The sequence below is a fragment of the Lissotriton helveticus genome, chromosome 2_1 (genome assembly GCF_964261635.1).
Source record: "Lissotriton helveticus chromosome 2_1, aLisHel1.1, whole genome shotgun sequence".
NCBI lineage: Eukaryota > Metazoa > Chordata > Amphibia > Caudata > Salamandridae > Lissotriton > Lissotriton helveticus.
Window position 1 is genome coordinate 307,951,836 of NC_136059.1, and position 288,358 is coordinate 308,240,193.

Here is a 288,358-nt window from a genome sequence, read left to right on the forward strand (position 1 = left end):
TTCCACCCACTTCAGTAGCCCTGTAAATATGTGTCAGGCTGGCATTTCAGGGCCTGTATGGGCAGTTTAAACTGCCATATCAACCTGACAAGTTTACCCCCTTGCAAGGTCCAAACCTTCTATTTTAATGAATATAAGTCACCACTAAGGTAGGCCCTAGACAGCCCCAAGGGAAGGGTGCAGTGTATTTAAAAAGTAGGACTAGTACTTTTAAGGTGTACATGTCCTGGTAGTGAAAAGCTAGTAAATTTGTTTTTCACAACTGCAAGGCCCATCATTCCCATAGGTTAACATTGGGATTACCTTATTACATTTTATAAAAACAGTTTCCAATTGGGAAAAGACAAATATTTTGAGTTTGGTGTCTCTGGGCTCACAATTTAAAATCATAACTTATGGTAACGTCAGATTTTAAGTTGAACGTCTGAAAATGCTACTTTTGGAAGATTGTTATTTTCTTCATTTAACCATTCTATGCCTCTGCCTGTCTCTGAAAACACATCTAGGGTGGGTGACAGCTGGGATTTGTGCATTCCCTCTATACAGTCACACAAAGGGAACTGAGGTGTGCCTAATGGGCCGTTCACATCCTGATGGCCCATTACCAGGCTGATGGTTCTTCCTGGGCTGGATGGGAGGGAGGAGCTGACACTTGCACCTGAATAGGGCTGTGCCTGTCCCCATACAAAGAGCTGCATACCCAATATAGTGAGTATGGAGCCAGAGCAGGGACCTTGTGCACTTCAAAGGCTTCTCTTTTAAGTCTCCCCCCTGGACCTGAGGACACTCTGCCTAGAAGTAGGCCTGCTGTGCTGTTGAAAGGACTGACACTCTCCTGGATTTGCTGTGCTCCTTCTGTGGTATGCTTGCATGGTGTTGGTGAGAAGAATTGGACCTGAATCTCTACATCCCCAGAACAAATTGACTCCAAGGGCTTGCTGGCTTGCCTCCTGTTTTGAAGTCTCAGGGACATCAGACTTCATCCAGGGGGCGTGGCCTGACGCCGATGGAGAAGGGAGCCTGAATCCGAGCTCCCGCTAGTGACCTCCTTCCCTATCCCATCCTGACCGATATTGGGGCCCCCTAAGTGTCGAAATCGACCCCCCCCCCAGTATCGGAACCCAGAGGGACCGAGGGCACCAGTGCTTTGTGCCAGGACTTGACAGGGTATGAAAATCCTTGTTTAGGGTGGATCTGCACACCCGTAATCAATTGTAAGGGTAAGGTTGTGTATGTTTTGAAAAAATCTTAGCGTGCTTTCTAGAATGAGGGATGTGTGCCTGACTCCCTCCTAATTAACAAGCATTTAAATACAAGCCCAGGGAAGCCCTGGACTGCTAGAAGCACAGCTGTTGGGCATTAAGCCTTTGAAAACTCAATGAGGTTTTAATATATATACACAGAGTTCAACGTGCACATTTATTTGTCAAAAGATAGCATCTTTTCTCATAAACAATTAGCGTCAAAAATATATTTACACATGTATCAATGAACATTCGTGATCAATGTTAAACAAAAGGCACATGAAAATATTAACAAGTCATATTTTCAATTCCTGTTAATTGGTAATAACCACAACTCAATGATTGTTATTCAAAATCAATATCCAACATCCCAATGCATTTCGGGTTACGTAATGAACCCTTCTTCAGGGGATTAATTATATACAATCAAAAGTGCAATATTCCATAGGTGAATGGTCTCTCGAAGTGCAGATTCCACAGGATCTAAAAAACAGCAACATACCAAACTGTATTGAGTTCTCTCATATATACAACTATTCGTCACAAAAAAAAAAAAAAAACGCTCAGGAGTAACACTGAGGGAAAGGAGCCAAACAGGCAAACCACCAGGAAAAAGCACCCGTGTCTCAAAAATCGATCAATAAGTGTTAAATGCAAGAAATCATGTCAACTATTTTATTAGAAGGAATAGGGAATCAAAGATGCTGCGCTCTCAAAAGTAAGGAAAAAGCCAACATGAGTTATCGTAAGAGAAAAGAAAACATGCTAGTGACGATGTCTCCAAGTGAATGAAAATGGTAGATTATCTCCCCTTAAGTGTAAAAACGCTACATGAACGTAAAGAATACGTACAGTCATTAAACAGCTCCGTGCTCGTCCACTAACTTATCCAGCGTAACTAATCGAAAATGAACCTGATTTTGTAACAGTTTTTCATGGCAGTCCCCTTTTTGCACATACTAGAACCAAGAACCTAAGGGAATTCTTGAAATCCCCAAAATGTACTGTAAGACAACGAGAGAGGGGCATGATGAAATGCTATAACTGTGGACAATGTGGTAACGTTATCACAGGTGATCAATTCATGCACCCGCAGACGGGTGCAAGCATCAAACTAAGACACAACGCAGACTGCAATACGGAAGGAGTAGTATATGCGATCAAGTGTCCCTGTGGACTAGTTTACGTGGGACGCACTAGTCGAAAAATAAAGACTCGATTAGTAGAGCACAAAAGTCGAATTAGGAATCGCAACACAAACTCCTCATTGGCCAGACACTGGGTAGAAGCCAAACACACAATTCCCCAACTTAGGTATACAGTCTTAGAACGCATAGAGCGCTCCCCAGGATTGGACTTGAATACACTTCTTGCCAGAAGGGAAACACACTGGATAAAATTTTTAGGAACAGTTATTCCGAATGGTTTAAATGATCATTATGAATTATTGTGTTTTCTCTAATTATATATGTGAAGGTTTTCCAGATTGTAAGGGGGAACACTGAGTTTTTTCACTCACTTATTTATCTCAGTTTCTTTTTATTTATCACCCAATTGTGCTCTGTACTTTTCCCTCTATCTTCATTTTTTCTATTCTGCACTTTTTGATTCAGTGTAGGAACACAGCAAGTGTTTTTGGTAGTACTGTATAGGCTCCTTCTGAGTTCGCCTTATTGAGTATCTGAGCACTCTCCTATGTATGAGTTACTTTCTTGTTATCTATTTTCCTGATTGAGCTCTGGATATTTCATTTTTTATATATACAATTTTTATCAGTAGTACACTCTCAGTCTTTAAACAGACGCTTTAATTATCCAGCAGTTATTGAGCTGCATATGGCTTATTTTGGCGCACTTTAACCACCATGAATGGAGAGGATAAACTTAGTTCGGTGACATAAGTCCTCTTTTAGTGTTTAGTAACGCTGTATTTATTTGGCGAGTTCCGCACCACGTGATCTGATGGGCGGACTCGCAACATTGGTTTCACACAGGACACCGTTGCTGGAGGCGGAAGGTCGGTTCACAAGCTGAAATCATTACGGTTTCACCCGGTAAGGTTTTTAGTCCTTCAGTTTTAAACTCACTATGAGTTTTCTTTTCATACACAGAATGTTGCTGGGCTACCATTTTTGAACTGCGTGTGGTCTCGTCTGGAGTTGGCGGTAAGCCAGTAACTGGTACTACATTTGAGCCTGTATTTGTAACTCACTGCACTATAATTGAGAATGGTTTCCGTTCACTTGTTGTTTAGGGTATGGTAAAAGACAAGGTTATTTACGCTGGATAAGTTAGTGGACGAGCACGGAGCTGTTTAATGACTGTACGTATTCTTTACGTTCATGTAGCGTTTTTACACTTAAGGGGAGATAATCTACCATTTTCATTCACTTGGCGACATCGTCACTAGCATGTTTTCTTTTCTCTTACGATAACTCATGTTGGCTTTTTCCTTACTTTTGAGAGCGCAGCATCTTTGATTCCCTATTTCTTCTAATAAAATAGTTGACATGATTTCTTGCATTTAACACTTATTGATCGATTTTTGAGACACGGGTGCTTTTTCCTGGTGGTTTGCCTGTTTGGCTCCTTTCCCTCAGTGTTACTCCTGAGCGTTTTTTTTTTTTTTTTTTGTGATGAATAGTTGTATATATGAGAGAACTCAATACAGTTTGGTATGTTGCTGTTTTTTAGATCCTGTCGAATCTGCACTTCGAGAGACCATTCACCTATGGAATATTGCACTTTTGATTGTATATAATTAATCCCCTGAAGAAGGGTTCATTACGTAACCCGAAATGCATTGGGATGTTGGATATTGATTTTGAATAACAATCATTGAGTTGTGGTTATTACCAATTAACAGGAATTGAAAATATGACTTGTTAATATTTTCATGTGCCTTTTGTTTAACATTGATCACGAATGTTCATTGATACATGTGTAAATATATTTTTGACGCTAATTGTTTATGAGAAAAGATGCTATCTTTTGACAAATAAATGTGCACGTTGAACTCTGTGTATATATATTAAAACCTCATTGAGTTTTCAAAGGCTTAATGCCCAACAGCTGTGCTTCTAGCAGTCCAGGGCTTCCCTGGGCTTGTATTTAAAGGACTTGACAGGGAGCAGTCGCGACAGGAGAGACCCCGCAAGGCCAGGAATCAGCCTAAGATGGCGGCCGCGACTTTTTGGTGAAGGCCGGCGTGAGCCGAGGCGGACACGGGCTGGCAGGCGGATCACCAGAGCCTGATCTGCAGAATCCCCAGGCAGAGACACCCCGCACGAGCGGCTCAAAGTTACCTCCATGAAGGCTCCGTCACACTGTGATGCACCGAGGGGGCCGAGCGGTGAAGCGCGGTGAGTGCGGGACCGTGACGGGTGATTGCTTGACCCCCCTGAGCCCGCCGGACGGCAGAATTGACAACGCGGGGGGCGCATGAGCTCGCAGATGGCAGAGCTGCGGAGCCGGGTGATTGCAGAGTGTCAGAGGGGCCTCCCTACGCTGCAGGGGGCGCTGTACTGCCCGCACTGCCACAGAACAATCGCGCATATAGATTGGTTCCCCCCCCACAGGTGGGGGTGAGGGGGCACACGCTCAGGGCATGGAGAAGCTGGGGCCTAACATTACACCGCTGAGAAGAGACAGGGAGGCATAAAGGAGAGGAAGGTCGCAGAGAAACACAGTCACCATTTTGAATGCTGGTAACCACGAGGCCCAACTCCCCTCAAAGTGGCGGCAGAGAGCACTGCAGATTAAGAGAGGAGGTACATACGCTTGGGGCCAGGATCACAGAGCAGCTCAGTTGATCTACACCTGGGGCTCCTGAGGCACTAAAGGACTCACCTGTAGGGGGACAGCTCAGCACTGTTGGCGGGAAACGGCCACTACAACAAAGCCGTTTCCACGAAATCCTTAACCACGCATGCAGTACAACGCATGCGTGGTTACCACGAAAGCCTTTACCACGCATACCTTTACTACGAGGTTTGTAGTAAAGGCATATGTGGTAACGGTAAAAAGAAAAAAAAGGGGGCTTGGGGGGGTCTCCCCCCCCAAAAAAAACTCACCTGAAGTCACGTCGGGATATGAAGAAAATCAGCGTCGTTTAAGAGAAATTGGAAAATAAACTTCCGCTTTCTCTTAACGACGTATGACGTCACCACGCAAGTATTCGAGGTAAAGGTTATGCGTGGAAAACGAATTCCGTTGTAACGCATGCGTGGTAAAGGCATGCGTTGCAACGGAATTCGTTGTAACGTCATACATTCCTGTTGGCCAGCTGCGCAGGGCCACTAAATGTACCCAGGAGATGCCGTTGAAAGGTGAAGGAGGGGGAACCTGAGGGTCGTGAGGCCATCGCTTAGGAGGGAAGGGAGCACCCCTCACGACCACGAAGAGCACGGAGGTGCACCCTGAACCCACCTTAGGCCTTAGTCCCCAGCCAGAGAATATCGGCAGATAGCAGGGTGAGAGGACGAGTTCAGAGCTGAGCCATACATCAAAGCTGTAACGGGTGGGCTAACTAGAGGAGCAGGAATACCGTACCACAAGACCAGTTGCCTATAGGACCTAGGGGTTTGGGGAGAATCCAAGGAGACACCTGAATTAAGGCCCTTCTTGACGCCGCATAACGAGACAGCAACATGGGGCGGATCACAAAGAGGCGTGACACTGAGCACCAAGACTCGACGAGCGAAGAAACGGAGGGGTCACGATCGCGTAGGGGGGCCAGAAATGAACAGATGCCCCAGCAAGGGGAGATATTGCTCCAAGATATCCTGCAGGCTATAGAAAAATCGCAGGCTGCGGTGGAGACCAAAATTCACACGATTCGGTAAGACCTGGGCCTACTTTGTGTGGATCATAGAAAGCTGACGGTCCGCGTTACAACTGTGGAAGCTGAAGTAGACAATCTGAGGTCACCGGCCCAGGCGACTGCGGGCAAAGTCACTGACATAGAAAAGCATGTTCTGGTACTGGAACAGCAGGCGGAGGATGCAGAAAATCAAGCGCGTCGGAATAACATTAGGGTCACAGGACTGCCAGAAAAAGTGGAAGGAGGAAATATGGTGGCCTACCTTGAACACTGGTTGCGCACAGCGGTGGCGGAAGAGGGCCTATCGACATTCTTTGCTCTGGAGAGGGCGCAAAGAGACCCCGCTCGCGTACCTCTGCCTGGCAGACCACCACAGCCGGTAGTAGCCCGTCTCCTTTTCTATAAGGACATAGATCATATTTTGAATCAGGCTCGTCTCAAAGGGCAACTCAAGGTAGACAACAGCATTTTTCGAATTTTCCCCGACTTCTCCCGTGCAGCGCCAGCGGGAATCCTTTGTCACGGCCAAGAGGAAATTGTGCCACATGGGAGTGTCCTATTCAATGGTATTCCCAGCCCGGCTCTGTGTAGTACGGGATGGGGGAACCAGATTCTTCACTGAGCCTCACGAGGTCTGGGAATGGATAGAGGAACAGGACCCCAAAGCCCGAAGAGGAGAAGACAAGGCCCACACGGCACAGAACCCTGCACGCTCCCCTGACAAAGGGCAGAAAACAAAGGGCCAACCGACGATGGAGGAGGCGCACAGAGACAGACCGAGCGCGATTGATGCGGTGGCCTCCATGAGCACAGCAAACACCCGGGACACTCCCTCGCATTCTGAGAAGGAGCACAGGGATTCGGACTCAGAGACCAGCACAAGCACAATAGGAGAAGCTGACCAGGCCATGCCGCGCATTAACCCCAGATCGTCTGAGGATTTGATGTGAAGCAGATGGAGCACGCAACTACAGCCGGGACTATATTGCTGGGCAGTAGGGAATGTCTTCAGGGTCGCCCCGCACTAAGACAGGGGGGGCCTCTATACACTGATGTGTGACCTCTACACGGGAGGGAGGGGCCGGTGGGGGGTGGAGAGGACGGCTGTCCTCCAGGCTAACACTGGCTTGGTCACCACTTTTGGACTACGACTGTTGCGGCACTAGAGTGCTAGGTTTGGATGGGAGAGATGTTCTCACTTGTCCTGGTGAGGGGGTGTTGGGATGTTAATCTAGTTTTAGCAATAAAAGGGGGGGTGCTGCTGTCGACAGGAAGAAAGTATATAGCATGACACTCCGCAGGGGGTTTCTGCGAGAGACACAAATCCGGTCTGGATATGGAGGTACGACCAGGGGCGATCATGAGCACCCATGCAACCGACAAAGGCCACCTATAACTTAATATCATGGAATGTTAGGGGCATGCACTCCATGCGCAAAAGATATAAAATATTCTCTCAGTTGGCTAGACAGGGAGTGCAAATAGCTATGCTCCACACAGGAGGGAAAACCCCAGGATCCGACGGACTACCCCAGGAATTCTATGCCACATACCTAGCAGAACTGGCGCCTAGATTAGTGGAACTCTATGCGGAAACATGGGAAGATGGGAGGCTACCACAGACAACACGAGAGGTGGTAATGATCCCCCTGCTCAAGCCTGAGAAGATCCCAACAGAGTGCACAGCATACCGACCACTGTCGATGCTAAACTTAGATTTTAAAATCCTAAGTAAGGTATTGGCCAACAGACTGTTACAGCATATGAACTCCTTGGTCAGTCCTGAACAATCAGGGTTCATCCCTAGCAAAAATACAACCCTCAACATTAGGTGGCTTTTCGCAGTTCTACAGCAGGGTACAGAGGAGGCCCCGGAAGGGGCGAGCTTTGCTATCGACATTGAGAAAGCATTCAATAGTTTGGAATGGGAATTTTTGTATGTGGTGCTCACACGAATGGGGCTTGGACAGGGGTTTGTCCAGTGGGTTAAAATACTATACGAGGACCCAGTGGCGAGGACCCGTACAGGCTGCACCATCTCAACGCAATACCGTGTGGAGAGGGGCACGAGACAGGGGTGTCCCCCCAGCCCCTTTTATTCGCTCTAGCCATAGAGCCACTTGTGTGCATAGCACGCTCAGGGACGCCTTATGAGGGTATTCGACTAGCTGATCAAACACATCACATTATATGCAGACGATCTCCTGCTATTTCTAAAAGACACCGTTGCAGCTTTAAGGGTGGCCCAGGGGCTGATGGATGAGTTTGGAACCCTTTCGGGACTACAAGTTAACTGGCAGAAGTTGCGACTCTTTCCGGTGACAAGGGATACCCCGCCGCCTATGGGATTGGGGAACCTGCAGTGGGAGCCGCACTGTTTTAGGTATCTAGGTGTGAAAGTATATCACAACCTCACTGATGTTCAGGGGGGGATGTGGGGGGGCCCTACAATCGCTCAAAAGTAGTATGACTTTCTGGGGAACGTTGCCCCTGTCGGTGACGGGGCAAATTTCCCTACTGAAAATGATAGCTCTGCCCGATTGCTATATTCCTTCACCACCCTGCCGGTGTGGATTCCCAGTGCATGGCTCGACTCTCTCATTGTGGCCTTCATCTGGGGGCCCAGCAGAAACAGAGTGGCCTTGACCACGTTGAGAAGGGCACGGGAGGAGGGAGGATTAGCAGTGCCATATATGGAGAACTATTACCTGGCAGGACAACTACAACGCTTTACGCAATGGGTGGCAGGCAGTGTAGATCCGGAACGGAGGAAGCCCCCATTCACCCCGAACAGAGTAGATGTTATGAGCACCATTAAACAGCGAAAGATAAGCTCCTCAGAACACAGAGTGATAAGGAACTGCTGGGCCAGATGTTTGGAGAAGACCAAAACCAAACTTCCTTACTCCCCGGAGATGTCAGTGGCACTACTAGAGGCGCTCCTGCATGGGGGCCACTGGGGGGGATTGGAGGAGTGGGCGCAAGTGGGAGTCACTAAAATAGGGAACCTATATAGAGATGGGGAACTACTTACATTCGTGGCCTTCCGAGCAAACTGGGACATTCCGCAGGGGCACTTTTTACTATATGGGGCGGTTACTGGGGCCATGCACAGACACTGGGGACAGGGGACGACTGAACCACCCACGCACTCCACATGCAAATACATAAGCCTAGCGGGAGGTGTCATCAAGGCAGTATCATGCCTTTATCGAGCCATATGGCAAGATTTCACGAAATGCTGGAGGGACTGAGAGATACGTGGGAGGCAGACCTGGGGGCTCATATAGAGGATAAGGATTGGGACATTGCACTCCTCTGGGCCACTAAGGTATCCCGTAATGCACGATTCCAGTTAATTCATTTTTATACCCTGCATAGAGCATACATCACTCCTGACCAAATTAATCGCTATTTCCATCGAGATGATGCGAGTTGCCCACGCTATCAGGAGATAGGAGCTAGCTACATCCACATGATGTGGAGCTGCCCATGGCTGGAAGAGTACTGGCAAGAAGTGGTTCGGGAGACAGCGTGCGTCACAGGAAAGGAGATACCATGCACCCCAAGTCATGTGTTGCTCAACCTATTTCCCCACTCTGCCAGGACCAAGGTTACGGCGAGATTCCGGGACCTAGCATACATATTAGCAAAACGCGAACTAACAAGCAAATGGAAGGCCCCAGCAAGCCCTGGGGTGCTCAGCTGGAGACGGGAGATGGAGAAGTGGGCGGGCTGCGGGCATAGAATATTGCTTCGAAATGCGCAACGAGGTATAGGCAGACTGGAGAGGGTGCGGGCCTGGGGAGCTTTGGTAGCCGACCTGAAGAATGTAGACCAAGAGTCCACTCCCAGCACCCCGCAGGCGCACTCTCGACTGGTTAGCCCTAATAATCATGAGCAGGAGGGGGATGAGGCATCATAAACCGACCATTGCACCGTAACATTTGCAGATCTGAAAGTATACGTGAGTTTGGCCTCAGGTGGGGCATGTGAAGAGTGGGACCCAGACCGCACTGGCGACGGGAGCCAAAGTAACAGGTTAGTCGACAGCAGCGAGGGGTAGGGGAGTTGGAGGGGGGCAGTTGGGAGAAATCGTTAGTTTGTTGTATTGTATGGAAGCTCCTTATAACTGGTGATGCATAGTACGGTGGAACAAAATATAGCAAGGAGAGGTGTGGACAGGATGCCAACTACGCGGATAAGAGTGACATTTTGAACTGTTAACTAGAGATGGGTATGCAAATTAAACAATAGTCTGACTAGGCAGCAAACTTTGACTCAAAGGTAAGATCAAAAATTGCAGGTAGCTCATTGATTGACCGACAATGAGCCTATGTCACTAAAAAAGGTGGGAACCTTAGATGTCTGATGGCTTCCATGTTCCGGAATAAATCAGACCACCCAATGCCAAATGAAAGGACTAGGAATAAGGGACAGTTGTCTTGCCCCATGCCCAGAAATACTACTGGCCAGCCCAGGTAGTTCCTCAATCTGACTATTTACTCTCGGCAGGCCAGTAGGATCTCAGATTAGGCATGTACCAGCATCGGGCCTCAGAGTCACGCTGCATCCTCACTGCATTGTAATGGGCAATACTGAACGAAAGCCATGGCAGCCTGTTGCTGGACACGGCATGAACAAATAGAAAATATTAAATGCGAGAGCAAGGGGCACCATTCCCTAGGAATTTATTGATTCATTTATTTATAAATGCAAACTGTAGCACAGGGACCTCATGGCACTACGACAAGGACACCAGGAGAAGACATCAAAAAGGTGAACTAAAAAAAAAGTCCAGGAGTGTTAGCAAAACAGAGAGGTTCTTTTAACTTCATATGAAACACACAAAGGTTGACAACAAATCGGTTGGACGGGTATTCTAGAGTTTGGGGACAAAGATCTTCCTCCTTTATTATAAAGTGGCATACTGAGAAAAGAAAGTCCTCTCAGACCTATTGAGTTGCTAGTGGAGTATGTAAAATATGTGTAATTTAATAGATAGCTTAGAGGTCTGATACAGCAGCAGTGGGAATGGAGTAATATTTGATCGCTCTGCTGTCTAAAGACTGAGCCTGTGTGATCTCTGTAGCCTGAGAGGCACCTCTGAGGCTAACCCCATTAAATCAGAGCAATGTAACATTGCCTGAAGTTGTAAGATAAGTGCAGCCAAAGAGACAGCTTTCTTGCTTAAACTTTGAGGAGTGTTAAATTCAGGGTAATCTCGCAGATAGCCCCGCCTTACAAAACTTTGATCTGTGTGATGTGAGTGATCTGAAGTAGATTCTAGGTAACTGTATTACTCTGAACTAACATATATTGATATCCCATTTTGAGAGGCAGGAAAAACAGCTTGGGATTATACAGGCTTGTAATGTAGCTGCCGCTGTTTGTTTATCAGACTCCATGCCTGTATGTCTACCTTATAATCCTGTAATTGTACACTGAAATGCGGAATCCATATAATAAGATATACAATTTTTATTAATTCATTATTTATAATTAACAATATTAAACCGCAAGCAGTGTACTAAAGCAATTTGCAACCTTGCAACATCAGTGTAACTAAGATGAGTCGGCTGGGGTTGCACCAGTAGCGTCTACTGCGATGCACACTTCAAAAATGAATACACAACTCTACTTGAAAAGTTTTTAATGATTATGTTTATAGAATGTTCCAGGTATTCTGAGCGGACAGTCCAAAATATGTTGGCATCCTGGGGCCCATAAACCCTTACAGTGGCTCAGGCTACAATGGAGCTAGAATTCTAATACTACATTCCCTCAGTTTCATAGTTTTATAATTTCCTCTATGGAAACACTCTTACCCAACTTTACTATTTTCCCACTCACTACAAATTTTCCACTCCAGAGCTGAATATCTCTGATCAAAGCAATGACATTCAGATTCATCCTCAGATTTGGTCAGATCGCTCATTACACTGCATCTCTTGAACCTGTGGTACCAATGTCGACCGCATAACAGAACTAAGAAAAGACCATTCGTCAAACCATCTTTCAAAGATTTCAACTACGCAAATTTTGCTGACCATATATAATTGCAGTTTCCATTTCGTCATACCACAATGACCTAGAAGCACTAATATGAACATATACACCACAATATTATTGCTTGCTCAATTTGACTTGAAAATCACAGTCTGGCATGGGCAGATCAGGACATTTAGGGACTTATTTATTGGGCCTTGTGACACTTTTGCGCTGCCTTTGTGTCACTTTTTGTGACAAACCGGTGGCGTAAAAAATGCGCCATGTTGCGCTTTATTTACAAAGTGATGCAGCTAGGCAGGTGAGTCAATTTGTAAAGCCCTGCGCTACATTATACCTGCGTCAGGTATAATGTATGCAGGGTGGGTGTTCCCCCGCAAATTCTAAATACCATGAATCTGTGAAAGTCTTCTACAGTCCTCATCCGGAGCTCAATCATTTCCTGTTCAATCATTTATGTTAATTCTTTGCAATTCTTTTCCCACTTTAATTCTACTTTTTTTCCATCCATGGAGAAGGAGCTAACACAATTATCATATAAATTAAAAATGTAACATGTCTGAGGAACACTGCTGGCTGGCAATATGTATGAAACTAATATTTACCACCTTTGCATCAATATGAATTCTTTGACTAATTACTGAGTTTTGGCAGATATCATCCAAAACCAACTGAAACATGTAATAATCTATCTGCTCATCAAGAAACCCCCTGAGGGCACACAGGTGTTGGCCAACTTTACCCAATCTCAATTTTACCATTCTCCAGCTAACTTGATAGAGTAATAATGAATCAACTTCAAGACATCAGCTGCTTGGGGACCTCTAACCTGGTTTGTGAGACATAAAGAAGGATCCCTGGCTGGCATCACAGAGATGCTCCATATCACTCTCGATGAACGCTTGATCTTACTTGATATTTTAGATTCTTCGAATAAAGTTGATGACACCATACTGTTGGTGAGACTGCTGGATTAGTTTGGGGTCTGGTATCGCTGATAAAAACATCAGTTCATTCTCTGCGGTCGTACTCAGAATGCAAGAAAGGAATCCTCCACTCAAAGATCCCTGTGAGGTTCTTGCAAGGTTCTCTCCCCACTCCTGACACATTGCTACATATGTACCATGACCGCCCTGCTAACACCAGAAACGGTCGCTCCCCGTCCTCCTCTCCTCTCCTGGCTGGTATCGTACCTATTGCTGCTGAATTCTGCCTCGCATTTCATTTTATTTTGGAATTTAAAGCTGCGCCGCGCTTTGTGACACTGATGTGCCTTGCTGCCTAATAGAATAACATTTCGAGTGTGGTGATTAGTGATTAGCCCTGCACAGCGCTTTCTGGCTTCACCTGATATAGCGCTTTCCTCTGCTGGCCTGAGATAGTCTTGCCCTGCATAGCGCTCCATTTTCAGTGTGGCTTTTGTTGGTTGAGACGCTCGCAACGTTTGTTTACCAGACTGCCATTTTGTTGATTTGCTGACCGTCCCTGACCCTCCCTGAACCTCGTTCCCGCCTCCCTGCTGCCCCTCCCACCCACAGAGTTACAGGCTGCCCACATCCTCTTAGTGAACTGTGACCGCCCTGCTAACACCAGAAACGGTCGCTCCCCCTCCTCCTCTCCTCTCCTGGCTGGTATCGTACCTATTGCTGCTGAATTCTGCCTCGCATTTCATTTTATTTTGGAATTTAAAGCTGCGCCGCGCTTTGTGACACTGATGTGCCTTGCTGCCTAATAGAATAACATTTCGAGTGTGGTGATTAGTGATTAGCCCTGCACAGCGCTTTCTGGCTTCACCTGATATAGTGCTTTCCTCTGCTGGCCTGAGATAGTCTTGCCCTGCATAGCGCTCCATTTTCAGTGTGGCTTTTGTTGGTTGAGACGCTCGCAACGTTTGTTTACCAGACTGCCATTTTGTTGATTTGCTGACCGTCCCTGACCCTCCCTGAACCTCGCTCCCGCCTCCCTGCTGCCCCTCCCACCCACAGAGTTACAGGCTGCCCACATCCTCGTAGTGAACTGTGACCGCCCTGCTAACACCAGAAACGGTCGCTCCCCCTCGTCCTCTCCTCTCCTGGCTGGTATCGTACCTATTGCTGCTGAATTCTGCCTCGCATTTTATTTTATTTTGGAATTTAAAGCTGCGCCGCGCTTTGTGACACTGATGTGCCTTGCTGCCTAATAGAATAACATTTCGAGTGTGGTGATTAGTGATTAGCCCTGCACAGCGCTATCTGGCTTCAACTGATATAGCGCTTTCCTCTGCTGGCCTGAGATAGTCTTGCCCTGCATAGCGCTCCATTTTCAGTGTGGCTTTTGTTGGTTGAGACGCTCGCAACGTTTGTTTACCAGACTGCCATTTTGTTGATTTGCTGACTGTCCCTGACCCTCCCTGAACCTCGCTCCCGCCTCCCTGCTGCCCCTCCCACGCTCCGCCCCCTCCACTATCCATATATGACGAATGCATCAGCGCGCAGCGTTCACGCGCAGCGTTTCGCGCCCCAGTCGCGCCGAAGGTGCGCCAAAGGTAAGCCCGTCTATGACCGTCCGCGCCTGGCCCGCGCCTAGCGCCAGTCCCCCTGGCCCCTGCTCCACCCATCCCCCCCGCATTATATACAACGCCTCCACCCTCTTAGCCCTAAATCCCAGCCGCCTCCCTAACTGCGCCCAAGCCGCCCCCGGACACACCCATGGACCCTTCACATGCAACTCCTGCAAGTACAACAGCACCAAGACCAACTCCACATCCACGAACACCAAATAGAGATCTGACACCAACCACCTTAAATGCATCCTGCTCAACACCCGCTCAGTCCACAGACACGCCATCGAACTTTGGAATCTACTAGACACCATCTCTCCGGACGTCGCCTTCCTAACAGAAACATGGATGAACGCCTCCTCAGCCCCAGACATCACCATTGCCATCCCGGAAGGCTACAAGATCATCCGAAAAGACCGCACCAACCAAAAAACAGGTGGAGGCATCGCTATCGTCCACAAGAATTCCATCCGAATCTCAACCAGCTCAGACGTCAACCTCGCTAGCGCCGAACACCTCCACTTCCAGATCCACACCGACCCCAATACCACACTCAGAGGCACCCTCCTCTACAGGCCACCAGGACCCCGTGCACAATTCAGTGATGATATCACTGACTTCATCACACCACACGCCCTCCCCTCCGAGGACTACATCCTACTGGGAGACCTCAACTTTCACCTGGAAAAGATCAACGACAGCAACGCCACCACCCTTCTGGACAATCTCGCCAACCTTGGACTCAAACAACTTGTTAACACCCCCACTCACTACGCAGGTCACACACTCGACCCCATCTTCACCTCAAGCAAACATATATCCTTCAGTCACACCACAGCTCTCCATTGGACGGACCACAGCTGCGTTCACTTTGTCTACAAAAAGACCACATCCCACAACCATCCTCAACCGACTCTGCAAAGAAACTGGAACAAAATCACCTTCGACCAGATCTCCTCATTGCTTCTTCAAAACCCCCCTGCCCTCTCCTCGAACCCCAACCAAGCAGCCATTAACCTCACCCAATGGATAACCAACAGCGCCGACAACCTAGCACCTTTGAAAAAACGTCAAATTAAGAGAGACTACAAAAACGCTTCCTGGTTCAACGATGATCTTAAGAAATCCAAGAAACTCTGTCGCTCCCTCGAGAAGGCCTGAAAAAGAGACCCAAACACCAGCACCATGGACGCCTTCAAAAATGCCACCCGCACACACCACCAACTGATCCGGACTGCCAAGAAAGCAGCACTTAAAGAACGACTAGACAACAACGCCCACAACAGCAAGGAATTATTCAACATCGTCAAAGAGTTTACCAACCCCTCTGCCAACTCCAACGACATCACTCCCTCTCAAACCCTTTGTGACTCCCTAGCTTCGTTCTTCCACAACAAAATCGCAGACATCCACAACAGCTTCGACAACCAACCCGGAGACCAACCCCCCCAACCTTCTGCCATACCCTCACCCCCCTTGAACATCCTCAACGACTGGAACCCTATCTCCACTAAGGACACCATCCGCCTGATGAATTCCATTCACTCGGGATCCCCCACAGACCCATGCCCTCACCATATCTTCAACAAAGCAGACTCCATCATAGCACCACACCTCCGAGACGTCATCAACTGCTCCCTCAACTCCGCCACCTTCCCGGAAAGCTGGAAACACGCCGAACTCAGCGCCCTTCTGAAAAAACCTTCAGCTGACCCCACCGAACTCAAAAACTACCGCCCCATATCGCTCCTACCATTCCCGGCCAAAGTCATTGAGAAAGCTGTCAACAACCAGCTCGCCGCCTTCCTCGAAACAAACAATTCCCTCGACTCTTCACAGTCCGGCTTCTGAGCCAAACACAGCACTGAAACCGCACTCATCGCAGCAACAGACGACATTCGAACTCTACTGGACAATGGAGACACAGTCGCCCTCATCCTCCTTGACCTCTCCGCAGCCTTCGACACAGTCTGTCATAACACCCTCCTACAACGCCTCAAAAACATAGGAATACAAGGTAAAGCACTGGAATGGATCACCTCGTTCCTTACCGGAAGAACTCAGAGAGTCCGCCTTCCACCATTCAAGTCGGAAGCCACTGAAGTCATCTGCGGCGTGCCACAAGGATCCTCACTCAGCCCCACCCTCTTCAACGTATACATGAGCCCCCTCGCAACCATCGCACGCCAACACAACCTCAACATGATCTCCTACGCTGATGACACTCAACTTATCCTCTCACTCACCAAAGACCCGAACACCGCCAAAACCAACCTACATGAAGGGATGAAAGAAGTAGCCGAATGGATGAAGCAAAGCCGTCTGAAGCTGAACTCTGACAAAACAGAAGTCCTTATCTTAGGTACCCCCCCCTCCGCCTGGGATGACTCTTGGTGGCCAGAGGCCCTTGGAAAACCATCCCGACGAACCACGCACGGAACCTGGGCGTCATCCTGGACTCCACACTCTCGATGAACAGATAAGTCAACGCAGTCTCATCATCCTGCTTCAACATTCTTCGCATGCTCAAAAAAACATTTCGCTGGATCCCCACCGAAACTAGAAAAACGGTCACCCACGCGCTGGTCACAAGCCGCCTGGACTACGGCAACACCCTATACGCCGGTACCACCGCAAAACTTCAGAAAAAACTCCAACGCATCCAGAACGCATCAGCCAGACTCATACTAGACATCCCGCGTAAAGACCACATCTCTAGTCACCTGAAAAACCTCCACTGGCTCCCCGTCAATAAGAGAATAACATTCCGCCTCCTAACCCACGCACACAAAGCTCTCTACGAACTCGGACCCGAATGTCTCAACACACGACTTTCCTTCTACACCCCCCCCCCCGCCAGCTACGCTCCTCCGACCAAGCCCTTGCTACTGTACCTCGCATCAACAAAACCACCATGGGAGGAAGATCCTTCTCCTACCTGGCAGCTAAAACCTGGAACTCACTTCCCACTCACCTTCGCCTCACTCAAAACCACCTAGCATTCAGAAAGCAACTTAAAACTTGGATTTTCGACAAGTAATTCCCCACCCTTCCTCAAGCGCCTTGAGACCCTCTGGGTATGTAGCGCGCTATATACATTATTTGACTTGACTTGACTACCATGGCTCAACTAGTAGATCGCTACAATATTCACCACCACATCTAACTGATAACACACAAATCTTTCACCTGAGCTGAAAAACATACAACACAATAAAGGGAGGGTGCGGCCAGGCAAGATGGCCGAGCAAACCGAACCCGCCGAGGCTCTGTGGCGAAATTACAAAAAAGGTAACTTAAACGAGCCCGCTGAACGAAATCTTGCTGAAAGCCTCCTCGATTTTTTTAATACATTTTTTTAAACAGACTATTCTTGCTTTTCTGAAAAAGCGACACAAACAGCCTCACGGGCATCATAGCAAAGTAGTTGGAGAGGCAATATGCATTACAATTATAATCATTAGCATTCCTGCGGCCTTCTCAGATGGCTACAAGCAAAAAGTCTTACCCGAGTCCCCCAGGAGCACATTACTGGATCCTCACCATCCCCCCCAGTTAGCCTAACATATAGTTCTGTTTATCTCCATGTCTGTAACAGTCCAAAATGCAGATTCAAATAAGAAACTCCCAATACCCAACCCACCCCTATTCCTAAGCACCCCAACAAGCCCCCCCACCCCACCCACCCTCCCAAGCATGAAGCTAGTCTCCAAAAATACCCAGGGAATCTCCCAGCTCTCCTGAACCAGAATCCTTGCCTCACTGATCACAATATAAGGCAGACAGGAACATCGGGGGTGGAGACCTTTCCAGACCCTCACCAGCCTCATCATGCCCCTCCTTCATCAAGAGTCAGCCCCTATCGCTAAAAGCTTCCAGATGGGAGGCCAGTGGCACCGGGGGCATTAGAAACTCATGGAGATAAGCAGTAAGGGTGCCAGTGCCATTGGATCTACTATGGGCCACTGAGGCTTGCTAACGCGGGATTTCTGGCCTATTGTCGTTAATCCAGATGCCAATTCAGGTCGACTAAATCGTTGGTACCTGTCATTGAGTAAAAGGCAATCCACTACTAGGTTAATCAAGAAAGAACTTACACCACTCTAAAGAACCACTTACCACTGGAAAAGGTTTAAAAGTTTATTATAAAACCAAAGCTATCTGGAGATACAAACATCTCAAAATGAGGTTCAAAAGATATACAGGTGTCAAGATAAACATAAAGTCCCTAAATGCTCGTAGTCGACAGAATAGAATTACCAAGATCAGCTCAAAGGTCATTAAAGTTGCAAGAATAGCTACGAGTTGCAACTTGAGAGTCATTTACAGAAAGGAAAATACAGGTTAGTCTGTCCCTACACTAGACTAAGTGACATCCCTACTTAACAAGATCTTTACCTAAAAAGGTGTCAGCCGTGGTGACTTCCAAAGAAGATCACACACTTCCCTTAGTCTTTGTCTCAAAGTCGAAGTCTTGCAGTTCCCTATCTGCCTACCCATCCGCTCTCTTAGGTTCCTCAGATCATCTGCTCTAACTCCACCCCGGGGTGCTGTCCCTAATACAAAATCACTTTTCCAATAGGAACGCCCCTGGAAACGCCTCTCACGTGGTGTTGGTTCTGGCGGCAACTTCCATGCTGGTACTCCTCGGGACCCTTCGTTAAAGTTGACCTTGCTTCCCAGGCTTCTCTCCGGCAAGACGGTACCCCCTAGAAATTCCTGAAGACTCCTACAGGCCTGTGCCAGGCGTCTCTGAACAAAGCCTATTCATCATTTTCCTGATTAAACCCCCTCGCACCTGCAAAAGACACTTTCTCTGTGGGCCCCAAATTCCGGCCTCCGCCATATCTTGAAGTCGTAAACCATTTGAACAGGCTTTACAGTTTGTGCCTAACACGACTTTTCCCTAACGAGCACATGCAGATCAAAGAAGCAACTTTATCTATTCAGGCCTACTAAAGTTATATGAATCGGGCCTCTGCACTATGCACATTTAATTTCTTTGTTTAAACAGTATTCTAACTAACACACATTACTATAATGTAACACATCTATTTAAAACATTTCAATTCTATGATTAATAATACTTTGCAGTAAAATGACATTAGAATTCAAGTTACTTAAAAGTGTAGCAGCATCTTTCGTTTCTTGTGAAATGCCATGTGGCCTACACATTTCCATGGTTTGCAGAGTTACATTTCTTTTGCACACAGCCACATAACATGAGATTCCAACATCATTCCAACATTTCTACAAATCTCTACATTAGTTTTTCACACTGATATATGTATCCCTATTCTAATTACACTCATATATATATCTTCACTCTATAGTTTTGACACTCTTGTGTATTCTATTCTAAACTAATACAACGTGCTTGTAAATATGGTGCACTTCTACATTTTTCAGATTTGTGCTCTCTCAATCCCCCCTTTGATGACTTCCAGTAGTCATCATCATCTCAACACCCTCTCTAAGATATAGAGTATCAAACTGAAGTCGTTGCAATATTCCCTTGTTTCATCTCCTCTAGAGCCCTCAGACTGCGGTACTGATTCTCCTGCATCGCAGCTAATCTCCTCCCCTGCTCTCGCATGGATCTCTGCAACCTGTTTGCTCTATACCATTTGTACAGTCTCACCAACCCCCACAAAGCGATTACACAAATCACTATTATGATGATAGGTTTCAATATGTACCAAATGATATTCTTTCCCAGGTTGGCAAACCAACCTCCAACTTTACCCATTCCTTGACCTACTTTTTCCCATACTGTTACCTTTGTCAAATCCTCTATCTCATGGTGTATTTCAGTAATGTTTCGAATGTACTTTTCTAGAGGTTTTGAATTGTCTGGAATGTAAGTGCAACATTCCTGGACCTTCAAAGCCTTACAGACTCCTCCCTCTTTGGCCAACAGAACGTCTAGAGGAAGTCGGTTCTGAAGAACCATTGCCCTTATCGATTGCATCTCTCCCTCCACCAGCATTAAAGATCTAGCAGTACTGGCGGATAGTCTATCTACAACTGTTGCCAATCTTCTTATCTTAACATCATTTAGTGCTATCCCCAAAATAGGAAACATAGCACCAAATACATCTCCAACTACCTCCTCAGCGCTTACATCCCTCCTTCTTCTAGTTTGTTTCCCCCTCTTTTTGGTTTCTAAGTCCTCAGCATGGTATATTTTGGGGAAGACAATTGCTAAGTAACATGATCCATACCAATTATCTGGTAGTTTCACGTATGCATTTCTTCCACAAACAAAATACACATTCGGGATCACCTGCATTTCCTTTAGGAAATCTTTGGAGTAATACTCCAGTTGGAAAGCATGTTCACAACTGACCTCTCCCACAAACACATTCTCATAATATGTCTGACTTCTGTGTATACACAGCTTTCCCCTTTTCTCTCGGTCTAAAGCTATTGGACCATTGCTACCCTTTCTTTGGTGTGCCCTTTCTTCCTCGGTCCAATCTGTTTTCCACTGTCCTGAAGCTTTTAGGACCTTTTGTCTTCTATATCGATCATCCACCTGCCCTATAAATCTTTTCTCAATTTCGGACACTTTTACAAGTCAAATTATTTCTTCGGGCATGTGAAGTATCTAATGTTCTCCATGGAAGGAAAAATTTCTGTAACCTGTCTTCACTCTTGTAATAATCCCATTTATTGAGGTGCTTATAATTTGGCACCTCTGGCAATATCGAGTCAAAGTTCGAGAAGTAATACTCAAACCCCTCTCGTTCATAAAATATGCTCAGCAACAAACTACATGAGATTCCATAGGTCAATGGAAGATGATGATACCTGATGCCTTCATCTACAGAGGCTGGCAACTGCATGCAGACATAACAGTTCTTCGCCTCCATGACATCAATATAGCAATTTGGCATAAGCATTTGATTTAAAATTCCCCTGTGATTCGTCCGCATGTAATCTCTTAATCTCAGCATCTAACAAAGCTTTCTCTTTCGCTGTGTTTTCCCCCTGTTTGCCAGCCGTAGGAGGCTTCTGTGTTGATACACTTTTTGCTTCCTTTTCTGCTTTCACATCATTTTCATGTCCCACTACATATGATACAGTAACCACTAAAACTATAAGAGAAATCACTACCACTAAAAGTGTGCCTACTATGCATTTTGCCCTGCGGTTCGGGTTGCCAGCCTCCATGGTCTCAAGACAGTGTAGCTCTGGTTTTCTTTCACAGTACAAAGTCCTTTTTCATTGCTTCTTCCAATCTTCCGAACCACCCCTGGAAGCTGAAAATCCCCTCCGCAAAACAGTCTCTGAGGTCTGTAGCAATAGACAACCTTAGTCCTTCTCCATCCTCTAAAATGGAAATCCCTAATTTCTTCTTCTTCTTCTTGGCGCTAGGTTATCTCTCAATCTGTATTTACAAAGTTCTTTTCAAGGTCTTTAGCAATCCGGAATTATGCGTGTTCCAACAACTCCCATCACTTGCTCTAATATTTCCAAACGAAGAAGGAATCCCTCAAGTATGGGACACCTTGAACAGCAAACCGGAAATTCAACTGTGTTTAGGATCAAGTCTCTTATTCCGCTCAGAAGAGGAGGATAGACGATGTTGAGTGTCAGCAGCCCTTCGACCTCCACTCCTGGTATCAGCAACTCTACTTCCACGGTTATAATTGGGTCAGTTCTGGTCAGGGTCACTTTCCTCACCCTCCCAGTTCTGCGTGCTTCGGACATCTGCAGCGAGGTAGGTCCACTCAGGAGTAGCGTATCTTCTGCAAGGCACCCGCACCCTCCTTGATCTTCTCGGACCTTCCTGTTCTTGTCCTTGTGCACTTTCTTCTGGATCTGAGTCTTCGGATATAGGAGCAAGAGTTTCCTCTCGGGCTGGCTTCAAGCTTGGCCTCCTTTTTCTTTCAGGCCAGGTAGCTGCTCTACTCCTTGTTCTCCTATTTCTTGTCCGTTCACTCGGTTGTTGATCACTCTGAACTTGTTCTGTCTCTGAGTTGTTTTCACAGCAGCTTTCTCCTTCAGTGGCAACTTCAGTTTCACTGCCGTTCTGTCTTTCTTCTTCTTCTGGATCTGTGACACTCCCAACTTCTTAAGACACCCCCACAGCTTGACTGATCCCCTCTTGCGATTCCTCCTCTACAACTGGATTTTCGTCTGTGAGAGGAGCTGTTTCTTCAAGAGGTGCTGGAACTCTTCGAGTATGGGAAGCGTGGATCCAATTTGGCAGCCCTCCGCACTTCACGGCAGTGTTCGTCGTTAAGATGATCTGGTAAGGTCCTTTCCAGCGCACGTCTAAGCAGTTCTTCCGGACGTGCTTCTTCACCACTATCCAGTCACCTGGACACAGGTCGTGGCATTGATCTCTTGAAGATGGAACTTCTGCGGCCTGTACCTGAAGAGACACAGAATGAATGGCGTCAGACAACCCCTTGCAATAATCCAGGATCAGGTCATCTGTAATGTTCAACAATGCGGTTGTTGGGACAGTTGGAAGTCTCATTGCCCTCCCCATCAGCACCTCGTGTGGAGAGAGACCTGTCCTCCTGTCGGGTATGCTACGCATGCTCATAAGGACCAAAGGAAGAGCATCAGTCCAACTTAAGGAAGTTGATGAACATACTTTAGCAATTCGACATTTCAGCGTCCCATTTATCTGCTCCACGATACCTGAAGCCTCTGGTCGATAGCTACAATGCAATTTCTGATCAATGTTCAATGCAGAGCAAAGCATCTTCACAACTTCGCTGTTAAAATGTGTTCCTCTATCCGATTCCAGAGAGGCAGGCACCCCGAAGCGCGGTATCAACTCTCTAAGCAACAACTTTGCTACTGTGAGTGTATCGCACCTGCGTGTAGGGTATGCTTCAACCCATCTGGAAAATATGCATACTACCACCAGAACATACCTAAGGCGGTTGACTTTTGGCATTTCAATAAAATCCAATTCCATTCTGTTGAAGGGCCCCCCAGACCTCCCAATGTGGCTCAGTGTAACTGGTGTTCTTTTCCCTATATTCAACTGCTGACAAATAACGCATCGCTTACACACTGCTTCTGCTGCAATCCTAAATTTTGGGCAATACCAAGTCTGCCTGAACACCCTCAGCATGGCATCTCTTCCCAAATGCACTGGACCATGTATCTGTCGTGCCATTGGACTCGCTAACTCCTCGGGTAACACTGCCCTTCCATCTGCTGAAACCCAAAAGTCCATTTCGCTTCTCACACAACCTGCTGTTTCCCATGCCTGCTTCTCAGATTCAGGTGCATTGTCTTGCATTTGTTTCTAATCTTCCCAAGTATCAACAGTTTCTAACATCATGCTTAGTTCTGTCCTTTCCTGAGCCCCACCTACTTCCACCTCCGTGAAAGAATAACTATGCTCCGCACAATAGCGGGCAACTTCATCTGCATATCTATTTCCCTGTGACACAAAATCTGTATTTTTCGTATGAGCTAGACATTTCACAACCACAATTGCGGCAGGACCTTGTAATGCTTCTAACAGCAGTCGTACAAATTCTCCGTTTCTGATTGGCGAACCAGAGGAGGTCATGTAACCCCTCTGAGACCACAATTGCCCGAAATCATGAACTACACCGAAACCATATTGGCTATCAGTATATATGGTGACTCTAATTTTATTACCTGCTGTACAGGCACGTGTCAATGCAATGATTTCTGCTACCTGAGCGGAGTGTACTCCTTCCAAGCAAGCGGCTTCCACAACTCCAGTAATGGTGCAAACAGCATAAGCTGCTCTCAACCGACCAGTATCGTCTCTTAAACATGAACCATCAACAAAGAAAATTTCATCGGGATCAGTCAGTGGCTCATCCACAATATCTGGTCTGGGCTTCGTGCATAGTTCAGTCACATCAAGGCAATCGTGATCTTCACAGTCTTCGCCTTCTATGTCATTAGGAAGTGGCATCAGTGTCGCAGGATTCAAGACAGAGCACCTCTTAAGGGTCATGTTCTCTGCAGCAAGAATAACTTGCTCATAGCGCGTGAGCCTACTGTTAGTCAAGTGCTGAGTCTTGGTCCTGGTCATTAACAGTTCCACAGAATGAGGTACATACACCACTAACTGGTGTCCCATCACAATGCTTTCACAACGCTCAATGCTGACACCTGTTGCAGCAACGGATTTGAGACATCCGGGCAACGCTGCGGCTACTGGATCTAAGGTAGCCGAAAAGTAAGCAACTGGTCTACGGGCATTTCCATGGACTTGCACTAAAACTGACAAAGCACAGCCCTCCCTTTCGCAGCAATAGAGGGAAAATGGCTTCTCATAATCCGGCATCCCCAGAGCCGGAGCACGACACAAGTCATCTCTCAGCTGTAGGAACGCCATCAAGCACTCATTGTCCCATGGTACCGGATCACTCAACTCCTTGTGCGTCAGTTTCTGTAAGGGTTTTGCTTTCAGTGAAAAGTTAGCTATCCACTGTCGGCAATAACCAACCATTCCTAGAAACATCCTGACTTCTCTCTGTGTTGTAGGCGAGTTCATCTTCATGATTGCTTCTATTCTATCTGGTGACACCATGCGCTTTCCTTTTTCTATCCGGTGACCCAAATACTGTACTTCTGTCAGACAGTACTGCAATTTGCTCGGGGACACCTTGTGTCCGTTTTCAGCTAAATGGTTCAGCAAGGCGATGGTGTCTTCCTTGCAAGCTTCTTCTGTTCCTGACGCAACAAGTAGGTCGTCTATGTACTGGACCAGAACCGAGTTCAGGGGCAGTACCAGACTTTCAAGATTTTTCTTCAACAGCTGATTGAAAATTGATGGGCTATCTGTAAATCCTTGGGGGATTCGACACCATGTTAAAACGCGATTCTCCATTTTAAAAGCGAAGAGATACTGGCTCTCTTCATCTAATGGGATTGAAAAGAAGGCCTGACAAAGATCTATCACTGTGAACCACTCAGCTTGGAATGGTATCTGAAACAGTATCACTGATGGATTCGGTACCACTGGACAACATGAAACAACAATGTTATTAATTTTTCGAAGATCCTGTACTATTCTAAATTTCCCACTAGGTTTCTGCAAACCCATAATCGGGGAGTTGCATGGACTTCCCACGATTTCCTTCAGTATTCCCTGTTGAATCATAGAGTCGATCACAGGTTTTATTCCTGCAATCGTCTCTTGGACAGCTTGTATTGTGGCGTTCTTGGATAATCGACATTTGGTTTCACTATGATCTTCACTGGCTCTACCCCTTTGACCAATCCTATCTCTTCTCCTGTAAAATCCCATACTTCTGATGATACTGCCTCGCGTAAGTCCCAAGGAAGGTCCTCCACAGTCAGAGTAGGATACAGTTCTATGCATGTTCTTGAGTTCACAATTTTGAAGGTAGCGTCGTCATCTGTCGTCTCTACCTCTACTCCCTGTGGTGTGCAGTATATGGTACAGTTCAGCTTGCACAATAAGTCCCTTCCTAACAGACACACAGGACTAGAATCACACACCACAAACTGATGTTCATTCATGTAGTTTCCGATTTTCACTGACACTGGTTCCGTCAAAGGGCTAGTCATTCTCTTGTTTGCGACTCCTACCACCTGAATTGTTTCCCCCGACATTGGTAGATCCGGAACCACTGCTGATCTCAAAGTTGATCGAGTAGCTCCGGTATCCACCAAGAATGTTGTGGGACACCCTGCCACTTCAGCCTCAACAAATGGTCCTCTTTGATCCACTTCCAGAACTGCCCCGAGGGTACAGTCCTCTTCTTTGCTTACACGTTGTCCCGTCAAGGGATCAATGTAGTAACATTTTTCCTCATCTATGAAAAGAGGCATTTGTCTAAAGACCTTTCCCCCTGTCGAAATCTTGGTGGCTGCGGAAACTGAGCTCGTGGAGCCGAAGTCCCCCCTTTGGCCACCTTGATTCTTGGCACTGTCACCCCTTGAACTGGAACCTCTGGAACCTCTTCCTCTACCTCTACCTCTAGTTCTCCGTTTTCAGGGTTATAGGGACACTCGCGTCTCCAATGTCCCACCTGATGACACTGGTGGCACTTTGTCGTTTTCTTCAACGTAGCAATGTCAATTCTAGGTCGCACATTTTCCTCACTGTCCTTATTCTGATTGCTCGATTTCCGTCCCATTGTCCCCGTCCCCTGCTGCTGCTGTCCGCTCTTTCCAGCTGACTGCATCTGCACCACCATAAGCTTCTCTTTTAGCTTCTTTGCTTTGGAATCTATTTTGTCACTGCAGTACCTTGCATACCTCAAAATCTCATCTAATGGTCTGTTTTGCCAACAAATTAAATGTTGCTGAATCATCAAACAAATATCAGGTCTCAACCCCAAAACAAATTTTGACACAAACTGTCCTATATCCTTGGGGTCCATTACATCGAGTCCACTGTATTGTTTGAATGTTTTCAGCAATCTCTCATAAAACTCATGAACTGTCTCCTTGGGTTCTTGTCTTGTTCGGTCTATTTTTACCCAATCTATGTCTTGTGGTGGGACCTTATCCTTCAGCCAAGTTATTACTCTTTCATATTTCAACATTACAATTTCAGACGGTCCATTTGTGGCAGCATTCCTTTCTGGTTCTACCGTTGGCCACTCGACACTAGTCTTGCATGCTGTCCACAAATCTCCTGGCACCACAATGTCAAACAAGGTGTTCAAATCAATCCACAATACCTTTGAGATTTTCACAAACCTCTCTACCTGCTTGTACCACTCGACAGGATTGTCCCTTAACTTCGGAAATGAGTTGGTAAATGCAGCCAAATCTCCTCTACTCCAGGGCACATGTACATAGTTCCCATTCGATATTTCTCTCAAAGGAAATGCCTCCATCTGCATTACCCTTCCTTCCGGAGACATCACACTCGTGCTTCTCCTGACTGTACCCCTTTTGGACCACCTCTCTTCCCATTTGTCCAGATCTCTCCACGCTCTTATTCCTGTTATCAGCTCCCTGATGTGTGTTTTTAATCCTGTAGTTCTCTTCTCGTCTAAGTCTTGGTCTGAATACTGCAACCTATGGTTACTCTGTAATGTCTTTGTTCTGGACAAGTCTACCATATACTTCTCGGCCAGTTCAGACAGTTTCTCATGAATTGCCCTTGCCTTTCGGGTAATATCCTTTGCTATAAACAGTAACTCATCTTGTTCGTACAAGTCAATCCTTTCTAAGGCCAACGTCCCATCTATTATCTCGTCCAGATCATTTTTTAAACTAGTGACATCGAGTCTTTTGGCCTTTACTGCAGCTTTCAGTACGCTGGCTCTAGAGGGTCCATTCGCATCTCTCCCATCCCAACTCCGAGTCCTACGTCTAGGCTCAGGCGAGTTATGGGGAGTCCTCCCATGTTCCCATCTCTCCAGGTCCCATGCAGTTCCATCCTCTCTGGGTGTATGGTGAAACACTTTCCCATTTCTCATAGTCCCACAAGTCCCATCCTGCATGATTTCCCTAGATGCATGGTAAGACGTTCCGTTATTCCCCCTTTCTTCATCATTTGCCGGTGGTCCCTGATCTCTTGACCCATGGCAAGATCCTTCACTGTTCCCCATGCTCCCAGGGCTCCAGGGCTGTACATTATCATTAGGTGCATGGTGAGTACATCTAAACCTATCCCTGTATTCTTGTGTCCTTCGGTCTCCCTCACTTGTAATGAGACGGGACGTCTCTCCACATTCTGTACTTCTCTCACTTCTCAACTGCCCATTTCCACCGTCAATATGACGTATAACTCCTCTACTCTCCGGGCTGTTACCATCCCACTCCTGGCTGCTTGCGCTAGCCCCGCAGTGAGACAATGTTCCGTTGCCTCGACTTCCCCACTCAGCCCCTGTTCTTAACCTGTGGGCTGGTGCTTCTGTGGACCCATCCCATTCTCTCAAGTCAGCTCTCACCTCCTTAAAGGATTTCGGCCGTGGTCCCCTCAGGTCCATCGGTCCTCTCTGACCCCCCTTTTCTGCTGCGGGACCCACTGCTGAATCAAATGGGGTGCTCCACGTCACTGGTCCTGGCAATTGCCTCCAGGCATTTGTCATGTTATTTCTCCTTTCCATTTCAACTCTCTCTCTGTCTAACCATATCTGTTCTTCCTCTCTGTCTCTCTCGGGGTTGTAAATCGATACTATAGGACCTATGGTAACGGGTACTTGTAGAGCGTCTGGCAACCCGTAAGACTCAACCTTCTCAGTGGTTGGCGTCTCCTGTACCACAAACCTTCCGACTACACTCTGTACTGTACTATGTTGAGGTGTCTCCTCACCTTTGGTAGGTGTCCACTCCGATATAGGGAGTGGTCTATACCCCTCTATGGCAGCACCACCTTCCCCTGGGAGTTCCTTACTTTCTGTCTCCCCAACGTTCGGAGGCGGTCTATCTATTAGCAATCTGTTTATCAAGTTGTCCTCCGACTCGCTCTCCTCATCCTCTTCCATGAGCCTCTTTTCTCCTGACACCTCTCTTACTGGGTACAACTTATCTACCTCAATAGCCTGTACCCTCCATCTCTTGGCGTCCGCATCCCATTGGGCATCTTGCACTGCCCTTACTGATCGCTTCAACCTTTCTTGGTGCCTGTTCAGATTTCTGTCGTGTGCCGCCCTATGCCACGCATTAAGGGCCTCAAACTGTGTTGGTCTAGGCGAAGGATTTAATGAGGACATAATTGCTTTCAGCCGATGTAAAGCCTCTAACCTAAACGTTCCATACTTAGGAAACGTCATTTCCTCATTCCCTTCCGAAATCTTGCTCCATTCACTAATCCATAGTATAGTATGCAAGCCAACATTCGTTGCCATATAGTAAGCTGGTGTACCCTCTTGCGGTGCCTCTTCCCCCTAATAAGAGTTCCTTCTTTTTCTCTTAAAAATCTCTCTCAAACATTTAAAACACTTCATGTTCAAAACCTACAGAATTTCTATCTTCTCCGCGTTTGTTTACTTCCTGATGACAATCCACCAATCTCAGCACTGTTCTCGCTAACTGCCCTATCACAACGCGGCTTTTCACTGACGTCACACCAACCGCCCTATCACAGCACGGCTTCTCACTAACCGGCCTATCTCAGCGCGGCTCGCGTTGACGTCACTCGTCCCCCTTTGCAGCAGTTCCCCTCCTTTCTCCGCTCGTCTCCCGGTCATGCATGCGTCCCATTCATACTCTGAAAAATGATTACTTCCGACCAAGCGATCACTTTTCTCTGACTGTACGTCCACAGTCACCTTACCCGACGAAATGTCTTTTCTTGTACGTCCAGACAATCGCCTTCTCTGATAGGTTACTTACACACAGTAACTTTCGACCAGCGTCCGTTACTCACACTCTCACTCTTACACTCTCCCTATCTCGGTCCTGCGGCGGTCAATGGTACCTCATGACCTCCTTGCTCTGGTCGACAATTACTCTGGATGTTCGATACACAACCGAACCACTTAAGCTCTACCCCGAACTTAAGATTTTACCAGGTTGCGCGCGCTCACAACCTTCTCACAATCACACTACAGGCATTCAACTCCGCATGACATTACAATACAAATACAACACAAAACACCGCAATCTGTCCACGCATGACCCTTGTTATACTCACTCTCGTCCGATACTGCTGCTTTTCTCTCTCCGTCAGCACCTTCTTCGGCAGGCCACCTCTCGATCTCTAGGGACCTTGGGGTAAACTAACCTAGTCTAGATCACCTTCCTCAAGAAGGTAACCATTCTCACTCTGCTACCAACTGCTAACACGGGATTTCTGGCCTATTGTCGTTAATCCAGATCCCAATTCAGGTTGACTAAATCGTTGGTACCTGTCATTGAGTAAAAGGCAATCCACTACTAGGTTAATCAAGAAAGAACTCACACCACTCTAAAGAACCACTTACCACTGGAAAAGGTTTAAAAGTTTATTACAAAACCAAAGCTATCTGGAGATACAAACATCTCAAAATGAGGTTCAATAGATATACAGGTGTCAAGATAAACATAAAGTCCCTAAATGCTCGTAGTCGACAGAATAGAATTACCAAGATCAGCTCAAAGGTCATTAAAGTTGCGAGAATAGCTACGAGTTGCAACTTGAGAGTCATTTACAGAAAGGAAAATACAGGTTAGTCTGTCCCTACACTAGACTAAGTGACATCCCTACTTAACAAGATCTTTACCTAAAAAGGTGTCAGCCGTGGTGACTTCCAAAGAAGATCACACACTTCCCTTAGTTTTTGTCTCAAAGTCGAAGTCTTGCAGTTCCCTATCTGCCTACCCATCCGCTCTCTTAGGTTCCTCAGATCATCTGCTCTAACTCCACCCCGGGGTGCTGTCCCTAATACAAAATCACTTTTCCAATAGGAACGCCCCTGGAGACGCCTCTCACGTGGTGTTGGTTCTGGCGGCAACTTCCATGCTGGTACTCCTCGGGACCCTTCGTTAAAGTTGACCTTGCTTCCCAGGCTTCTCTCCGGCAAGACGGTACCCCCTAGAAATTCCTGAAGACTCCTACAGGCCTGTGCCAGGCGTATCTGAACAAAGCCTATTCATCATTTTCCTGATTAAACCCCCTCGCACCTGCAAAAGACACTTTCTCTGTGGGCCCCAAATTCTGGCCTCCGCCATATCTTGAAGTCGTAAACCATTTGAACAGGCTTTACAGTTTGTGCCTAACACGACTTTTCCCTAACGAGCACATGCAGATCAAAGAAGCAACTTTATCTATTCAGGCCTACTAAAGTTATATGAATCGGGCCTCTGCACTATGCACATTTAATTTCTTTGTTTAAACAGTATTCTAACTAACACACATTACTATAATGTAACACATCTATTTAAAACATTTCAATTCTATGATTAATAATACTTTGCAGTAAAATGACATTAGAATTCAAGTTACTTAAAAGTGTAGCAGCATCTTTCGTTTCTTGTGAAATGCCATGTGGCCTACACATTTCCATGGTTTGCAGAGTTACATTTCTTTTGCACACAGCCACATAACATGAGATTCCAACATCATTCCAACATTTCTACAAATCTCTACATTAGTTTTTCACACTGATATATGTATCCCTATTCTAATTACACTCATATATATATCTTCACTCTATAGTTTTGACACTCTTGTGTATTCTATTCTAAACTAATACAATGTGCTTGTAAATATGGTGCACTTCTACATTTTTCAGATTTGTGCTCTCTCAGGCTGAAGAACAACGTGAAGGATCCGGCACCGAAAATAGATCATGGAGCGGCGCACCGGCGGAGCCTCTCTCAGCAGCGAGAGGTGAGATTAAGCGGGAGGTGCTGATAATGAGTGAGCCCCCCCATGAGGGAATACAAATAGCAGCGGGGGAGGCAGGAGGCACGCCGGAGGGGTGAGAGGGACTCAATGCTCAATGCAATCACAGGGCTAAATGTACGGCTGACCGGCAGGTAGGCGCACCTGAGTAGACGCAGGGGGCCTCTCCCTCCCCCCGGTTCCAAGGGGGTCCGCGAGAGGTCACATGGAGGCCGGCACCTGACTTCAAAATATCGGCTGCATGAGACTCGGATGGACCGGCGGGCTGCAAAAGCCGGTGAGTCTAGAAAGCTGCCTCTTGTGTGAGAGGAGATATGGGAAGACCCACGCCCCGGGTGCTGCTTGCGACCGCGGGCCACACATTGTATCAGAAGGGCTGCACATAGCCAAACCCACAAGGAACCGAAGGTAGCTATCTCCCTTATAGAGACACCCACAATGAGGGAGAAGGTGTTCCAGCAAGAGGGAATGGATAGCCTAATGAGACTAATCAAGATTATTACCCGGCACAGGGTGAGAGACTGCGCACAGTCCTCCCCACGGGCCTCTACAGAGAGGTCCCCTTCTAGGAGTGGAATTGTAACGGAAGGCACTGGGAAACAGTGACAGGGCAGACTCACCAGGAGAACTTAAGGTGATGGGCAGGAACACTGAGACTGCCACCACACACACATGGCCGAGACCTGATAGAGGCCCCTGACCAGCAGAGGAACACAATCCCTTGACGACCAGCTCGAACTAGGGAAGTCCAGTACAATATGAAGCCTCAGTCAGCCCGAGAGGTGACGCTCAGTGGATATCGCGGACTCTATGCCGCCTAAAAAGACACAGACAACAGAGACGAGAGGGACAACAGCAGAAGGTGGACAGGAGGGAGAGATTGCTCTCACTGAACAAGACCTGCTGGTCTCCTTGAGAGACTTCAAGAAAGAGTTCAGACAAGAAATCAAGGCAGATCTGGAGGATTATATGGAGGCTCTTCATTCCGATATTCAGGGTAAACTCATGTCCTTGCAGCAAGATGTTAATTCAGTGGGCAGTCGCACACTAGAAGTTGAATCTAAGGTACAAGAATTGGAATGCAAAATGGCAGAGATGGAAAAGTCTACGAAAGGACTGCAAGTCAATATCCTGAAATGTGAAGACCTCGAGATCAGGTCTTGGAAAGACAATGTTCTCATGCGGAATTTGGAGGAAGGCGCAGAAGGGACAGATCTGGAAGCATTTGTCTTGGGGCTATTCAGAGAGATACTCGGCTCAGGAGGCATGAAGATAGAAATAGACAGGGTACATAGGGTGGGTCCACCGCTACCTGGAGGAAATAAACGACCACAAGAAGTCCTAGCTAAGCTGCACACCTTTAAGATGAGGGAGGCAATCCTTCAGGCAGCAAGATCGAAGGACGAAGTATTCTTCCAGGGGTTCAAGTGTTCACTATTCCAAGATTTGGTCCGGCGACACTGGCACACTGGCAACAACTACACTCAGTCACGAAAAAGCTATGAAGAGATCACAAAGTACCGGTGGACATATCTATATTAAATTCCTTTTTCCCGTCCATAATAAGCACCATCATTGTACCTCCCGTGCTAAAGCAGCAGAACTCCTGGGTCTGCCACTCCCCGAAGAAACGGGTAATGAACATTCCTGGGGTGACACAAGGGAAAAGTCGGTGGAGGCGGGTGGAGGAGGACAATGACAACCAGTCCTTCTCACCCTGGCAGGTGACCTATTCTTAGGACACCCCCGCGCCGCACGGCCACCAGCTGTCGCGTGTGCCCCCGCCTGTCGCTGACCTCAGCCTCGCTGAGCCTTCCCTCCCCTGGCCACGCCCCCCCGCCGTCGCTCGTCGTTTGCCGATTTTCCTTGTTGTTTTCTGAAAGTGTCATTGTTTTGTATTGTATCTTAACGTTATTTTCTTTCTTTCCCAGCTTGTCCATTTGCCCGTGTTGTTGTCCCCCTGTGCACTGCCCCCCGCGCCCACCCGCCCCGCTCCCCGCTTCCCGCTTCCCGCCGCCGCCGGGAGTGTGGACACGCCCCCTTTTTTTCTGTACCCTCCCTGCTCCAGCCTCCCAGCTGCTCCTCCTCCCTACACTTGGCCATAAATGGCGACCGTGCGGCACAGATGTGTGTGACCTATTCTTAGGACACCCCCGCGCCGCACGGCCACCAGCTGTCGCGTGTGCCCCCGCCTGTCGCTGACCTCAGCCTCGCTGAGCCTTCCCTCCCCTGGCCACGCCCCCCCGCCGTCGCTCGTCGTTTGCAGATTTTCCTTGTTGTTTTCTGAAAGTGTCATTGTTTTGTATTGTATCTTAACGTTATTTTCTTTCTTTCCCAGCTTGTCCCTTTGCCCGTGTTGTTGTCCCCCTGTGCACTGCCCCCCGCGCCCACCCGCCCCGCTCCCCGCTTCCTGCTTCCCGCCGCCGCCGGGAGTGTGGACACGCCCCCTTTTTTTCTGTACCCTCCCCGCTCCCGCCTCCCAGCTGCTCCTCCTCCCTGCACTTCGCCATAAATGGCGACCGTGCGCACGCGCAGCGGGAGCGCCGATTGTGCGCCGAAGGCGCGCCAAAGGTAAGCCCGTCTGCGCCCGTCCGCACCTGGACCGCGCCCAGGGCCCGGACCCCTGGCCCCCACCGACGAAAGACGACCCGACTGTCCTACGACGCCACCGAACTCATCGCACTCAACGCCGGCAGACTCCCGGGCTGCTACCGAGCCGCCCCGAGACGCATCCACGGACCCTTCTGCTGCAACTCCTGCAAGTTCACCTGCATCCGGACCTGCACCACCCCAGCAGTGCCCAAGACCTCGACGAGCAACAGCAGCAGCCACCTGAAGTGCATCCTGCTCAACACCCGCTCAGTCCACAGACACGGCGTCGAGCTCTGGAACCTGATCGACACCACAACCCCAGACGTCGCCTTCCTCACGGAAACCTGGATGAACGCCTCCTCAGCGCCCGACATCGCCATCGCCATCCCGGACGGCTACAAAATCATCCGGAGGGACCGCGTCAACCAGACAGGAGGAGGCATCGCCATCATCCACAGGGATTCCATCCGCATCACGGCCAACACCGACGACACCCACGCACCCGCCGAGCACCTGCACTTCCAGATCCACATCAACCCGAAGACCACCCTCAGAGGCACGCTCATCTACAGACCCCCGGGACCACGCACACAATTCAGCGAAGACATCGCCGACTTCGTCAGCTCGCATGCCCTACCCTCCGCTGACTACATCCTCCTCGGGGACCTCAACTTCCACCTGGAGAACAACAACGACCGCAACACCACCACCCTGCTGGACAACCTCGCGAACCTCGGACTCAAGCAACTGGTGACCACCCCCACCCACGACGCCGGACACACACTCGACCCCGTCTTCTCCTCCAGCAAGGACATCACCTTCAGCCACACCACCGGACTCCACTGGACAGACCAGAGCTGCGTCCACTTCAGCTTCAAAAGGACCACGATCTACCACTAACAGCAACAGGTTGCACGCAGAAGCTGGAACAAGATCACAGCCAACCAGCTCGCAACTTCCCTGAGCAAGAACCCACCCACCAGCGCTACGAACCCCAGCCAAGCGGCCGCCAACTTCACGAAGTGGATCAGCGACTTCGCAGATGACCTCGCCCCCCTGAGGACCCCGCCTAGCAGACCCGGCAGCAAGAAAGCCCCATGGTTCACCGACGAACTCAAGAACTCGAAGAAGAACTGCAGAGCCCTTGAGAAAGCCTGGCGCAGAGACCCAACACCGGACAACATGACTGCCCTCAAGCTCGCCACCCGAAAACACCACCAACTGATCCACACCACCAAGAAATTTGCATTCAAGGAACGACTGGACAACAACGCACACAACAGCAAGGAACTCTTCAACATCGTCAAAGAGCTCTCCAACCCCAACGCCGGAAACAACAACATCACCCCGTCGCAAGACCTCTGCAACTCCCTCGCCTCCTACTTCCACAACAAGATCGCAGACATACACAACAGCTTCAGCACTCAACCGACGCATGCCACGACCAAACCACCGCCCCCCACCACCACCCTCCGCGCCTGGACCCCGATCAGCACCGAAGACACCGTCCGCACGATGAACTCCATCCACTCCGGATCTCCGACCGACCCCTGCCCTCACCACGTCTTCAACAAGGCCGACGCTGTCATCGCACCCCACCTGCGGGACATCATCAACACCTCCTTCCACACCACTACCTTCCCGGAGAACTGGAAACATGCTGAACTCAGCGCCCTACTAAAGAAGCCATCAGCCGACCCCACCGACCTCAAGAACGACCGACCCATCTCTCTGCTCCCGTTCCCTGCCAAAGTCATCGAGAAAACCGTCAACAAGCAGCTGGCCGCCTTCCTCGAGACGAACGGATCCCTCGACCTCTCGCAGTCTGGCTTCCGGGCCAACCACAGCACCGAGACCGCCCTGATCGCAGCCATCGATGACATCCGAGCTCTACTCGACAACGGAGAAACAGCGGCCCTCATCCTCCTAGACCTCTCCGCGGCCTTCGACACTGTCTGCCACCGTACCCTAGTACAGCACCTCAGCAACGTCGGAATCCAGGAGAAGGCACTGGAGTGGACCATCTCCTTCCTCGCCGGAAGGACACAGAGAGTCCGCCTCCCCCCGTTCAGATCAGAAGCCACCGAAGTCATCTGCGGCGTTCCTCAAGGCTCCTCACTCAGCCCAACCCTCTTTAACGTCTACATGAGTCCCCTCGCAGCCATCGTACGCCAGCACAACCTCAACATCATCTCCTACGCCGACGACACCCAGCTGATCCTCTCCCTCACCAACGACCCCGCCACCGCAGAGCCAACCTACACGAAGGGATGAAAGAGGTAGCCGAATGGATGAAGAACAGCCGCCTGAAACTGAACTCGGACAAGATGGAAGTCCTCATCCTGGGATCTTCACCCTCCGCCTGGGACGACTCCTGGTGGCCCCCCGCCCTAGGCAGCGCACCCAAACCAACAGACCACGCACGCAACCTGGGCTTCATCCTGGACTCCTCCCTCTCCATGACCAGACAAGTCAACGCCGTCTCCTCATCCTGCTTCAACATCCTACGCATGCTACGCAAGATCTTCCGGTGGATCCCCACCGAGACCAGGAAGACGGTCACCCAGGCCCTCGTCACCAGCCGACTGGACTACGGTAACTCCCTCTACGCCGGAACCACCGCCAAACTCCAGAAGAGACTCCAGCGGATCCAGAACGCCTCAGCACGACTCATCCTGGACATTCCCCGTCGCAACCACATCTCCGGACACCTGAGAGACCTGCACTGGCTCCCGGTCAACAAGAGAATCACCTTCCGTCTCCTCACCCACGCACACAAAGCCCTTCACAACCAAGGCCCAGGATACCTCAACAGCCGCCTCAACTTCTACGCCCCCAAACGCCAGCTTCGATTGACCGGCCACGCCCTCGCCGCCGTCCCCCGCATCCGAAGAGCCACTACATGGGGGGAAGGTCCTTCTCCCACCTCGCCGCCAAGACCTGGAACTCCCTCCCGACCCACCTCTGCCTGACCCAGGACCACCTCGCCTTCAGGTAGCAGCTCAAGACCTGGCTGTTCGAGCAGTAGTGGACCCCCCCTCCCCAAGCGCCTTGAGACCCTCCGGGTGAGTAGCGCGCTATACAAATGCTTTGATTGATTGATCAAAGCCATAAAAGCAGAAACGACAACATGGCAGAGGATGGCTACATGGAGAGAGTCAAAAGGTTGATCACTGCATATACGTCCAAGTACTGTTTTTAGTGGTCTGGAGCAGCCCGACAGGAACTCTCAAGAGGTTTGGTTGCATTCAGGGGCAGCGGGGGAACTGACAACTAGCCTGTGTAATTGCAAATAGTAGTAAGGGTGGTGATAATGTTCTGGAGAAGGGGTGGAGTTGAATATCCAAATACTTCCCCAAAGCTACTCATGAGTAAGTGATGTGACTTGACTACAACACTCTACAGCTCGTAATTAATGGTTATGGACCAATACTTCTATGTTAAGTACACTACAATGTACATTGATGATGTATACTTTGGGAAGTTGGGTCGAGATGACCTGCAATGTTTTGTTCTAGGAATTTTTTGTAGTTGTGGGTGCACAGGTGCTTTCTCACTTACACAGGCATTTATGGAGGGGAGGGCGGGTCTGATGAGGTGATCTTCCCCTAAAACAATCCTTCCTGGCACATGCTACAGATCTACGGAATTCCCTTCTGCCCTGCTCAGGACACCACCAGCCCTCCTTTCCATCAGAAAGAATTTGAAAACACATTTATTCCAATATTATCTAAATAATTGTGCAGTTACTTAGTTTACCTTTGTTTGCTCTTATATCTTCTCATCGGTTAATCTCTGTTTATTCAATATGTTTGATTGTAACCTTATTTTATTACATGTGATGCACACTAATTGCATTTAGGTACAGCTGACCATATTAAAATGAAAAATAAAATAGATGTATAAATGAGAAAGGTATCAATCATGTTGCTAGTAATCCTGAATACTGACAACACTGCTTAGGTAAATCTATTAGGTAAATCTATTAAGGATCTATATAAGTTAATTATTGATATCATGTTGTATTTAAAATGGCTCTATATACATCTCCAAAGCAAATGTAGTACCAGTTGAGAAGAGGCATACACAAGTGTGGCTTAGTAGCGTAACAAAGGTGGTCAGTGAGAAGACATTTCTGGCTCTTTGGATAACACACTTAGGGTCATGGTGTGGCCATGCAAGATGAAAATAAGCCTACTTAATCTACTTTCCAGTATTGCTATAATCTATTCATACTACAAAAGCTGTATTATGGTACATATAAAGTGTAATATGAGGTTATGAAACTTATGTTCCAATAAAAAAAACGTGGGGCTTGGAGCAGTACTGGGTGAGTAATGCTGTGTTATTGCTGGAAATTTCCTCTGCTTGTGTCTTGTCTATACCTTATTGTTTATTTTGTGCTTATATCATTTCAGAGTTTCATAGGAACTTTAAATTGTATCATGCCTCAAACCTTAGCTGGTGAAGCCATTCTGGGAATATCTGTGATTACTTGTCTTTCCAATATTGTTTTATTTTAGGTCTTTAATATAGAGACGACCTTGCTTCAAGGAACAGCAGAGTACTTCACAGGAAACATTATTATTGCAGCACAAAGCACTGTAAACAGAAGAGCATTATTTGTAGAGTTCACTTCAGACCAGATTACAGAAACTAGGTTATGATGGGGAGGGTGCTAGAATATGTATTGGAAAAGGTCTAAATAGCACATTGTACACTTGATATTTTTTACCCACTTACATAAAATGTGTTCCCACATTAAGGGGCTGATTCATATACTTGGTTTCACATGTATGTTTATCATATATGAGCTAATCACTTATGAGAGCAAGTTCACATTCTGTGAAAACAAAAAATATTCATTTACACTCATAGAAAAATGAACTCAAACTTATACAAATATGGTGCAATAATACCTGTATGAAATCTGCTGCCATGTATAAATAGTTCTAGCTTGGGAATGCTCTGGAGGTTTGTGCACATCCATACATGTTTGAGTTTGTGGCTATTTACAATTTATGTTTGGGAATGCCCTTAGAAATAACAATATTTTAATTAAGTGCTGAGTGGTTGTGAAAGTGGGTGTGTGAGTGACTGGGTAAGTGGCTGTGTGGGTCTGTGAGTGGGTGTGTGAGTGGTTATGTGGGTCTGTGAGTGGGTGTGAGTGGGTGTGTGAGTGGTTGTGTGGGTGTGTGAGTGGGTTAGTGAGTGATTTTGTGGGTCAGTGAAGGGGTGTATGTGGTTTGTTTATTGGAGTCTGGGCCTGCTGAAGATTCGCATGAGGGTCCATGCTGAGCACTGCGGCGGATCCACGGTATACTTCTGTGCAAAAAATACAACATTTTCGACAAATTCTTGCCCAGGAGGGGTTCCCTCAGAGATCCCTCCACCATTCCCATTGGGTAGGATGCCGCCATCCTGACCCTCATGTCCAATTTACACCTTATTCCCCCCATGGCCGGGAACTGTGTCCCTGTGTACATAAATTTTTTTCTTTCATAACTCCAAAACTACTGAGCAGATTTACATCACATTACAAAAAGCACTCTTTGTTGACCAAGATCAAGCTTTTGGCCAAATTTAGTATAATTCCATTCTGCGGTTCGGCCTGTAGTTGTGTCTCAATTCCCTAAGGGAAATTGTGGCTATTTACAATTTATTTTTGGGAATGCCCTTAGAAATAACAATATATGTCAATTAAGTGCTGAGTGGTTGTGAAAGTGGGTGTGTGAGTGACTGGGTAAGTGGCTGTGTGGGTCTGTGAGTGGGTGTGTGAGTGGTTATGTGGGTCTGTGAGTGGGTGTGAGTGGGTGTGTGAGTGGTTGTGTGGGTGTGTGAGTGGGTTAGTGAGTAATTTTGTGGGTCAGTGAAGGGGTGTATGTGGTTTGTTTATTGGAGTCTGGGCCTGCTGAAGATTCGCATGAGGGTCCATGCTGAGCACTGCGGCGGATCCACGGTATACTTCTGTGCAAAAAATACAACATTTTCGACAAATTCTTGCCCAGGAGGGGTTCCCTCAGAGATCCCTCCACCATTCCCATTGGGTAGGATGCCGCCATCCTGACCCTCATGTCCAATTTACACCTTATTCCCCCCATGGCCGGGAACTGTGTCCCTGTGTACATACATTTTTTTCTTTCATAACTCCAAAACTACTGAGCAGATTTACATCACATTACAAAAAGCACTCTTTGTTGACCAAGATCAAGCTTTTGGCCAAATTTAGTATAATTCCATTCTGCGGTTCGGCCTGTAGTTGTGTCTCAATTCCCTAAGGGAAATTGTGGCTATTTACAATTTATTTTTGGGAATGCCCTTAGAAATAACAATATATGTCAATTAAGTGCTGAGTGGTTGTGAAAGTGGGTGTGTGAGTGACTGGGTAAGTGGCTGTGGGGGTCTGTGAGTGGGTGTGTGAGTGGTTATGTGGGTCTGTGAGTGGGTGTGAGTGGGTGTGTGAGTGGTTGTGTGGGTGTGTGAGTGGGTTAGTGAGTGATTTTGTGGGTCAGTGAAGGGGTGTATGTGGTTTGTTTATTGGAGTCTGGGCCTGCTGAAGATTCGCATGAGGGTCCACGCTGAGCACTGCGGCGGATCCACGGTATACTTGTGTGCAAAAAATACAACATTTTCGACAAATTCTTGCCCAGGAGGGGTTCCCTCAGAGATCCCTCCACCATTCCCATTGGGTAGGATGCCGCCATCCTGACCCTCATGTCCAATTTACACCTTATTCCCCCCATGGCCGGGAACTGTGTCCCTGTGTACATACATTTTTTTCTTTCATAACTCCAAAACTACTGAGCAGATTTACATCACATTACAAAAAGCACTCTTTGTTGACCAAGATCAAGCTTTTGGCCAAATTTAGTATAATTCCATTCTGCGGTTCGGCCTGTAGTTGTGTCTAAATTCCCTAAGGGAAATTGCATGGCCAAAACACATTTTGGGACCCCCCCCTTCTCTCGGCCCCCTGAAATAATAATTTATTGGATGAACTTTACCCCTAGCATGAAACTGTTGTGACAAGAATTCTTATCTGACTGACCGCAAATTACTAGTGCTGCCACCTTTAAAATCCAAGCCTAGGTTGCTAAATTATGGAGTACCACTGGGTTTATTCTCATCCCCGTTATTACTCTGACCAGAGATTATGGGTCCCTGCCTAAAATATTCTCAGGCGGTCTGTAATCTGGGCTTTGGGATCAATTCCAAACTGTCTCTGGAATCACAGATAGCTAAAATGGCCTGTACTTGTTTTCTTTATCTGAAGGTTTTGGGCCTCATTACAATGTCGGAAGGACCGCCACCAACAGCCTGTTGGTGGCAGTCCACCCAAAAGACGAGCCATCGGTGCAACCGCCGTATTTCAATTCAAGCAGATGGACCACAGAGGTCAGGGGGAAAGACCGCCGCCCTGACAGGATCAAAGATCCTGTCAGCGCGGCGCTCAGCATCGTATCCCTACCATGGGGGCGGTGCCTGCGCAGGCACCACCGTAGGGATTACGATGTCCCTTTCTGACTGCCTTTTCAGGGCAGTCCAACCACCATGAAAAGGCAGCCGGATAGGGTCTTTGGGGCCCCAAGCAGGACCCGCATCCCCTTCAGGCCACTGTAAAGTGGCCTTGGGGGCACATGTTGTGCCCCCCACACCTCCATAACCATGTGCCAGGCATCACATGGTGCCTGGCAAGCGGTGCAAGAATGCGCACAAAGTGCCAGTTTACACTGCGTCTTGTGCTGCGCCCCTTTTAATGGACCGCAACACAAGCCGCAGTGTAAATGGGCTCTTTTCTGACCGCCAGCATGGCGGTCAAATCCTAATTTGGCAGTCGGACTACCGACTGTTTTTCGGGCGGTCTCCTGGCTGCCACAACAGCTGTTGGTGATTCAACCGTCGTACATCATAATGAGGTCCTTTGTGTCATATTCTATCATTTAGTTTTAAAAACCACTCTCTGTCACCATCATCAATGCTCTGGTCCATATCCAGGTAGACTATGGCAATGCTATTTATCTACTCTGCAAAATTCTGAATTATCTTCAATTGATTCAGAACACTACTGCATGACTTATCACCAATGTTTCAAGATGCCAGTATATTTCGCCTGTCCTACAACAACTTACAGTGGTTCCTAATTTAAAACAGAGTATTTTCCAAGGCTATGGATTTAGTCCCTCAAGGTGCATACCAATGCTTTCCTCATTTTAATGCTTCTTAACTCAACTGACATAAGTCTGCTTATGCTTAGCTTTTTTCCACATAGTACCTCTTAGATGTCATGACAGGAAGAATGGCTCGTTGTGGTCATCATGTTCTGCTATGTTATGGGGAATTTATATAGCGCATTATCACCAAAGAGGTCTCTAAACGCTGTCCGAGAGGTGCCCATGGAAAGAGGCAGAAAGTCAGGAGTGCTTTACATAGGGCTCCAGGCTACCAGGAAGAGAACAGTTTTTAATCTCTTCCTGAAGGTGAGCTAGTTGTTCTCTTTGCGCAAACTTTCCGGGAGTTTATTCCATAATGGTGGCATCGTAGTTGAAAAGGCTCTCCCCCCCAGCGTAGAATGCTTAAAATGTGGACATACCAGAAGACAAGCTTCTGAAGACCGCAGCCTCCTGCTAGGAACATACAGGGTCTATTTGTTCTTGATAAAGTTCGGGGCCGAGCCATAGATGGCTTTTTGAATGATACAGAGACTTTTGAACTTCACTCGCTGAGATATTTGTAGCCAGTGTAAGTCTTGCAACAGCGGAGTGACATGTGTCCTCCTGGGTTTTTTGAAGATCAGCCTGGCTGCATCATTCATTACGCCTTGAAGCCTGGCCAAGGATTTTTTTGGTAGCCCCACATAGAGGCAGTTACCATAATCCAGACGGGCCAGGATCAGAGCTGAGACCGCAGTCCGAATAGTAGAGAAAGATAGCAGCGATGACAGTTTCCGGAGTTGTCGCAGCAGTCCTACGCAGGTTCCTACCACTGCTGCGACTTGTTGGGACATTGATAACGTAACATAAATTTTTATCCCTAAACTTTTTACTACGGACGCTGGTACAGGAGGCTGTCCCAGTTCATTAGGCCAGAACAGCTCATTCCAGGGGTTTTCTACCGTTGCATCTATCATGCATTTATTATTGCCGCAGCCAAGGTATGGAAATCCTTGCTATTGTTCTTGCAACAAGAATCCTCTTTAGTCTACTTCATAAAGTTGGTGATGATGTTTTAGTTCAATCAAAACAGTTTAGCAGTGTTCTGTTGGCTCCTACTAATCTATTACCACAACATTATGGTGTCTGTGCACTCCAGGAATGCAGTACCTTGCTAACAGAGAATAAAAAATCCAGACCTGTAAGAATCAGTTTGAAAGAAGAAATCACATTGAGGGACAATTGGCATGCAAGTGAATGGTTGTAACACTTGTTGAACATTTACAATTTCCCTACTCTATGTACCTGATCTCTTCTTTTAACCCGTTGACCGTGGCGCGAATTCCGCTGCGGTGCGGGTGAAATAATGGGTGGGCGTGGGTCAGACGCACTGAAAGGGTTAAATGTCTTGAAATTGGCTTTCATTTTTGACAATGCTTAGAAAATTGTATAAATATAGAAGTCCAGTAAATTATTCAATTATTTGATATGCAATGCAACTATAATACTGCACTTTATTTTGCATGCTGTCTGGAGCAGTTATGAAACCCAGGAACTTCAAAAGCAGCATATCTCCAATTTGCCATTTAGCTTACATTTGTACAAGTTCTCCAGGATGACAAACACACTGATACGTTAAATCTGAGTTAATCAGAATATCTTTACTATAGACACGAATGCGTGTTTAAACACACTGAAGTAGAATGTTCTTTATAGTAAAATGAAACCTACAGGAGTATTACATATCCTGCATGTTAGACCTGGTATCTTTGGCGTGTTTTTCCCCTTTCTTCTTTGCTTTTGACCTCCTGTTTTTGACTGTGTGCTGCATTTTATTTTTGCTGGTTTTAGGACTCTGGGCACTTTACCACTGCTGACCAGTGCCAAAGTACATGTGCTCCCTGTGCAAAATGTATCTGTAATTGGTTTATCCATGATTGCAACATATGATTTACCAGTAAGTCCCTAGTAAAGTGCAACAGATGTGCCCAGGGCCTGTACATCAAATATTAAAAATGGGCCTGCAGCACTGATTGTACCACCCACATGAGTAGCCTCGCAAACCTGTCTCACTGCCATTGCAGTTTACGTCTGTGCAGTTTTAAACTGCCATGTCAACCTGGCAAGTGCACCCACTTGCCAGGCTCAAATTTTCCCTTTTCCTACATTTAAGGCACCCCTAAGTTAAGCCCAAGGTAGACCCATTGGCAGGATGCAGTGCATTTTAAAGGTAGAACATTACTGGTGTGCTTTACATGTCCTAATAGTGAAATACTGCTAATTTCTTTTTTCAGTCTTGCAAGGACTATCTCTTCAATAGGTCTTCGTTGAAGCTGCCTTGTAACATCTTCCAAGTGTAACTTCCAATTGGGAAGAGATAGAGATTTGGAGTCCTGAACTCACAATTTAAAAATACATCTTTTAGTGAAGTTATTTTTTAAATTGCATGTTTGAAAATGCCACCTTTAGAAAGTAAGCATTTTCCTCCTCTATCATCCTGCTCCTCTGCCTGCCTGTAAAATTCACGTCTTGTTTAGGCTGACAGTTGGGCTGCTAGTGAACTCACTCTAGGCAGTCACAAAAAGGGAACGTAGGTGTGCCTTGCATATCCTGATGCTCCATCACCAGGCTGATGGGCCTTGCTGAGCTAGAGTGGACGAAGGAGTTGTACCTGACACTTGAATAGGAGTGTGTCCGTCCTCACACAAAGCTGTCTCCAACCTCTTGTAGTGTGTCTGGAACTGGGTCAGGGAAAGGTGGAGTCTTTTGAACTACAAAGACTTTCCTGTGACGTTTGGCAGAAACTGGTATTAGTACTGGAGCTGTGACACCATAACTTCAGAACACTTCTGAACTAAAGGACATTCTGCCAGGAAGAAGAGCTGGTTGCTGTAGGAGGGACTGACACTGTGCTGGCTGCTTTGTTGTGCTGGCCTGCTGCTTGCTGCTTCTGTCCTGGGAGTGAAAGGACTGGACTTTTCTTTCTACATCCTGCTTCCAAGGTTCTCCAATGGCTTTTTTGACCTCTTGTCTCAGTGACATCAAAGACTTCACCTACCAATGCCTGGGCTCTTCTGCTGAGAGCCCTGACTTACCAAGTGGTGCCAAATGTAGTTTCTGGACCCTTGGAAATAGAATCAGGTGAACCTAAGAAGACAATCCACACATGGACTCTCAGCACCCATTTTTCCAATGCAGCACAACAGTGCAGCTGAAAAATCAATACTTTGCTGCTGGGTGGCTAAAGAATTGATGCAACGCCTGCCATTCGGCTTAAGACTTACAGCAGCCCGAGTCCCAAGCACCATGTCACCAATGTCTATGGCTCCTGCCCTGACTACTACAAAAGCCCTGCTCTGCAGCTGAAGAATTGATGAATCACCTGCTTTGTGGCTGTGAAATTGACGCAGCGCCTGCTCCGCCACTGCTGCATTGATACAGGTGCCAAGTTCTTCATTGACGTTGCATCACCTTCCCAGCACTGCAGTAATGAGCTGACTCATCACCTCCCCTGGCAGTAGGGAACCGACGCATCACCTACCCTGGGAGTAAGGAAACGGAGCATCACTTTGCTTTTCTGGTACCTCACCTTCCCTGTACCTGTTTTAGTCTTTGATTTTGACGCATCCCAGGTACTTTGTGCTAAAAGTAATGCATCCATAGATTTCTATGAACTGAACTGATTGAACATTTGAAATGTGATATATTTGCTTGTGCATGTTGAATTTTTGCCATTTTTATCTTGTATTATTCAGATAAATATTGGCTAATTTTCTAAACTGGTGTAGACTAATTTTGTATTCTTTTCACTGTGGTATTGTATGTGTATGTACAAATGCTTTACACATTGCCTCTTAGATAAGCCTAACTGCCTGTGCCAAGCTACAAAGTGAGAGAGCAGGGGTTATCTTAACTGTGTGACTCCCTTACCATGAGTAGAATAAGGGTCTCTACTTGGACAGGGTGCAAATCGCTGCCAACTAGAGACCCCCAAGTATAAAAATTCAAGAGGTTTGGTGTGTGAAGCCTTACCCAAGGTTGCCCATATATGTGAGTTGGAAATAATGGAGCCTCGAGGTATGTCCTACAAGCTACGTCGTTAATCCAGTCAAATGTGTTAAATGGACCGTAATACGAAAGGACTTAACAATTTACATTGATTAATATTTTAATAAATCACATAAGGATTCATCATATTTTCATAATAAAATGAGACAATGAGAGACTGCTACTGTTTGTTTGTATAATCACCCAGTGTGATTTGCTTTGTGCTCATCATCTCTTTTGGAATAATTTTCAGATTTGTGTTCCAGGCCACAATAGTTTAAATAGAAATGACATTATAGCTTAGCTTTTTTGATTTATCATTGTGTATAAATATACATCTATATATTTTAATTTATAGCATAACCTTTATTATCATTTTGGGGATGCTATAATATTTTATATGTTCTATTTGGGTGCCTCCCTTTTGTATTCTGCATGTTTATATATTTAGGTGTACATTTTAAATACAATTGCCATTAAAATGTTTGTGCAATGTGATAATTCAGCTTTCTGAAATATATTATTAAAATGTTAGCTCCAGCATAGCCTAATACCTTTATTTTCTAGTTCTTGTTTCTAATTAGTTAACAAGGATTGATAGTCTCTGATATCTTGATTTATCAGTTATTGTTTCTAAACAGTAAAGAATGTTTCACATAAAATAAGTATGTGATCAGCTTGAAAGTCTTCTTTATTTATAGTTTATTAAAAAAAACATTCAACAATCTTTAGACAAAGTATATAAACTGCATTGAAGCATGGTTAGATAAGAGAGGATATTTGATTCAGGGGTTGCAAGCTGCGGGTCCCGCTGACGAGACCTGAGCTGTAAACTCCTCTTCTTTCTAAAGGTTACAGAGAAGGCACACCAAGTCTTCAGATAGGCTTATCTGCCTGCCTGAGGGCAAAATAGCTGCTGCCTCCCTGCCCAAAATTACTTCTGTTGTTCTAAAAAAGAAAAAGGTATACAAGTGTGAGAAATGCCATCTAAGAAACTTACACTAGGTAACCTTTTGGTGCTTAGATCAGCCAAGTGTCGAGAGAGTGGTCGGAGAAACCAATATGGAGAAATCTTAACTTATCATCATAATGTTGCAGTAATTTCTGTTGTTCTGCCTGTTGACAAATACCATTACCACCACCTTGTTTGTTTTCATAGTAACTGCAATTCATATTGTGTGCTGTAGTATGGACTTTGTTTTTCTTAAACATTCCTAGTTTGAATTCTTGAGTGTGTATATTCACGATGAAAGCAGGTTTGGGGCCCACCAACTATTACAGTAAAATGTAATAAATAAAATGACACCTAAACAACTAACATCTAATCAGTAGAACCTGAGTTATGATAAGTTTAAAGTGCAAAATAGCCCCAAAAATATCAAAGTGCCAACCAGGGGAATCTGGTCGCACAAGACCATGACAAAGTCGAAAGTAAAGGCTGACCGCGATGGAACGCAGTTCGGCTACATGGAGTGGATTGGGCACGGTCTCAGCTTGCCTTTCACCTTAAAAGAATATTTCAAGAAAAATGTCTGAAAAAGTAAAGTTCAGACGAGCAAGACAGCCAGCGGTGTCCAAGGAGGACCCGTCATCGTCACGGTGCCAGTTCTCTGAGCACTTTCGGGCACAATATTTTCTATTTCTCATGTCACGCTTTTTGACTGTTTGGTCACATTTAGCTCATCTTTAGGAGTCCAGGACTGGGTGGGTACTACTTGAAAGGGTCAGAATTCACTCAGGCTGGGTTCAGGTGCAGGTTCAAGATGGTTGGAGCCTTTACTGTCATTGTGGATCTGAACAGGAGGCCAGCCAACTAGCCCTTGGAGTCAATCAGGTAGTCCTGAGATCAATCAGAAAAACAGGTCTCAAACAGCAGGGTAGTCTTCTGAGGGCACAGTGTAGACTTCAGGCAGCAGGGCAGTCCTCTTGGGCAGGAGGTCAGACCTCTGAAGTACACAGCAGGCCTCTGGAGTTGAACTGATAAGTGGGTCTGTGGATCCAATGTTTATACCTTGTGTCAGCTTGGAAGTGGAACAAACTTCTGGAGTGCTCCCCTACATATAGTTCTGGAATTTTCTTCCTCCCTGGCCAGCTCCCTGGGAGTCTAGAGCCACGAAAGATTATGCTAGTAGTTGTTTGTGTGTGTGCTGAGGCAGATCCTTTAAAGTGTAAGTGGGGCTGTGCACAGTTCCACCCCCGCTGCGTGATGCATCGTCAATGCAAGCCTTCGTATTGCAAGCCTCTTATTGATGGCATCCTCGACGACTATATAGGACTCCGCATCGTAGCCCCAAAGCTTCTTCAGGACTGTTGGTGTGAGACGCATCTTCAACAAAGGAATTCCCATCCCATACCACCCAATTGATGGCATCCTCTATGATGACGCAGGACCCCGCTTCACAGCCCCGCAGCTCATTGGAATCAATGCTTGTCCTCAACGCAGGATCTTGCAACACTCAGAAACCAGGATTTAAGGTACTTATTCAGTGGGCCTAACTTGGTCCCCATATCTAGCCCCGCTCCATTACAGTCAGCCTGAACTTGTGCCCTTGTTCCGGTCCGGCGTGACCCGATAGCTACAGTTAGTGATATGTGCTTCTTGCTACTATCTCTTGCTCTACTGATTGGATTTATTCCCTGTTGATCTAAAAAAAGTTATTACATGTTACTGTATGTTTCTAAATTGATGTGGGATTTTTCATGTGTATTGTTTTCACTTTATGACTGTTTGAAGTACTTCATAAATACTTTGCACATTGCCTCTAAGTTAAGCCTGACTGCTTTGTGCCAAGCGGCTAGTGGTTAAGCATAGATTAATCTGGTATTTGCTTATGTTTCTCCCTGAAAGAGATTTTGACTGCTGGTTGAGCAGGGCTTCACCCCCTCAACCAGCAACCCCATTTCTTAAAGTCACTGTGAGAGCACCTACTTCAAATATAGTGTTTCACTTCATAATGAATTAGACACATTGACTTAGGGGCTTATACAGCACACTTCAGATGACACTGGATTGCTTTTAAACTTCAGCACAGCCAGAGTACTGTGGTGCTTCTGGCATTCACATATTTTTGTCATAATAAGAGTAAGGGACCATTGGCCTGTCCACGTGGAACCTGGCTCCATGCTGGAAGACAGAAACACAACTCCTTCCTCTAGCAATGCATGGACAAGGAGCTTTGTGTCTCTGCACTAGTTTGATTGTGCAACTTGAGTGTGAAGCAGAAGTGAAATCCATGGGGATCCCAGGAAACTATAGACTGCTGAAAAGTAGACAACATTTTAAATTCAGTAAGAGGACATGTATGTAGTTTGCTCAGGGATCTCCCAAAGAAAATAACTGTTGGAATAAAAAAAATAGTGACCACAAGTGGAAAAAAACTGAAATGGGATACAAGGTTTTTGCCTGTAAAATTATATATCTTTACATCCATCACAGCCTTCCTGTCACAGACAAACAAAGCCCACGATACTCAGAACCAGCATTCAAGCAGTAGTTTATAATGTTTTCTCACTGTGTGCTGACCATGCATCACTTGATAATAAAATAGTATCATTTGATAATAAAATAATCTAGTGAAAGAGCTAGAGATTGAATGAAAAATATGTATTTTAAAAAATACCCAAGACTCTGAGATTTTCTCAAAGTGATTTTCTAGACACTAACAATAAAAGTCAAAAAGTATGGGACATAAAATAGGTGACGGAAAATATTCTACCTTCCTGTTCTCCAACAATTGTCCTGATTGAAATGGCATTACACAACTTTGGATGGGCCTATCGCCTGTGCAAGGAATAGCATATATATATATGAATATGGTATTTCCATAGCGCAAATCTATCCAAAAGGTGACTGAGCGCTCTACATGGTTAAAGACAAGCATGAAGACAGTGAGTAATAGGAGATAAGCTGGGTTGTAGACGGTGAATGATGTATAATATAGTGTTCTTTAAAGAGTTGGGTCTTAAACTCTTTGCTATGTTGGAGAAATGTTGGGGAGACTCTGATGGATATAGGGGTATTGTTCCAGATCCTGGGTGCATAGATGGAAAAGGCTGTCTGTTTTCTTTTATTTTTTATACTTCTTGATCTGCAGTAATATGTCACAACTTTGACCATGTGCATACAAACTTAGCCCTGAAAGAGCAGCCCCACATTATATCTTAGAGAAGAGGCTGCTCCATCCTCTGATCAAAGCCAGACTGAGGAATCGGTATTATTACATAAATACTACAAACAAAGAAATGTATGTTATGTTATATGCACTTGTACCACGCGCACAGATACTCCGAGAAGCGTCCCGGCGCGAGCCTGAAAAAGGTCAGAAACAGAGTTAAATAATAGAACTAGAACAGTTTTCAGCTTTTTTTAAAAAGATCATAGGAGGAGACATGTAGCAATTTAAAGATCCCATATATAAAATGTAGCCTTGGCTTCATTGCTGACTATCTCACTATTTGCTATAGGTGTGGTCTGGGGTGCCAGTGACCATTGGACTCCATGTTGTGATGTCCTTCACCCCAAAACACTGTGAGATATGTTGCTTGAATACAATGTGCAGTTTTAGCCTGCTGTTTTGGGAGAACAGGGGGGAGGAAGGGTGAGTGGGCTTGGAAACTATGTTTTCCAACTGAAAAAGTATCAGGCAGTCAGGCATCAGCTGGGGGAAGAGACTAGTATTGAAGGGTAGGTGGTGTAAGTTGAGTATCAAGAAGCAATTGGCCTATTGGCACTTGTGGGTTTAATCAGCCCACCTTGGTGAATGTAATTTGTATCATATACCTATATCAAGCTTTCAATTCACCTATAATGGACAGAGGGCTTCATTTAGCCATGGGCTGGTAGACTGTCAGATTGCAGGGGCAATGAGTGAATGGTCTGCCTTTCACGCAGTGACCATTCTCCATATTTTTTATCTCTGCCATACGCAAGGTAATCATTCGCTGAAACTTATTCGGCTGACACAGCAGGAGCACTTTTGGGAAACTTGCTCAATGCCAATCGGACACCATGTCGTGGAGGTACAATGGGCTGGATTGCTTGTTCTTTTGTTTTTTATTCACAAACTCCCAAAATGGGGGATTTTCCGGGAGGGGGGGACAATATTCATGGCATGCTGGGAGTTTTCGCCAAATGCATTGTGAGCATTGTTCTTTTCTCCTGCAGGTGACTGCCATGACATGCAGTAAAAATATTGTCATAGACTCTGCCCTAAACAAGGCGTGCCTTTAGACAGAATGGATCCAGCAGGTGTTTGGCAACTGGATCACTAGGAAAGAGTTTCTGATCTGAACCAGCAGATGATTCGCTCTCAAACCTCTGCGCTTTATCCACCTTCAAATTAGGTGAGGGAACTATGAGCAAAATACCACCTCCTCTACATTACCACCAGTATGTTTACTTTTGTTGACAACAATATAAAGTTTGTGTCATGCTTGAAAAGAGGACAACCATAACTTTGTCAAACGTTTCTGGGTGCACGTCAGGTGTACTTTGAAAAGACTTAAACTTACAGCGGTCTCCATGTTTACAAAGTTGTTTAGAAGCAAAATATTCGTCCACCACGAGGCTCTGCAGTTATTTAACTCATGCTCGGGTCCTTCCCAGGCAGACCCCCATGGTACCAATGAATACAATCCAACCGAAAGGCAGACAACGTAGAGATGAAGTGGCTGCAGTCTGAAAGCACACCAATAAAACCCATTAAGAATATGTATACTTGGATAATAGACTTAATAAACAGTTTTCTACACAAACTGTGTGAAAGCTTTTTGAATACAGTGCAATAAATTAAAATACATTTCATGATATTCTGATTTTCTATGATCATCTAAGGTGGTTTGGCCAGACTGCTAGACTGGGAAACGGAATTAACAACGCAAGCTAAACCACGCATGCTGTTATAACGCAAGCAGAACAACCCTTGCCTTAACCACATATATGCCTTAACTACGCATATGCCTCAATCACACAAATGCGTGGGAAAGGCAGTTAGCGGTCTAGCATTGCAGCGAGTGGACAGGAGGTGTTGAAGACTTCTTCTAGTTGGGGGAAGGAACAGCGGCAATTTAGGTTTCAGGGAAGGGGCAGTTTTTAGGGCTGAGGGGAAGTTTTAGGGGTCAGGGAGGGGGGCTGGGATCAGGGTAGTTATTAGGGATGTTGTCAGGTTTTAGGGCTCAGGGCGGGGGGTTGGAGTTGAGGTAGTTCTCTGGACTGGGGGCTGGGTTTTGGGGCCCAGGGTGGGGGGAAGGTATTGTTTTTGGGGATGGGGGCGGGATAGTTTGTAGAACTGGGGGCCGGGTTTTAGGGCTCAGGGCGAGGGGGTAAGATCTTTACCACGCATATGCCTTTAGCAATCATGCCTTTACAACAAAAAGGCTTGCATGGTAAAGGCATGCGTTGTAAAGATGCAGTCAAGGTTGAGACCGCGTTGTTTAGGTATGCATTGTTAAGGCATGCGTTGTTCTTTCATACAACCTACTAAACTATGTCAGCTTTACTACAGACAACTTTACAGGGGTCTGATTCACCAATATTTCTTGCAGACGTCTATAGGACCCATTTCAAATTAATCTTACTCCTGTCCCACATGCAAACAACTCCTGAATATCAAGATCTGAGTCACAAAATATCTGTGAGCAGCAGTGTCTTGCTTCAACAGCAGGTGTCTCTTACTTACGAATTTTCAAGACAAAGACATGCTTACTGAAGGAATTTCTTTTTATTTTGGTCTGAAAACAAAAACACATTAAGAGCTTTTGACTGAAACACAGACCAACTGTATATCCAAGAGCCCCTACCCACTAAATAAACATGCATACTTCACCATGCTTTCCAAGTCCACTCTATAAATCGGATATGAGTACTATACTTTAAAAATAAAAGAGCACGTTTTACATGCCAAAATGATGATTCGGCATCATATTGTGTAACAGTAAATGCCCAGTCTTGGCACACAGTGCAGTGCGCATTGGTAATACCAATTATTATCTTTATATTTCTATGAAACAGGACTGTATTGTCTGATAAGATAAATTAGCTAAGAAGGTTATGGAAAGATATGAATGCCAAGCTGCTAGTTAAAGCCGCAGGTAGATGGGCTCAGCATGGCGCCCATCAAATTGTGAAATTGCAACTGTTTTAAAATACAGTTTCAGGCTTTGAAATGCATCCCGATCAGTGCATGAACCAAAATGTATTCTTCTGTCCTGTTAATGAAGGCAGATTTTGACAATAGTATAAAAATATCAAGAAACACGTACCTTACGATTCTATTATAAAGATATTTCAGTGCCACCAGGAAAGATATTCTTTCTTCTGAATTCTTCTTGATGTTCAAAAAAGACCTTGTGCTTAAAAGACCACTGAACACATAGAAAATATGTTAAAAATAAATTTTTTTTTTAAATTGAGAAAGTTATGGTCTTTTAGGTATTTGACCTAGTTCAAACCAGTGCAGCAGAAAATATCACAAACATCTGTATTCTGACCGGTGCATCTGGAACAAGCCTTAAATTACCGATCACTGGCTAAAATGGAGGCGCATGTAACTGGGATTATACGCTGCATAGTGACATTCTACACATTTACAGGAAGAAAAGGGATTTGACCGAATGACTGGATTATTTAGTTAAATGCCGAAGAAGATTTTCAGGATCTAGTTTCAGAAATATCGCTTCTCATGAATACTCCTAACTGCAGATTCCTCAGTTTAAGAAACTCACAAGGCGTCAAACTGGATCGGGAAATATCTTACAACTTGGCTCCCATGCGCAGCTGGGTGGCGCCGCGTGGCTCCAGGCTTATTCTGTACCGCCCCAGAGTGACATGGCGGAGCAGCATGAAAGTGCCACATCTGCGCATGTACTTCCCGTGCGTTCTTATTGAGGTCTGAAGTTCCACTGCAACTTTGTCAATTTTCCGACAACTTCTAAACAATTTCACCACTTTATTAGTGAACGATGTCCCCACCCAAATTGACAGGTTTCAAGCCATGCCGTGACTGCATGAAGCAGATGTCAGTCCTGGACTCGCATGAGGTGTGACTTTAATGTCTGAGCTCATTGTCGGATTGGGATCACAATTTGGCGTGGGCACTGCTGAAATAAGTGGCCCACATTCGTGGGGCATGGCCCACATTCGCAAGGGATGGCCCTTTCATGAAACACCATTTGGTTACTCTTAGTGGTCTAATTTGTAGAGAAATATTTCGTAAATTAAGCCTTTTAAAGCTTACAAAGCAGTAACATTATTTGTTTTCTTACAGAGTTTTATATAGCGCGAACTTGACCCGAAAGTATTGGGTATCAGAGGGATTTACATAGCACCAGTTGCGTTACATGAGGACATATTCAATTTTTGTGTTAGGCATTGGTAAAGATTAGGAGCACTGCAGTTCTGAAAACTGAATACTGAAAAACAGCGAGGCCCCTTTCTATTACAACATTATTCCCCAGTCCTCCAGCGCAGGAGCACCTGAAAAACAGCAAGGCCCCAGCAATTAGTAAATTACTCAGTGCTCCCCAGCCCTTCACTGCCTCAGGGCAATGGCCTGGCAGGAAAGGGGATAAAGCAAAAAACACAGCTGCTGCGCCATCCATGGGGGTGGAGTAGAGGCTAAGGTGAAGATGGTGCGAGTTCCCAACGTCACCTGGCCCCCTACAGTGAGACCCATTGTTCCTCGCCCACTATGCCCTGAATGAGAAGGGCTGTAGGTGAGGTGTTAATGCAAACACTGTTTCAGGGCTGCGTGGGTCCTATGGGGCCGAGGTGAAATTGGCTCAATGGCCTGCGCAACACCTGGCCCCGAGGGAGGCTGATTCTTGCCCACAATTACCCCTCCCCAGCCCACCATCAGCTTGGCAGGGCATGGGGTCCAGGAGAGGCCACAGCTGATCATCGCTGAACGGCCGCACAGCGAGGCTGCTTTCCTCTCCCTGACCAGTGCTCTCTGTGGACTGGGAAAGGGGAACGAGGCTGCTTTCCTCTCCCTCTCCAGTGCTCTCTGTGGACCGGGAAAGGGGAAAAATGGCCCACAGAGGGCACTGAGGACACCGGCCTTTTAGCCAATACCCGAGTGCCCACGTTACCAATACGTCCCAGTCTGAGCTCAGGCCAAAACTCTAAGTTGAGCAATAAGTGCGCCCTCATGCATCTTAAGAACAACCAAGACCGGGAGGCAAATCTGTATGTCGCTGAGTACAAGAAGTAATTACGGCAACGATTGCCAACCTTTTTGGTAAGAAGAGCTACTTGTATCCAGTAAAAATCATCCCGCGCTACTTTTATTATTACTGCTTTATTAGTGACCACTTCAGATAAGATTACATTAGTGGCCATCATAGGCAAGGTTATCCATATGCACGGTTTCCAGCAGTAATATAGAAAAGGTTTTGCCGATGCAAAATGCTTCTATGAGGGCAATACGTAACTGACCTAGGTGCGCTACACCTGACTGCCGGGAAGTAACAATAGTAATACATTTCCACAACCCTGCGTGATTTATGAATCAATATCAGCTTTAAATTTGTTTTGCAAATTCAACCATATTTCACCAAGCATCCGCTTACAAGTTCTCAAAATACACACATTTATGCCTCAAATTAACGCTTTTTAATTTTGATAGTCATATTATTTCAATCAAGAAAAAGCTTTTCATTTATTAGGCTGGGCTGCACAGAGGAGAGCTACTTCTAGGTAGCTGGAGAAATACTCATTGGAGAAGCCTGAGTGAAGGTCTGACTTCCGATTCAAGTCACAAACACGGTCCCGTTCGCAATCTTAAGACCATTCCAGTGACCCTTAAGCTTTGTGCTCAAAGTACTTTGGTTAGTTCAAGTCCAAGCACAAGCAAAGCAGGACTTGCCCCTATCCCGCCACTCTGACTCTGACACCTCGTCTGGTTCCAACTTGTTTTGAATTTCCCAGGCCATCATTGACCACACAGCAGATCTAAGCCTTCAATAAGGTTGTGATGCACGTTTTTAGTGTGTTTCTGGGTCCCTCTGGTGCACCTTTGGGTCCCATGAACCACAGGGGCCCACAATCTGATTATTACTGGCAGACCCATTCCGGTGCCATCTGTTTCCCTGGAACTCTTTACTGGGCCTGTGCTGACTCTGATACAGTCTTTTACTCTGGGCCTGCCCCTGCCATAGCAGCACCAAGGTCAATACCACCAGTGCTGGAGGAGGAATCAGTGCCAACACCAACGTTGGACCCAGAAACAACTTCAACTCAGGCCCAACTGATGTCACGTTGTGAACTTACAAAAGTTAACTGATCATCATGCAACCTAACTCTATGTCACACCTAACAGGAGAGACTTCATTAACTTTTTGGTTCTGAATCTAACTGTGTGCCAGAGCAAGGAGAATCACAAGATATTGATGATGATGGGGATGGCTTGCTTCCCCCTCACTTTATTGAAGATGCCTGATACATTGATTTACAGGATGTCAGTGTGCTTGACACCTCCCCTGGAACTGAGAATGATTCAACACTTGGGCCACGTATAGATGTTTTGCTCGGGGTAGTGCTCCAGAGGGCAGCCGAGGCACAAGAATTACAGCTACCCTCCACTGAGATTAAAACAAATGTCCCTAAAGAGATCTTGCAGCATAGGCCAGCTTCTTCTGAGTGCTTGCTTCCTTTTTATGATGCTCTCGATGACCCTTTGATGTCTACTTTGTTGAAGCCGAGCTGTTGCCCACCTGTCAATAGGCAGGTGAAACACATTACAGATTGGCACCTGGAGACCAGTATTGTCTCACCAGCACCTCATACCAGGAAGCCTTGTTGTGCAGGCCTCTAACAGTAATCCTAACTCATTTCGAACCTCTCCTCCAGACAGAGAATCCCAGATGCTGTAGGCTTTTGACAAGTGCATGTTTTTTCTGCCAGTCTAGCATTATGTTCCATCAATGCAGTTTTTTTCTGGGCCATTATATACATGTTCTGTGGGACAAGGCCAGCAAGATTTTGCCAGCAGTCTTGAAGGACCAAAGTGCATCTTTATTCCAGACGATTCATGATAGACAGGACGTGGCCAAATATGTTATCTACAGAGATCTGGATACTACAGATTGCCTGGGAAGGGCAGTAAGTACTAGTGCTGTACTTTGTTGATCTGCGTAGATGCATTCCACAATGCTCTCTGGTGGTGTACAGGTCTCCCTCATGGATATGCTGTTTGATGGGTCTGGGTCATCATTGAGAAGGCACACACTGCGTTAGAGCACTTGAAGGACCGTAGAACTATGTCACACTCTGTGGAGCTGTTGACCCCTGCTAAACAGTTCCCGCATCAATTCAGAAATTTTACAGGTTAGAACAGATGGCTGGTGTATAGACAGTGACAGCCTTGCCAACCACTGCAGAGGCATCTCATGCCTTTCAGAACCATGGATCTGAGTCTGGCAGGCAGCGTGTGGGCTGGCATGTGTATCAGTCCTCTAATTCTTCTTACCATGCTACAACAGCCACTAAACAACTTTAGTTTGCCCTTGGTGGTGCATTTCCAACTGGTGGGGGGAGGATTTGACATTTCATTCCAGGTTGGCAATCAATCACACCAGACGGATGGGTCTTGCAAATTATTCGATATGGCTATGCTCTACCTTTTCTTTTTGCCCCACCCGCAATTCCTTCCAGACTGGAGATTTCCAAAGAGCATCTGCATATTTTGTTAGAGGAGGTGCAGCTGTTGATTTAAGGTTCCATCAAGTGAGATCCAAACTTGGAAAGAGGAAGAGGTAATTACTATCAGTGTTTCCTCATATTTCCTGGTGATGGGGCCTCAGATCTATTTTGGACCTCTGAATGCCTCCCTGTGAAGATTTATTTTGGAAATCTGAATGCCTACCTCATGCTGTCCCAGGTCCTGTCTCCTCTGAACAGGGGATCTGTATTGTGTCTTTGGACCTGCAGGATGCAGAGTTTCACGAACCCATCCTGCAGGTAGGCCAGGAGCATTTTCACATTGCAGTGCACCCTTTCCAGCTGACCAGTACTCCTCGGGTGTTTACAAAATTGTGGCAGTAGTCGTGGCCAATCTTCAGAGGTCAGGGATGTTCGTATTCCTGTACCTCGAAGTGTGGCTATCGAAGGTAAGCTCACCACAGCCAGTTTAAGCCCACCTTTAGATGATGGCCAACCTATTGACATCATTGGTGTTCACTGTCAGTGAGTCAAAGTCCAATCTGACTCCTTTTGGCAGAGGCTTCCATTTTTTGGAGCAATCCTGAACAAAGGGAAGCTCATGGCTTTACCTCTGCTGCAAAGGGTCCAGGACTTTCAGACACTGTCCTTGATCATGTTGAGGGCAGCTGTGAGATATGTTGGCCTCTTGGCCACCTGAATCCTACTTGTTAGCTATGCCAGGTTGCACATGCACACTTTACAATGTAATCCATTCGGTTCTAATGGGCCCAGCATCAAGGAAATGTGGCTGATGCCATCAAGGTCTTGGAGGAGACAGCTCAAAATTTGCAGTGGTGGCTGCTGGAATGCAATTGGTCTAGCGGCAGGCCCCTGTTCCCTCCCCAAACATGTTACCACCCAGCGGTCTGTGGAGACACTGCTGTGAAAAGTCTTTGGATCCTTTCTTGTACCTGGGGAGTATTCTAAGGTGAGAAATCTGTGGTTAGATAGAGTATACACCAGAAAGATCATTACCAAACTGTTGTGGCGAATAACTCTTAGGAAACATCGGTAAGTGATTAAGATTTTTCTTCTGTGATATCACAGAGCCACTGCTGTACAAGCCTTTCAGAGAAAATCTCCACCTGTCAACTATTGGAATGTTCATCTAGATACAACCCCAGTGTGTAATCTCTTCTCATGAGCATTCCAAAGTAAAACCCAATCAATTGTACGCTTTTAATAATTAAATCCGATTACAACCTAACACAAAGACAACTTGCTCTTCCAGAGCACATATGCTCCATGTGTAATTTTGTGTTGGGCATTGTGGCTAAGATTCACATATGCATTTATAAGTACGGGAATTAGTTCTACAGTAGTACTGTTATTTTTCTTTTACCTGCCATTGTAAACCAAGCCCAAAAAGTTCAACTACCGGTGGTATATGAAGGGTGGGAGGGCCACGAAAGTGAATGAAAATTTGGGGGACATGGAATGCTTAAAGGGACACAATTTTCAATGATTTAGCTTGTTCTGGTCTGGTGGGGGCGCTGCCAGGTCCATCTGTGTTCCTCACAAATGTCAGCTTAGGTAGAGGGTGGGAGGGGAGGTTCTGTCGGGTATATCGAGTGTTGTGATTTGTATTCAATCTATTGAAATGTCAGTGTACCAGTACGCTATGTATCTGTCTGTTACAGCACTGTCAATAATCAGACTTGTTAAAAAAGGAAACCGTACAACTCCGAATTAGTAAAAGCTCTACTCATACTAACTGTACATGAATGTTCACTGAATATGCCCATTTTATGTCTATTTTTGATGTTTTGGGGTCAATTTATAAGGGCCTGTAAGAGTAGGTAAAATAACTACGTTAGGTACTACATAATTTCTTTGTGAATAGGCCATGTAGCCTATAAACATGATATTTTCCTTATGGTCTTAAGCCGTTGAGATTTTAGAGCCATACCTCGCGGGGATGGAGCAAGTGAAGTACTTTGAGACTGTGGTCTGTTTCTAATTTGAATTTGAATTTAAAAGCATTTGTACAGCGCTCGTTTACCAGGCGGTTTCATGGCGCTAGTGGGGGACAGTGGGTGGCAGCAACAAGAGGAGGCTAAGTCCGGTAGGCTTGCATGAAGAGGAAGGTTTTGAGGTTCTTCCGAAATAGAAGGTAGGAAGGAGAAGTGCGCAGGGTAGCAGGGAGGGAGTTCCAGAAGGTGGGAGCCAAGACAGCAAAACTCGATCCGCCCGCTTTCTGTTTTTTAAAACGAGGAATGGCAAGGAGAGCCGAGTAAGTGGAGCGAAGTTCTCTGCCAGGATGATAAGACTTGATGGCAGAACAGATGAATTCGGGAGCAGTGCCCGATCTGGCCTGATAAGTGAGGCAGCCAAGTTTAAAGAGGGCGCGCTCTTTTATTGGGAGCCAGTGTAGTGTTTTGAGCAGTGGGGTGGCCCGATGGTATTTGGGCAGGCCGTGGATCAGGCGAGCCGCCTGGTTCTGCACCAGTTGCAAACGACGGATCGCGTAGGCAGGGGCCCCATTATAGACTATGTTACCGTAGTCTATACGAGACAATACCATGGCCAATACGATTACTTTTAAGGCAGAGGAAGAAAAAAAACGGGAAACTTTCCTAATGATTCTAAGGGAGAAAAAACAAGAGGAAACCACGGAACTAACTTGTGAATGGACGGTGAGTTGAGAATTGAGGAAAATCCCCAGGGTTTTTACTTTGGGCACAGGGAGTGGGGGAGCACCAAGGGAAGGGGGCCAAAAGGAAGGGGACCATGGACTGCAACCACCTCCGGTCAGAACCAGCTCGGTCTTGTCCGGGTTGAGTTTGAGGTGGTTGCAGTTCATCCAATCATGAATGAACGTCATTACTGTCTGGACGTTCAGAGCAGACGAAGATGAGTGGGATAGATTGAAGATTAGCTGGAGGTCATCCGCGTAATTAAACACGGTGACCTCCAGCTGCTGTAACATAAAAATGAGGGGGAAGATATAACGGTTAAACAGAAGGGGGGAAAGTGATGAGCCCTGGGGGACCCCGCACTCTACCTTGCGGGAGGCCGCAGCGTATCCAGCCAAACGGACCGCTTGAGTTCTCCCAGCGAGAAAAGACTCAAGCCATGAAAAGGCCAAGCCTGCTATGCCTGCCGCCCTGACACGGTGGAGAAGGATGGAATGGTCCACCGTGTCAAAAGCGGCGGACAGGTCTAAGAGTATCAGGGCTTGCGGAAGGTTGGTGTCAATGCCTTCACGCAATTTGTCCATTACTGAGATGACCACTTTCTCTGTAGAGTGCATGGGGCGAAAGCCAGCTTGACAAGGGGAGAGGCAATGATTTGCCTCGATATGAGTGGTTAAGGTAGTGGTGATATGGGTTTCGAGGACTTTTGCAAGGTAAGGTAAAAGTGAAATGGGGCGGTAACTGGAGGGGGAAGATGAGTCGGCGTCCGTTTTTTTTTGGATTGGTATAACAATCGCCGATTTGTGTAAGCTGGGGACAGACCCGAGTGTGAGTGAGTCATTAAGAAGGGTCAGGGGAGGCGTAGGACATGTTGAGTAAATTTCTTTGAGGATACGGGCAGGAGCGAAATCCAGGGGGGAGCCAGATTTGACCCGATGAAGAAGAGGGAGGAGAGTGTCATTAGTTAATAGTGGAAAGTTGGTTAGCTTGACGGTAGTGATGGGTGGGGACGGGATGACAAAAGTGGGGGAAGGCAAGGGGATGTTGAGTTTGATTTTGACCACTTTATCTATAAAGAACTAATTGAGCGAGTTGCAGAGGAGCTGGGAAGGGGGGATGGTGACCGTGGCTCTACTGGATGATGCTAGTTCGTGGACGGTGGAAAAAATTTCCTTTGATTGGGACTCGGCTGTCATTATCCTGTTGGTGTAATATTCGGTTTTTGCTTCGAGGATGCCCTTTTTGTAGGTTTGTAAGACAGACAAGTAAGTTGCCTTTTGTGCGGGATTGTAAGAATTTCTCCAAACTCGCTCGGCCCTTCTTGCAGCTAGTTTCATTACCTTAAGGTCCGGTGTAAACCAGCGATTAGCTGCGTGGGCCCGTTTGACTGTGAGCCGCCTTAAGGGAGCAAATTTGTCGCCCGCCGCAGTAAGCCAGTGGTTAATAGCGGCCAGCTGAGAAGTAGCTGAGAGGCCAGATAGATCAGGGTTGGTTTTGGCCAGGGCTGAGCAGAGAGAGGGCATGTCTGTTTTGCCCCATTTCCGAACCCAGATGTTTTTGGGAAACGGAGGTTTGACCGTGGGTGCCAGGGCAAGGGAAAGCGTGATAATAGAATGGTCCGACCACGAACATGGAGATATGGTGGGGGGTGTAGATGGAACGTTCAGTGACCAGATTTGGTCAAGTGTATGACCATGTATGTGGGTGGAGCTATGAATCAGTGGCAGAAAGTTTAGACTGTTCATAAGACTGGTAAACTCCTTTGATTGGGGACTTTCGGCGGGGTCATTAGGCCAGAAGTTGAGGTCCCCTAGGACCAATACCGAAGAGTTATTGATTACCAGGGTAGCCAGGAGGGTCTGGATATTGGGAAGAAATGAGGGGGTGGGTTGGGGGGGACGATAGATTAGGACAAAAGTGAGGGGGGCCAGATGGGAGGTAGAGCGAGCTACCAGGTGGTCCACATCAGGGATAGGGGGGATGGGAGAACTTGAAAATTGAGGTCAGTACGAGCTATTAGGGCCACTCCTCCGCCCCGCTTGCCTTCTGGGCGATCCGCTCGAATGGCGGAGTATGACGATGGTAAGGCGGCAAGCACGTTGGGCAGGGAGTCGGTCTTGAACCAGGTCTCAGTTAAAAATAAGAGATCTGGTTCATGGGGGTTGAGGTAGTTAAATAGGTCGTATTGATGGTTGACTGCAGACCTAGTGTTCAGGAGGGCAGCCGAAGTGTTAAACAGAGGAACAGGAGGGCCAGGGGGTGGGAGGGGAATAGAAGAGGATGAGAGAGGTAGTGAAGCTAGGTGTGATACAATCCCGGGGGGGGGGAGTGAGGTGGGGGGATGTATAGGCCAAGACATTGAAGATAGGTCGAAGTGGAAAGGTCAATAGAACCAGGGGCCCAGTGCTGACATAGCTGGGAAGGTGAATACGTGATAAAACCGGCAGCATCTCGTGCCCCTAGCCCCGGTCGGCCGCGGACGGGCGCAGACGGGCATGTTTATCTGCTGGAAAGCTACAGAAAACACTTTGGGACTAACTTTGTGAATAACATCTGTAAATTTAGGATGATTTACTCTTGAAACAGAAGTCAGACCCAAATACGCACAGAAGGAGCATTGTAACCTGGGCCCTGGTATCTGTGGTTTCGAAATGCAGTCACACCCTGCTGCGTGGGGAGCTACTTCGTTATGTTTATATTTATTTAAGGACGTGTAATACAAGTGCTGACAAGCATGACCGGTGGGCGGACACCCTGGACCGGGACCAGGTTTTGGGGTGCTACCCATTTCCACAGTCTAAGGAAAATGGGGATAGCATAGGGCCTGCGTCTCTGCAATCATGAGTTTGGCTGAGCCATTGGACAAGCAGGAATCAGACATGCCCCCTTCTTTCATATTAATAAGTAGAGTAAGCTTGCAGTACATTGCAATATAACCTTCCCACATTGGGCATGTCCCATTTTGATATAGGAAACAAGCATTGGGAAACCTACGTAACGCAGGGTGTGCTATGCAGATATACACACTACCTGATTGACACTGTCCCACTGTGAATCAATAGCACATTTGTGAATTTAAACAGTACAAAATGTCAATTCCATGCTAGACCAGGCAATGAGGGCCTTCCACAAACTGAGACCTGTGAAATGCACTGACCCATGTGGGTCTTTAAATCAAGTAGGAATAAGGGCCCCTCAACCTAAATAGAGGCACATCTGTTAAATTATAAATTATAATGGAAGATGCAACCTATGTCTGTGCAACATACAACTCAATGCTGTAAAGAGAAACGAGGATTATGCCCTCAAAAGGACGATTCACCATGTAAGTTGGAAATTTATGGTTGCGAGAACAATACATTTGGAGCAATTTTCCAACTTTCATGAAATTCACAAAGGACTCCAGGAATACTCTTAGGAAGCAACGATGTAGAGTGCAAACAAGAGGAACACTGAAATAGTATCCTTATATGACTGGATTGATAACAAAAGAAAGATTGACAATATAAGTAAGACATTTACCATAAGATCTATACGTTATTAATTATAACTCGTAAGTTAAAATAACATTAATACTATGTACACATTATTAGGCCAATTAACACAAGACAAAATGATATGCCTTATCAGCCTATGTTATAGACATTTGAAGGCTGTATATAGTTATCGCCTATCAAGCCATACATAAATTCACCTATAGTGTATATTTTCTCTATAATCTGATATGCCTACTAAAAAATTCTCAAATTGAAACGTGGATGTAATCACTATATAAAGCATTTGCCAATATATGATGATACTAACAAGAAACTGCTTCATGAAAGTTATTTTGATGCAAAAAAGCTCCTCTTAGAAAAACAGAAATCTGACTTCAGATTTTAAACAGTATCTGATTATAAAAACAAATTTATATTTTCTAACAAAGTTATGAAATTACATTCTTACCTAATGAGAAAAAATGTGTCCACGCTTAAGTAATTGGGACCGACACCAAAAACGAAATAGAGAGGGTTCTTCATCACACTCATCCATTCTTGATAGTTATCTATAAAAAACAGAGAAATTAAGGAAAATGTGTCATGAACCATAATGAAATTACCAGTATCCACAGGTCTATACATTTGCAAATTGACCTTTTAACTAGGTGATTGAGAAGGTAGGATCAGATGATGTTTACTTTGCGTGCCCAAGTCCTATCTGCTCTGAACCCGGTAATTGTTATGTGCATTCACACATGAGAGATCTATATTCATGGATATAGGATCTGTGGGTATTTAGGGTCCCAGGAAGAGCTAGTCACCCCACAAAATTGACAATGGGTCCAGAAATGTCATCATCGTATATGTAGGAAAGTAATTGGAAAAAGGATTGGGGATGTTCGTAACACACATCATATGAGAACTTTGTGGGTGTTAACAAACATTCCTAATCCATTTCCCTACATTAAATGCAGACAAAAAAGTTATTTTATAAGTGTGACATAGTGTGTGTTTATGATGTCGTAGATCCACAAATCACAGACCATTTTAGGTGGTGTACAGGATGTGCTATCTCTGTGTGGAAAAGGTTTTCTAGGTGAGCAAACAGTAAAGAAATATGCAAAGGAATATTTTACCTTATCCTAACTCTATGGATTGTCTGCCTGCACAGAGGTTGCAGTACAAGGATTAGAGGAAGAAGGTACTTAGAACTGCACATGTAAATTGTGTAAGGCGCATGAATAAACATTCATCAAAAATTACTTTCGTGTCAAAGTTCTTTATTCTGAGTCACTAATATCATAGGAATGCAGACCCAAAAACTTTTTTGTGATCAAAATTTTACAAACCAATTTCGTACTATAGCTTTGTGTTGAGCAGTGGATTTTGTATTGGGGAAAGCTAAGGTGCAGCCGTTGTGTCATTTTCAGCCTAGTTAGTATATAACAGTGCGATAGGACCACAAACAAGTACCAATAATGGGGAATTGGGAGGTTGCGTCATGCAGCCAGGTGATGGGGGCCTTTCGGTTGTAATCTTAGGACAAGGAGTTTCTGAGGACCGTCTTGACAATTCTCAAAACACAAGTACCGTACATATACGCAATAGCGCATGATATTAGGATGTGTGCTAATGCCAACATTTATGTTGAATCGAGAGTTTTAGTGATACATCCATGATACACTGAGTTTCGGTGTATCATGCAGAGATATGAAGGGCGACATTAGATTATTTTGTTTGCGATTCAAATAAAACGTCTCCCTTAGGTATTTTGATCTACTGAAGTAATTTTATGGATTTTTGCAAGATCAGATTAACATGGCGGTTTTCATCATTTTGTTTTCTAGATGGAATTACGGTGTGGTAAAGGTGGACTCAGTGAAACCACTTTATCACTATCTAATGGAATTACTCACAACCTACCTCTGTTAAGCCTGACCGCTATTAGAACACTTGGTTAACTGAATGTGAGAACTTTACTATGGTTTTACTCCAGGAAATGGAACTGGAGCTTAAGTGGGCTTGTTTACGGATCAAAGCTGTTTGACTGGGGGGCGTGGCTTCCGCACTGTTGAGTGACGACTGCTTTCCCATGAGCTCCGCCGAGCTACGGGCGTCTATTCTGCTTCTACACCTCTTCACCACCGATGGCCACCTGAATTTAAGAGGTATCCACGGCGGAATATGCGCTGCATCATTTCAACACGATTTCGGCGATTTTAATGCCGTTTTCCGTTAGCGGCGCACTTTGGCAATTTCCTTCATCCACGGGATGCGGGCGGCCGCCATTTTGAGCCGCCGAGCCCGCGTCCTCTCAGCAGCTTGTCAGCCTCACTTGGATGTCGACGCAGCCTGCTTCAAAATGCCAGTAATGTGCTGACTTTTTCTTTATTCTTCCTCACAAGGTATGGCACAGAAATTATTCTACAGACAGAGATTTCACTGACTTTTCCCCTCAGTGTATTCCTCTTTGAGGTTATGGCGACCATTTTAAGTGCTGAGAGGGAAACGCACTATTATCAGCGCACTTTGTGACAATGTTTGTCTTACTCACCTGAATGCTTTCCACCTTGTTTTCTTTTCTATTATTTTTACCTATCTCCATGGCAAATCCGCTGATTTAGAGCTTTTGTCCTTCAGGAGATGGTATATTCCAGCCTAATCTGGATTCTGGGCATTTGACCAAGGTGTGTGCTGCAGTTGTCATTACTCTATTCTTCATATGCTGTGTGACCTTCAATTCTGTGCTTTTGCGAATCTCTCTTTGTGTCATTTGAGATTTTCACGTCATTCTCTTCAGTTGTCACATGATTCTGTCATCCTGCCGCGTCATCCAGTAGCTGCAATGTCTCATGACGCAAGTACTATCAAATCAACCCTCACTGCCACAAAACCAAAGAGACCCAAAAATGACCCCCCCTCTACTATTCACACATCTCCAAAACCCATTCTGGATTCCATACTAGAGGAGGTGAGGGGTCTACAGCCTTTTATGTCTGCCACTAATGAGAAGCTCAAGCAGATTGAGGAGAGATGGGTCATTATGGAAGGTAAAGTCCTAAACCTAGAACAACGAGTCAGTGATATACAGGATGCTTCTTCTAAAATTCCCCAACTGGAAAAAGAGATTCACATGCTCAAGCTCCACACTGAGGACCTTGAAAATCGTAATCGACGCAACAACCTACGCTTATATGGTGTTCCGGAGAATATTGAGGGGTCTGATATGGTGTTGTTTGTTCGAAAGTTCCTACATGAGCTTCTGGACCTCCAGCCTGCGTCCCATCCTCTTAATATCCAACGAGCTCACCGCCTATGGCGCCTCACTCCAAATGCTCCTAAGCCTCGTGGCATTATTGTATTATTTCTTGAATTTACTGAACTAATGACTGTGCTCAACGCTGCCAGACTTAAGCGTCGTCTTGTATGGTCGGGTCATAATATTTTTGTTTCACAAGATCTCTCCAACGCAACTAATGCCCGACAGAAAGAATTTTTGAATCTTCGTCCTCAAATGCGACAGCTAAATATTAAGTATGGTATTCTGCATCCCTGCTTATGTAAGATCACGCACAATGGTCATACCCGTTCCTTCGATGATCCTGAGAAACTCCATGCTTATCTACAAACTGTTTCCTCATCTGAGATGGGCACTAATGTTTGATATTCTCTCGCAGACTTGATTGTGTTGCGATTATTTGTTTGCTTTGGTTCTGTCATGATTCAGTTCATGTATCCTCTTCTTTCTTGTTTGATTTATCTTTTGTAGGCCTGATTTTGTTGTGGCTACCTGGTCGCTCTGTCGCCGCCTTGCCTCTTTGCATGTCTCACCCTCTCCCTTGAGGTTTTGTGGTTTCTTCCTTTTTTATGCCCGTTCTTGCTCTTCTGTTGCTCAATGGGACCCGTGTCCTCTTTGGCGTTTTCCTTGTCCTCAATGTCTTGGCTATTCCTTTCCTCTCCGACCTGGCTTTTCTGCCTTGATCAGTCTTTTTGTCTTTTTCCTGTTGTTCTTTTCTTTCTTCTTTCCTTCCTTTCTTTCTGTCTCTTTTCCTATGATCTCCATTCGATCTGGGCTCTCCCCTACTTCTTTCTCCTTGGACAGTCTCTGTTTTTTGTCCTATGGCTTCTTTGGTTCTTGTTGTCTCGCACAGTGATTTTGGTCATATTGTATTTTCGTACTTTATATCTTTTGGGTATTTTATCCTGGTGTAAAGTGTTTCTTTGCTGTGTCCTCTCCTGTAGATGTTTTCCTGCAGTGTGTCCACCCCACGTGTACTGCCCCATCCTTACCTTACATCATGTGTAATTTTGTGACGTGGAATGTTCGATGTCTTGGTCATCCTGTCAAGCGTCAGAAGGTATTGTCTCATTTGTCTAAAATTAATTCTCAAGTAGTTTTTCTCCAAGAGACTCATTGTACAGATGTTGAATCTTCTAAGTTAAAACGTCATTGGGTGGGTCAAGTGGTATTTTCTCCTGCGGTTAACAAGAAAGGGGGTGTTGCGATTTTGTTCCATAAAGGGTTGTCGGTCCAAATTTTATCATCTCAAAAGGATGACGAAGGACGCTGGGTAATGGCAAAGGTTGTGATCCAAAATAAGACTTTGATTCTTTTAAACATTTATGGTCCAGTTCGACCAGATCCCAAAGTTTGGAACGATATCAAAATCCTTATATCTACTATGGACGGTCCAAATATTGTAATTGCTGGTGACTTTAATCAATGGTTAGACCCATTCGCAGACAGGCTTTCATCTCACAAATTTCAACCTGATAAGACTCATAAATGTTTCCAATCTGCTATTGCCTCGTGTCCCCTTTATGATGTATGGAAAACATGTAATCCTGACACCCTTGAATATACCTTTTTTTCCAATGTTCATCATACCCGTTCTAGGATAGACTATATTATGGTTAGTAAGTCACTCCTTCCCTCACTCCAAAAGTCTGATATTGGATCTATTTTTCTATCTGACCATGCCCCTGTCCATGCGTCAATTGATCTTACCTTAACTTCCTCCAAATTCTGTCGATGGAAATTCAATACATTTCTATTGCCTAATGCTACGTTTGTTAAGGAAGCTACGGTCTATATTAATGAGTTTTTTCTCCTTAATGACCCTTCTGACACCTCTATTCCTAATAATTGGGGCGCTTTCAAAGCTGCTTTCCGAGCATTTACTATTTCATATGTTACAAAAAAGAAGAAAACTAATAGACTCAAATATGAAGACCAACTCAAGACTATTAAATCTCTTGAACACTCGTATTTTTCCTCAAAATCCAAGGATGCTCTTCAGAATCTAATCAAAGCAAAGTCTGAGTTAAATAAGATTGCTACGGACGAAGCTTGTAACACCCTCTTGAAAATTAAATCCAAATAACATGGGGGCCAAAACAAAGCGGGTAAAATGCTGGCAAACTATCTCAAAATCAAATCTGAACGTAAAACGATTGGTCCTATTCTTAATGACCAAACTAATAAGTTAGTTTCCTCAGATGAGGATATTGCAGAAGTTTTTCATAATTATTATCACAATCTTTATACTGATGATACTCACCCCTCGGATTCTAACCTAACGTCTTTTTTTTAGGGTCTCCCATCTCCACCATCACTCCCAGATGAATTTGCCTAATTAGAGAAAGATATTTCTCTCCAAGAAATTCTCCAGGCCATCTCTTCCCTTAAAAAATCTAAAGCCCCGGGTCCTGATGGATTACCTATTGAATTTTATTCTGCATTTCATAACATATTTGTGCCCCAATTACATCAACTTTTTAATTCATTTATTTCATCTGCCAAAGCCTCTGGATCCTTCCTGGAAGCCCTCATTATCATAATTCCCAAACCAGACAAAGATCACTCCCAATGTAAAAGTTTTCGCCCAATTTCCCTGATTAATTATGATTGTAAAATATTTGCTAAAATTCTTGCTTCTCGCCTAGATGTCCTCATCCCTCTTTTGATTAAAACTGATCAGGTTGGCTTTGTAAAAGGTAGGTTGGCCTCTGATAATGCTCGTATGTTCGCTAATATTATTTCCCACAGTAAATCATTTAAATCTCCCCTTGCAGCTCTGCCCTTGGATGCAGAGAAAGCCTTTGATCGGATCAACTGGCAATTTATGTTTCGGTCGTTGCAATGGTTTGGTTTTGGTCCCTCCTTTATTTCCTTAGTTAAACTCCTTTACTCCTCCCCTCGTGCTAGTATTTTTGTCAACAACCAGTTTTCTAGATTTTTCTCTTTGAACAGGGGCACGAGACAGGGTTGTCCTCTTTCCCCATTATTGTTTATCCTATGGCTCGAACCTTTTTTGGAACGTATCCGAACTAACCCCAATGTCCATGGTTTCAAACTAGCATCTATTGAAACAAAAATATCTGCATATGCAGATGATATCCTTGTTTATATGGCTGACCCAGTCTCATCTTTACCACATTTCATGGATGAAGTTCGTTTATATTCTTCCATCTCTGGTTACAAACTCAATCTCTCCAAAACAGAAGTCCTACCTCTAAATTCCATTTGTTACCAATACATGTTTCAATCCACAGACTTTGCCTGGTGCCCTTCCAAAATAAAATACCTTGGCATTTGGTTTTCCTCCTCTCTAGCTGATACCCTTAAGTTCACCTTTGATTCCCTTGTCAAAAAACTCCAGTCCCTTCTTCAAAGTTAGTCTCCCTTATTTTTGTCCTGGTGGGGTAGACTGGATACTATTAAAATGATGATTACGCCACATATTCTTTATACTGTATTTATGCTCCCCATAAAAAGCCCTTGCTCATATTTTGCTTGTTTGAATTCTATATGTTCCAAATTTTTGTGGAATGAAAAACACCCCCGCATTGCTTTGCAAACACTCATCCGTCCTAAAAATGAAGGTGGTGTCCGTTTCCCCAACTTTAAATTATATCACTCTGCTTTTATTATAAAACAATCCTTCACTTTAGCATATGATTTTTTGACTCCACCTGTACCCAGATGGGTGGTGTTTGAACGCTCCTTGTTGAAAGACTTTTCGTTTCAACATGCTGTCTTCATGTCCAATTGTTCCTTTTTGTCCAAACACCCAGTTCTGAAATACTCTAAGTCACTGCTGCTTGACACGTTTTCCAAAGACTTATCTCCCCTTCAATGTTTCTTATCGTCCACTGTGTGGTATAATAAGTTCCTCAAATATAAGGGCAAGTCTTTCTATTACAAATACTGGAAAGAAAAGGGGATTTCTTTTGTCCATCAATTCCTTTTCAATAATTCTATTCTCTCTTTCCAAGAGTTGCAAAATCTGTATCAACTGCCTATTTCGTGTTTACAGGAGTATACCATCATAACTGATGCTATTCGCTCTCACTTAACATTCCTTTCTCCGCCCGATGTTTTACCCTCCTTTTCCCCCATGTCCCCACTCTACCCTTTGTTCTCCTTACAACAACCAAAAGCTGCCCATGTATATAGATTACTGGTTTCTAATGTTTCAGATCGTCCTAAGTCCTTTGTTGAGACTGCCTGGGAAGCTGATTTGAATATTTTGATACCAGTTGATGTTTGGGATCGCTTATGGTCCAAATTATTTAAGGTTTCTATTGCTGCACGCATTACTCAATCCCTTTTTTTAATTTATCATTGAGTTGTTTTTACGCCTGTAAGTATTTCCAAGTTTTCACCTGCTTCACCCTCTGTATGCTGGTCTTGTTCTTCCGAACCAGGTACACTTAAGCATCAACTGTTTGACTGCCCTTCTGTCTTCTCATTTTGGAACTCTATCTGGGATATATGCATGCGTATGTTTAAATGTTCTACACCATTCTCATTAGCAAATGTATTTTTAGGTTCTTTATCAGATGATATAGATGTGATCTCATCTAATGCTTGATTACTTGGTTTGTTCATTGCTATTGCATTTAAAGTGATTCTATCTTGCTGGAAAGATAATTCCAAAATTTCTGTTATAACTTGGTGGAATTTCATATGTGATGAACATAGGATTTCTGTTGCTTCTTCTTCTTCTGTCCCTCTAAAAATCAAATCCGATCTTCTATGGCTCCCCTTTGTTTCTTACCTCTCTTCTACCCATTCCATGTGAGTTCATATCCTGTTCTTCTCCTTGCATATTCCCAACTTTCACCTAGCTTCTTTCTTTCCCCTTCCTCCTTCCTTCTCTGTCTTTTCCCTTGTTTCTCTCTTCTCTCTTCTTCTTTTCTTTACTTTTCTTTCTTCTCCTCATTGGTGTTTCTGAATTTTTTTATTAACTCTAGTGCCTCCTGTTTTAACTTATTATAATCACTTACATTATTGTATGGCTTTGTTTGTGTTTTTGCTAAAACTAAATAAAAATTTCTTAAACTAAAAAAAATAATAATAATAATAAAATGTGAAAAATTGTTGACAAAGTTTATAAAAATTCAGAAACAACACTGTATATATATTTTGAAAAATACTGTTAAAAATAAATTACTTTTGGAATGTAAAACATTTATGAATATAAATAAATGTAATGTAATATATTCAATTTACCTAACTGTTTATAAAAAAGCTTACATAATTTGTATACTGTACATATTATAAATATAATCTGTCAATAAAAATTTTCACAAAAAAAAAAAAAAAGCTGTTTCACTGTTCTATGCAGATGGGAAAGTTTAGCAGTGTTTCTTATATTTTTTTCATTTGTAGATATGACTACTATTCGACTAGGTATTTTCAGAGGAGCGTCTCATCATAATTATGAAAACTATTAAAGACTGATGGTTTAGTATTTCAGTAACATTTTGTTTTGGTAAGAGTGTATATGATTAGGGCCACTAACTCTTTCAGGCAATCCCTGCCGGTTGTGTGTCACAATGTACATAACTGTACGAGGCATCTGTGCATATCTTTTGTTTTTGGGTATTTTTTTCTTTTTCTTTTCCCCTTTCATTGTCTTTTTCTGTTTCAGGTCGGTCTTTTGATTGAAAATGTAAAACTGTCATATGCATTATGTAGAAATGCTAAATTAGCAACTATAGAATTATAAGAAATCTCTAGCCACACTATCCAAGCCTGTCAGTAGGCTAAAAGATGCGTTAAATGATTATTACTACATTTGTGTAAAAATTGTTTTTGTTCTCGTCTGAAGCGCCGCTTTGAACAGCAAAATACGTGCTGGCTGAACTATAACCTGCGGATCATCATTAGATGCGGCCGAAATCCACGTTTTGAACTCACTTTGAATGACACACCATTCAGTGGAAACGCTTTGTAGATTAAGAATGCGTTTTTGTCATGGAAACAATATTGTGGAAAGATGTGTATATTTCATTGATGTGCAATGCATATATCGTGCAAAAATGGTTTGCAAAAATGTGATCACAAAACAAGGTTTTGGGGCTGCTTACATATGATATTAGTGATTCACAATACTGAACGTTGTTACAAATGTACTTTTTGATGAATGTTTATTCAAGCTCCCTCCAAAATGTGTATGTGCAGCTCTAAGTAGTCAATTGGCTGGGCACCAATCGAGTAGATTGAGCGAGCGCCGGCCGTTTTAGAATACAAACCTATTTTTTATGAGGAACAAAGAACATGCCTGCACATATACTTTTTGCACTTATTTTCCATTGTACTACTTGGTTTTATTGCAAAACCCCATAACTAGTTATCTTTTTAAAAATCTCAGTATAAGACATTGGATACGACCAGTTTTTACTGTTTAGCAACAGCATAGATGCATATTTAAGATTATTGAAAACATTGCTTGTAACAGTAAGTAGCAAAACACGTGAAATGAGTATGATAATATTTGTTTGCTTGCTGATCACTTTGCTATGCCAAGTCCAAGGCAAAGGTGACGTTAATGGAATGAGCTTAACTTTAATGTTGTACATTCTGAAGGGCGGAGTCAGGTGATGGCCAAGATGGCGGCCACTCTTTGTTCAGTTCCAAATCGGCTCCTGGCAAGGCTGATGAAATCAGCAGTGCTGGCGTGTGAAGGTAACTCTCATTGCCTCCTCCCGCTTGGCCGAGTCCAAAATTCAATAAAAAACTGTGACACAAAAAAAAGAAATGCCAGTCTCCAAATTACCATTCAGGCTAATCCTAGGGGGGCACAAGGCCTCTGACAGATTAGTCTCTGAGATTTGATGCCATGGATGCATTGGAATCGCTGGCTTGGCATCTCTGAACAGAGCTTCTGATAAAAGTAGTGTGGTAACTTTGCAACTGAAATTACTGTCTCAATGTTGACTCAAATGGGCATTTCCAAGCAAGTACAGTTTTTGGGCTAGAATAGGGAATAACATGCACATTTTATAATTACCACGCCAAGTCCCCCAAGTACCAGGCCATTTACCAGGCACATATTCCAACTACTATTTTGCAGGTGGAACTGTGCCCGGAATTTACCTCACCCGGAATTACCACTTGTAATCTTGTTTTGACCAAAATCAGCAGTTTTATTAGTTCAACTTTAAACTCAACAAATACGGCCCCCAGCAGACTGTAAGTAATGGTGAGACTGAAAACATCTTGTGACCTGATGCAAAATGTCAACAACATTTCCTTCAAGCTCTGGCTGAAGGGAACGGATTCAGAATAAAAAATATGGGCCAATGGAGTTGACCCAGGCCTATCTTTGTGTTCTAAAGACATCAGATCTCCCACAGACAACTATCTGTAGCCAGGCTTAAAATGTGCATAAAGTGGATCATACATTTTTGTTAAATTACAGATGTTTTGAAAGTTTTGATTTCCAGCTCTTTTTCTTATTTCAATGATGGCACCCATAACTCAATTTTGTTTGTTGAAGTCTCAATTTTTTGTGCTTATTTTCTCTGTTTCCCATGTTAATGTTCTATTTATGTGAGCCCCCATTACTCTAACAAATCAATAAACCTAAAGTAACAAGGGGAAGATTTACTAACATTTGAAGCAACGCAGCAAAACAACTTGCTGCACTGCATCAAATGTGGAGGACAGGAATGCGTCACATCTGCTAAGATATGACGCATTCCTGATCTCTCTCTGCGCTGGTGCACTAGACGCTGGCAAGTGCCAATGTAGGTCCCTTGTACAGTGCAAGAGTGCTTGCATTTTTGTGCAGGAAGGGACACCTTCCTGCACAAAAACAATACAGTGGTAGCTCCTCCATTATGGCGGGGGAGCGTCACCCCACTGCTGGAACCAGCAGACGCATGTAAAATAAAATGATAATAAACAGCTTTATAATCATTTTATTTTACTGTTGAACGGCGGGCCAGCAGGAGGATTGGTGGGCTCAGGGCACTGCCAGTGCGCATGACAGTTTAACCGGCCGTCAATGGCCGGCCAAACTGACATACGCACTTGAATATCTCCAGGCTGCTGCTTGGCGATATCTGCAGAGCTCTGGAGAACAGGCTCCCAGTCCATACTGGAGTATGGAACCAGCCCCCTCTCATGCTGGGTAATACCAGCGTTAGAGTAACGTCTGGATTGGGAGCCTGTGTGAACATTGTCGGAGCAGAAAAGGCGGCGAGGCAGCATTCGTCAGGCTGCAAGTAAGTTTTGTTTTTCTTTATTGTTCCCCCGCTCTCCCCCACTGATTTCCCCTGCTAGCATCCGCCACTGCCTCTGAGGCTTTTTCCTGTTTCGATATGTGCTGCAGAATACAGCACACATAGAAAGAGGAAAACAGAAAGAGAAATAAACATATTTTTCCACGTTATGCATTCCCTGGGATGGCTTAGCATTTTGATGCATTCCCAGGTTTACTACTACTGTTCGTAAATCAGCGAATGCGCCAAAAACCATGGATGGATGCCTTGGAACACTTTAGCTCCACACATGGAACACCTTTCCAAGGCAGAGTAATACCAGGCAGCAACTTGCTGTGCCTTTTATTACTCCAGATACAATGCCATGCAGAACCATGAAAGGTGGCTCTGCGGGACATAGTAAATCGCACTTAAGGGCTTGCGTTGCCCTTGTGTCACCTTGCCTGCTGCAAGGTCAACACTAGCCCTTAGTAAAACGGGTCACAATTGTTTTTTTATATCTTGAACTATCTATTAAAATTGATGGAGTTTCTCTAATTACAACACCATTCATCACAATTTTACTTCCACAGCTGCAATACAATTCCTCACAATGCACCATGAAACACAAAATGTCTTTATGCGGCTCAGCAGGAAAAGTTATCAGCATCAATTAGCAAAGGCACATTACAGTGCTAATGTCAGTGCTAATGTCATATAAGGTTTTTGCAAAACGTTCTGATTCAGAGGTTGCAACCACAAAAAGGCTTTTTGCAATGTACTAATCTCTTTTCAGGAGTCAGTGTCTAGGTTTAGAAATGGATATGGAATTGCTATATGGAGGGACATGTTGCAAGCATCTTTTCCTAACAGGAATTCCTATCCATATGTATCAACAGTTTGATGCAAAATAGCAATTGTTAACAATGAAAAGTTACCACCCGCCAAGATGGGATTGTAACCTATTAGCAGAAATGAAGGCTGCTCCTTGGGGTCCTCTTCAGCTTTTGGAATATTAAAAAAGTTTGTTGGGGAGTAGGCAGTGGTACACAGGCCCATAGCCAACTCTCAAACTAAAAAAAATAAAACATTGTAAAAGCAAACAGTTTTGCTTTAAGGAAAGGGGGTGCAATGACAACATAGTTTGCTTTGTTTAAATGCAGTCACAAACACAATGGTCTGCTGCCCCAGCAAGCTGTGATGTCATCCAACCATAGTGAGATGCAATTTGTGACCTACATAATGAATATTGTTGAGGGAACTTGGATTGCGACCCACTAAAATCTACAATTTTGTGAACAGTTCTATAATTTCATGACTGGGTTCACAAAATTCCACACCAGTTGCAAAAGTACTGGTCACAATGTGCGACCAGTATTTTGCAATCAGTGTTTTTTGCATCTGCCCCCTATTTCTAGTTAGTTCTGCACACAGAGAAAAATCTAATGAAAAAAGTAAAATGCGTATTGCATGCCCCAAGAAATATGACTAATTTCATATCTATATAACTCCTCAAGAAGGTTATGAGTGTATTCATCATGGTGGTCATACAATGGGTAAAAGCCTTAGGTGCACTACCCCAGTGTGATACCAATAATCGTAGGGGTTTGTTGATGGCTCTTTGTCTAAGAGGAAATTACATATCCTAACGTGAAAAGTTTGCCCGTTACCACATCACATTACAAACCATGATTGTCAAGGATATTTTGTCTGAGGTTCTCATGTTGTTTGGTCCTCGTGGTGTATATTAGCAGTGTATGTAACAGTACTGATATTGAGGGTGTATGAGTTTTTTAACACAGGCCACCACGTAGGGCTCCACTATCTTTCCGTTCTATGTAGCCTACCCTTTGATGTAGTCTAATACTTTGATTGACAGTTTAATCTTGTTCGTACCCGGAGAGATATGAGCAACCTCATATCTATATGGCTTCTTAACAATATTTTGAATGCATTCTACACTGTGGCCAGATTAATGGTACACAAAGTAGGCCCTCCCTCTCAGTGTGGCACCAGTAATTGTAGTCGTTTGCTGATGAAAAGTTTGTCCATTACCACACTATGATACAGACACCTCGATTGTCAAGGATATTGTCTCTGAAGTTCCCATTTTATTGGACACTGGGGTGTATCTTAACAGCACTCATATTAAAGGTGAAAGAATTTTTCAAAATGAGGCACCAAGTAAGTGTAGAGTACATTTCCATTCCATTGATGTGTTGCCTACAATTGAGGCAGCCTAAGTCTTTGGTTGATAGTTTTGTTTAGTTTATTATCAGAGAGATATAGGCAATTGGCTCACCCAGTGTTTCACACTTGCATTCTTAATTAATTCATAAACTTTATTCGACAATTACGTCATAAAAGTAGTACATAAAATACACATTTTGCAGTATAAAAATTACATTACCATTTATATAAATAAATACTTAAAACATGATTAAACTTCAAAAGACTAATGCCGAATATATGTTATTTCCTTAAAATTCATTGCAAAGATTGTTTAAAAACCAGTATCAGTATATTCAGTCCAGGGTAATATTGCTCAAACCTCAGCTAAAAAGAATGCACCCCCTCTTTTCCTCAGTTGGTTTGAGAGGATGAATTGAAAAACCTCTATTTACTGCCGTAACTGTTTTGACCGAATTACCCAAGCCCATTTTAGAAATTTGGCCATAGCTATAGCAATTGGGAGACTGGGATCTGTACATAGGATTCTTAATGCCTCTTCGTGTCTGCGGGTGCCAATTAATTGGCAGATAGGTTTCACCCACATTGATCTAGGTGCAGCATATAAGGGACAAAAGAATAAAAGATGGCTTATAGATTCTTGTTGGTCCCTGCACCTTGGGCATTTATCATCGTCGTTTTCGCCTGCCCATTTCGCTGTAAATGACCTTGTTGGAAGGGTGCCTACTCTAAGTTGGAAATAGAGTTTACTTTCATACTGCTTCTCTATGGCATCCCAATATAATGCCAGCTTCGGTTGTGCCTTAAATTCGAGAAAGCGACCTGTTAAATGAGATGAAAGTCCCTTTGCACATACTTTAGAATTAACCATCTCCCAGTACTTAGCCTTCATGATTTTTTATTAAGGGAATATCGCATTTATGGAATCATCCCACAATTCACCCATTCCCAGGCTTACTAGCAAGGACCTAATAGCCTTCAGCCAATGTATTTTATGGAAGGCATCTTTGGCAATTATTTCCTTTAGGCCCCAAGCGTAATGCTGAAGTTCCTCGGTGGTCCATATCCTATGCCAATACAATAACGGCCATAGGGAAGCTGGATCTTGAACAGCTTTTTTGCCCAGGTCCCACAACAATGGCGTCAGGGGAGTACTTTGCGGGACACTAGTCGCTTTTCTCAGGAACTCGTTTTCCGCTAGTGTCAGGTTTCTTACATTTTCAAACCACCATAGTTCAGCCCCATAAAGGGCCGAACTTATCACCTTCATCCCATAAATCTCCAAAAGTGGGCTAATAGGTTTCGATACTGAGGCTTTGAACTTTTTCAGAAGAAGTCCTGCCTGCTGGTGATGTTTAAGTACAGCTAGATCTAATTGGCTGGTCCAGCGCATATCTCTCTGGAGGGTTAACCCCAGATATTTAAAGGCATCGACCCGCTCTAATGGGGAATTATTCATATATATGCTCCCTCTGAATGGTTTAACAGACCTGGACGGTTTATGTTCAGTAAGAACCATAAACTTTGTTTTTGCGGTGTTTATTTCTAGTCCACGATCCAAGCAAAAATCCTCAAAGCACCGCAGGGCACGTTGGAGCCCACTTGGCGTTTTTGAGATTATCAAAGTGTCGTCCGCGAACATGATGATAGGAACTCGCCTACCAACCATCACAGGGGCGTCGGTCGGGACCAGGGAGAGGAAGTCTGCCACCCCGTTCACGAAGAGCGAGAACAAGGTAGGCGCCATAAGGCAACCTTGCCGCACTCCCCGCTCAACGGGGAAGGTTTCCGTGACCTCGCCCTGCCATCCCCACTGAACCTGAGCGAACGTGTCCTCATGCAGGCGAACGATCAAACTCAACAGCTCAGGGGCCATCCCCAGCTCATCCAGGACTCGCCACAGCTTATTACGCGGCACCAGATCAAAAGCCGTCCGTAAATCAACAAATACGGCATATAATGTACCTTTCTCCAATACCACAGAGCGCCAATAGAGGATAATAAACCAAAAGACCTGATCTATTGTACTGGTCTTGGGTCGGAAGCCAGCCTGGAGGTGGCTCAAGATTTTTTCTTCTTCCATCCAGGTCTGGATTTTCCCCAATACCAGACGGCCCATAATTTTTTGGATGGAGTCGATAAGGCTAATAGGCCTATAATTGCCCACTAGTGACTATTCCCCCTTTTTATAGACAGGCACTATTTCAGCACCTTTCCAAGATTGGGGGACAGCCATCCCTTGAGCTATGGCATTTGCTAGATATGTAATATACACTCGCCATCTTTTTTTGTCATTTAGAAATAGATCAGCAGGGACGCAATCCATACCTGGGGCGCGTCCCTCAGTTACTAAATCTAGCGCCCTATCGGCTTCGCTTATAGTGAAGGCGGCCTCCTTGTAGAATATTAGGACAAGGATACCCTCACTTTCGCCGTCTTCGCCTTTAGCGTACTGTGGCTTAAAGTAGTCAATCCATGAGCTTTGGGCAACATTATTCTGCGGGCTATCGTGGCGCCCACCCCTGACCTATTTAAAAATATCCCAAAAAGATTTTGGTTTTTTTTAAGCACACGCCACCTTGAGGTCCTGCCACTTGCTCTCTTCCCAAGCTTTTTTTGCAACAAACTGTGTATGCCTGTACTTACCTCGGGCCACCTTTACTTTTCTGGGATCCTTTAGTTTTTAATGCTAGACCCAGCTCCACTCTAGCTTGTCTACAAGAACCATTATACCAACTCTCAGCTTTGCATCTTCGATCTCTATTACATAAGCTGGGTTTACAGAAGTATGTTTTAAGTTTAGTGAAGAAATTAGCATGGGCTTCCATAAAAGGATTATACAATGACCCACACTTTATACCTGTCTCCATAGTTGCCAGCACCCCATCTAGATCTCTCTCAATGTCAGTCAAAGCATTTGGATGCTCAGCCACTTGGCACCACTTAAGGGGGCGCTCATCATTTGTTATAACAGTTTCTAGGGGTATAAGTCCCCTGGTCACTTCATCCACTTCATCTAGGCCCAGTCTAAACAGTGCAGTCAGGGGGTTATGAGCGCCCTCAATGCGGGGTATTACCTCCATATACACAAGAGTGTACCACAGCTTAAGATGGACAAGTAAATAGTCTATATTACTTGCCCTAATGCCATTGTCATAAGTTTTATTACCCATCCTGTCCGACAATGTTCGGCCATTAGCAGCCCTCAGCTGATTCCCCATACAGAGACCCTTCAACTGTATCGCGGCCTCTGTCCATTTACTTATAGGATTCAACTCCGGTTGCGGGACTCCCCACCTACAGTCCTCCTCCTCTGTTATGTTCAGATCATCGAGACCAAGTGGTTCGAAAGTGGTATTAAAGTCTCCTGCAATCAGTGGGTGTACATTAGCTGGCAGGCTCTCAATCAACTCTTCCAAAGCTAAAACAACATCAGATTTTCTCTCACCTGGTGAGCCCCTGGCATAAATATTAAAAATATCAATTTTTAAGCTGGACGGAAAGCTAAGTCTCACGGCAAGAATGTCACAATTTGACACCGGGAGAAGTTGGGTGTTGCATTTTAGGCTCTGCCTAACCCATATCACTAGTCCGCCCACAGGGTGACCCATTTGCCTTTTTAACTGCAGGGGCATAAAAGTCCAGATAGCCCAGTCTAAACACAGTGTCAACTGACCAGGTCTCCTGGAAAAGGCAAATATCAAATTTATTAATAAATTCCAGCCACTGTGGTAAATCTACTTTGGGACCCACGCCCGCCAAATTCCAGGATATGAATGTTGTCAGACATACTGGCCCCTCAGATCTATCCGCAGATTCACCCCCCTGTAGAGATAAAGGAAGAGCTGGATTTACAGAACTCCGCTTCTTCAACGGAGGATCTATTCTACCAGTCTGGGCGATGTCTACACATACAAGATTTTGCCTATGTCCAACATTCCCTTCTTGCCGACTTCCAAGATCAATTACCTGCCCTACCCTCCTTCCTACGTCCTCCTCATTTCCTGAGGCTATGCTATCCGAGGTGGAACTATAAGGCACATGCCGTCAGTCGCAATCCCCCAGCCCTGATAAAGCATCGAATCTGTTAAACAACCTTATGTTCTCCAAGGCACATTGATTCGACGCCTCTCCCAATGGAAAAATATCCCTCTGCAGAGGCTGCTGGGATACATAGAAGTAGGACAGGGGTAATGTTTGTATCACAGGCGATAGATCATCTTGGGGCCAATTACAGATGTGTTTAACACACCTCTTGTCTCTAAAATTAATAATAACACAGTCCCCCACCATAGACTTAGGTCTCCTACCTACCCAGTTCACTCTCCTGGCAAACAGAATATCTGCACATATATTATTTGGTAGTGGTCGATGCACATTAAGCCAGAAGGCACACTTATTTTTAAGATCTATGTATGACTCCCGTTTTCCCTGGACCAGTGGAGGTACCCCCACCAAGACTACCATGTAGGGGGCTGATTCAGGAGGGAGATCTATATTGGGTAGAGTGGCTGCACTATGTACTAGGGACAACTCAGGCAACTTTTGATGTTTAGCCGCCGATCTACTAACATCTGCCTTTTGTGGCCTATCCCTCTGGGCTATATTTTCGGCCCCTGTCAAATTAGTAGTTAGAGGTATGCACCAAGGCACCGGTGGGTCTTTCTGTATAGAACTACCACCCCCCTTAGATGCTCCAGCAGTATTAGAGTCAGCAATACATTGGCCTGTAGTTTTTTTCTGCATACAATTTGGAGCACTGTTCCAGTTTCCCGCCTGCTTCTGAGCTGTTGCAAGTGAAAGTTCAAGGCACACCAGTCTATTCTCAATGGTATCCAACCGATCGTATATTGGATGACATATCTTCTTAAGAGTACCTTCCAGTCTTTTCCAGAACAACGGGCCCAAGTCAAGTTGTGCATCACCCTCCATGCTTGCTTGATGACTTGCCCCCTCTTTAGCAAGTGATACCGGTTGTGTGGGACTAGAGGATGTTCTAACGATAGAATCCTCATTAGGCACAGCAATTTTACCAATTTTAGCTTTTCTCCCCCCTGCTTGCATTTGTGTCCCGGTACGTTTCCTTTTTGCTGTTACCCCTGCCTCCTGCTGAACAGATCCCATTTTTGAGTGACAGGCTGATCGAGTCTTAATATTAGGGGAAGGTAATCTCCTTACAGCATTGTGTGTACCCATGCCCCTAGGGGAGGTCGGACTTGTTTCGAGAATGACCACTGGCTGTGATGGAAGGCTTCTCACCGCCACCCCGGAAGGAGGCAGCATATCCTGGGTATCAATCTGCTGATTAACTGGTGACCTAACCCTCGCCAGATTTCCCAGTGAAGATCTCTTATCAAAGGGAGTGTCAAGGGATAGAGTCTGTTCTGTGAGTTCAATATCCTTTGCCAAAGCTGTTGATACTCTGACGAGAAAGTTATCCAAGGTGCCCATTAGTGATCCACCGGTGGACTTCCTGCCATTCCCTCCTATGATTGGTGAAGTAGCCATACTTGCTAGGAGAGGGACTGCCACATCAAACTCCTGCGTCGCAGATACAGCACATAACAATTGTAGGACACCAAGACTTTACTAAAACTCACTAACCTTGGTTGCTGAAGCTGATGTTAGGGAGGTGGCCTGTCCCGTCCTTGTCTGTGCTTGAACGGGCTTAGCCCGGTGCCGCCCGCGTACTTCCCGCGGGGCGGAAGGGGGAAGCTGGAGATATCCGGTAGGAACGGGGCGGGGCTATATCTATATCAGGACATCACCTTCCGCCCGCCTCCAGGGGGAGAACAAGGAGCAGCACCTTCCTTCTCTGAAATATTTCTGTACCACCGTATAAAAGCAACTTGCCGTCAATGTCACGCCCCCCTTTCCCAACCTGCAACCCACATTGCAGGCTCTGGAGCAAATACTAATCTGTTAGTCACCACATAGACATATCACCAAGCTATACAGCTCCATGCAGACTACATGTCTAATTTTGGAGCCTAAAACTTTACAGATCTGGAACACTGAGTTAAATCCACCCTGCCCAGCTCCACCCTATGGGATTGCGGCCAACTGCAGACTGCTGGAGCGGGGCGAACTCAGCAACTTTTTTGCACGTAGCTTGGGAATGCCCTCCCATAGCTAAGTACTGGGCAGACAACACTTCTTCCGTTGTTAGGACTATTGTGGTATCTGAAAGAACACCTGCAAATTCTCGTAAACTGCATGCCATGCTGTTATTTATTATTGGCCAAACGCAGAGTAGCTATACACTGGAGGAAATCAAGTGCCGCATCCACTAAAGCATGGTTGCGGGACGTCTCATATTGTCAAAGCCAGCTCTCGTTATTTTGGGAACTTATGCCCACAGCGTCTACACCTAAAGATATCTGGAGCCTCGTATAAGAATGGCTGCGTACACAACAGTCTGACCATACAGACGCAGTATCATCCGATGTAGAAGCTACTTGTGTTAACCCCCCCAGAGTAGAAATAGATGACTGAAATGTGATGCTGTAATAAGCTGAAATGGATTAGCGGTCAGTTGCATGTTGGTTGCTGATGCCAAGTAGGGCGTGCAATGAAGGATTTGTGAAAGTATGACATTGTTCCTATCAAATATATTGCTAGACTGTCCTAAGGGGGTTGTAATTTTTATGTTTAAAGTATGCAATTGAATGTTATGGAGATTACGCATAAATCTGTTATCCTATAATTGTAATACTCTGGAAAATGCAAATAAAAAAAACGATTTTAAAAAAAAGTTGCCCAAGAATCTCATACATCAACAAGGACTTGCTTTACAAGAGTCTATTGAATGTGATAAAGTAAGAGAGAAAAAGGTATGGCCAGATTTAGACAGAGCAATAATAACAGCTGATGTAAATGTATAGCTCTCTGCGATAGATCATTGGTAACCCCAATGTATCAAAGGCTTTGGGGAGGAAAACTAGTGGTCTTCCTATTTCTTAGCATAGTTTATAATCTGGACAGACTGTTCCACCCATTACAAAAAGGACAATGGTGAGTGGCAGGACTCCCACGGGTAGGATGCCCACGTCAGCATGTGCCACTACCCAGCATCACAGATTCTGCACAGTAATTTGGCATTATGGAGTTGCAAGTATGGAGGCATACGTTGCCAATGTGTGATCCTTTCCTGGTCTACCTATGGATACGATAGGCAAGGGAGACTTCTGGGTCTACCCAAGCTCTTCCCAAATGTGGTTCAACCCTGCAGTATCCCATTCACCTCGGGTGATGTTATACATTAACACCACATGGAGGGACCACACATGACTCTACAAACCCTACCCAGCGATGTGATGAATAGTTGTGTTCCCATGGAGAGCTTGCTGGTAGTTTGGGTTGGACTTTTGCTATTGGAGCATGGTCAAGACTAGCATGCACAGAAAACTAGATCAAACCGGCGTGGCATGGTGTTCAAAATAAAGATTGACTGGGATGTGACCCACTAGTAAGTATCAATGGCCGAGATTAATTCAAACGTTCCATCCATCCGGTTGTTGTATACTTCTGTACAAGTAAATACTATTCATTGCATTCATAGTTTGTACCCACCCTCTCAATCATCCCATAAACCCTTCCGGTTATTCCCTATCAACTAATTTGACTGACTTTTATTTTACAAAATAATAAAAAAAGAACAAGTTTAGAGACATAAGATCAGAAAGTAACTTTGTACATTAACATTTGCAAGCTGAACTGAATTAAGAGATGTCTGTAAACGATTGCTTGATTGGAAAAACAAGGGGACCCAGCGGGTAGCTATGGACCATGGGTATCAGTTAAGTTCAAACAAACAAAGGTCCAAAGCGAATACTAAATAATAAGTCAATGCTATATAGACCACAATAGGCTCTAAATATTTCTAGTCCTTGTCCAGCCGGACAGGGATTTTTTATTAGTCAGATAAATAGAATCATGTTTCAATTGCATTAGTACAACAACAAATCATTGTAGTAAAGCACACTCCTGTGCTGTACTGTGGAAGAAACGATAGAGGAGAGAAAAGGGTGTTACAGGCAAAAGAAAGGAGCAGACAGGGTACTGTTTTAAGTCAGAAGTTAACAGTATCACCTGAAGTGGTACATACAAATACAAATATACATTAAATCACTGTATGTCCACTCAAAGGAGTCGACGGTTCGATCCCGTGCTCGAATTATCAAGGGATCATCTTCAGGACTTAAATAATTGTTTTGCCTGGATTATAGGTTAAAATAAGCCTGGTCGGGAGGGAAAAAAGGGGGATAAATCAGAAATAAAGAGAGATGTCAATATATGACTGGGGAGATCGGTCAGTTAATCATCTGCAACATTACAAATTCGGAATCGCAGTGAGTATTCCATGCTAAAGCTTTGTGCGAACAAAGTGTTCTAATTTGTGCTGGTGTACATTTGTGACATCGCAAACATTGTCCTCGGAATCGTAGTGAAGAAGATGTGCTTAGTTTGGACCTTCTAACGTGTAATGGTGATGGCTGTGAAAATTGACCATTCCTCTGTGTTTGTGGCGAGGGGAGCAAGGTACACTTATATTTATGGGGAGGAGAGGATTGCTAGATCTGGTTATCCGTGGCATTAGAGACAGCCTACCTCTCATAGGAGGAGGGGTGAGAAAGTCTTCTTGCTGCGAGGGCACGTGGATGCCAATGAATAATGGGCTTCCTTTTTCGCTGCAGGCTGGCGCTCAATGCGCGTAACTGTGGGTTGAAAGTAAGGAATTAATGTACGGTTTGGTGGGGTGGTATAAATTTATTTGGCCAGGAAGGTAGGACCTACCACGGGCTCAATTTGTGAGAATGCGGGCGCGTAGAGTGGATTCACAACGGGTTGATGCCCTCCGTGGGTTTGAGAAAGCAATCGATGGGGCCAGTGATTGGTGGAGTTTCAAAATCTAAGATTAGGGTAATCGAGAAGGTTATTTGCCGCATTGGAGGACGTTTCTTGCGAAACATATAATAATTGAGACGCTACCTACCCTTGTGTTCGTAACATTATATGAACCTTGACAAGGCTTTCGTGGTGAATCAAACACTCCTAATATGTAGAGCGGCGCGGTGGCCGGAGGCAGGGTGCGGTCGGTTGCATCAACGATCCGCTGTTTGGGGAAAGATACAATATCAGCCCTTAGTTCCGCGTGGGAAGCAGTAGTCGGGCAAGTGGCGTGGGAGCTTACCTGAATCCGGACGATGCCGGGCACATCAGCGATTCTTCAATCTGCGCGCTGGGGGTAAAGGGCGGACATACTATTATTGGATCACAGAGCAGGGTCATGTGATCAGGGTAGAGATCCTATGTGGCTTCAACCTCAGAGAGGGCGCCATCTTGGAGTGGTGTGTTTGCTAGTTCTCGGGGGAGTCTGAATGTTAACACACTTGGGAGGATGCGGATCTAATTCGGAGTAAAACTACTCATATCTGATAAACATATTACGAGTGAGACTATTCATTTTTTTAAAAAGGCCGGGGTTCTTTTGGTCAGGACACAAGGCTTGTGTTGCTTCATGACCGATGTCATCTAGGGGTAACTTTTGCTGCAGCTGCGTTTATAGACGCCTATATGGAAAACCATTGTAGAGGGGGAGCTGGCAAATAGAGGGGAGTTGGTGAGAGTTGGAAATTAGATTCGAATGTGGGGGCATGCAAAGATTCAATTAATGAAGGTTTCCATAGGGGAAGTGCAAGTGACATTATAGCTGCAAGGTTACATTAAAACAAAACAGTTATTATGAACTCCAGGGCATATCTTGGTCAGGACAAGTTTAACATTCAAGGTGATTATACTGTTAGAGGAGCGTTGTCCAATCTTCGCTCCTGTTGAGTCCTGTATGGATGGTGTTAAACTGAATGGTGGATTTGAGTTCCTCACGGTTCAGGAGTTGGCTCAGGTTCCCTCCTCTTTGTGGTAACTTGACAGTTTTTAGGATTGTCCATTTCAGGTCATCAGCCGTGTGCTTGAATTCAGAAAAATGTTCAACCAGAGGAGCATTTAGGGTCCCACATCTGATGCGACTCCTGTGTTGGCATATTCGTGTCTTGGCCTTTTGGGTTGTTTGCCCAACATACATTTTGGGGCAGGGACATAGGATTGCATAAATTACGTTACTGCTGTTACAGTTAGTAAAGCTTTTCATGTCAACAGTTATATCATTGTGGCTAAAGTTACGAGCTTCGATTGTGAATTCACATACAGTACATTGACCACATTTAACATGCCCTACAATTGGTGGGAGGCCCCAGTTGGAATCAATGGTTGTGTTGGGACTGGGAGTAGGTTAGGCCGCTCGTACCAGGTGGTCCCTCAAGTTCTTACTCTTTTTAAAGGCAAATAGCGGTCTCTCTAGATTTATTGGACCTGCATTTATCGTGGGCCAACGTCTCAAAATTGACTTACGAATTTTATTCGAAATAGGAGAGAAGGTGGTGACACATGTGATCCTCTCCGCCTTGTCCCTAACCTTTGGTTCAAGAAGTACCTCACGGGGGCAGTACCAAGCTCTCTTGGATGCGTTTTTCACTAGTTTTCTGGGGTAGCCACACGCTTTAAGTTTACTTGCTAAGTTGTCAGCTTCCCTGAAGTAATCTGTTTTTGAAGAGCAATTACGCCTAGTCCTCAAGAATTGGGAGTAAGGTAGAGAATCCTTCAGGGCTCTCGGGTGGTTGCTCTCATAGCTTAGGAGGGTATTCCTTTCGGTAGGTTTTCTGTATAAGCGTGTCAGTAGTTCGCCTGCCTCATGATAGATAGTGAGATCAAGGAAACGTATTTCTGTTTTGTCATGGGCAAGGGTGAATTTAAGATCTGCGCAATTATTATTCAGCCAATGAAGGAATGAATATAGTGTGGCAAGGTCGGAATTCCAAATCAGGAAGATGTCGTCAATATAGCGACGCCATATGGCAATCCCTGAACGGAACGGATTCCCATTCGTCAGGATTGAGCCGGTCTCCAGGGCGTCCATAAAGAGGATAGCCAGGTGTGGAGCAAAAATAGCCCCCATTGAGGTCCCCTTTATTTGCTGGTAAAATGTATTGTCAAAAACAAAAAAGTTTCTAGATAGACAGAGCTCGAGTAATTGTAGTATGAATAATGTGGGCACCCTGTGGGGTCTGGGGCGGGGTGTCTAATATTTTTCGGATTACCAGGAGAGCCGCTGTTTGGGGGATATTCGTGTAGAGCGACTCTACATCCATGGTACAGAGTGTGTTAATCTCTGGGTCATAGGGATAGTGCTCTACCAGGTTTATCATCTCCATACTGTCACGTACGTAGCAGGAGGTCGATGGTACGAAGTCCTTGATAAAAAAATCCACATATGACCCCAGTGGTTCCAAGACCGAGCCACAGGCAGAGACTATTGGTCTACCTGGGGGAGTGTCAATATTTTTATGGACCTTCGGGAGAGTGTATATCACAGGGAGGCGTGGGCTTTTAACATTAAGGAAAGCATGTTCCTTCTTACTCAAAAACCCTTCAGCTCGAGCATCAGTGGTGAGCTTGAGTATGATCTCTTGGATTTCCTTAGTAGGGTTCTTTGATAGTCTTAGGTAATGTTCCGTATTCCCAAGTTGGCGATTTATTTCATTTTTGTAGGAATCAGTGTCTTGGAGGACAATCCCACCACCCTTGTCGGCACTCTTTATTACGAGTGAGGGATTGGTTTTCAGTGTGCTTAGGGCATCTTTCTCGCATTTAGAAATGTTGTAAGGGATGTACAATTTTTCTTTTTCAAGGTCACAAAGATCTTTTTGGACTAGCTTTTCAAAGGTAATGATTTCAGATGGAATCATACCTGAAGTTGGGAGAAAGGTGGATGGAGGGCGGAACGGTGTAATGGAATTCGGGGGGGTCGAGGGGTGCAATTGAAAGAAAGCTTTTAGGCGAATCAGTCTGAAGAATCTGAGCAATTCAGTCTGTAATTCCATGAAGTTGGGGCGGATGGTAGGAACGAAGGATAAGCCTTTTTTCAGCAATTCAACTTCGTGCTCTCGCAGTGTGAGTCTGGATAGGTTAAAAATGGGAATTATCTCAGAGGGCGTTTGGAGCGGGCATATAGGAACAATGTTTGTGTTAATTTCTACCATTGATAGAAATTGTTCCGGGTTTTCTGCTCACCGGGGGCGTTGAACCATCTTCGGGGGTTTCTTTACCCTTCCCCTCTGGGGTGTGCCTGGTTGGCCTGAAGCGTCAGAGGAATCCTCTGAGGTGTCAGAAAAACCGACTATATTTTGATACAAAAAACGACAAAATATAGTCGGTTTTTCTGACACCGCAGAGGATTCCTCTGACGCTTCAGATCCCGGTGAAGGGGGCAGCAACCCCAGACGGGGAGGAGGGGGTGCCCAGCCTAATTTTTTATCCAGAGGCCAACCAGGCACACCCCAGAGGGGAAGGGTAAAGAAACCCCAAAGATGGTTCAACGACCCCGGCGAGCGGAAAACCCGGAACAATTTCTATCAATGGTAGAAATTAACACACACATTGTTCCTATATGCCCGCTCCAAACGCCCTCTGAGATAATTCCCATTTTTAACCTATCCAGACACACACTGCGAGAGCACGAAGTTGAATTGCTGAAAAAAGGCTTATCCTTCGTTCCTACCATCCGCCCCAACTTCATGGAATTACAGACTGAATTGCTCAGATTCTTCAGACGGATTCGCCTAAGAGCTTTCTTTCAATTGCACCCCTCGACCCCCCCGAATTCCATTACACCGTTCCGCCCTCCATCCACCTTTCTCCCAACTTCAGGTATGATTCCATCTGAAATCATTACCTTTGAAAAGCTAGTCCAAAAAGATCTTTGTGACCTTGAAAAAGAAAAATTGTACATCCCTTACAACATTTCTAAATGCGAGAAAGATGCCCTAAGCACACTGAAAACCAATCCCTCACTCGTATTAAAGAGTGCCGACAAGGGTGGTGGGATTGTCCTCCAAGACACTGATTCCTACAAAAATGAAATAAATCGCCAACTTGGGAATATGGAATATTACCTAAGACTATCAAAGAACCCTACTAAGGAAATCCAAGAGATCATACTCAAGCTCACCACTGATGCTCGAGCTGAAGGGTTTTTGAGTAAGAAGGAACATGCTTTCCTTAATGTTAAAAGCCCACGCCTCCCTGTGATATACACTCTCCCGAAGGTCCATAAAAATATTGACACTCCCCCAGGTAGACCAATAGTCTCTGCCTGTGGCTCGGTCTTGAAACCACTGGGGTCATATGTGGATTTTTTTATCAAGGACTTCGTACCATCGACCTCCTGCTACGTACGTGACAGTATGGAGATGATAAACCTGGTAGAGCACTATCACTATGACCCAGAGATTAACAGACTCTGTACCATGGATGTAGAGTCGCTCTACACGAATATCCCCCAAACAGCGGCTCTCCTGGTAATCTGAAAAATATTAGACACCCGCCCCAGACCCCACAGGGTGACCACATTATTCATACTACAATTACTCGAGCTCTGTCTATCTAGAAACTTTTTTGTTTTTGACAATACATTTTACCAGCAAATAAAGGGGACCTCAATGGGGGCTATTTTTGCTCCACACCTGGCTATCCTCTTTATGGACGCCCTGGAGACCGGCTCAATCCTGACGAATGGGAATCTGTTCCATTCAGGGATTGCCATATGGCATCGCTATATTGACGACATCTTCCTGATTTGGAATTCCGACCTTGCCACACTATATTCATTCCTTCATTGGCTAAATAATAATTGCGCAGATCTTAAATTCACCGTAGCCCATGACAAAACAGAAATACGTTTCCTTGATCTCACTATCTATCATGAGGCAGGCGAACTACTGACATGCTTATACAGAAAACCTACTGAAAGGAATACCCTCCTAAGCTATGAGAGCAACCACCCAAGAGTCCTGAAGGATTCTCTACCTTACTCACAATTCTTGAGGATTAGGCGTAATTGCTCTTCAAAAACAGATTACTTCAGGGAAGCTGACAACTTAGCAAGTAAACTTAAAGCGCGTGGCCACCCCAGAAAACTAGTGAAAAACGCGTCCAAGAGAGCTTGGTACTGCCCACGTGAGGTACTTCTTGAACCAAAGGTTAGGGACAAGGCGGAGAGGATCGCATGTGTCACCACCTTCTCTCCTATTTCGAATAAAATTCGTAAGTCAATTTTGAGACATTGGCCCACGATAAATGCAGGTCCAATAAATCTAGAGAGACCGCTATTTGCCTTTAAAAAGAGTAAGAACTTGAGGGACCACCTGGTACGAGCGGCCTTACCTACTCCCAGTCCCAACACAACCATTGAATCCAACTGGGGCCTCCCACCAATTGTAGGGCATGTTAAATGTGGTCAATGTACTGTATGTGAATTCACAATCGAAGCTCGTAACTTTAGCCACAATGATATAACTGTTGACATGAAAAGCTTTACTAACTGTAACAGCAGTAATGTAATTTATGCAATCCTATGTCCATGCCCCAAAATGTACGTTGGGCAAACAACCCAAAAGGCCAAGACACGAATATGCCAACACAGGAGTCGCATCAGATGTGGGACCCTAAATGCTCCTCTGGTTGAACATTTTTCTGAATTCAAGCACACGGCTGATGACCTGAAATGGACAATCCTAAAAACTGTCAAGTTACCACAAAGAGGAGGGAACCTGAGCCAACTCCTGAACCGTGAGGAACTCAAATCCATTATTCAGTTTAACACCATCCATACAGGACTCAACAGGAGCGAAGATTGGACAACGCTCCTCTAACAGTATAATCACCTTGAATGTTAAACTGGTCCTGACCAAGATATGCCCTGGAGTTCATAATAACTGTTTTGTTTTAATGTAACCTTGCAGCTATAATGTCACTTGCACTTCCCCTATGGAAACCTTCATTAATTGAATTTTTGCATGCCCCCACATTCGAATCTAATTTCCAACTCTCACCAACTCCCCTCTATTTGCCAGCTCCCCCTCTACAATGGTTTTCCATATAGGCGTCTATAAACGCAGCTGCAGCAAAAGTTACCCCTAGATGACATCGGTCATGAAGCAACACAAGCCTTGTGTCCTGACCAAAAGAACCCCGGCCTTTTAAAAAAAATGAATAGTCTCACTCGTAATATGTTTATCAGATATGAGTAGTTTTACTCCGAATTAGATCCGCATCCTCCCAAGTGTGTTAACATTCAGACTGCCCCGAGAACTAGCAAACACACCACTCCAAGATGGCGCCCGCTCTGAGGTTGAAGCCACATAGGATCTCTACCCTGATCACATGACCCTGCTCTGTGATCCAATAATAGTATGTCCGCCTTTTCCCCCCAGCGCGCAGATTGAAGAATCGCTGATGTGCCCGGCATCGTCCGGATTCAGGTAAGCTCCCACGCCACATGCCCGACTACTGCTTCCCACGCGGAACTAAGGGCTGATATTGTATCTTTCCCCATACAGCGGATCGTTGATTCAACCGACCGCACCCTGCCTCCGGCCACCACACCGCTCTACATATTAGGAGTGTTTAATTCACCACGAAAGCCTTGTCAAGGTTCATATAATGTTACGAACACAAGGGTAGGTAGCGTCACAATTATTATATGTTTCGCAAGAAACGTCCTCCAATGCGACAAATAACCTTCTCAATTTCCCTAATCTTAGATTTTGAAACTCCACCAATCACTGGCCCCATCGATTGCTTTCTCAAACCCACGGAGGGCATCAACCCGTTGTGAATCCACTCTATGCGCCCGCATTCTCACAAATTGAGCCTGTGGTAGGTCCTACCTTCCCGGCCAAATAAATTTATACCACCCCACCAAACCGTACATTAATTCCTTACTTTCAACCCACAGTTACGCGCATTGAGCGCCAGCCTGCAGCGAAAAAGGAAGCCCATTATTCATTGGCATCCACGTGCCCTCGCAGCAAGAAGACTTTCTCACCCCTCCTCCTATGAGAGGTAGGCTGTCTCTAATGCCACGGATACCCAGATCTAGCAATCCTCTCCTCCCCATTTATATAAGTGCGCCTTGCTCCCCTCGCCACAAACACAGAGGAATGTGCAATTTTCACAGCCATCACCATTACACGTTAGAAGGTCCAAACTAAGCACATCTTCTTCACTATGATTCCGAGGACAATGTTTGCGATGTCACAAATGTACACCAGCACAAATTAGAACACTTTGTTCGCACAAAGCTTTAGCATGGAATACTCACTGCGATTCCGAATTTGTAATGTTGCAGATGATTAACTGACCGATCTCCCCAGTCATATATTGACATCTCTCTTTATTTCTGATTTATCCCCCTTTTTTCCCTCCCGACCAGGCTTATTTTAACCTATAATCCAGGCAAAACAATTATTTAAGTCCTGAAGATGATCCCTTGATAATTCGAGCACAGGATCGAAACGTCGACTCCTTTGAGTGGACATACAGTGATTTAATGTATATTTGTATTTGTATGTACCACTTCAGGTGATACTGTTACCTTCTGACTTAAAACAGTACCCTGTCCGCTCCTTTCTTTTGCCTGAAACACCCTTTTCTCTCCTCTATCCTTTCTTCCACAGTACAGCACAGGAGTGTGCTTTACTACAATGATTTGTTGTTGTACTAATGCAATTGAAACATGATTCTATTTATCTGACTAATAAAAAATCCCTGTCTGGCTGGACAAGGACTAGAAATATATAGAGCCTATTGTGGTCTATATAGCATTGACTTATTATTTAGTATTTGCTTTGGACCTTTGTTTGTTTGAACTGTAAAAGATTGCTTGGCATTTTATTTCTGGTTTACATCCTTAAGAAAAACAAGAAAGAAACAGAACTCCGCCATAATGAATTAAAACTGAGGTTCATATTACCAATGAGAATCATGGACGACATCCGATTTACGTGGCCACAGATTATTAATAAGAGACTTAGTACACGAATGCCATGTAGAACAGATGACGTGTCAGACGATTTTTCTATTGACATTACAGCAGGGAGGTTTTGTTGCAGAGAAAATTCTTTCAGAGTGGCATCGATTGTAACTGAAAAAAATAATAACAATTACTTTAAGTGACAGACTGGCACATTTGCCAATCTTTATAATTAAGATGGGTAAACAGTTTAATTTTTGTATTAATAAATCAGCATATTGAAATTTAAACAATGCATTTGCTTCCATAAGCGCATATGCGTGTGCATGCAAGACCTGGCACATTTTACATTCCCATAAACCGACAGAGTTCTCAGACCTTAGAAGTTTTTTAGGCTCACAGGCATCATCGACATATTGCAAGACATTGTTAAGACGAACCCCAAGAATGATCAGAGCAAGGTCGCTCATTAAGGGTGGTGAGGCTCTGCCCTACCAATTATCTCATGTACACCAGAGCTGAGTGAGGAATGCCCTAAATAAGACTGCAGATGTTGCTAGATGGTTGAGCAGGTGCCCATAACTGTGGGTGTACAGTGGCAAATGTTTGCCTCAGGCATGACTGCAAATGCAGCTGAATGACTTGTGTCATGTTTTTTCCTCTCCTGTCCTCTGACAGACCACGCAAGGCTGAGAGCAGGAATCAAAGGCACTCACCCTTTCCTGACTCTGACACAGTGTTAGCGAATACTCGTGTCAGTCAGGCTCCTCTGTGTAGAATTTGGCAACATTTCTGGACTGGAGGATGCTTTGAGTATGGATCTTTCCAGAGCTAACCAGCAGAATGTCTCTTGTTTGGTTCCACTGTGGGTTAGTGGAATGTAGAATAAGGTCTCTCATTAATGCCAAATCATAAATTTAACATCACCCTAAAATGGAAACTGATGGGTCATAATTTATACAGTGTATATGCTATTGCATTTCAGTTTTGTAACCTCTCACAGCATTGAACTTGTGCACTTATATGAGGATAATTAACTTTAAAATAAACACATCGTATTTATTGAAGCATAATGAACTGATAATCAACATGCTGTGTACCAACTACCCAGAGAGGCCAATGTCAGACTGAGAGAATAGGAAAACATCAGTGCAGCAGTAACAGGTGGTTCATAGGATAATGCAGCAATAGTAGAAAAAGTCACTTTGTGACTAAGGCAGCCATCTTACTCAGCTATCTCACACTAACTTCAAGAATTGTAACCATATTTACACAGTTAACAACCACTCACTCAAAACCACAAATGTATGGGGATAGGGAACCCCGTCATTCATAAGGCAGACAGGGCAGGATATCCAAGCAAGGTCTCCCTCAAATTATAACCGAGGTAGTAATTGACACTCCTAAAGTTCATTATGTCAGAGAGAAATCTATGGTCATGATTCAATGCAAGCAGCACAGGGACATAAGTGAACTCAGTAGAAGGGTTGGGGATTTCAGACAAAACGTGCCTGACGAACATACGATCATTAGAGCGGGTATGTTTGCATACTTTAAAGCAGTAAAGATGTTATTCCAAGTTAATGCTGCTGACTCACATGCAGTCCAATTTAGGCAAAGGCCCACTGAAAGTGACCTCAATGCTATAGGCTACTCTGTGGAAAAGCTGGAATCTACAACAACAACCATTTGAATACTCACAGCAAGTATGCAAGCTGAGATGGTTCACCACGGCAGCGAAGTAACCAGAAGCCTTGCACAAATGACAAATACACTTGAAAGAATATAGAAAGCTAATGCTGACAATAGCTCTATAACAGTAGTGGAGAGTGAAGAGGCTTCAGGTGTTCTTAGTATGTACCATCGGAGCCAGCCACTACAAGGAGTAGGTGAACCCACTGCGGGCAGAGAGTCTCTAGTGGAATTCAGCCCCACAGAAACAACTGCTAGTAGCCAAGGAGCAATAAAATATTGTATTTTTATAGCAATAAAATAAAAAATAAAAAAATGTAAAAAAATGTAAAATAAAAGTTCAAAAAATTCTTTCATGATCGTGTACATATACATGATTGGCTATCAAATCCCATAAAAATATTTCAGTTACGTGTTACGTGGTGGAGAAGTGTGGCTCAGGGGTTAGAGGCAGCAGACCCGGAAGCTGAGATCGGTCCTGGACCAGGGTTCAATTCTGAGATCGGTCCTGGACCAGGGTTCAATTCCCCGCCTCGGCGGGTCATGGGCTAAAAATTCCACGGACTCGATAATTCTCCCTCCTCGACTCACGGGTTCACACTCTGCGACTCTGGGCAATAGCTTGCTTAATCTCCACAACGGCCCCTCGCGGCGGGATGCCTGACTTTCACCTTGTGGATACCCTGCTATCTCACAGGGGAATACCAGGAAGGGTTCCCTAAGCAAGCGCCGGGAAACCCACTGCGGGTAGCTGTGCGCTATATAAGCTCAACTACATTTACATTTACATGTGAATAAATATGTGCCAATTATATAAACTGCGAAATAAAGTTTAGATCTACATTTATGCTTCTGTCTCATGTACTTCAAAAATAACTGTTAGTCCCATCAATCCCAGAGGCGCATCTTTCTTCAGCTCTCGATGCATCCTGTCCTGGGGGTGGGAGTCAAAGGTGGGGTTCCTCTTCAGAATCAGTTTATTAACTTACAAGTTCCATTGACATGACCTCAGGGATGGCTCCTCCGCTAAGGCGGAGGAGCGTTGCCCCACTGTCTGTCAGCACAGCAAAAAGGGGAAAAAAATGATAATAATGCAATGTTATTATTATTTTATTTTCCTGTGCTGAGGCACTTTTGTGGGGCAGGACTAGGCTGGGCAGCGCAAGGGGTAGGAGTGGTGGCACCCTCCTAAGTGCACATGAATGTTTGGTCGGCCCTTGGGTGCTGGCCAAACATTCATGCGCACTTGGGTGGAGAACATGCCCAGGCTCACAATCCCCATCTGAGTGCCGAACCATGATTTTCAGATCAATCACAACACTGCATCGCAGCATTGAGATTGGCTTAGGGGAGCCTGGGTGCTTCCTGTTTAAACAGAAGCCAGAAAGAGGACGAAAGAGAGGCGGCAACCGGTAAGTGATCTTTTTTTTTTTTTTTTTTAACTCCCCTCAGCCCCCAGTCCCCCATTCTCCATCCCACTACTGCTTTGCGGGAGCAGCCGCAACTGCATGACCTTTATATTGGCAGTATTGTACTATATTGCACTTGTGGCAATGATTTTACAACAAATAGTAGGATAATATTCAACTGCAACCCCACAGCTGTGCAGAGAGTGAAATTGCTTTTCAGCAATCAAAAATTGGACTCTAATATTGATCTGTTTTGCTTGTGACCAGCATTGTACCTCCTTTCTCTAGGTGTTTGTGGATTTAGGTACGGTCTCAGTATCCCCACTGTATAGCACGCACACTGTCACCTGGAATGGGAAGACAGGTATTTATGGTGTGATATCATTGGTATACTCTGTTATCAGAGTATACCAATATTGGTATTGCCTGACTGCTTTTAGTGTACCATGCTAGAACAGACTGCAGTTCATCAATCAGGTGTTTAATCACCTGCTTGCTGAATCTATATCAAGACTAAACCTCCTCCCCAGTTTGTTCAAATAGGGTCACCCTCTGCTTGAATATTTTGAATCACCATTTGCTGGTGCAAATGGTTACATTTTCACAACACTGTGCTATTTTTGTGAACCTGTATTTTTCGCAACTACGTCACACATAGCTGATCTTGCAGTTGCAAACACATTTGAGGATGGTTTGAATCTTGCAAAATCCTTTTCATCCGGCTGCTGTCATTGTTAACACAGCCCTTTGTCATCCCAAGACCTGTAAATTTAAAGTGAATGGAAAATATTGTGATGCCTAGAACTATCTAAAACAAGTTATTACTTCAAATACAGTTTACTGTGTTCCTAATGTCTTTCTGTATTATGAACGAAGAAGGTGCAATTCTTCCAATCTAAATTATTAGCTAAAATCAGACACTATACTATATTAAAGAAGCAGGTTTTTATTGTTGCGTGAAGTCAGGCATTTGCAATCAATAGCAGATGTGAGATGGTTACTGTCAAGGGAGTTGCCAGGAAAATAAATACCTCCCAGTCCAAACCAAAGCTCTTATGGCACCAAGCAAACGAAGCAAGTCATTACAACCCTCAGCAGAAGAGCTCTATTGTCTCTTTCTTCCAAGCATCTATCCATTCATCCTTTCATCCTTCCATCCACCATCCGTTATCCATATTTTCACCTTTACATTTTGTCATCTATTCATTCTTTCATCTATCATTCAGTTTTTCACCATTCTGTCCGTCCGCCCATCCATATCCAAAAATATGCAGCCATCTCCAAACCTATCAAACCTATCCATCCATTCATCCATCCATACATCCATTGATCCATTCATCCATCCATTCACCCTTTCGCTCCATCCAGCCATCCATCCTTTCAGTGCAGGGACAAAATATCGAGTTGCACAAATATCGAGTCATCAATATGAAGGGTCAGAAATATCGACAGCAAGGATATCGTTGTCAAGACAATCAACTTAAGGTAAGTAATATCAATTTAAAAAATATCTAAGTGTTTGATATCGTTTGCAGGAATATATATGTTAAAAATTTTGTTTTTTATTATTGCTATGTATTTTAGTATATATTTTATATGTATGTGATGTATGTTTTTGGTATAGGAATTGTTTGTATTTTTAATATATGTGTTACATTTTGCGATTTCAGTCCTGTAGCCGGTTGTCGGTTTATAGGGAAATAGGGTGGGAAGGAATTTGTTTATATTAAATTAATTTAAAAAAATGTATTTGAATTTTGTGCTTTTAGTTCTGTAGCAGGTTGTGGGTTTATAGGGGAATAGGGTGGGAAGTAATTTAATTATATTACATTTATTGATTAATTTTTATTTATTAATATTTGTTTAATTGAGATGTTATGATATTAAATGTGTTAAGTAACGTATTATTAATTCATTAATAATTGGTTGTTAATTAATTTTAGTTTTCAGTGTGAGTGGCACGGTCTCAGTGAGAACGTGCCTGTTTGCAGTCGCAAAGAGAAAACAAGCTTCCTTTAAGAGTCCAGAAGCCCATGACCTCATAACACCAACATAAAATCTACCTTTCTGTAGGAGAAGAAACTTAGAGGAGAACAGTAACCACCACTAACAAAATCCAAACCTTCATCAACACCTGTCAGAGGGAAATCCTTCAAGCCCACTGGCCAAACACCATCAGCAACAACGACCATTGACAGCAGACTTTCCAACTCCCTGCTCATAAAGAAATCATGAAAAGATGCTGAGAATAGATGCATCACACCCTCCATAAACCCTACATCAAATACCACCAGGCTAGCCCTCACCTGGAACTCTCAAAGCAAAGGAAAAGAGGAAGGACAAGAAACACCTGGCGTCGAGGTATCAAGGTTGTCTGCAAGAAGATGGGTTACACCTGGAGTCAGATTGAAAGAAAAGCCAAGGACAGAGATGGCTGGAGAGTCCTGGCTGATGGCCTATACTCCAGGAAGAATAGTAGATGTACGTAAATAGGAAAGAGCCACACCAAAGGCCCAGGACTTGAGAGGCAGCACTTGGGGGTCAGGAACTCAGTGCAGCTGGGTTCAGGGGCTGTTTGGCGATTTTTTTTCCATGAGGCTCAGATGAGGAGGCCAGAAGACTAGCGCTTGGAGTCACTCTGGGGTACTGGGTTTAAAGTGAAGTTGCAGGTCCAGTTCTTCCTCCGCAGGGAAGAGGGCATCAGGCAGCAGTTCAGCAGGGCAGTGGCTCCTTCAGAGTAGCAGTCCTGCAGATTGGCAGTCATTTTACAAGTACAGCAGTTCTTCTTCCTGGCAGAGTATCCACTACTACAGAAGTGGAGGAGCAGCTTCTAGAGGTGTCCCTTTGAAGTCCCTAGGCTTCCGGCCTTCCCTGTCCTGGTTCCAGACTAACTACAGGGGGCACGCAGTCCTTTGTGTGGAGTCAGGACACAACCTACTCAAGTGTACGTTGGGCTGCGCCCAGCTCCTCCCTCCCATCCTGCCAGTGATAGACCATTCAGGCACACCTAAGCTCCATATTGTGTGTAGCTATCTAGGAGGAATACACAAAGCTCAACTGTCAGCTATGGCCAGTTGTGACCTGAGACAGGCTACAGGCAATAAATAGCTAAGGGAAAATGCAAACTTTCTAAAAGTGTCATTTTCACAAACTGTATTTTAAAATCAGACTCCATCATGTTAGTATTTTAAATTCCAATTCAAGAGACACCAAGCTGGACTGATTATCTATTCCCATTTGGAAAATACACTTATAAAATGAAAGGTAACTCCAATGTTATCCTACAGTACAGGTAGGCCTTGCAGTAGTTAAACATGAATGTAAAGGTTTTTCACTACCGAGATATGTAAAACTTAAAGACACATGTCCAACTCTTTAAAAAATGTTACCCTGCCCTCTGGGCTGTCCAGGGCCTACCCTAGGAATGACTTATATGTATTAAAAAAGGAAGTTTTGGGCCAGGCAAAAGGTTGATATTTCTACATCAAAATGGCACTTTAAAACTGCACACACACAGGCTGCAATGTCAGGCCTGAGGCATTTCCAAAGCAGTACTTAAGTGAGTGGCACAATCAGTGCTGCAGACCCAGTAGTACCATAAAATGTACAGACCCTGGGCACATGTACTGCCACTTTACTAGGGAATTATAAGTAAATTAAATATCCCAATTGGGTATACACCAATGTTGCAATGTTTAGTGGAGAGAGCACAAGCACTTTAGCATTGGTTAGCAGTGGTAAAGTGCACAGCATCCAAAGGCCTGCAAAAACGAGGTCAGTAAAAATGGAGGATGGAGGCAAAAATTTGCGGGGAAGACCACCCTAATGCTGACAGGTCTGACACTACCTATCTAAGTATATTGGGCTCTGCATCAAAACCTATTGGCATTTATAATGACCTGACGCCCCCTTGATGAAAAGTGATGCAAAGCAGCTCAAAGGGGCTTTTGTTATTAAAATGTGGTACGTTTCCAATGCAAAACACCTTTTGTCCTGGATAGTAAATACACTTTTGAGAGTTGCATTATTTTCCACAACACAAAGCATTAGTAAATATGGGCCTATGAGTCGTGTGAGACCTTGAAGAAGGGCCACTCAAGGAATGAAGATTGAGAACCTGAATTTTAAATACCTGTACTTTGTTAACCTCCTTAAGTTAAGCGTCAAGTATAAGTGCCTATTTTACTGACCAAGGAACTAAATAACGAATAAAAAAAGACCTCTTTGCGTGACAAAAAATAGAGGTACGTTGCGCTGAAGTGAATATCGTGATATGAAATATAACTGTTGATATAAAATAGTAGAAGCTATAGTAGATTGTAGGAAGCCACCATTGCACAAAATACAACACAATTGCCACCAAATTTACTTACATGTTTTTTTGTTTCCATCATGTAGATCAGTAGAGAAATGTGATGTGCTTGTTGACTGAATTTCTACGTTTGTGGTACTAATATCATTCCTCATCGAAGAAATGCTCCCATAATGATTGGAGGGAGAAGAGGAGGGACATGCAGGTGTAACAGCATCCTTTTCTCTCCACCTCATAATTTCAACATATAATGTTCCTGTTACTGGTAAAGCTACAAATAGGACAATGAAGAACCTGAGAAGAATAAAGGTAATTGCTTTAAGAATGTCAGAGATTCAAATTGAACATTTTAACAAACACTTCTTCGTCTCAGATGTTTATTTGACTTGTAAATGTGAATTCGAAAATACACAGAGTACTCCATTACAAACAATATGGCGTTCCCTGTCCATCAGACTCTTGGCCGGCCTGCCCCTGTTGGCTCATCAATTAAAATCTTACTCCTGCGGCCTAATAGAGAGGTGGATGTTGGAGTAAGTGCACCACACTGCCCACTCCATTTAGGACTGACAGTCTGATGTCCTTTTTTCTTTCCATCACCACCTGGGAAAACCTGGCGATGGCGGAAAAATTCAAATAATGCTCCCCACATCTGGGGGGGGGTCATTAGTTATTTTTTATTAGTTATTTGTTTTTCAAAAACAAACGCCTAATGGGAGTTTGTTTTTGAAAAACAAAAATGTTAGTGTTCAGTCATCAAAACCAACTGCGGCCATCCACCAACCATTTTGTACCTTCAGAGGAACCACTTTGACGGCAGTTCCTTTGAGGGGAGAGAAATCACCACTGTTGCACCAATGATCTCTAAATATGGCAGTATACTGTCTATTAGGGTGGTGGACATAATGTCCTCTACTACCGTGACAGGCTGAGTACATACTACAAAACAATAAATCAGGCCCTGTGTCTCAGCATAAACCTGCGGTTGATAAACTCTGTAAAGTGATGTGGTTTTGACTAGGAAAACAGGAGACTGAATACTGATGCAATGAACTTGCATTTTTTCTCACAAATATGTGTGGTCTAGTGACTCAGTTTCATTCTTTCGTGCTACAAAATATGTCTTTTAGTGTCTGCTTTTCAACTAGCCAGTCCTGCCAAGCGTCACGCAACAGGTGTGACGCCCACGCATTTCAGTGCAGTGATCCGCATCACCGCACTGAAATGCATTGTCACGCATTTTCGACCTGTGCCAGGTGTGCCGGGACGGGACAAATCGACTCTAGTGGCCAGCAGCCTGGGTGAAGAGGCAGGGTGCACATCGATGCAGGCTGGGGCACAGCAGTGAAGTGACCAGTTGGGTCGTCACTCTCTGAACAACTCTAAGTAAGTGATTTTAAAGTCCACAGTGTCAGTCACTATAGTAATCTATAGCACGTACATCATGCATGCAAAATTGGTACACAGCAAGATAAAAGTAAGTGGCAACTAAATGTGGAAACAAAAGTATTGTAACCGGGTCTGTGTTTAATGAGGTAGCACTGACTCAGATACAGGTGAGGTGTAAGGTAAATCTATATTTAGCAATGTTATGAGCAAGTCTGTCACTGTAGTACAGAGATGTTACAAAAAACTCACTCTAAAACAGCATGTTGTCACACTTTGAAACCGGAAGCAAGTGATGTATTAAAGTCTAAAGTAAGATGTCTAAGCAACATCACTTTCCATTCTCGGCCTTCTTGGATGATTATTTCCATTGTGGGTTTTGAAACTGCCAGCAAAGCTGTTATTACAGTTGTTCCCTCGTCTTCATTGCATGTTTTTTGCTCGCGAGAAAGTGTCACTCATAGTCGCTGAAATGTCACTCATAATTTCACTCACATTTTTAAAATGTCACACATGGCAATCTGAAACCTTGGCAGCTATGTAGACCCAATTTGTGATCTTTGAAAAAATTACCAGGGTAATCCATAATTCTTGGTCTGACTCCTTAGTTATTAATTTTGGACTGTGCCTTCACCCAGACCACCAGGTGAAAGTTGCTGCTTTTACTGGCCCCATTGCAATTAAGAGGAATTAAGAGGTTATCTGCAATGAGGGCTTAAGTGTTTCTCAGTTATGCGGGGGGCGTGGTCTGCTGAGTTGCGGAATGGCCAAGAAATAATCCTTCACTTTTCCGTGCATGAGGAGAGCTAATGTCGAGCTTACGTTCGATTATTAACAGCGGAATTCTTCCGGAACCGAGCGCCGTAACTCGCATCTGTGTGCCCCACTCTGGCGCTGTGCGACCTGGTGTGAGGAGGCCAGTCACAGAGGCAAGCCCAGATGCTGTGTGGGCAGGCGGCCTCTGAATATCGAGCCCGCGGCTTCTGGCGCACTGCGGGCCTCAGCCGCATAAACGAAGATGTGATGATCCCATCGCCCGGTGATCCTGAGTGCTGCGCTGGATACGGCTGCGGTGCTGTGCGGCCCGCTGCATATTTCCCTACAGATGCCCTGATCGCTAAAGGTGAGGCACAGCAAAGAGGTGGCAGTGAAGCGCCCTGTGGATTGTAGGTGCCATTTTGCGCCCGCACCATATACGAGTCTGGCACAGCTCGCTCTGGCGGGATATGCTGACATTGGAACTGGTCTCCCCATATTAATGGGCAAGCCACACAGTCATGTACTTTTGAAGACCTTACTCAGTGTGTGCCCTACCTTGGGCTCTGAGGTGCGCGCTGGCTTGGCCCCAAGTCACTGAACTCCGCGCGGCGGCCATCTAGTGCAAAGGACATATGTGAAGGAGTGCTGTGAAGGAACGTCTGGGTGCACCGATCGCGGCAGGAGGACAATTGAGGTGAACACGCTGGGCGCCACTTTGCACTACTACCTTGCCACTTTTTTGAGGGGCAGCCTACACTTGAAGTGTGGAGACAATCCCCACGGGAGTGTTCGTTTGCTGGTGACATTTGAGGTGATCACCCTCGTACCCCTGGGGACTGAGACTGTGCATTAACTCACAACATTTTGATAACAGCTGACATGCACTTGAGGGAAGGCGGTGGGAGTGTGCTCTGCACCTCGCTGGACGGAGAGGCTCTGCTGCTGAGACTGGGAACACCGATATGCAATATGGGAAAACATGATGCCAAACAACCGAAGTTAAACTTTGACCAACAGAGGATGACTCGGCTCACGGAATCTTATCCGGAGGCCAGCGCGGGGAGATCCGCGGAGCTGCAAATAGAAGAGGGAAGACCTCCGGACACTCATGCGTGAAATTAGTTCAAGCCTACGCAATATTGACACCAAGCTTGACGCACTTACCACACAACTGTAATCAGTTAAGTCCCAAGTGGGAATCCATGAACATAGACTCGATTTGCTTGAGAATAAACAATCTGACTTCCACGAATTTCAAGTGGAAATGAAAGAACAACTTCTACAAATGATAGAGTATTGGGACTAATATGCGCCAAGAACGAGGATTTGGAGGCGAGGTCTTGTCGAAACAACATACGCATCACAGGCATGCCGGAGACCACGGCCATTGCGAAGATGGGGAACTACGTGGCTGCTTTACTCCGGGAACTTTTTGATACTCACCTCTCCCCTGTCTTTGCGGTAGAAAGAGCTCACTGTGCTTTGGGTCCCAAACCACCGGACAGGCTCCACCTTGGTCCATCCTATCACGGATCCTTAACTACCAGGACTGAGACTTGATTTTGCGCTGGGCGCGTGAGATGGGGAAAGTTACACACAAGGGCAATCAAATCTCCTTTAATCTGACTTCACACGAGCGGCGCAATCGGCGAGACATGAGTTCCTGCCTAAGAAGCGCATCCTTCTGCAGGCCCAAGTCCCCTACTCATTACGGTAACCCACCAAACTTAAGGTTCCACACAATGGTTCTAGCAGTTGAAGCATGGCTCCAGATCGGCAGACTCTGCAGAAAGCCAGCTAAGTGATAATGACTGACAGTTCTCCAGCCATGCCACGTTCTATGTTCTGGATGTTTAATATGGTTTTTGCTGAACCCTATTTGACATTCTACTTTTTGATGGCCCCTGCCTGCTATAACATGTGCTCCTGTGTTCAAATTGTTTCTTTCTTGCTGGCTTCCCCTAAGGTGGGTGGGCGGAACCTGCCTCTGGGACTGTTCATATCTATGCTATGGACTGGGCTTATGCAGCATGTTGGTCAAAGGATCAACACACTAGACTGGGCAGAGGTGTAAGACCTGTCAGGGCTACAGTCAGATAAACAAAAAGAATCCTACTCACAGTGAAGGGGACGGCGAGTGTACCACAAGTGTGGGGACACTCAGTGTTGTGTTAAATACCCCTCACACACCAACAGGCCCCTTGGTGTCATGCTTCATCATTGGGGTCTTCGCACCCCTCTAACGGGATGCGGCGTGCTGCGACCTACGACTACGCGGGAGCACTTAGAGTTGGACTATGTGTGGTGTGTGTGATGCAAGTGAGGGGGTAGTTAAATGTGAGTGGTGGGGTTAGTGAAGGTTTAAAAAGTACCTGGCTTGTGGGTGTTGGAGAAAAACTTTATTCACAACCCCGGGCTGGCACTGTTAAAAGGGTGCAGGGTGAGGTAATTATCTGTCGTAACTATGAACAGTACCTCTGGTGTGCGTCAACATGTTTCGGAGCTAGTGCTCCTTCTTCAGGACGGGGGCACAACTTCCCACCTTACTCACGTATTTCTAACATATGTGTATTTTACAAAAAAGTGCAGGACTATATACAGTGAATTAATATTAAATACAGGCTATAGTGTGCCTACAGCGGTTTTTGTGACCATGCACTTGCATGACCTACAAAGAGAAAAATAAAAATAAAAATAAAAACGAATGAATGTGGTTGCCCTGTTCAGGGTGGCTCAACAAGGTGCAGTCACCTGGAGTACCACTTGGCGTAGTCACCCTGTGAAAAGAAAATGACAAACAACACACATAACATAGATAGACACACAGATAGTAGTTTCGAAATATTTGGTCATACTCATTATGTAGTGATGGCTTGCTTCATGAGCATTTCTGGACGTCAGGGGATGATTGCTAATTATGCAGTCTACAGGAACAAAAGGTTGTTTTCAGTTTGTTTACTCACTTTTTTGCTAGGAAAAAGGTGTTTTCTGCAGACTCATACTCACTAACTCGGGACAGAATGTGCCTCCGTGTTCCCCTCACGCTGCTCTGCTGGTTTTAACTCGGAACGGGAGCTGGGCGCCTTATGTACTGTGAATTCCCAAAGACTACTCTCTCGTCATTGGCTTATTGTCGGATATCGCTAATGCCCATATATGGCAAATCCGATCCTTGTTACCGTCACACCATGTATGGTATGTCCGGTTACGCGTAAGGTGCCAGGTGTGGTTTTTGACGGTTAGAGTATGCGTGCATCTAAGCTCGATGGAATTCACCTGTGTGTGCTGGGGATTAGCGGCGCAAACGCATGTGCGATAGAGTAGTGATGAGCGCATGTGCACACCTGCGAATGCTGGGGATTAGCAGACGCATGTGCAATGGAGTAGTGCTGAGCGCATGCGCACACGCGTTAGAGATGCTATCAATGCGCATGCGTGTAGTTTAGTATCTGCCAAATGGAGCTGTGTATCGCGCCTTGGTGTAATGTGACCAAACGTGGATTATGGCTGACATTACTTCTACCCAAGGTCATTACTTGTGGTATGGTCACAGTTATGTACCACGATCATTATGAAGATTTGGTTTAGCCACAGTTGGAGATACAGTGAATTCCTAAGTTCATACTCAACCACCTTCATGACGGTGCCACTGCAATGATATGTGGCGAGGGGTATCTTTATGCACTGCATACTGGTATAGAGCAACCAAGGTTATTGCAAGGAGTTGGTCACTTATGTTATTTCCACAGTAGGATGGAAAGGCAAGTTAAATCACTGGGTTATTATACATGTCCCTTAAATGTGCCATAGTCTTGATGAATGGCATGGGGTGTCGCTATCAACTGGTTAGTTGCCCCCAGGGCACATCATCATTCAGCCCCTCGATATGTGTCCCTAGACGGAACACCCATCGTTGTTCCTTTTGAAAAAGACCCATTTCTGTTGGCAGGTGTTCGATTACTGTCCATTTTAAGTCATTCACACCATGTTGTTTTGCCAGGTAGTGTGTTGCCATTTTTGTCGTTGATTTTTTGCAGCGGACATTGCTTTTGTGTTCGCCTATCCTAGTTTTTACAGGTCTCGCGGTCATGCCCACATATTCCAGACCACATGGACAGGTGATCATGTAGACTACATTATTGGTGTTACAATTCGTGAATTGTCTCTGTTCCCAATTAGTGCCATTTCTGAATGTCAAGTTCTTACTTTTCTTCGTGAGGTGACAGCTGCTACAGTTCCCACAAGGAAAGTGTCCCTGTATTCCAATGGCGGTCTGTCTGGTAGTGGTATTAGGCTTGGGTCTGGTATGTACCAATAGGTCTCTCAGGTTCCTACCCCGGCGATGTGCATACATTGGTTTTTCCAGATTGAGGCCGCCACAGTTCAATATCCTCCAGTGTTTATTTACAATTTTGGAGATTTCGTTTGACATTGTGGAGTACGTGGTGACACATATAGGTCTTTGTTTCTCGTCAGATGACGGTATTTTGTCCTCCAGGAGCGCTTCCCTGTGATTGTTCTTGGCCCTTTTCATGGCCTTCTCAATGATTTTAGGGGGATATTTTCGCTGTAACAATTTTGTTTTTAGTTCCCCAGCTTGTGACTTAAAGTTGGTCAGTTCTGTGCAGTTGCGTCTTAACCTTAAGAATTGTCCATATGGGAGATTTTCCCTTAGGTGCCTGGGATGGAAGCTATCATATCTCAATAAGCAATTTCTGGCTGTAGGTTTGAAATGCGTGGTACTCTTGAGTTTGTTCCCGTCAGCATATATATTGAGATCGAGAAACACCATAGCTGTGTTGGAGATGGTGCTAGTGAATTTCAGATATCTGTTTTGGTTATTAAGCCAATTGACGAAATCGATGCCTGTGTCTGTCTCCCCGTCCCAGATGATCAAGACGTCATCAATATACCTTTTCCAGGTATTGATGTGGGTTCTGTATGGGTTAACTGTATGGAGTATCCTCTTCTGCTCAAGATGATGGACGTAGAGGCCCGCCAGGCTTGAAGCGAAAGTACTGCCCATACTGGTGCCGTGGCTCTGTAGGTATATGGTCTTATCATACTGGAAAAAGTTTTGTTGCAGTGCCAGGGAGATACATTCAAGAACTAGTCCTCGCGGTGTTTGGTACTTCCACTGGCTAGAAAATAGTACTTCCTCTATTATTTGGAGTGTCTCGTTGTGAGGTAGGCTAGTGTACAAACTCTCCACGTCTAGGCTCAGTAGCAGTTGTTTCGTTGGGTCGAAGCTTTTGTTCTCCAACAGTTGTAGGACCGATTTGGTATCTCTCAGGTAGGTGTCAGTTGATTGTACCAGTGGGCGAAGGAAAGCGTCCGCAAATTTGGAAAGCGGCTCAAGGATGGAGCCGATCCCTGATACTATAGGTCTTAAATTGTGAAAAAAAATTTTTTATTTGATTCATTGTATCATTGTATTTTAAACATGGAATGTATACTATAACAGTGGTGACTCTGTGTTAGATAACCGTAACACGGAACTGTTAGTCATTAGACATATATTTGTACCAGAGTACCACCACAGTGCTAAATTATAATGTGTATTTAAAACGTATGCCTTAATATGAATTTCTATAAAATAAACTTTGAGAAAAAAGTATAAATAACCTAGTGTGGAGACTTAAATCTTGACTTTTTAAATTTGTCAATTTCAAATGTTAAATATAGCTAAATGCTACGGATAGGCCTCATGGTCACCTGGTGAAATAATTACCCAGAAAGGAATTTTTCTTTGTTTTTATCTATTGACCCAGTCCTTTCTGGTCCTTGGGAAACTCTCTTGTTTTGAGAAATTGTGCATAAAGATACCCCTCGCCACATATCATTGCAGTGGCACCGTCATGAAGGTGGTTGAGTATGAACTTAGGAATTCACTGTATCTCCAAATGTGGCTAAACCAAATCTTCATAATGATCGTGGTACATAACTGTGACCATACCACAAGTAATGATCTTGGGTAGAAGTAATGTCAGCCATAATCCACGTTTGGTCACATTACACCAAGGCGCGATACACAGCTCCATTTGGCAGATACTAAACTACACGCATGCGCATTGATAGCATCTCTAACGCGTGTGCGCATGCGCTCAGCACTACTCCATTGCACATGCGTCTGCTAATCCCCAGCATTCGCAGGTGTGCACATGCGCTCATCACTACTCTATCGCACATACGTTTGCGCCGCTAATCCCCAGCACACGCAGGTGAATTCCATCGAGCTTAGATGCACGCATACTCTAACCGTCAAAAACCACACCTGGCACCTTACGCGTAACCGGACATACCATACATGGTGTGACGGTAACAAGGATCGGATTTGCCATATATGGGCATTAGCGATATCCGACAATAAGCCAATGACGAGAGAGTAGTCTTTGGGAATTCACAGTACATAAGGCGCCCAGCTCCCGTTCCGAGTTAAAACCAGCGGAGCAGCGTGAGGGGAACATGGAGACACATTCTGTCCCGAGTTAGTGAGTATGAGTCTGCAGAAAACACCTTTTTCCTAGCAAAAAAGTGAGTAAACAAACTGAAAACAACCTTTTGTTCCTGTAGACTGCATAATTAGCAATCATCCCCTGACGTCCAGAAATGCTCATGAAGCAAGCCATCACTACATAATGAGTATGACCAAATATTTCGAAACTACTATCTGTGTGTCTATCTATGTTATGTGTGTTGTTTGTCATTTTCTTTTCACAGGGCGACTACGCCAAGTGGTGCTCCAGGTGACTGCACCTTGTTGAGCCACCCTGAACAGGGCAACCACATTCATTCGTTTTTCTTTTTCTTTTTCTTTTTTCTCTTTGTAGGTCATGCAAGTGCATGGTCACAAAAACCGCTGTAGGCACACTATAGCCTGTATTTAATATTAATTCACTGTATATAGTCCTGCACTTTTTTGTAAAATACACATATGTTAGAAATACGTGAGTAAGGTGGGAAGTTGTGCCCCCGTCCTGAAGAAGGAGCACTAGCTCCGAAACATGTTGACGCACACCAGAGGTACTGTTCATAGTTACGACAGATAATTACCTCACCCTGCACCCTTTTAACAGTGCCAGCCCGGGGTTGTGAATAAAGTTTTTCTCCAACACCCACGAGCCAGGTACTTTTTAAACCTTCACTAACCCCACCACTCACATTTAACTACCCCCTCACTTGCATCACACACACCACATATAGTCCAACTCTAAGTGCTCCCGCGTAGTCGTAGGTCGCAGCACGCCGCATCCCGTTAGAGGGGTGCGAAGACCCCAATGATGAATCATGACACCAAGGGGCCTGTTGGTGTGTGAGGGGTATTTAACACAACACTGAGTGTCCCCACACTTGTGGTACACTCGCCGTCCCCTTCACTGTGAGTAGGATTCTTTTTGTTTATGTAACAGTGCCCGTGGAGTAAGAATCCTACATCTATACTCTACCTCCCTCCAATTGTTTTGTTTATATTTAGGGCTACAGTCAGGCCTTAATGCTATGTAAATGATCTCCTGGAATCCTGTTCTGTTATTGACTGGCTCTCTGCAGTATCTTGGCCACCCTGCCATGGCAGGGAAGTGTGCCGGCATTCCCGCATCCCTATGGGAGGTTTCCCGGGTGCTCAATGTTTTTTTATGTGTTTATGGGAGGGTTATCTACAACCTGATTGGGGGTTGGAGTGAGTGGAGGGTTGAGGGTTGGGAATGTTGTTGTGTTTTTAGCCAGTATAACCATCTGCTACTTGTCTGAATGCACCATTAGATTTAAGAATGGGTTGTGCTGCCCTCGCTCCATTGCTCTTTGTACTTTGCATTGTTTGCCTTCTCGCTACCAAACTGAATTATCTCACATGGAACATCAGGGGATTGAATGATGGCAGGAAGTCAAGGCTCGTGTATGCTTACCTGGTGAGGCACAATATAGACATATGTCTACTGCAGGAGACCCACCTTAATGTCATGCCCTCCCCGAGGCTGAAGCACAACAGGTGGAGCTACGTCTACTCCTCCATATATTCCAATTACTCCAGAGGAGTAGTCGTGTTGTTTAAACGGGGCTTGGACTGGAGAGAGGGGGAGTTACATAAGGACCCTGGGGGCAGATTTATTATCATACTGGGCACATTGGGTGGGGTTTCAATTGCGATAGTAGCGATATACGGCCCCAACGTGGACTCCCCTAGTTTTTCCAAGACCTCTAGGATAGAGTCAGGGGGGCTGGTTGCAGTACCATTCTCTGGGGGGGAGACTTTAATGCCATATTGCATGATGACTTGAAAAGAAAGGGGGGCGGCCCGGCATTCCACGGAGAAGTAGTTGATATCTGGCGCTGTAGACACCCAGCAATTGAGGAAGGCACTTGTATCTCTGTGCATCACAGTGCCAGGTCCTGCTTGGATTATTGGCTGGTTTCTCGCGATGTGGCCACCTGGACCATTGATGTGGCTCATCTGCCGACATCCTTGCCGGATCATGTCCCATGCCTTTTGAAGTTGGCACTTTCTGAGTCCCCTCCACGCACGTTCTCCCACCACATGCCCTGTTAGATGAGGCTTGTAAGGAAGAAATAAGGACAGATATCACCGACTATTTCCCTCTCAATGCCGGTTTGGTAGACACAGAGGCCTCCCTCTGAGAGGCATTTAAGGGGGTCATTAGAGGTCAGTGTATTGCCCGCCAAGCGGGAGTGTTAAAAGCTATTCGGGGCACGCTTGCCGCACTTGAGTCTCAAATAGGAGGACTTGAAACACAATTTTATTCCACCAATGAACCTGACACTATGGCTCTCTTAAACACCAAACTGCTAGATTATGCTGAGGAGGTGCAGCGTGAGGTCAAGTTTCTCAGGAATTATGCAGAGGCGCGAAGGTATGGGGAGGGTGATAGGCCAGGAAGGAGGCTTGCTCGCATGATTCGAACCCCGTGTTCCACTACCTACATTCCCGAGTTGACTGGCACGCAGGGAGCTGCTATTAGCTATTAGGGAACAGGCGGGTATCCTAGACGAATTCTCCTAGTTCTATTCCAGACTCTGGACTGCCACCCAAGAGACGTGCCCAGAGGGAATGCAGTCCTTCCTCGATTCCTTGGAGTTAATCTGGTTCAGTCAAAGGCACAGGGAATACATGGATGTCCCATTTAATGTAAAAGATGTCACTCAGGTCATAAAAAGTTTACCACTAGATAAGGCTCCTGGGTCTGATGGCCCAACCACCGCCTTCTACAAAACGAATGTGGAAGAACTAGCACCACATTTGATGGCATTATATGAGGAAGCCCAAACTACTGGTATATTACAACCAACTATGCTGAGGCAATAAGCATCACTCTGTTAAAACCTGGGCAACCTGAGACTGAGCTAGATTCATATTGGCCATTGTCATTAATAAATGTGGATGTAAATATTCTGGCCAAATTGATAGCCAACAGGCTGCAGCCCCTACTTCCCCTTATCACTCGTCCTGACCAGTCAAGATTCATCCCTGGGCGGTCTACTTCCCACAACCGTTTTTCTTGACACTACTAAAGCGTTCAATACGTTTGAATGGCCATATTTATTCGCTTGTCTATGCCGCATGGGGCTTAGCCCGCTCTTTATTAATCTTAACCGGTTGTTATATACTAAGCCCACTGCTCGGATCAGAGTGAACGGCCTCCTATCGGTACCTTTCCCTATTTCGCGTGGCACTCAGCAGGGATGTCCCCTGTCCCCCCTGCTTTTTGCTATTCCGATGGAACCCCTCACTGCACGCATCAGGCATCACCACACGGCCAGGGGTATTGGGTTTAGCACCATGAGCCTCCTCATCTTGCTCTATGCTGATGATGTCACATTAAAAGTCACTGACCCCGTGACAAATCTGGACCCCATTTTGAGAGAATATATTAGATTCAGAGGGCTGGCTGGTGTCTCCATCAATTGGGCTGAGTCAGTTGTGTTTCCCTTGACGGATAACACAATCCCGGTGATCTCTAAGTTTCCTTTGAAGTGGGAGGCCAAGGAAGTTAAATAACTGGGCATTTGGATTAGCCAAAACCTACAGGAGGTGTAGAACTTAAATTACGGACGTGCCATTACCTGGTTGGAAGAGAAGGTCACACTATGGTCTAAACTCCCGCTATCCCTGGCAGGGAAAATCGCCCTAGCTAAAATGCGTTTTACCGAAATGTCTTTATTTATTTGTTAACATTCCGATCCCCCTTACACATAACTTTTTCGAGTCCTTACGATCACTGCTAGTTTCTCTGGTGTGGGCAGGCTACAGTATCATGGGATTTGCTGACACTCCAGCTGAAACAAGGTGGGGTGGGCTCTCCAGTTATGCAATTATATGCCTTGTGCGCTCAAGCCCATTTCCTGCACCACTGGGTTCACCCAACACCCTTCCAGCCTCATGTAGCAGTGGAGACGAACGCGGAGGCGCTTGTTCCTATTCGGGTGGCGATGTAGCAGCCATACCGCAGCCCCTGAGCCGGCATAGACACCTCGTAGACCCTACGCTGGGCATGGGATGAGCTGCGGAAACGGGCGGGCGCCCCCGTATTATATGCCCCTTCTATACCATTGGCAGATAACCCTATGTTGCCAAACATAAGGGACGGACTTAGTAAAACAATGGCACAAAAATTGAGTCTCCATATGTTTGCAGACCTTTACCCAGAGAACACATCAGGTCCCCACAGGTTGCAGATGAGGGTCAGAAGGTGCCATTTGCTGAAATCTTCCAATACCATAAGCTACGTGCCGCCTTTTGCTCCCTGCATGACAGTTTTCCGGTGCCCCCACCACCCTTGTCAGCCTTAGAGAATCTGTTAAGTTCACCATCACCCATAAACTTGTCACACGCCTTTACAGACACATGCAAAACACATCCCCGTTGGTGAAGCCCAGAGCATTACAGGGGTGGAACGACGAGCTCCCTGCTCCGCTAACTGAGGATCAGTGGGCATATTGTTGCTGCCAACTCACCGAGCTGTCCCCCAACTATAGGCTTCACCTGCTTCATTTTAAGATCCTCCACAGGTTCTACAGGACACATATAGGCCTACACCGCATGGGGCTGAGAGACGATGAAAGCTGCTGGCACTGTGGGTTCACTCCTGCGTCTTTCTTACACATGGCATGGGATTGTCCAAAGCTTACGACATTCTGGTCCACAATTTTCACATCGATTAACCAGATCATTGGTACGTCTCTGTCCCCATTCACCTTGTTGGGCTTGCTGGGCTACGTCAAAGACACACATTACTTCTAATGTTGGCCAAAGGCCAGGTTGGCGTGCACTGGGGGAGGAGAAGGGTGCCCTCCATTAAGGAGTGGATCAGAGACGTCACATACGGTCACTCCCAATTAACCACATTCTGGGAACTAATGCCCCCCACTTCGAGACCTCGGGACATCTGGGAACCATCCATTACTTGGGCCCGGGAGAAGCAGGGGTCAGATGGGAACACCCCGACACACACAGGATCAACCGATGGGCTATTGTGAAATGTTAAATCTATCTCTTTTTACCGCTAACCTGCCTGCAGTACATGTGATATGAGACGAGTCTCTGAATTTGTAAACACGTCCCTCAAATGATTATTACTTGATTGGTATCGCAACGTGGTTGTTATTCACATTTTTCTGTCGCGCATTAGTGGGAAAGGCGCATATTGTATTTAAAAAAAGTGTTTCTTATTTATGTCAGTGCAAAAAGAATTACAAGGGAAGTACATTTTCTCTGTAGTATTAATGTGCTAATATTTCTAAAACAATCAAACATCTAATTAAGTGATTTATTGAAATGATGACCAAACATTTAATTCAACATAATCTTTTTTTTTTTTTGTAAATGATTTTTATTGATTTTAGCAAAGTAACGTCCAGAGCATTTGCCTAACAATTAGAGCATATCATTCGACAACATTGTTTGGCAATGATACCGTATGGCTGGGGTAGGGACAAAGGAAAACTCTCAATCAATTTAGCTGCCCATGGCTGCTCTGCTGGGCGGGTCACTGCTTCACCCCGCAGCGCCGCACAATCGGACATAGGTAGGAGAGTCGGGCATTGCTCCATAAATCCAGTTTCATAATAGACTGCATATCTCTGAGAGAGACAGCACTGAGTCTGACACAAGAAGCTCAATAAACGAAAAAGAAAACAAAGAAAGAATATACATGTAACCTGAATAAGAGAACAAGAGCCAATCTCCGTATATACAAAGCTCATTTCAACTGTAGTCACTGGTCTGGTGTAATAGAGAGTGTCGTGATTATATATGTACATGACCACGTTGGGTTGTGTACCGCTGTGTTGTGCATTTCTAGGATAAACACCGGAATATATGCGGGTGGTGGGAGGAGCAGGGGGGAGCGGGGATTGGAGAGGAGGTTACACAACAAGTGGAGAGAAGGTAAACCCACATCCCTATTCTACGTGGGGAAAAGGCTCAGAGGGTGGGACGCTCATAGCGGCACTAGCCTCAATGCGCAGGGGTGTGTCGCGGAGAGCAGTGCTCGCGCCTCTGCAATTCAAAATAATCTTCAGATTATTCATTACCTTGGGCTCAAACAGAACCCATTTTCCTGTACTGATTTTAATGTATTTGGAGCAGCACAATACTCCATGAATTTGTGGTACGAGAAGGTGGACCAAGAATGTCAGTTACACAACCGTAAGTAAAATATTCTTTATTTAGTTGTGGGTGGGTTCATCCACATTTCACATTGGGTGAGACCTAGAAGGTTGTTTTCAGTTTCAAATATGATTATTCTTCTGTCATTATGGTGATTGTTAAGTAAGAGGAAGGGTTCATCGTTATGTGTAGTGGTTAGGTGTTCTGGAATCAGTATGTCTTGGTATCATCTAGGAGCAGTTTTTCTTGACACTACTAAAGCGTTCAATACGTTTGAATGGCCATATTTATTCGCTTGTCTATGCCGCATGGGGCTTAGCCCGCTCTTTATTAATCTTAACCGGTTGTTATATACTAAGCCCACTGCTCGGATCAGAGTGAACGGCCTCCTATCGGTACCTTTCCCTATTTCGCGTGGCACTCAGCAGGGATGTCCCCTGTCCCCCCTGCTTTTTGCTATTCCGATGGAACCCCTCACTGCACGCATCAGGCATCACCACACGGCCAGGGGTATTGGGTTTAGCACCATGAGCCTCCTCATCTTGCTCTATGCTGATGATGTCACATTAAAAGTCACTGACCCCGTGACAAATCTGGACCCCATTTTGAGAGAATATATTAGATTCAGAGGGCTGGCTGGTGTCTCCATCAATTGGGCTGAGTCAGTTGTGTTTCCCTTGACGGATAACACAATCCCGGTGATCTCTAAGTTTCCTTTGAAGTGGGAGGCCAAGGAAGTTAAATAACTGGGCATTTGGATTAGCCAAAACCTACAGGAGGTGTAGAACTTAAATTACGGACGTGCCATTACCTGGTTGGAAGAGAAGGTCACACTATGGTCTAAACTCCCGCTATCCCTGGCAGGGAAAATCGCCCTAGCTAAAATGCGTTTTACCGAAATGTCTTTATTTATTTGTTAACATTCCGATCCCCCTTACACATAACTTTTTCGAGTCCTTACGATCACTGCTAGTTTCTCTGGTGTGGGCAGGCTACAGTATCATGGGATTTGCTGACACTCCAGCTGAAACAAGGTGGGGTGGGCTCTCCAGTTATGCAATTATATGCCTTGTGCCCTCAAGCCCATTTCCTGCACCACTGGGTTCACCCAACACCCTTCCAGCCTCATGTAGCAGTGGAGACGAACGCGGAGGCGCTTGTTCCTATTCGGGTGGCGATGTAGCAGCCATACCGCAGCCCCTGAGCCGGCATAGACACCTCGTAGACCCTACGCTGGGCATTGGATGAGCTGCGGAAACGGGCGGGCGCCCCCGTATTATATGCCCCTTCTATACCATTGGCAGATAACCCTATGTTGCCAAACATAAGGGACGGACTTAGTAAAACAATGGCACAAAAATTGAGTCTCCATATGTTTGCAGACCTTTACCCAGAGAACACATCAGGTCCCCACAGGTTGCAGATGAGGGTCAGAAGGTGCCATTTGCTGAAATCTTCCAATACCATAAGCTACGTGCCGCCTTTTGCTCCCTGCATGACAGTTTTCCGGTGCCCCCACCACCCTTGTCAGCCTTAGAGAATCTGTTAAGTTCACCATCACCCATAAACTTGTCACACGCCTTTACAGACACATGCAAAACACATCCCCGTTGGTGAAGCCCAGAGCATTACAGGGGTGGAACGACGAGCTCCCTGCTCCGCTAACTGAGGATCAGTGGGCATATTGTTGCTGCCAACTCACCGAGCTGTCCCCCAACTATAGGCTTCACCTGCTTCATTTTAAGATCCTCCACAGGTTCTACAGGACACATATAGGCCTACACCGCATGGGGCTGAGAGACGATGAAAGCTGCTGGCACTGTGGGTTCACTCCTGCGTCTTTCTTACACATGGCATGGGATTGTCCAAAGCTTACGACATTCTGGTCCACAATTTTCACATCGATTAACCAGATCATTGGTACGTCTCTGTCCCCATTCACCTTGTTGGGCTTGCTGGGCTACGTCAAAGACACGCATTACTTCTAATGTTGGCCAAAGGCCAGGTTGGCGTGCACTGGGGGAGGAGAAGGGTGCCCTCCATTAAGGAGTGGATCAGAGACGTCACATACGGTCACTCCCAATTAACCACATTCTGGGAACTAATGCCCCCCACTTCGAGACCTCGGGACATCTGGGAACCATCCATTACTTGGGCCCGGGAGAAGCAGGGGTCAGATGGGAACACCCCGACACACACAGGATCAACCGATGGGCTATTGTGAAATGTTAAATCTATCTCTTTTTACCGCTAACCTGCCTGCAGTACATGTGATATGAGACGAGTCTCTGAATTTGTAAACACGTCCCTCAAATGATTATTACTTGATTGGTATCGCAACGTGGTTGTTATTCACATTTTTCTGTCGCGCATTAGTGGGAAAGGCGCATGTTGTATTTAAAAAAAGTGTTTCTTATTTATGTCAGTGCAAAAAGAATTACAAGGGAAGTACATTTTCTCTGTAGTATTAATGTGCTAATATTTCTAAAACAATCAAACATCTAATTAAGTGATTTATTGAAATGATGACCAAACATTTAATTCAACATAATCTTTTTTTTTTTTTGTAAATGATTTTTATTGATTTTAGCAAAGAAACGTCCAGAGCATTTGCCTAACAATTAGAGCATATCATTCGACAACATTGTTTGGCAATGATACCGTATGGCTGGGGTAGGGACAAAGGAAAACTCTCAATCAATTTAGCATGCCCATGGCTGCTCTGCTGGGCGGGTCACTGCTTCACCCCGCAGCGCCGCACAATCGGACATAGGTAGGAGAGTCGGGCATTGCTCCATAAATCCAGTTTCATAATAGACTGCATATCTCTGAGAGAGACAGCACTGAGTCTGACACAAGAAGCTCAATAAACGAAAAAGAAAACAAAGAAAGAATATACATGTAACCTGAATAAGAGAACAAGAGCCAATCTCCGTATATACAAAGCTCATTTCAACTGTAGTCGCTGGTCTGGTGTAATAGAGAGTGTCGTGATTATATATGTACATGACCACGTTGGGTTGTGTACCGCTGTGTTGTGCATTTCTAGGATAAACACCGGAATATATGCGGGTGGTGGGAGGAGCAGGGGGGAGCGGGGATTGGAGAGGAGGTTACACAACAAGTGGAGAGAAGGTAAACCCACATCCCTATTCTACGTGGGGAAAAGGCTCAGAGGGTGGGACGCTCATAGCGGCACTAGCCTCAATGCGCAGGGGTGTGTCGCGGAGAGCAGTGCTCGCGCCTCTGCAATTCAAAATAATCTTCAGATTATTCATTACCTTGGGCTCAAACAGAACCCATTTTCCTGTACTGATTTTAATGTATTTGGAGCAGCACAATACTCCATGAATTTGTGGTACGAGAAGGTGGACCAAGAATGTCAGTTACACAACCGTAAGTAAAATATTCTTTATTTAGTTGTGGGTGGGTTCATCCACATTTCACATTGGGTGAGACCTAGAAGGTTGTTTTCAGTTTCAAATATGATTATTCTTCTGTCATTATGGTGATTGTTAAGTAAGAGGAAGGGTTCATCGTTATGTGTAGTGGTTAGGTGTTCTGGAATCAGTATGTCTTGGTATCATCTAGGAGCAGAAGTGGTTTGATGTGTTTCTTTTTTAGTATGTGATATTAATTGTTTTGAAGTAGGAACTGCTGGAAACTGACCTATAAAAGGCCCAGGTCCTTTAGGGAGTATGTCATTTTTAAAAACGTATTAGTAGGCTCTTGGGAATCATTGCTTGCCTCTTTGAAATCTTGCCTTACTTCTTTCTATCTCTGTTACATTTGGGGGTTGGTTGTGTTCCCTGACATTAACTACAATATTGTTTTTCATTTCAACCCTCCAATAACAAGTATTTGCATAATATGTATTACATCTTCAATTCACATTCCTGGTGCCTGTGCATCCCACATATGAAAGCCAATGTTTGCTATTCTGTGATTTTCTTTTAGTGTTAAATTATTTCTGTGAAATGTGGTTAGGTTTTGGGCTTTTTTTTATAGTGGACCATGAATTAGATTCATATTTTTATCAGTTAGTTTGCTTCATAGGAAATGTTATTGATTATTTGAGTGACCTTTGAATATTTTTCATTATTTTCTTTTTTTTGTGGACACTAATTAGAGTTTCTATTTTATTTCAAGCATAAGTGTTTGTTGTATCGTTATAATGTGATATATATTTTACATTTTAATTTTTTGTGTGTGTGTGTGTTGTAATATTTATTTTCTGGCAATTCTATTTGATTTTTAAAACATGTTAATTTTTAATTGTATGTGGATTGTGAATAGATATGGCTCAATGTATGAATCATTTTATTTTTTATTGTTTCAATGTATTATTGTTTTTTGTATACTACTATTGATATTTTGTATACTTATCTTATTTAAAAAAAGAGTTTAAGGTTCGAAATATAGTTTTTTCCTTATTTCTTGCAATAATATTTTATCAATGTTGTGTATTTTGATATTGTGTATATATTTAAATAGAAAACAATATATGTGTGTTCGTTGTTATAAAACATTTTTGACAGTTATATATTTGTCATCAAAAGTTATGTTTTTTAAGTGTAGGATGGCTGTATCTTTGTAATCAATATTACTTTGATGACATTTCGGTGAATCAATATTGTTTTCCACCCTCTGGGCTGAAAATGACCAAAAGGGGCATGAGGACAAGCAGCCCCCTCCCCGACATTTCAAAAGGCCCTAGGGGCCCATTGCCCAGAGCTGCTAATGCTGCTTGCACTGACATGGGCAGGGCAACCTGTGTTTGCCGACGCCTGGTGGGAGCATTTTTAAATCTACCGCCATGTGGGAGCGCAAACATAATAGACTCCCAGCGGGCTGGAGCTTTAGAAATGCTCCTGCCAGCTTGGAGTAGACTTGTATCCTGTTTCCTGTATTTACTGATGTGAGCAGGAAAACAAAATGCATATTAGCTGCCCCCTCCATGTGGCTTCCCTGCCCTCATCTGTGCGGGCTGGGAAACAGAATATGTTTGCTCACAGACTGTGAGAGCTTTTTCAAAGCTCCTGCTCGCTGAGAGCAGACTTTGTTTTGCCCCTACATGGCGAGAGAATGAAAAGTACTCCCACCAGGTGAGAGCAAACACAGGGATCTAACTGTACCAAGGTGGGTAGGGAAAATGTTGTGTTCTGGGTTTGGGATCCTCTGGACATAACATGTGAACTGGTCCTGGGAGATGGGGTCCCCGGTGCAGAGAGAGGGCCAGTGTGCACCTTCCCTTTCTAGAAAGTTAGCAGCCTTGGGGGATATGATCACCAGGGTCTTGTTAAGCCTCAGGAGCGGGGCCTCATAGCACCCCTGCCTTTTTTAGCCCCAAGGCTGGGCTCCCTGAGGCCAGTGATGGCTTGAAGAGGGTGAACCACACCCCCCACCCCTTATTAAATGGGGCCCAAGGAGTGGGATCCTTGGGGCCTATAGTGACTAGGGGAGCGGGGATCTGCATGCCCCCTCCTAATATTTGTGATTTGGGCCCCGGGATGGTGCCCCCAAGGGCTGAATATGGCTTATGGAGGAGGGGCCTATGTCCGCCTTTAATTTCACAATGCAGGTGGTCCCGGCCACCATGTTATTTTAATCCAGTGGGAGTCCCACAGGATAGCAGCAGAAAATGCAATTTTTTTTATTTGGGTCTTGGGAGGGTATCCTATCAAGTCATCTTACATCTTTATTTACAAGGGACTTAGTACCTGAGTCCTGTAATGGCTCCTATCAACATTTTTCTCATGATGATGGCAGCCATTCAGAGTACTCACTCCCACAGGAGTCTGACTCCCACAGGAGGGAATTGGCTTAAGGAAAATAAAGCTACCTGGGACAATCAGAATGCTCAATTTTTAAATTGGCACTCCCACAAAGGTCTTTTGAGCCTCTTGTGGATCCAACAAGCTACATATATCAAATATGTCTTTGCCTTCTTTTCTAAAAAAAACTATTGAATGGATTTACACCAAATCACAAAAAGCACACTCTGCAGACCAAGATCTAGCTTCCTCCCAAATGTGGTGTAATTCCATTCAGCATATTTTGCTATGGCCTTCCTAAAGAAGTCTATGGAAAATGCATGAGGATTTTGTGTTTAGGGACCCCTCTTTTTCTCAGCCTCTGCTTGATGGATTGCCCCAAAACTTTCAATGAACCAACTGGTAAATGATTAGCACCATTTTAGCAACTTTCTTGGAGATTTGTCAAAAGGTGCCAAAGTTATTAGCAACACAAAAAAAGCTTTTCCTATGGAATAGTGGACCTACTTACCTAATTATAATTACAAAGTGGTGACCGCCATTAGGGAATAATTTTTTGGGGCGGTCACACATCGCTCGCAGTTTACCACCTACTTCAAATAGGTGGTAAGCCACTCACAAACGGGAATATATATATTCACAGAAAAAAACAAGGTGACATGGACATTATAGTAAGGCTCAGACTTCATTTGTACAAAACCAGTGAAATTCAGCAGTTATAGTTACCTGAGCTAACTATAACTTATGCCCTTGCAATTTACTGCTTAAGACCTCAGATATTATATCTCTTGTTATATGGTCAGTGACGTGACTGATGACATCTCAAATGGCATCATCCACTGATTGTGAGTGTTTTCTAAATGTTTATTGCTGTTAAACATATATACTAAGCTGCTACAAAAATTAAATTAGTATACTTTGTGTAGTACTAATTAGTCATACTATTTCTAACATATATTATGTGAGTGACTGTGTAACTGTGCATATCTGTGTGTGAGTGGATATGTGAGTGGCTGTATGGGTGTGTGAGTCGATGTGTGAGTGAGTGCATGGGTTTAAGTGGGTATGAGTACCTGTGTGGGAGAGTGAGTGGCTGTATTGGTGAGTGAGTGGCTGTATTGGTGAGTGTGTGGGTATGTGAGTGGCTGTATGGGTATGTGAGTGGCTGTATGGGTCACTGTATGGGAGTGGCTGTGTGAGTTGCTGTATGAGTGAGTGACTGGGTATGTTAGTGGCTGTATGGGCAAGGGAGTGGTTGTTTGAGTGGGTGTTTGGTTACGTGAGTTGGTGTGTAAGTAGCTGTATTAGAGAGTGAGTGTGTGTGAGTGGCTGTACGGGTGAGTGAGCAGGTGTGTGAATGGTTGTACAGTCATTTGAATGGGTGTGTAAGTGGTTGTGTGGGTGTGAGTGGATGTCTGAGTTGTATGGCTGAGTGAATGTCTATATTGAGACGTATGGGTGAGTGAGTGTGTGAGTGTGTTTATGGGTGAATAAGGGTGTGTGTTAGTGGGTGCAAGGGGACATGACTGGCTGTGTGAGGGGCTGTATGGCTGAGTAAGTGAGTGTGCGAGTTACTGTATTGGTAGGGGAGTGGGAGTGTGTATAGCTGTATGGTTGAGTGAGTAGATATGTGAGTGGCTTTATAGGTAAATGAATGGCTGTGTGAGTAGGTGTATGGGTGAGTCAGTGGGTGCATGAATGAGTGGGTGTATGGGTGAGTGGGTGCATGGGTGGTTCAATGGATGAGTGGGTGTATAACTAGTTGTAGGGGTGTGTGAGTGGGTGTATGAGTGATTGTGTGTGTGTATGAGTAGATATGTGTGTGGTTCTGTGGATGATGTTATCAGTGATGCCATCAGGGATGTCATTTGAGATGTCATCAGTGATGCCACAGACCCTGTCATGAGTGATTTAATATGTGAGGTCATAAGCAGTGCATTGTGGGGACATGATATAACTAGATGCTGAATTTTACTGGGTTTGTATGAGTGACTCCCTGTAAACTTTGGGGTTTTCAGTGAATTTCTAAGGTGTTTTCAATACTATCTCCTCACTAGTATGTCCCTGGAACCTTTGGTTTTTTCAGTGAACTAAGGTTTTTTTAAATTCTATTTCCTAACTATAACATCTCTGTAACCTTTGATTTTTTCAGTACATTTCTATGTTTGTTTAATGTTATTCCCTAACTGTAACCTTTGAGGGTGAGTGTGTCAGTGGGTGTGTGAGTGAGTGAGTGAGTGAGTGTCTCAATGGGTGTATGAGTGGGTGTGTGCAAGTGTCTCAGTGGGCCAAAACGTTGCTGTATAAGTGTCTCAGTAGGTGTGTGAGCGGGTGCATGAGTGTCTGGGTCTGTAAGTGGGTGTGTGAGTATCAGAGTGGGTATCTGAGAGGGGGCATAAGTGTGTGAGTGGGTTTGAAAGTGTTTGAGTAGGTTTGTGAGTGCTTCTATGTGTGTGTGGGTCAGTTTGTGAGTGAGTGCATGAGTGTCCAAGTGGGTCTGTGAGTGGGTGTATAAGTCTGTGTGTATCTATGAATGTGTGTGTGAGTCTCTGAATGAGTCTGTGAGTCAGTAAGTAAATCTGAGTACATCTGTGAGTGATTGTGTAAGAGGGTATGAGTGGTTCTTTGACTTGGTGCATGTATCCCTGAGTGGGTTAGTGAGTGGGTGGGTGGGTGTGAGAGTGAATCTATGGGTGCATGTGAGAGTGTATTGGGTAGGTCTGTGAGTGGGTATGTGGGTGAGTCTGTCAGTGTGTGAGTCTTTCAGTAGGTCTGTGAGTGGGTAAATGAGTACTTGAATGGACCTGTGTCTTAGTGTGTCTGTCAGTGGGTGCATGAGTCTCTGAGTGGGTGCATCACTGATGATATCTTCCACAGAATCCCACTCACACCCCCATATAATCTTTCATAAACCCACTCCAACTTTCACACTACCATTGTCAAACCCATTTACACACATATACCAGTACTTACACAGCACTCACTGATTCTTAGATCCGTACACACATCCACTCACTCACCCATACAGCTATTTATGCACCCACCCACTCACTAATACAGCCACTGAAATATCCACTGGTACACCAATACAGCCACTCACACACTGAGTCAGACACCCATAGAGCTACTCACATACCTACTCCCTCACCCATACAGTCAATCATACAGCTAATTACTCTTACATTTACACACACTGACTCACTCATACAAATACCAACACATACTCCCCCACCTATAGTCACTGACACAAGCACACACTCACCCATACAGTCACTCACTCACCCATACAGTCATTCACATATCCCTCACTCACCCAAACTGTCTTTCACATATCCAGTTACTTACCCATATACCACTGACACATGCACTCACTTGCAGACAAAGCCATACACACACTCAGTCACCCATATAGCTCCTCACACATGCATTCACTAACCCATACAGCCAATGATTCACCCACTCACTCATCCATGCAAGCAGACACACACCCTCTTACTCAGACACCATAATAACTAGAATGTCCGTTACCTTTTTTTCAGTGAATTCCTAACTCTTTTAAATGTTATTTAAATGTTATTTGCTAACTATAACGTTCCTGTAACCTTTGTTTTGTAAATGAATTTCTAAGACTTTTTACATTTTAATTCCTAACTTTAACCTTTGAGAGTGAGTGTGTGAGTGCATGGGTGTCTCAGTGGTTGTCTGAGTGGGTGAATGAGTGTCTAAGTGAGTTTCTGAGTATGTCTGTAAGAGTGTCTCAAAGGATATGCGAGTGCCTCTATCTGTGACTGTGTGCATGACTGTCTGAGTGGGTCTGTGAATGGGTGCATAAGTCACTGAGTAGATCTGTGAGTGGAGGTGAGAGTATGGGTGGTTCTGTAAGTGGGTGCATGTATCAGAGTGGTCCATGAATGGGTGTATATGCCTGAGTGGGTCTGTGAGATGGGTGCATGAGTGTCTGAATGGGTCTGTGAGTGGTTGTGAGATTGTCTGAGTGGTTCTGTCACTGGGTACATGTATGCCTGAGTGGAATTGGGAGTAGGTGCAAGAGTGTCTCATTGCTTCTGTGAGTGGGTGCATGAGTGTCTGAGTGGGTCTATGAGTGTGAGTATCTGAGTAGGTCTATGAGTGGGTATATCAGTGTCTGGGTAGGTCTGTCAGTGGCTGTGTACTTGCCTGAGTATGTTAGTGGGTGTCTAACAAACTGTGCAGGTGTGTCAGTAATTGTGTCAGTGACTGGCCCACAATGGGCACACACCTGCCCCTTTATCCAAAAGAGTCCACAGTTTTGCAAAAAATATCTACCCAAGTGGAGTACTTTCTACTGGTTCATTACTAAGTGCTACCTTCTTGGGTAAATATCCAGTTTGTATCCTATACTAAAGTTACACAATGGAGCAGGAGGAAATGTCACCAGTGACCTGGTGTGCAGTTCGGCAATGTCATTATTCCTCATGCGTCTTAATCCAGATACTTGTGATACCATGAATCTTCCTATAGAGAAGACAACTAGAGTACAATCTACAGCAAACAAGACTCCTTCCTCCACTTTACGCTATTCCAGTGCATGCCACTTCACTCTACCCAAGTCTACTCTAAGCCACTCCACTCTACAGCACTCTGCTGTACACTATTCCACTGTAGGCCACTACACTCTACGCAGCAGCAGTCAGTGACACTCCACTGTAAGTAACTCCATTTTACAACACTGTACGCTATTCCACTGTACATGACTCCACTCTACACCACGCCTCTGTCTATATAACTCCAACACGCCTTTGTCTAAGCATGGCCACCAGCTGAGCGTTGTATGGGTTTGGCTGCAGGGCCTGGCCTGTGGCCACAGCCTGTATCCAGCCTCCCTCAGGTGCCCAAATGCCTGAAGGTGCACAACTCTAATGTTTTGGGGTGGGAGGTCTCCATAGCTCCGCAGATCTATAGGACACCGAATGTGACACCTCTGGGGAGGCGCTCCAGATCTGGATCATAGGTGTCACATTGGATGTCCCATGGATCTGTAGAACAACAAATCCCCCCCCCCATTTTTTTTTATTTGACCCCACTAGACCCAAGGGGTCAGATGTCCCTTCTGGGCCCCATATATAGTATTAAATCCTAAGATGGCAGCTGCAACTTTTCCGTAAGGTTGCTGCCAGCCAATTACAACGAGTGGTTGAGCAGGCGGATCTGTCTCGGATTCCCTGCAGATCCTCCGCAACGTGAAATATACAATGTTTTTAAGCCTTATTTTTCAAAAACTACTGAACAGATTTACAGTAAATCATAAAAGCACCCTTTGTCGACCAACACCAAGCTTTATTCCAAATGTGGTGTAAATCCACTCTCAAGAAAGTATGGTATCAGATTCAGATATCGCTCAAAATAGAACACCTATGGTTAGCATTGCAAGCATATCAACACAACCACTGAATACATCAACAAAATCATCTAAAGTGTCTTTTTTATCCACAAGCCCGGCAGCAAACAATGATCCCAGTTCAGAAAAACCCACATGGGCAAAGGAAACAGATTTAGAAAAAGACAAGAGAACCTTGAGGAGCATGACAAAGACAACTTAGTTATTAATATATTGGACTTGAACTTGACAAAAAGTCAATACAGACGGTTGAATAAAGGAACTTCCTTCGTACCCAGGCACCATAGTAATGTAGATGAGACAGAAGTTGCCATTTTCAAATTCCTGCGAACATTGAGGTTGAAATATTTTTTTAGCACCATACCAAAATCTATGGATATCCAGGAAGAATCTGAATACAAAGAGTTCAAAGCAAAAAGTTTGTTTTGCTCTCCAATTTCTCATAAAATTATTGACGCCTTTGAACGTCTAGTAAAACTGGAAGTAAATAAATCAATTCACCAAGATCACTAATCTAAACTTTTCTAAGAAAGAATAGAATGCTCTACAAAGTTTAGTTAAAGATCAACGTATCACTATTCAAAAAGAAGACAAGGGGGGAGCGTTAGTATTCATGAACTCTGAGTTTTACGAGACCAGTGTGGAAGCGCATGTGCTTGATAAAAATGTGTATCTACAATCAGACAAGGATCCAACCAATGATTTTCAAAAGACATTAAGACTAATTTTGGATAAAGCCCTCAATATGAAATGGATCACTGAGAAAACCTATCATTTTTTAGACAATGAATATCCTCATTGTCCACAGTTTTACAAGTTACCTAAGGTACATAAAAATCTCAAACATCCTCCATTCAGACCGATTGTATCTGCTTGCAGATGAATATCAGAACCAATAGGTCAATATTTGGATGACTTTTTTCAACCTATGGTACAAAAATGGGATACTTACATTAAGAATACAACAACATTTTTGAACATTTTGAGACCTATACCACAAGAAGACATGACATCATGGTGGTTGTGTACAGTAGATGTCACTGCCCTATATACCTCCATCCCACACAATGAAGGACTGAAAGCAATTGAATGGTTTCTTTTAAACAATGATCGTGAAGGAGCTAATAAAATCTTTTTATTGGAATTGATACATTTTGCTTATACCACAGTTATTAACAGTGGCATGAAAGATTCTACTTTCAATATAATGAAACATCAATGGGGTTTTCTGGGGCCCCTTCATATGCGACTATGTTTTGAGTATGATCATATCTTGAAAGATCCCACATGGAGTGAGAATCTGGTTATCTTCAAGAGATACATTGACAACATTTTCATTATATGGAAGGAAAATCTGAAAGTGATACAAGAAAACATCGACAGACTAAACAAATGTCATGAGCAGATCAAATTCACACATCAGATTGAAAAAGAAAAAATTGCATTTTTAGATGTTCTGGTACAGATTGTTGGAAATTAGATTAAGACCAATGTATATACTAAAACAACTGACCGCAATAACTGTTTACATTATAAAAGCATTCATCAAGAATCGTTCAAAAGACACCTTCCATTCTCACAATTCATCAGGTTAAAAAGAATAACAAGCCATCCTCAAGAAGTCGAAGAAACTATTTAAAAATACGCCACAAGATACCCAAAATGAGGATACCTTGAGTCTTTGATTGAGAAATCCATGGTCTGAGTAAATACTATTGACAGACAAACTTTGCTGACACCTAATGAATCTAAGAAAGACACACCAATTGTATGTGTTCTAAAATATTCAACTCAAGCGATCAAAATAAAAAATATCATCAAAAACATTGGATGATGATAAAAACAGAACCCAACCTACGGTGCATATCCGACAAAAAAGTAGTCTTTGCCTTTCAACGATCTCGTAACTTATGAGAACTATTATTTAACAAAAAATCAGAGCAGAAAGAAAACCTTTAAAGGTATGCAAAAATGTGAAAATTGCATACACTGCAATAATGTCATCAAAGTTTACACATCCATTACAAGATTACAGATTGCACTTCAACATTCAAGTACATGTGACACCATAAATGTAGTTGATGCTATAAAATGCCCTTGCGGGAAAACATATGTGGCATCACAGAGAGAAAAATCAAAGTGAGAATTACTGAACATAAAGGTAGTATCCGATTAAAGAATGTGAATTCTACTGTAGCCATGCATTGGCTGTAAGCTGGACATAATGTTTCACAACTAAGATTTACCATCCTTGAAGTGTTGAAGACTAGACCGGATATTAAACGACATAAAAAATTGCTTAGATATGAATTCTACTGGCTAGTGAGATTAAACTCCATGCACCCTAATAGGATGAATGATCGTATTGAGCTGTCATGTTTCCTTTAATGTCTCCTTAATGTCTTTTTTTATAAACATCATTATGAAAGTGATTACGATGACAGATACTAATTATGTGGTAAGGTTATTAATGTGTAATCATAGGGTACACATAGGCATGTCACACATAGTTTCTTCAGATGAATGCCAGGATTCCCAAAGGTTCATATTATTGGAAGACAGCTAGCACTGGACCTATTCTTTTCTGTTCCACGTGAACATACATGTTTTTGTTAACATTATACACATGAGACTGTGATTTCCATTTTTCTTTCCTGAGTATTTATACATGCTCAATGTACACTTATTCTTAATTCCATTTGCGTATATGGTTAATTTAAATCTCGTTTTTTGGGGGCATTAAATAACTTTATTGAGATTTTCCCTGTCACCTAATTCACACACTTTACTACGCCGTAATGATTTCATGACGCAGCATTACGCTGTGCTACGTTTAAGCTTCCTTTGGAACTACTGAGTATACAGGGTTTCTTTTGGTATACACCCGTTACAACGGATCTTTTACTCCGCACTACCATTACAACGCGACTTTTACTCCGCATACCATTACAACGCATTGCGCTGGGGGGCGCTCTAGGATAGGGAATAAGTATAATTTACTATCCAACACCTTCCCTAGGGTCCACGGGGACTGGAGTTAGAATAGTAAATTATACTTACCACTATCCAGCGCCCCAAGGCGCTATGCGTTGTAACGGTATGCGGAGTAAAAGTCACGTTGTAATGGTCTGCGGAGTAATAGTATGCGTTATAACGTCATACATCCTTTCTTTTAGGCCAGTTCTCTTTAAATTGGGAGTACTATGGAGGTATCCAGGTAAACGTCATCACACTCTTCGTATACCAGGAAGAGGAAGCGTGCACGGCGCTTGGAATACACAGATGCAGGTTTCATCGCATTTTTGGATTTAACTAGTAAGTCTGTGCGGTTACACAAATGCTTTCAATGTAAGGCATAGCACACTAAAAGGATAAAACTTGAGTTTTTAGCGGTTAACCTATGGCAAGTAGGTTGCATATAAATGGCAGTACTTATAGCAGGTTACTGTAAGAAACAAGCATGATATTGTGTACAACTTGTTTGGCAAATTAATCATTCTGTATGTTTATTGAATTTTGGTTGTTTTAGTGTGTTTGAATAGAAGATGGGCTGATGTGGTTCTTGTTTTCATATCATTTTAGACCCCAGATTAAGGGTCAACACAGGCCTGAAATGCATTGGGCTATGTTAAAAAATTGGTAATGATGGAATCAAGATGAATTATTGAATGTATTCAGCATAAAACAAACTAAAGAAAACTCTACATTAAATTCATGATTTAATCAAAGAAGAAACAAGTGAATTATTTTATTTAAGAAGTATTATTGTTTGTTGAACTTTGGAATAGAAACTCTAGTAGTTTCAGTGTGAAAGTGCACACATCCATCGGGATCGGCTCACCAGACCTGACATTTAATTGTAAATCAATTCAGCCATTTGGCCTGTAACTGTGTATAAAGTTCCTATGGAAAAATGAATAGGGAAACTTTATTTGGGACCCTCTTTTTTCCCAGGCCCCACTTGACATATCACCTCAAATCTTTCCATTCGCAAACAAGACGAAATGTAGCACTTGTGTGGAAAGTTTTGTGAAGACTCCTAACTATAACTTCCTAGTGGTGACAGCCACTGTATAATATACATATGAAAACTACAGTAAATACTAAGTGAAGGGGTCAGGTGATAGGTTTCCTTGTGTACGCCTAATATGAGGGGTGAGAGTATTATGGCAAAAATATTTTTGAAAAAAATACATATATGTATTTAATTTTAAATACTATCTCTTCTCTTACAACTACTTACATACCCAAACAGATACTGCTACACCCACTCACATAGCCATACAGACACTATAACATCCACTGTTCCACACATACAGACACAGTCACACCCATTCACATACCCATAGAGACACTGATACACCCATTCACATGCCCATACAGACTTTGTGACACCCATGTACAAACACATACAGTCTCTTACATACCCAATGACAAACCCACACAGACACACACCCACACCCATTCACAACCCCAATACAGATGCTGTCACACCAATTCACATACCTATAGAGACACTGCTACACCCATTCACATACCAACAGAGAGTCTGTGACACCCATGTACAAACCCATACAGTTACGGTCACACCTATTGACAAACCCATACAGACACTGTCACACCCATTCACACCCCGGATACAGATGTTGTCACACCCATTCACATACCCACATATACACTGATACACATAATTACATACCTATAGAGACGACACCCATATACAAACCCATGCAGACACTGTCACACTCATTGACAAACCCATAAAGGCACTGTCACACCCATTCACAAATCTATAGAAACATTGTTTCACCCATTCACAAACCCATACAGATAATGGCACACATTCATGTACCGAAACAGACACTGCCACACCCATTTACAAAGCCATACAAATATTGTTAAACCCATGGAGAAACCTGTTGAGATACAGTTAAACACATTTATGTACCCAAATAGACACTGTCACATCCATTCACAATCCCATACAGACAGTTTCACACCCATTCATAATCCCATGGAGACATTGTCACACCCCTTCACTTACCAATAGAGACGCGATGCCCTTCACAGACCCATACAGAGACTGCCATATCCATTCACCACCCCATAGAGACTCTTTGACAACTATTCTCAAACATAAAGAGACAGTCAGACCCATTCACAAACTTATACAGTTACTGTTACACCCATTGACAAACCTATACCAACATTGTTACACCAATTTATATACCATAAAGACACTGTTACACCCATTTACAAACCCACGTATGCACCTAAAATGATACCCATTAAGACTGTTATACCCACTGTGAGATTCATTCAGAACCATTTACTAGAAATATTAAATGTACTCTTTTGTATTGGAGGAGGGCTTTTGGTTGTGGATAAATTGTTTTCAAAAATGGATTTACAGTTAAAAATGACAACTGGGTGGCTCTTAGAAAAGACATTGAGTTAATTGTGGGTATATAATGACTACATATATGAGCAAATTCAGAGTTTCAAGTTGTTCAGAAACACTCGGTTGCCTTCATCTGTGAAGTGAACACCAGCTTTCCTGTATATTCCATGCATGTTGAAGCGCATGTTATTATTATAGACAGAGCTCATGTAATGGTTTTTTGGGGAATACTGAAAAAGTTTTATTAACATGTTTTGTGGCTTTCTCCATCTGTGGAAAAAATTCAGAAGTGCAGTTCCATTTCTGCTTGTATAACATATGTTAGAAAACACCCAGATAGTGTGAGGGAAAAGCTGCATTAATTGTAGAAAGTTATTTCTCATTAGAATTTCCAGTCCTACCTGAGTCAATGTGTGCCCAGGTCTTTACCACCCCAGGGCACAATCATGAGGTCTGGATGTTGGTTCTCCATAATGCTTTCAACCAATGGAAGCACTTGATGGCATTCAACTCTCTCGGGCCAAACCACTTGACATCCACATTAGGAAAACCTAGTTCCCTCTATTTCTAGCAAACATATCAGGAAAGTATGCGTACTATTGAGGCTGTGTCATCCTATCCACAGGCTGTTCTTTTTGATTGCAAGTCCTGAAGAAGACCCGTGTTCATGTTTTATAAAACCACATAACCTTTGGGTTGAAACGTTGACGACAACTAGAGGTGCTCCTGACCTATGACGAGCAGACTGTACATCCAAGCAAAATAGAATATCTGCTACAACATATATATGTTTTCCACGGACACTGTATTGATTTATGTATATATTGCATGTTAACCTTTGTAAATGTCTCGGATTTTATGTATCATCGTCCTGATACAATTATGTTAGGTTTAATTGTATTTCTATATGTATATGTTATACAACAGTCTTGTGTGTACCCTTGAAATTTTACTATTTACAGTGGTACATGATATATGATGAATAATATACAGTGTCTTAATTTCATATCTTGTTGGTGTCATGGTTATTCATTAGGTAATATTTGAATACTTGTACGATTGATTCATCATATCCCTAGTAACTCAGGGTACTGAATAATTCTTGTTGAAGAAATAGTACACTCCCTACAGAAACAATTGTTGTTACATACCACTAAACGTCCCAGATTCTTTGGGACACTAGGTAACCCCATTAGACTTAATGCCATTTCATAAAACAGTATGTAACCTGTGTCATCCCGATACACACTACTTACAAAGGCCTGAGACAACAAGTTCGGCAGTTTCAAATACATAGATGTGGGAAATACTGCGGTAGAAAATACAGATCTAAAGAAAACCTTTACACAAGATGCCGTTTTGAATTACCACAATCTGTTATTTCACAAGGAAGACTGGACAGCTTTTTGTCTGCAATGAGACATAGTAACAAGGAAGTCACCGAAAAACACATACAATCTGAGAACAGAGGCTTCCAAATTCATTAATGATTACAAAGCAGTGATTTTGAAAATGTGGAATGCAAATATGAACATACAATTTGTTGCAGACAACTCTATTGTTGTCACTTCATACATTACAAAATTGGAGAAGACTGAGATGAAAGAGATGTGGCAAGAGATTAGTGTAGAAAACAGTCTAACAAAAACGTTTTACAGCTACAATTTCAAAATGCTGTTGCATAGGGAGAGTGGTTCTTATGAATGCTTGGACAGGTTCAGCTCTGCAAGTTTATGTTGTAAGTCAGGGGGGATCATTTGAGTAAGTTTACACCTTGCAAGTAGATGAAATAGAGTGTTAAAGTCTTTTCCGGAAATTCTGTATCTAACAGAGTTTGACCCAGAAAGTACAGACATAGTAAAAACAAACATGTTGGATGCATACTACCCAAAAAGAAGAGTACACTTGGGAAAACATGTGCCCATATGAAATTCGTCAGTACTACAAATATAGAAACCATGTAAAAGAAAACATATATGAAGGCAAATTTGCAGTTCTCAGATGTGATGGTTGTTTAGTAAGGCACAGAAAAGGAAATGTAATTAACCACAGGCAACTTAGTTGCCAAACCCAAGAGAAAAGAGAGTTTTTCTATTTGGCTCTTCTTCAACTTACCAAAACTTGGTGTGCAAAATCTGAATTACTTGGACGATATGATTGTTATGAAGATTCATTTAAGACTTTAAAAGACACTGTGTAGATCCCGATTCTGATGCGGGTTGGAAAGCTTCCCGACCGAATTGGTTTGGAAATGGTTTCCAACCCACTCGGATCGGGAGAGTCGGACCGCAGGAGTACGGTGCATCCGGATGCTTCCCAATACGATTTGGTTGGACTTCCATTGACTTCAATGGGAGCATATGTTCGTAACCGCATCATTATTGGGCCATCGGTTGGTAAGACATGTTCCCGATCCTATTTGGAAGGAGCAAATGCCGTTAGGAGGCCTTCCTAACCGCATCAAAATCAGGCCCTAGGTAGGAATGCTTTCCTAACCGTATTAGAATCAGGCCCTAAGTGATCAGTCTTTCAAAATGATATGCAAACGTGAAGTAATGAGATTCAACAAAAGCAGTAATTGCTGCAGAGGTAGCTATGAAAAGTTCTCAAAGCAGTCACAGTTCTCCACCACTTAGTCAAGATCCTCTTGGAGCACCTATTATTCAAATGAAACTGCAATAACAATGAATGAAGTGGAAACTGCAATGGAACAAGCTATACAGGAAACTGAAGATCTGGAACAGTTACTTGCACAACTCAATGAACACAAAGACATTTATATGGAAGTAAAAGAGAAGGTAGAACATGGATTTCTCCATGACAACAAAGAACGCAGTTGCTTTTCCTTTAAATCAATTCTATTATACATTAGAGGTCAAGCAGGATCTGGGAAAAGCTTTCTAATTAAAGTGCTGACCACTTACAGAGGATAATGTGTCACGTGTAGTAAAGGCACCAACAGTATTAGCTGCACACAATAATAAGGGAATTACTCTACATCGAACACTAATATTACCTGTGGAACATGACAATAAAGTGGAATACCAGAAGTTATCTGGTGAAGTATGTCGTGAGGTGGCAAGAGTTGTGAAGAAAATGAAGCTTGTAATCATTGAGGAGTTAGCGTGGCCTTAAAAATGATGCTTGCTTTCATTCACTTACAAATGCAGCAAATTTTAAGAACAGAGTACGATGTTCTCTATCAAGGAAAACATTTAATTGTGTTTGGTGACCTCCTACAGCTAAACCCTGTAAAATGACAAACTGTTTTCAAGACCTTTGTCCATGAACAAGCACGAAATTTAGTAGGAAGTATTGAAAATGTAAATATATGGCTGAATGATGAGATATATGGAAATATTCTGGAGGACATTAGAGTTGGAGTTCCGACCAAGGAAAGGAAGAGTACTTTACAAAGTTGACTTATCAGAGAACTATTCTCCTCTAACAAGACACCATCACAGCTCATGTTCAATTTGATTGAAGATGGAAAATTAATACTGTGTTGAATGCCTACACTCCAAGAGTGCAGCAATTTCAATGAAGAATTACTGAAACTAGGAAAAAAGGAAATTTTTTAACTAACAGCTTTTGACAAAATGGAACACCAGGGAGTAAGAATACTGCTGCCTGAGAAACTGCAAGAAAAATTGGATTCTTTATAAAAAATCTGTATCTAGGACTGCTGGATTAGAAAAGTGTTTATATGTTCAGAAAAACCGTAGAGTAATTTTTCAGTGAAATTTAAATCATGAGGAAGGCTTAGTAAATGGTGCAATGGGTAAAGTAATTGATTTTATTACTTTTCCAAATGGCAATAAAGTTGAATATGTAGCTGTAAAATTTGATCAAGTTGAAATCGTGAAACAGACTACAGGATGAGTTGTACATTTTTTGCTTGTGAAAGAACTTATATGTGAGGCACCACCAGTTCCCATTCTCTCTAGCATATGCTGTGACTATCCATAAATCTCAAAGTTTAAGTGTAGATGCAGCTTTTATTAATAGTGGGACTAGCATATTAAAAGAAGGTATGTCATGTGTTGCATTGTTGTGAGTTAGAACATTGTCCAGTTTGTTTTTAGGTGATTTTGTTAGTGCTGATACTGGTTGTGTTAGAGAGTATAATCTGTTGAAAAGTGGATATTCTCATCACTTAGGACAGTATCCTATTTATGAGAAACAGACAATCTGTCCTAAGCGCAAACTCAGTAAGCAACCAATGGATATTCAACAAAAGAAACAAAAGAAAAAAACAGCAAAATGAAGGAGAATTGGTAGGGTTTCAGTTGGAAAATAGAAATGAAGTCAACTGCTAATGTAATTCAGAATGTAACCTTCCATTTACCACATCTAGTAAATGCAATTGAGAATGAAGAAGACAGCAGGATCTAGTCACAACTATATTATTTGCTGCCACATTTACGTAGTGGTAGGACTGTACTACATACTTCTTCAGAAATATGACATACAGTGGACACAATCAGTGGATCTGTACTATTTTCTCAGAACTCTCAACAAGACGCACAAGAGTTTATTATGGTTTTACTTTAACTTTTGTAGGAAGAAAAAGTGAATATTGAAGAGATATTTGGTCTAAGTTACAAATGGGATCTCAAGTGTGTGGATTGCTCTATTACATCTACTACTAAGATAAGTTCTGAAAGGTTCATCTATTTAACATTACTGAATTCAAAAACTGTACCATTTGACAACCTGATAAGAAATGCAAACCAGAACATGACCTGCCAAAATTGTTGATCTGATTGTATGTCTTTGTTACAGATACAAAGAAGTGGTAAATACATTATATTGCTGCTTCAACTATATAGAGCAGATGGATTAAAAATAGAATTGAAATTTTAAATTTTGAAGCTTTAGATATTTCAATTTCTGGAAGAACATACACAACAATCACTATCATTTTTCATGAAACTACTTTTATACTTCCAAATTCATACCTTTTCCTTTTGAAAGCAAAGTTCTAAGAAGGATTTCTCTTGTAAAGGTGGTTTACTGTGTTTGTACTGAATGGATTATTAATATTCAAGATATCATTCAGCCTAATAAGAGTAATGTCTTGAAAATTGATTTTTACATGTGGATATATGTTACATCTATTTTCCTTAATGGAAAACTTGAATGGCATGCTTCATTTCTTTTGGGATATCTTTATTGATAGGAGTTGATTAGATACAACTTTCTTTTCTACAATCTATGTGATTATTTTTTCCCCGCTGTTCAATGATAAAAATTCATACAGTAAATTGTTTAAGATGTACTGGTATGAAACCTGAGACCGCTAAGAATTTTAAATGAAATGTTTAAGATACATGTTTAATTGCTTTAGAGATTTGCAGCTCTGTAATGTTTCTTTATTAATAAAACAATGTATATTGCAGAAACCTAAACTTTACTATGTAAATCTACACAGTGTAGGATTAATTTATCTTTATGTTTTCTCTCTTTTATCACAGATCCAAGTATGGTAAATTGCAGTAATGTAGGAACCTAATTATATGTTCACCTTTATAGTAAGCAAAAAGGAGAATATTTTACTAAAGAGACTCTTCTGTTTCTTCAAAAAGAAATAATGTCCTCATAATTTCAAATGACATCTTGGGACAACCACTACTTAGACTTCAGTACTGGTTGATAAAGTTCTGATTTTCAGAGATGGTTGGCTAATGGTACATATTCCTGCTTCTCCATCACTTGAGGAACTTCCAGTGTCTTTAACAACTTTAACATTAGCACTTTTCCTTGTGCTTTTATAACAAAACAAATTTAAAAAAAGGTCCTGATGTTCATTCAAAACAAGTTGTTAGCATTTAGAAAAGTGAACAATTATTTCTTTAAACTCTGTGCAAGTTGTTACAATAGTGATATTTACAGAAGGTCGGTTGGACAATACCCCTACGTCAGTAGAAGATGTTGCTTTCTTCTTCAGCATTCTAAAATATGCATGTTCATGTTTGCTCTAGATGTGCTTCCGCATCGAGGATACCTCTGGAAAGCTATTTCCCACACATCTTACATTCAATGGTTCTGACAGTGGCTTTCTTCTCTCCAGAAGGTACAACACTTCCACAGGATCAAAGTGACTGTTTTGGGAGTGGTTTTCTAAACATTTCTGTATGGAACTAACACAACTGAAGCTCCTAGTGAATTTGACTGCACATTAAAAAAGGTTTAAATATGCTATAATAGTTAGAGTTATAAAAGGCCATATCTATCTATATATATATATATATATATATATATATATATATATATATATATATATATATGAAAAAGCAATCCCAACCCGTCAGTGGATGACAGGCAACATCAGGGTGCAGACCTCATTACGCCTCAGCAAACAGTCAAAGCAAAGCTCACAAAGGATCCAACTCGAGTGAGTAGCAGGAATAAACGTTTATTAGAAAAATATATATATATTACTCGAACTTGCAACACTTTCCCTCTGCTTTCACGCAGAATGACAAGCGTAGACCTTCTAGTGTGCCAGCGTTCCTTTATTTTCAGCTTGTTGCCTTGACGTGTTTCGGCCGTCCAGGCGGCCTTGATCACATGCAGATATATATATAGATGCTCATATAGAGGTATAATAGTTATATGTAAATTATTAATGTTGTTCAATTGTTTTGTTTAAATGAATCTATTTTTGTTGTTTACATTTTGCTGTCATTGTCACTTGTTTGTCATCTATTTTTCAACTCTATCTACTGAATTGTTTCCATCCATATCCATGATGTTCACTGTTTTCGCCATTATTGTTTTTGTCGTAATTACACTTTGTAATGCAGTTTTCCAAAAATGTTATCCTTTCTCTTTTGCAGGCACACACTATGGTATAAACTGATACACCCAGATAAATACTGATGCATATATATTAACACATCCAAGTACTCATTTAAACCTACACTAACATACCCAGACGCACACTGATGCTTTCACTCACATATTCACCCACTCACTCATACACACACTGAGAAACTTTGGTACTCACTCATACATACACTGACACAACAATAAACAAACCAATCCATTCAGTAATACGTTCATACACTAATTCATACACAGCCTGACACGTCCTAGGACTGACTGATACATATACTGACAATCATGCACACATTCATGCATTGACTGACTGACTCACTCAGTAACTCGCTCATATACAGACTCAGACTCCACATGACACACTAATCGATAAACTAACACCCCCCCGCACACACTCATACATCGGCAGTCTCATTCAGTCAATCACTCATGCATAAACTGAAACCCCCATTACACATTGATACATACAATGACAGACCCATGGACACACTGATGTATATATTGACACACCTAGAGAAACACTGATCCATACACTAACACATACAGGCATACAGTTCCACATACACTGACCCACCCATGCACATATTATTTTCTGCACTGACACATCCAGAGAAACACTAAGATATACACTGACACACCCATGCATACACTCATTCACGTAGTGAGAAACCCAAACATACACTTAGTCATACTCAGACACAAGTAGGAACACACCTACACATACACGGACACAGATAAGCCCACAGGGATACAGAGGTTGGCACACTCAGTATCACACTCATTATTACACTGAGATAGGTAGGCACATACCTAAATATACAATGACACACGTAGACAGACACTGACATATAAACTTACACACCCATACACACACTCACTGAGAGACTGAAACACACACTGACACATACTGTCACACCAAGGCATACATTCATTCATGTAGTGACTGACCCAAACATACACTTACACAAATAAGGACACACCTGCGCATACACTACCACAGCTAGGCACACATTGATACATAGGCTGACACATCCATGAACACTCTCATTGACACACTCACATAGCCAGGCACAAATCTACGGATACACTGTCACATCCAGACACACACTGACATACACTGACACACTCATACACACACTCATTCATTTACTGAGAGACCCAAATACACACTAATGCATACACCGTTACACTGAGGCATACACTAACAGATAGTCTGACACACCCATATACATACTTTTTTCTGCAGTGACACATCCAAACACAGAGTAAGACATACACTGACACATCAAGACACATATTTATTTAAACACTGACATACCCAGTCACACACACACACATGCAAACACTAACACACCCAGGTATACACTTTTCCATAAAGTAACATACCAAAGCACACACTAACATATATGGTTAGACATGCAGGCACACATTAACACATACACTGACACACCTATGCACATATTTATTGAGAAACTAACAGACCCAGACACACAGTTACACATGTACTAAGACACACACTCTTAATAAAACACTGATACAGCTGTACAATCATAAGAACATTCACACAGCTCTTTATGAAAAATGTGGTAGTTTTTAAAAAAATGCTTTTATTTCGAACAAAAAATGCACTATTCACCATATTAAAAGTGTAAAGAGTGAAATTCTATGCAAAACTGTTGCATATGAAAAAGTTACCATTTTAAAACAGTAAAAAAGGAGAAAAATTAAAAAAGGTGACTTCTGTCTCTTCAAAAAAAAAAAAATATGGTTGGACGTAGATGATGATGCTCCTGCATCACTACAAGATGTTGCTTTCTTCTTCAGCTCTCTGAGATATACATGTTTTTGATTGTTCTTGTTGTGATTCCACAACAACGATGTGCCATAGCTGCACTTTTTCATAGTATATCTTAAAAGCTGCTTCCCACACAACTTGCATTCAACACACCTGGCAGTGGCTTTCTTTTCTCCAAAAGGTACAACGACACAAAACTCTCCTTTCGGGTAGAAGTATCTTCTTCTTCCACTACTCCTTCTTCGTCTTGTGCAGCTATGGCAGGTGATACACTTGCTTCTGCCATAATGGAAGGCACCAATCAGCTTTTCACCTTTCCCCACCAACAGTCATGATCAAAGTGACTGTTTTGGGTTTTGTTTTACTAAAATGTGGGTGTGGTTAAGATGAACCAATGGAGATTAAGGTTTGGTTATTATTATCGAACGAGTCCACAGATTCCGCCGCAACTCCACAGATTCGAATAGTAATAAAACATCTCATTTCAGCGGGAAATTGAAAAGAAACATTAAAAAAAGTTTAAAATATTTTCAGCCTAATACTATAATGTAATTATAAAGTTCCTATACCCCTAACAAAATTGTTTAGTATTTTGGTGACTTCGTGGATTGGATCCACAAGTTCATTGCTACCATGTAATTGGAACAAAAAACCATAGAGTTGGAACCAGAGAAGCTGTGTGGTTCCACAGGAAATCTGCAGATTCCAAATTTTATTTTAAAGAAAATTAAGTGATGATACTTATACATAAAATATTAGGTGTTTAATTGTTTTTTCCTCTATTATTATGTACATTTTATTATGATTATCACTTGTCTCTCATCTATTTTTTAACTATATATACTATATTTCCTACCTTTTTGCATCATTGTCACAGCTTTCACCTTACTATATTTGTATTGTTTACAGTTCTTTCTCATTCTATTTTTCTACAAAATTAAAGCTTTCACCTTTTTTTGTCATATTCTGCATCTGCATATTCTTTCTTTTTTAAATACTGTGTAAACTAATATTAATCTATGGGATTGGCTGATGATCATCTTTGTAGCACACATACTGTGAACAGTCTACTACAGCATTAAAAAAAACGGAGAGAGAGACATTATACTTAGTAAACATAATTTAAAAAGCTATAGTAATATAGTTAAAAAACAAAGTTAGAAGAATGTTACACTAATAAAATTAAAATGGCAATACCCAGAGAAATTCACTAAAAAAAAACAAAGGTTACCGGGACATCATAGTTAGGAAACAAAATTGAAAAAAACCTTAGAAATTCACTGAATAAAAGCAAATGTTACAGGGAAGTTATAGTTAGGCTGACGTTTAACTCATAGAAAACCACAGAAATTCAGCAGTTATAGTTAGCTAAGCTAACTATAACGTATGCCCCCACAATGCACTGCTTATGACCTCACATATTACATCACTCATAACATGGTCAGTAAAATCTTTCATGACATCACTTATGATATCGCAAATGAAATCCCTGATGACATCTCAAATAACATCTCAAATTACATCACTGATGACATCAACCGCAGAACCACTCACACACACTCACTTACAAACCAATATAACATCTCATACACCCTCTCCCACACAACCACTGACATACTCATTCACAGACCCATGCAAACACTCATACCTACTCACTGATCCATAGAGGCACTCATACATTAACTCACCCAGACAGCCATTGAAGCAGCAAGTAAGTCACATATACAGCCACTCAAGCTCTCAAGCACCTAGTCACTGTCCAATACAGCCATTCACACATCCAGTCATACAAACATGGAGACTTGCATACCACTCATAAACCCATACAGCCACTCACACACTAAATCAGTCCTCATACAGCTTCTCACACATCTAGTCACTCACCCATACAGTTATTCACACAGCCACTCACTCACCCATACAGTTACTCAGACACACACACACTCACTTACTCATACATATACTAACATATGTACTCATTCACCTATGGAGTCACTGAGCCAAACACATACTCGCTCATACAATCTCTCTTTCACACTCACTTACTCTTCGATTCAGCCATTCACACACCCATATGGCCACTCACACAGCCACTCACTCACCCATAGACGCACTTACACACTTCTTCATGCATCCATACAGCCACTCATGTACCCTCTCACTCATTCATACAGACACTGATGTACATGCTCAATCACTCATACAGCCACTCATGCACCCTCTCATTCACCATTTATAGCAACTAACAGACCTGCACAGTCATACATACAGGCCCTCACTCACCCTCTCATTTACCATTAGACTTACTCACACAGCCACTCACTCACCTATACAAATACTCACACAGCCACTGAATTATTCATACATGTACTCACACACCCACTAGCTCACCCATACAAAAACACATGCGTCCTCTCACTCATGTATAGTCTTTCACATACCTACTCACTCTTTTGTACACCACTTACACACCTACTCACTCATACAGGTACTTTCACAGTCACTTACCTTAGTATTTATGTTTAACACTCAGTAACTTTTAGAAAACACTCAATCCCTGGCTGAGGTCATCACTGATGTCATTTGAAATGTCATCAGTAATGTCCGAAGACCATGTCATGAGTGATGTAATATGTGAGGTCATGAGCAGTACATAGCTGAGCTAACTATATCTGCTGCATTTGTCTGGTTTTGTATGAGTAAAATGTCAGCACCACCCCCTATTATAACATTATAGTTCACTGAAAATGTCAATTAAAGCATAATATTTTAATATAACAAAACTACTGAAATTCACCAGTTATAGTTACCTCAAGTATCTATATTTATAACTGTAACTTGTGCCTCATCATTGTTCAATGATGTCTTTGCAGATGTCATTAAGGATGTTATCAATGCAGTCATTGAACATCTCAAGAGTGATGTAATGCGTGAGAGTACAACCTGCATAAAGCTTTCTGTACTTTTATTGTAATAGTGAATGGCTATACCTTAGCAAAATCCCTTCACAACCAATTCCCTTTTGTGTAGTACTTGTAAATCCTGAAAACTAAACATACAAAGAATGAGTATCTTAACTATATTTCACTAACACTTCTCCCTGCAGCTTGAATACCTATCATGCCTACTTGACTCCAATAGCCCTGCATGGTAATACAAATGTTAATATTCTACTGTTTCCTAATCTAGCAGTGCGTGTAAACATATTAGAACTATAATATCTACGCTTTTAAATATTTACCTAACTTAAGAAGCTTAGTCTAGGCTAAGAATCCTTCATGTTCTGTCACAGGATACACCTTAGTAAAATGTAACAATCCCTAGTCTAAGAAGAGTTCATACATTTTCAAAATAGTTCAAACTTTGTTGCTTTCATCAATTCAACTTTCTGAAATATTTCTCTCTTTTCCCAAGGTTCTTTAATACAAATCCATATGAAAGAAAATGGGTTGCGGCAAATGAAGTCCTAGATCAGTGCAGCAAGATCCTGACTGCCACAAAATAGCATCATGATTGCCTACAAAAGAGGCAATAGGATGCAGGATAAGTTATATGTGTATATTGAATATGGCTGACATCTGTCCAGCCTATGCAAGAGTACATGGCCTGCTGAGAATTGTATGTTATTGGCAGGACACGGTTGGGGTAGTGTGCTCTATATGAAGCCTGAATCCAGAGAGTAATGGTACTACATAGGGCCTACATGGCTTCCCTTTCCTGAAAGAAAGACAGCACAAGAGGATTTGGAGTATCACATGAGATAAGTTTAAAGTGGTAAACAAAGTCTTCATTCACATCTCCAGACAGATGGAAGGAAGATGTCCATACCAGTTACTGTGCTTGTGGAGCCTCACTGTGCATGCATGTGAAAACTGTGAATTGCCTGCTTCTTGTCATGAGGAAACTAATCATCCACAGGCACTTGTTGCTGGACATGTGGAGGCCACTCATGCCTGTTCTTATCGAGACTAGCTTCGCTCATTCCCTGCCACTGGGCAAGTGGAAACTGACAACGTGGACTTGAGTGTGAAATATGGTGAATCCCTCTTCATCCCTATTGCTACATGCTACAAAAGGAACATTAATACATTTCAAAAAATGTATTTCAAAGAGAATCCACAACATAAGCAATGTTTTTGCAATTTGTCCATATCACTGGTGAAAATGTTTTAAAATACACCATTCTGCAACATATTTGAGTGAGAACCTTAATCCCCCTTTATAAAGAGATGTTTTAATCGCTCAAGTTTTTACAAATGTTATTTGCCCACCATGCTTTAAAATGCAGCAATGTTGACTATTTTTCCCAAACAACTCCTTGGACCAAACTACCCAAACAGCTCTTTAAAGTGAAACTCAATCAAACACTATAGGTAACCAGGACTAGACTTGGGCGCACTACTAGGTATCCGGGCAAGGATTAAAATCACTAAGGTTAGATAGTGCTTCAAAGGGTGGAGGGATTGGTTACCAGACAACCCCACAAATACCCACTAAATGGGCGCAACCCAAACTAAACAACAATTCCTCCCTGAGCCCTCTAATATTAGGATAAATAGTATATGTAAGTAAACTGATTCTTCTGTAAATCCAAATGTTTCCGTAATAGGTACAGCAAAGTCCTTCATCAAATTATGATTTCTCAAATAACCAGAATCATTGTAAATACAATTGTGTTTAATTGCAGTACACAAGAACGTTCTTATTCAAATTCGTTCATCTCATATCCAAAGGTCACCGATTCCAACAGAAATCTTCTTTGATTGAATATGTATACAGTTCCAAAGTACAGCTTTAGGCTCCAAACACGCAGGCAACATGTGTTTCGTCATGCAATTCTTAGTGCATCATGACTTCATCAGGGCTGCAACCCAAAATAAATAATATGAGAACTTTCTACCTCTAATGTTTCGTCTATGTCTAAAAATATCTTAACATTCGGATCTTGGCCCAAAATCAAGTTCATGAAAAAGTAAAGCAAAAGAAATAAGTCCCAAATCACCCATCGTAATATCTTGAAAAGTAAAAAGAAAACAAGTAAGAAAGTTCTATAATCAGTTAAACACCCTAGTGAATATAGAACCCACGAGATAAATAAAGGTCTTTAGATCAAAATTACAAAATCACCTTTCATATCATTACTTGTATTTGCTCCTATGACATTTAATCAGACTAGTAAAGTACACCTACAATCTGTAAAAAAAGGGAACGATCTTCCATAAGCCATTGTCTTTACCACTGTCGACATGCATCTGAAATCAATATAACAGAATTATCCCTACACTGACTATAATTATAATACATTCCTCATCCTCAATTAATAAAGTATGCTCATGGTGTTTCTCAATCACCAACTCAGTCTCAGTCCCCTAGGGAGGAACTCAAATACGAGGCCCTTCACTTGTAATTTCCATATTGTCCGCTATGTAAACATAGATTCGATTGATCACAGTTAATGTGTGTCTTGCGCAACTAGGACCTTCCCTAAATGAATTTTTTCATAATACTTCCTACAATGATGATATATCCTCCTAAAGCTCCCTCGGTATTTTTTCGACATGTATTAGTTATAACAGCGTTCTCTCACCTCGAGTTCTCTTTATATCCACATTATACCACTTATCTCTCCTCAATGAAGTATTCCCATAACACTTCCTGTAGCGTTCAATTGTCCTCTCAAAGCTCCCTCGGTATGTCGGCAATCCTAAGTTATAACAACGTTCCTATAAAGCAAAGGGACATTGACCCCCATAGTAAGTAAAGCACGTGAGAATACTTATTATGTCCACATTACCCATGCATGCCATTTATCTCACCACAATTCAGTATTCTCCAGATGACAAATTCTGTTAAGTTCTCCGGTACTCACGAGTACATGATCTGTGGGAGAATACGAAAATACCTTCTTAATTAAATCCCATTCGCCTCATAACACCGGTAAAAATTAATATTATTTCATACCAAGGCAACCTAAACTAGAACTCACCAACTCCCGACGTATCAGTTTCCGTTACACCTTGCGTACAACTCAAGCGCCATTTTAACATCCTTTATATACGGATCGTCCCGGTGGGCGCCATATTTGAGAATGTTCATAAGTACTTCAAAAGTAAACACTGCTACTATTATCATAAATTTACTGTCTCAAAGTATTTATTATCGCCCCTACACTACCAGTAACAATTAGCAAAGTCCTACCTTAGTTGAGTATATTTCCTAATCATGCATTACATGCGTGCTAGCTATGTCCATCTTCTATTTCAATTATATGTACTTACGTATCTCTAAAAACGTAAACAAACCATAATTAAACTACCTGTTTTCATTATTGCCAAGCAACACAGCAAGACTAGGGTCAGAGCTATTTTCTGCCTGCACACTATTCCACTATGTATAGTCTGTTGTCAGATTCTCAGACCCTGTGCTTATAGGTCGAGGGCGTGACCCATAAATGTCCTCTAAATGATGATACAAATCATCACATACACCAAAAGAAACACAATGACCGGCACACGGGAAATTATATACAGATTGTAATTTTTGCCAAAATAATAATGCAACAGTATTTTTCAAATTTATCGCAAAAACCGCTTTCCAGAAAGAGGCGAAGACCAAGTCTTGACAATTGTATTAGAAAACTTTTTATTCAAGAAAAATTAGAAATTCCGGAAATTGCTAGCTGCCAACGCGTTTCGTCACCAACGTGACTTCTTCAGGGCTCTAAAGTCGATCGAAATGTAATGGGTAGAGCTTGCATCGCTTGAGCAGGGATACACCAAACAAAAAGGAGCACACTAAAAAACGGGTTTCATAGTCACCCTCATTGACGATGTCGCTTTCAGGTTTATAATAAATTGTACAACAGTTTTCAATGTTTGTCATCCGTATCACAAGAATATTGACAAAGGTAATATTGTGTATCCCCAATGCCGTCTCTCTCTCTCTTACAAGTGTGATCTTGGGAGTACAGTAGGGCCCATCATTGTATGTTCATTAAGGGGCGGGCATTTTTAGCGTGCCGCTGGCGTCTCGTACAGGGTCCTTTCCAAGTGAGTCACATACAATGATGGGCCCTACTGTACTCCCAAGATCACACTTGTAAGAGAGAGAGAGACGGCATTGGGGATACACAATATTACCTTTGTCAATATTCTTGTGATACGGATGACAAACATTGAAAACTGTTGTACAATTTATTATAAACCTGAAAGCGACATCGTCAATGAGGGTGACTATGAAACCCGTTTTTTAGTGTGCTCCTTTTTGTTTGGTGTATCCCTGCTCAAGCGATGCAAGCTCTACCCATTACATTTCTATCGACTTTAGAGCCCTGAAGAAGTCACTTTGGTGACGAAACGCGTTGGCAGCTAGCAATTTCCTGAATTTCTAATTTTTCTTGAATAAAAAGTTTTCTAATACAATTGTCAAGACTTCGCCTCTTTCTGGAAAGCGGTTTTTGCAATAAATTTGAAAAATACTGTTGCATTATTATTTTGGCAAAAATTACAATCTGTATATAATTTCCCGTGTGCGGGTCATTGTGTTTCTTCTGTTTTCATTATTGGCATTTTATACCACTTATTATTCACTCCTCATTATACTTAAGCTGATAATTTAAACTCAAATAAAAAAGTGAATATTTAAGTTATTGGTTAAAAGTGGAAACAACATCGACCAATACCACTGGTCCGTATCGAACTTGCAACCGTAGGATAAGGGGCAAAGACATAACCAACTCTACACACGGTTATATCTCATCAAGCAAAGCTACAATCGTTCTATCTGAATTAGTTCATTGAACACCTTCCGGCATCCATTAATGACGTGCATGCAGCCATCACGTGTAGAAAAAGGCAATCAGTTAATGTAGTGCGTTCCAGCTTATCTAATTTTCATAGCAGTAGAGCGCTACGGTGGCCGCACAGAGCAGCAGAGCTGAGCAAACTGAGCGGCGAGACACGGAGTTTGAAACGCAGGACGCGAGACCCGAAAAGCTGAAAGAACACCGAGAAACCCCCGCATCGCGTTTCCCGCAGTACTACGTCTGAAGTGACGACAGGGAGTGAAGCGTCTGCCTGAGGGGGGCCTACCTGGGGGCCCGGGGTCAGCCTTGGGGGCCGGGTGGCAGAAGGCTACAGCGCGGTATTTCTCGAAGCTTGCAGTGCCTCGCAGTCTGGAGCGGCTTGTGGTTTCCAGAAGCGGCACGATGTATGAGGGACCACAGTAACAGTAAGACCTCACCATACCTCACTTCACCCATTGGAGCCGGAGCCTGAGCAGACCTGCTGACATGCGAGGAGCGCGACTGTGGCGTGACTGTGGCGAGCTGAACCTGGGCTGCAGCAAGAGCGGCTGGAGCCATAATTGGTTTAGCTGGCCACAGAAGCTGCGGAGAGCCTGAGAGACCTGTACGGTAGGGTTCAGGAGGGGCATTAGGGCCTTATGGCACACATAGACTTACAGAGGTTGGTGGCTGGTGAGGTGGTGAGGTGATATGAGACACAAGATAAAACTAGGTAAAATGTAAGTGTGGTTAAGAAAGGTAGGCCCTTTATGAAAGAAGGAGGTGTGACCTGTGATATGGTAGGAGTTGTGGAATAATAGAGCGCCCGAATTGTGATAGAGCTGTGGCAGAACACCGCCAGAACGATCTCAGTGCAGTGCAAATAAGGATTAGCTGTAGTGGCACCTGAACTGGAGAAAGCTGATGGTGTATAGCTGAGCTATACACACCAACAACCAAAGTTGTTATTCATTATTTTTACGGCTGTTATTATATTTGACATTTACTACTGCGATACACACTTGTATATCTTGAATACATTAGTGATACAAAGTACTAAATTATAATTGATTTTAATACGAACAAACAAGCAATATACTGGGAATGCGCTCAGGGAAGGAAAGAACACTGGGCCCCCAGACAAGACGGGCACGTAAATCCCAAGCACCTAAGGTGCTAAAAAAGGCGAAAGCACAGATAAAAGGATCAAACCAAACTTTAATCTCACCAATAGCACGGATGTTCGAAAGATCGACAAAAATACCACAGAAATTAGATTTTTTCATAAATCCAACATGAGCACTTATGTCAATGGAATCAGATGTAGACAAAAACAGTTACAGATTCCACTCAAACCAACAAACATTTTTGAAAAAAACCCACAAATAGTCGACTCGGACTGGGAATATGACTACGTCAGCAATACGCAAAATAAAGACTGAATGTGCAAAATAATGGATCAAAGAGGGGAACTAGAAGCAGAAAGCCCAGTATTGCTAACTCAAATGGAAGGAATGATTGTGGATAAGAATGGGATGGAAACATCAATACAAAATCAATAACAATCCAAAAACTTTATGGGCTCAACAACTGCAGAAGTTCCAATACCAATAGAGGTTAAAGTTGAAATAAAGAAAAAAACAGAACTAGTCAATGCACATAATAATGATAAAATGAATACGGCCTTAGTGGCAACTACGTCAATAAGAAAAAGTGGAGAAAAAGACATGGAATTGATATATGAAAATCAGGATTGTGACACTCCAAATCATATAAAAACAGTGGAAAAAGACATGGAATTGAGTTATGAAAATCTGGATTGTGACACTCCAAACGAGATAAAAGCAAGGAATATCAAGGAAAAAAATATGGGAAGTGGAGATCAAGGTGACCTCAAAGCAGATTGTACAGGTAGAGATAGTAATTCGGCTAAAATAAAACATTCAGATGGAAATCAACATACTGGCCAGGTTGATATTAATACCCATGTTACCAATAGTAAAAAACTATTTGATCAAAAATCAAAAAATACAGATAATCAAGATCTAGGATCTATATGGGATATATTTTATCAAACCTCAACATTAACTTTAGAAGCACTGACATACCATTCAAACAAAATGGATACCCAAATTGAAATACTTGGAGTCATGGCCAATGCAGTCACCGGAATAGACCGAAAATTAGCTGAGTTAAAAAACCTAATAAACAAAGCCCAAAAAGAAGCAGCTTCCAACTATTCCAATTGTACATGTGCACCTATAATAAATAAACTTGCAACTATCCCGGATGTGGTAAACACCATATTAGAAGATGTTAAAGACTTAGTACACAAACAATATGATAACAAAAAAGAGGAGATGTGTTATTCTCTGTGTAATAAACATGAAGTTCAAAAAGAGGAGATGGGATATTCGGATAAAAATCCATCTGCTCCTGTAGAAGGGAAAAAAGTGAATCAAGTTGGAGATAGAATGGACACGAATGTCGTAATTGAACTGAAAACAGAAACCATGCAAGAGACACAAGAAGAGACAAATATGCTATAAAATAAAGAATCACTGCCTGATTTCTTAGCACAGCGGATTAAAGAAGGAACTGACAAGGAAGATCATTTAGTCTATGAAATAACAAAGAAAAAAAATTTGCAAAGCAAGAAATAAGGCAAAGAGGGAAAATATAGTAAAAGCATATTCTAAACTGGAAATACCTACAGATATGATAAATGAAGGACAAAGTCAAGGGAGACCAGGAAAACAAAATAGTGATGTACTTGGGATTCAGTCTACAAAAGCAGTGAAAAAAAATGAAAAATACTACGATATATTTACAAAGTCGGGACCAACACAATTACGTTAACAGACACTACAGATCGACAAGTTGACTTAGTAAAAAGGGAGGGTAAGAAAGACCAAGAGCAAAAAGTGACACATGGGCAAAAAGAAAATGGGTGTGTAATAACTTAGAGCCTTATATGTGATATTCAAAGTAACCCGATTGAAAAAAAGAAATCTCTGACTTTTGTAGAATCCAAACTCTCTTTAAATGGAGATCAAAGCTATATAGGTCAAAGAGTACAGAGAACAATTCACCAAGATCAAAATAATCCTCCAAGATTAAACGGGAGTATGACGCAACAAAAAGAAGATCTAGATGTGCAAAGACAACGGATAGAAGAATCCGTGACTAACTCAGTGACACCAAAAAAAGAGATCAATGGATATAAATCTAGGAAGGATGACTTAGTTATTACAAGAATCAGTCAAGATAAGCATATTATATGTAAAGACTATCAAACTTGTGACGGTAAAAAGAAAGAATTGTTGCTCCTGAAAAGGACTGCTCAAATCATTCTTACACCTTTATACGACTCACGAGGTAACCACAACACTTTGAATAGAGGTAATATCCTTCGGCTGCTGAAATCAGTACCATCATTAGAAAAAGTGACAACAAAAGATATTGAATCCGTGGGGTTTATACAAAACCCTGAAGGCAGTCAATCACTAACACTCCTAACTGTAAATACAGACTCCGTAGTGGATCAAATCCTACATGAACAAGAAGTCTTTCGAAGCTGGGGGATAAAAATTAGTCAACCTGCCCCAAAGTTTTATCCTACTCCGCGTATAAAAGAAGAATCCTCCACAAATAACTTTAAAGGGAGAAAGAACAACTTAGTGTATTTGATACTAAAAAATCCCTTGGGTAACATACTTCGGGATGATGAAAATTCCATGGATGAAATAAAAGTTGGAGAAATAAAACAAATTAACGAAAATTGGATTCGGACAGCAATACATGGGCAGTGACAGGATAGATCACAATATAAAATAGAAGAAGTGAATGCGGATCATGTACCAATAGGAGTATGCTCATGGCACATAAATGGTTTATGTAAAAAGATAAAAAATGCTCAAATAGATACTTTATCAAACCTCTATCAAATCATACTTCTGCAGGAGACATGGGAAATTGACCCCTTTTTGCTACAAGGATACAAAGGATACTATGTCCCTGGAATTAGATATTGTAAATTTGGCCGACCATGCGGAGGCTTGGCAATATTCATTTTGATTGATTTGAGAATTGAACATGAGCAGTTGGTCACGAACAATTCTAACATCCAAGCAGTAAAGTTGAAATATGTAACAAGTGAGGAAAAAAACGAAAATGTTAATATTAGTTAATATATACATTCTACCTAAGCACTCGTCAAAGAAGGATATAAGTGCAGCTCTAACAGGATTTTTATTGGAACAAGTAATAGATGAGCCGACTGTTGATTTTATCGTTACAGGTGATTTTAATATAAATCTGTTAATACATTTAATACGAGATGATTTTACTCAGTCCCAAAATCACCAATGGGTAATTCCTGAACAAATATTGGACCCCCGAATAAATACCAAGCATAATCCAATTGGAACAAAACTACTGATGGACGTGGAAGCACTGGGACTAAGAATATTAAGTGGCAGGTTTGCAACTGATATACCCCCAGCTTGGTCATTTCAAACACAAAAGTCTAAATCAAGAATTGACTATCGAATGATATCTATAAACATTTTGGATAAAATGGTCTCCTATCGACTAAGGAAAGCGTTAGATAGAGATCATAGTCACCAAATATTACAAATAAAACTGACATGTTCGAAACATCAAAATTATTTAACAACACAAGGTCAGACCTGTACCACCAATTATAGGAAGCTCATATGGAAGACAAATAATAAGGACGATATGAAAGAAAAGGCACAAGAATTAATTAAAGAATGTTTCAAAGAACATATTATGCAGTCTGCAATTAAGCAGTGAGAACATTTCACGCAGAAAATAGTTCAACCGTTTGATGCCTCTTCTTGTGATCAGAAAAAACAAACTACCAAAACGAAAAAAAGGGATACTAACATCAACCTCCCACATGCTATCAAAAAAGTTAGGCAGACCCGTAATAGACTGAGGAAGCAGCTAACCAGGCTCCCAAATAATGTGGAAAAACAAATGCAAGTTAAAAGTACCAATACTAATTTAAGGAAATTACTTTGGAACGAAAAAAATAAGATCCAGCAAGAATTATGGACAAAAATCTTTCATGCTTTTAACCAAGCAAACTCAAGGGAGTTTTAGAAAACTATTAATGGTTTAAGCAGACCCAATTAATCTGTGGTAGCATCCACCTTAACTGAAGATGAATGGTTTGTATTCCTTAAAAAGACCCTAGACCCTGTCTCTGAACTAAATATTCAGAAAGACAAGCAGACAATGATGATTAAAACAGACCTAGAATCTGATCTGGAAATTGTCATTACAGAAAATCAAGTGACGAACTTAATAAAGAAACAAAAAGATGGAGCACCAGGACCAAATGGCATCCTGTTTGCTCTCTACAAAGAAGATCCAGACTTATGGGCTACATATTTGACAAAGGTTTTTAATGAAGTTGTACAATCTGGGCAAATACCGATATCTTGGAGAGGATCATTAATAACTCCTATCTGTAAAAAAGGAAACTGGCAATTACCAGAGAACTATCGCCTGATTACCCTCCAAGATACTGAGGTAAAATTGTTTTCGGGGTTATTACTTTTTTTTGGGTCCTAATTTACCGCCATGGTTTCAGGTGTAGTCGCAGGTGGGAATACGGACATGCTGTCACAGTTTGTAAAACTGGCAGTGATATAATTAGGGTGGATTATCAACATCCCTCAGCAATGACGCTTCCTCCAGAGACAAGCACAAAGAAACCAGAAAAAAAAGTATAATAGCAGGTGGAAAATACAGCCATTTAGGTACCGGGCTTGCAACCGGGGGGAAAAAAAACCCGGCCAGATCAGTGTTCCCAGACGAACAGGTGCCAAAATGCTCTCTTCTTTTGACTGCCAGCCCTAGCCAGATCTAGGGGCTCATTAGGATGGCGGACGGAAGAGCCACCGCGGCCCTGGAGTAGGCGGAAAAAGCCTTTTCCGTGTCCGCCTGCCGCGGATACTCCGTCCGCCATATCAGGATAGGAAAACGTGTCAAATTTCCGTCAGCGACGGAAAAGCACGCACCGCCGCCGAACTACACACGACCACGTGGCGGACGGAACACATCCGGAGGCCCCGCCATACGTACTGACGTCTAAGACCGTCCCCCAAATCAAGATGGCGGAAAACACACATAAAACCGCAGCGGAAAAACAACCTGTCTGAACACGGCGGAATCCCCACAGCGAACATAGGTGACATAGCAGAGATACCCACCGCAAGCTGACCACCACCATGGACCCAGCGCTACACGCTTTCCCGATGCTCTTCGCGATCCACCACGTCCTAGTCATGGCCCACTATGGACGACGACGTAGGTAAGGCACAAACCATTGGCTGTCTGGAGGGGAATACCAGCAAGGGACGTGACGTAGGGAGGGGGAGTGTCATGTTACCGAAACCACTGATGAGAAGCATATACGAATACACATTTGTAGTACGCAAGCAGGAATGACAACGACAGACCACGAGACTTGATAGACTACCTTTATTGTACAAAATAGGGGTATAATCACAGTGTATGCGTGAGCATGGGCAAAGTGGGCACCAGAGCAGCTACATCATTGGCAGTTAACGAGAGGGCAGAATGCAGTATCAGAGCTTCAACAGGGCATTGTGCAGTACAGAGCAGGTACATCATAGGCAGGTAACGAGAGGGCAGTATGCAGTATCAGAGCTTCAACAGGGCATTGTGCAGTACAGAGCAGGTACATCATAGGCAGGTAACGAGAGGGCAGTATGCAGTATCAGAGCATCAACAGGGCATTGTAGAGTACAGAGCAGGTACATCATAGGCAGGTAACGAGAGGGCAGTATGCAGTATCAGAGCTTCAACAGGGCATTGTGCAGTACAGAGCAGGTACATCATAGGCAGGTAACGAGAGGGCAGTATGCAGTATCAGAGCTTCAACAGGGCATTGTGCAGTACAGAGCAGGTACATCATAGGCAGGTAACGAGAGGGCAGTATGCAGTATCAGAGCATCAACAGGGCATTGTAGAGTACAGAGCAGGTACATCATAGGCAGTAAACGAGAGGGCAGAATGCAGTATCGGAGCATCAACAGGGCATTGTGCCCAACAGAGCAGGTACATCATAGGCAGTAAACGAGAGGGCAGAATGCAGTATCGGAGCATCAACAGGGCATTGTGCAGTACAGAGCAGGTCCATCAGAGGCAGCACGTGAGAGGGGCTAAGTGCATCAACAGTCCATTGCACAGAACAGGTCCATCAGAGGCAGCACGTGAGAGGGGCTAAGTGCATCAACAGTCCATTGCACAGAACAGGTCCATCAGAGGCAGCACGTGAGAGGGGCTAAGTGCATCAACAGTCCATTCAACAGAACAGGTCCATCAGAGGCAGCACGTGAGAGGGGCTAAGTGCATCAACAGTCCATTGCACAGAACAGGTCCATCAGAGGCAGCACGTGAGAGGGGCTAAGTGCATCAACAGTCCATTGCACAGAACAGGTCCATCAGAGGCAGCACGTGAGAGGGGCTAAGTGCATCAACAGTCCATTGCACAGAACAGGTCCATCAGAGGCAGCACGTGAGAGGGGCTAAGTGCATCAACAGTCCATTGCACAGAACAGGTTGATAAAAGTCAGCACATGAGAGTGCAGAATGCAGTATCAGAGCATCAACAGGGCATTGTAGAGTACAGAGCAGGTACATCATAGGCAGTAAACGAGAGGGCAGAATGCAGTTTCGGAGCATCAACAGGGCATTGTGCAGTACAGAGCAGGTACATCATAGGCAGTAAACGAGGGGGCAGAATGCAGTATCGGAGCATCAACAGGGCATTGTGCCCAACAGAGCAGGTACATCATAGGCAGTAAACGAGGGGGCAGAATGCAGTATCAGAGCATCAACAGGGCATTGTGCAGTACAGAACAGGTACATCAGAGGCTGCACAAGTACGTGTCCCTACCAACCCGTCACAGGAACCACAAGAGTGCCACGCAGTTCTCAATGGACACACCATGTGAAATAACATTTGAGTGAAGTGTTCAGCACCTCACATCACAGAATCAGGGGGACTGCGTGAACTACCTGCCTCGGACACACTGGCAGCACCAGCAACAGGAGTGCGAGACACAGCCACAGCCCGGGTGACACACACATGGGCCACGGACCCAGACACACTGGCAGCACCAGCAACAGGAGTGTGAGACACAGCCACAGCCCGAGTGACACACACATGGGCCACGGACCCAGACACACTGGCAGCACCAGCAACAGTAGTGTGAGACACAGCCACAGCCCGAGTGACACACACATGGGCCACGGACCCAGACACACTGGCAGCACCAGCAACAGGAGTGTGAGACACAGCCACAGCCCGAGTGACACACACATGGGCCACGGACCCAGACACACTGGCAGCACCAGCAACAGGAGTGTGAGACACAGCCACAGATGTAGTCACTGACACGTGAGCCACTGACCCAGACAGACTGCCAGCACCAGAAACAGGAGTGTGCAACACAGCCACAGATCTTCTAACTGACACGTGAGCCATAGACCCAGATACACTGCCAGGACCTGCAACAAGAGAGGGCACAACTGACACTGTGCCACCATCTGATACATGAGAGTCAACTGCACCAGCGCCACTGGGACAACTGAAATGATGAGCCACAGGGCTGTATGGGCCAGGAGGCAGGGTGGGCCTGGGAGCTGGGGATAGCTGACCTAGAGCCAAATCGGGGTTGGCAGGTGTCAATGGTGTGTGTCTGCGTTTCTTAGGGATGTGTGAGTGCACCCTGGACAGGACAGGACTGGCAAGTGGTGGGGACTCCAAAGAATCACCACCCACCATAGGTGGAGCATTTGCAGCCGGGGATCTGGTTTCTGGGGACGTGCTGGAGCCTGCTTGTCGTTTGCTCTGTGCCTGCTGCCTGGACTCGGAATCATGTGTAATGGGGGATGCAACAACAGGGGACACCCTCCTCTGCTTCTGACTGGCCTGGATGGGAGTGGAGGTATGGAGGGACTCCGCCGCGGAGACATCTGTTTGGCGTTCAGTAGAAAACATCAGCCTCAGTGCAGCCAGGGGTGAAGTATGCCTGTCCTTGATTGCGCCATTGTCCATGCTAGATGCCTTGTCCGTAGGATGTGCCTTATCCTTAGGTGGAGTGTTGTCTCTGGATGTAGCCTGTGCCCTGGTCGCCGCCCTGTTCCTGCCAGCAGACTTGTCGTCTGTGGTGCACCTGTCTCCAGTAGACACCTGCTCTCTGTGTGTGTCCCTGCCCTTGGGAGATGGACCTTGCTCTGCTGTGGGCCTGCCCTTGGGAGTCTCCCTGCTCCTAGGAGGTGCCTTTGTCTTGTCACTGTCCTTGGGAGTGTCCCTTACCTCTGCTGTGGGCCTGCCCTTGGGAGTCTCCCTGCTCCTAGGAGGTGCCTTTGTCTTGTCACTGTCCTTGGGAGTGTCCCTTTCCTCTGCTGTGGGCCTGCCCTTGGGAGTCTCCCTGCTCCTAGGAGGTGCCTTTGTCTTGTCACTGTCCTTGGGAGTGTCCCTTTCCACTGCTGTGGGCCTGCCCTTGGGAGTCTCTCTGCTCTTAGTAGGTGCCTTTGTCTTGTCACTGTCCTTGGGAGTGTCCCTTTCCTCTGCTGTGGGCCTGCCCTTGGGAGTCTCCCTGCTCCTAGGAGGTGCCTTTGTCTTGTCACTGTCCTTGGGAGTGTCCCTTTCCTCTGCTGTGGGCCTGCCCTTGGGAGTCTCCCTGCTCCTAGGAGGTGCCTTTGTCTTGTCACTGTCCTTGGGAGTGTCCCTTTCCTCTGCTGTGGGCCTGCCCTTGGGAGTCTCCCTGCTCTTAGTAGGTGCCTTTGTCTTGTCACTGTCCTTGGGAGTGTCCCTTTCCTCTGCTGTGGGCCTGCCCTTGGGAGTCTCCCTGCTCTTAATAGGTGCCTTTGTCTTCTGACTGGCCTTGTCCAAGGTACAGTCCATGGACATGTGAGTATCCCTTGCCTTGGGAGTACCTTTTGTGTTGAATGCCTGTGTAGCTCCTGAAGGCATGTCCCCCAACAACACTTGTGGATCCTGTGTGTGTACTCCAGTGTATCTGACGTCGTCTACGTGAACAGATTTAGCTGATCTAGGGGATGGGGTCTGTGCCCTGCGTGCCCTGACGTGCTCTCTGACGCTGCTTCTAGTGCAATAACCTGTATTTGGGTCCTGCTCAGAATAATCACTACCCCCTGAGACATCCAGTGGTGTAGATGGGGAAACAGAAGTAGCACCCTGTTCATGCGACTGTACTATTGCAGACGACACACTGCTTGCCAATGACTGCACTGTCCTGTGTAGACCTGCAAGATCGCCATGCATCCCTTCCATGAATGCCACCACCTGCCCCAACTTCCTATCATGGTTCTGGAAAGCATTTGTCATATTGGTCTGCCCCACACACAGCTGTCGCAGCAGATCAACGGCCTCAGCACACAGTGCATTTTGGCTCACCGTGGCAGGGGCAGCGGTGCCTGCACCGAACGCCACTCTGCTCCCCCTACTCCTCCGGCCACGAACAGTACATGGTGCAGTTGGCGGAAGTGTGGGCTCTTTGTGCTGTCTTCCGACAGAAGGTGATGAGTGCCCACTCCCAGTCTGTGACAACAGTGCAGACTCACCAAGAGTGTCCGACGAGGAGGACGATGGTGTCTCCACATGCGAGTCCTCAGGGACGGTCCTGTCCCCCTCTCCGGCGCTGGCCTCCTCTGTGTCAGTCTGCGTGTGTGCGAAGTCTGAGCCGGACTCATTTCCTCGACTACTCTCCACCGTCTGTGGCTGAGTGTCCTCTGTCATAGCTGAAATGCACATAAAAGATGTGTGAGTCATGGGCAGACTGACGTACAGAAGACCAGGATTGCCAAATTACATAGCTGACAAAGATTTTGTAGCCCTCATCCTGCACACGGCCCACCTCTACCAGTCATCCTCACATTTCCTGCCATGGGGCCATGGACCACTAGGGGATGTGCTTCAACACTCAACTACTAAGCAAGTGGCGTGTCAACATGGCGGACCTGGATGTCAAATGAGAACCACCCAATGGGACCAAAATGGCATCACAGACATACATACGCAACACGGAACTCAATACTGTGTCTGTGCACCAATACATGCATAGCACTCACAGGTTTCCTACACAGACAGTATGCTCACCGCTAGTTTGCTGTTGATCGGCACTCAGACGTTCGGCCAGTTCAGGATGCGTCACTGCAATGATACGGTGCATGAGAGGGGTCATGGAGCGTCGTGCCAGACGGGGCGTCCTTGGAATCAGGCCCAGTGTTACTTCCGCTACATTCTTGCTCAGCCTGGAAATGTCGTCCCAGCGTTTGTGGCAGTGTGTATGTCGTCTGTTGCACACCCCCAATGCCCGTACTTCCCGTGCTATGCTCCTCCACAGGTCCTTGCGAAGGTGCAGCTTGACCTACCATGATGGGAGACAAAAGGGTTTAAGTCAGTGGACAGGTGGCCTGTCACACACATAGGGGCAAGACGTAACTGTCAGCAGCCATGCACAATCAGGAACATATGTCTAGCCCACACTACACAGCTAAGATAGAAATAGGCCTGATTATTTGGCCCCCTCATGCACACCAACATGTCCCACACTGCACTTACCACCCGTCCTGGTGCGCCGTAGAGGCGTCCATAGTTGCGGAGTACACCGTCCACGAGGACATCAAGCTCCGCGGCGGTGAAGGGTCGAGACCGGATCTCTTTGCCTCTCGACATGGCAAGATCACGGAGTATGGCACTAGAGCAGCAGTCGGTGGTCAGCTCAGCAGCAGCAGCAGGTCGAGGTGATGGTCACAGGCAGCAGTCGGTGGTCAGCTCAGCAGCAGCAGCAGGTCGAGGTGATGGTCACAGGCAGCAGTCGGTGGTCAGCTCAGCAGCAGCAGCAGGTCGAGGTGAACAGGCAGCACTGGTCCCCAGGGTAGGAAGTGTCATTTTGGCCAACACACATATATAGGGCCCTCAGCACGTGTCAGTGGCATACGTCGCCAGCAATTGGTCAGCCCTGGAAGCGTGATCGTGAAATGGGCCAATGACTGGCCCTGTTGTTGCGGTGCACTGCTTCCGCTACTTGCGATTGGCCATATGCGGCCAGCGTCCCTCTTCCCATTGGCTGCATGTGCAGGGACCGTCACGGGCACACATCGGCAACTGCACGTACAAGCCTCAGGCACGGATGCTTCAGTTGCAACAATGTTCTATCACTGGCGCCTCCATGGCGGTGCACGTACTCAGCGGGGGAGGTGCAGGCCTATACACCCTGTAGATGTACTCAATGGACATGCCAGTTCATGACCCCCCTTACAGTCACCTTGCATCATCCACCGTACACCGGCCGGAGCGGCTGGGCCTAGGACGGCCGTGCCCGGCCATGTACACAACCGCCGTGCCCGGCCATGTACACAACCGCCGTGCCCGGCCATGAACACAACCGCCGTGCCCGGCCATGAACACAACCGCCGTGCCAGGCCATGTACACAACCGCCGTGCCCGGCCATGAACACAACCGCCGTGCCCGGCCATGAACACAACCGCCGTGCCAGGCCATGTACACAACCGCCGTGCCAGGCCCGGCGGTTGTGTACATGGCCTGGCACGGCGGTTGTGTTCATGGCCGGGCACGGCGGTTGTGTACATGTCCGGCCACGGCGGTTGTGTTCATGGCCGGGCACGGCGGTTGTGTACATGTCCGGCCACGGCGGTTGTGTACATGGCCGGGCACGGCGGTTGTGTACATGGCCGGCCACGGCGGTTGTGTTCATGGCCGGGCACGGCGGTTGTGTACATGGCCGGCACGGCCGTCCTAGGCCCGGCCGCTCTGGCCGGTGTACGGTGGATGATGCAAGGTGACTGTAAGGGGGGTCATGAACTGGCATGTCCATTGAGTACATCTACAGGGTGTATAGGCCTGCACCTCCCCCGCTGAGTACGTGCACCGCCATGGAGGCGCCAGTGATAGAACATTGTTGCAACTGAAGCATCCGTGCCTGAGGCTTGCACGTGCGGTTGCCGATGTGTGCCCGTGACGGTCCCTGCACATGCAGCCAATGGGAAGAGGGACGCTGGCCGCGTATGGCCTTTGGGAAGTAGCTGTGGAAAATTAGTACGGTTTGGTAAACATTATCTGCGCCATCTTGCCTTTTTCCCTGATGCCACACTTTTGTCGTGTGCACCCGCCATTTTAGGTGCCTCGATCAGAACCACCCTCTGCACGCCACTGACCCCCAGCATAGCCCTTCGCCCTCGCAAAGCCCGCACGCTGACAACCCCCCCCGCTCTCGCATGCCTTGGGTCATAAACCCCTCTTCAGCGCAGCTCTGCCCCAGAACCCCATCCTGTTCCCAGCGCGACACCTCCCTTCATTCCTTTCATGGTCCCAGGCCCTTTTTTTGATACAAACCCCCTTTCCTGTGTGCCCGTTTGTCTTCCTCGTTCCCAGGCCGCCACCTAGCTCTGCGGATACTGTTTATTGCCCCCCCCCCCCCGTACAGTAGGAAGCTTCCCTCATCAAAGGACCCTCGAGTTGATCAAAGCCCCCACCCTATGAGATCCGATCAACCCCCCACATCCCGTGAATCGGCGGGATGTCCAGCTGCGCGATAATCATCACCTGTTGTGACCGGGGCGGGGACTTCAACTGTAAATGTGTGTGGGAACGGGCCTGAAGGGGAGATTCAGAGGATGTCCTTTCATACTTCAAAGCATTACAAGAATGTGTTACCTGCAATAAAGATCATGAAAATGTGTATAAGAGGCCAGGCCTCAGAGATGCGGGTAGAGCACCTCGTGACGATACTGGCTGTCCGAACTGATGTGTTCTCCTCCGGAGAAAATAAACCTTGTTTCCTGCCTTCCAGTCTCCAGCGCCTGCCTCTTCATTGATTAATATTTTGTGGGTTAAAGAGGCGATACCGCCGGGCAAATATTGATTGTCCATGACCTAGTTTTTACAATTGGCGTCCCAAGCGTGGGGCCCATCAGCGACACGTGGATCCAGTGGGAGAGGTCCTGACGACAGAGTGAACGACTGCAACGATCGGGAGAGCTCTTGCCCAATAGACCCTCGTCTGGCAGCCGATCATCCGAACTTCACTAGTTCCGAACAGACCTCTCTCGAGTGATCTACGATCCTGACTGGGAACCATCAGGAGTGCTGCGAGGAATACGAGGAAAAGAGGACGATCGGGCGCTGGATTCGGAAGACAAGAAACTGTCCATACGGTCCGGGTAAGGTCGTGTAAACACGACGAATTGCGAAATGATTGTTTAATGGTTCGAAAAATACTAGTATTACTCTTTGTTGACTTATTTGGAGATTCACTGTCTGCACACGGAGAAACAACAGGCTCTTTCTCTTTGCAAACAGTGAAGGATAGGTAACGCAGCCAGCGTGCCTATCTTTCTCCCCCACTGATTGATTATTTGTTCACGAATTGTTTTCGGGAGATTCCCTCTCCCACACTGATTAACTGTTTTTGACCCCGAGCTACTGTTCGCGGATTGTTTTCTGGAGATTCTCTGTCTGCAAACAGGAAAGAACAGGTTCCCCTTTGCAGATAGTGAAAGGGTAGAGGACGCAGACCTTTTGCGGACCTACTTATTCTCCCCACTGGTTGTTTATTAATTGTTTTGATATTGGTTCATGAGGTATTCACTGCCTGCAAACAACGTAGAATAGAAATATTCTGTCTAGTCTTTGCACGCAGTGATAAGATAGGCAGTGCTGACTTTTTGTCCTCGTTGCGAGCCGTCATGTCTGTCTTCTCCCCACTGGTTGGTAGTTGGTTCAGCCCGGACCGTTTATTAGAGGTGGATCATCTAGCTCCGCTGGAAGGCACCCCTAATAAAGACATGTTCATAAACTATGGATTAGTTACCATAGCCTATAGTAAGCTGTGGCACAGGTATACCAAAGAAAATCAAGAGAAACAGTGGCCACTGATAGGATCCTTCGATCTTGATAAAATAGAAACGTTAGAAATAGCCCTTCGTAATAATAAGACAACGCCTATTATGCTCGACAGTCTCGGTATGTGGCGCAAAGAAGCAATGCAACGAAAGAAAAGAGACGAGGACAGAGTAGGTAAAGGAATATATCGACAGGACAACCCCAGGACACAACGACCCGAAAGTAATCCCCCGACACTACGCACAGGACGACCAGACTTAGGGCAAAACCAATGCGCTTTTTGTAAATATGCCGGGCACTGGAAAGCCCAATGCCCGACTCTACTGAACGAGAGTAGGAGCAGAGGGCCGACAGGAATAACAGGCCGGCAGAAAGGGAAAAGGCGCGAGACAAAGATTAATCAGAGTGACATGGACAGGCCAGATAGAACCACCACGTTTGATTATGCCCGATGGCACAGATTTCGCCAGGCCGATTTCAGCGACATGTTCGGGTCCTCATAGATCAAACAATGCTAAGACGAGAAACCCAGTCTAGCCCTAAATTACCCGGCGACGAACCCCGTACTACCACTACTGTACCCTAACAAAAAAACAAAAAAAGGCCACCCTTTTCGGAGAACCTATAGAAACAATACACAGAGTAGTCTCGGACAAATTAGTATACATTCCATTAATGAACGCAAACTTCGAGTGCAATGGGACTGATTACTCTCTGCTGCCCCCCACTCTGTAAAAAGAAAGGAGCAACTACAGGCATGCATAGACAACCCCCCCATTACCCAGACATGCCTGTCCAAACAAAATACCTACCCCCACTCCGGAAGTTCCCGAAATGCCGCAGGTCACCGGTCACGCCCATCCGGAAGGTGAACCACACAGCACGTGTGGGGCGGGGCCTGCTGACAACCGTCGATCGAATCGCTAGTGGGATGTCCAGGAGGCACCACGGGCCCGGCATGAAATGGCTGTCCCATCCTCTTCTTCGCGGAGTGGGCTGGGAGGGAGAGGCGACGCAGACGAGCCTCTCCCACCTCCACGGATAGGAGGCTTCCCAGCCCCAGTCCGGCCATCACAAATACCTCCGCTGAAATTAGTCCAGGTTGGGCTGGGAGAGAGAGGCGACGCGGACGAGCCTCTCCCACCTCCTCGGATAGGAGGTTTCCCAGCCCCCGGCCCGGTACCGAAATCCTCCAGTCGGACGGCGCCCATACTTGCGCAGCACCGAACATGCAACGGTGCCCATACTTGCGCAGCACCGAACATGCAGCGGTGCCCATACTTGCGCAGCACCGGACATACAACGGCGGCCATACTTGCGCAGCACAAGACATACGATGGCCCTCAAGAGTACATGTGGAGCACGGGATGTGGAGTGGCCATCATGTATGCCTGTGAGAAGGGGCGGCGTGGGGTGCACTGGGAGAGGGAGACGGCGCGAACGAGTCTCCCTCGCCCCCCCAGGTGGGGGCGCCACAGCTGCACCCTAGCCGAACGTCCTGCTCCTACGGCACGGAGTTCCATTTCTTTCACCCCAAAAGGTCTCTTCCACTCTTGCAGACTCGACGAAGGGCGGCTGCTGCAGGGCCTCAAAATGGCGTCTGGACCCCTGGAAGGCGGGTCTAGGCCGCTAGAGTGACTTTGACCAGCAATGTAACTCGGACGCTTGCCCACCGGGGCACGGGCCCCCACCTCCGACAGCACCTCCACGGCCTTGAAGATTCTACAAAAGTCCCCGGAGCCCTCGGCCCCTACCAGCTTCCAGTGAGGAACAACTTCCTTGGTCGCTAACGAAATAACCACGACATAGCCACCCCTTCTGTTAACATGAATTTTTGAACTGCCGAAAAGGACTCTGGTCCAACCGCCGGTTGTAGGAAACCTTTTTTCTGATGCTACTTCCGGACTAACCCGGCCCCGCCCAAAATGGCACCGGAATCAATGAGAACTTACGAACACCTCGTGGTGTTTTTAGCTAAAAAGACTCGATGTTCTGAGATATGTATATGATCCTTTGTACACTTGACGAAAAAGAGGGAGGGTTCACTCGACGAACATGTAAAAGGATCACGTTAAAAATGTTGTTTTCAATGTACGATTTATTATGATATTATTGTAGCTAATACGTAACCTCGCTTGTGACACACGCCCACGGTATGCATATAGGAAATTTGATTACAACTAGCCTGACTGTGCTTCCAATTATGAAATGAATGCCCCTTGATCCCTCACCTATTGATAGACCTTTTTAGTTTCCTGCAGATGACTAAATAAACCCTTTTTAATGTTTTAAATGCTGCAAAATAGCCCCCCCTTACTGTACGTACTTCAGCCATCGCCGTGTCCGGCCAAATACGATTGCACCCTCATATCTACATGCTGAACGATTGTGCAAATAAAGGTTTTCCAAATTATGAACAGGTATTGCATGTTTTTTTATGTGGGATCAGCGGGAGAGTTTTTCTGTGCACCCTGCTTTGCTCTCTCTTTAAGGTTATTAGAAGATGGTTGCTCAGCCCCAGATGGAAGATCGAATCTAAAACACAATACTCTGCCTCCAGGTATGCGACTGGCTTAGGAACTAACGCATGGAGAAGGACCTCGGCTTCTGAGGACGGGTAAAGTGAAGCGGTGTAAATAATAGAATGTTATAAAGGTACGGCACTAAAAGGTACTAGGGAGCAGAGTTGGCCGAAGAACTGATATACCTTAGAACATCACAGCGTTGGAAAAGATTTAAGGACCCCGATAGCTAGATACACCTACCAACTAGATACCTCGCACTAAGTGCTTCTGATTTTTAACGTTTCCCTACACACGGCCTATAAGGACACACTGCCCCCCCCCCTGGCTTCAGAAACCAAGACCCCAGGGATTCTACCCCGAGGAGATAAGACGAGTATGAGGTAAGTAAAGGACTTTCGTGCCCATGCATTTGGTATGCTCGAATGTTGTCCCCCTCCCTTCCCCTCTTTTTCCTCCCTCTACAGGTTACATTGGAATCACGACCGAGGTACGGTGAAGATCTGAAGCCTCGCTATGTCTGATACATGAAGCGGACTAACGCTGCAAGGTGGCACCTAAGCACACCCACAAACTGCTCTCGTAACGAAAGAGCCAATGAGTTGTATGATATGATGACACACGGTCACCCCTAATCCGTGTTGCGTGAATGGGCACGTGTCACGTATGTCTGAAACTATGAGCAAATGTTTTTGTGCGACTGAGGCGCTGACTTGACTGGTCGAAGGACCGAGAGTGCGAGAAGTGCGATACAATGGTGTCTTTTACTCAATGCATGTCCCCTGTACCCGCCCTAATGCTCGTCCGTCCCAAACTGCATGCTTTCGAAATTCTAACACAGACCTGAAATGTCTTATGTTGCGTAAAGCGCTGAATAGCCTATCTTAATACACGGCCACTCCCCACGTGTACTATTTAGCCTATTGTTGCATCTCTCTCTCTCTCTCTCTCTCTCTCTCTCTCTCTCTCTCTCTCTCTCTCTCTCTCTCTCTCTCTCTCTCTCTCTCTCTCTCTCTCTCTCTCTCTCTCTCTCTCTCTCTCTCTCTCTCTCTCTCTCTCTCTCTCTCTCTCTCTCTCTCTCTCTCTCTCTCTCTCTCCCTCCCCTCCACACTCTCACTCTTCCGAACGATTAGCACCTAATTGGCAAACCGCCACCCCTGGTGCACCACCCAATTGGCTCCAAATACCGCAAGTATTTGCACAAAATTTGTCTTAAATAAAATCACCCTGATGCCGTGTCACTACCTCTCCTTTCTGCTAAAAATTGATGAAACCTAGAATTAGCCAAAAGGGAAAGGACAGGTAAGACGACTGAGGTTCCCTAATCTGACCCGTAATACGGGAACTACATGTCAGTGGCTTCTATGATAAACAAAAATGCCTCAGATAACGTGACCTTCCCCGTCCCGAATTGTCTCAATACCCAAACAGTAAAGGTGATCGAAACATCCCCATCTTCCCAGAACGCCCCCAGTTTTGTATCAGCTGCCCCGGGCGAGAGTTTTTTTAATGTCCCTCACCCTCGGTTGTAAGAGATGTGTCGTCTTACGACTAACACAGGCCAGCCGTTGTTCCTAGAAATGATTTGTCGATGAGCAAGCTACAGAGTTTAGAATTCGAGAAATGTCACTGAACGCTTACCAACTGAACTGTGGCCTTCTGCTAGATAAACGCCCTCATGACACAAAGCAAGACAATAGTCCCTCACCACAGTTTGCTATGTTCCTAGTTGTCTTCCATAAGACCTCGTTTTTTAATGAAGTAGTCAGGTTGTAAGAGACCATGTAGGAATTAGAAGGATATTTGCAAAAGTTAAGATTAGACCAAAATGAAGAAAAATTGTTGCAATAAACCCTGTTAGAAGTAAAATGTTTAGCTGAAAGGTAGGATGCGTTGATCGAATGGAAAATTGTTTAGCCTATGTTCGTTCCTCATTAAGATACCTATCAGACCATGGTGATAGCACGTTGCACTTTTTTCGTAAAATATAAAGCCCTGGAGAACGGTATAGCTTCGTAAGGCTCGTATTAGGAAAGTGGGTCTCTGCCAGAAGAACTGACGTAATTGTAATAAACAAAAGGCAATGAATAGGTACCAGATCTCGTACCACGACAATGAATGTAACACCAACAAACACCAAAGAAATAGTTACGAAGGAAAGTTATAATAAATCCAGCAAGCCCATCGTCAATTATTTATATGTTGGTTGTGAACCCCAAAATAACGGATGTTTCTCATTCACTTGGAGCTGGGAGAGAAATAGACTTATGTGATTACCTTCCTCTGCCAATTCTCTAAAGACTGTCTTTTTAAACTCATTTAAGGGTACCACTGTCGGAGGAGAGAGAGACCGGATGTGGGAGCACGCGGCCTGACTACAGATCGTGGAACATCTGCGACACTGGCCAAGGCGAGACCGCAACAGTAAGGAGTCGCAGGACGAGGCACCGTTTCTGACAAAATAAGAGGAAAGGGCTGACCTGATGCCCCTGCTCGATGTTCAACGTGTGGCGAAAAGTCCCCGCTCTCTGAACTCGGTCATGAGCCCGCCTACCTAAAATTTTCCGTCCCCCTGGTCTGTTCCCGATCTGGCCCTGCTCCATCCCCCTTTTTCTCCGACCTACCCTAAGGACTACTTACACACACTTCTTCCACCTGAACTTTTTGACAATCGACTCAAAGGGACACAGGGCGAAAAGGACCTTTTTGACCAGAAAAACGAGGAAAAGGTCATGCCCTGCAACGCGGAAACTAGAATAGAGCTGGACCCATAGCTCCACCGTGCCAACAGAAGACGACAAAGAATGCTGAGAACTCGCTAATGATGGTCCATGACAATGGGACCTCCCCTTCGAACAATGACACCCCTGATTATTGTTTTTTACTACGTCTCATTTCTCTCCCAGCCACCATTGTATTGATTATGCTCCCACCAAAAATGAACAGAACTTACATATGTAATAACCTATCAGTTCACATTCCGAATGACTACAAGTATCTATGAAATGTACTCCATGCTCTCACTACAGAATCGTTTTTGCCCGATATTGCATTACTATGACTTTCCTGCAAACGAGTTTATCGATAGACCCGCCTCCTAAGACGAAAGATGTTAAATGTAATGTTTATAGCTCCTTCACCTGGGTTCCTACTTCTTTACTTATGACCGCCACAGTAGACATGGATAGGAAATAGGCCAGCAAGATGTCTTGGATATGTTAAAGGGAGGACTGTGGAAAATTAGTACGGTTTGGTAAACATTATCTGCGCCATCTTGCCTTTTTCCCTGATGCCACACTTTTGTCGTGTGCACCCGCCATTTTAGGTGCCTCGATCAGAACCACCCTCTGCACGCCACTGACCCCCAGCATAGCCCTTCGCCCTCGCAAAGCCCGCACGCTGACAACCCCCCCGCTCTCGCATGCCTTGGGTCATAAACCCCTCTTCAGCGCAGCTCTGCCCCAGAACCCCATCCTGTTCCCAGCGCGACACCTCCCTTCATTCCTTTCATGGTCCCAGGCCCTTTTTTTGATACAAACCCCCTTTCCTGTGTGCCCGTTTGTCTTCCTCGTTCCCAGGCCGCCACCTAGCTCTGCGGATACTGTTTATTGCCCCCCCCCCGTACAGTAGGAAGCTTCCCTCATCAAAGGACCCTCGAGTTGATCAAAGCCCCCACCCTATGAGATCCGATCAACCCCCCACATCCCGTGAATCGGCGGGATGTCCAGCTGCGCGATAATCATCACCTGTTGTGACCGGGGCGGGGACTTCAACTGTAAATGTGTGTGGGAACGGGCCTGAAGGGGAGATTCAGAGGATGTCCTTTCATACTTCAAAGCATTACAAGAATGTGTTACCTGCAATAAAGATCATGAAAATGTGTATAAGAGGCCAGGCCTCAGAGATGCGGGTAGATCACCTCGTGACGATACTGGCTGGCCGAACTGATGTGTTCTCCTCCGGAGAAAATAAACCTTGTTTCCTGCCTTCCAGTCTCCAGCGCCTGCCTCTTCATTGATTAATATTTTGTGGGTTAAAGAGGCGATACCGCCGGGCAAATATTGATTGTCCATGACCTAGTTTTTACATAGCGGAAGTTGAGCACCGCCATGGCGGCGCCAATTATGTTATCTTGTCAGACGCTGCACCGTGATGTGTTGTGTGCAGTTGCGTCATGAGGGATGTGAGCGTGTTAGGGAAAGGTCATATATCATACAATATAGCATGTGTGTCCATACAATGCCCATCGGTCGGCACACAATGGGCAACAGATGTGCATTTGTACGTGTTGACGTCGGGTGTGACCCTACAGACGTTCTTACATCTTCACAACTACACAGTACATCACGGCTGTATGGCCAAATTATGCATCTGTTGTCAGTGTCTTGTTCTGGCGAGGTGACTACAGTGGTGGTGGTACACATGCATTCCGTGTATGTGTTTTGGACGTTGTGTCACCATGCATGTAATTACCGTATGCACATCATTATTGGTGTTGGCATTTGTGCTTGATGACATGGCGTGTGTATAATTATCGTTTGTGTGCATGCAGTTGCATGTGTGTCTGTGATGTGGCTACTAAACATTAGGGTGAAGACTGAAGTTTTGTCAGTAAGGTTCACATGTGATGGAGTTGTACACGTATGCGTCGTTTGTAAGTTGACCTAAGTTACATCTCTCTCCCACACAGGAGGGCTCCAAATGTGCATTGGCCATACACTGTGCTGGAGGATATGGTTGACGAGGAGGTGATTCGGAAATTCCGGCTGGATCGACGTTGGTTGCTGGAGCTTGTGGCTCAATTGTCTCCTCATCTGCAGCCACGTAGGACGTATCCTGGGTCGATTACACCCACTGCAAAGGCCATGGCGGTACTACATTTCTTTGCTACTGGCACATTTCAGTACACAGTTGGACATGCCGGGGGGATGTCACAGGCCATGTTCAGCACGGTTCTTCGGAATGTCTTAACAGCTATGATGCTGTACAAGAATGACTACATACATTTCCCACGGCCGGAAGAGTTGGCAGCTGTCAAAGCTGATTTCTATGCACTGGGCCACATACCTCACGTTGTGGGCTCAATTGATGGCACACACATCGCTATCATTCCACCACGGGCACGGGAACAAGTGTTCAGGAATCGCAAACACTTCCATTCGCTGAACGTGCAGGTGGTGTGCCTGGCAAACAACATCATCTCCCATGTGTGTGCAAGATTTCCTGGATCCGCACATGACGCCCACATCATGCGGAGCAGCATTGTCCCACGACTCATGGCAAATCTGCGACCCGGTCAAGCGTGGCTTGTTGGTGAGTGTGCAGTGGGGACTCTTGTGATCTCTGTGTTGCATGGGGTACCCACCATATCTTGTTGTGATGTTTGTGTCTGTCATCCCCCTACATAGGCGACTCGGCTTACCCAAACCGGCCCTGGCTCCTCAGTCCCCTACGTAATCCTAGAACAGCGGGTGAAATGCGGTACAATGAAGCACATGGAAGGACACGGAGAGTCATCGAACGTACCTTTGGACTGCTAAAGTCTAGGTTTCGGTGCCTCGATAAGACCGGAGGGGCCCTGCCTTACTCACCAGGAAAAGTATGCAGGATCGTGATTGCCTGCTGCATGCTCCACAACCTGGCAGTACGCAATGACATTGAACTGCTGTTGGACCCTGAAGACGAAGAAGTTCCTCGGCCTCCCATCCCACCCATGTCGACTGATGAGGATAGTGGTGAGGAGGAAGGTGTGGACCAGAGGCGCCAGCTCATAGATCGCTACTTCCCTTGAATGTGAGTAACTACCTCTAGTGGCGGTTGACAATGCCTCATGTATGTTTGCTGGTGTTGTGTGGATGTGGGGTTCATCAGCTGGGTGTTGTTTGTGATGGTTGCATATGTGTGTCTTCATGTCTTTGGACATACAAGTCTCCATGATGTGTGTGCTCTCATCCCATGCTTTTGTGATGGGTGTCGTTTGTGTAATGTTGCTGTGCATTGTGTTGTGATGTGTGTGAATCTGTTTCCTGATGTGTGTTTGCTGTCTCTGATTTTCTCTAGGTCACTCCCGCAGCGCCATGATCATGTACGACTATGATCCCTGAACCTGTTTACGTCTGTTTCTGAAGGCAATCATGTGAATAAACATGGAGGCAAAACATCATTGTGTGAGTAAGTGCAATTTATTTACAGGTTGTGCTTCTGTGCTGGTGAATATTTACAAGTAAGTGGGGTGGAGGGAGTTGGAGTTGAAGGTAATGGCAGATGAAATGTCCGTGCTGACACCACATTGGGGGGTGTCAGGGTAGTCCAGCAGACCAGTGGGAATGATTGTCTGTGGGACAGGATACTTAGCTGGGTGAATGTCTGGCACAGGCAGTGACATTGTCATGGTCGTCCCCACTTGGAGCGTGTGGATGGCGCTCCAACACTGCTCTCAGCCACTTCCTGCCTCGGCCGGCCCCTCCGTCTCTGAGGTGGAACAGAGTCAGCTGGGAGGGCAGGTTGTTGATGGGCCACATCCGTCGCCAGGGGCACAGGTGGTGGTGGCGGCGGTGGAGGCGGAGGTGGCGGTGGCTGGGGAGGCGGAGGTGGCGGTGGAGGCGGAGGTGACGGTGGCGGTGGCGCTACGACACTTGGTGGAGGGGGGGGTTGTTCCGGCCAACCCATTCCCTCCACATCGTTGCCTGCTGGCCCATGATCTGCAACATCTGACCAAGGATGCCACAGATTTCGCGCTGGATGTTGGTGTTGTCCACTGAGTCCTGGTGTGCACGATCAGCGTTTGCCTGGGACCGGTCGTATGACGCCTGGCACCTGGCAAGGGCTTGTAGGGACTGTGCCACTGGATGAGGTAGCTGTCCTTCCTCTGCACGGCGGTGTGTGGCTCGCCTGATTGGCTGATGTCCCGTTGCCTGTGTTTGTGGCCCACTCACCCTGCTTGTGTGTGAGGCCGATGGACCAGCGTCGTGCGCTGGGTTATGCTGGGTGGCACCGGCAGGAGTCGTGGTGCTGGTGGTAGTGGTGGTACTGGTGGTACTGGTGGTACTGGTGGTACTGGTGGTGGTGGGGACTGTGCAGATCACAGAGACAGGTGTCGCTGGAGTCACACATGCGACGTTGGTCGGTCCCGGGAGTCCCTGTGAGCCAGATGGCCCTGGCTGCGTGCTTGGTCCCGCTCCATCCTCCGCACCGGAGCTGCCTGTGTCCTCGTCACCAGAGAGTCCTGTAGGTGTGGGAGGCGAGGCTGGCGGCCGGGTACTGGTTTCCCCAGTCAGTTGACGATCACCTGAGGGACAAGATAGAGCTGGTCAGTAATGTGGACATTACATGGTTATGTAGATTTGTAGACATTTCTGTTTCCTGTCGCACACACCCCACCCTCCACCACCACCACCCTCCCCGTGAACATGGGGGCCTGTTGGGAGTTGTAGTTTGGGCCTCTCACACACCCCACCCTCCACCACCACCACCCTCCCCGTGAACATGGGGGCCTGTTGGGAGTTGTAGTTTGGGCCTCTCACACACCCCACCCTCCACCACCACCACCACCACCCTCCCCGTGAACATGGGGGCCTGTTGGGAGTTGTAGTTTGGGCCTCTCACACACCCCACCCTCCACCACCACCACCCTCCCCGTGAACATGGGGGCCTGTTGGGAGTTGTAGTTTGGGCCTCTCACACACCCCACCCTCCACCACCACCACCACCACCCTCCCCGTGAACATGGGGGCCTGTTGGGAGTTGTAGTTTGGGCCTCTCACACACCCCACCCTCCACCACCACCACCCTCCCCGTGAACATGGGGGCCTGTTGGGAGTTGTAGTTTGGGCCTCTCACACACCCCACCCTCCACCACCACCACCCTCCCCGTGAACATGGGGGCCTGTTGGGAGTTGTAGTTTGGGCCTCTCACACACCCCACCCTCCACCACCACCACCCTCCCCGTGAACATGGGGGCCTGTTGGGAGTTGTAGTTTGGGCCTCTCACACACCCCACCCTCCACCACCACCACCACCACCCTCCCCGTGAACATGGGGGCCTGTTGGGAGTTGTAGTTTGGGCCTCTCACACACCCCACCCTCCACCACCACCACCCTCCCCGTGAACATGGGGGCCTGTTGGGAGCCATGGACATGTTAGTGAGTTGGTGTCCAACGTGCACGGGTTGGGGCGTAGGAGATGTTTCTTCTCAGTTGTGTGAGCCTGACCATGTCGTGCTGATCGTGGTGCTTGGTTTGTACTCACCAGTCTCTTCTCCTTCGTCAAGTCCGTCTAGGCTCTCTGGGTGTAGTATCACCAGCACCTTCTCCTCCCAATCGGTGTAGAGTATGGGCTCCGGGGGTGTGCCACCGCCAGTATGATTGGCTCTAGCAAAGTTTTTAGCTCGGATGCCCTTGACCCTGGTCTTCAGGTCATGCCACCGCCTCTGAATGTCATGCTTCGTCCTCGGCACAGTCCCCGACGCATTCACCCGAGTGACGATCCTGTCCCACATGTGGTTCTTTTGCGCCACGGACGTCTGCTGGACTTGGGCCCCGAAGATGTGGGGCTCAACACGGATTATTTCATCTACCATTACCCTCAACTCTGTCTCCGTGAATTTAGGTTTTTTTTTGGGTGCCATGGTGTGTGGTGCTCAGTGTGTGAGTTGAGTGAGTTGGGGGGTGCAGGTGTGTGGTGTGTGATGTGTAGGATTTGTGTGGTGGGTGTTTGTGTGGTGGGTGTTTGTGTGGTGGGTGTGGTAGGGTGGTGGGTGGGTGTCTTCTATGTGAGTTTGCAGTATCTCGAATTGGGCCTCTTGCTAGCAGCAATGCTGTGATGCAAAGGATTGTGGTAGCGTGTGGGTGTCATTTTATAGTCGTGTCTCAATGGTTGTTGGCAGTCAGGTGGTAGGTGGGCGTGTTGACTAGTGTGCATTATTGGATAATTGGGACGTGTCATGGTGGCTTGTGCTTGCTGTTGGTGTGTGGGGGGGGGGCGTTGTCAATGTTCGTATGTTTGCTTTGGACTTGCGGTACACTTTCTAACATTTGTTTGCCGCTAGGGATGTTGTGCGTGTTGGCCTTCCGCAGTGATGCTGTGGTTATCGTAGCATTCTTTCCGCCGCGGACGTGGATGGCTGTGAGTTCCGTGGTACGGGCGGATTTATCCTAATTGCGGCCACGGAGTATTCACAGGTATGGCGGTACATGTGTTATTTTCCGCGGTCATTTCCGTCCGCGGCAGTGGTTGTTCATTGGACTCCGTCCGCCGCAGACGGAGTTGGATGTGTTCCGTCCACCGCGGACGGTGTTGGTTATGATCCGTCCGCCGCGGTCGGAGTTTCGTGACATGATTATCCTAATCCCAACCGCGGAATCTACGCGGCACAGCCGGGAGTAAAATTTCCCCCACCATGGCGGACAGTACCCATTTCTGTCCGCCATCCTAATCGACCCCCTAGTCTGGAGACCTGCAAGACTGAAGAATACCAGTCATTAAGAGAATGTGATATAGAATCTTTCCATTTTTTACAGATCTCCCTTCTGGCCAGCAAGATGGAATAAAACAGCAAACTTTTTGCCGGGCTCTGGACCCCGTCTAATATACCAAAGATCACACGAGGGAGCTCTAGCACTACTTGAAAACCCAGAGATGCAGAGAGTGTGCTACCTTTAGCATCCCAGAATGAAGCCAAGCGGGGGCATTCAAAGAACATGTGGGCGTCCGAGGCAGCAACCAGTCCACACTTAGCACAAGCAACTGAGTTCCCTGTTCCCTGAGTTTTGAATGTCTAAGAGGGGAATAGTATGCTCTGTGAAGTGTAAAAAGATGGTTCCTACGTAACCATGCAGGCTTGCCGATGTCCCACAAAACCTTACAGGATGTAATCCACAGATCATGCACATTGCGGCCAGTAAAGAGGGAGCCCCACAGCAAATCTGGTAGCTGTAAATCGCTGTCAACTTCTTCCAGGATCAGATTGTACCACAGGGAGATCTTCTTCTTAGCATGGGGCTTGTCTACTAATAGGGATACCAATTGACTGTGACCGCCAAGTGGGAACCTATTCCCACGGGAAGGCAAGGAAACATAGAAGTGGGTCCAGCTGGCAATCTGCATATATTTAAACTTTGCAAAATTTGGGCTGATCCTATTCCTTAAACATTCCCAATGGAAGCAAGCCCCCCTCCACAAAAAGATCTCCCCAAACCTCCAGCCCTGCTTCTCTCAACAGAACAGCTAAACTGTCTCCCAGCCACACCAGGCTCTCAGGAAGACCCCATAGAGGTGTCCTACTGCAGAAGCACCCCAACTTTATAGACATTGTTAGCTTAGCCCAAGTTTTTGCCATCCCCTGCAAGACCTTCAGTTTGCTCTTCTTAAAGTACTTGGGGTCACCAAATTTAAACAGAAATCCTGACTGACTAACTCCTTCCCCTTTAAGCAGAGCTGAAAACAAGGTCACAAGCCCAAGAGCATCTTTAACAGCATTCGGACATGGGAGAGATGGAACGCCCATGCATACATCTGCAGATCCGGAGCTGCCAACCCGCCCTTCTCCCTGCGCCTCCTAAGTTTCTTCCAAGCAATCCTAGGAAGGTGCTTATCCCAGATAAAAGAAGTAATTTCCGCTTGTAATTTTACTATTAATGAAGGATCAAAGAAAAGAGGGATGGTATTAAATAAAAAGGAAACTTTAGGTAAAATAGACATTTTAATCAAATTAACTCACGCTGATAGAGATAGTGGAAGTTGTGCCCATGATCGCATAAGTTTACGACAAGCTTTTGCGACAGCTGTGAAATTAATTAGAGCAATTTGATTGATGTCTTTCACTATATTGAGACCTAGATAACGCATACTAGACCCAGGCTGTATGCTAATATCACATTCCTCGTCATTCCAGACAAGCATCTCGGTTTGTGAGGCATTGACCTCGTACCCAGAGACTTCCCCGAATTCTAGAGCGGCCTTGAGTACTGCAGGAAGTGCACTATGTGCTTCTGATGAAACAATAAGAACATCGTCCGCGTACAGGGCCACTTTCCTCTCCCATCCCCTATACATGAAAGGTTTGATATTAACATCCTCCCTCAAATATTGAGCGAAGGGTTCAATGTATAAATCGAATAGGAGAGGGGAGAGCGGGCAGCCCTGCCGCGTCCCTCTTGTGATGTTAAAGTGGTCCGATAAATCTCCATTGACCAGAACACGAGCCGTGGGGCTCTGATACAGAAGACCGACAGCACGACAGAAGCCCCCACCGACGCCGAACTGGGCCACGGTCCCCGACAGGTATAACCAATTTACCCTGTCGAAGGCCTTAGTTGCATCCAACGTGAGAAAGGCCAGAGGGAGGGCCTCGGCCGATGCCGTGTCGAAAGCCCCCACCAGGTCATATGTCAGCTCATATAATTGCCGCCCCTTAACGAACCCCTTCTGGTCGCGATGTAAAATATCGGGGGGCACCGACACCAGCCTCTTTGCAAGAACTGTAGCAAAGATTTTATAATCTACATTAAGAATTGAAATTCATTTTGATTCCATACACCATGGCCTAAATGAGAATGATAGCTCCTTTTCACAACTAGCTATGCTGAACTAATGGGGTTCATATTCTCTATATATTTGTACTCTGACTTTGGCTGCTACCTCTGTCTCACTGAATTTCTATCTATGAATTGCGTCCTCTGCTCTAAATAAGGCTCTATACTCATATGACCAGTGATTACTAACCACCTATAATCAATGTGGCTGTGTATGCGTTCCTTTCAGCCAATGTCTTCTGACTAATTAATGTTTATTTTTGAAATGTGTCTCTATTACCACTCATTATGTTTAATGTGTCGATTGTCATCCCATATGTATGTGTTTTACATGCGCTTTAGATGAGATCCAATTTAAATATGGTTTGCTTTTGATGCTCGTTGATAGTCAGATTACATCACCTTGCCATTAAATCCAACATCGTGATTCGAAACCCACATACAATGCTAGTCGGTTTTCATCGGAATGACTCCTTGCAATTTCACCTCTCATTCCTAGAGTCCTGTTTCTGTCTCCTTGAATCGACGTGACGCTCCCGGTCACGTGTGCTCGTTTCCATGGCTATAGAGCAACAAGGAAGAAGCGGGTCTCCATTGCTGACCGCGCTTCATTCACAGATGGACTAACTCCACTAACATCGGGTAAGCCCTCTAGTTTTTCGGTGAAATCAACCCCCCACCCCTGTTTATCAGCTCGTGAGTGTTGATTCTAGTAAGACTCTGGTCTTTTTACAGACGTGTGACTCCATCACGATGATCCACGCTGTAGCGACAATTACCGCAAGGTGCCCTATCCCCGGGTGAACTAAGATGAATTCCATCATTTATACTACACCTTGATGGCCAACTTGTCTCCATCGAATTAGTAAGTGCCCCCTCTCTTGGCAAGTGTTCGGGGTGTTCTTTTAACATGCCACTATGTTTTCATATAGTCAATCATATTACTTCTGGGTTTGTAGGTGCACGAGTCTCCTTCCTCTCTCCGAGAGCGTTTCTTCCACCTCCACCCAAGACAAGCAACCGCTGGGTATGTCTTGTCTTATTCTTCTGTGTGCTGATCGTTTATTGAAATCATTCAGATTCATACATATTATTGAATAATGCATTCGTTACTTACTTATTAGGTTTCCTGCCCCATCCCCTGTCCTGATGAAGACCCCACGGCAAGGGAACAATTAGCACCTGCATCTCTAAGGGGTCGAAACGTCGACAGCTCTGTGTTTCTCTTCAGCTCCACCCCCAAAAACTCTAACATTTATTGTAATATGTGGAGCATGATATGTTGACAAATGAAATGTTGAACTGAAGGTCTATTTTGTCTGTTTTTGACTGAGATTGCGAAAAACAGTAAGGCCTCTCGGCCAGTTTTATGTCACCATCCTTTACCCACACTATCCCTCACGATACCACTTCCGTCCTTCCCAGGGGCACGTGTAAATACTTTGTACATTATATAATAATACACGTTATTTGTTACTGAAAACATACTTACATTGTGATTAAACAACGATGTAAGTCAAGTAATTGTGTCTTTATGGTTTGCTATTGTGTATTTATTATGTTTTCAATTGCTGGGACCCCCTCTCTTAGTACTATTACTACCCAGGTCCCAGTGACTTATATTGGGTGAACCCTCTTTTCATACTCTCTCTCAACGGAACAGCTAAACTGTCTCCCAGGCTCTCAGGAAGACCCCATAGAGGTGTCCTACTGCAGAAGCACCCCAACTTTATAGACATCGTTAGCTTAGCCCAAGTTTTTGCCATCCCCTGCAAGACATTCAGTTTGCTCTTCTTAAAGTACTTGGGGTCACCAAATTTAAACAGAAAGCCTGACTGACTAACTCCTTCCCCTTTAAGCAGAGCTGAAAACAAGGTCACAAGCCCAAGAGCATCTTTAACAGCATTCGGACATGGGAGAGCTGGAACGCCCATGCATACATCTGCAGATCCGGAGATGCCAACCCGCCCTTCTCCCTGCGCCTCCTAAGTTTCTTCCAAGCAATCCTAGGAAGGTGCTTATCCCAGATAAAGGAAGTAATTTCCGCCTGTAATTTTACTAATAATGAAGGATCAAAGAAAAGAGGGATGGTATTAAATAAAAAGGAAACTTTAGGTAAAATAGACATTTTAATCAAATTAACTCTCCCTGAAAAAGATAGTGGAAGTTGTGCCCATGATCGCATAAGTTTACGACAAGCTTTTGCGACAGCTGTGAAATTAATTAGAGCAATTTGATTGATGTCTTTCACTATATTGAGACCTAGATAACGCATACTAGACCCAGGCTGTATGCTAATATCACATTCCTCGTCATTCCAGACAAGCATCTCGGTTTGTGAGGCATTGACCTCGTACCCAGAGACTTCCCCGAATTCTAGAGCGGCCTTGAGTACTGCAGGAAGTGCACTATGTGCTTCTGATGAAAAAATAAGAACATCGTCCGCGTACAGGGCCACTTTCCTCTCCCATCCCCTATACATGAAAGGTTTGATATTAACATCCTCCCTCAAATATTGAGCGAAGGGTTCAATGTATAAATCAAATAGGAGAGGGGAGAGCGAGCAGCCCTGCCGCGTCCCTCTTGTGATGTTAAAGGGGTCCGATAAATCTCCATTGACCAGAACACGAGCCGTGGGGCTCTGATACAGAAGACCGACAGCACGACAGAAGCCCCCACCGACGCCGAACTGGGCCACGGTCCCCGACAGGTATAACCAATTTACCCTGTCGAAGGCCTTGGTTGCATCCAACGTGAGAAAGGCCAGAGGGAGGGCCTCGGCCGATGCCATGTCGAAAGCCCCCACCAGGTCATATGTCAGCTCATATAATTGCCGCCCCTTAACGAACCCCTTCTGGTCGCGATGTAAAATATCCGGGGGCACCAACGCCAGCCTCTTTGCAAGAACTGTAGCAAAGATTTTATAATCTACATTAAGAATTGAAATTGGTCTATAAGACCCACAGCAATAAGCTGGCTTCCATGGTTTCAAAATCAAGGTAATTGATGCACTGTCCCAGGATACAGGAGAACGCTGGCCATCCTGTAAGATTTGATTAAATAAAATGGTGAGAGGAGTTACTATCTCTTGTTCCAAGGCTGTATAGATTTCGGCTGGTAGCCCATCGGGTCCTGCCGCCTTTCCTTTCTTACTACTCTGGATGGCTATCCTGACCTCTTCCTCCGAGATAATACTATCTAGGAATGTTTGCTGCTCCGCAGAGAGTGCCGGGAGAGAAATTCCCCTCAACCAAGCCTCACTAACCTCTGGATCGATCTTGTTATCCTCGTGATAGATTGATTGAAAGAACTCTCTGAAGGTTCGTCTAATATCTTCATCTGAGGAGAATATAGTATTACTAACAGTAATAGACTCAACATTGTTACGGACCTGGTCTGTTTTGGCCTTCCAGGCCAATAGCTTCCCTGCACCCTCACCATACTGAAAATGGGCCATCTTACTAGCCTCTCATTTCTGCTGAATTCTATGGTTTAAAACCGAGCCCAAATGGCCCTTTAGAGAAAGTAGTTTATTATATAGCGGCTTTAGAATGGAGTCAGGGGAAGCAGCATTAACATCAATATCAAGTTGTGTTTTAACTATGTCTGCTTCAATGGAAACAACTTCCTCCTTATACTGTTTCCTTCGATATGTCACCTTACCAGTGATGAGACCCCTCAAAAAAGCCTTGAAGGAGTCCCAAACAACTCCAAGTGCTGATGAGCCGATATTAATGCTCATAAAGTTTTGAGCTTCGGTTTTAAGAAACTCAAAATCATCTGGATGTGAGAGTAAAGAGCGGTCAAATGACCAACTCTTAAGAGAAGCCTTGGGAAGCCCCACAAGATCCATAAACACCGCAGAATGATCAGATAGGTGTATAGGAAGGTAAATAATACTCTTAACGGAATCCACCATTCTCAGACTGATTAATACAAAGTCTATTCTAGACTGGTGATGATATTTATAATTCCGGAAAGAGACACCCTGTTGCTGCCCTGACCTTACTCTCCAGATATCTATATACCCATATTGTTTCATAGAGTTAAGCAAAAAGGTCCTAGTTTTGGAAAGGACTAGGGGACGACTATTAGGAGTTTTATCTAAAACCGGATCCAATACTATGTTAAAGTCCCCCGCCAGGATTATTGGTTCAGGGAAGGACAATAGATGAGAAAAAATAGCTTCTAAGGTTGAGGGGTCATCTTGGTTAGGCCTATAATAGCCCCAAATTGTGAATTGTACCCCAGCAATGATGACCGTGGTAATGACCCATCTGCCACCTGGGTCAACTAACTTGGATACTAACCTAGCCTTTAGTTGTTCCTTAAAGATAACCAACACTATTCATAGTTTGTGATGTCGATACCGAAAAGTCAATCCACCTATTCTTCTTGACTAGAGCAAGCATTTCAGTCTGGGTCAAATCGGTCTCCTGGAGTATAATGAGGTGCGCATCCGAGTCACGCAGATACTGCATGATTTTATCTGCTCTTGGTTTGGTGCGGAGGCCATTAACATTCCAGGAGATAAATGTTAAACTACCCATAAGAACTAACCCAGAATCCACCTAACCACCCATGTAAAAGGAGATTACCAGTGTCCTGCCCGGGGTTATTACTATCAAGTTTAACAGACTGAGTTATGGAGAAGCGAGTATTACCCCCAAATCAAACTGGGTTTATCAAAGGTCTAGGAACCTCCACAAATATATTAATTCTATCGCTTTTAATGGATAAGGCGCTTTTAGCTAAGCAGCCCCTCTATTTTTGTTTTGTCGATTTTAAATCGGCATTCGACTGCGTGAACAGATACCTACTCTAGAAAAAACTTAAGGATCAAGGAATTCCAGACTCACTACTAAAATTGATACAATTATTGTACTCTGACAACTGGGTCAAGGTGAGAATTGGTGATGGCCGAACATTAACCAATAAAATGCACACAACGGGAGGATTCAAGCAAGGTTGTGTCCTTGCCCCACTGCTTTTTAATCTATTTATAGCAGATCTCACTATTGCACTGAATGAAGTCAAAGCACATCCACCAAGGCTAGCTGGAAAACAAATATCTAATCTGTTGTACGCAGATAATGTTGTACTTTTAAGCCAAACTAAAATGGGCCTGCAAAGATTAATCGATCGCATATCAATGTACGCAAAGGAAAATGAAATGGTAATAAACTAAACAAAGACGAAAGTAATGGTAGTCACAAAAAAATACAAGATTTAAAAATAAATCCAAATGGAGACTGGAACAAACTCAACTAGAACAGGTTGACTACTACCGATATCTCGGAGTGATATTTAATGACAGCAGAAACTTCCTTCCACAGAAAAAAGATATTACCAGGAAAGCTAATAGTTTGGTTGCTGCATTTAGGATTATATAAAAAAAATTAACTGCATTGTCCTATGGCCCTTTATTAAAGATCATATCAGCAAAATTACTACCCACCTTGACATATGGCTGTGAGGTATTAAATGGAAAAGATGCGGAGATAATTAATAACGCAGTTGCTAAAATCTACAAGATCTTATTTCACCTACCGCATAATGCCTCGCAAGCACAGGTGAGGTTGGAATTTGGGATAAATAACCAGCTGTATGCAAGAAAAAGTTCTCAAAGTTTGGAATTGTATAAAAAATGACCATGGAAATCAAATGTCTCAAATACTATGGCAAGAAGTCAAAGACAACCGGAAATTGCAAGCCTGGGCCTATCTAAATAAAGCAAAGGAAGAATTTGGTGTAATACCAATTTGGGAGAATACAATTACCCAGGAATGGCATGCCGTAGGCAACCCTGTTTTCTTCAGCCCACTCCTAAAGCTGCATCCAGGGTCGGGCGCCCCCGTACTCCCCCCTCCTGCACCGCTTGTTTTAACCGACGGCGGCGGCGGCAAGCTGAGGTGAGGGACTACCGACGTGAGGAAAGGGAAAGGGAGCTGGGGCCGAAGCAAGCGTGAGCGCGGCCGCCGTTAGAGGCTGCCGCAGAGTAAGAGCCCGGGGGGTCGACTGGGAGGCGGTCAGACTAGGTCCGGCTTGCCCGCGGTCCTCCCCGTGAGCTCCGCTCGCTACCACAACCACCGTGAGCCCCTAGTGAGCCCCTAGAGTCTCCTCCGCCTCCACTTGCCCCCACTTGTCAACCCCTCCACCTATCATCGCGTCACTGAAATTGGCAATAAACTTGCAATGAACCTCCTAGAAGCATCAGGATCCACTGCGTGAAGCTGGAGCACTGCCTTTAGCGGGGTTCAGCAGGAAAGGAAGGAGCCAGATCTTTCTTGCCATCTCCCATCTCTCCCCCATCTCTCCCGCCATTCATCCACTCGTCCATTGTCCGCCTATTTCGCCCATTACCCACCCTTGCAGTAGCTCGCATCCAGCCAAGAGAACTGGCAGAAAGGTGTGGAGTACAAGAAAGAAAGAAGCTCCCAGAAGCTTTTAAAAAAAAAAAAAAACAGTCACTGATTAAGTGACAAGCGATGAAGTGACAAAGCACAGTACAATTAAGACCAAGACCACGTAGGAAACGCACAGGAACATACAGGAAGCCAAAAAACAAGAAAAGGGGAAGGATATGTGAAGTGAAGGATAAGCCCCTCTCGACCAACGATGCGCACAAGGAGCTGCACACAATCACAAAGCACTCACCGCCACAACAAGAGCACTAAACGACAGAAGACCAAACTGTTCTATTTCGAAGTGGGAGGCCGTGGGTCTCAGCCATCTCTGTGTCCCCCACAATTTCCTGGTGCAGTCGGGGCAGGTGGACCTCCCCTTGAGGGGAAAAAAATGCAAATGAACCTCCCCGCGCAGCCACCTAAATGGAAAAACAATGATCCCATCGACATCAGGAATCACTTTACACGGATGGATCAGCTGAATAAAAGTGCTCCCCACCAGTTGCTAAATAATATTACAAGCCCCCATAACCAAACTGCAACAGTTTCTACTCCTCCTCATATGGCCCCTCTTTACCCCGAAATAATTGTTCGTGATAGGGTCTCAGTCACTGCATCCCCTTCCAGTTTACATTTTCCCTTCCTTTTCCCAAATCAGCAACTATCGAACCAAAGGTCAGACGATCTGCAAAAAACAAAGTCTGCTTCTGCTCTGCCACCGACATCAGTTACACTGAACTCTCACAGAGCCGATCACGAACCAGAGCCTGAGCCAGAAATCACGACCCCTAAAAGGGTCAAAATTAAAACTTGAGCGCAAGAACCAGCTCGTAAATCAGCAGAATCCATAATATGGATCTCGTCGATGCACTCTCCAACACAAGCTTTACAGCTCCTGGCCCTACAAAGCTTGTCGTCCAATGACGAAAAACCAATCCAACCCAATGGACTATTGGAAGATCATATCCAAAAACTGAGTTTTGACTTTCCCTCATTAACATCTACTCCGTTCGCAGTTGTTGAAAAGCACTTTCCCTCAACTGGGGCCAATGACCTAAGCCAGTACGAGACCAAGGTTAGCGCTCCCAACGTCTCTTTAACAAATGCCAATAGATGCAAGGCGGATATAAAAACTTGCAACTCCTACCAAGATCTAAATAAAAGTCCCCAAATGAATAAACTTTTGTCAAGTAAATTAGATACCAACAAGCCCCATCACTACTCATTGGAAAAAGGTTTTCTCCACTAGAACCTAACCAAGCGGATCTGTTTGATATTCCAACCATGCTCAAAGTTGAGACCCTTCTCTCAGTCACCAACCAAGCCTTGATTTCAATGGCTAATGCCGCTCATATGCATGCAGACAAACTAGATGCGCAGATTAATATCTTACATTTAGTAGCTCACTCAATAATGGGAATAGCTCGAGAAACTAAACTCTCTGATACTGAGAGCCCAAAACAATGTGGAGCAAAACCAAATGCTAAGTTCGAACCGAATCTTGAACTCAAACGAAATCGTAACCCTAAAACAGAACCACAATGGATGCAATTGTAACCCGCTCCTAAAAAATTAGAATCACTCCCGGAAATAATGTCTACCCTGATTGAAGATTTGAAGAACGCAGCCCAGGCCAAGCCGCAGAAAACAACTATTTCCTTGCATCCTCAAACTCAGAGTAAGTCCCCTAGAACAAAAGCACATTCTTCCAACGCCGAGCAATTGAGCAGCGATACAAATGACAAAAGAACAAAACATTCACCTCATGACGCTAAGCCAAGCAGTCAACGAGAACAGCCCCTCGCTGCCGCTCAAGAGCAGGTACTAGGTACCCAGAGAAGTGACGATCATTCCACCCATTTATCCGCTTCAAATTTGCCAACATCGAAAGCCCAAGATAAAATAACTCTAACATCGAATCTCTGTTAGGCAACTCACAGAGTCGCGCCGGGCCCTTAAATACGACCCTTCAAACCACGAAGGAAGGTAATCCTATATCCAGGAAGAACAAGAAAAAATTAAAGAATTAAATAAATGAAAAAAAAGGGTAACGCATTTTTACAGTGGTTAGGAACAGACAGGAGCAAACTAAAAACCAGCCTATCACCGTTAACGGAAACACCTGTTCATCATAAAGAAGAGTCTACAGAAACTCCAGTTGCAAACCCAACCAAAGCTACCAGCGTCTATAATCACCCGTCAGACCAAGCTAAGAATTTGACGAATCCTATGGAGAAAAAAGAAATTGCAGAGAATAATAAAAACAAAAAACTTCATATTACTCTCACTAAGGCCAGGGAAAACTTTACTAATCTGCCTAACAAAAGCTCTACGCTCACTGAGCGAGCAAACAAATGTATTGATCAGAACCTAAAGCTTAAAACAATAACCTATCACGATGAACCCTCCTTGTCCAAAATAGAGGAAGACGTAGCAAACACAGAAATAACTGCAGAAGCCCCATCAACTCAAGTTAAAATGAGAGATGAGAATAGAACCAAAAAGCAAACAGACAATTCCCGGACTTCAATGAAAACAGATGAACATACAACCCAGTTCACTCAAGAAAAACCAAGAGAAAGTGACCACCTCAAGGACACCTGCCTTCCGAGCCCTAAATTAAACAATCTAGACCAGTGGTTCCCAAACTTTTGACTCCTGAGGACCCCATTGAGTCACCACAGGAAGCCGGGGACCCCCAAGCAATTTGTATGAGTTAAATTTCAAACATTAAAACAGTAATTAAAAAAAAACCACACGTGTGCACACAAAACAAAAACTCAAAGTACTAAGGATTTTGGGGCCAGATGTACGACCATTTCATTTAGCGCCTCGCAATTGGCGACACATTGCGAGCAGAAATTGCGAGTTGCTAAATGAAATGTACAACAGTGTGTTTAAAACTGTTTGGGATTCCCAATGGGGTCGCAAATTGCGAGGTTCATTAATATTATTGAGCCTCTCGCAATTTGCGAGCCCATTGGGAATGCCAGCCCTCCCAGCGATGGTGGCCTGCTGGGCTCTGCAGGCCACCATGTCTCGGAATGCTTTTAAATAAAGCAGGTTTTAAAAAAAATGCAGCCTGTTTACCAGGCATTTTAAAAAAAAAGAAAATGAAACGTTTTCGTTTCATTTTCTAAGGGCAGGCAGAGGTCCCTGGGACCACTGCCTGCCCTTAAAAAATAATTTTGCATGCATTTGCTAAGGGGAAAGGTCCCCTGGGGACCCCTTCCCATTTGCGAATGCATTACCATCTACTTGAAGTAGGTGGTAATTGTGACTGTTTTGCGACCACAAAACATTTGTACATGGTTTTGAGACTCGCTATGTGGAAGGGAATGCCCCTTCCAAATAGCAAGTTGCAAAACCTATTTAGAGAGTTGCAAACAAATTGCGACTCGCGAAATAGGCTATGTTCATGGCCCAATAGATTTTTGCATGCGCAAACGGGTTCGCGAACCCGTTTACGCATATAAAAACAGATCGTGCATCTGGCCCTTTGTATTTTATATTGAAGTAATAGCCCCTCTGTCACATGTATTTAATTTGTTTTATAGCATCTCTCATACCATTGTAGGATGTCAGAGCACTTTACATCACACACATATAGAGACATAGAATCGTACATGTAAATCAGTGTTTATATAAAAAGTTTAAAGAGTGCTCGGTCTGGAAAAGCACAAACTCAGCATTCAGAACATAACACAGTGGCTAGCATTGACTTTAACATTAAAAATGTATTTCCACCCAAATATATCTTTTTAGCAGCATCAGGATAATGAATAACTGGGACAAAATATAAGTTACTAACTGGTAGCATGCAGTTTGCAAGCAGCTCTTTGATGACAGTTTATAGGTCCCTCTGCTAGATTACGATTGTCACTTATGAAATGCACAGTAACAAAAGAATCTCTGTGACAAAAGCAGTAACCACGAACCTAGGCACATAAACTACTGCTTTTTAAGATACATGTTACACGTTCTTTGCAGTTGGCACATTAACCCTCTGTGCTACATTAGTTAAATCAAAGCTGCCACTGAACAAAACTCTCCTCACTCTCCAGCAGGTACATTAATCACTGGCATTCTCTTGACACTTTTATTGTTGTTGGAAAGCTGCTAATTATACAAGAAATGTTTCTGTGCTTTTAAAACTGTTGCCTACGGACCCCCTGGGAATGTGTCACGGACCCCTGGGGGTCCGCGGACCACAGTTTGGGAAACACTGACCTAGACGACTTAGAGCTCTCAATTACCGAGAACCAATACACTGAGAAATTAGTGGTATCCCCTAAACAACAATACTTGAACAAATCAAACCCAAATTCGAGAGCCATATCATCAGTCTCAAGAAAACAAAAAAATATTGCTGTACCCAGAATATGTATCTCAAGGAAAATGGGACATTTTAAATAGAGGAAACATCCTAAAATTATGCTCACACCTCCCTGGATTAGAAAATATAAAATCAACGGATCTTGAAACCGTGGCTTTCCTGGAGCCAGAACAGGGCCAGAAAAATGAATTGACGGAGGTAACCTTCTTCAACAAAGATCAGGCCACAATCTTAATGAACAACAAAGCTCAACTGAGTAACTGGGGCGTCCAGGTCAGTTTTCCTACCAGCATCAAAAACCCAGACTTCCTAAAAGATAACATACGGAACTCACCAACGGCCGGCAATAACAAACTATTGTTAAATCTGGGCAAGCGGATCCAACAGCCTTCTTTGACATTATGTGCCCCAAGACCAGGAATAAAAACAGTGCCCTGGATTGAGAATCCACTCCAAATAATAGCGTCAAAAGTGGGTGGCCCACGTAAATGTGTCCTAATGCTACATAAATCACAAGATTGGTCTTGGCTCTATCAGGCTTTAGGTTAAACACAGCAAATAAGGAACGATGAAAGAACCACCTATGATAAAATGCAATTTCTTAATATCTGCTCTTGGAACATTTGAGGACTAACAAAAGAGAAAAACGAACAGCTAACCAAAGGCCTCCTGAAGACTCAGGATATAATTGCTCTTCAAGAAACATGGACCCTGGAAAACACCGTTTAGGAAGATTTTACTGTTATTGAAACCCACGCTATCCCTTCAGCCGTAGATGGCCATGCCTCTGGAAGTGTGCTGATCGCCGTGAAGAACACATTAGTTGCAAAGGTAGCACTGCTCTCTATGGGCCAGGGTGACTACATTTTTATCAGCATTGAGATTCAGTGCCACGAAAAGGAAAAGACGAGACGGCGAAAAATCATTTTCGACAGCATCTACTTGCATCCGTCTAAAGTAAGACGAGAGGCGACACTGAGCAAAATGCTCCCTGACATAAACAACCTTGAGGCTCATCACCCAAACGATATATGGCTGATAATGGGCAACTTTAACACCAATCTAATGGAGGTAGCACCCACTCTCTCTTTTCAACTATCCTTAACCGATGAAATGTGGTCTATTCCAGAGATAAAATCTCAGTTCCAAAGGAAGGAATAAAAAGGGATAAAATTGTCACCGCATCTAAACCAACAAGGCCTTCGCATTTTAAATGGAGGAACTGACTCAGAACAGCCGGCAGCATATACTCACTCAGCTTCCTTTCGAATGGCCACCCTGGATTACATATGGATCTCTGTAACTCACTTCCAGTTAGTACATCAGTTTTTGGTAACCCCTTCATTGGAAAGTGATCACGCAACTCTCACGTGTAAAATTGACCTTATGCATTCCCACCGCCCGAAAATTGCCTTGATTGGAAAAGAATCCAATTTAGAGATCATCAAAAAACTAAGATGGTCTGAGGACGACCGGGAAATAATGGAAGCAAAGGTGGACGATCTTTTGAGCAAATGGGAACCAGACTGCAATTGTCGCCTGACAGCACCATCATGGGAAATCTTCGTGACCGAGTTTAGAGAACAACTAGCCTTAAAGTTGACAACTCAAGGTAAAGGCCTTCCGGTTTCATCTTCCATCTCCGAGCAAAAACGCATTATAATTAGCATCAAACACAAACTAAATAGGCTACAGCGTAACAATGCCAACAACGAAAGTGCATACAAATCTCTCCGGGGTGAAATAACAGTTGCCCGAAAAGAACACAGGAAGGCCAGGTTCATCCTAAAGAGACTGGAAGAAGAACATCATTGGGCAACTGCCCACAAGATCATAAAAACAAAAGATCAAAGAAAGTTCTGGAGTTTGATAAACAAGGCTGCTAAAACCACTAAATCACCAAGTGCAACAAACATCTCCCCAGCCGACTGGGAGGTTTACATCAAAGCACTTTATACAGAACCGAATGGCATAACCTGTAACAGCCTTTCCATCCTTCCCCACTTCAGCTCCCACGATGATATGACGCCGATTACCAAGATAACCCCAAATCAAGTTTCACTCATAATAAAGAAAATGCGCTCAGGGGGTGCCCCAGGACCAAACGGCATTCCCACCCAAGTATACAAAGTCTCAGCCCAGAAATGAGCCAACCTGTTGTCTCCTCTTTTCGAAACAGCAATACTGGCCGGACCCATCCCGGTTTCCTAGCGAGGATAGTTGCTTGTCCCCATCTATAAAAAAGCCTCTTGCTCCAGCCCCGACAATTATCGGATGATAGCACTCCTCGACGTAGACGGAAAGGCGCATGCGATTGCCCTTTTATCAGAACTGACAACCTGGGTCGAAAATTGTAACTTAATTCCCTCCACACAAACTGGCTTCCAAAAGGGCTGTCATATTGAAGATAATTTAATCTGTTTATCTCATATGATCGAATCCACAGCAGCCACGAAAGGCAAATCATTATACCTGGGCTTTTATGGACTTTCGGAAGGCTTTCGATAGTGTGATTCGCCCCAAATTGTGGGAAAAATTGGCACAATGGGGCATCCCTCAACCCTTACTGAAAGCTCTCATTGCGCTACACACAGATACCTGGGTGAAAATAAGAGTCACCTCGAGATGGACATCAACCAATAAAATCTTCACCAACAGAGGCCTAAAACAAGGATGTATCCTTGCACCCCTACTTTTCAACCTGTATCTAGCAGACCTCCCTGAATGGCTAGCCAGATGTCGAGCTTCCCTCGCGAATCGAACTAACAAAGATCCAAACCTTGCAGTATGCTGACGATACAATTTTACTCGATCAAACTCAGCTGGGCCTTCAAAGATTATTTGACTCCCTCGTGCAGTACTGTAACATCAACATACTGGAGATTAACATCGCCAAAACGAAAGTGATGACAGTTTCATCCTTGAAAACAAGAAAGAGCACTTGGTTTATCGATGCATACAAATATTTGGGTGTTTGGATAGACCATAAGGGGAGACCGACCGCGCACATTACCGCAATGCAGAGTGTCGCCCGCAGTTTGGAGGGAGCTTTTATTAGAACAAAGAGCGCCCTCCACTCTCCTGATCTCGCCCCACTAATAAGACTGATAGGTGCAAAACTTCTGCCGACAATAGCTTTCGGTGCCACAACCTACAAAGACAAAATGTCCTGCTGGCTAGATAGAGCTCAGTCAGCATGTTTTCGTAGAGTGTTTCTACTACCAAACTCGACCTCTCATGCTCAAATCCGAATGGAATTTTCTTTGTCCTCCCAACACTGGGTCATGAGCGTAAGATTTATTGCTTATAGTCTAAAGACAAAACTAGCTCGCCCCCATACTCTAAAGAGCACTATATGGTCATTGCTCTGCAATCCGGATACATCTTGGAACAAATATTTGTCATATTGCTTGGAATCGCTAAATGCCCAAGATATATGGTTAGCTTCACTACCCATAGAGACGACATCTAAACTCTTGACCAAACAAGCAAAAATTCTGTCTTACGAAAACGATGCTAAATCAGTATTAAAGCTCTTTCACGGCAGTTGGGCTTCTAAACTCTATGTTCCCAAAACATTACCGCTCTACCTCTCATCATCAATGAAACCACACATCAAGCACCAATTAATGCGGTTTCGGTTTGGCCTAATTCCACTAATGGCGTACAAGTATGGACAAGGATATAAGAAAGGAATTCCTACACAATGCCGTTTTTGCAATCTAGAGGAAGACAATCTAATTCACATCCTGTGCATTTGTAGACCCTTGATTGCCTTACGAGTCTTCTGGCTTCGTCCGATCTGGCTTTCTTTCAACATTAGGACATGTCATGAAGCATTAGAACTGTGTACAAGGGGAGACTAAACTCAGATGGCTACTTGTTTTGTAAAATTTATATTAGGAATTAATAACTTATTATCCCAAGAATGCACTCTAATTCCCAAAATTAACTGCCCTTTTTTTTAATGTGCTCACAGTTTTTTTACTTTTGATTAATGTGTTTCTTTTAATTTGTAACTATTGCCTGTACAAATTGCAATGATTTTAATTAATTATGCAAATAAAATACTTACTCACTTACCCAGGAAAGTTTCAAAAGAAAAATAACAAACTAACTAATCAACTGTCGCTGATTAAAGCTAAAGAGGTATTTGTAAAAAGAAGACACGCATGGCCAATTATAAATGGATTTTAAAAAAAACAAGCCCAAGAATATCTTGAAACATCATGGTCGCAGCAAAGTAAACAAATCTTTATCAGAGCACGTTTTGGATTATGGTCGGGTTTATGTCATTTACCGTCATGGAAGAGCAGTGAGGACAATACTATATGTAGGTTATGTAAATGTGGGCAAGAGGATATTATACTTCTACTATGTCTTTGTCCCGAAATAGAAGTTGAAAGGAAAATCACCCTTAAGAGACTATTCAATGCTCGTGGAGTAAGGACATGTAGACATGCATTGATGGCATGCCTAAACCCTAAAGACATACTTATGAACTCTACATTTGTAACATTTTTATGTGTTGTTTGTAAAAAACTTGAAGAAATGTTTTTTGTATTTTATTAACTATGCGATATTAGAAAAATCATTTATATCGTGTTTTAAATTTTTTATACTTAGTGATATTTTAAGTATTTTTGTAAGATTTTAATTAATCAAACAAATAAACTTGACTGACTGACTGACTAGACACAATAATTCCCTATTGCATGACTGACCAAAAAATAATTTCTAATTAATTGTAACGAAAACTACAAGATGTCGGTCAGTATCAAACCCGCAACCTCTTATATCGGAGGTAAAGTCATAGCCACTACTCCAGATGGCCATCTCTTCACAATCGCAGCTTCACATATTCCAAATCGGTATACTGAACACGTCACTACTTAATCTGGTACTCTCACCCTGCTAACAGAAGTTGATGAAAGAACCTTCACCTTATTAGAAATTAGGATTAGAATAGGAAGGAAAGGAGGAATAATCCGAATCAGCTATCTCGTAATCATTGACACGGTCACAATAATAAAACATGTGATACATTAAATATGACATGTATTGCGTACAAGCAGACAGTAAAATCCTTTCGACTAATATTGGTATCAACCTCCCCAACATAAAGTATAATCTAGTTCATTTCTACAATTCTGAATCATTTCTTGCACAGACATTATAATATTAACAATCTCGTTATAGTCCACATTACCTCATACTCTCATTTGCCATGTTATAATAGTCACAGTGTAAGACAATTACTATATCTCTTGTATAGCATACAATGCATATTCCACAAATAACAACATTCATTTTAACAGTATGCATTAATCAATTTACAATCTCATTGTCCTAAGAAATATTGCAATTCTGTATCATAATTCAAACCCCGTTCAACTGCTTTTAATTTCATAATCCACATTGCCTCTTCCCGTCTCAGTTTGAGAGTCCTATTGCCACCTCTCCTGTCCAATTTAACATGTTCATTCCATGATAGCTGAATTTATGGTTCTCACTATCCTCACAGTTTTGCACCAAATGGGCTGAGATTGGGTACATCGTGTCCCCATTCTTCAATGCTCGAAAATGTTCAGCCATCCTGTCTTTTAACCGTCTGATCATACTTCCTACGTATATTTTAGTACAAGTACAAACAATAACATATACAACAAAAGTTGTATCGCAATTAATAAATGAATCAATTGTGTACATCCCTGCTGTATCATTGTAATTAAAAGTCTTGATTTTCTTGATTACCCACCTACATGAGCTACATCTGCCACAACAATATAAGCCTTTAAGTTGATTCCCAAGGCAGTTATCATTTGGTAATGTTCTTTGGTAAATTGGACTCACAATATTAGACAATGTAACTCCTTTCCTGAAGGTAATGCTTGTTTTTTCATTCAGAAATGGTGCAATGTCTTTATCATTTCTTAGAAGATGCAAATATTTGTCAAGTATTGAATATAACTTATGACTCCCTACTCCAAAATTGGTGATTACTCTAATTTTCTCTATCTTATCACCCAACACACATGATCTTTGCTTTGTTTTAAGAGTATCTTCTCTCTTTAATTTCTGTGCCCTTAATTTAGCTTGATCAATAGTTCTCTTACTCTATCCCCTGGTTCTGAACCTTGATACCATATCCTCCAAGTTGGTCTCAAAATCTCGTTGTTCTGAACAATTTCTGTGTGCCCTTAACATTTCCCCATATGGGATTGCATTAATCTGACTCTTAGGGTGACAACTACTTGCATGTAACAGCACATTACAGCTAGTCTCTTTGCGAAACATCCTACTACATAATTTGTCCCTCTCAACAAGCAATTCAATATCCAGAAATGTTAAGTGACCCAGATCATAACAAGTTGTAAATTTCATATTAACCTCATTAGTGTTCAGGTAATTGAAAAAGTCATGTAGTTCATCTACTGTACCTCTCCAAATGAGGAGGCAGTCATCTATAAACCGCCCCCAATAGTAGATGTGGTCAACCCACCTACTGCCCTTAGGGCCCCAGATCCACTCCGCCTCAAACCACCCAATGAAGAGGTTGGCAAAAGACGGAGCGAATCTGGAACCCATCGCAGTACCAAGTTTTTGCCTATACCACCTATCTTCAAATAGAAAAATGTTATTTTCTAAAACAATCCTTGTCATATCCAGTAGCATTCTAGTATGCTCATAATGTTCTGCTGGTCTCTTGCTTAAAAAAACTCTCAATTGCTTTTAATCCCCAGTTGATGTTCTATGTTTGTGTACAGGAAGACTACATCTAGTGCAGCCAATATCATCCCTGGTTCCAAAACAATGTCACTCATCAAGTTCAATATATGCTTAGTGTACTCAATATGAGAGGGTAAATTCTGTACATAAGGTCTTATGTGTAAGTCAATAAATTGTGAACGTTTTTCAGTGGGTCCCCCAATACCCGAAATAATAGGTCTGCCAGGTGTTTTTTGTCTATTCTTGTGGATCTTAGGTAAGCTGTATAAGCAAGGAGATCTAGGGAACTCCACCTTAAGATACATATATTAATCATATTCTAGTAAAGTACATACCACTCTTTAAGTTTGAAATTATTCATGTTTGACACTGTCTGTAAGGGGTTTGTCGTCACTCGTTCGTAATATTTATCATTATTTAGTTGGGAAAAATGTCATTGTAGTCACCCTTGTCCATCACAACAATGTTACCACCTTTGTCTGCCATTCTTATAATCAAATCTTGTTGAGCAGTTAAAGATTTCAAAGCTGCCCTTTCTTTCCTCATCAAATCCCCTTTGCAATTATATCTTTTACCAATTTTGTCTTTATTAGTCTGTCGATATCTAGATTACCCGCCTTGTAGAAGGCATCTATCATTTTACCTGATGACAGTTGTGGAGTCCATCTGGACTTGTTTTTAAGTCCACTACATGCACTAGGACTCTGGTTAATCTCCAGATCCTCAAGTAATTTCAAAATCATAATAGGATCTTTCTCATTCTCCGTTAATGATAAGAGTAATCTGGTATCACATATCTCTTGGATGGTTAAACTGCTTAATTCTGGTCTCACATCAATATATTTCGGTTTAGGTGGTTGTTTTTTGTTAATTGTTACTGGTAGTGTAGGGGGTTATAAGAAATACTTTGAGACAGTAAATTTATGATAATAGTAGCGACGTTTACTTTTGAAGTACTTCTGAACATTCTCAAATATGGAGTCCACCGGGACGATCCATATATAAAGGATATAAAGGATGTTAAAATGGTGCTTGAGTTGTACGTGAGGTGTAACGGAGACTGCCGTGGAGACTGATACGTCGGGAGTTGGTGAGTTCTAGTTTAGGTTGCCTTGGTATGAAATAATATAAATTTTTACTGGTGTTATGAGGCAAATGGGATTTAATTAGGAAGGTATTTTCTTATTCTCCCGCAGATCACGTACTCCAGCGTACAGGCGAACTTAACAGAATTTGTCATCTGGAGAATACAGAATTGTGGTGAGATAAATGGCTTGAATGGGTAATGTGGACATAATAAGTATTCTCACGTGCTTTACTTACTATGGGGGTCAATGTCCCTTTGCTTTATAGGAAATTTGTTATAATTTAGGATTGCCGACATACCGAGGGAGCTTTGAGAGGACAATTGAACGCTACAGGAAGTGTTATGGGAATACTATATTGAGGTGAGATAAGTGGTATAATGGATAATGTGGATATAAAGAGAACTCTTGAGGTGAGAGAACGCTGTTATAACTAATACTTGTCGACATACCGAGGGCGCTTTAGGAGGATATATCATCGTTGTAGGAAGTATTATGAGAAAATTCATTTAGGTAAGGTCCTAGTTTCGCAAGACACACATTAACTGTGATCAATCGGATCTATGTTTACATAGTGGACAATATGGAAATTACAAGTGAAGGGCATCGTATTTGAGTTCCTCCCTAGGGGACTGAAACAGAGTTGGTGACTGAGAAACACCATGAGCATACTTTATTAATTGAGGATGAGGAATGTATTATATTTATAGTCAGTTTAGGGATAATTCTGTTATATTGATTTCAGATGCATGTCGACAGTGGTAGAGACAGTGGCTTATGGAAGATCGTTCCCTTTTTTTACAGATTGTTGGTGTACTTTACTAGTCGAATTAAATGTCATAGGAGCAAATACAAGTAATGATATGAAAGGTGATTTTGTAATTTTGATCTAAAGACCTTTACTTATTTCTTGGGTTCTATGTGCACTAGGGTGTTTAACTGATTATAGAACTTTCTTACTTGTTTCCTTTTTACTTTTCAAGATATCACGACGGGTGATTTGGGACTTATTTCTTTTGCTTTACTTTTTCTTGAACTTGATTTTGAGCCACGGTCCCAATGTTAAGATATATTTAGACATAGACGAAGCATTAGAGGTAAAATGTTCTCATGTTATTTATTTTGGGTGCAGCCCTGATGAAGTCATGATGCACTAAGAATTGCATGACGAAACACGTGTTGGCTGTGCGTTTGGAGCTTAAAGCCATACTTTGGAACTGTGTATAAATTCAATCAAAGAAGATTTTTGTTGGAATTGGTGACCTTTGGATATGAGATGAACGAATTTGAATAAGAACTTTCTTTTGAACAACAATTAAACACGATTGTATTTACAATGATTCTGGACATTTGAGAAATCATAATTTGATGAAGGACTTTGCTGTACCTATCACTGAAACATTTAGATTTACAGAAGAATCAGTTTACTTACATATACTATTTATCCTTATATTAGAGTGCTCAGGGATGAATTGTTGTTTAGTTTGGGTTGTGCCCACTTAGTGGGTATTTGTGGGGTTGTCTGGTAACCGATCCCTCCACCCTTTGAAGCACTATCTAACCTTAGTGATTTTAATCCTTGCCCGGATACCTAGTAGTGCGCCCAAGTCCAGACCTGGTTACCTATAGTGTTTGATTGAGTTTTACTTTATAGAGCTGTTCGGGTAGTTTGGTCCAAGGAGTTGTTTGGGAGAAATAGTACACGTTGCTGCTTTTTAAAGCATGGTGGGCAAATAACATTTGTAAAAACATGAGCGATTAAAACATCTCTTTATAAAGGGGGATTAAGGTTCTCACTCAAATAATTTTTGAAAAATATATTGCAGAATGGTGTAAATATTTCACAATTTGATGAAGGACTTTTCTGTACCTATTACTGAAACATTTGGATGTGCAGAAGAATCAGTTTACTTACAATACTATTTATCCTAATATTAAAGTGCTCAGGGAGGAATTGTTGTTTAGCTCTATAAAGTGTTTTTCAATGTTTTACTTTATAGCCAAGATTAGTCAGACAAAGACTTCCATTAGGAGTTACCAGTTATCGATGCAGAGTGATCCGCAGATGGAATTACAAGTAAAGGTCTTGGAATGATGAATAACCTGCTGGCCTGGTTGCTTTTTTGCTGATTTTCCTTGATTCTGTTGAGCCTAACATGTTCTTACCGCCTGGTACAGGGGTGTAGGTCAGGTGGCAGAGAGGATAACAGGGGTTGAGAGACTGTAAGCAGTCTGGAGAATGTATTGCTGATGTTAAAGGGCAAAGGCAGGGGTTGTGAGTCTAGATTCGCACCTAGGTAAAACAATTTAGTGTTTAGAGCCCTGAAATTTCCCACTTTTAGTATTTAAGAATAAATAATTATTGTTGTACATCAAATTTCTATTAAAAAAGTGTGAATTGTTTTTGGGAAGGGCAGTGCCTCGTCTTCAATGTGCCCATTGGTCAAACAACTAAGCATACTTGTTAGTTGCTGTGGAAAATGTTTGTTAGTGCCTCAGTGTTAGAGGATTCTTATCGAGTGCACAGTACCACCCAGAGGGGTCTCTTTGTTTTAAGGTTACTATGGATGTTTCTCCTACATGGTATTTAAGTTCTATTGTCAAAACCATCATAGACACTTCTGTTCTTCTTTGTTGTCGTTTTGAGTTTAGAAATAATATTGTTCAATCAAGAGTCATCATTTTTGGAAGAAACCATTTCCAATAATGCACAGGGAGTATTTTGTTAAAATACCTTTTTTCGGTACTGTCACAGTCAAACGTTTATATACAAAGTATGGAAAATTTTACAAACAACAAATAACAAGGATAATAATGTATGTATCTTAATCCACATGGTTATAATTAGAATTACTCTCTCTGCACACTCCAGAATTATTCATGACTACTTATGGAAAGCCACAAAACAAATCAAGAACTAAGACTCTTTGCTCCACCTCTAATTGATAAAAAGTGTTTTCAATGCTACATGGTTTTTCATTCTCTACTTACAAACAAATAGATGTGAAGGCATCAATGGGGAAGAGCTTTTTCGGACATATGGTTGAATTTACAGATAATGATGTTCCATTTATTATGAAAATAGATGGTAAAGATGACAACATAGGAGCATCCTTAAATTTGAAGAAACCTATGAAGAATTAGAAAAATATAATAAACATTGTTACAACAATTAAAACATGATACTGTCAAATAAAAAGTTGTAGTATCAGTCAGACCATAGCTCCTTCACATTTGCCATTGAAATTCCCACAAGCATTCTTTGCTTTCCAATAGAGAAAAAGATCAGAATGGAATTACATCAAACATGGCATGAAAGAAGTTTACTCAAGTAAGGGCCAAGTAAGGGCCTTTGCTTGTGTCAACTCTCTAATTAAAATAAGTAAGAGGGTCGAGACATTATACTCGGGAGTCCAAGTCAAATCAAGTAAACCTACACAAGACAATAATCAAAGTCAAAACCATAAATGTTTATTCAGGATTAAGATCATTCCAGAAGGCAAAATGTAGACAGTTATTGAATTAGCAGTACATATTGCAAGAGGATCAACATCAGGTGTACCTCCAAAGTGAGTAAGCAACCAGAAACAACTATGGCTAAACAAGAGGACTGACAAAGCGCACTCTGTAAGCTAGTAAGTAAAGTGTGGCACATATCCCAAAAATATAATCTTTTTTATAGAGTTTAGACAGAAAAGCCACACACATTTGGTAGTGAGAAATGACAAAATAGGATTATGCTAGCAATGTAACATACTAGTAAGACAATCATTCTAATACATGAGATACATGAAATAAGATACATGTAGCAAAACATCTAAGAACATCTACTTTGCTGAAATTTGATGAATCATGGTGTGCATAAGAAATTAAGGAAATTACATGATGTTTATATAATAAAGAAACACAATAGACAATTCAATTAAGAAATGCTCCATAGAAAAGATTCGTGCAAAAGACCCTGAAAGTAAAAAAAACAGCAACATAATGCTCATGGCTTCTTCAAGAGGAACACACATTAATGCAGCTTTGTTTTACTAAATAAACAAGACCGTTTCTATTTCACTTGTTTTCTAAAATGGAAAAGCACACAGAGAAATACATGCATGTAATAAGTCTAATTCACAGACATTAAAAGTGCACCATTCTGCATGTATGAATAGATGTACTGAATGAACTCTCGTAATATTAATTATATTTTCAATGTAGCTTTTAATGATCATGCTATTATCTGGTACACACGTACAGCATTGTTGAACCTATTTTTAGTTAATGCCCCTTTAGTTTCAGTAGGCAAACATTCTACTAAAGTCTATAACGTTTTAAGCTTAACATCATTCATACCCACATCAATAGGGGGAATCAACATTACAAAAACTCTTTTAAAATGTATATTACTCATTATATTCAACCTAATCACATTGTATATCTTAGAGAATATCAAAGCTAAATAGCAAGAACCTACCCAAATACTTTGAATGTTAAAATAAGCTGTCTTTCTATAAATATGATAAGTGACTCTAAATATAGGGTCTTGACCCAACAAAACATTTCTATCATCTATATAATTATAACTACACATATTTGTTCCAATGATAGCTGAAGTATCCCATCTATCAGAGCCTTTTTATATTATACACACAAATACTTTCTTCTCCTTCGAACTCCTCTAGGATATATCTGTGAATTCTTATTCATGGTCTGATTTTTCAACTTAAACTCCATTCCTTTCATACTAAATTACACTCTTCTTTTATTATATTTTCGTATAAAGTTATGTTCTGAATCAGCCAAGCTGCACATACTTTTCTCAATTGTTCCATTAATAATTGAATTATAAACATAATGGGACTATTAGATTTAGTACAGGAGCCCACTCTTACAGTTTCAAACATATCTATAGAAACATTACAATCTTCTTCATATCCTTCAACATTCCTTATATCTTTATAGCCACTAAGCAATTTCCGTAAGTATTTTCTCCATAGTTTCCATTAAAACTAGTTCCATGATCTAACCTACTGTCTATAACAACTTTCCTATACTGTGTATTATTTGTACGGCTCGGAACATATGCAACAAGTGAATATAGATTCAATTAGATTCCATTAATACTATGAAGATAAATAGCATATTTTTTTAAGAAAACATATTCTTCACATGAAGCAATCTTCATTCTATTAAAAATCAAAGTTTCAAAAACGAAATGCATACAAATTCTTCTTCAACAATGTTAAAATTTCAAGAAACAGATGTGGACAATAAACAGTTTGTACGAGCACATAGTTTCAATTTAAAAGTACTTCAAAGCTATGCGGCCAGAAATATTTTCAACTATACAAGAATAAAAACTTATCCTCAGCTAAAACCTATAATGGTGCAAACATTAGTTTTCTTAAGATACATGCATATTTCTAAAAATGCAGACAAAAATAAAATGTCCTCATATAAGAGAGTTATGTGATCACAATTTAATTCTTAAAAAATCAAATGACAAACTTTCTTATCAAAGTTTCAAGAGGTTAGTCCCCTTTCTGCAACAGAAAACTACTCAATGTTGTTCATCTTCAGGCTCAGTTGAGGTGATAATTTACAGAGGTCCTTCAAGCAGAAATCAAAAATCTCTCAGATGAATGTCTCTTTCTTCTGACTTTGTACTTCTTGCTCTGCACACTTGCTCTTGTTATTTATTTATGTATTTAATTACCGTGCAGAATTAATCAAAGAGTATAGAGCCAGTTCTTTCAAGATTTTCAAAAACTTTAGAGGCCCGCAATAGACCGGAGATTGTATGAAAGACTGCTCCAGAAGCAATAGGCCTGAACATAATAGGATCTGCATTCTGATCGAGCCCACTTAAATTTGGGGAGAACAGGAAAATTGACTCCAGAGAAATGAAAGAGCTTTTTGGATGATACCGAAGAAATTTGTTTTCAAGATTTATTGGTCTCTTCTGATGAATGGCTTTGTGCACAATACAGAATGACTTAAAACAATGCTCTTTGGCTTTCAGAGACAGCGTAATTTGCTTAGAACATCAGAAGCTGAGGATCACGATAGTGCTGCAAATACCAACTTTGCTGCAGTAATCTGAATCAAGGATAAAGGCTATAGCAGGTAGTCGGGAGAAGCCTAAAAACAAAGAGTTTCCATAATCTGGCCTGCTCCGTATAGCTGCCTGTACCACCGGTGTCCAGCGTGACTCAGTGGTTAGAGGCGGCAGACCCGGATGCTGAGATCGGCCGTGGACCAGGGTTCGATTCCCCGCCTCGGCGGGTCTCAGGCTCAAAAATTCCACGGACTCGACAATTCGCGCTCTGGTGCCTACTCACTCACGGGGTCACACTCTGCGACTCTGGGCAATAGCTTGCTTAATCTCCACTACGGCCCCTCGCGGCGGGATGCCTGGCTTTCACCTTGTGGATACCCTGCCGGGGCATCTCACAGGGGAATACCAGGACGGGTTCCCTAAGCAAGCGCCTTGATACCTTCGGGTGATACGTGCGCTATATAAGTCGCAATACATTTACATTTACAAATGAGTGGGTAGGACTGGAAAAATAGTCCTCAGTGTTTTTAATGGAGCAAAACAGATATGAGGCAGCTTGTTTAAATGATTGGTCAAGGAGAGGTTGCTATTGAATTGAAATCCCAGATTTCTTACTGCTGATGCAGCAAACGTGGGCTCTTCCTTAGATCATCACCAAATATTTAGAGGGTGTTGACATGCTATGCTTCCAGGGGAGCAACAGAGGATCTCAGTTTTGTTTCCATTGAACTTGAATGCCTTTCTTGTTAGCCAAGAAGTGATATTATGCAGAGATGGAAATTCTCAAAGGGTACAAAGCAGAGTGATCAATGGAGAATATTAACTGAGGGTCTTCCACACAGTTCATGAATGTAAGTCCATGACTACAGATCAGTCGAATAAGTGATCTGAGATATATGTTGGGCTCAAAGGTGAGACCTGTAGGTCTCTTTGCCCAATAATAATGAAATCAGATTTAAAAGGAGAGAGATAGACCGCTTGTCATATTTGGGTGACATAGGATGTATACCAGCTCAGGGCTGACCCCCTCACACCAACTGTTGGTGACCTTATCGGGTGTGGCTATGAAGTCTAACAGGACAAGGGCTACAAAGTTGCCCTCATCCATCAACATACGAAGGCCCTCCAAATAAGAGAATAAGGTAGATTCAGTACCTTCAGCTGGCCAAAAGCTGGATTGAACTGGATCTAGGAGATGGTGAGATTTCAAGTAATCTGACAGAATTCTATTAACATGTTTTTCAATGATTTTAATTAGAAATGGCACCACCATAGTCTTCTTCCACTCCTCTGTGACAATGCTTGAGGAAAGTGGTGAGTTAGTGGCTCCACTCCACAAACAACTTACAGTTGCCAGATCCCAGGAGGCAGGGGAACTAGTGGTATGCCTCATGAAATTAAGAGGGTATGACTTGTAAAACTGTCTCCATGTTGCTTTTCAGAGACTGATAAAGAAACTGCATTGGAGAAGATGGGTTCTGGGCATCTAATTCGTCTGGATTTTTCACTTTTTGATCACCAGGTGTTTGACTTTACTGTGGGGGAGCCTCATAACCTGTGACTCACCCGCGGTAAACTCATGGTAAATGAACTGCGCACGTTTACTGCCAGTGTCTGCCTTTTAAGATAAAGATGCTGCTAGGCAGCAAGGATAAGGGGTGCTTGACTGGTTAAATGTGAACCAGTGATGCCGTCATTAGGGGTCGGAGTCCCTCAGGGCTCAGTGTTGAGCCCGACTCTTTTTAACATCTTTATGACCCCCCTGGAGGCTCTGGCGGAGTCTTTCGGGGCCCAGATCGTTTCCTACGCCCAGCTCCTTTTTACCTGCCAGAAGGGAGCGGATTTCGATGGAGAGAGTATCCAGGGTTGCCTTGGGGCTATTTTTAATTGGTTCCATCTAAACAGCCTCAAGTGCAACTCGGAGAAATCAGAGGTACTCTTTTTTGGCTGCAAAACGGATCCAGACTGGCAAAGATGGTGGCCTGCGAATATGTTCCCTCCTGCAGCCTCCTCCCGGATAGCCAAGAACCTGGGAATTAAGATAGATGACGGTCTAACTCTGCGTCCCCAGATTCTAGGGCTTGTTGGCACGTGTTTCGGGCTTCTTCGGATGCTCCGTAAGTTCCTGCCTATACTATCGGAGGAGCACAGGAAAATAACGGTCCAGGCCATAATTGGCTCGAGAATGGATTATTCTAACATTCTCTATCTGGGCCTGCCAGAGTATCTGCTTCAAAGGATGCAGGTGGTCCAGAACTCGGCGGCACGGGCCATTTATGGATTATCTGGCCGTGCTAGGGCTTCGGGCCGACTGCAGTCACTCCACTGGCTCCCGATCCGGAAGCGGATAATGTTCAAGGCGTTGACCTTGGCTCACAAGGCTTTACATGCTTCTGGAGCTAAATACCTTCAGAGAAGTCTTTCCTTCTATCATCCAGCAAGGTCTCTGAGGTCCGGGTCTCTGTGTCTTGCCGTGGTTCCTCGGATAAAAAGGGCACGCATTGGAGGTCGGTCTTTCAGTCTGCTGGCTCTGCAGTTGTGGAACACCTTGCCAGTGGCACTGCATTGTACCTCTAATTTGTTGGCATTCAGGAAGGGCCTTAAAACTTGGCTCTTTACCCTGTAGGTAGCAGTTTCACTTTTTAGTTAGGTTCTCTGTTTATCTCTTCTGTTCTGTTTTCCCTGTTATGTTGTGATTTCAGTTTACAATAAAGCGCCGGGACACTCTATGAGTAGCCGTGCGCTATACAAGATTTAAATAACATAACATAACATAACATAACATGTGCTCACATGTGGGGGCTGCGGGACATAGAAAGAGGAAAAAATGAAGAGAAAACAAGATATTTCTTCACGTTACGCTTCACCTCGGGAGGCGTGATGATTTGGCACATTCTCAGATTCACGTGATCTTGTAAATCTGGGGCAGCGTCCATGGAATCCATGGAGGTTGCATGGGAAAACCCATCGCAACTCCCATGGAATGCCTCCCGATCGCAGAGTAAGGAAACGCTGTGATTTACAATGCCTTGCCTTACACTATATTGATGAGGTCATCCAAAGTCATGCATAGCAGCTATGCATGGCTTCATAGATATCTTTTTTTTAATCTACACCAAGTAGGGGGGTCCCTTTGAAGATTTGCATTGAAAGGCCCTGGCAGTGATGTCAGCGAGGGATGGAGCTGAGGCCCACAGAGCAGATGTGGCCAGAGGTGCATCACCGCTGGAACCTCCCACCCCTACTTAAAAGATCTTGCATGAGGGAGAGCTTTCTCTTAGTTGTGTTTTTCTGCTGGACATCGGGACTGGAGGCAGCTGTCATGGACAACTGGAAGTAAGAAATCCTGATGCCATCCGGACTAAGGACTCTGACTGCATTTAACCTTAGGACCGGTGGGACTCTCCCTAGGACTAGGAAAGCTGACTCCCTTCACCCCGAGGACTATTTGGGAAAAAGACTGGACTTCTGTGCCAAGGAGGAGAGAGGCCCAGAGGAAATCAAACAGAAAGTCTGGCACAGGAAGCCAGTGAAAGTAATTTCCTGCAAAGTTCATCACCTGTGAGTCCAGAAGGCCTAACGAAAGTGCTCCAGGTGGTAGGGCTCGCCATCAGGACCAAAACAAGATCAAGAAACACGGCCCAACGGGGCCCAAGATAAGTATTTGACCTTTGACACTCCCAGCGAGGTTGGAGCAGATGGCGCTTGAGCCTTTCTAATCCCCCAGGGTGGGCCAAGACCCGGCAGCAGCCACAAAGACAAAACCCAAAAATCAAACCGGGAGGGGGCATGCTTGGAGCCCCCTTCCCGGTGTTTCAGAGGGCTGAGGACCCCATTCCCCAGGCCGGTGTGTCTATCGGGAGGCAGGATACCCATCTACGGCCCCCAATGGTGGGAAACTTAGGGAAGTGCTGTCAACTTTCCCTCTCACCAGCCATTAGAAGGGAGGGGCTTAGGACCCCATCCTTGTGACCCGAGAACCAAAGGAAACTGCAACACTCCAACAGACATCGCGGCCACCCCGTTACCCATGCCCATATCTGAGGGGAGCCTGCCACAGGTCAGCATGAATGTGCAGGTGTTTCGCAAAAGTCCTTCTCCCAGTTGTGAGTTACCGCAGGGAGAGAGGGGTTCGTCTAATTATTTACCTAGGCGATATTCTCATTAAGTCTCAACACAAGCTGGCAATTCATAAACATTTACAAATGACTGTAGACCTTCTTCAGAATGTGGGATTCATCATAAATATAGAAAAATCTATCATGGTCCCGACACAGGAGTTGGAATTTCTCGGTTTCCAGGTAAATACTATTCTCTCCAACTTAATTTTACCACACAAAAAGGTTAGCAAGATAAAGAAACATGTCTCTCATCTTGTCGAAAGAACAAATCCGTCTGAAAGACCTTAACAGGTTTCTAGGTCTTCTGTCATCCTCTATTCAGGCTATTTCTCCTGGCCCTCTTCACTACAGGGGTCTGCAAAGTTTAAAAGCTCTAGGCCTGAGAAAAGGTCTGTGGTACGAAGACTCAGTTCCCTCTCGGAAGACACTCAAGAGGATCCACACTGGTGGTTGAAAAACCTTCAAGTATGGAATGGGAAAGCTTTTTCAGAAATCTTCCTGATTTTACTCTAGAATCCGATGCGAGGAACAGCGGATGGGGTGCTCGCCTAAACAATTTAGAGACCAGGGGGGGTGGTCCCTAGAGAAACAAGCCCTACACATAAACTCTCTGGAGATGTTGCCAGCTCTGAATGCCCTTATGAGCTTCAAAGAGTTTCTAAAGAACTCCAATACCTTAATCCTTTTGGACAATTTCTCTGCTGTCTCTTATATAAATCACCTGGGGGGCGCGAGATCCAATATTCTCTCAGATATTGCCAAACGGATCTGGTATTTTTGTTGGGATCAAAAGATTACTCTCAGGGCGGAATTCATTCCGGGAAATCAAAATCTGAGGGCAGATTGGAATTCTCGTTTTCTCCACGATTCCAGCAAATGGAAACTGAATCCAGAAGCCTTTTCCCTGATCCAGAAATTATGGGGCCCAGTTCAAATAGAGCTGTTCGCCAGCAGACTAAATCACCAAGTTCGAAATATTCCTGCTGAAGACCAGACCCCAATGCGTCTGGGGTACATGCCTTCCTACAATCTTGGGAGTGGATTAAGGGTAATGCATTTTCTGCCTTCTCAATAATTCAGAGACTGTTGTGGAAGGTGAGACTAGACTTATGCTCAATCATTCTTGTAATCCCCGATTGGAAGTCCCAGGTTTGGTTTCTGGGGCTGATGGAGTTAGCGATGGATTTTCCGTGGCTGATCCCATCATCCCTGGGCCTTCTCCAGGGTGCGGACGGAGAAGAACATCCTTTGGTTCTAGAAGGAAGGATGAACCTTCTTGTCTGGAGGATTTCAGGTGTTCAGGCAGATATTCTGACCTTTCAGGATAGACTGAGAGCCTTTTGGAGGATTAATGGGCACTAGGAACCAGGTAAAGGTACAAGGGTTTCTGGAGACAGTGGTCTTGTTGGTGCATGGAAAGGGATCTGGATGCCGTACAGTGCTCGCTACAACACGTAGCTAATTATCTAGCCCATCTCTTTGAGTCAGGTCTCTCCTATAGAACTATAAACTGCTACAGATCGGCAATTTTCTTGGGCCATGCCTTGTTTAATAATCTTGCTATTGGTAGGAACCCTTTAATCCAAAGGGTTATGAAGGTTATTAGATTAAGGAGACCGCGTAAGGCTTGTTACGAATCCCTCTGGTTCGTAAACCTAATTTTTAATCTCTTCTTTTCCTGGCCTGTTAACGATTTACTCTCCCTTAAACGGATCTCCATGAAATTGTGTCTGATTTCTTTCAGAAGAGTCTCAGACATTAAAGCTTTAGAACTTTCCAATAGATTCTACTCCTCCGAAGGTGTTCACTTCGATATTTGGAAAAGAACTAAAACAATGTCAGAATCTATTTTCTATCCCCTTTTTCATGAGTGCCAAAAATTGTGTGTTGTGAACTGTATGAAGTGTTATGAAAATAAAATTTCAACATTTAGACCTACGGGGACTGATCAGTTTCTCCTGTCATATTTTAGTCCGTTTAGAACTGTTTCATCAGCCGCCCTGGCTAGGTGGGTCTGCTTGATTATGAATGAGGCTGGCGTGGATCTCTCTCCATTTGGAACTCACTCTTCTAGGGGAGCTATGTCTAGCAAAGTGTTTTGGGTGGGGGGATCCCTGCCCGAAATACTTAAAGCCGCTGATTGGCCAAATGCAGGTACCTTCTCAAAATTCTATTTGATACCAATAGAGCATGTTAGTATTGTAGCTACATGGCTTTAAACATGCATAATGGTAGCCTCCGGTCTTGTAATGAAATGACGATTCTCCAATTATTATGCAGAGAGAGTCTTGATTTCATTAAAGACAGTCGGAGGCTAGCATTATCCCACCCTCCTCTCCCTGAGAGGTTTGGGTTTGGTACTGTTTAATTTAAAAATGTAATATTGTATTTGTCTACATTTAATGTATTGCACGTTGTTATTATAATCTATTTGGTAAAATCGTCACAATACTTTTTCCACTATACAGTGTTTTTTCTTTTTCCTCAGATAACAATGTTCAGGAGCATTTGGAATTGCACATTGTCCACCTGTGTCATCGCAGCCCATGAGGAAGATGGGAGTGTGCGCTGTCTTCTTATGAAGTTTTTAATGTTCTATATACTATGATGTATTAACATTTTTTAAAGGGCTGCATGTTGGGGCAGCAAATAAAAGTAGCCTCCAGTCTTGTAATGAAATCAATGAGGTCTTTGCTGAGTATTAGTAGAGGTATAAGCCCAAACATTAATATCACCTAGAACTACAAAAGCAATGTAAGATAAAATTAGTGGACTGAAGACAAAATGCAAAATAAGGGGGAGCCTGAAGATTTGAATGAAAACTCTAAATAATTCTGCTACCACTAAAACGTACTGCTGTAGAGCAGTGATTTTCAATTCTTCTTTATGTAAGAAAGTGAGCCCTCCTGGCTCTATGCAGAGGTTGGGACTGTAATATGAATTTGTAACCTTGTGGGCGTACGCTTTCGGTAATGATAGAAACTTACATTTCTCTATGGACAGGCGGTCACTTATTTCACCAGCATGCATTAACTGCAAAGTATGCTACTGATTACTGATTTAGAAGTCTGTTTGTCATTCAAATTTGCTTTTGATGATTTACCTTCCTATCTCTTCAGACTGTTAAATCTTCGTAACACTCTACTTCTTTCTCTTACACCTTCAGACTTATCAGCTTGGATCAAGGTATCAACTTCTGGTTCTTTTTCTTCACTTATCCCATTTTCATCTTCATTTGCTCCTTAATTTGCTATTTGCAACCCTGGAACCTACAACACTTTGATTTGCTCTTGGGGTTTTCAGAGTTCACTTTTCTTCTTGTTGGCTAGTTTGACTGTGAACAATAATTCTTGCACTTTTCAGATACCGATTTTTAAAAGTTTTGTTTTCTTGATCTGATTTTGTTGATTTTCTTGTTCTTCTTGAACTCTTTGTTCTGCCCCCTACAGATCCACACAGAAAACTCGAGCTCAACTTAGTGAATCAGTAGCTGCATCACTGCTTCTTCATCTGCAGTCCAAACTCTTTTCAAGTTAGATACTTGGAACCAATTTGGCAAACCTCTACACATAATAGCAGTGTTGTCACCAATATGACTTTGCAAGGATCATTCCACCTAGGTTCAAGCAACTTTTTCATACAGGTTTCTTCACCATGTTCCTGTCTTCAGGCTCCATGTCGTAATAAGGTTCATGCCTTGCTGAAAGTGTAAGAAGTTTCCCCTGGTAAGAGATACAGCATACCATATCAGCCAAACCTTTGCAGTAATCCACAACCAGATCATCAGTAATATTCAGTACTGTAGCTGATGTTATACCAGCTCACCATTAATATTTAATCTGGTGATAATCCTGTTGTTCTATTCGTGGTGCTTCTCATGCTGTGTACGACTAAAGGAAGAGCATATGGTTATTTCAATTGCGTTGAAGAACACACTTTAGCCAATTTTACTTTTATCAAACCATTAGCCCTTTCCACTACACTTAATGCTTAGTGATAGTAGCCATAAAGAAAAGTTTGCTTGTTCTTCAATGCCAGGCTTAGGACCTCATTATCTCACTATTAAATAAAGTGCCCTTATCTGATTCTACAAATCCACATGTAATCTTGTGAAAAGACCTTCTGATGTGCCCACATGACTCTAAGTGACTGGTGCCCTTTTCCCCATATTTACCTGCTGGCATATTTAACATGTTTTACTAAAGTTCTCAAAAATCTGGATTAAATCAATATATTTTTTTTAAACTATGTATTAGTCCTTCCATCATGTCCCACATGTTTAGGTCCCTACATGTATCTTGGAATATGCAGCAGCATTGAGTCTGGCAACACATACATACCTCCCATTGGTTGATCTCCAGAAATCTTCTTTAGCTTGTGTACATCCTGCTTTTTCCCAATGTTTCTTTTAATCTTGTGAAGTTTCAATTTGTGACTCCCTAAGCTTCTCAAGAGTTTAAATTTACATTGACAGAAAATGTTCTACTTCTTTTTCTGAATCTTAATTGATGACAATTTACAAGACATAAGAGCACCGCATTTTGCAACTTTGTCTGCAAAATTATTGCCCAAAGAAACAATGTCATCTGTATTTTTATGTTCAACACATTTTACAACAGTAACTTTCCTTAGCACCTTTAATACATTTATCAGATCTAACACTTGTGGGTCATTTTCAATTGGAATGCCGGCGTATGTCTCGGACCCTGCTGAGACCACAATTGTTCAAAATCATAGACCACTTCAAAACCATATTGACGATCAGTTTAGATCATAACACTTAATTCATTGGCTACACAGCATGCTCTTGTGAAAGCAATCAATTCTGCTACTTGTGGTGAATTTACGTTACACAAGTATTATGCCTCTACAATGTATGCCAATGTGCAAACTGCCCATGCTACTCAAAGAATTCCATGATGGCCCCTCAGCCAAGAGACAACCACAAATAAAATAAAATCTGCCAACTTGAATGGTACATCTTGAATACCTGGTCTTCAGCTGTTGCATAAGTCTGTCACATCAATACAATTGTACTCAACATCATCAATATCATGATCACCTTCCTCTGCTTCTTTCTTTGGAAGAAGCAACTGGTGGCACTATTCAGGGCATTACAACATTTCATGGAATGTTCTTAGCCGCCACAAGAATTTGTTCATACTTTGATAAGCACCTATTTTTATGGTGCTGAGTGTGCGTAAAATTAAATAATGTTTCAACTGAATGTGGAACCAACACAATAAGCATACGCCATCACAATTGCCTCGCTCTGAACAATTTCCAAAGCAGTAGCAGCAATATTTGTCATGCAACCCGGCAAAGATGCTAATATTGGATCTATTGTTGTAGAAAAATATGCAATTTCTCTTTTGCTGACCCATGTTGTTCAGTAAGAAGAGAATGTGCACGCCCTTCCTTTTCAGGACAAAATATGTACAACATTTTCTTTTAATTAGGCATTCCTAGAGCAGGTGCACTACACGCAATGTGTCTGAGCTCCAAGAAGATTGTTTGTATTCATCATTCCAGGGTACTGGATCATTAACATCACTGTGTTTAAGTGTCTGTAGAGTCTTCACAATCAAAGAAAAGTTTGGTATCCACTGACAACAGTAGTCAACCATTCCTAGAAACATCCTTACTTCTCTCCACTTAGTTGGTGGGGTAATTCATAAAATCACAGAAATGCGTTCTTTGGACATTCTCCTCACTCCCTTCTCAGTTTGGTGTTCCAATTAAATGATTTCCTTTAGGCAGTACTGCATTTTAGAAGGGGACACTTTAGGTCAATTTTCTGCAAAGTGATTGAATAGAGCAACTGTACCCAAATTTCAGCCCTCTTTTGTTTTAACTGCAATCATCAAATCATCATACTGAATCACAAGTCAAAATTAAACTTTCCCACTATTTCTTGAATACCTATGAAAATATTGAAGTACTCTCTGTGTACCCTAAAGAACTCTACAACGGACAATAACTTTATTTTTAAATCTGAATGCAAAAAGATCCCAACTATCCTCATGAAGAGGAATAGAAAAAAATGCTGAACACAAATCAATCACTGTGAAACATTCTGTATCTGCTGGGATTTGAAACAAAATGACTGCTGGATTCGGTACCACAGGACAACATAGGATCACTATATCATTTATTTTTCCTAGGTCTTTAACTGTCCTCCCTGTGCAACTTGGCCCATTATAATGAGTTACGTGGGCTTTCTAGAATGCCTCTCAAATGCCCTGTCATCTTTTCAATGACAGCTGCAATCGCCTCATATTGAGGCGTGCGAGATACACTGCAGCCAGTTTTACCATGATTGCACTGCACATTTAATCAACCCAATTAATTTTCTTGTAAAATCCCTAACATTCTTTATCACAGTGTGTCTTAAACCTGGAGGCAACTCCTCTATTAATAGAGCTGAAAATATTCTTACTTTTGTTTCTCATGGTTTTATTTGAAATCAAGTGTCATCATTTGTCTGAATACAAACACTATCCAGTGTGCAACAAATTATGGAATTAAACTTGCACAAAAGATAGTGATTCATAGAATTTTTCACGAATTAGAAACTCGTGATTATTAATACTTTAACCAATTTTAACTTGGGCATTTGCCTACAACTTCTTAGATGCCTGTTTATTTGCAATGCCCACAACTAGTACTTTTCTTCTCAAGAGGGGAAGGTTGTGAACTTCCACCGGTCAAATGGTGAATCATGTAGAACCTACAGCAATCAAAAATGACGGCTATTAATCTCTCCTTCGATATAGGGACCATCTTGGTCTACTTCTTGGCGGCACCAAGCATGCAATCCTCCTCCTCTCTTAGGCACCATCATTGTGCCTGACTTGGTCATGTAGGAAATCCAAGTGTAGCTGCAACTTGTGTAAAATTGCCATTAATTACTGAATGTTCCTGTTGAAATTTTAAATGTAATTGAAAATCGTCCACATCTTTTGCTAGGCCTAAACCTTCCTTTTAAATGATTATATGTCACCCCTAAGATAGGCAATAAAGATTCATAGGGCAAGGTGCACTGCGTTTAAAAAGTAGGACACAAGTATTTAGGTTTTACATGGCCTGGCAGTGAAAAACTTCTAAAGTAATTTTTCAGTGTTGTAAGGTCTATCTCTCTCATTGACTAATTTGGGATTACCTTATTGCATTTAATAAGTGCTAACTTTAGATTGAGAGCAAATAGAAATATAATGTTTACAAACAATGAATTGTAATTTAAAATCCTCTTTAACGGTAAAGTCAGATTTTAAGTCACAATACTGAAAATGCCACTATTACAGAGTTGCCATTTTCTGGCCCCAACCATTTGAACCTTCTGCCATTGTCCTAGGTGACATGACTGTGAATGGCTCTGCTGTTAGGGTTTTGCTTACAGTAAGTGGACCTGGGTGCATTTGGTAGATTTCTGCTATCCTAACCCAGCGAAGTGACCCAAAAATTCAGAAGCGGTACGATGAGTTCCACAAGCAGTGGAGTGTGTTAGGTTGTGCCATTTGCGATGTTTGTTTGCGTTGGGAGTTTATACCATTTTGGAAAATCAGTATGAATGGCACCATGCACAGCGCAACAGAGCGCTGTTTCCTTCTGCTGCTCGAGTAGATGTTCTACTCAGGCGGCAGCTTCCTCAACGCGAATGGAAGGTTCCTCAATGCGAGCAGAAATGTCCATCCGCGACCACCCGCACTAATAAATCTCACAAGGATGTGGTCTCAAGTAAGATTTTTCTCGCGCTCGCCAACTTAACATTGGCGAGTTTGAGCGAGGAAAAAACTCCGCTCCGCGGCGCTGAGTTTTTTGGAACTGCGCGTTCTACTGAGTGGGAAAAACTCTATAAACTCTGCGAGCAGAGCGGAATTTCATGCCCAGGCCTAATAGTAACACAAAGGGAGCTTAGGTTGTTAACAGGGTGGGCCAACCTGGCAGGATGACTGGAGGGGGGGGCTGTAGCCAGCCCCAATTACACATCAAAGGGCTTTGCCTCCTGCACACACAAAGAAATCTGACAGCAGGCCTGTCCTGCCTTTTGTCACCCCTGACCGTTTGGAGTCTTGACAGGGAAAGGGGAAGAACTTTCCAGAATCAGATGTGGGGCTGTGACAGTGAGTACCTCTCACAAAGGCTGGGCTGACACAGTTATAAATATTAGACCTCCAGAGCCACTCATCAGACATGGACCTGTGGAAATTGCAGAAGAAGGACTGCCCTGCTGCTTAGTGGACTACATCACAGTCTGATAAGGAAAAAGGGACCTGCTTGCCTTCATCCCAGGCTAACCAGAGTGACTCCAGGGGTCAGTGACTGACCTCCTGTAAGAGCCACAGGGACACAAGCTTCAGATGACTCCCTGCAACTGATCATCTGACCTGCTGCAAATGGACCTCCCTGGACCACCAACTGGACCTGCCATAAACCTGCTGGTCTCTGCTGGATTGAGTCTCTGATCCCCAAGAGGTGCCTCCCAGCTCCTGGACCATTGGCTGGCATCACAGTGTACTTCTCCGAAAGAAAAGGTGTAATTCCTGATGTTTGGGCCCCTCGTGACTGTGAACGGGTCCTTTCACAACAAGACGCTGCCGCCTGCGATGAACGCCAACAAGAAGTTCTGGCTAGACCTGCTTGACGCATCGCCAGCAGCTGCCAGTGATGACCGTCACTGCAAGACTCACACTTTGTGCTACAGCAATGTCAGCCTGTGACGACTACCAATGCGAAGCTTCAACAACGATCATCTGTGATACTTGACTGGCTCTTTCTGCTACAGCAACGACCGTCCACGATGCCCAGCCTGCTGTTCATGCTACAGCAACAACCATCCACAATGCTCAGCCTCTTCTCCTCAGCCCTTCTCCACCACGAAAGGAACTCGTCACGCAGATCCCTGAAGGTAACTTTTCAATAGGACTAACCTGGTCTGTTTATCCGTCCCGTGCTCCTTCGTGGTTAGTCTGAACTTGTGACTTTTTCCCGGTCTAGCGCAGCCACATGACCGGAGTGGTGCTTTGTGTTTTCAGGTAATATTTTAATTTAAAACTTTAAAATTGCATTTCTCCAGCTATACAGATTGGGTTTTTGTTGTTCTGGTATCATTTTAGATATTAAAATGTACTCTATTTTTCTAAATTATTTGGGGATTTTTTTTCTGTGATGTTTTTCACTTTATTACTGTTTGTTTCCTGCATAATTACTTTACTGATTGCCTCTCAATTAAATCGGACTTCTTTGTGCCAATCTATCACAAGGTTAAGCGCACGTTAATTTAGTGACTGTTGTGGTTCATCGTAACAACGGCTGTGGCTGTTGCCTGAGTGGGGCTTCCACAACCTTTAATCAATAACTCAATTTCTTACGGTTAATATTATTACCTATATGATTAGGAAGGCCTCTACTTTATCTCGAGGACCACTATTTCTACCTGGCATAAATTGCACATACGCTCCATTCTTGACATTCTAAACATTGGAGGAATGAATAAATATATGGATTCAAAAGGATCTAACGGAGTCATCGTTTGTTTAAAAAGCAACCCGCTGTGCGTCCGTGAAGGAGTGGTAAATACGCTCCATTCTTGAGAGATAAATTGCACATGATCATCAAGTGCTTGAAAATCTCCACAATAATCTTTCTGGCCCACAATCAAATTTTCCTGCGTCATTTTCTTTCTCCCATCAGAAAAATAGCTACAATATTTTGCATACAGCAAAATCTCATCTCAAGATTTTGCTTGTCAAAACATCACTCTGCTGAAGACGAGTACTGATCTCCGGATGTAAAACCAAATCCAAACACACCGTTGTTTGCTGGATCATTGACTCCACTAGGCTGCCTGTAAATGTGCATCAATCACTCATAAAATCCATGCACTGAATCAGATGGATTTTGCATCACTCTCCTGATATTCAACCAATTAGCCTGTTTCTATGGAACCTTTCCTTTCAAATTTTCTATATTCTGAGCATGACAATAGGTGAAGGCTTAAAACTAGGACCCTCTCTCTGTGGTTCTTCTTCAGGCCATTGTACAATTGCCTCAGTCCACAAATCTTTAGGCACAATGACTTAAAATCACGCGTCCAAATCTTCCCATAGCGCCTTCAAAATAGTTACAAATCTCTGTACCTCCATATGCCACCTCCATATGTCCCTTCTCCAGATACTCTCTAACCTTTGAGAAATTCTTTTTTAAAGTCTATAGGTCCTTCTGTTGCCAAGGTAAATGCATGTATGCTCCTTTAGGCACTTCTTTCAATGGAAACATGTTTTCGGTGATCACTTCACAATCAGAATCACTCACACTCACATTTCATTTTGATTTAGTTTTATTCATCTCTGTACCTTTTCACATTGTCACTGTCGCTGATCACAATAAGTAATTCTATTAAATCACCTCGCAAAGGTACAACCTTTTCTAAATCACATTCAGTAAGTCTCATTCTAAACATTTCAAAAATGTTCCTTTTAGATAAATCCGCTTTCAATTCTTCAGCCAATTTCTTTAGTTTTTCATAAGTATAATGAACATGTTTTCCTGCTTCTGAATTGATAAACATTTTTATTAGAAGTTGGAATTTTATCAATAGATATTGCAATTTGCACTATTTCATCCAAATCCACTTGAAGCTACAAAATATTAATCTCCACCATTTTAATTTTACTTTGGGAAGAAGGACCAACCTTTTATTCCTCTCTCCTTATACTTGGTTTTCATGCTTCCACTTCTCGCACTTGCACATGAGTCTCGTTATATGGGAGTGGTGTTGTTTTAATCAATTAACGATTCATGAACTCTTCTCCCTAGAAATCACTCCTATTATACCTTTGTCTCATTTTTAGTTTTTGTATTCTTTTCTTTTCTTTTATAGTTGTCTGAATAAGCAGAAATTTCAGGAAATCCATCCACAGTCTCTAACAAATTCCTGGATCTATGACAGAATATCGACAGACAAAATATCAACCTACAGAAACATCGACGCTGGAATATCGAAGGCAAGTATATCGACATCCTATCTACAACATGGTAAGTACAAAAATATCGAAACAAAAATATCGATGTTAAAAATATCGTAATTAAAAATATCGTTTTATATCTGTTAAAATATAATGTGTAAAATAAAGTAAATAATACTTATAAATAAAATAAACATTGTTAAAAATATTTAGTAATGTTTAAAATTAATAAATAATAGATATATAATAATATTACATTAATTAAACACATATGTAAAATATATATTATATATTTACTTAATAATACATTTTAATAATTACTTTAATTACTTATAAATTATTTAAAAATACTATAAATTACAAATAGATCTCCACACATAAAATAATTACATAAAAAAAGTAAATAATTATTTTTAATAAATTAAAACAATTAAATATACTTTCAATATTTTTAAAAATATTAACATAATACATTATCTAAATTCATTCTAAATAATAAATAAAACTATTTAAAGTCCAAAAAAAACGACAGTATTAAAAACATTGGATAGCGTAAACCATAAAATTACTATTCCCACTCCAGAAAATGCAAAATTAGGGAAAACGTTGTATAGCATAGAGATAAAAACTACTATTACCACTCCAGAGAGTGAAACAGTAAAGAAAACATTGGATAGCGTAGGAGTAAAAATTACTATTCCAACTCCAGAGAGTGAAATAGTAGGGAAAGCGCTGGATAGCGTAGGGATAAAAATTACTATTCCAACTCCAGAGAGTAAAACAGTAGGGAAAGCGCTCGATCGCGTAGGGGTAAAAATTACTATTCCAACTCCAGTGAGTGCAACAGTAGGGAAAGCGCTGGATAGCGTAGGGGTAAAAATTACTATTCCAACTCCAGAGAGTGAAACAGTAGGGGAAGCGCTGGATAGCGTAGGAGTACAAATTACTATTCCCACTCCAGAGAGTGCAACAGTAGGGAAAGCGTTGGATAGCGTAGGGGTAAAAATTACTATTCCAACTCCAGTAAGTGCAACAGTAGGGAAGGAGTTGGATAGCGTAGGGGAAAAAATACTATTCCAACTCCAGAGAGTGAAACAGTAGGGAAAGCGCTGGATAGCGTAGCGGTAAAAATTACTATTCCAACTCCAGAGAGTGAAACAGTAGGGAAAGCGTTGGATAGCGTAGGGGTAAAAATTACTATTCCAACTCCAGAGAGTGCAACAGTAGGGAAAGCGTTGGATACCATAAAAATTAAATAAAACATACTTAGAAATAATTTTTATATTTAAATTTATTAATGTTTTCATTTTTAAATAACTAGACATCATGTAAAAATACCCATTAATATTAAAAAAATATATATTTGAATACATATTTAACAATAAATTAACAATAAATATCAATTAATAAATAATAGTTACCAAATAATAAATATTAAGCAATAAAATACAGTAAAAAACACAATTTTTTTATTAATAAATGATTACCAATTAAAAAACATTAAACAATAAAATTATTTGTATACCAGAAAAGACTTTTTATAACACATTAATTACCAATTATTTACAAATAATTTCCAATAAAAAATGTTTTAATTACCAATTAAATAAATTAATTACCAATTACAAAAATTAATTACACATTAAATACATTAACTACCAATTACAAACATTAACTACCAATTACAAACATTAGTTACCAATTAAATAAATTATTTACCAATTACAAATATTAATTACCAATTAAAACAATTACTTACCAATTAAAATTATTAATTGCCAATTAAAAACTAATTAAAAATACATAAATTATCAATACCAATAAATAAAAATAATTCATTACTTAATTACAATTAAAATACTTCCCACCCAATTCCCCTATAAACCCACTACCCGCTGCAGAACTTAAACGCAAAAAATTAATTAAAAATAATTTCTAATTCCTAAAAAGTAATAATTAATTTAATATAATTAAATTACTTCCCACCCTATTCTTCTATAAACCCACAATCCGCTCCGGTACTAAAACATAAAATTGACTTAAAAATAACATTATAAATATATGAAAATAGTTCACATATAACTTAAAACAAGTAAAATACTTAACAAAAAACATATAACACATACATATTAAATACATACTAAAATACATAACAATAGTACAAATATCGATATTAGTAACATCGAAATTACTAACATCGATATATTTGATATCGATATTACTGACATCGATATAAAAAAAATCGATATTACTTACCTTAGTGTCGATATTCTGTCCAACGATATTCTTGACATCGATATTCTTTACCTTCGATATTTCTAACTCGATATTTGTGTAGGTCGATATTTACAACTCGATATTTTGACTGTGTACCCAAATCCCTACATCACTCCCTCTACGACAAATACAATATGCCTTCAGCCACTTATTCAAAGCCTTACCAGTCTGACCTTTCATCATTTTCTGATGTGATTTTTCATTGGCACGTGGCCCCATTTATTCAATGCTTCGAACTGTGCAGGTCTCTGCTGCTGCTTTTGATTAAACATGGCACACCTCAAATACTCAAGTTTCTTCACATCCAACGTACAATTCTCAGGAAATTGCATCTTTTTATCATCTGCTGTAATAGTATGCCTTTCTTTAAGCCATAAATACATATGTCACCCAGTAGCAATCAAATTGGCCATAACAAATGGAAATAGCACCTCAATAAGGCAAGGTAGCTCTTCAAGATACGACCAATCACACAATGAGATAGGCTTTCAATCAGCAAGAACCTACACTTGAAATCAGCATTGTTTATCCTTGTGCACGGAATAAACACTACTACTCTTGATTAGTTCACATTCACAATTAGATTGCTATTGATCTCCTAATCTTCCACTAATAATTTACCTAGGCCATAACTTAATCAACAGATAACTTTAAATAATTTGAGTTCTTCACATATCTGATACCTTTATATAAATCACATCAAAACTTGAATATATTTAAAGAAAACTTGAATCAAAGACGCATTACAATGACGCAAAATACACTTCAATATGTCACAATTTTGCTTGTCACGAGCTAATACCACATGACACAAAAAGAATCACCAAATCAATATAACACTTCACATGAAATCTCACACCAGGCACACCCCTTTTGATACCAGATTCACTCATTTGATGACATATAAGGGTACTCTTGCAATTCTCCAGCTTGCCGCCACCAAAAATGTCCACTAATTTATTAGACTAATTAGTTTTAATTATGTTAAATACATTAATTGGCCCACAGTCAGCAAAAATCAGTTGATGCTCTAATTCAAACAATTAAGAGAATTGAGACATGGTATCATGACTGTCCGAGTCCAAGCCAAATCGAATAAACTTATACAAGACAATATTCAAAGTCAAAATCATAAAGGTTTATCCGAAGTTAAGATCATTACAGAAGGATATAGCGTGCAACCCTGTGATGCCAGCACTGATGGATGATGGAATGCGTACCCGGTCTCCCAATAAACACTTTTTCACATTCGCTACCCTGTATCCGAACAGACAGTTCATATCACCACCTGCGCCATTTGACATCCTGAAGCCTAACATGATAGAAATGCTTCTTTATACCCAACTTTGTGCCACTTGTCGCGCGCACCACGCTACTTTTCCTGCACCCCCTCCAACGTTTCACACACTTGAACATATGCTCACACATACCTCACCCCGCAAACTCGTCACCAGACTTTATACAGTTATGCAGGACAAAGCGCCTATATGCACCCCCATAGCGCAAGCCCAGTGGAAATTGGACACAGCTCCCTACATAACTGCTGAACTGCTGCGCAAACCTTTGCTTTATCGCCCTACTATAGACTGCGCCTTATACACTATACGTTTTTACATAGATTACATTGCACCCCCCTACAACTGCAGCGCATGGGGCTAAGTGAGGAGGCAAGATGTGGGAGATGTTGGGCACCTAAGGCCACACTTTTATATCAGGCCTGGGAATGCCCCAATATACTGATTTACTGGTATGAGGTACACTCTACCCTTCATCAAATTATTTGAAACCAGATCCCTTTTACCCCGCTGGGCTATGTTACAGCTATGCCACCGACCTCATGTCATCACTTTGCAATGCTCTTGATACTAGCCAAGCGCCAACTTGCTAAACACTGGGGGAGGAAAGCGGTCCCTCAGGTCACATTATGGCTACTAGATACTTTGCACTGCCAGGAACAGTTGGCCAACTACTGGGAGTTGATGCCAGTACGAGCCCGTCTGAAAGATATTTGGGAACAGCTTTTAACATACTTGAGATCACGAGACACACCCCTACCCTAGAAACAGGTTGCTTCGTATTGAGTACCCCAGGTTCCGCAGAAGATGCTATAAAATGGGGGGAAGGGAGGGGGGTAGAGTATAATGTAGCCCTAACTCATACCTTGTATTATTATCCGAGATGTTCAAGATGTATATGCCCTCCTTCCTTGAATGTTATTGTTACGTATTGTGGTTGTCAGTTATGATTGTGATGCTAATATGCACAATTTTGCATTCAGCTCGCTCTAATTCTCTCTGTCCTGCCATCTGATTGTGCTGTATATGCTCTCGCCTCCCCTTTTCCCCTCTTCTTTGCCTACCATCATTTCTGAAGCCATGTCGTTGTAGTGTTTAATGTTTAAAATGGCAATAAATAAAGATTTTTTTTTTTAAGATGATTACAGAAATAAAATGTAGTTAGTTAGGGAATTAGCAATACATTTCTCAATAGTAAAGCAAAAGAATACCAGCTGATCAACATTAGGTAACCTCCAAAGCAAGCAAGCAGCCACAACCACATATAGATAAACAAGTGTGCCACTGACATATGGCCTGCTCTTTAAGCAAGTAAGCAAAATACTAGCAAATATTCCAATGAACATCAACTTTTTTAGAGTTTTAGGAGGAAAAGCCACACATAGTTGGTGGTGAGAGATTTTAAAATAGGGTTGTGCAAATAATGTAAGCCAATCATTATTCTTATGTATTTGAAACATGAAATATGATACATCATTCCTCACTTTACTGCAGATTGATAAATGAAGTGTGCATAGAAAATGGAAGACATGATATGATGTTGATATAATACAAAAAAACTATATGCAGTTATACTATTGAAAGGTCCATAAGAAAGACTTGAGCAAAGGATCTTGAAAGTTACAAAGACAGGAACATTATAGTCATTGCGTCCTCAAGGGGGAATGCAAGTTAATACAGTTACGTTTTGCTAAATAAACAAGACCATGGAGGAAGCTTCTATTTTGCTTATTTTCTAAAATGACATTTTAAATGACATAATTGATTACATCACTGATTGCAACACAAATAGCATCACTTATGACATCACTGATCACATAATCCAATGGTACTCCTCATTTCATTACTGATGTTGTCATCAAATGGTACTCCTATTACCTTGCCTTTTCATTAAGGAAATTATTATGAGTTAATTTAATACCTACTGTGTTATCTAAAAATATATACTAAATAATCATATGTTCTTTGCAGAACTATTAAACACATAATTTGCCTACAAACAGACCATACATTATTAGTGTAAAGATAAATAGAATGTTAATGCACCTACAATCATATGAATACATATTTGTATTAAAACACATACAACATTATTAAGTCAGAGAGCAAGAGTACTAAACCACTACTCACTACCATACAGCCAACATGTCAATATGAACCAATTACCAAAATCTACCACACAACTACTATAGAAATTAGAATGCTCATTATACTTGTTTGTGTACCATCATACACTGTGTTTGTGTATGATGGTGGGTGTTTAACACGCCCACCAGCATACACAAACACAGTTATGTAAAATATCCACACTACCAGCGCCTTCTGATTATGTACGCACTACGAAATACAACCACATTCAAACTACAAGCACTAACAAATATAGCATTATATACCATTTACCACAGAGCAACATATATATTGCCACACAACCACATAAGTGATGACACACACTTGTACAACAATATGTAATGACACACAATGAAATTGATGTTTCATTATGTGTCAATAACCAATACATAACACAAAGCAACAGAGTCAATCAATCAATCAATCAATCATGCCATTTGTATAGCGCACTACTCACCCGGGAGGGTCTCAAGGCGCTTGGGGGGAGGGATAAGCTACTGCTCGAACAGTCACCATTGCATTACACATTAACATAAATAACCAATAACAATCTATTCACCACTGTTCTAAAAATATTACATCACGAATAGTAACCCTGAAAAAGCCCTGTTAGACCCAATGGTTTCTTGCTAGCTGGGACTCACTGAAGCAAGAGTGAATCCACTGTTCTAGATAGGTTAAGTAGGATACACTTGTGAGATAACCTGTGCTCACCCTCTGGTAGCTTGGCACAGAGCATTCAGTCTTATCCTCCGGGTCAAAGTCTAAATTATTGTTATCCCCTCAGCTTTGAAAGCAACATAAACACCTATGCATCCTTTGCACAAGATATTTGCGATCCCTCCAACATCAAAAACAGCTGAAACATATATGTAGGATGTTCAGAGTTATTCCATTTTACCACTATCACATTTGCAGAAACCACGATATTCCAAAATATTGCATACCCAGTACATTTGTAATGGTCAAGAAATCACAGGTTTTGACTACGCCTCGGAACCCAGCCTTTTAGCCACTCAAACTACACCAGTCAACGCTACACATTACACCCGCTGACAACACATTGGTTAAATTGTTGGGACCACGTAAGGCGGTAGGAAACAGTTATATGTTTTCGGCCATCCAGGTTAGGCCGTCAAGGCACCCAGCTGCATCTTCACAAGTGAGGGATCACTATCTCCCCGTAGGCAAAAGACTGTCACACCAGAAGCTGGTGCACTTCCAATTCATAGAAATGTTCCCTCCGGGTGGAGGTGCAAGCCAAAGTTGCTCCAGGCACAGTCGTACTCCCAATCTGGAGGTCGGAATCAGTCCAGGCTACTGCCCCCGGTCCCATTGACTCGGCAAATGTTCCTTTCGGACACCACACGCTACAGAGTGCGAGCTATCACAGGTTTTCGGTTGCAAGCGTGGGTCCCTCGGACTCGACAAACTTCTCCAGTACTCCTCAAACTCTTCATGTTACTGCACCCCCGGTGATCTTTACAAGCACACTCCTCTGCACAGAGTGATTAGTGCATACATAAGGGACGGTCCTTGTTCCAATGAAAGATAAATTCCACCCATTTCTGCCACACCCTGCGTGGTCCTTAATATCTCATGGAAACAGGAGATCCTTTCTGTCCCTGGCATCTTGCCGACAGTAGGCCAGCCAATCTGCCCTTGGAGAGTGCTCAGGGACCCGGGGCACAATAGTTGCCAATTAGCTGCAGGACAGCAACATTCAGGCAAAATCCACCAAGTGATAGTCCTCTTCCTGGTGAACAACAAGTCGCAGGCCACCGGAAGTCTGCAGATAATCCAGCTGCCGTTCCAACTTTTCCAATGGTTCCTCTTGTCTTGCCACCCTTGAAATGCACAGGCCCCTTCTACATTTAGTCCTGTCTGCCATCCTACCCTGGGAGGCTTGACAAATATCTTTAGTGTGGCCAGGACCCTGCCCCTTGGAATGCGGGTGCCAATTCCACCCCCTCTTCCGACCCAGGAAGGCCCCTCAGAGTCAAATGTCTGCAGTTTCCATAGAGTGCCCCTAAATTATGGCCATCTATCAGGAATGCACAAAAGTAGCTGTCCCCCCGGCACCCAGATGTGGATTGGAGCAGGTTGACGGGCACACACAGAGCCATAAGTATTGAAATGCCCACTTTCCCAAAATAGCATTTCCACATTAATAATGTCAAATCCACTTGCACTACTGGAGAGGATTTGCCATTACTAATCAATTGATACAAAACACCATACTGCTACTCTTCTGCACGTAAGAAATGCAGCTCAATAGCCTTTTTATAGACCCCCCTGTGTTAATCTATGCGAATAGCAGGCCTCACAGTACTCAACACAACATTTGGTGGTATCCACTGCTAGGGCCTTTAGCGCATATGGGCACATGCCTTACCTCTGCCCTACACCACACCCTCTCCACAGGGAGTAGCGAGAGACATTCAGAACTTTGTCAAGTAGCTTTTAAATGCCATGCTGAGTAACAGTAACCTGCACCGACAGGCCCCTCCATGGCAAACCTGTGGTACGTTTGAAGAGCTATCTCTGTGGGTGGCACAACCAATGCTGTAGGCCCACAGAGAAGCATTTGAGTTACATGCTGTAGGTATATGTCTTACCACTGGAAAAGGGACATACAGCTAAATCAAATCAGCCAATCATGTATACACCAATCACCAGTATGTATATGAGTAGCACAACACTTTGTCACTGTATGGCAGTGTCAAAGCACTCAAAAGTCCTAAGGCTAGCATAACATAGGTCAGCAGAAAACCAGGAGGGATTAAAGCAAAAAGTCAAGGGAAAGCACCCTAAAGAGGGCTGTTAGACCTGGCACCATTGGCGTGGGTCTCCCTTCCATTTTTTGCTGTTGCCTCTTATCTTTTTGCTGGTTTTAGATGCTTTTAGGCACTGTGCCACTGCTGTCCAGTGCCACAGTGCAAGTGCTCCCAATGGTAAATTGATGCCTGGATTATTGACTCCATGATTGACTTGATTGGTTTACTTGTCAGATCCTAGTACAGTGCACTGCCTGTGCCCAGGGCTTGTAAATCCAATGCTGCTGGTGGGCTTGCAGCACTGATTGTGCCACCCACCGGAGCAGCTTGTAAAGTGTGTCTCAGGTCTGCCACTGCCTGTGTGCAGTCTGGTACTTCCATGTTGCATGGGCAAGTGCACCCACTTGCCAGGCCCTAAACCTTACCTTTTATACATATTAGTCATCCCTATGGTAGGCCCAAGGGCAGGGTGCATTGTAGGGAACAGGTAGGACATACCCTGATGTGTGTGGCATGAACTAGTAGTGAATTACAGCCATGTTCGTTTTTCACTATTGCAAGGCTACCTGTTCGTTTTTCACTATTGCAAGGCTATCTGTTCCCCATAGGCCAGAATGGGCAGTTAGATTATTACATTTTATAATCCTAACAGACTCAGGGAACACGGTAGAAATTCGAGTTTAGTATGCCTGAATAATAAAATACATCTTTTAGTGAAGTTGGTTTTTACATTCTGTGTTTGAAAATACCACTTTTAGAAAGTAGGTATTTTCTTGCCTAACTATCCATGCCTGCCTCTGCTAGGTTGTGTATTCCTTGTCTGGAGTTTGAGTGACAGGGGCTGGGGATTCCAGGAGACAGGGTGAGTCAGCACAGTGCTGAACAGAGAGATCTGCATGCAAGTGGGAGGGAGGAGTTGCACCTGGGACCTGAATAGGGCTGTGCCTTCCCTCTACAATTCTGGCTCCACCTCCTGTGGTGTGTCTGATGCCCCTGGCCTACACACTGAAAGGAAAGAAGGAGTCTTGTCAACAAAGTGCTCCAGGACTGACAAGAACTGGTTTGGACTAGGCAAAGGCCTCTCTGCCTTCAGAGAACAAAGAGAAAAGGAGTATAAATATTGGGACCCAGACCCAAGGATTTTAGATCACTTCTGGGAATCAAGATTAACCTTTTCTGAGGAGAAGAACTAGGAAGCTGAAGGAGATGACTACCCCTGTGCTGTGTGTTTGGGGGTTGGCCTGCAGTGGTTGCTTCATTTGCCAAAGAAAGGAGAACAGGACAGAGTGTGCTTTCTATCAACTTGAAGAAGAATCTCCAAAGGGTTTGAACTAGAGCTTGCCTCCTGCCTGAAGTCTCAGGGATAAAAGACGTCACCACCCAGCTCCCCCCTGAGTTCTGTTGCTAGGAATTGAAGTGCCTGCTGTGCTGCTGGGCCTTCTGAGAGACTGTGTGTCGCTGGGAGCTGGAAGCGCGACGCAACAACGAGAAGCGTGTCACCACCGCAGCTGCTGTCTTTTCATTGCTGAGGAAGTGAGTCGCCGCTGCCGCTGTCATCATCGCATCGCTTAAGCGCGGCGAATTGCCGGAGAAGCGGGACGCTGCCACAGAGGTCATCATCACATCACCGGAGAAGCACGTCGCAGGACCTGTCGTGGCTCCAAAGATCATCGGCCGTTGGGCGTGCACGCATCACACCAAACGTTATTGCATCGCAACCGAGACACCATTTTGTCACACACCGGAAAAGAATTCCGCATCGAGGTGCCATCTTGTCGCATCGCACCAGAGAGCATTAAGAAACCGATGCATCCACTTCCCGCGCAGTAAGGAAGCGAGCATCAACTCCCCTGCACAGCAGTAAGGCACCGACGCATCCACTCCCCTGAGCGTAAGGAACCGACACATCAACTTTCCTGCGACTCTTTTGTTTTCTTTGCGCTACGCATTCAAGGTACATTGAGACTAAAGTGTCGCATTTGCAACGTGAAAGAACTGAGCTATTTTATAACATTTTAAAGTCTATTTTTGAGTACAGTATTGTGGATTTTTGTTGTTTGGTCTTGTGTTAAGTCTATATAAAAATACTTATTTTTATAATACAACCTGTGTGTTGTCCATCTGTAGTGTTGTCACTGTATTACTTTATGTGTTCACAAATGCTTTACACACTGCCTGTGAGATAAGCCTGCCTGCTTGTGCCAAGCTACCAAGGGGGTGAGCAGAGGTTATTTTAGGAGTGTAGCCCCTTACCCTGACTAGACGCAAGGGTCCGTATTTGTCACAGTAACCTACCTATGCCAACTAGAGGCCCCAAATCTAACATTGGTGGTCAGCGGTGAGGATTTGGACTTGCATTTGTGATTCATATACAGTGATTGGTGTACCCTACTAGTGAGTGCAGATCATAACGTAACCACATACTTTGAGAGAATTTTTCCTTAGAACTTCTTTTCTATTTTTGGTTCTTAAGAACTGCCAGTCTTGTTGCTACCATGAGCAAGTCAGCATCCATAGTATCTGTAGACATCGTAGTGAATGCTTAGAAAGACATAGAGAGCAAGAAAATAGAGCTTGGAACGTAATTAGAGATAAAGAAGATAGCCTTAGAGGAAACGAGAATGAATTTTGAGCATGAGAGAGGATTGAAGGAATTGGAACTCAAGGCCAAAAAGTTAGAGGTTCCTCCCTCTGGTGGCAGCATACCGCCAGTGCATGTAGTCCCCAAAGATGTAGTTAAAGATTCCACAAGAATGAGGATATTGGTCAATAGATTAGGGCTTATGAAGCTGCAATGTTGGCCCACCGGGTCCCTGAGAAGGATTGGGGTGCGGAGTTGTGGGGCCGCTTTCTTAGTGATGGGAGGGACACTTTGTTGGATTTGCCTACAGAGGAGCAGATGTCCTACACCCATATGAAGGGAGCCCTAATGTCCAGATTTGGTTTGACACCAGACTTATACAGCCAAAGGTTTAGAAATTGTAGAAAACTGGAGTCAAATACTTGGGTGAAATATGTGTCTTTCTTTAGCAGAGCATTGGATGGCTGGGTGAAGGGTAGCAAATTGGATTCGTTTGAGATGCTCGATAATTTGTTAGCATGGGAGCACTTGTCAAATAACTGTTTTCCAGAGCTACGCCAGCATCTTATTGATAGCAAGCTGACTATCCCCAGGAAGCTTGCTGAGGAGGTGGAGGTCCAGAAGGGTCATTTGGGAGACTTCGCCAAAGGAGGGAAGGGTCCCCAGCAGAAGAGTGGGGGGGCAAGGGTAAACAGAAGGAGTTCCACAAAGGGCCCCAAAGTAATCCCCAAGAGAACCAAGGGAAAGGTTCCCAGCCTCCCCCTGAGAAGAAGGCAGTGGCCCGACAGATAAGCCTGTTCACAAGGGGCCCAAGATCTGTTTTAAGTGTTGTCTAGTAGGCCACTGTTCTTATGATGCTAGATGTCCCTTGTATGGGAATACAGTACCCACTGGTGCACCATCCTAGCAGTTGGCTAGTGTAGCCCTGGGGAGGAGATGTGTGCCCAAGGTGGATGGGATCCCGCAGAGATCTCTCTTGTCTCTTTAGGAGACTGTGAGGTGGGCCCCAGGACCCAACTGCCTGATAACACTAAAAAGTACAGGCAGTGCGTGACCATCAATGGCAAGAGGGTGGAAGCTCTTAGAGACACCGGAGCCAGTGTGAAAGCTGTCAGTTGTCAGCTGGTGTCTGAAGAGCAGGTAGTCCCCAATGCATTTTACCCAGTTGTTGCCGCTGACAACACTGAGAGCCACTGTAAGGTGGCACAGGTTCCCTTTGAGTGGGGAGGGTCTCAGGGACTCTTCAAGTAGGTGTGAGGCCAGCCATGCATGTTGAATGTCTGTTAGGTAATGATTTGGAGAGCTCCCCTTGGGCTAAGGTGGAGCAGAGAGCTCATTTAGAGATGTTGGGTTTCTGGCCCAGGGAAGACATGGCTTGGCAGTTCGGGCTGGACTGTTCCCATGAGGCACAGGGTCAGACATATGGCTATGTCTGAACTGGGGTGGTGGAGTGAGCTAAAGAATGGTGATGGATTAAACCCAGATCAGTTGACTGGGGGTGAGTGTTTGATTTGCTCAAACGCCCCGTCCATCCTCCCCTTTGGTATCGGGTTTGCCTGAGTGGGTCTGCGTGACCATTTGTTCTATGGCAGCCAGTAAGGGTGTTCAAGAGGACCTGGACCCTGAGAAAATGGCCCAGGTGCCTGCCTTAAAGAGAAGAGGTAGGGGGCACGGGAAACCGGCCCCTGAGATTCCCATGGCCCAGGAGGAGGCAGACCCTGAGGGGGATGCCCTGGAGCCTACCGGGGAAGAGATTGCTGAATTGGTAGACCGGCCTGAGCTGACCCATTGGCAGCAGGAAGGAGATCTTTCCAGGGAAAACGTCTGTGAGGAGCAGAAAAAGTGCCCTTCTCTTGTGGGTTTGCGGCAGCAGGCAGCAAACCAGGCAGCAGGTGATCAGTCTGGATCACATTGGATCTACTGGGAGAATGGTCTCCTGCATAGTGAGCCTAAGGTTGCTGAGCCTGGGTCAGCCCCTGTGCTGGTAGTACCCCAGCGCTTCAGAGCCTTCCTACTGGGGCTGGCTCATGATGTGCCTCTAGCAGGACATTTGGGGCAGGACAAGTCCTTTAAAAAGGCTTGTCACCCATTTCTATTTGCCTCAAATGCACAAGAGTTCAGACACTCATTGCAGGACCTGTCAGACTTGCCAGGCAAGTGGAAAGAGTGGGAGGAAGCGCAAGGCTCCTCTCCAGTCATTCCCTGTGGTCAGCACCCCCTTTGAAAGGGTGGGCATTCACATTGTGTAGCCACTGGACCCCAAGACAGCCATAGGCAACAGGTTCATCCTGGTCTTGGTGGAGCATGCCACCCGGTCCCTGGAAGCCATACCTCTGAGGACAGTGACGGCTCCCATGGTGGGACGAGCACTGATGGGAATTTTCTCACGAGTAGGATTCCCTAGAGAGGTGGTGTCTGACCGAGGTATCAACTTCATTTCGAAGTATATGAAGTCCCTGTGGCAGGAGTGTGGTGTAGCGTATAAGTTCACCAATCCTTACCACCCCCAAGGAAATGGGTTGGTTGAGACATACAACCGAACCCTGAAAGGCATGATTATGGGTCTTGAGGAACGTATGAGGGATAATTGGGATGTCCTCTTACCATGACTGTTGTTTGCATACCGTGAGGTGCCACAGAAATCTCTATGGTTCAGTCCCTTTGAGCTTCTCTATGGACACCCAGTGGGAGGACATTTGAGTTTGGTCAAGGAAGGCTGGGATCAATCTCCCAGGAAACCTCCCCAAGATGTATATAGCTACATGGTGGCCATCAGGAACCAAACTAGGCGTTTCAGAAAACTTGCTGAGGCGAATCTGGAAGCCAGCCAGGAGGAGATGAAGCGGTGGTACGACCAGAATGCCACTCTGGTAGAGCTTCAGCCTGGTCAGAAAGTGTGGGTCATGGCCTCAGTTAAGCACTATGCGCTCTAGGATAAGTGGACCGGACCGTTTGAGGTGGTGGAGCGCAAAGGTCAGGTTACCTACTTGGTGGACTTGTGGTGTTCTAGGAACCCCTTGCGGGTCCTGCATATCAACCGCCTGAAGCCCTACTAGGAGAGGTCCGAAGTGGGCATGCTCCTAGCAAGGAATGGAGGTGGAGACTGAGCCTCTTCCTGACCTCCTGTCTGCAACAGAGTCAGATGGGTCAGTGGATGGAGTGAACCTCTCTTCCACCCTGACCCCTGAGCAACAGAATGACTGTCACCAGTTGCTGGGACAGTTTTCTGACCTGTTATCCCTGATTCCCGGTGTCACTTATTGGTGCGTCCATGATGTGAACCCTGGGAACAGTTCTCCTGTCAAGCACAAAACGTACAGGATGACTGACAGGGTGAGAGCTTCCATCAAGGAGGAGGTATCCAAGATGCTTGTGTTAGGGGTGATTCAGTTCTCTAACAGTCCTTGGTCCAGCCCAGTGGACTTGGTCCCAAAGGCTACCGCACTGGGTGTCACACCAGAGCTGAGGTTCTGTGTGGACTACCGAGGGCTCAATTCAGTCACCAGGACTGATGCGCACCCCATCCCCAGAGCTGATGAGCTCATTGATCAGTTAGGGGCTGCCTGGTACCTCAGCACGTTTGACTTAACATCTGGATACTGGCAGGTCACCTTGACTGATGGGGCAAGAGAGAGGTCAGCATTCTCCACACCAGATGGGCACTACCAGTTCCGGGTTATGCCCTTTGGGATGGAGAATGCCCCTGCCACCTTTCAGGGGTTGGTCAACCAGGTGTTTGTTGGACTGGATGAGTTCAGTGCCGCCTACCTGGATGACATTGCAGTGTTCAGCCCCAGTTTGGAAGAACATTTGCGCCACCTCTGGGAAGTATTGATGGCGCTGCGGAGGGCAGGCCTCACGATCAAGGTGAGTAAGTGCCAGATCGGGCAGGGTTCCGTGGTGTACTTGGGACACCAGGTTGGGAGCAACCAGGTGGCGCCCCTACACCCCAAGATTGAGACCAGCCTGGCTTGGGAACCCCCCAAAACCCAGACAGAGGTGAGAGCCTTTTTAGGACTCACCGGATATTACAAGAGGTTTGTCAAGGGGTATGGCAGCATTGTTGCACCCTTGACAGAGCTGAGTTCCAGGAAGCAGCCCAAGAGAGTGGTTTGAACTGACACCTTTCAGAGAGCTTTTGATACCCTGACGACTGCCATGTGCATGGTGTCCGTGCTCCTGGCACCCAACTTCTCAAAAGAGTTTATTGTGCAAACAGACGCTTCAGAGCATGGTGTGGGGGCTGTTCTTTCACAGATTAAAGAGGAGGGCCTAGACCAACCTGTAGCCTTTAGCCTCGTCACCAGCCGTCTGGACTACGGTAACTCCCTCTACGCCGGAACCACCGCCAAGCTCCAGAAGAGACTTCAGCGGATCCAGAACGCCTCAGCACGTCTCATCCTGGACATCCCCCGTCGCAGCCACATCTCCGGACACCTGAGAGACCTGCACTGGCTCCCGGTCAACAAGAGAATCACCCTCCGACTCCTCACCCACGCACACAAAGCCCTACACAACCAAGGCCCGGGATACCTCAACAGCCGCCTCAACTTCTACGCTCCCAAACGCCAGCTTCGATCAAACGGCCACGCCCTCGCCGCCGTCCCCCGCATCAGAAGAGCCACCACAGGAGGACAGTCCTTCTCCTACCTCGCCGCCAAGACGTGGAACTCCCTCCCGACCCACCTCCGCCTGACCCAGGACCACCTCGCCTTCAGGAAGCAACTCAAGACCTGGCTGTTCGAGCAGTAGCGGACCCCCCCTCCCTAGCACCTTGAGACCCTTTGGGTGAGTAGTGCGCTATATAAATGCTGTGATTGATTGATTAAATGCTGTGATTGATTGATAGCCTTCATCAGTAGGAGGTTACTTTCACGGGAAAAACGGTGGAGTGCAAATGAGCGTGAGGCATTTGCTGTGGTCTGGGCACAGAAGAAGTTGAGACCATAATTGTTTGGGACTCACTTCCGGGTTCAGACAGAGCACAGGCCCCTCAGATGGTTTATACAGATGAGGGATGAGAATCCAATGCTGTTGAGGTGGTGCATATCCCTACATGGGATGGGTTTCTAGGTGGAACACCACCCTGGTACAGAACACGCCAATACTGATGGTCTGTCCAGATTTTTCCGCCTTAGTGATGAGAACTCCCAGGAGGTCGGGTATTTCTTCCCACATTTCAGCTGGAGGGGACACATGTTAGACCTGGCACCATTGCCGTGGGTCTCCCTTCCATTTTTTGCTGTTGCCTCATGTTTTTGCTGGTTTTAGATGCTTTTGGGCACTGTCCCACTGCTGTCCAGTGCCACAGTGCAAGTGCTCCCTATGGTCTATTGATGTATGGCTTAGTGACTCCATGATTGGCTTGATTGGTTTAATTGTCAGACCCTAGTACAGTGTACTGCCTGTGCCCAGGGCTTGTACATCCAATGCTGCTCGCAGCACTGATTCTGCCACCCTGTGTGCAGTCTGGTATTGCCAGTCCCTAAACCTTCCCTTTTAGACATATGAGCCACACCTATGGTAGGCCCAAGGGCAGGGTGCATTGTAGGTAAAAGGTAGGACATGCCCTGATGTGAGTGGCATGTCCTAGTAGTGAATTACAGCCATTTTCGTTTTTCAGTATTGCAAAGCTACCTGTTCCCCATAGGCCAGAATGGGCAGTTAGATTATTACATTTTATAATCCTAACTGCCTCAGGGAACTAGGTAGAAATTCGAGTTTAGTATGTAGGAACTCAGAATAATAAAATACATATTTTAGTGAAGTTGGTTTTAACATTCTGTGTTTGAAAATACCACTTTTTGAAAGTAGGTATTTTCTTGCCTAACTATCCAAGCCTGTTTCTGCTAGGTTGTGTATTCCTTGACTGGAGTTTGAGTGACAGAGGCTGGGGGATTTGCTGAGGAGAAGAACAAGGATGCTGAAGGAGATGACTACCCCTGTGCTTTGTTTTTGGGGGTTGGCCTGCAGTGGCTGCTTCATTTGCCAAAGAAAGGAGAACAGGACAGAGTGTGCTTTCTATCAACTTGAAGAAGAATCTCCAAGGGTTTGAACTAGAGCGTGCCTCCTGCCTGAAGTCTCAGGGATAAAAGACTTCACCACCCAGCTCCCCCCTGAGTTCCTTTGCTGGGAACTGAAGTGCCTGCAGTGCTGCTGGGCCTTCTGAGAGACTGTGTGTCGCTGGGAGCTGGAAGCGCGATGCAACAACGAGAAGCGTATCGCCGCCGCAGCCGCTGTCATTGCATCGCAGAGGAAGCGAGCTGCCGCTGCCAATGTCATCATCGCATCGCCGAAGCGCGTGCATCGCCAGAGAAGCGCGACGCTGCCACAGAGGTCGTCGTCGCATCACCGGATAAGCGCATCGCAGTGCCTTTCACGGCTCCAAAGATCATCGAGTCGCCGCGCGGCCGTCGGGTGTGTACGCATCACACCAACGTTGCCGCATCGCAACCGAGACGCCATTTTGTCACATCACACCATAAAAGAGTATCGCATCGAGGTGCCATCTTGTTGCATCGCACCGGAGAGTAGTAAGGAATCGACACATCCACTCCCCTGAGTGTAAGGAACCGACATATCAACTTCTCTGCGACCCTTTTGTTTTCTTTGTATTACGCATTCAAGGTACATTGAGACTAAAGTGTCGCATTCGCAACTTGAGAGAACTGAGCTATTTCATAACATTTTAAAGTCTATTTTTGAGTACAGTATTGTGGATTTTTTGTCGTTTGGTCTTGTGTTAAGTCTATATAAAAATACTTATTTTTATAATACAACCTGTGTGGTGTCCATCTGCAGTGTTGTCACTGTGTTACTGTATGTGTTCACAAATGCTTTACACACTGCCTCTGAGACAAGCCTGCCTGCTCGTGCCAAGCTACCAAGTGGGTGAGCAGGGGTTATTTTAGGAGTGTAGCCCCTTACCCTGACCAGACGCAAGGGTCCCTATTTGTCACAGGTACCTACCTATGCCAACTAGAGGCCCCCAAATCTAACAAGGGCCCTTTCCAACAAGACCAAAGAAGCTAATTAGAATACAGAAATAATTGTATTAAAGACAATGTCAATACTGTTTCCAACATATTACATCAAATGTAGCCTAAAAAAATCCCAAAAAGCTATTACAATAAATAAACAATTATACTAAAGACAATGTCAATACTATTTTAAAAATATTACATAAAAAATAGTAAGCGTAAAAAAGCCAATTATAATAAATAAATAATTATATTAAATATAATCGAAATAATATTATTTTGAACAGGATTAGAAAAATCAAAATAAATATGTACAGCGATATCATGGATAATACCATTTTAGTTGACGTCAGTGATGCCACCAGTGATGTAATTTAACATGTCATCACTGATGTCATATGTGAGGTCATTAGCAGTGAATATCTGGAACGCCAGTTATGCTTAGATTAACTAACCATAACTGGTGAATTTCTGTGATCTTTAGGCTTTGCTTTGCATCATATCTGCACTGTTACAGTCTTTTCCCCCAGTTATTTATAGATAGATATTTATATAAATAAATATATATATCCATATCAAATGCTACTCGAAAACTATTTGCGATATAACATAAATTTATGCTGATTAGATGAACATCTTACCTAAATCTGCCATCGTTGTAATATCTTCGTTGTGACAACTGTTAGGGATGCATATGCCAATGCTGTACCGAGCTATGTCCTAAAAAAATATGATGAGATGCTATATTATTTTGGGCATATACTACAGGTACCAGAGATGGCCTTTTCTGCATTTATTCTGAAAACCATTTACTCTTCAACAGGGCCAGCTTTAGAGCTGTTGGCGCTTGGTGCGACAATCATTTTTGGAACTTCCCTCCCTCACCCCCCCCCATTGACCACCTCCTTGATTCCTTCACGACCACCAGGCAAAAGTGCCCCTCATCTCGCGATAGCCCCTCTCTCCCATACATTTCATTTGTTTTCAAGCGCAGGTAAAGGCTGACTTTACCAATAAGAATGCATATCTACCAAACAGCAACATTAGGAATAGGTAATGTCCTATCCTATTTTATGTAGTTTGCATGCAGCTCTTTGATGACAGTTCATAGCAGTCACTGTTCTTTATTAGGGTTGTATCTTATGAACTGCGGTAACAAAAGGATGTCTATGACCAAAGCAGTAATTCACTCAGCTATCCACATAAAATACAGATCTGCACGGTAAGCATTCTTTACAGCAATCATATTAATCCTCTGCGCTACTCTATGGCGAGTCAAAACTGCTCCTAGACAAAACTCGGATATCTCTCTAGCAGGAACATTAATCACAAGAGTTGCCTGTACATATTTAATGCTGTCTGAAAACAGGACGAACAAGGAACTCTGCTGCAGGTGTTTTTAAATCGTAAGTTCCTCCTCAGGTCAGCGCCCAGTGCGTTCGCACCAGTTGCACTGCCCCAAAGCCGACCCTGCTCTTCAAGCCTGGCTGCCTGCTCAATATTATCCTCAGAAAGAGACAGTAACAGGTGAGGTCCTGTAATACCCAATGCATAAATGTGTGGTTTTTATGTTCTTTATATTTATAATCACATCAATAAAGAGAATGTTTGCACTTATTATGCTTACACTAAAGAGTTAATGGGCATAGAAATCATTGATCATCATACACCAGTCAAAAGTACTCAATATGTTTCAATACATTATATATTGGAATTACACGATTAAATATTAGTGAAATTTTAAATATTGGTATTATATCACTGTAATGCTTGTGTAGTGAGCTTAATGTTTCACTACATAACCATAAATAAATAAATATATGTATATATCTATCTACACAAAACTAAACCACTATGGCCCGGATTATGAGTGGAGTTAAGCTCACTTCTCATGTGTAATTCCACCCCGCTGAATCTGAGTCCAGGAATAATAGAAACAATTTTACTGGCCGGAAAACAAGGCTGGTGAAATTGCCTTGCAAAGGTTTGCATTGCAACCCAGACCTGTTCCCTAACCCGAGCCCAGTCCTCAGACAAGACAGGGAGGAGCACTGACAGACCACATCTCCCCTTTCCTATCCCACCTCCCCCAACATCCTCTGGTCCACCTAATGCCTTACATGAGTCAACCAGCCAGTGGTGGTTTGTGCATTAGGGCAGTGGGGCTCAGGCGTTTCCATTTACAGACCTCTTAACATTGCTTTCATTCTTTTAAATGCACAACTTCTAAAATACATCAGTGCCTGGCCGACACCACCAAAGTCAGATTCCAATGCAACCCATCTTTGATGTTTACTAGAAGCCCTTTTCTGTGCCATGCTGCAGTTGTATGATTGGTTAGTAATGAAGCTGAATGCCTGTCAGCTTGTACCAAAGGCTGGCCTGTGCCATCACAGGAGAAAAGGGCTTCAACGTAATTTATCTTGCCCACCACTCTCTGCGCACTCTGGAAGAGGTGTGCCAGAGTAAGATTTCGGCATGGCCTTGGAAATTGCAATAATAACAGTAAATGATGCGCTGGAAGAGGCAGACAGTGAGTAGGTCTGACATATCATTGATGCAAGGTGTATTCATAACATTCATAACATTATATTCCTTATAAAAGTGTAGGGTCCACACCTCGTGTGTGACTATGACACGGTAAATCTAAATGAGACACTGGGCATTATCTCCTCATATGTCCAGAGCACAATAATCATTCAGGTTGTTTTTTAAAAGCAACCTCTTGGAGTCATTTTGGAATTAGAGGCAGATCACTTTAGAAGATAGCAATGGTTACAAATGCTAAGATGTTTGCTGATAGAGCACCATGTTATTCTGAAAATTGTAGGGGTGCGTCATAATCATGGGTAGTCAGCACCCACATATTTAGAGGACTGTACTAATGTGTGATCAGAAGAAACGTAGTAATTAATCAAATTATGTTAGAATGTTTAGGAGTATTCATGTCGTTTGAAAACGAATGTAGTGTTAACACGAGAAAGTGCCTTAAGTAATGTAAAAATGATTGCTTCATGAATTAGATGTTGTATTAGGTTTAAACGTGCACCATGTTAAAAGTTGCACATGTAGGGTTGTTTATTTACAAGTAAGATGTAATGCATTATTACAAATGCTGAGATGTTTGCTGTAATGCCAACTGGGTGTCTGTGAAGCCCAAGATCGTACAATTTCTGCAAGTGGAGATTTGAGTTTGCACTGCAGTTCATACACATGCCATTAACTCCACTTCCATGTTTCATGAGCAAGCAGGCTGTTGTGAATGAAGAAATAGCTAGAACTAGAGGTGGTAAAAGTAATATTAACTTAGGTTTTAAGTAGAATTAAATACAACACCTATTCCTTTTTGTGCTGTAAATGACAAATTAACCAGTTTAACCAACTGGGATTGTCGTCCTAGGGAAAGAAGTGGCGTTGGGTCTACTGTGCAGTGATTAACCCTGGGCGTAGAACTACGCTACGATCGCGGAGCATGCATAGTTTGCGCTAATACGCGCTATGCGAATTGCACGTAGCACAGTGCAAAAGCGCGTAGCGTAGCAGGCATTTTTTGCTTGCTCGCGGTCCTCAACTTCAAGTTGGCAACCGTGAGTGAGCAAAATCAACATCCCGGCAAGACTTTTTGCTCATTCGCAATCAGCAACATCAAGTTGCCGATCGCGAGCGTGGTAAATAAACCTCCTGCCGAGATTCTCAACGCGGGGAGGTGAGGTTTCTCATTGCGAGTGGTTGTGCATGTTCGCAACCGGTCTCGATGAGAAACTACAAAGTCCCCGTTGAGAAAGCTACCGCTCGAGTACAAATCTACTTGAGCGGCAGAAAACGACCGCTTGCACTGTGCAAGATGCCGTTTGCAATGATTGCACAGTGCAGACAAGCATCCGGCACTGCGCAATCAGTGCGAACAGCATTTTCTCTACCGCACTACGTAGTTCGCGTAGCTACACGTAGAGTGCATAGTGCGAAGTGCACTTCCTGTAGCTACGCATAGCGTTACTACGCAAACTACACCCAGGGTTAGCAGTGATGAAGCTCTTGGCCCCTGGAGAACCGGAGCTTTCGATTATGAATGCTCAGATCACAGAGCTATCCTAAGAGCTAACTCCTCCCTGCTATTGAACCAATACAACATAAAGTACTCTATGACACGACATGCCTGGCAAGTATTTTAAAAGTAATATCTCAAACTGCATTCAGTATTTACGGTCTGTCTAAGGTTTGTTTAGTTGTCTAGGCTGTTTAGAAGTGGGTGTTTCAGAAACAAGTTATATTTTACATGGTATAATCAGAGGAGGATGCAAACCAATAATTGGCGAGTGCTTGTTGTATGGAAATATTTGGGCCCACAGACTAGCTTAGGGCCTCATTATGATGTCGGTCGGAAAGCCTCTGACCGCTGGTTTGAGGCTTTCCGACTGACATGGTAGGTTTAAAGTCAGACTGCCGTATTATGAAAATACAGTTTTTTTCATAGCGAATGACAAGCTTCTATTTGATGTAGTTGAGCCTATTTATCTAGAAATAATATGATTAATTGAGAGTGAAATGTTTGCATTTTCAGAGATCCACAAGTAGAATTTCCGACCAAAATGACTGCATTTCTGAAACATAGTCTGGAATATATTTAAAGCTGACGTCTGAGTGACCAAAGTCAAAGCCAAATCAAACTTTATTTGGTCATTCCGGCCATAAAAGTGCAAAAGCTTACAATGCAAAGTAATAATAAGAAATACATTACAATAATACCTTATATGTGTTAAAACCATCAAAGTGCAAATGCTTACAGTACTGGATTTCAAGTTTCATTGCATGACAATGTTCATCGGCTGATTTACAATAGAATATTGATCCTTAAAATAGCAAACATGATAAAAATAGTTACAAATTATCGATTAAAATGATAAAAGGATAAAAAGTATAGTTAGCTGGGAGGAAGACTCTGTTAAAATGCATTTGAAGTCCTAATATACGAAAAAAATAAAAATAAATCGGTCCAAGCAGTTTTAAAGTTCCTAATGTTGCTGGCATGATCTCGAATAGTGAGTTAAAACAGGTGGAAAAGAAGGATGCTGTGGCAAACAATATCACTTTCCAAGGGTCCGCCTTCTGATAATCCACATTTTTCCGAGAAACTTAGCTACTGCACAGGCAATGAGTGTTCTTGAATCCGATTTTAAAATACGAAGTGCTTCCTGGTGGCATCGTGTTCCCAGCAGCCTACAAACTAAAGCCAACCATTTGCATCTCGGAGAGGTACACAATGGGGAGACAAAAACAATATGTGCGATTGTCTCAGTGGACTTGGTGAAAAAGAGCAATGTATTTATTTATTTATTTGAGTTTTAAGCTGCCCTGTTACGGGTTGACTATTCAGAAAAGGGGGTGGTGATGAACAGAGTGTCTGAATTAAGCAGACCACTCTTACCCAGTCCAAAGATCAGGGCTTGATCCATCACCGTTATTTAGCTCACTGCCCCATCCCAGCTCAGAACCTGGCTATATGCAAATTAGTCTGTCCCTGGCCCAGTGCATCATGGGAACAGGGCAGATCAAACTACCAAGCCAATTCTTCACCAGAAAGGAGACAAGCTTCCGGGGACCGGTTTCTGCCATTCCAGGCGTCGTCGGCCCGGCTTGCTTGAATCCTGATGGAGCAGTGAGCAAGGGACTCATGTCTGAGTATACCCTTCCACGCTTATGGTGGACAAAATTATTCAGAAAAGGGGGTGGTGATGAACAGAGTGTCAAGCCCTGATCTTTGGACTGGGTAAGAGTGGTCTGCTTAATTCAGACACTCTGTTCATCACCACCCCCTTTTCTGAATCATTTTGTCCGCCATAAGCGTGGAAGGGTATACTCAGATGTGAGTCCCTTGCTCATTTCACCATCAGGATTCAAGCAAGCCGGGCCGACGACGGCTGAAATGCCAGAAACCGGTCGCCGGTAGCTTGTTTCCTTCCCAGTATAGGAATTGGCTTGGTAGTTTGGTTTGCTCTGTTCCCATCATGCACTGGGACAGGAACAGACTAATTTGCATATAGCCAGGTTCTGAGCTGGGATGGTGCAGTGAGCTAAAAAACGGTGACGGATCAAGCCCTGATCTTTGGACTGGGTAAGAGTGGTCTGCTTAATTCAGACACTCTGTTCATCACCACCACCTTTTCTGAATCATTTTGTCCACCATAAGCGTGGAAGGGTATACTCAGATGTGAGTCCCTTGCTCATTGCACCATCAGGATTCAAGCAAGCCGGGCCGACGACGGCTGAAATGCCAGAAACCGGTACCCGGTAGCTTGTTTCCTTCCCAGTATAAGAATTGGCTTGGTAGTTTGGTTTGCTCTGTTCCCATCATGCACTGGGACAGGACCAGACTAATTTGCATATAGCCAGGTTCTGAGCTGGGATGGTGCAGTGAGCTAAAAAAACGGTGATGGATCAAGCCCTGATCTTTGGACTGGGTAAGAGTAGTCTGCTTAATTCAGACACTCTGTTCATCACCACCCCCTTTTCTGAATCTGTTACGGGTTGACGTCACAGCTGTGAAGGAGTTCAAAGGAAGTGATCCAAATCTAAATTGGATATAAATCTTTCTATCCTGTGGAATTCCGAGGGCCTCCAAGTATTGCTTTTGTCCGCTATGGCTTTTGAAGTCCAAAAATTCAGTTGTGATGCGGCCACCATGTGACTGTGTTGCATTAGTCTGAGCCACCCATTTTCAGTATTGCGATTTGAGCAGCCTTTTACTGGGTAAAGAGCAAGGTTCACTAGCGTTCCAAGAACTCCCTAAGCCTATCACTGCGAGTAGGAATCTGACTTTGGTAAACCACCTGATTTTGTTAAAATGGTGGAGTTTGCATACTTCATTGGCCGCAGCTGCATAATGTGAAAGCTCAGGAGTTTGTTTCAGATGCAACCAAAAAAGCAAAGGGCGAAGTTGTGCCTACTTCTCGATGGATTACCTAAGAGGAAGAAGTAGGGTACTTTGGGAAAGAGAACAGTGGGATCTCAGGAATTTATTCTCAGTTATTAAGAGGCCCTCTAAGTTCTCAAACCCCCATAGTTAAGCCCCATATAAGGCAGAACCCACTGCTTTGTGATGGTAAATCTGTGCAGTCTGTGAACTGCCATGTCAACCTGGCCAGTGTCCCCACTGACCAGGCCTAACCCTTCCCTTTCTGTACACATTAGTCACCCCTATGGAAGGCCCAAGGTACCCCCTTGGGCAGGGTACAGTGTATGTGAAAGGCAGAGCATGTACTAGTGCAGGTGACATGCTCTGGTAGTGAATTACAGCCATTTTTGTTGTTCACTATTGTAAGGCTATCTTGCCCGTAGGCTATAATGGGGAATGCTGGCTACAGTGGCTACCTGCATATCTTCCCATAGGAGCAAGATAGGACACTAAAGTTTGGTATCCCTGAACTCAGAATTTAATAACACATGTTTTAGGAAAGGTGGTTTTTAAATCCTGTGTTTGAGAACAGCACTTTTAGAAAGTTGCTGTTCTCTTGTCTGACCTTTCTGTGTGCCATGGCCTGTTTGTAAATTGACTGTCTGGTTTGTGAGTGGCAGAGGCTGGGTGGCTCCCAGAGGCTGAGTGGGCCATCCCTGGGCTGAATAGCTCCATCTGCATCTAAGAGTGGATTGAGGGGGTAGCACTTGGGCCTGAATAGGGCTGTGCCAGCCTTCCACAATGCTGGCTCCAGCTCCTACTGGGCGGTTGACGACCCTGCCCCTCTCTCTGAAAGAGAAGGAGAGACCAAGAAAACAAAGTGCTCAAGGAACACCTAGAATTGGTTCAGACCGGGCTCAGAGCCCTCCTGCACAAAGGGAACAAAGACTTTTAGGGGTATAAGTATAGGACCCCAGACTACAGAAAATTATATCATCCTGGAATCAAGAAGGAACCTCTGCCAAGGAGAAAGCTGGAAGACTGAAGAAGGAAGACTGTCCTGCTGTGTGCTTGTGGACTGGCCTGCGGTTGCTTTGCTGCCAAGGAGAGGGGAAGGGCTTTGCTTTGTTCTGTGTCCCCTTGCTTGAAGGAATCTCCAAAGGCCTGAAAAGAGCTGGCTCTCTGTTAAGAAGTCCCAGGAACAAAAGGACTTCACCCCCAGCTTCCCTGAACTCTACTGAGAGAGTTATGTCCTTCTCAGAGTGCTTGGGCCAATTGTGGTGCCTCTGGAAGTTGTACTTGTGCTTGGGAAGCTGGAAATCAAGATACTAAAGACTTTTTGCAAAGTTTCACGCATCGCTCTCTTGCGGAGCGCATCCCCGTCAGTGCAAGGAAATTCCCGCCGCTGCTAAGATCGAGATTGTTGCAGCGCTTGTTGCCGCTGCAAGAACTGACGCATCCTATGCTTGTGGAACGCATCGCTCCGGTGCGGGAAAAGTACCATCGCTGCGAATATCGTCGCAGAGCCTGTCGTCACAGGGTGAGATAGTCGCACCGCCTGCCTGCGTACCACATCACGTCGCTGCGTGAGTCGTCACAGAGCCATCACATCAAGGGTCCGTTAGGGGAGAAGATCGACTCTGCGCCGCACATCGCCGCCGCACCTGAGAACGTCGCCGTCTCGAAGATTGACGCATCGTACTTTTTGCGAGCTGCTTCCACCGAAACCTGTGCACCGGAATCCACGCAAGGTATCGCATCCCTCCCCATACAGACCGGAGTCACCGCAACACGCCCGCTGGGTCCAGCGGGGTTGTCGCATCGCCTCCCCGCCTCCCCATGGTCTCAGGAGTGATGCATCGCTTGCTTTTCAACGCTGCGGCTTTCACTTGGAACTTTTCTCGCATCTAAAGGTACTGTTGGCTAAAACGTGACGCAACTGCTGATTATTTTAACGCAACCGTAAGAATACTTTTTAAATTATATTCTTGAACTGTGTATGTTGGATTTTTGTTGTTTTGGTCTTGTGTAGTTTAGATTAAATACCTTTATTTTTCTAAACTGTTGTGGAGTCAGTTTGTGGTGTTTTCACTGTGTTACTGTGAGTTTTGGTACAAATACTTTACACATTGCCTTTGATAAGCCTGACTGCTCGTGCCAAGCTACCAAGGGGGTGAGCAGGGGTTAGCTAAAGAGTGTATCCTTCTTACCCTTACTAGAAGCAAGGGTCCCTATTTGGACAGTGGTACCCACCTCTGCCAACTAGAGACCCCCAGATCTAACACATAGATACCCAAGTAGTGTTTTGGTCTGTTGTTACTCAAAGATCGCATTTCTGTTTTTTACAGAGTTTTATATAGCGCGAACTTGACCCAGTAAGGGGCGCTTTACAGGAGCACCAGTTGCCTTACATGAGGACACATTCATTTTTTGTTAGGCACGGAGAGATTAAGTGATTTGCCAAGAATTATAGGATGTTCAGGGTCATTGCGGAGACTCGAACCTGGTTCCCCAGATTCGAGGTCGGACGCACTAGCTGTTAGGTCAACTCTTCACCCCTGTATTCGTTGGTTACGCACCTAATGCACAATTGCATAGTAAGAACACAGTTTTTGATTTTCTTATATTATATCCATTTATCTCCTGAAATTGCGAAAACCATTAACTGCTTTGAGCTGTACATCCAAATCCAATTGTAATAAAAGCATATTGTCGTCATATATAATTTGATTTTAAAGATTTTTGTATCTCGTGCTTTTATGGCTCCATCATTTCTTATAGCAATAGTGAGAGGTTTTATAAAAAAATGCAAATAAAATCAGAAATAGTAGGCAGCCCTCTCAAGTCTCACAGTTCACTTTAAAAAATGCTGATGTCTATGGTATTCAAATTTGATCTGGTCTGCACACCTTCGTGGAAATTTATAACTACCCTTATGAGCTGCGTAGGAGAATCCTTTTCCAGTACACAACGTTAAAGGACTTCTCGGTGTCCAATAAAAATACCATTGCTGGGATATGATTACAATTGAAAACAACCAAGGGTTTGATCACATTAGTATGGGAATATAATTGCTCACTAGCTATAACGCATTTTGGTCCAAATCTATCTGTTCTCTGGCTACTTGATTAGTTATATTTGTGATTAATTTAGTTATTATTTTATAAACGTTAGTAAGTAAAATAATCGGCCTATATGAATTCAGATATTCAAGATTTATATTTTTGGGGAAAGCTGACCACTGTCTGCATATTAGAGGAGTGCGAAATATTACCTCCTGCTTCTAGATGATTCACCAATTTTAACAAATGGATGTTTAGGTTTTCACTAATTGTTTTTTAATTCAGCAGGGAATCTGTTTTTTCCACTTGCTTTCCGATTATAGATGGATTTATTACAAAACGTAGTTTCAGTGTAAAAGGTTTTTATCATTTACCTACCAAATCCTGAATCTATGAGTGTATGGGCAAGTGAAAATTCTCCAATGTCATTGAATCTATTTTTTGTCACTTTCTAATAATGTTTTTAATGTGCTAATACAGTGTCATTATCTGGTTTTTTTTTTATCAGTAATGTGCTTTTTACTTAGAGCATAACATAAAGTCTTAACTGGGTTTGTGTGCGCATACCATACCATGCCAGGAATTTCCCTAGATATTAGCTCTCCTCGTCGGTTTTTCGCACGTGTTTTACTATTTAAACATATCTCTTTGTAATAATTATCTGGTTGGCCTTGTTTTGTGTTTTGGAATGTATTTCAACTTGTACTACTTTTCGTGTGAAATTGTTTATCGTAGGTCTCCTTTAACTGATTTTCCAATTTAGCTTTAATAGATTTACTTTTACGGCTTTCAATTATATCTTTTGTTATTACTTTTGCCCTAAGAGTAGCTTTACAAGCATCCCAAACCATATCAATGCTAGAAGTATGTTCATTTCATAGAAATACCTGGGTTCTTTCTCATTTCTGAAACCCAAGTTTTCCAAATATATTTTAATAAAAGAACATCTTTTGACCAATTGGGTCTTCGTAATACCGGTCACATTCAGTTCGATCACTTGATTCGAAAAATCATTAGATTATTATGACTGCTTAAACTCTAAATCATATGTTGCTCTAAGATACTCAAAGTACGGCCCGGGGGCCGCATGCGGCCCTCCTGACCTTTATATGCGGCCCCCCTGGGCAGCAGCAGCACTGGGCTGATGTTTGCTCAACTCAGTACTAACATGGAAAACAATGTTAAATATACAGCAATCACTTATTTAAAGGTGAATTGCAGTTTGGGAAAGCAAGTAGCTAGGCCCTTAACTTTAGGAACACCTTCGATTTTAAAGACAGCCACTGGATATTCATGCTCTGCTTCCTCTACTCCCATTTTACACCCGCCCCCCCCATCCCCGCTGGCATCAGTGTGGGCCTCTGACATATCATAAGCCAAACTTTCTGCCCTCGGGAAAATGTTTGTGAGTATCCATGCTCTAAAGAAATCTACTTGTACAGCTGATTTGTGCCATGCAGAAATCCAGGTGTATTTACGTTTACTCGGAAAGGTAGCTCACCAAGTATCAATTAAATCTAAATCCCCCTCATGTCCAGCTAAACCCTTTGCAATTTTCATTTTATTTTGCCTTCGCTTATATGAAGAGGAATCTAGGGCCAGTAGTTGTAAAAACATTTAAGTCCTCTCCAATGATAGCCTTAACTCTCATTGGTATAGTTGATTGAAAGTGTTATATAAATTGCTGCGGGTGGTCTTTTGTAGGGTCACATATAGTAGGATTAGTAATTATTTGATCTCCAGTTACATCATTAACCCTGCTCTATCTCGTTGCCAGCTGTTTATTTCCATCTGCAATGTCTTGGTTATGCATATATCCACTCCTCTATGTGTGTATGCTATAGAAGAATAGCATTCAAACCATGTCCAAACACCGAAATACTGAAAAGTTTTGAAATTGGGGTATGCGTCTCTTGTAGGAAAATAATAACTGGGCAATGACTTTAGGTCCATTTTTGTATGGCTTTTGATTTGCGTCTGTTATTAAGACCGTTTACATTGAATGAAACTATTCTCAATGTATCTATAACCATAATTACTTCAGTCTACAATATGGCATTTTGAAAAGTGTTTCAATTTTTTAAAAAGAGCACCTTCTATCACTTGACATATGAAAATATCAATAAAGAAAACCATGAATGGTCAAAGTGCAAATCGTGCTTACATATATGGCTAAAACTTCCAGGAATAAGCAACATACCCTAAAGATGGATGTATGACGTTGCAACGCATGCTTTTACCACGCATGCTGTTACAATGCGGTTTTTACAACGCAAACCTTTACAACGCATAGCGCTTTGGGGTGCTGGATAGTGAATAGTTTAATTTACCATTCCAACTCCAGTCCCCGTGGACACTAGGGAAGGTGTTGGATAGTAAATTAAATCTATTCCCTATCCTAGAGCGCCCCCCAGCGCAATGTGTTGTAATGGTTTTCGTTGTAAAACCTGCGTTGTAAAAGCACTGCGTTGTAAAAGTTTCGTTGTAAAGGATGTTTCCCCCTAAAGATAGCCTATCGGCAGCACTAAAAGCTGATCTATAAAGTGAGGTCATCCTCTCCCTTTTAATAAAGCATACCATTATGTAAACCTTATAAAGAAGCCCCTCATCTCAACTCACAGTCGCGTAGATGATCATCAACCTGGAGTATTTAGAGTGTTAAAAAAGGTATGCACATCTCTGCCATTAGTGAACACATGAAACTGTCCATTATACAGACTTTCAGTTTAGACAGTAGGACTATAAAAGACAGACAGTAGGACTATAGAAGCCTGACCCTGGACTATGGAAGCCTGGCTCTCAAAGCATGAAACTGTGATATCATAGTGTTGAACTCTTTCCATCTGAGGGCTATTTCAACAGTCATATCTGAGGAAATACAGAATGAAAGATAATTTTGCACAGCAAAGACCTTTTCTTTTAGCGCTTCATCAAGAATCAATTCTTGGACTCTGTAGTACAAACAAAATTGGCAAAATGGTTCTTGGATATTTGGCATGGGCCAGGGACTGAAAAAGAACTCTATGTGCCGGCATTATTGTAAGGTATTGTGAATACTCCAGGTGAACATGGGTCTTACTAGCACCTTAGTAGAAGAAATTGGGCCAATACTGGCCTTCTTATGTTCGGGAACACCTGAGATTCTTATATTGGAGTACCTACAATGGTCTTCAATGTTTTTATTCTTTTTACGAACCGCTGTTAGCTCCTTCTCCTTTTTCTTATCCCGAAATCAAGCCATTGGACTGTCTATTTTGCCAAGCGTTTCTTAACCTGGACTACCATGTCTTTCTAATGCAGCTTTATTGACTTAGTTTCCCCTAAAATCTCCATGCCTGAAAAAAGCAATCTAAAGAATTCTGGTCAATATTCATTGCCTTGAGGAATCAGCCAGTGCTGATTGATGCGGAGTTGAAGACAAAGATCGAAACGCCTGTCCTTCAGCCATAATGTGTGGTGGCCATATTGGCTGCATCACTTCAATTATAAAGGAGGAGGAGGCTAGATCTATAAGTTCTGTATCCAACTCCCTTTCCTGGCTTTTCTCTAGCTCCGGCTTCGCAGAAAGCTTATGGGATTGCAATACCCATTGAGCATTTGCTTGTTGTAATGGCAGTTGCATCATATTGGCACTAATAATTCAGGTACATAGGATACTAATCCAACATTTAATTTATTGTCTTCATGTCTCGGCACAAATTATTATTTTGTTGTCAGGAGCGGCTCCTCTGTGAGAGCGGAAGAGTGTTGCCTACCCTACAAAAATGCCCCAGAGCAGCTAAAAAATAAAATAGTAATAAAGTTTATTTATTACCAATTTATTTTGAAGCAACCCATCCTGAACTGAGTCTCAGGACGGGCGGGGCCAGTGCTGTCGAGTGGCAGCAGGGAGCTGTGCACTTATGTTTAAAGTGCTCATGTCCCTTTGGCTGGCTGTCTTGCGACAGCCAGCCAGACATGCACATTTTATTTATTTATTTATTTATTTTAAGCATTTATAAAGCGCGGCTGTCACCATTGCAGGCATCCTGGCGCTATGAGATAAAAGAAACCGGAGGAGGCGGACTAGCAGGGGAATAGCCACGTTTTTATCCTCCTTCTGAACGGGAGGAGTTCGCCGATATGCCTAATCTCGATGGGCAGGGTGTTCCATAGTCTGGCGGCAGTCACTTCAAAGGATCTGCCACCAGCTCTAACCTTCCTGAATCTGGGAACAACTACCAGTTTGGCGTCGGAGGATCGAAGCTGTCTAATAGGGGAGTACCAGGCAAATTTAGATTGCAGAGGAGCTGGGCCAGCTCCGTGGAGAGCCCTAAAGACTATACAGAGGGCCTTAAATTGGATCCTCTGCCTTATAGGAAGCCAATGCAATTTTGCCAATGCGGTTGCTCCGTGAGAACTTCTTGGAAGCCCCAGGGCCAGTTTAGCTGCTGCTGATTGGACCCTTTGGAGCCGATCCAGCAGGAACTCAGGGGACCCTAGCAGGAGGGAGTTACAATAGTCCAGCCTGCTAAGGATGGTGCATCTAACCACCTGCGCACGGGCACAAGTAGGAAGGAGGGGCAGGACTTTCCTTAGAGAGCGTAGGATGGCAAAGCAGCAGGCAGATGTTTTTTGAACATGTGTCTCCATGCTGAGTCTCTGGTCCAACATGACCCCTAGATTCCGAACAGATTCCACTGGCCGTACCGAAGTCCTGGTTTCCGGGGGCCAGAAATTAGATGGAAAAGGTTGAGGAGTCCTAGTACCGGCAGTAAAAAGCACCTCCGTCTTTCCAGCATTAAGCTGAAGGAAATTGTCCTTCAGCCACCTAGACGTTTCACGCAGACAATTATTTAAAATCTCCAAGGAAGTAGAGTCCTCTCCTTCCAGGGAGAGAATCATCTGCGTGTCGTCGGCGTAGTTCACAATTTTGATGCCAAAACACCTGAGCGACAAGGACGTTGTGTGGCAAGTCTGCAAGGTAAATGCCTTTTTTTTAAATTATCTTTATGCCACCCATATGTTGTCGGCTCCACCACCCTAAATATATGCCAGCAACCACTGGCTGTTGTGAAGCTCAGAGAGATGAACTGAGAGTCTCTAAGGTTTCTATGATATTCAGGGCCTCAAAGACTGTAGTGCCTTCAGTTCCAGCAGGGCCCGTAGCAAGGTCATGCCTATATGGTTTTCGAATACTATTTTGAAAGCAAACCTTGTGTGGCTGCAAGGAACCGAGCTTTTGCCCCTTCTTTTCCCCTATGTTTGGCCCCATGCGATTTAAATGAGGGATCAGGAAATGAGCTAATGGAAGAATATTTTTGAAACTGTAGCTGATTTTATAGGAATAGCTTGCATTAGGGAAACATGGCGCAAACTGTAGGGGATCAACAGCTTCATATGAATTATTTTCATGCAGAAAAAATGGTTGTGCAATCTGCTTATTATCTCAAATGGTCCATGCATCCCAGGTTTTGAGTCAGAAGAAAAGGGTAGAATGTTACAGAATTTTCTCTCCTATCTTGACTATCAGCGCACATCAATAGTAAGAAAAAAGCCCTGAATAACAAAGTACTGTATAAAAGCATATAGACTACGACTAGAACGTGGACAATAATGCTTTAACTTACTATGACATCCCGGAGAGAGGGGGGGTGCAATCGGTACCGCGAATGCCAAACATTCATCAACGCTGCAGACTCCATGAATGTTATGTTATAAAGGATTTATAAAGCACACGTACACCGGTTGGTTTCAGCCTAGTGAATCCTCCCAAAGACCCCAGCATAGTTAAAATAAAGAAAACCAGCCAGCACCACGGGTTCCACATATTTCAAGTCACAACAAACACCACACAAGGTGACCTTTATCACCTCTGGCTTCAGTCTAATGCTGTTCCTGTATTTTACTATGTCTCTATGATCTCTACATCCCACAATGGGGCATATTTGCAAGCCCATTGCGCCGCTGGTGCAGAGTGCCGACCCATATCTACAAGGCCACGTAAAGCCGATTTGCATAGATTTTCATGGCCTTATAGATACTGACTAAGACATGGCAGTGCAGGTCGCTGCGTTGCCTTACTCTGCATCAAAGAGGCATTCCATGGGCGTTGCAGTGGGTGTCTTTTAAACCTGGAAATGTATCAAAAGCCACGCTTCCCCAGGGGAGATGTAACGAGGAGAAATAAGTTGATTGGGGGTGTGTGCGTGTGTGTGTGTGCATGTGCCCGGTTGATTGTGTTGCCTAACTGTGTCAGCTCCTTGAGGGCTGATCTTAGACCCACCCCACACCCATCCAAAACAGGTATCACAACAAAGGTGCCGACAGACACCACATCACTGGATTCAGAGTTTCCTGCAACCTAGAAGTAAGTCAGTTGAGACCAGATCACACCATGATAAGTGTTAACAATTACTCAGCGTTAGCGATTACTCAACACAAACATTAAATCAAGATCAGTGTGTGCTCATCACAGATTACAGTGACACATAAAACCAGGTGTGTGTATCTTCTTACATGAAAACAGTGCAAGCGTACCTGTTGTATGCTCACCACTTGAGATGCCAGAAAATAAAATCTGCACAAAGTCGCACTATTGTTTAAAAGTTTTTGCGCCAGAATTGTTCTTGGAATGTGTTTATATGCTGTACCGAAGCGATGACGCACATGCACGGGTGTCAGTCAACCCATGTCAAATAGCTGTGGCCTTTCAGCAATAGCAGCACACAACATTGTTTGTTCCCAGATGCTTGGCATCACCATTGCACAGCACAAAAGCCCCCCAAAAGGGGAACATAGCTGTGTTTGATGACACTATCCAAACGTTTGCTGAAACTTGTAAAATGGCAGCACATCACATAGTCATTATGCTGCTGCCTGTCTGTCACACTATCCAGGAGACGTCTGGACCTGGAACAAAAATACGTTCCGCTGCGGCCATTAGACCTAACAAAGTCACAGCTTGAAGTCAACCTATCAGCACCACACAGGCAACTTCCAGAGTTGGAATGCAGGTACATTCTATTGAGGAAGTTAGGCTTGGTTACAACCCGGTGACAAAAGCAGACCACATCATCGTAAGTCACACCCCACCAGGCTTAACAAGCTGCCAAGATCACCAAAGAAATCGTCATCCTAGGCAAAGAATGGTGCTCAACACAGTTGACAAAGTTGCACTCATGCAAGCAGATCCCACAGGTTGCAGCTCAATTGCTTCTATTGAAAAGATGCAGAATACTACAAATCCCAACAATAACGTTTCTTGGGGAGAAAGAGTCCCTGAATTATGTTGTTTCAAATTATTCAATTATTTTTCGTTAAAAGTAGAGTTTCAATGTCATGCTTCAGTTCTGGTGCTAACTTTCCTTATGCTGGTACTTATAATCTTTAGGGCAGATCAGGTGGATCAGTTCTTAGAATCTCTAGGAAAGTCAAGAGTCCTGTGAAGAACCAGACCATCACAATATCCCAAGATAAATGCTTCGGTTCCCCAAAGAGGTAGTGTCTGACAGAAGCACTAACTTCATGTCCACATACATGAAGTTTATGTGGGATGAGTATACTGTAACTTACAAGTTCTCCACATCTCATCACCTACAAACCAATGGCTGAGGAGTTTTTATCTTCAATTTAAGCCCCTATTTAATATTTTTCATAGAGCCCTATGGAATACGGTCAAGCCCACCCTGACCTTTAGGAATCAAGGTGAATCCGATGATGAAGCATGCCACTATTAGAATGGGTGAGGCTTATATATATAAAAAAAAAAAAAATTTCCATTTCCCACTCTCTCAGCAGTGCAGTATATGTGTGGCACGTAACTTTTGCCCCTGTTTTCAAGTGCCTATGCTATTGAGGGATACTCAAGTGTTAGTCATGGGGTTTTAGCCTGGACAGAAAGTGCAGGTCATGGAGTCAGTAGAGCCCAGGGCTCACCAGGACTACTGGACCGGCCCACTTGAGATCAATGAGCCTAATGGCGACAACACCTACTTGGTGGATCTCTAGACCCCTAGGCTCCATGTAAAAAGACACAAGCCTCACTTTGACACATCCCGCTCCTACACCTGGACCTCCTACACCTGGACTCTGCAATCTGTAAGTCTGCCCTGCCAAGTGGTGCCACCCCAGTCCTGGACCCTTGGAAACAGGCCTAAAGTATTTGCTCCAGCTGAACTGATGTATCCTCTGCTGCGAGAGCAGAATGGACGCATTGCCGCAGTTGCAGGAACAGGACCAGTACATTGCCCTTGGAACCAGCGCATTGCTGTCACTGCGTGGAGAAGATAGACACATCACCTCTACTGCATGAAGAACACAGGGCATTGCCTTCGGAACCGTCGCATCACCTTCGGAACCAATGCATTGCCGCTGATGCATGGAGAAAATCGACGCATCACCCCTACTGCATGGGGAACACCAACGCATCGATTAGCTGCACGCTGCATCTTTGTCGACGCAGCTAGTATTAAGGTACTTTTGTTCAGCGTGCCCCACTGGGTCCATCTATCTGGCCTGCACTCCAATGCAGTTGGCCTGAACTCTTGACTTTGTCCCGATCTGGCGCAACCAGATATCCCAAGATATGGATTATTGCTTCTAAGCATATTTTACAGTTATTCTTTGAAAATTCATTTCTCAAGTTCTACTTTATGGATTTTTGTCATTTTGGTCATGTATTATTCATTAAATTAAAAGATATTTTTCTAATCTGCTGTGGAATCTTTTTGTGTGGTGTTTTTCACAGCTTTACTGTATGAAGTACTGCATAAGTACTTTCCACAATTGCCTCTAAGTTAAGCCTGGCTGAGCTATGCCAAGCCACCATAGGGTGAGCAGAGGTTAGTTTAGGGTTTGCCTTCTTCTTACCCTGACTAGGATTGCGGTTTCTACTTGACTAGAGCTCATACCACAGTCAACCTGCAACCCAATTTCTAACACAACCCCTGCACATAAATATCACCTGTTTGAAACAGGTGGTAAGCATCTATAGGTTTGGCTCCATTATTTCCTCTTGGAGGAGGAAACAAAACACTGATTTGGACCTGGTTTTCACCAGTATTTGCGTTATTCCACATTTTGGGAAAACAACTGATAATCCCTGGATATAGGTGAACTTTGTATAATTTGATTGTACTTAGCTTGTCCTCAATCCAAGTTAATTCATGTGCATGGTCATCCCGTCCTGCAGCCTCTTTGATGAAGTCCCTTTCTCTAATGTGAATTTTAGCAAACATCTGAAAAAGTTACTACATCAATTTCAGAATTGTTTGCAAGCCTTTATTCCAGCGACGCATTCCAAACCAACCTTGATGTGCAACTATCAGTCATACTCAAGAGACTTACCAAGTAGGAGTGGGCATTACTCGCAAACTTTGCTGTAGCATTATCATGCGAAAATACATCAAATCTACGAGAGATTACGAGGAATTAAGTGAGGAGCGTTACCCTGCATTTAGTTATATTTTCTCAGTGCAAAATGCTCCTTTACATCCAAAATGGAACTGTGGCTGCATTTGTGCTAAAAAAAGAGTGCTAAATACAAAAGAACAGGAACTGCTGCAGCCAGAAGCCGCTCTCACTCAGTTCCTGTGCTCTTGAGTAGGCATTTTAGCCCCACATTACTCCAATCAAGGAATCTTCTGTAATTTCATGTCACTAGAGTAATGAGAAATTATCCTTATTGATAACAGCATGTCTGTGAGTATTCTAAACACCTTAAAGTCCGTAATGTCAAACCAAATCAGATAGCTAAAATCCACCTTCAGATATCTGTGTTTCAGGGAAACCTTAACATTATTTTTTATAGCACTCACTGACACAAAATTCTACTTATAAATGTAACATTCCTTTTTCCGTAAAAAATATGGACAGCAGCACTGCTGTCAGTTTACAGTGTGGTCTTTGCGACATTTCTATACTGTGGGGATAAAAGTTTTACTGCACAGTTACAAAAACTAGCTTTATATGTAACCGAACAGGGAATGTTCTACATTTACTTTGCAATGTGTTTGTTATTAATATAACCACACCCCCCGGGTCAGAGTTTATGTCTGACCAGCGCCTAGGATTGGAAGGAATTATTATTTACACAGAGCACACAGTGGTTTACAGTGAACAGGCCACATTCCAGAGCAAAGGTTCAAAACCTAGAGGTCCAAAAAGGCAAAAAACGAAACATCATAGGCAGGTGTAATTTCCTACTGTGCACCTATGCAGTATAGCACCAGACACTCTCTCTTAACAACCACTGTGTGAGTGTGTACTAATTGCCCATCATGGATTTTGAAGTAGGGGATGCAAGGGGTAACACACCTGTGGCAGCAGCAAAAAACAACAAGCACTGGCAAAATCAATAGGTTTCTTCTATGCAAGTTCTATTGGCTTTGTCAATGTTCTTTTACATGTTGCACAGCAGTTGAGCTGCTGTGCAGCATGGCACAAAGTTAAAAAAAGCTCTATGCAATACATTTAAAAGGAACATTTTGCTCATGTTTTACTATTATTTGTCAATCTCACCTTCAGAAATAAAATGTTATGAGTAATATAGATCCTATCTCCCATGACATTCTTATTACTCAGCTTCATTCAGACTGAATTTGTGAGAATGCACTCGCATGGCTTCGCTTGTACTAAGCCATTAAATGTCAAGCTGTACTTTTGTCTCCTAATAGCCCCTCTCTTTTTCTGATAACTGCTTCACTGATCTCTAGTTTCTTCCATATCTACACCACTCCTTTATCTCACTGATTGAGTCTTTCAGATTTAACCTAATGTCATATGCAGATGACACACAACTTACTGTGTCCTACAACGACAATAGCGATCCTCACCTAAGATAGTTTTCGTTCTTGTTCGACAACTGATGGTGACTGGATGTCTGAGAACAGCCCCAAAAATGACATTGACAAGACAGAGGATCTGATCATGGGACATCCTCCTATTCAACCCCATTTGACTCTGCTCTTGTTTCCTTCATCTCTGACAAAAATCTTGGCTTCCACTTTGATTTACCCTTGTTCTTTTTTCTAAAGCGCACAGCTGCCCAACCAGGTGTTGTTTTTTTGGGGGGGGGATAAGTTGAGGAGGAGGCATTTTTATCTACATGTATTAAAAACTATTCACCTTCTTCCAACTTCATCTCTAAAACTGTGGTATGATATATTGTTCTTTTCCTTCCAAAACATAGGAAATCTCTACATTGGATGGCTTCTCTGTATCTGACACCCCCAACAAGTAAAGCAGAATGAGGCTTCCAATGTCGTTCCAGCACAACCTAGCCATTCACCCATTCCTCACACCTCAAAGTGCTTCATTGGCTGTCTCTAACCAAGTCATCCATCTTTAACACGTTGAATGCTATGGGAATTCCCCTGCTGTGCTGGGATTCCTGGATCTTCATGCTTTCATGACGAGCTGGGCTCGTCATCAGCGTGCGAGGAGGCTACTTCATGACGAGCCCAGCTCGTCATGAGCGTGGAAGGGGTTAAGGTAATCAAGCTCTTCCTTCATCACCCTTCTTTAGCTAACACACTGGTTCCGGTTATAATAAAGATAGCTCACTGATCATCACAGTGCTTTTCCAAGGCCGAATTCCTTACCCTTCCTTACTTTAAGAGATCCATCTACAAGACACTGCTTTCTCCTTCCTTGCAGCTAAAACATTTGAAATGTAATTGAAATTGCATTTATAAAGCACTTGCTACCCCTGACGAGACATTGAAGTACTTTCATAGCGAGAAGCACTATGCCCGAGAGCCCAAAGTTAGTAGTTAGTCCATTGGTTATTGGGGTTATTGGGGTTTAAACCATTCAATGCATTGCAGTTTCTTTGTGGTACATTAGTGACTTGGGTGGGATCGTTAGATGGGCCAGTGGAGAAGCAAATTATTTAAAGTAATGCTTTGCATGAGATTCAGAGTAGTTTATATACACAAATGCATGGAGAAGCGTGGCTCAGTGGTAAGAGGCGGCAGACCCGAAAGCTGAGATCAGCCGTGGACCAGGGTTCGATTCCCCGCCTCGGCGGGTCTCGGGCTCAAATATTCCACGGACTCGACAATTCTCGCTCTGGTGCCTACTCGACTCACGGGGTCACACTCTGCGACTCTGGGCAATAGCTTGCTTAATCTCCACTACGGCCCCTCGCGGTGGGATGCCTGGCTTTCACCTTGTGGATACCCTGCCGGGGTATCTCACAGGGGAATACCAGGACGGGTTCCCTAAGCAAGCGCCTTGATGCCTTCGGGTGATACGTGCGCTATATAAGTCGCAATACTCAGAAGGGAAGCAGAGGTCCATTCAAAATCAACAAAGGAGGAAAGAAGTACATTAACGTCTTTTTTCATACATGATTATAAGGAATATAGTAGGTGGAGATTTTTGTGACATCTGTGGATGTAAAGATGTGGAAAGAAACAGTTTTAAATTCTGCTGTGAAGGAATACGGCTTTTTAAAGATTGGCACATACTTGCCTCTGTACAAAGCATGCCTAATGCTTGCTGAGACCCCTCTACCAGTGACCTTGAAGCAGTGCAACTTTTAAGCACATCCCATTACCCATAATAATTTGAAAACTCCACCATCACCCCTCTTTATGCACTGCAAGCAATGCTTTCAAGCTCAAAAAGACCATATTGTGTACCTAATAGAGTTATATATTCAATACCATAAAGTATTGTTAACAACCACCAACTTATAATGTAACAAGGCAGCTGATAAACACATTGCAGCAATCAAAATTCAGGGTATGTTTATATGACCCATTCACAACCTGGTTCAGAAGGTGCTGTCCCCTGCGCCCACCAGCAGAGCTCCAGGCCATACCAAACAGGCACCTTGTTCTGTTGAATGGGTGTGTCTGAGATCACCTTGACACTCCAGCATCCACCTTGCCTCGCAGTGGAGCATAGTGGGTAGTAAACACAAGTTACAATTCTCACTGATATATGTTTTCTTTTTGCAGTTTTATGTACCGTGAGCCCGACCCCAAGGTATCAGAGCGCTTTACATGAGCACCAGTTGCATTACAGATGGATACATTTATTTTTAGGCACAGGGAGGTTAAGTGATTTGCTTAGATTTACAGGATGTTTGAGCCTGCCGCCAACACTCGACCCTGGTTTCCCAGCTTAAAAGTCAGCCGCCCTAGCTGTTAAACCACACCCTCTTCCCTGTCGCATAAGCAGTCCCGCCAGCAAAAGAGACATCTAGCTGAAAAGAGGGATACTGCACCTGCTGCACCTGCACTTTGCAGTATTGTCCCATGAAGTTCCCAGAATCAGCAGACACGCACTGGCTACGGGACCCGAGCCTCTCGGAATTTCCATTCAGGACACCGCTGCCTACTTTTCCCATCGCATCGTACACTGGAATATTTAAAGGGGAGCAGGTGAACACGGATACTTCCCATTGACTCGACAACTATTATGACGTATAAACAGAGACCATTTTAAGAACATGCTTTGACTGTTGTATCCTTGAAGGAATAATGTAAGTATATTTCTGTGCAGGGATATGAGCTGCCCTATTGAGTAACATACAGTTTGTATCTCTTCCTTGTGTGACTTTATAACTTGTACATTTGCATTTTTTTTCCTGTTTGTATCTTTTATGTAACTCATGTAATCCTATGTCCTTATGTATCGCAACTGGTTCTTTTGTAAAGCGGTCAGACACCTTCGGGTAATGTTCGCGCTATAGAAAATCACATTAAATAAAAATATAAAAAATAAAATAAATAAAAAATTAATAAATAAATAAAAATAAAGTAATTTTTTTCCATTAATACACTTGAAAAGCTTTTGCTTCTTTGTCTTTTTGCTTCTACAATGGTCTTTGCTTGAGATATTGTATTCCACTATTTTAAATGAATCATCGCATTCTAATTATTATTAATTAATATTGTATATTTTAAGCGACCGAGTACACATATTGTTTGTACAGTGTACTTAACTTTGTACATATTATTATACTTATTATGTCATTTTGTTCACAGCAAAAATGTCATCCTGCAATACCTTGTGTGGGTTCTTACTCATACTCCAAAAATTATGCCTAAACTCAGCATCTGATTCCTTGCCAACACCAAGCCCAACAATGCAAATTTTGATGTAATTAGCAGTTTCTTGGGCTTTGGAATAAGATTAAGTAAAAAATGCTTAACTGAGAGTTGTATAGGCAAACCTATAATGTCAATTGACTTATTAGTTACAGCTTGCCAGTACATTCACAATTGGTCACAATTCAATTAAATATGTAAGAAATCAGCTCTTTCCTCACCATAACTACGGCATACAGATATCCTATTTGGGTATAGTCTAGATAGTGGATATTTGCAAACATTTTTCTAGGAGCCAAAATGTTTGATCTGGGGTGAGACAAAGGGCCAAGGGCGGTGGAAGCAAGAGGAGGCTGTATAAGGGAAGTGAAACATGTATATATAGTGACTAAATTGCACAATGTGAAACCAGAATATCTGGTATCCTAGGCAATTGCTCTATTTTACTTTGCCTTCTTTTTCTTCACAATCACTTATAAATGCACCGCCAAATACATGACTTCAGTGTGCATGCCGTACAAAACCTTCTTTCGTGTTTGATTTAATAAAATGTTGTCCCTATATAGGGCCACCCTAAGGGGTCCACATATTATCTGATCTTAGTTCACTATTGGCATTGTGGTCACGGTGGGGGGGACAATGAATGTTTCTAAATTCCGGTTTGAAACTTATCGCTTAAAAAATATATATACTTTTCAATGCACTGATATGATCTGATGTACTAAGGTGAAATACTTTTACATGCTAACAAAATACACTTTTTGAATTGTGAAGCGACTTTGGCATACTTTACACTTTTGCTGCAGGTGTCTTTAAAAGTGAAAGTGTTCTTACATCTAAGCGTGTAGGACACCACATTTGCTTCTTTTATTTTATTTCATTTAGACAGTAAAGAAATGCTAGCCCGTTTAATTAACATAATTCTCAATGTTAGTGCTGAGTGATGTAAACGGCAGCCCAGTGCTGCTGTTCACCGGGGGAGGAGGGGGAGGTGGAACACAAGTAAAGGTCAAGAGGGCTCCAAGAGTCCCCTCATGCTGTACTTTAAGAATCACTGCTCTAGACGAATTCAAAAGTTTCAAATGCGATGAAGGAAATTAAAATATGTCAACTTGGATTGGGCATTAGTAGCGATCTGTTGGATATGAGCACAGGTCTGGCTCCAGTCTGCATCTGTTAACTGAGCATCGAATTCCCCCTCTCATACCTGTCGGAGCGGCAGAACAGTCTTCTGTTTGTCAGTTCTCAATGCTTTGTAAAGCCGGGACACCACATGGGCAGAATGGGAAACATCCTTTATATCGCGGTGAGATATTAAATCTTACTACTCCTAAGTCCAGCACCCTCCAGCACAAGTCGTTGTAACGACTTGCGTTGCAGAAATGGATGGTAACATACAGCAATCATTTTGATTGCGTTGTTACATTATATATTCGGGCAGAATCGCCCATCTCCAACTGTACAGTCAGGATGACAGAGTCGGGGGAGGAGGTCTCATGGGCATTTTCCCAAACCTCCTTCGTTGTCCTAGATAGCCGAGCATACTGTAGGAACTGTCCCGGTCCCACTCGAAACTGGATCTGTGCCTCTGCAAAGCCAGAATATAGCCCCGAGGATAGAGTTCACCTAGTGTGCTGCATCCACCCTGCGCATGCACCCTGGTGCCACCATACCATGGACCTGTCATGGGCCATCTTTCTGAACAGTTGTAACCACCAAATTCCCAGGAACTCTGTGCACCGCAGCATCCCACACCACAGCAGAGGGATGAACCGCATAGGGGTAGTGACGTGGTACCCCTTCCCCTGCATCAACAATACAGGGATCACCTCTTCCTCACAACATTCTTTCAGTAGGCTCTTCTCCTAATTTTCTTCCACACTGCACCACCGATTGCTGAAGCTGTGCAGCGATATAGCATAATACTAGACCGCGAAGTCCCACTCCACCTTTCATTCTGCCTAGTTGGAGGGTGGATACTTTTACCCTACTGAGGTTATCAGCAAGAAAGAGCAAAATAGTTTATTTTATATTTTTATTCTGCAGCATGGAGAAGGTCATTGCAATGCAATTTTACGAAATTCGCTTCTGCCTAGAGTGGAAGGAATAAACACGTGAGAACCGTGAACTGACCAGTTCAGCAGCTCCCGTGGTCTAGTTAAGAACATATGTACTAAACTACAGGTGCATCCGCAAAGTGCACACTACGCAAAATAGGGCCTTTTCTTAGGTATGGCTGTGAAACAGATTTGTGCCTTTTTGTAGCCTCCTGCAAGCGAATTAAAATAAAAAAATAAAGGCGAATATCGCTGACCTTACGTTTTGCAATCTAGTTTCTGTTATGCCTAGGTGCTCGGCGTCCTTCAAATCTGCAGACGTCACACAATTCCAGGACTTACACCTGAACTATGTGTGAAATGGGGAAGCAGTCCAAATATCCACAGAAATCCTCATGAGGTCATGGCTGTTGTGTTATTTATGCCTGCTTTGTGATACAGGTATTTGTCTGAGCAATCATAAATAGTTCTACAGAGATAGAATAGAATTCACAGGTGTACAATGATTTGGAAAAATGCTTTCTTATGTGGGATTGATTGAGACTTTACTGTACTTCACTTTAATTCACGTTTTAATCTTTCTAACATATATTTTAGTCTTTTAGATTTACATCAACTATTTCGTACTAACAGGATAAACCAAATTAATAATTCGCTCATTTGGCATTGCTATTACAATCCGTACTGTTTCATGCAGAATTCAACAAAATAATACAATTATTTAAATTTTAAAAACGTTGACACTGGTGGTAAATTTTAAAGCCATGGGCCATGCAAGGCAAAATCCATACTTACTCATGACTGCGTAGGATTTGGGTGCCAAAGAATTGAGATCAGCGAGAAACTCTTTGGTGTGCGCCAGGCATTCCTGGGAAATATTTATTTCCAAAGCAGTGCCAAGGACGGGGGGCACCAGGAGAAGCAACAGGCAGGACACGCTCAGCATGGTCTCTTGTCAAGATGTTCGCAGGCCTATTTTGCTAAAACACCATGATTTATGGACGAAGGCACCTACCTGTACGTGGAAAATGTGAGTCCTACATGCGCCATACTCTGAATCACAAACACCTCACTGTTTCCGAAGCAGCCACTATACTGAGCAATAATTGGGAAGCATGAAAAGAAAAAGCGCAACACCTGCTACTTCGACAAATTAAAGGCTCCTCTGCGTTTTCCGTTTGCCAAAATCACCTTGACTACCATTGGTTACACCAATCAAAAATAAAATGTAGCCTTTATATTGACGCGCTTCCGTACTTCACAGAAGTGCTGTGACCGAGAAATTATCAAGATAGAGAAGGGAAAGGGAGCAATGTGAGAAGAGGCCAGTAGAAACGTAACCACCTTGTGCAGATACTTACCGGAGAAAGGTGAATTTTTAGCCCACAGCTTTTACGGTAATCTTCTCTGAAAATACTTTCCCATGTTGTGTTCATTATCTTTGTGGAACGCCTCGAGATCCAATAGAAACTGTGTTTATCTAAAACTGTTTTTTTTTCCTGGTACTTTTGCATCCTGAACAACGCCCCTCCTTTTCAGGCGACCAAAACTAAACTAGAAAGAAACAAGAGGATGTCGCGGTTAGTTACAGCTAATCTTCATTACTCCAAGTCCAGGTCTTCCTTTTCACAGTCTTTGCTATCAATCAATCAATCAGGGAATTATAGAGCGCACTACTGACCCCTAAGGGTCTGTCTCAAATCTCTGGGGGAAGGGGGTTCGGGCAGCTCCGAGGTCATCCAAAGAGCAAGACCTTGAGGTCCTTTCTGAAGGCTTGCAGTGTCGGGCTTCGTCTGAGGCTGAGGGGGAGTTTGGGCCAGGTCTTGGCTGTGATGTAGGAGAAGGATCTGCCTCCCGTTTTGGCTCTGTGGATGCGGGGGATTTCAGGCAGAGCTAGGTCGGCAGAGCGGAGGTTTCTCTTGCTATGCAAGTTTTACTTCTGTTCTCATAGACATTTTTTACCCCAGCCAGTCAAAATTCTACTGAGTAATGGAAATTATCAGTAAGTAACCTGGATATTATCTCATCGTTCATCCCCTTCTCACAGTCCTTACGTTGCGAGTAAATACCCAAGCAGAAACATAGTGAGTTTGATTCAAATAAGACAACCCATACAATGATGTTGCACATACAAATTACATTTTGTCACACAAACTCAAAGAAAAAATGTGCTTATTTTTGGGTAAGAAGAAATTGTAAACTAAAATCAGAAGAGATGGAACCCCCCAACTGCAACCTGTAATAGGTCATAAAGGTATGCGGGGTTGACCACATGGCTGCAGCACACATATCCTTTAAGGAAGCAACCTTAAATGCAGCCCATGATGATGAGACTTCCCTAGTTGATCTGCCCTGGACATAGGCTAGTAGGTTCTGGTCAGCTTGCTCATAGGCTTTGGTACTAGCTAGCTTAATCCATCTAGAAAGGGTTGCTGTAGATGGGCGAAAACCTCGACCTGACAGACCATGCGTAATGAAATAGAAAATCCCAGGGAGATTATGGAGCAACAGAGAGAAAGGAGGAGTTGACTTAGAGGAGGACGTTCAAGGGGAAACTGCCAGTGTGGGTGGATCGACAAGTGGTGAAGGATCAGAAACCAAGTTCTCCTCGGCCAAAGAGGATCTACCAAAAAGGCCTCGGCTGGTTCCATTTGGATTTTTCTCACTACTCTCGGAATCACATGGAATGGAGGGAAGCAGTAAAGGAGACCTGTAGATCCCCTGGAATATGGACCTATCCATAAGGATAGGTCCATATTCTAGGGGGTCACGCCTTGAAGAAAGTCCAAGCACCCTTTAAGGGGCAGTGAAATGTTGGCAGTAGTGTCCTAGGACCATAATCTCCCAACAGACCCTAAGATTCGTTTTTTAATATTGTTGCCAGACCCAAGAATAAAGGGATACTGGGGTCTGACATCGATTTTTAATCTTTATCCCCCTGGCCAAAACTATCTCACTAAGTGCTCCCAGAAATATGGTCGAGCCCACCCTGACGTCTAGGCGTCGGGGTGTCCCGATGATGAAGCATGACACCACTAGGGTGTGTGAGGGAATAAAATAACAAAAGGAATTGCTTCCTTACCCACGCAGCAGTAGTGTTAATACTTCATACAGGGCATATCACCTATCTTAAAATACTTAGACTATTCTAGTTAGCCAATCAATTCCTCTTCGGCAAACTAGGTCAAACAGGGAGTACTTTCTGAGACACAGTATATACCCATGGGAGGGTGTACTCCCTCCAGAGTTCCTCTCGGCCCCTCACCAAGCAAGGGATTCTTCCCTCGCATGGTTTAGTGTTTCGGGCCAGCTGGTTGGAAGCCTGTTATGTTCCTGTGGCTCTGAACAGGAGGCCCCCTTTTGTACCGCTTTTGGCCGCCATAAGTGTAGCAGGGTATGCTCAGACGTGAGTCCCTTGCTCACTTTGCCACTGGATTCAAGCAAGCCGGGCTGAAGACGGCTGGAATGCCAGAAACCGGTCCTCGGAAGCTTGTTTCCGGTCCAGGGAAGACATGGCTTGGCAGTTCGGGCTGGACTGTTCCCATGAGGCACAGGGTCAGACTGATTTGCATATAGCCATGTCTGAACTGGGGTGGCAAGTGGGCTAAAGAACAGTGATGGATTCCACCCAGATCTTTCGACTGGGTGTGAGTGTTTGATTGATTCAGATGCTCCGTCCATAACCACCCCCTTTTGTACCGCTGAACAGGAGGCCGGCAGACTAGCCCTTGGAGTCACCTCGGAGTCTTGGGTTTAGTTGCAGGTCCAATCCCTCTGACTCAGGCAGGAGGGCAGCAATCCAGTATGGCAGCAGTCCAGCAAGGTAGTCGGCAACCTGGCTCTAGGACATTTTTTAGTCAGAACTTTAGTAATCTCCTGGAGCCCTATCTGGAAAGAGCTAATTTCACACTTCTCAGCGATTTTAATTTCCATTTGGATAATACTTTAAGTAATGACAAACAAACGCTTTTGGAAAGCATGAATTGTTGCAGTTTTGCACAGATGGTTACCTGCCCACACACATGGCGGGTCACACCTTAGATGGTATCTTCTCTAATGATCAACAAATTAAGGTGGGAGAGCCTCTACCGCTCGCCTGGTCAAATCACTTTGCCATTCCTTTCAACTTAAGGGTTTTGGCATTATGCAATGCGCTATCTGAAAACAGGAAAGTGGATGATAGGCGGAATCTCAGTCTTATTAGTAAGGAGGCATTCACTAACCTCCTCGCAAAGTTTCAGCTCTCAGGGCATTTGGATGCAAATCTGGCAGCAGCTGAATTATCTAAAAAGTTGTTAGCAGTCATGGACACCTTAGCACCTGTAAAAAAACACTACACAGCAAGAAAAAGGCCCTCCTCTCCCTGGTTTTCCGACAGACTTAGAAAGCTGAGACAGGTGTGTGGGAAACAGGAGAGACAATTGCTCGGAGATCTAGAACCATTAGGCAGAGAGCTGCATAAACAACGTCTGAAAGAATATAAAGCAGCTATCATGAAGGAAAAGGGAATGAACTGCTCTAAGATTACGGAGTCAATCAAATCCTCCACAGAGCTCTTTAATATCATTAACTCCCTCACTCCCCCCCTGTTACAGACCCGTCGAAGTCTTTACAGGAGCTCTGTGATAGACTATCAGTTTTCTTCCATACTAAAATCTCAGATATCTACGCCCAGCTGGAGGCATCCAACTTAAAAGGGGGGCTAGCTACTCAGCCCGTACTCCACCTCAATGAAAGTGCTATTGGGGAGGAGACACCCAGGCTAATTACTTTTCCTAGTATGTCACCGGAGGTCATAGACCATTCCCTAGAAGGAGTTACTTCTGGTTCCCCTTTGGATTCCTGCCCCCTGAAGGTGCTGAAAATTCGCAGAGAAGCTATCATACCCCCACCTTACCACTGTTCTGAATGTACCCATCTCAGAGGGGCACTACCCTATGTCCTGGAAGTCTGCAGTGTTTAGGCCCCTTCTAAAAAAGCCCTCATTGGACCCTATGGAACTGAAAGACTATCGACCGATTTCCCTTTTACCAGTCCCAGCTACGATTTTGGAAGCCTACTTAAATTCCCACCTTAGTGCGTATTTAAGGGACCATAAAATTCTTGATGGTTCACAACATGGCTTTAGAAGCTGTCAAAGCATGGAAACCGCACTTACTGCGGTATTTAACAACATCCGAACCCAGGTGGATGCAGGCCACACCACTTTGTTGGTCCTGCTTGACCTTACCACAGCTTTTGATACCCTATCTCTGCTGAGGCTTGTTGATCATCTCAGGGAGATAGGGATCGGGGATTGGCCTTCGGGCTTCTCGCCTCCTTCCTTAGTGATCGGACACAAACAGTGAAAATGGGCCAATTCTACTCGGCTCCGAATTCCCTATCATGTGGAGTCCCTCAGGGCTCCTCCCTGACCCCAATGCTATTTAATATCTATGTTGCTGCGCTGGCAAAGGTGGTGAAATCCTATGGCCTTGTGTTGTCGTATGCTGACGACACACAAATAATGGTGTCCGTCACTCATAGCATCAGGGACTCCGTCACCAACTTCAAAAATTGTATGGAAGCAGTCTCCTCTTGGATGGTGCAAATTTTTTTTAAATTGAATGGTGAGAAGACTGAAGTCTTGATATTTTGGAACCAATTGGACATCTGGTCCAGTGACTGGTGGCCGGACTTACTGGGCAGCTGCCCGAGTCCTGTTGCCCACGGGAAGCATTTAGGAGTCCTAGTGGACAATTCCCTTTCTTTGAGCCTACAGATTAACAGGACAATGTCTACTTGTTTTGGGATCATTGGGATCATTAGGAAAATGTCCCAGTTCCTCTCATTTGCCTCTCGCAAACTGGCTGTCATTGCCTTAGAAAGGTCCAGATTGGACTATTGCAATGCCCTCTATTTGGGTATTAATAAGGGACTGGTGCGACGCCTGCAGCTGGTGCAGAATGTTGCTGCTAGGCTGGTAATGGATCTGCCGAAATACCACCCAGTCTCAGACTCTCTTCTCACACTGCATTGGCTTCCGTTGGACCGCAGAATTTTTTCAAAACCATCTGTTTGACTCACAATGTGTACTATGGTTTGGGCTCTGACTGTATTAAATCCATATTCCAGCCGCTATGCTCCCATTAGGGAGCTTAGGTCTGCGAAAAAAAACATCCTCATAATGCCGAGGTTCAAAAAGGTGAAATGGGGAGGTAGAGCTTTCTCGACTGCCGCGGCTAAGTTGTGTAATTTCCTCACGGGGGAAATCTCTGGGCAGGTGTCAAATTCCCTCTTTTGCAAGGCCTTAAAGACCTGGCTGTTTACAACTACCCCTGTTTGAGCATGTTCTCTCCTGTCTGTACATCATCCTGCTATAGCGCCTTGACGCCCTTGGGCTAAGTTAGCGCTCTATACATTTTATATATCATTCATTCGTCCAGCAGGACAGCAGTCCAGCAAAGTGGCAGTCCTTTCAGCAGCACATAAGTCCTTCATCCTGGCAAAGTCTGCGCAGGTCCAGAAGTGTAATGAAGAGTTGAAGACTGAGCTCCAATGTTTTTACCATGCTCCTCCTTTGAAGTGGGAGAAGCTTCTAGAGGCTTCCCTTTGAAATGCATTGGTTTACTGCCTCCTTGCCCTGGATCCAGACTAACTACAGGAAGTATGCAGTCCTGTGTGTGGAGGCAAGACACAGCCTATTCAAGTGTAAGTAGAACTGTGCCCAGCTCCGCCCTTACATCCTGCCGGTGATGGCCTATCCAGGCACACCTAAGCCCTCTATTGTGTGTGACTGTCTAGGAGGAATACACAAAGTCTAACTGTCAGTTACATCCGGTCATGTGACCCAGAGACAGCCTGCAGGCACTAAATGTCTAAGGCATGAAAATGCTTACTTTCCAAAAGTTTTTTTTGTATACAAACAAGTATCTAGTTGCATTAATAAACTGGTAAACTATCAAACAAATAACGGGCCGATGTCTCCAATAAACAAGCTTGTGTGATTTATTCCACTTTTCTTTATCATTTTTTAGAAAAATGTTAGATGCATTTTCATCATGTCATCGTAAAGGACAGCTCAAAATTATAACAGTTTTTTAAACATTCAACACAAATTTAAAAAGTGTGTCACAAATACATAACAAACATCGAAGGTGTATCACAAATACATAAAAAGTGTGTGCATATCTTAACATTTCAAGACATAGGACACCAGTCCTTAACTAGAATTAACAATCACACATGGGCGGAGAATAAAAAAGGCAAACAGGAACTAAACATCTGTTGTCTCCTGCCGGTGTGTACAGCTCTCGGACTTCTAGTTATAAGTGTTGTCAAAAGGAGATAACTATTTTTATGGGTTCTCTCCCAGGACACACTGCAAGTATCTTATCCCAGATGCCGAGCTCAATGTGTTTCCAATCTCGTGACCATTATTGGGTTTTCATCAGGACCTGGACATGGTGGTGTCTGTTTAAAAGAAAAAACGGGGTGTGTGTTACTATCACCCAACTAACAAACTGTGTATTGTCCACTGTTAAACCGTACATTTTTCTTTAATGTACCTCAGTTAGGCTGTACTCCTCCTTGATGGATTTGATAAGAAGTCAAAGGCGTAGCCGTTTCCCTGCCGGGAGATTATGAATATTGTTTATTCATTTGCTTTGTGATGTGTTTGACACCAAAGTTTGTAATAACACTTAGAGAGAGAGGGCAAGGGACACTCTCAGTCCCCCAGATTAGACTTGTATCAAACAACAAAAGAGTGTAATGCGCAAAAAGATCTGTGTTTAAGCACTAAGACAGAGACAGAAAAATTCCCTTATATGAACACACTGGAAATCTTAAGGGATTTTTTTGGGAAGCCCTCACTCACCACCCTGGTTGGTGACATGCTTCATCATCGAGCCCACCAGGAGAAGCCGAATGCTTCCCTGGTGTGCTACAACGCCAGAATACTGTGGAGCTGGTTTTTCGTGACAGTGATGTGAAAAAAGAATTGTGATTTTAAAAATGTCTAAAACTGTACCAAACAAACATTTTATTCACTGGTCAGTCAGACATGGTAAAAAGATATGTGTGGGAAAACTACCAAAAATTGTTATGGATGTTTCCACTTATAGTGGGGTCGACATGTTTCTGCCTGTTTATGTGTGTAATTTACTGGGCATTCTTCAGGACCGTTTGTAAGTGTACCTCGGCGGTATGGACGCGCTAAGGCCCACCCTAACCAGAGGACGTGAAAGTTAAAATTAAAGTGTAAAAATTAAGTGCAAGAAAACAAACCAACAAGTTGTGGGATTTACCTCTGATGTGAGGAACCTGTATAGTTTGTAGGTTAAAAGATTCACGCCCCATAGGTCTCAGGAGGGGGTGGAGGTGACAATGGCACACCGCCCGCAACGCCTAGCACCCGCTCGGCACCTAGCTTCTCCAGTCACCGGACCGAGGACCGAGGTCCGGTGACTGGAGAAGCTAGGTGCCGAGCGGGTGCTAGGCGTTGCGGGCGGTGTGCCATTGTCACCTCCACCCCCTCCCGAGACCTATGGGGCGTGGATCTTTTAACCTACAAACCTTTAACCTACAAACTATACAGGTTCCTCACATCAGAGGTACAGTCTTAGACATTTTTAAAATCACAATTCTTTTTTCACATCACTGTCACGAAAAACCAGCTCCGCAGTATTCTGGCGTTGTAGCACACCAAGGAGGCATTCTGCTTTTCCTGGTGGGCCCGATAATGAAGCATGTCACCAACCAGGGTGGTGAGTGAGGGCTTCCCAAAAAAATCCGTTAAGATTTCCAGTGTGTTCATATGAGGGAATTTTTCTGTCTCTGTCTTAGTGCCTAAACACAGATCTTTTTGCGCATGATACTCTTTTGTTGTTTGATACAGGACACCAAAGTTTAACAGGGGTAACTCGGAAACCTACCTGTATCTTTTTGACGATTAGTGGTTTTATTATTGCCACTTTTAGTCTTCGTCGGTGTTAAAACCTGTGAAGTATTGAATTATGTTTTTACTTAAGGGTGCGCGAGTGCAAATACATTTTTTGCCAACTAAGCTTGTGGAATAAAGCATTGTTCAAAATCTGAAACCGTGAATTGATCTTAAAAAACACCACAGTGACTGAATGCGAAAGGGAAACAAATTTGTTTTCAAAGCGCGTGTGTGTGTATATTAAAGCACAACAAAAGATTCACTGTAACGTTTGTTTGTCTACACTGTGCTGATGAATCTACCCTGGTGAACAGTAAAAAAAATAAATGGACCCGTTTGGAAACCGCATATGATTTTCTTAGCGCGCAACGCTTTTTATTGCAGCGTTGCACTTTTCAATCACTTTAGCTAATGTCCTCATGTTAAAAAAAGGCGGAATCACTTGCCTGTTCTCTTGGTCTATGTTACATCTCAAATGCAAGAGTCTCTGGTTAGTTGATTTTTGAAAGACCAGGTTAATGTTATGCCTTCTGATGTTAAAAGTAAGCGCTGGAGGGGGGGGCGTGGTCTGGCGGCGACCAGGATGGCCGCAAGATCTGCGGCGCTCCGGCGGCGATCCTGATGACCCCTAATATCCGGCTTTAATCCTGCAGTTAGGCGACATCCCACGTTGGGACTGGAGAGATCCTACCCTCCGACGCCTGCAGCCGCCTTCCCGGTCTTGATCTGACCCCAGGAGGCCGAGAAACGGAGATCGGCGTGTGCAGCCTGCCCGAGGGAGCTCCGTCTGAGAAGCATCGGTCTCTGGTGTGCAGTGGGCCGAGGCGGGAGGGCGAGACGGCGGCCGCCGGCACTACCCGATCCCGGGGGGCCCAGACTTGGGGCCGAGTGTGATTCCCTCCCTCTCGCCCGGACTTGAAGCGGTGGGCAGGGGGCCCCCCCTCCCTCTCTTGCTGCCGGGGGAGTGGGGATGTGAAGAGTGAGCCCGTCCAGTGGTGGGGATTGGAGCGGGAGGCAGGGCCCGTCACGCTGGAAGGCGGGCCCATACCCGTCGAGGCTCCGGTGATAACCTGGTAGCTGATGGTGACTGGGCTGTCCCTGCTGGCCTGCCTGGAGGAGCCCATCGAGGCTCCGCTGATATCCTGCTAGCTGACGGTGACTGGGCTGTCCCTGCTGGCCTGCCTGGAGGAGCTGGGAAGAGAACCTGGGCCCGGGACCCCGCAGGCCGGGGAGTGGCAGTTACGGGCTGGGCGCGACCACCACAGAGCGAGCCCCCTGGAGTGCTGTTGGCCCCGGGGTCCGGGTGAGCTGCGGTGAGTGAGCGGGGAAGAGGCAGTGAGGGTTGCTCGGCGCTGGTGAGCCCCTGGATGGTGTGACATCTGCTCTCTCCCCCCGTACGGAGGCATCGCGACCAGTTGGGCACCCCCCCCCTGTAGAGGGTGCAGGGAGTGAAGACCGGACTACGCCTGACACGAGGAGCGGTTGCGAGATGGCTGGGCCTCCCGCTCCAGAGTATGGCCCCCCTTCCCTCCTCCCCTGGACATCGGGGCAGTGGAAAAGACCTGCGGCAGGGGCGAACAGGGGCCCGAGGGTCCGAGGGATCTGCGCCTGGCTGGACGGGGCGTGAGGGCGGCGTTGGCCCAAAGAAGACTGATCTCGCTTCTCTCCGGGACAAACGGGTGTGAGCGGCCAGCGGAGGGCTCGAAGGACATGAGGGGCAAGAAACCTACAGCAAACCCAATCCAACACCATGGACAATTATACAGCGGACCCAGGTGGCGGAGGCCCACCCCACCCCGGGCCCTCTGAAGAGCCCCGGGAGCCATCTCTCTCCTCCATCATGCAGGCCATACAATCCCTGGGCACTACCTTGGAGTCTAAGATAGACAAAATGTCAATTGAATTGACATTACAGCGGGCGGACTTAAACAAAACATCTGAAAAAGCTACGCAAAACACTGCCGCCATTGCGGACCTTCAGGGGGTTGCCAAAGAGTTGAAACAGCAGGTCCAACAGCTCACGCACCAACAGAGGCAGATGGCGGCACGGCTGGAGGATGGGGAAGGACGGGCCCGTAGGACTAACCTCAGGGTGGTAGATGTGCCAGAAAAAATGGAATGGGCTAGCACGGAACTGTTTCTTGAAGACCTCATTTTGAACACCCTAAAACCCAAGAGATTGTCTAAGTTCTTCGTCATAGAGCGAGCTCTCAGAGCGCCGATCCCACCGCCGTGTCCGGGGGTCCCACCGAGAACCATCATCGCGTGAGTACTTAACTATCGGGACAGGGATGCAATCCTGCAGGCGGCGAGGCAGCACGGAGATCTGTGGGTAGAAGACGCCACGATACGCTTCTTACCTGATTTTACGATTAAAGTCCAACAGGAGCGCCGATCGTTTGACGCGGTCAAGAGACGACTCCGAGAGCGTGGCTTCCGCTACATGATGTTCTTCCCGGCACGGTTTAAGGTAGTGGCGGAGGGAAAATCCGTCTTCTTCAATTCCCCGGAAGAGGCCCATGCCTGGCTCGAAGAGCGCACCCCGCAGCGGGGGGTTCCGGATCGTGAGGGTAGCTGGAGGAGCGCGGCCCCACAGTCTCCGTCGTCGTCATTGGGATCGACAGGGAGGACGCGACGGCAACAGGAGAGCCAGCACCATCCAACTCAGAGAAGGACTCGCAGTCTCTCGGCGTCGCCGGACCTGGAGTGAGAAGGCGGACCACATGGACTCGCACTGGTAGGATCCTGCGGACCTGTAACGTAGGGAGGGACTACGAATGCGGACCCTGCAGGAGAAATGGGAATGGGAGAAGGCATCGACTGGCTTAGGGGGGCTAGCGAGAACTGACAGAAGGCCCGAACAGGTATTTGTAAATGTTGCTAGTTCTCAATTTAACTGAAGGGCAGTGCTGGTGTCATGGGAGGATCTCCCTCCACTATGGGACAATGATGTAGAAGGGGATGATCGTCGGACTACTTATTGGACTGTGCAGTGGGGTCGGGGGGGAGCCCCGGAGGCTGGACTTGGTTGCACAGCTCACCCCTGAGTTTATCGTTGTAAGGGCTACAGGCGCACTGCTTGTTGGGGATGTCTGGCATGGTTGGCCGGAGTGGCAGGGTAGCAGGGTGGGGGGTTGTTTGGGGGGGAATGGTGGGGACTGTTGTGGTTACTGCTCTTTGTTCTTGTATTGTATGAAGGTTTTGACTCCATTGACACACGCAGGGGCTAGGTGGGAGGGGGTGGGGGGGAGAGGTGGGAACTCCACATTCGAGTCGCCAGGGACAATGGCTAGGCCACACACATCTCAGATGCAGCACAGACGTCCTATCCTGGAATGTGAACGGCCTACAGAATAAGATCAAACGCACTGTCATGTTGCAGTACCTCCGCAGACACACTCCGGATGTTGTCCTCCTGCAGGAGACGCATCTGCTGGGGAACCATTGCAGGGCCCTAGACCGATTTGGTTACACCCTCCGTGCCCACTCTGGATTCACTGCTGGATCCAGGGGAGTAGGCATACTCATTAAGAACTCCCTGCCGTTGGTCCTGGGGTGCAGCTGGTTGGACCCCTTGGGTCGATATGTGGCATTGTCTGTGCAATGGGAGGGTCGCACCATTAACTTTTGCTCGCTATACATACCCCCGAAGCTGCATGCGTCCACACTTCCCGATGTGGGAAGGCTCCTGTTACAAATGCCACAGGGGGTGCTGGTCATGGGAGGGGACATGAACGATGTGATGGCTAGAGAGCTGGATCGATTACCGTCTGCATTGGGTAGGGGAGGGGTGAGCCATCTCAGGGACTTTGTACAGGCACTGGGTTTGATTGACCTGTAGAGAACGCATAACCCACACACGAGACAATACACCCACATCTCTGCTGCCCATGGTTCCTCCTCTAGAATTGATTATATATTCACACTAGCAGACTGCATGAATCTGTTTCGAGATGGACATCATAAGGCCAGAGGGATCTATGATCATGCACCAGTTTGGGTTCAGCTGCTGGGCCCCAAGCGAGATTGGAGCGTACCACCTAGGCTTGACTCCTTTCTTTTTAAGGATAGAGACTTTCAGGAGAGGTTCCGGGAGAGGGTAGATCAATATTTTGGAGACAACGTAGGTTCTGTAGACTCCCCCGGAATAGTGTGGGAGGCATACAAGACTGTAGCCAGAGATTTTATACAGGCTGAGGTGAGGCGGAGGCGTAAGAATAAACATGTGCAGGTGGAAAAATTGGAGTCGGTGCTCCTGGCTCTAGATACCGGGGTGGGGCTCACCCCTGAACAGGAGCAGGAAAGGCTACATAAGGCGCGCCTCCTCAACAAAGAAATACAGGATCTCCTGACGGACCAGGCGCGATCGTATGCATTAGCCACCCAGCGGAGGGTGTACGACCTTGGGGACAAGGCAAATAAAATGACCGCCTGGTTGGAAAGGAGAGACCGAGGCTGTATTTGGGTGCCGAAGATTGAGCATCCGAATGGGTCAGTGAGCACCACCAGCGTGGCAATTGCGGAGGATTTTGCGCGCTATTATGAGGAGGTATATCGATCGCTCACGACGAGGGACGAGCAGGAGTGTCGTGATTTCCTGGCCCCCCTGCAGCTCCCGGTCTTGGGCCCTGTAGACAGGGACCTGCTGGAAGCCGATATTACAGTCAAGGAAGTGGAGGAGGCCATGGGGGACCTGCAAACTGGGAAGGTCCCCGGACCCAATGGGTTCCCTGCGGAAGGATTTGGCTGTGTGGCTAGCCGCATGGCGCCCCACTTATGCAGCATGCTCCGTGAGGCGCGAGAGATTGGGCAGCTCCCGAGGGACCTACGATCAGCCACGATCGTTGTGATCCACAAAGAAGGGAAACCACAAGGGGCCTGCAGTTCATACCGGCCCATCTCCCTCCTTAACTACGAGGCGAAGGTCTTGGGGAAGATCCTGGCCACGCGCCTGGGGGCGGTGATCCAGTCGCTGGTCCACCCGGACCAGTCGGGCTTTATGCCCCACAGGAGCACGAGACTCAACCTGCGGCGCCTATTCGGGGTTCTACAGACGGTGCCCGCGCGTCAGGGGGTACCAGCTTCACTGCTTTCTCTCGATGCCCATATGGCCTTCGATAGTATCGAGTGGCGATATATCTACGCAGTCTTGGAGAGACTGGGCTTTGGGGACAACTTCTGCTCCTCGGTGAAGCTACTATACACTGGGCCACTGGCGAGGGTCCGAGTCAACGGGACTCTGTCGCGAGAATTTCAGCTGGAACGCGGCACGAGACAGGGATGCCCCCTGTCCCTGACCTTATTTGCCCTGGCGTTGGAGCCACTGGCGCACTGGGTGAGGACGGACCCGGGGGTGTGGGGCATAGACATGGGGGGCGGATGGGAAGAACGCATATCGCTATATGCCGACGACATACTGCTCTACACCCAACGACCGTCGGAGTCCATACAACGACTAATGGTCATATTACACACATTCGGGGAATACTCGGGGTACCGCATTAACTGGAGCAAATCCCTGGGTTATGTTCTGACGGGACCCCAGCCACACACAGTGCTTGGCTGCGAAGGCCTTGTTTGGCGCGCAGCATTTCGTTATCTAGGAATATGGATTACACCGTCCGACACTGAGTTTTTCCAACTCAATGTACAGGCACAATTGAACCGCCTGCACAGTGATATACAACACTGGCGAACCCTTCCGGTCTCCCTCATGGGCAGAGCCGTGTTGTTCAAAATGATGGCCCTACCCCGTCTGCTATATGTATTGCAGAGCGAGCCCTTCCCGATCCCGGAGCATGTCTTTAGAACGGTGGAGTCGGAGCAGCGCTCATTATTGTGGGGCGGTGGATGTCCGAGGATCGCTCTTCGGAAATTGCAGCGAGGTCCCTATGAGGGAGGTCTGGCGTTACCAGACATCCGCCTATACTATTGGGCGACGCAGTTGATTATTATTAATGGGTGGGTATTCGCCCCACAGGAGGAACCGGCATATCGGGTGGATCGTATGGCCCTAGGAGCGGGCTCCTACTTAGCAGCTCTCTACTCCAAATTGCGGTGCGGCCGGTCCTTACCTCCCCTGACTGCGGTAGTGGTGGGAATATGGAAGCGGGCGACGAAAATGCTCGGATGGGGGATGAAGTTCACGGCCCAAACGCCCTTATGGCAGGGAGACTTCCTTAGGGAGGTGGTGAAACTCCGCGACCTGCGCCAGTGGAGTCTGATCGGTATAGATATGCGGGGGGACGTCTGGAAGAGGGGACAGGTGGTAGACTACACGGCTCGGAATTCCAGATGGGTGATGGCGAATTCCTCCAATAACTACAATTCAAACACGCCCTATCCCTGCATTTGACACAGGGGGACCAGGTCCCTGACTATGCCCCACTCAAGGATAGGCTGCTGTTGGACCCCATGATTGATAAGGCCATATCACGTACCTATAAGAAGCTCATTAATAATATCCCTGATATCTTGGGGCCACTGAGGGAGAAGTGGGAATCCGACCTGGGTTTGTTAGAGGACGACGACTGGAATGAGGCCCTGCAGTGTCCCAGGGAGGTGGCGATTCGAGCCCGATTCAGGCTGGTGCTGCTGCGCATCCTTCACAGGTCCTACACCCCTCGAACGGTACAATTCAGGATGGGATACGCAGCATCACACTTTTGTTTGAGAGGTTGTGGGGAGGAGGGCACATTCTTTCACATCCTCTGGGACTGCCCTAAGATCCATACGTACTGGGTCAGTCTGAAGGATATAATGGAGGAGGTGGTGTGAGCGGAGGTGCCACTAGAGGCTAGATGGCACGTGTTGAGGGTCATGGGGGACATTACGTGGCCTAAAGGAGACAAGACATGGCTGGCCTTTGCGAGCATGGTGGCTAAACGTAACATCGCAAGACTTTGGGGGAGTGACTTGATTCCGACGATAGAAGAATGGGAGCGAGATATGGACTGGTGTCAGAGGGCTGAGAAGGTCATCTATAACAGCAGGGGATGCCCCAAAAAATGGGAAAAGATATGTCAGGCTTGGAGACGATATAGAGGGGAATGGAGGGATACCCCAGAGGCCTCTCCATAGGGGTCTCCCCCACTGGGTTCCCTGGACTGTGTATCCTTGCAACACCCACTCCCTTGGACAACATGCGCCCGATTGGTAGCAGAGTATGCACACACAGCAGGGGGGAGAAGGGAGGTAGGGGGGAGGATCTTGGCCGGGGAGGGGTGTTAGGACAGGGGGAGGAGCAAATTATCAGACCCACTTGTAATTGTTAGAGCATGACCTGGGGGGTAAGCTGTTCCTTTGTCCGTTACTGGTTGATTTATTCTGCTCATTTACTATGTAATTACTAATGCAATCTCCTTGCTACCTGATGTGTCTTTTGATGGAGCTGTTATGTTTCAATAAAAAGTTTTCCAAAAGAAAAAAGTAAGCGCTGGAATGGCCTTTTTGGATTAGGTAAGAAAACATGAATGTGACAAGATGCATTAAGGGTAATTGAGTCCACATTCATAGCGGCTTGTAATCAATTAGTAACCTATGGCAGAGTCTATATCTTAGCAATCTCAGACAACCCATTTAACCCTTTTAAGACTGTGTCAAACTTCATAATGAGATAAGCTTCTTTTCTTAGTAGCACATTTTCTGGTCACCCCCTCGGGGATTAGGTGTAATGGCACAGAGCACTGTCCACTTCTTTGTCCACAAAATGATTCCCCATAGGTGCTGTGAATATATATCTTTTTTTAAATGTTCTTTTTATTAATAACAAATTAACACTTAAAATGCACATTACAGACAATATCATGTACTATATTGCAATAGACCACTCTCCACTTCAAAGGCTTATCCCCCGCCGTGGTAGAAGGTAGCACAAGACGTCAGACAGGTAAGCATTGCTCAGCGTCCAATAGTGGTAGGTCTCTCGGCGGCTCACAGATGTCCCCCCTGTAAGTTTTCCATTTCTGCCATATTTGCGACCATTTGTTAGGACAGCCTCGAGAGAGGTATACAGTCTTTTCTGTGAACATACAAGGGTCCATGTCATTCTCCCAAAGCCTCAGGGACGGTTTTTCACTTGCTCCCCACAACTTTGCAATATTGCGTTTGGCGACCATCATTCCCAATCACATCCATATCCTATCTTTGACATTTAGGTCTGTAGGGTCCCAGATGTTTAAAAGACATAGCTTAATATTGCAGTCAGTGATTACCCCCATGACTTCTGTCATACAGTACGTGATCCTTTCCCAGTATCTCTGGATTAATGGAAACTCCCAAAGTGTATGTATGAATGTACCAACTAGCCCACAGCCTCAGATACAATCTGCGTCCTCCCTAAATCCCATCTTCATCAACGTTGACCCCGAATAATATATCTTAAGTAGTATTTTAAGTTGAACAAGCCTCAGCCTGGATGAGACTGCTGTTTCTCTGGGGAATTCCAGCGCTTCTAGTCATTCCCCATCGTCCAACCCTGCTATGTCGTGGTCCCAGCGAACACGGAGTTGAAGAAGGGTGTCGGGGAAATTGTCTATTCGTTTTTTTATATATCATGGAGATTGCATTCTCTGGAAGATGGCCATCTATTATTCTGTCCTCTAGCGGTGAGGACTCTGGCGGACTGTCACCCCTGGGTATTACAGCGTGCAGCGCATGTCTAACCTGAAGGTATTTGTAGTGTTCTGAGGCACCTAGGTCATATTCGTCTCTTAACTGGTCGAAGGAAATTACTCCACCATCTCTCCACAGGTCCCCCACAGAAGATAAACCAAATAGGTCCCATCTGTCAAACTCTTTAGTGACTCTCATGTTCCCTAGCTGGACTGAGTCTCAGAGTGGGGTAGCCAGTGTGATTTAGTCCTTCGAACCCAAACTCAGTGTGGCATCTCTCCATGTCGTGACAGAGTGATTGGTGGGCCCTGTTAGTTTTACTCTACACGGATTGGCGTACAGCGCTCCACTGTAACTTCCGCCGGGTAATAGCCACCTATCCATATTGAAGCCAGGGTCGTTCTGCGGCCCGTACGCAGTGATTAATGGCAGTGAGATGAACTGCCCAGTTGTATTGCCTCATATCTAATATCTTGTACCAAATTAAATCTTGTCTCTCGATCAGTATGAATATATTATTTATACTGACGGTTCTTGTGCAACTGGCCATTGGAAGAAGCAGTAATACAGCGCAGCGTGTGCCTTCGTTTAAAGGTTGCATGCTGGATGGAAAGTTCTATGCGAGTTGCACAAAAACGCAATCGCTAAGAGTTTGCACGGCACAGTTGACAGAGTTAAAAGCGCTGATACTGGCCCTTGTAAATATGGATCACGAATTCCCCACACTAACCGTGTGTGATTCGTTTTAGTGTGTTCAGTCATATAATGAATACCTATACCATTGGGAGCAAAACGGGTTTAAAGATGCGAAAGGTGGCACAATTAAGCATAAAATGCTATGGGAACAGGTAGCAGAGTTGAAAAATGAGCTACCAAGTACTCACGTGATCCATACATAGAGTCATCAACGAGATGGCGTTCACTTTGAAGGGAATTCATTGGCTGATGATGCCGCAAAGGGGGCTGTTCGCATGGCTTCCGTAGCTGCACTCACTCGTTCAAAAATGAGAATAGGCGGTGAGATTATGGTAGCTGTCATTGCTTCATGCAAAGGCAGCACAGCAGTACCTAAAACATTTCCACTCAAATACTCCTACAAGTTAGTTGCAAGCAACATTCCATTTGCCTAGATTCCTGGAGTGGGGGATAGAATAATACCAAATATAGATTGTAGGCAAGGTTTAATATTAGCTTCACACGAGGGTTTGGGCTCTGAGCACACAGGGGTTACAGTCACAATTTCTTTACTGAAACAGCGCTATTGGTGGCCAGGGTTAACTAAGCAAACTAAAGACTATGTCTTCAATTGTGACATCTGCCAGCAGTTGAAAGGCTCAACGGTAGCAAGACCCGCACAGACGCGATTATTAAAATCAAACAAACCTCTCGCATGTGTGTACTTGAACTACTGCGGCTCCTTACAAACAGATGGGGCTTACAAATAAATCATGGTTGCAGTTGATTCCTACTCAAGATTCCTATGGGTATGGCCTAAGCGCTCTCCAGATGCTCTAACTGTTCTCAAAGATTAGCGAGTCTTTATCAGCACATACACAGTTAGAACGTTACATTCTGACCGCGGCCCTGCTTTAGCTCTCAGGCTTACAAAGGCCATGGAAGGAATGGGCGTAGCATTGCAGTACTCCTCTCCGTACCATCCCAACGGAAATTCATTGTGGAGAGGAAAAACCGGGACTTAAAGCAATCTTTAAAAGCTAGACTATTAGGTAAGGGCGGTAGTTGGGTCAAACACCTTTATGAGGTACAGCGGGCATTAAACAACCAGCTAACAAACTCTCTAGGGGGTGTCACTTCTTATGAAGTCCTCTTTGGGACACGAATGTGGGTACCTGATCTTGATTGTGAAGGTGCAGTGGCAGATGAAAAACCATTTGATATCCATGATTGTTTGGCTGTTTTACAGGATCTAAATGAATCCATGACAAAACAAAGCAATGTCCGGCTAAAGCAGACCGCCACTGGGGAAGTCAAGGTAGACACAGCAAGACCTGTCTGGATCCCAAAAGTTGGGGATTTGGTCAGAGAGAAAATTGCAGACAAAAAGGAATTTGGACCTTCGGACAGAACACCTGAACCAGTCCTTGCAGTACAAGGAATAAGAACTGCACTTTTGCCGGGAAAAAGGAGAAAAGTTGAGTCTCAATCAACTTAATTGAACCACACTATGTGGCCAATAATAAGCAGGAGGGCTCGTGGTCTCCACAGTAGCAGACGCCCTCCTCTCGCTACAATCCAAGAAGTTCAAACAGAAAGAATCATCACGTTTGCAGAGCCACCTGTAAGGAATGAAGGACTAAGCAACAATGCTATGGAACTTGTTCCACTTGAACCAGATATTCAAATTCAAAATGAACATCAGAATAATTCACAAGTTGCAATTAGACCTAATACAGAAGTCTATATCAACATGCCTCGTCAAGAGCAAAATAACATTTCAACTAATCCCGATGCAATTCCAAAAATTGATCGAACTGCTTCTGGCTACTTCATGAACTTGGATACGTTTTCTTTGGATCCAAGCGAGCTGGAAACTACGCCAGCCCAACAATCACACGAGCAATAAATAAATAACTTTCTGCACTTTCTAAAAAAGACATACCTGGTATCGCCTTGGATTGAACTCTGGGTAATTTCTGGGATATTGTTTTTTCTTTTCTGGCTAGGCTTAGTACTAACTTTTAGTATGCTTATTAATGGACACTATCTTCAACAATGTCCACAGCCCAAAAGGTCAACATACTACTGAAGCTACATCCATCATCACATCGTGAGCAAAGAGAATTGTCAAGAGGGAAAATTACAGTAGTTCCTATACCGGATGGTATAGTATGGGACAAGGTAGATTTTCACATATTCGGCCCGACCGAACTTTTAAAAATGAATCATGTATTTAAAATTTCCTTAAGTGATATCATTATCTCAAGTACATTTTCTAATGATTGGGACTCTGAAACAGTTAATAACGTTGTCTGATTTAGAGAAAACTGCTGCATTTTCTAATAATTAAATGTTAGAGGGTTCTTCAGATTATGACCCATTGTACTATTACCAACATTATGGTCATAATTTCCTGCACAAATCAATTTCACCCAGGAATGTTTTTGAGTACCATCAGTGGGAACATTGCCCAACACCACCAAAAAGTAGTTCACAAACATTTGGACAGAACTTATAATACTTTTCAAGGTTTAACACCACATACCCAGCTTCATATTACTATAAGGTTGTACCAACATCAGCACTGAAAACTATGTTGACAAACACTAAACAGATTTACTCTGCTTCCTTTTTGGCCCAATTGTCTGAACAGGGTTTTGACCTGTGGAAAGACAAAATTGACATAAAATCAGTTTGGCAAGTCCAGGGTACAGAGGCACTATTTAGAGTATGCCTCATTCCACAGCAGATGATCTTTTTAAATGATACTGTGCAACAGACATCCTGTATAGGACTAGCCAAGACCAAGGACCTGGAAAAATTCAACTACAAAAGAAGGGGCAACAGTAGATGACATACTACAGTACGATAGGACAGACCCAAATTGGAAACAGTGGTTGGTTTGGCCCTTTAACACGAATAGCTGTCATAAGCGATTCCTGAACATCCCCGAGGGACTTGGTATCCACAGGCCAGACCCACGTTATGTACAGAGAGAACATCTAGGGGTAGTGACATCCTATAGTGTTGGGAAGTTGTGCCTCAATTGGCTAGAAACCTCAACACTTGCAGAAGTGAAACTACACTTATCTTTACTCTCACATGACATGGATCTTAGGGGATTTTTACTAGGACCCAGGAAACAACGTCATAAACATTTCATATATGCAGGCATTTATGCTGCCTATAATGAAATCCGGAAGATTTCCCAACAAGAGGCCGCAGATAGAATAGGGGAAATAGACCGTATAAACGTAGAAAAAGCTTTAGCTGTGGTAGATAATGGGTTAACAACTTTGACCTCAAGTGTATATTCTTTGGGCAACATTGTATCTTCTGCTATCGACATACTGAAACAGGATTTAGCCATATTGCAACACGGCCAATCTCAGTTACGTTCTAATATGTTATTAAGCTGGACGCTGCAATCTTTGCGTGCAGGATTTGTGGCTTGGCGTTTTATAAACAGTATGTCTCTGTTTTCTGAATACAATCTAACAGATACACAGATAGAAATGGCACAAAGGGAGCTAAATATACAATGCGGTGTATTGAAAAACTGGACAGGCTACCATTCATAGTGGCGGAATCACCATAAACAGAATGGCTATTTCACGGCCATATCACTCTCCAGGTCACGACCTTTCAGTTTCAGTATTGCTTTGAGGAAAGGCAGGCATGCAAATATGAAAAATTGGGTAAATAATACATTAAGGAATCATGCGAATTACCATATAGATTTCGATGCTGGAGTAGGGATCGAGAAGTGTTTCTAAGTGGTACAAACGGCAAGAACGCTTTGAGGGGTTCTCTAATGTGCCAAGACATTACGTTGCACAGGGCTTATAATGGGTCAATAGCAAATTTGTCTTACTACACTAACATCTGCGGCTATATTGGCTATAAACACTGCGTCTCGTATAGGCGTAATCACCCGACTATCCAGTGTTGCGACCGGGGATTGTTTACCCGCCGCATCTGAACTTGGAGCCTCTGGGTACAAATCAGGCCTAGATTAATTTCATTGACCTGATTCTCGGAAATGATATAATATGGGCAGATGTTAGTGTACAGAAACAGGCACTCGTCAATACACATTTGAGAAGTTTACCACTAAGCAGAGCAACGTACGCATCATAACCAAAACTTGTGCGACATTGACACGATTACTCTTAGATCATACAACAAGAAATTAATGGTCCTGAGGAGAATCCCCATAATTTGGGAGATTCGAAATGCGTAGACCACAGCTTTGTTTTGGCCAATCTAAATTGATTTATTCTGTTGTTAAATTGTGTACTGTGTTGAATCGGGATGATGGCCTTGGATTCTAAATATTGTTGTTGTTTTTATGGAAAATTGAATTGAGAGTGCCTCACCAGAAATAGGGTTTGTGAAGCTACCCCAGGGTAGGCATTGGCATGTATGATGAGAGAATGTATGGATGGATGTGAGGACTAGTCTGTTTAGCGGACAACAGGCGATAATAAGGTGATATGAACAATGTTGTCAAATGATGTTTTTCAGAATTGCCAAACATGTATTGTGAACTGTACATATATTCCATTGTAATATCAATCGATGTGGATGTAACTACTGCTTGGTGAACAAAAAAAAAAGAAAATTTAAAACTTCCGCTCGAGAGACCTTTGATCTTCAAGTTGCAAGGACCTCGACCGAGATACAGGCACTTATTCGTACAAACTGCCCCTTTCATTTAATAGAAATGGTGGGTCATATCTTTAACATGTCTGATACGAGTGGTATTGTACACCTAATTAAGACCATAGGGTCAGGTTTTCTAAGCACCTTCTAAACAGTCCTCAGAGCTATCCCAAATTGTATTCACTCAGTTTTTGGAAGCATCTTTGGAGGTTTACCTCTGATACTGCTTTTAATAGCTGGAATCCTGATCGTCATTTACCGGATATGCAATGGATGGCCCAATCAGGAACAAAATTTCAAAAGCTCTTCTGGAACGTAGATATCGTGAGTGCATGGTACAACATCTGGGCGTGCCTCGCCCTCGAGAACTGAGTGCTTCTTGGTTCTTATCGTTTAGACTAGTCTGGATGGACTGCATCTTAGCTGTTCTTCTATGTCTGTTTTGCGGTGAAGAATGCGTGTTGGATATCTGTCTGACACTCGAGACAGAGATGCCTGCGGACTTGAACACAAGGCTGGAATCGCTGATGTCACAAGCTTGGCTGTGTCCCCAGCGTATTCCTAACCTGACTAATGCATTCCTTGAAAAACCCACAGGTGCCTTTTGCTACAACTGGGGTGAGTATCAGCTCAGCCATCACTAGCGCTGAAACCAGCACAAGCACTACAACTAGCACTACGGGCACTGAGGTATCAACTACATCACCAGCTGCCCATATACCATCTATGGACAGTACTGAATATCATCTGTGCTCCATCGACGTACTTTGTGAAATATTACAATTTGCATACCTTTCAGCAAGTGACTGTCATGTTGCATCTCCCAGCCAGGACACTTACTCTACAATTGGCTCATCGTGTGCTGGGAAAGAATTCGGAGTTTCCTTTTTCATTTCGACTCTGATTAAATTTGAAACATTTCCTACTAAATTCACACTATCGCTAGAGAAAGCATTGCCTTCTAAAACGCTTTTAAGAGTTTTAAATTCTATAAATGAACTCAGTTAGACCTTTAGCATGAGTACAAATTCAAACACTGACTCTACACATTTTTTTTCCCTCTTAGAAATGTTTTAAATATGCTTTACATTTTTAAAAATGTTTTTATATGGCTCACGGACAATTATATGCGCTACCACCTAGTATGAATTAGTAGTTTGCTGTCTTTGTTTATTATTGTTGACTATTCATAAGAGGAGTGGGTGTTATGTTTCATATAGATGCCCTAATATAGGCATGGTTTGAGATGCCCTTATATAGGCATAATCTTTCACCTACATTAGTTCTCTATTCTCCACAATAACGGGTGCGGAGGGCTGAACCTTATCTAGACTGTGGTTTGGGTACAGAAGGAGGGTTTTTCCCAAACAATGGCCTCCTATACCATCTTCGATGTGCTCTTCCAGTATGACTCAATATTCATAAGGGTTATAGGAAACCCGGCAGGGGCTAGAATCCACCTGCATAAACATCTACGTAAACGGTTCATCCAAATAGGTCATCTTTATACCCAACAATGGCTAACACAAGACACAAGGGACAAAGGGACTCCATACTTTTCTGTATAAATACAGCACCTCTTGCTATCAGTAGTCAGAGAGAACCAAGACTTCCAGGCCGACATACTGACCAGAGATGCTGAGGCTCATGCATGCTGTCGCTCTAGCTGACAGTAGTCTAACCATACCTTGCGGGGTGTCCAACTAGAGACCAGGACAAGGTCCCACACTCTCGTTATTCAGGTAATGGGGTTTGACTAAATCCTAGCAGGATTCTTGGCTCTTTCGCACCTACTCACATGCTAGGTACACTTAGATACATCTAGACAGGCATCGTAGGAGTATGCGCTTTTTTTTTATAAATGCATTTTATATTCATGTATATGTTCATGGCTATTGCAAAATGGTAGAACTGTACTATCCCTTTGTATTCACTGTACTGCTGATCATATATCTCTGCTACTGTTTAACTGTTGTCGCAGCACATATATTTTACACTAGATGAACAACTGTGCAATAAATTCTTATTGTAAACATGCCCGACTGTTTCTTCTGTGTTACTCTGAGACCAAATGAGCAAGCACGAGTGATTGAGCGAAAAGTAGTACATTGTTTCCACGAGTCTGAGGAATCAGGGTTGTCGTGTTCTGAGGTTGCCAAATACTAATCTCTCTGATAAAAAGGAGATTTTAGTGGCACTGTGAGCTAGCTGATGCAAACAGGCTAACATACGCGGTGGGGTTGCTCAGAATCAGTCTGCCACCAGACCCACAGTGTATGTTATCCAAAAGCGCAGGTCCTGCTGGGGACTATAGGAACTACATTACAGTAGAATGTCAGTCAATTCTTTGTCTGATAATTGGCGTTCGAATTTGTGCTCCCACCACATCCTAGCAGGAGAACACAATTCTCTCGGTGTGGTATTTAGAAATGCATAGATGTCTGACAGGAGAGACGTCTATCGTCTTGCCTAGATAAAAGCCACGTT